General features: G+C 40.8%; 2 protein-coding genes and 1 long non-coding RNA gene across 5 annotated transcripts in view; 1 reads left to right on the top strand and 2 right to left on the bottom strand.

Annotated features, from left to right (window-relative positions):
• ipo9 (importin 9) overlaps positions 1-86,228 on the bottom strand; it is a 99,167-nt gene extending 12,939 nt beyond the window's left edge. The window contains exons 1-20 of one of the 2 annotated variants that reach the window (XM_069941296.1): positions 85,959-86,228; positions 83,235-83,296; positions 71,403-71,489; positions 66,205-66,406; positions 65,946-66,034; positions 49,324-49,410; positions 43,412-43,531; positions 40,770-40,867; positions 39,869-39,930; positions 39,081-39,232; positions 35,059-35,157; positions 33,466-33,572; positions 23,333-23,472; positions 19,314-19,473; positions 9,857-10,083; positions 8,110-8,258; positions 7,886-8,014; positions 7,292-7,567; positions 6,064-6,230; positions 2,930-3,063 (exon numbers count right to left, since the gene is read on the bottom strand). In XM_069941296.1, coding sequence (XP_069797397.1) covers positions 2,930-3,063; positions 6,064-6,230; positions 7,292-7,567; positions 7,886-8,014; positions 8,110-8,258; positions 9,857-10,083; positions 19,314-19,473; positions 23,333-23,472; positions 33,466-33,572; positions 35,059-35,157; positions 39,081-39,232; positions 39,869-39,930; positions 40,770-40,867; positions 43,412-43,531; positions 49,324-49,410; positions 65,946-66,034; positions 66,205-66,406; positions 71,403-71,489; positions 83,235-83,296; positions 85,959-86,193 — 2,782 coding nt within the window. In that variant the 5' untranslated portion in view covers positions 86,194-86,228. Of the gene's footprint in view, positions 1-2,929; positions 3,064-6,063; positions 6,231-7,291; positions 7,568-7,885; positions 8,015-8,109; positions 8,259-9,856; positions 10,084-19,313; positions 19,474-23,332; positions 23,473-33,465; positions 33,573-35,058; positions 35,158-39,080; positions 39,233-39,868; positions 39,931-40,769; positions 40,868-43,411; positions 43,532-49,323; positions 49,411-65,945; positions 66,035-66,204; positions 66,407-71,402; positions 71,490-83,234; positions 83,297-85,958 lie in introns of those variants that run through there. The other variant, XM_069941297.1, reaches the window with a different exon arrangement.
• A 46,273-nt stretch (positions 86,229-132,501) lies between these two features.
• On the bottom strand, positions 132,502-270,725 carry kdm5ba (lysine demethylase 5Ba). Of its 2 annotated transcripts, XM_069941294.1 has the most exons (27): positions 269,773-270,725; positions 264,626-264,703; positions 263,309-263,431; positions 261,033-261,203; positions 251,648-251,782; positions 242,328-242,424; positions 241,468-241,577; positions 238,980-239,138; positions 235,913-236,032; positions 235,469-235,627; positions 213,992-214,173; positions 209,060-209,222; positions 201,987-202,106; positions 201,542-201,736; positions 199,434-199,615; positions 192,160-192,284; positions 185,850-186,000; positions 184,417-184,531; positions 183,881-184,236; positions 183,011-183,149; positions 174,052-174,231; positions 166,293-166,400; positions 157,055-157,564; positions 146,291-146,405; positions 140,992-141,215; positions 136,977-137,303; positions 132,502-133,281 (listed from the first exon to the last, which is right to left on the bottom strand). In XM_069941294.1, exons 1-27 carry the CDS (start codon positions 269,917-269,919, stop codon positions 133,138-133,140), a joined length of 4,635 nt encoding a protein of 1,544 aa, XP_069797395.1. In that variant the 5' UTR covers positions 269,920-270,725; the 3' UTR covers positions 132,502-133,137. The 2 variants fall into 2 exon arrangements, with proteins under 2 accessions (XP_069797395.1, XP_069797396.1); XM_069941295.1 differs by lacking the exon at positions 261,033-261,203.
• LOC138764877 (uncharacterized) lies at positions 270,618-273,775 on the top strand. The gene is made up of 2 exons (XR_011358336.1): positions 270,618-271,165; positions 273,168-273,775. It is a non-coding gene; the product is annotated as an uncharacterized lncRNA (long non-coding RNA).
• The last annotated feature ends 14,583 nt before the right edge of the window (positions 273,776-288,358 follow it).

The raw sequence follows: 288,358 nt of genomic DNA, 5'->3' as shown, positions 1-288,358 counted from the left end.
TGTCATTTGCACTGCTCCAAAAGTTTAGATTGGAATTATTTTAAAATATGTTAGATGCATTATATTGACATTCTGAAATCCAATAGGTGGTTTTGCCCACAAACCACAACTGAAATACAACAGTATTTACAGATAAGGTCAGGATATCTTCATTTTATTTCAGGTAAATGTACATATCCTTTGTGTCCTTTACTCCCAGCCCCTCAGGCATTCCCATTTATCTTTTAAGTAGATCCATAATTCTTTCCTTTGGGTTTTATACTTAAATTTACATAACACTAGAACTATTGATATATGATCTTCTCAAAAACTCCATTGTTCAGTTAACTCCTTACCCAGATATTATGCCTTCTTGCTCTCAGTTTTAAAGGACAAAACAGCCTCTATTCTATCAATCATACACATTTCAAGATTCCTTTTATTGTCACATGAAAATGTAAAATATAACTACATAACATATACTTCAACTTTTGTCTGCTGCAAGGGAAATAAAAAGTTGCTATGAGCATTGACCGCCACCCCGAACATGAAGAGAAAGAGAGCCTCTTCAGATACACTGAGTGCCCATGGATTCACCTCCGCACTCCCACAACTTCTGCCGCTGCAGACTCCTGTTCAAACCATTGGCAGCTCGTGTTCCATGTCCAAACCGCTGAGGTTCTTTGGGAGCCCTTCTCACCCTCAGCACCCTCTTGAATCCCGGTTTTGATGCCTGGTCCCTATAAGCCAGTCTCCAGCAATCCACAGGCTCTGTGGGTCCTCTGACTGCAAGTCACCAACAGCCTGAAGTCCATGTGAGTCCTAAACCGTTGAGCCCCTTGATGGTCTGCTGCTGTGATCACCTTCCATGTAGGCTCAACTCCCGTGCTTCTCCTTCTCAAAAGGGGGGGTGATGTCCGCTGCTACCTGCAACATCACATGGTACACTACCCAGCATAGTTGCAGGATTAAAAAAAAAATCATCAGTTCCTTCAGCAGGCCGTTTAAAACATGTACAGAGCCATTGGTATCAGGATCAGGCAGTAGGACCCTGCAGAGCAGCACTATGTCTTCACTTCCCATCTCCCAGGTCCACACCAGCGACAGCACTGCCATTACAGTTCATACTGGAGATACTGAGAAAAATAGGCCTGTACATGATTCTAGAATTGATCTGCACTTTCTCACACTCTCCTACTTGCACCAAGTATATCTTTTCTTGATTTTCGTGATTACAGTCAAACACAATAGATTGGGTGTAGGATTTTAGCAGAAAGCTCGCATAAGAGGGCGCAAAAAATCAGTGAACCGGTGCGGACTCGAAAGGCCAACATGGCCTGTTTCCGCTCCATAAATGGCTATATGGTTAACAGTTGCTTTCCTAACTGCTTGCTATAGACAAATGCACCTTTGTCTTTTATAAACCAGTTCCCTCTGAATAAAAGCCAGCTTGTAATTTAAAACTGCTTTTCCTATTCATTATACAGGTATAAAATCTTTTCTCCAAAATTCTAAAAATCAAACATTTTTTCCATGGATGTCATCGGCACACCAAATTTCATGTTTGACGCCAAACATGACCCTATGCGACGCACACTCAACTCACGCTTGAATATCCTGTATCAGTCCATTTTGATAATTAGTGGAATCTTTATAGAATTCTTTATAGGTGCCAGCAGAAAAAAAAGAGTCCAGAGCCTCTGATTCGCCATATATGGACGCCCGATTTGTATTTGACAGCCTGACGCCCAGATGCACCCCCCCACCCCCTTCCAGTGTCGCTGCCACCCCACTCTCCACCCGGTCCAGCACAGTGTCTCAGTGCTCCTACGAGTCAGATGTGCCTCTGCTGCTCTCGGACAGTGAAAATGTCAAAAAGGTGCAGAGTCCCCTGTGGGTAACTGTAAGAAGCAGAAAAGAAAGTGTCTGTGAAGCTTGATCGTGGTATATCTGTGCGGCATCTTTCTGAAGATTATGTTGTTGAAGTTTTACAGTGACAGTGAGAACCAGAAAGTTCTAAAACAAAATAAGAAAATATTGCATAGGTCAAAAAATGCAGATCTTGACCATATGCTGATTGAGCGCAGCTGCCGCAACAACCCCTCCCGCCATCCAGAGACCCTTCTAGTTGGAGTGTCTTTATTTTGTGCAAATCTGAAATTAGTGCAATTACTTAACGTACTGCTGTAAATGTTATTCTATTATCCGAAAAATTCCGAAAAGTGTCTGGTCCCAAGGTTTAGGATAAAAGCTTCTGTACCCTACTTCATATGGGGTTTTGTTATCTTCTTTTCTGCTTAATCTTTTTAACTCTTCTGCTGTCTTGCAACTTCCTCAAATTTACCAGAAAATCTGGATGCTCTCGTTGAAATTATTATTATCAAACAATGGAATCATTAGATTGTAAAAAGGACTAAGGATGCTGCAATGCTTTTAAAAATAATCTCATTACTTTTTAATGAACTTAATGGCTAACATTTCGAATGTTATTATTTGTTCTACTGCCCTCAATGCCATTATCGCTATTCAGCAGAATCACCCAGTTGGTGAATCGCAAAACTGAAAACAAAATCCTGCCTCCACCCAACCCTCAGGCAGTGTGTTCCAGATTTCAATTAAAAAATCTTAAAATCCCCTCTCAATCCACCTCCCTCACTTTAAACCTGTTACTTTTGTTCAAAGGCAATTACAAGGATAAAGATCTCCCTAATTTATGCCATTCTAAATTTGAACATCTCAATCATTTCACCACTCCTGCACTCCAAAGACAAACCCAGCCTACCTGGTCTTCTCGTAGGTGATACACACCATCCCAGATCAGATCTCTGTACATCACTTCTGCACTTTTTCCAATGCTATCACCACATTAATAGATGTCTTAATAGAGAGATAAACTTTAAAGGTTGGTCAGTAGTCTTCAAAATCTTTAGCTTAATTTGGAAATTCTTACTTTTTGCTGTCTTGGAGCGAGTGCGTATGCCCTCGTCAGGATTGAACACCTCCTCGCCTTTCACCATGATATCCTGCAGTCGCTTGTCATCTGTGTTAATACCATGCTGCAGGAGCTTGCACATCGCTACAGTGCTACAGGATAAACACAATTTGGCTAATCGTCAGTTTGAAAACATTCAATCCCAGTGCCCCAAGTTAACTTGGACTACCCCAAGTTCAGGCTTCAACTGATAAGATGAACACTGTTCCAACTGCTTGCAGGTCGACATAAAGAACATTGGTATTTGAACGACCCCAAACTGGATAAGAACACTTCCAGATTAGATACAAGACATGACCATCACAGTATAAAGGTTCCTCTCAAGACCATAAAGCACAAGAGCAGAAATAGATATTCAGTCCACTGAGTGTGCACTGCCATTCAATCATGAGCTGATCCACTTGGCCACACTGCCCAGCCTTTCCATAACTTTTGATGCCCTGGTTTATCAAGAACCTACCAATCTCTGCCTTAAATACACCCAATGACTAGGCTTCCACAACTGTCTGTGGCAACAAATTCCAGGTATTCACCACCCTCTGGCTAAAACTGAACCATGAAATTCTCATTGGATCATTCACATTGCATTTTATTTTTATCCTATGCAATTTTTCTACCAATTTCCCATGATATTGGCAATGCTTTATTTTCTAGTCAAATACAAATTAATTCTGCTTTATTTTAGTCCTCACTTTTAACCCCATTCTCTACCTTTTAATATTTATACATCAGAATTCAATTTTTGTTCTAACTCTACTCATGTTATATTCTAAATGTAGTATTATGTGACAATAATGGAACCTTTACCCTTTACCTATACCCCTCTGCTTTTCCCTTTCCAATCTTCTCTGTATCGACATCAGCATTTCAACTAAACCAGAAGCTTGTCATTTATAACAAACAACAATAAAACGAGCCATTGAGGAATTCAGAGTGGGGTTAAGCAGCACCTGATCTTTTGTATTAATACCCTGCATCAGGACTGAGAGTATGAAGGGGAGATGACCAGTACGAAGACAGGTCTGACTATTCTCAGACACAACCACTGCCAGGGTGAGGCCAAACGTAAACTTAAACATAAATATAAGGAACGCCTCCTTATATTCCACACGGGTAGTCTACAAGTTAACAGCATGAATGTTGAATTCTCCAATTTCACATAACCCGCAGCCCTTTTCCTCTCTCTTCTGATCCACCCAGGCTCTCTTACGCACTCTTTTTTCTAGTCCCTCCTCCTCATCCAGTTTCTCTCACCTCCCCACAACAACCATCCACACACGCAACTCACTGGGTCACCTATCTCCTTCTACCATTCATTCCCACCCGGTACCACTCACTATCTTCCTTTCTAATCAACTACCATAATCAACATTCCTTATTATCTCCACTTATCTTCCAGCTCTGTCACTATTTCCCCCGTTTCTGTCCCACCTGGTTCAATTTGCCCATCAACCCCATCTCATCTGGATCCACTTATTGCTTGCTAGTTTCTGCCTAAACCTTTCTCCTCACCTCTTCATACTAGTCATTTCCCCCTGTACACTCTCAACCCCAATGCAAGGTTTCGAGTTGAAACGTCAGCCATCTCTGTGCCTCCAAGATGCTGCCCGATCTGCTTTGTTCCTCCATCAGTCCATTTTTGCTTCATATTCAAGCATCTACAATCCATTTATAATGAACACTTAAAAAAAATGTATTTTAATCTTTGTTCATTTGACAAGGCACACCTTCTCTATACTAAAATCACCCCTTAAAGGCTTCCCATGAGCCAATTGTTAATTTGTCAGCCAATTCACTAGGTCCTGCCCCCTTTCCATCCGACTAAAATTCATCCTTGTGAAATATTGTTAAATACAATTGCTGTGTCATCCTTCCTTACAACTGTAATCCAGGTGACATTGTGTGTGCAAATGCCTTCCGATCAAGACATACTCCTACTTTATTTACCAGGACAATCAGGCTAGAACCATAGAACACAACACAGAAACAGACCCTTTGGCTCATCTAGTCCATACCGAGCTATTATTCTGCCTAGTCCCATTAACCTGCACCTCATTATAGTTTTTCATACCCCTCCCCATCCATGTACGTAATCAAATTTTTCTGAAATCTCAAAATTGAGCCTGCATTCACCACTTCAGCTGACAGCTCACTCTACACTCTCACCACTGTGTCAAGAAGTTTCCTCCCAATGTTCCCTTTAAACATTTCACCGTTCACTCTTAAAGCATTTCCTCCAGTTCTCATCTCACTTAACATCAGTGGAAAATGCCTGCTTGCATTTACCCTTTCTATATTGGTCATAATTTTGGATACCCCTATCAAATTTCCCCTCATTTCCCACATTTCAGGGAATAAAGTCCTGACCGCTTTAACCTTACCTTGTAACTCAGTTCCTCAAGGCCCATCAACATCCTTGTAAATATTCTCTGCACTCTTTCAATCTTATTGCTATCTTTCTTGCAATTATGTGACCAAAATGGCATACAATATTCCAAATTTGGCCTCACCAATGTCTTGTACAACTTCACCATCACACCCCACATTCTATCCTCAATACTTTATGAAGGCCAACGTACCATCATAAATCAAATCTCTGGAGCACGTTCTTGGAATGTTCATGCAAAAATGAATTAATATCCTGTTACTACCCCAGCCTACGATAAGAAACAAAATTCTTCATCTTCACAATTCTGGAGTTCTGAAACTATTGCATTTAAACATTCACCATCCTTTCCCCTATATTGTTTAGAGAATAACAGTTGCTTTGTTTCTTTATACAGGTGAAATAGAAAATGGCCTTATGAATCCTCAATTGCATTATTCCTTTATAGGGCTTCACTTTTTTTTAATTATTATTGACACCAGGTTTTCATGCACTTTAATAGCAAAAACTATTAAATGTCCATTTCTTCCACTGTTTGAGCCCAATTTCCATTATTGCTACTACTGTATCTTACACTTCACATAAATGTACACCTCTGTACAATTCCTCAAACCACCAAGGCACTGCTGCCTCCCCTGCCCCTCAGTCCTTCCCCAAAAGTCAGCCATATTTGTCCAAGTCACCCATTAGCAAAACTGGTACACACCTGACTTTGCCCTCGTACTGTCCATAGAATAGAGGCTGTCGACTAGTCCACTCCGACATGACAAACTCCAATGCAGGTTTGCCAGTGGGTCCAGGCAAGCTGCAGAGAAACTCCAGCAGAGGCTCCAGCTGGTTGTGAACAAGGTGTGCAAACACCATAATCAGAGACTGAAGAGAGAGAAGAACAATGAGCATTTTCAAAGGACATAGAGGAAAATGAACAGAAGAATTAGTCATACAACCTCCACCATTAAATGTCATGCCTAGTCCACTATCAAATCTCTAAATTCCCACTCTATCACAGTACATCTCAATTTCCTTGTTGCCGAAGATTCCATTATTTTAACCTGCATACATTGGTTGAAACTTCCTCAAATCTCTGCAGTAGGATCAAAAATTCAAAACCATTTAAGTGAAGAGCTTTTATCACAAAGTGAAATGCCCAAACCCTGGTCCAAAGATTCGTGGTTCAATCTGCCTTGATACTTTTTCACTGCCAGTTGTAAATCAAATCTAGCATTCAAGGTAAGAATGGGTTATGGCAAAACCCAGGTACAATTGGGGCAGACTATCTTAAGAACAAGTCCGTCAACCATCAGGATAGGATACATCCAGCCAAAGGCTGAAGATTTGGTCAGAAGAATAATGTAAAATCCAAGGAACTGATTCTGGATTAAGAAGAGATTACTTAAAAAAAAACTACCTTATATAGTCCAAAGTTTACAAAAATTCTGTTTCTGCCAGTACAGCTCATGAATCTTCCAATTAGCATGTGTCAGCCACTCAAACTGGTTCCGCCATTTAAAAAGACCCAATTCTAAACTCAGATCTGCATTCCAGTTCACTTCCATCCCTATTCACCCTCTTGCATCTATTCCTGCATTATTTTAAAATTTAGACATACAGCACCGCCCTGAGGAAAAGGATTCCAGAGACACCAGATCCTCAGAGAAAGTGGCTTGTACCACGAGCCATTATTTTTATCTCAACAAAATTGCAGACACAACATACATCACCTTACTGTGTCCTTCACAAACCCTGTCTAAACCACTGCATTTTCTCAGACAGGCCTTCTTATACTTCATCTTGTAGAGCTTCCTGCCCTTCCAACTCTGCTTTTCAGTGCTATGCCCTTCAAACTCTGCCCATCACCCTCCTCCCGACCTCGCCTTAGAAATGTCCTTCACCCATTTTTTTTTAAAGTATATATGTCGAGTTCCTGCTCCCACCTGCATTACACTGAGTGTCTCTGCTTGTTGCATTTTGCTGAGAATTGCTCGGAGTATCTGGTCGAGGTTTTCTCCCAACTGTGAGCCAGCCTTCGAAATGAGAGTGGAAACTAGTCTCCCTACAAATGCTGCAGTATACTCTGAGGTGCGGGGGTCCAAAAGTTGGCTAACCACTTGCATGACATACCAGAGCCCGTTATGGCCCTGCTCGTCGTGCCACTGTGCTATTTGTTCCATTGCTACAGCCACATAGGCCCGCAGACACTCGCCACCATTCTGTAGAAGAAGAGCTCAGAATTAAGAGGGACAAATTACACTGATCTCATGCACCAGCTCGCATACACATCCATTAATTTTTCCTGCGATTATACAACAGCATACCAAATTTGCACCGTTTTTTTTCTGCAGAAATCCTCATCTCATTATGTCATTCGAGGTATGCAATCTCCAACATTTTTACAGCTCACCCCATTGCTTCAATTCAATCCCAAACCAAACTTTATGCATGAATTTCCCCATGGTTTTAATTCAATCACAATTTTCACCCACGACCCAACAAGCTGTGAATGCCATAATTAATTTCAAGTTGCCTACCTGCATGGTTGCATTGTCATCTGTGTGTAGTGTACACTGAGCCACCACAGGGAATGCCTGGCAGATTAGCACGTCTGACAGTGGCAGTTTGGTATTTCTCACTACAGTTGTCAGTATGTCAATAGCAGTCTGCAAGTGGTTAGAAATGCTGGTGTCAATATAAATAAATTCATGTGCTGGGAGCACACAATCAGCATAATGACAAATTTATGGAGATTACTCACTGCACAGAGTCCTGATGGTATTTTATCAGATGGAGCGTGCATGATGCTAACAAGAGTTGGAATTAACCTCATCTGCATGGGACCCTGACAGGCTTCGATCTGTGCCAGCTCCTTGAAAATATCTTGTGCCAGAGATGCCACCACTGGATCTGGAGATAAATTGAACAAGCACAATCAGAAAAATCACACTTTCCAAATGAATTCTGGTTAAATCTGCTGATGGCCTTACTGCTTTTTAAAGTTTGACATACAGCATGGTAACAGGCCATTTCAGCTCATGAGACTGTGCCATCCCCAGTACATTTTGAATGGTGGGAAGAAACCTATGCAGCTGGGGGAAACCCACACAGACATGCAGAGAATGTACTGTTACGAGCCCAAAGGACCCCAAAACCCAGCAGCAATAGATATTCACCACAACAAGTAGTTACTTAAACAAAAGTTGTTTTTAATGATCTTTAAACATGAAAACAGAATCAAACTTTAACTTCTATTAACTTAACTAACCCCAATTAACCCCCTTCTAATTCTAAGCACGCCTGTATGATGTGTGTATAAATTTAAGAAAAGTTCGTTAGTTCACAGTTCAATCTCACTTCTCATTCTTCCCAGTTCTCTGGTTGCAGGAAATTCTGATACTGTACACAGAATTTAACATGTATAAAGTTCACCAGGCTTTGGTGCTCGAAAGGTAAATGTTTACCGCTCAGGAAGGTTCTTTGGAGGTTTGCAGAGAGAGATTTGTTGTTCCAGGATTTCCACAACTGAGGTACCACCATTAGTCACCTCAATGTCTTGCTGATGAAACTTGCCCCATCAGGGTTCTCCAGATGATAACCTCTTTCTTTCAGGCTATCACAGAGTTCCTTACTGTTCATCTTATTCCAAGAGAAACATCAGACAGATAGACTCTCTCACTTGTAACCACCCCCCCCCCCCCACCTTCTCCAGCAAACAATAGGAGTAGTCTTTTGCTCCCATCTGTTGTCTTAGGTAAACAAAACTCCTCAGTAGTGACCTTACTGTGTACTTTGCAGAAAGGTCAGAAGCCTTGTAAAAATGTTCAACAGAGATGACCCTGTCTCCAGTCAATTCATTTGATCACATCATTTCAATTAGCAGCTACTTGTGAAATGTCCATGGCATTCTCCATAGTTTCTATAAGTCCACTGAATATGAATTCTTCAGTATTTCAAATAAGATCTGTTTTAAAATGTGTAACCTACTCTAATTTTACCAAATTATCTCCCAAATATTCCATTACAGTACAAACTCCTTACAGGTAGCGTGGGATTCGAACCTAGGTCCCGACCGCTGGCACTGTAAAGGCATTGGGCTAACCACTATGTGGAGAGCTACGACATTGGAGCAATGGAATAATATCACCAACACTGGCTGTGCAAATCACCTGCAAAATATTCACTCACACACTACAATTAAAGTTCATGCAAATCCCTGGAGCCAAAAACCAATTTCATCAAATGGCATTTGTTTATTTTGGAATTAATACCCTTAAGACACAAATCAACTGAGCGACTTGCAGAACATTAATCACCTTCTACTCAGTTCCAAGGAGTTAATCTTTCCTACCTCAACTTTGTTTAAAGGTGCATTTTAAAAGGCTTTTCGTTAATGTGAAACGTATTTGAGTTTTCTACGCTGAGGGTCTAAATCCCAATCCACACCTACTCACAAATAATGGACAGATTCAATCACACAAGAGTGCACCTGTCTCTGATCTACGTACCATTACTGTACTTGAGGAAGATTGCAATGGTAAGGGGACAGACTTTATTTTCCACACTGATAGTGAAGGCAGGGTCCACGGTACAAACAACACACAAAGTCTCCATGACCAGGGTCAGCACCTCAGAACTGAACTGTGTAGCAAGTTGAATCAAACCATCCAGAATGCTGGGTAGGAAGGGCTGTAACACACGTGTACAATCAGAGAGTTTCAACTGGTCACAATATCTGTGGGAAAGGGAAGAGAACATATTAGACACTCTACACTCATTTTCCTAACATTAGACTATGCTTATAACACATTTACATTACACTGGTGATCAATAAATGATGGATTCATGAGAAGTTAATTCCATCCATCACCCAGGACGAGAATGCTCAAATATAAAATGAAATAAAAAATAATGAAAATACATTAGGAAACATTAAGAATCTATGGTTTCTATTTGCATGTTAACTAAGCCCTCAGCAGTCAACATGTCTGATGAGCAGATCATGTTAAATTCAACGCATTAAAAATCATTTTTTTGAGGCAATAAATGAAATGAAGCAGAGGGGAATGTGTGTGGAAATTGGTGAACAGCAAGTTCTACAAAACATTATTAGGAAAAGTGAGAGGATAACTGGAAATAACCTATTGACTTCAATGGGAAGTGGTTGTGAAAAAGGAGACACCAAGTGCAAAGCAAATATCTCTTCTTTGGCTTGGCTTCGCGGACGAAGATTTATGGAGGGGGTAAAAAGTCCACGTCAGCTGCAGGCTCGTTTGTGGCTGACAAGTCCGATGCGGGACAGGCAGACACGATTGCAGCGGTTGCAGGGGAAAATTGGTTGGTTGGGGTTGGGTGTTGGGTTTTTCCTCCTTAGCCTTTTGTCGGTGAGGTGGGCTCTGCGGTCTTCTTCAAAGGAGGTTGCTGCCCGCCAAACTGTGAGGCGCCAAGATGCACGGTTTGAGGCGTTATCAGCCCACTGGCGGTGGTCAATGTGGCAGGCACCAAGAGATTTCTTTAGGCAGTCCTTGTACCTTTTCTTTGGTGCACCTCTGTCACGGTGGCCAGTGGAGAGCTCGCCATATAACACGATCTTGGGAAGGCGATGGTCCTCCATTCTGGAGACGTGACCCATCCAGCGCAGCTGGATCTTCAGCAGCGTGGACTCGATGCTGTCGACCTCTGCCATCTCGAGTACTTCGACGTTAGGGATGTAAGCGCTCCAATGGATGTTGAGGATGGAGCGGAGACAACGCTGGTGGAAGCGTTCTAGGAGCCGTAGGTGGTGCCGGTAGAGGACCCATGATTCGGAGCTGAACTCCTGTGGGTATGACAACGGCTCTGTATACGCTTATCTTTGTGAGGTTTTTCAGTTGGTTGTTTTTCCAGACTCTTTTGTGTAGTCTTCCAAAGGCGAATATACTCCAGGATGAAATCGCATGTTGTTGAAGTAGTCGTTCTGGTATCTCAAATTTTCACAGTTTATAAGGGTTTAGAAAGATATAATGCTGAATGAAATAAATTGTGACATCAAGTAACACTCAGCCCTGGAACAACATGCTTTTCATCGTTTAGAGCTCAGCTTTCATCAAATCATCCCCTCAGCACTGGGCAGCAAGCTCCATTACCTGGGCCTCTGCACCTCCATCTACGACTGGACCCTCAACTTCCCCTTTGAAAGACTAGTCAGTGCAAATTGATAACAATTCCTCCTCCTCACTAACAATCAACACAGGCACACCTCAAGGATGTGTGCTTAGCCCATTGCAGGAGGAGGAAAGATTAAAACAAGAGGACATGAGTTAAGAATTAAGGGGCAGAGGTTTAGAGGTAACATGAGGGGGAACTTCTTTACTCAGAGAGTGGTAGCCGTGTGGAATGAGCTTCCGGGAGAAATAGTGGCGGCGGAGTCAATTGTATTATTTAAGAAAAGGTTGGATAGGTATATGGATGAGAAGAAGATGGAGGGTTATGGGCATTGTGCAGGGAGGTGGGACTAGAAAGGGGTGTTTGGTTCGGTGCGGACTAGAAGGGCCTAATGGCCTGTTTCCGTGCTGTAATTGTTATGTTAATTGTCTCTCACCAATGACTGTGTGGCCAGGCACAATTCAAATGCCATCTATAAATTTGCCGATTGTCGTCAGCAGAATCTCAGATGGCTATGAGAAAACATACAGGAGGGACTAGATCAGCTTGTTGATGGTGTCACAACAACCTTGCAGTCAACGTTAGCAAAACTAAAGAAATGATTGTGGATTTCAGGAAGCGGAAATCAGGAGAAACAAACCAGTCCTCATCGAGGGATCAGCAGTGGAAAGGGTAAAGAACTTCAAATTCCTCGGTGTCAACATCTCTGAAGCCTTCATATCAATATAGTTAGCTGCTATATTTCATTATGAGTTTGAGATTTGGTAAGGGTCAACAAAGACTCTTGCAAATTTCTACAGGTGTACTAACTGGATGCATGGAAATGTCAATGCGCAGGATAGAAAGAGGCGAGAGTTATGAACTCGGCCAGCACCATCATGGACATTACACTTCACTTCATTCAGGACATCTACAAGAGACGGTGTGTTAAGAAAGCAGACTCCTATCACCAAGTATCCAGGCCATGCCCTCTTCACACTGCTACCATCAGGAAGGAGGTGCACCAGCCTGAGGACGATCATCCAGTAGAACAGAAGCAGCTTCTTCCCCTCCGCCAACAAATTTCTGAATGGACAATGAACTGGACACTACCTCCCTTTCACTCTTATTTTACACTATTTTTTTAATGTAATTTTTGTACCTGTAATGTTGCCACAAAACAACAAATTGTGACACGTGTTCATGACAATAAATTCTGATTCAATTCGAAGGTATCAAAAGATAAAGTGCCTAACAAAGTAGCTTCTGTACAGTCCATTTCAGTCAAAGTGAAAAAAACTTGTGGTTGAAAACTGTCCTTATATTGCAATGGAAGTTTTATATATGCAAATGTGGTGGCATGCCACTGGGCAGGCGAACTGGGCCTGCTTGTAATCCACAGGGCAGGGTAGCCGGCCAAAATGGCACTATCGGGGGGTTTCCCCTTCTTCTCAGCACCGGGATCAGAAGCCCGCGCTGGGGGACCACGTGACGCCTGAGTAATGTCAGCGCCCCCCAGTGCAGTTCTCAGCCAGGTCCGGGCTGGGAGTACGTCCAGCCCAGTAGCCAGCAATAAACCAGTTTTTATGCTCACTGAGCTCAACCTGCCGGGTTGTGTGTTCTTTCAGTAGCAGTGTAGCTGCCGCTACAATTGGTGACCCCGACTGATTCAAACGTCTTTGAACCCAACATTAGTGAACCTGGGATAAGTGCTATAGCCGTCAAGCTGCCTGACTTCTGGGTTCAGGAGCCAGAGACATGGATCGGCCACCCGGAGTGTCAGTTTCACCTCCGCCAGATTTCGTCCAACCCGATCAAATTCTACCATGTGGTCGCCACCTTGGACCAGGCCACCGCCAAACATGTGCTGCACCTTGTTCAGCACCCGCCCGCCAAAGACAAATATGGGACCATCATGCGAGTGCTCACCGGATCCCTTGGACTATCCAGGCATCAGCATGCCGCTCAGATGCTGCACCTCGACGCCTTGAGGGACAGGTCCCTGGTGGAGCTGATGGATGAGATGCTCGCGTTCATTGGTGATCACACCAACTGCCCACTCTGAGCGAATTTTCCTCGACCATCTGCTCGACGACATCCGGCAGTTACTGGCCTAAGAGAGCTTTACTGACCCAAGGAAGGTTGCTCAGAAGGCCAAAGTGCTGTGGCTCGAGCGATTCCCGGAGTGCTCAGAGGTCCAGCAGATCACGAGGCGTGGGCATGACCACACCAAGCCTGCCCCTAGCACTGCAGTAGAACACCTAACCCCTGCAGGGGCAACCAAGAGCATAACCAGGGGCACGTCATCTGCTCCGGGCCTCTCCTTCTACCACCAGCGCTGGGGAGTCAAGGTTCGGAAGTGTCGTCAGCTCTGCTCGTTCCAGGGAAACGACCAGGCCGGCTGCTGTTAATGGCTGGCCAAGGACACAGTCTCCTCTACCTGCAGGACTCAGTCAGTGGCCAGCGCTTCCTCGTCGAAACAGGCCCAGATCAGCGTCATCCCGGCCACGGCCATCGAGTCCAGGAACCGACCTCAAGGACCTCCCCTCCATGCGGCCAATCCAACAGAGATCCGGATGTATGGGAACAAGACAGTCCACTTCCAGATCGGCTGGCGAAAGTTCTCATGGAGGTTCACCGTCTCGTCCTTTCCAACCGCAATCCTGGGTGCCGACTTCCTCCTCGCCCACGGCCTCCTGGTGGACATTCGAGGTGGATCCTGGTAGACACTCGGTCTTTCCAGGCCGTTCGCCTCAACGCCTCCTGCAGAGAGCAGCCGCAGATGGCCACGATCTGCACGCCCAGAGATGAGTTCCAGCGAATCCTGGACAAGTTCCTTGCCTTCCTCAGGCCACAGTTCTCCGCTGCCTCACCGCGCCACAGGGTGTTCCACCACATCCCCACCCAGGGTCCACTGGTTCATGCCAAGGCACACCGGCTCCCGCCCGACGAGCTCCAGGTGGCAAAGGAAAAGTGTTCGCATCTGCTGGAGCTGGGGATCATTCGGCGCTCCGACAGTCCTTGGGCCTCACCGCTCCACCTGGTCCCGAAAGCCTCTGGCGGCTGGCGTCCCTGCGGAGACTATCGACGGCTCAACGAGGCGACAGTTCCTGACCGTTACCCCATCCCTCACATCCAGGATTTTATGGCCAACCTACATGGTGCAAGGGTTTTCTCTAAGGTTGACCTGTGCGCGAGTATCACCAAATCCTGGTGCACCCTGAGGACATACCCAAGACGGCCATCATCACCCCCTTCGGCTTTGTTTGAATTCCTTTGCATGCCATTCGGGCTCAAGAACGCCTCATGGACTCAGTGGGCAGGGACCTGGATTTCGTCTTCATTTACTTGGACGACATCCTCGTTGCCAGAAGGAATCGGGCGCAACACAAGGCCCACCTGTGCGCCCTCTTCTCCCAGGTGGCCGACTTCGGCCTCACCATCAACTCAGCCAAGTGCCAGTTCAGGAAAGAGTCCATGCAGTTCCTGGGCTATACCATCACGGCCAAAGGAGCCATGCCCGCTGATACAAAGGTCGCTGCTATCAAGGAGTTCCCCCGCCCGGACAACCTCAAGGGGCTGCAGGAGTTCGTGGGTATGGTCAACTTCTATAACTGATTCAACCCAGGAGCCGCACACATCATGCAGCTGCTATTCACCTTCATCACAGCCAAGCACAAAATGCTCGCCTAGACCCCAGAGGCCTGCAGTGCATTTAAGGCCACCAAGGACGCCCTCGCGAAGGCTACCATGCTCGCCCACCGACCTGCATATGGCGCTCTCCATCAGTGCCTCTGCCACAGCTGTCGGCGCCGTCCTGGAACAGCAGGTGAATGGACAATGGAAGCCGCTGGCATTCTTCAGCCTGCTTCTCCGCCCACCAGAGCGCCTTCGACTGCAAGTTACTGGGCATGTACCTGATGGTGTGAGATTTCCGCTATTTCTTCGAGGGGAGGAGAACTTTACCATCTTCACTGACCATAAATCCCTCATTCAGGTGCTCACGATGGCAAAGGATCCCTGGTCAGCCCGTCAGCAGCGTCACCTCTCCTTCGTGTTGGAGTTTACCACCAACATTCGGTATAAGGCACGAAAGACAACGTGGTCGCCGATCCACTCTCACGACCGGCCATCTGCGCGCTGACACCCGGCCTGAACTTAGACCAGCTTGCCCGGGACCAGAAGTCCGACGAGAAGCGAGCCTTTAGGACTGCCATTACGGGCCTGCGGTTCCGAGACCTCCTGACTCCTATTGTCGAAGGCACCGTCCTGTGTGATGTCCCCATGGGCACCCCGCGACCAGTGGTTCCCCAGCAGTGGTGCACCTGGTGCATCCTCAGGGTGCACCAGGTTTTCCATCACATCCACGACCTTTCACATCCGTCCCAGGTCCACAGTCCAGATGGTGGCAGAACGGTTATATGGCATGGGCTGCGGAAGCAGATCGCGGGCTGGGCCAGAACATGCACCCATTACCAGACGTCCAAGGTGCACAGGCACACCAGGGCGCCTGTAGAGGAGGTCGAGCACGTCTGGGAACGATTCAGCCACATTCACGTGGACATAGTCGGGCCCTTACCAGTTTCCCGGGGAAACCGTTACCCGTTCATGGTGGTTGACTGTACCACGTTGGCCCGAGGCAATCCTGATGCTGGACACCTCCACAGACTCCTGCTCCCGAGCACTGTTGCACGGTTGGGTCACCCAGTTCAGCGTTCCGAATCACCTCACCAGCGATTGGGGCACCCAGTTCACCTCTGCACTCTGGGCACAGTTAGTTAAGAGGTTGGGAATAAAGTTACATCGCACCACGGCCTATCACCCACAGGCCAATGGGTTGGTCGAGCATCTGCACTGCCACCTTAAGTCAGCACTTATGGCTCGACTCACCGGTCCCGACTGGGTGGACGAACTGCCTTGGGTGCTCCTGGGCATCTGATTCATGCCCAAGGAGGATCTGCAGGCGTCATCAGCCAAGCTGGTCTACAGCGCACCGCTGTGAGTTCATCAACGTGCCTCACAATCCCCAGCGGTCGCCGCATGAGCTACTTCCCCACCTCCAGGCCCACTTGGACTCCTTCGCACCCCCTCCGCCGCCTGGACACGGCACACGTCCATCTTACGTCCCCAGCGAGCTGCATTCCGCAGAGTAAGTTTTTATTCGGCAGGGCCCGCCCGCGGCACCTCTGCAGAGACCTTATGAGGTGCCATACAGGCTTGTCCAGCGTTCAAGGTCTACATTCACGTTGGACATCGGCGGCAGACGAGAGCTGTTTACTGTGGACAGGCTGAAGCCAGCTCACCTCGACCCCACCAAACCAGTGATTGTGGCCCAGCCCAAGAAGCAAGGCCACCCAGCTAGGCAGGCGAACTGGCCCCACTTGTAATCCACTCGGCAGGGCAGCCGGCCAAAAGCACCGTCGAGGGTTTCCCCTTCTTCTCAGCACCGGGCTCTGAAGCCCGCGCTGGGGGACAACGTGACACCCGAGTGATGTTGGCGCCCCCCCCCCCCCCCCCCAGCACAGTTCTCAGCCAGGTCCAGGCTGGGAGTACAAGTCCAGCCCGGCAGCCAGCAATAAACCAGTTTTTCTGCTCACTGAGCTCAACCCGTCTGGTTGTGTGTTCTTTCAGTCTCAGTAACTGCCGCTACACAAAGTTAATTCAAGCTATGGGTTTCAATTAAGATACAAAATAGAACATTGGCGTCGCGAGCTGAATTAAGAAATTATACTTTTCAATAAATTATACCATTAATGAGCAGCTTGACATCCTGAGTTCCCTTAGTATTTAAAAAACATAATCACAACTTTTGACAAACTCCAACATGGCATCCACAACCCTCTGAAATGGAGAGAATTACAATTCTCTGCTTGAAGAAATGTCTCATTTCACTGACAAATGATATTTGTCACGTTTGATTCAATCCTACTGCTTACCCTGGGACTAATGCCCCTGAAACCATTCTGATTTGCACATCTCTAATCCAATTGTAGGCAACCTTTTCTAACATGACACATCTTCACATCACAGGAATCACTTTGTGGAAATCCAGTTCACTGACTCGTTTGGACATGGAGATCAGAAAATTCTCTCAGTACTCCAAGTGAGCTCTGACCATAGCCCTGAACAAGGTCAGTGAGCTTGTCATTTTACCTTAGTCTAACTCTTTCCCAATAAAGACCTTCATGTCATCTGCCTTCCAAATTATGTGGTGCATTTATTTCTGCATTTTTCTTTTTAAAAATGTAGCTTAACACATCCAGTGATTATCTTCTCCTGCTTAAATTTGTTCGATACAATTCTCCCATTCTTAAAATCATAGCAATTTAATCATATTCATGTCTAAACACATCAAACCCACGGATTCCAATACTTTACTTGTTTTTATTTTGCCAGCTGTTCTGGTTAACGGGTCCGTGATACCCCATTTTCTAATCATCTTCTAATCTTAAACATCGTAACATTTGATCAAACAAAGAAGAGCAGGAGGAACTCGACAAGTCGAACAGCATCCATGGAGAGAAATGAACAGCCAATGTTTTCTCTTTGGGACTGAGGTGGGAAGGTGAGGGGGTAAATAGAAAACAAAGTGGAGAATGGATGATAAGCAATGGAAAGGAAGGGGGTCAAGAGTAATAGGATACATGACCAACGAAAATGGGAAAGGTGGAATGAGGAGATCAGTATGTGAGGAGAAGGGGGAAACAGGGATTACACTGTTACGAAATTCACGCTGTTGGGTTCAGGCTATCCAAGCGGAATATGATGCCGCTCTTCAAGTTTACATTTGAAGGTAAGCAAATTTAAATTCTTTGCAGTGACTATCTTGGATGATCTCACCTGGACCTAACACACAAATGGCATTGCGAAGAAAGCACGTCAAGAGTTTGCTGAGATTTGGTATGACATCGGAAACCCTGCCAAATTTCTACAGATGTGTGGTGGAAAGTATGCTGACCAGCTGCAATGAATGAGGTCAAAGGAAAACTGACCGGTCTGGTCTGGGGCCACCAATTCCCCTGCCAAAGGTAGTGGATACATTCCAGGGTATCACGTTAAATCCTCCCACCATTAAGAACATCTAAAGGGAACACTGCCGTCAGAGAGCAGAAGCAATCATCGAGGATGCACACCACCCACCGCACACTCTGTTTTTGCTAATTCCATCAGGAAAGGGGTATCGGGGCCACAAGGCTCACATCACCAGTTTCAAGAACAGCTACTACTCAACAACAAACTCAATCAGGGATTTATTTAAGGACTCTTACTTTTGCAGTATGTCTCTGCATTGCAGTTTGTTTTGTTTACATGCATACATTGAATTGGGTTTTTTTTGCACTACCAATAAGTGGTAAATTCTGCCTCACCCGCAGGAAAAAAAGAATCTCAGGCTTGTATGTGACTTCATGTATACACTGATAATAAATTTGAAAAAAAAAAATCTGCCTCATTCTGGCAATGAATGAGGTCAAAGGAAAACTGGTCTGTGTGGGAATGGTGAAAGGTATCAAAATTGCTGTAAATCAGGAGCTTAAGCCAGCCCGTGTGGGCTTATTTACGTGGAGGAAGTTGCAGCAAGATCACCAAATGAAGTAGATTATAGGTTGGAGAAGCAGAATAGAGAAGTCTGGAAAATGTGCTTATGGTTCTGGATGGGGGCGAGTGGGTTGAAGAAGGGACAAGTCTCACATTGGCCTTTCCCTCCCCCTCCCCCAAAAAACCATTTGGAACCATTGCAGAACTTGGGAAGTTTAACATCCATAAACCACCTTGGAATATTACAGTTATGTCAAAGGAGCAAAGTAAACATTGTTGATTTAAAACTCAATGTTTGCAGCTTACCCCCAAATGGCTCGAACAGCTGAGATTCGCACTGATGGTGGCTGGGTCTCATGCAAACCGCTCACAGTTGCTTGTAGAAACTGCTGGATCAGCTCAGGGCTCATAAGTGTAGTGAATCGGCTGGCAGCCCAGAGCGCACGACCAAGTAGGAATGGAGATACTGGAGAGGTAGAGAGTTGGGGGGGGGGGGGCGGGGGGAGTGGTGAAGAGAAGCACAGAGGGAGAGAGCGATAGAGAGCATGTTAGATAGAGGTTCTTCCTTTCTTTCACCCTGAATATTAAATGCACTCCACAAAATCAAAGTAGCAGTAGAATTCAAAGAATTAAGCTCCTGTACTCATTCCCATCAAAAAACTGAGGGAGGCAAGTGTTAAACAGATTCTCCTTCAAACACAGCCACAGTTTTGTTGACTTCTACAAGGAAATCAAATCTACACTCTCGTATCATGGACTCCCACAGCAAGGGCATCCTCATGTTAAATGAAGAGAAAAGCTTGCTGTGCTCTCCAACCGTGGACTCTCATTTTAGTTAGTCAGAGAGCCCATTTCCTCTCGTATTCCCAGTCTCCCCCACAGCCTCACAACACTACTATATAAAAATCGCCAAGGCACTTGTGGAGCTGGCAGAACATAGTAATATAATTTCTTCACTGTCCATTCAAATATTCAAGAAGTTAGATATGTGAAAAGTAAAGTGAATGATGAACTAGAAAAGATAATCACAGTTTAAATGTTAAAGAGAATGCATACAAATGTAAATTAGTAATACAATGCTACCCCTGGAGTGTTTTTAGCTGAACATTTTCTTTCTCACACTATACACTGTACTTTGCACTACCTATTGTATTTAAGAATAGGTTGACTTGCCTGGGTAGAACGCAAATTATTTTTCAAATGTATCCCAGTCCATGTGACAATAAATTCAATTCAACTACATAAAGATGGGTGGCAGATCAGAAGGTTGAACAGAATATTAAACAGCAAAAATTACTAAAGATTAACAGTGAAGATTAGAGTATGAGCTACAGCAAGCCTGGGAAGTACTCTAAGACCTGTCAATGGGCCAAATGGCCTCCCTTCTATGCTGAAACATAAAAAGGAGGTAACTTCTTGGCATCTTGCCTCTCATTCTCTATTGGAATCTGATTTGTATCTATTAACCACCTATTCTTTTGCCCCAGTGAATATGAGTGAAGCTTTCTTAATCACAATGGAAACTCCCCTTATTCAGGGTTTCAATCCTGTGAAACCCAATAAACTGGCTTTGAAGTCGCCGCAGCAGATGCTTCAAGTTCAGAGACCAAAGCTGCAAGCAGTATTCCACATGTGGCTTTGTTGAAGTTCTGCACAACCTCAGCTTGTTGCTCACGTTGACACACCAACATTCCTACAATGGTAATACAGACCAATATATCACTCACCTTCCTAAGTGTTTGCTGAAAGTTTACTCTCCATCTCTCCTTTACCAACACAAGCAGATTCCTCTTCGCACATATGCTTATAAATTTCTCACCATTCAAAAATATCCTACTTCCTGACAAAGCATACAACTTCAGACTCTCACCCTTTTCCCTATTTGCTTAACTCTGCAAGATAAATCAAAGGGTAAACATTCCTCCACATTGTCTATTAAATACCATCAGTATCATCTGGTTAGATGCAATGCAAAGCAAGAATCTCTCTGCATAGTTTATTAGACTTCCAAAAGCAGAATCAAAAAAAGGTTTCCTACTGAGAACAATTCCATCTAGTTTATTGTAAACTAACATACAGAACTATTAGAAAGAGAATAAAGCTTCTGCTAACCTTAATCACAACTAAGCAACAGAGCCACCAGATTAGCAGGTCAGACAGTATCCATAGGAAGTAAAGGGTGACCAATATTTTGGGCTTGGGGCCCAGACCTAAAACTTTGGTTATCCTTTACAGGTGCTTCTCAACTTACGATGGGATTGAGTTCCAGCAAATCCATCGTAAGTCGAAAAATCACAAGTCAATAAAGAATACCACACATATCATTTTTTCTAATTAAATTTTGAATACCTTTATTTCACGTTGAAAAAATATCAGCTGAAAGCTTGCTGGGCATGAAGAATGTTTGAAGCGCTGAACTAAAATTAATTGCTGGATGGTGAAGATGGTGGGGTAGCGTACTGCATATCACAAGCACAGGAACAGATCAGAGTTTGAAATTGAAAGTATAGATTCAAACCATCGTAACTTTGAAAAATTGTAAGGGGGACCATCGTAAGTAGGGGGAACATGTACTTCCTATGCTGCCTGACCTGCTTTTGTCCATTGCACTCAATACCAGCATCCGCAGACATTCTTGTTTAACTCCTCAGTACCTTAGGTTAAACACTCAGTTATTAATGGAACAGCAAGTGAGATCCAGTAAGGTCTCAATGCAGAAAGCATTTTCCTTTTCAATCCTGCATCAAATACATAAGTGCCACTTGTGTGAGTGGATTGTCAGGCCACACTCTACTAATTTTCAGATGAAACTCTCCATGGTGGATGCACGCATTAGGGAAAGAGGAATACTTCCATACTTTTCCATTCAACTCTTTTATGGACAATGCAACACGGGTTATAGAAATTATTTTAACTTGCCAAAATGCATCACTTTGCATTTGTCCGAGTTAAATTCCATCTGCACTTTCCCAGTTGATCTAGATCCTGTGGTAATCTCAGACTATCTTCTCTTTCTAAAATATTTTTATTAATATTTTACTGTTTAAACAGTACAATTATACAATGTGCTACAATTTTCTTTAACAAATATTCTGATAATAAGGAAATCCAGAGGACAATCATAACAATGAAGTAAAATTTAACAACAAAAAAAAACCCAAAAGAAAAAAAATTTCAAAATCCCTTCCTCTCAGCAAGGTTGAAAGTTGACATGTATGAACCAAGGCACACCAACATGAAGAGGGACAACACAGGGCCAAAATTCCAGAACAAGGCTAATTCTTGAGATGATGATAATATTCCATAAATGGGCCCCATGTCTTTTGGAAATTAATATTTGAATCCTTGATAGCAGATCTAATTTTTTCAAGAGTTAAACAAGCCACAATATCTCTTAGCCACTGTGCATGTGTAGGCCCTGCCTACATAAATCCTTTTGGTCACCTCAATCAAATTTGTGACATATTATTTCAGATGCACAAAGCCATGCTGACCATCTCTAGTCAGCTCCTGCCTTTCCAAAATGCAAAATAAATCCTGTCAAGTCCCTCAATCTCCTCCAGCAACTTTACCACCACTGACTTTAGGCTCACTAGCCTGAAGTTCCCTGCCTGCCCTCTTAAAGAAAGACCCATTAGCTATCCTCTAGTCTTCCAATATCTCACCTGTAGTTAATGAAAAGAAATCTCTCTCAGAGACCCACAAATTTCCTCCCACTCTCTCCACAATGTCCTAGGATACACGTAGTCAGATCCCAGGAATTTATTCAACTTTACATGCTTCAGGATCTTCCTTCACAATGTCAACAGGCTTCAGGATATCATGGTTCTCTTGCTCAATTCACTAGTTCCGACATCCTTCTGTCCTTTACTCTATCTATCAGGCACACTGCAGTTGGTAGGTAACAATATTTCCATATTATCAACTAAACACCTTTCTAAATGAACCAGCTCTGCAGGTACTTTATGCTCTCGCTATAAAACCTCTTACTTCAAGCAGATACCTCCCTTGCTTTTAAGATAGGTTTGAACTTTAGTCTCCTCAGACTTCACACTGGCATTTAACTTAATTTCTCCAGTGAGATCCGATTTCTAAAGAGCAGTGCAGGAATTTTCAGATCTTAAGTCCACTTTGGATAACAAGCAATCTATCGTAGACTTCTTGGCTTATCACGTAGGTCTGTTAACCACTTGATCTGAACCCAGCAGCAAAATTTTCTGCAGTTCAGGATGAGATCATATGGCCAAAGCAACTGGGCAATGCCTGCACTAAAGTGAATAATGAATTGTTTTCTGGATGATCAGGCAACTGAAGTCTGATCCTACCTGAAAGGTTGAGGTCAGCTAGAACGACACTGGTGAGGAATCCATGCATGTCAAACTGTATACGTCCATTCTTCACGCTATCAGCAATGGCACTCTTCACAGAACCCAGTGCCAACATGCAAGCCTCATGAATTTTCCACCTGCCACAAGAAAAATCACAAAGTCGCTAAGAGGTGTGGGGGGGGGGGAGGAAGCACATGCCAGCAGAATGCACTCGCTGGGACCAGTCCAAGGCCAGTGCCTTCCTTCTGGCCATCCAGTGTCAACATCAGGGACAAATATCCCCATGGGCTTCAACAACTCCTAGCTAACCTTTGAAGATTTAGCCTGGAAAGATGACAAAGACAGATGCAACAAAATGAGGATTAGCAGTTGCCTGCTTTCCTTTATCCAGTAAAAGATAAATAAACAAACGCAAAAATAAAATCTTACTTGACGTAAAAATTAATTAAGAGTAGCAAGTTGAGGATAGAGTGCAGTTTATTTCGTCTAATGGTGGGTGAGCATTTTATTTATAATTATGATGTGATCACTCTTGTTTGCTTAAAGTGTAATTGGGATTTACAGAAAGCAGACTGGTTAGGAATTGATTCCTTAGCTGCCTCATCAGTGAAAATTACTGGAAAATGAATCAACATCAGCATATTCTGGGAGGCCAACGATTCCAGCATTCAGACCCTAGTTTCTCTCAGTAGGTTACATTGGGTAAGCCAAGTTAACTGCATACCTGAAAGAAGAGTCCTGAAACAGGCACTCTATTCCGAACTTCATCAAGGGAAGGTATTATCAGACAAACAGAGAAAAAGATTCAACCATGTGCTTAGAACTTCTATGAAATGCAATGTCCCAACTGGCTCCAGGGAATCTCAGGCCCATGAATTCTCAAAGCAGGGAAGGATCATGAACACAGAGAAATCCTCTGGAAAGTGTTTATCACCTCATCAGCCATCTGCCAACTTGCCACATCAGCCACATATTTGGAAGAGTTGCGAGTGTACATCAGAAGCCAGAAGATTGGAATGGCACCCATCATCACTGGACTCAGCCTACAGTCAATTTGATATACTCCTTATGAAAATGTAGCATGCCCAGCAAAAGCATCCTGACTGCAATGTGAAAAGCTGGTGCTGCAGGACGTCTAACAAAGCAGGGGAAAAAAAACGACATGCTGGAAATCTGATTTTAAAAAAACAAAAATGTGATAAGTACACAGATCAGTCAGCATCAGTCTTTTCTCCCTTTATTTATTTTGTCCCCATTCCCATCCACCCACCCCCCCCCCCCCCCCTCCTACACACAATTTGGTTTCATCCTACATCCATTTGGATTCTTCTGCTCTCTCTCTCTCTCTCTCTCTCTCTCTCTCTCCCCCCCCCCACAACTTTTGTTCCATCTGGTCTTTCTCCAGCGGTTGATGGGAGTAAGTCACAGAGATCATGTGAACTGTACAATAAAGTATTATTTAACAGCAATCCAGGCAGTGTCCTACTATTCGATTATAGTTGGCAACACTTTGAAGTAACAAGTGGATTCTGAAGTGTTGAAATGCCTAACAAGAAAGCTAAAAGTAGAGATGGGGTGCAGCAGGCCCAGAGGTCAAATCAGCAGATTAAAGCCTCAGCCTCACCTGATCCTGCCACCTCGGACAGCTCACTGTGAGACCACGAAGAACAGATAACTGACTTCGAGCGGCTACAGCTAGCAGTGTTGAATGAACTTTGTAGACATCATAGAGACCATTAAAATGGAGCTAAGAATACGTATTGGAGAAGAACTGGCTGCCCTTAAGTCAGGTTACTGACTAAAAAAAAAGCAATTCGTGGCCAAAAAAGTAGCCACAGACACCAAACTAAGAGAAATTAAAGATACTGTAGGGGAGATAGAACGTTCAATGTCAGTGTGTACTGATGTCACCTGCTCAATGTAAAATAAAATTAAAACTCTCACCACCGATATGATAAAGCTGGAAAACAGATGAGGAATTGGAAGTGACGTCCCAGAGAAATAACATCAGGATAAGGGCAGTTCCTGAAGGAACTAACACCATGAGTAAAAACACAGTATCAACTTTATTAAAAGGTGTTCGGACTGGATAAAGAGCCACTTATGGACTGAACATGCCGCACCCTACGTCTAATACCAGGACTGTAACGCCTTAATTGAGTGTAAGCACCAAGGTGGTTTCTCCCCCGCCACTCCCCCCAACATACACAACCAAATCTGCACACATTCTTACATACTTAATACACTCATCCCTGTATGAAGACCAAGCCATGTGGGCAACACTAAATCCAAGTGGTTCAAACATCCTTGCCCCTAAATGGCAAAGACTTGGAGACTGAGCTTAAGTAGAAAAGAAACTTAACTGTCCCTCCCACAAATTTTGAATTAGATTTACAGCACACTGCAAGGCACTTCGGTCAGCTCTAGGTTGTTCAGCACAATAAATTCGTGTATACTCCGATACCAGTGCGGAGGAGGGTCCACGGGTCATAGTGGTCAGACTTCACTATGACAATGATGCGTGCATGTCCTATGTTGTGCTAGAGAACACCGCGAGGTAAAACCTCCATTTATGGTCATAAAATGACCATTTCAGTTTTCCCTGGTCTTACTGCGAAGGTGGCCCAACCCTAGGCAGCATTTAACGACATCAGACAGGAACTGCATCTCCTGCAGGAGTTCCGATACAGATCAATCTACCCAGCCTGACTACGGATCACTTACGATGACGAAGTGAAGGAATTCCTCTCAGCTGAAAAAGCAAGAGAAAACATCAAGACGCTTAAAAACAATTGATTAAAGCATGAGTGCAAATGGGGTGCTGCCACTTGCTGGGCATTCATATTTTAATCTGCAGTTAACAAACTTGTTCAGGTTGTTAAGGCGGAATTCCATGACCTATATAATATGGCGTTAAATTTATATGCGAATTTATTGGGCTGAACGATGTAGAGCTGACCGAAGTGTCTTGCCTGTAAATTGCAGGAGAGACTGCATGTTTCTTTTCCACTTAAACTCATTCTTCAAGACCTTGACATTTTGGGGCAAGGATGTTTGGACCACATTGATGTAAATAGTTGTCCCCACAGCTTAGTCTTAATATGGGGATGAGTGTGGTAAGTATGTGGGTGTGTGTGCAGATTTGCTTGTATATGTTAGGTGGGGGAATCATCTTGGTGCTTACACTCAATTAGGGAGGAACAGCCCACAAAATCTAAATGTATAATCCAATGAATCCAAGCACTCCTGGTGGGTGTGGGGGGAGGAAGAGGTGCCTGTTAGTTTTCTCTGTTGGAATATCAGAAGAATGTGAAGCCCTTTCAAAAGATCAAAAGTTTTCTCCCACCTGAACCGGGTAAATGGAGATTGAGAAGAAAATATGGGAAAAGGATATTGAGAGAATTCATTCTACCACCTCCTGTGCTCGCTTGGGATTCATTCAGTTCAAGGTGCTACACAGGGTTCACTTTTCAAAATCTAGACAAATGCAACAGCTTTAATAGCTCCCCTTGCCAACCAAGTCACGTGTTTTATCAGTGCCCCCAAATACAAGGGTTCTGGAGTGGAGTCAACAGCACAATATCCAAAATATTCAAAGTCAATTTGCAACCTTGCCCGTTGACTGCAATATTTTGAATTTATGACAACTTCCTAAACTCCCTGCAGAAAAACTCAATAGTATTTATGTCCCTATTAACCAGATGTCTTTTTTTCTTTGGCTTGGCTTCGCGGACGAAGATTTATGGAGGGCTAATGTCCACGTCAGCTGCAGGCTCGTTTGTGGCTGACAAGTCCGATGCGGGACAGGCAGACACAGTTGCAAGGGAAAATTGGTTGGTTGGGGTTGGGTGTTGGGTTTTTCCTCCTTTGTCTTTTGTCAGTGAGGTGGGCTCTGCAGTCTTCTTCAAAGGAGGTTGCTGCCCGCCGAACTGTGAGGCGCCAAGATGCACGGTTTGAGGCGATATCAGCCCACTGGCAGTGGTCAATGTGGCAGGCACCAAGAGATTTCTTTAGGCAGTCCTTTGGTGCACCTCTGTCTCGGTGGCCAGTGGAGAGCTCGCCATATAACACGATCTTGGGAAGGAGATGGTCCTCCATTCTGGAGACGTGACCTACCCAGCGCAGTTGGATCTTCAGCAGCGTGGATTCGATGCTGTCGGCCTCTGCCATCTCGAGTACTTCGATGTTGGTGATGAAGTCGCTCCAATGAATGTTGAGGATGGAGCGGAGACAACACTGGTGGAAGCGTTCTAGGAGCCGTAGGTGATGTTGGTAGAGGACCCATGATTCGGAGCCGAACAGGAGTGTGGCTATGACAACGGCTCTGTGTATGCTAATCTTTGTGAGGTTTTTCAGTTGGTTGTTTTTCCAGACTCTTTTGTGTAGTCTTCCAAAGGCGCTATTTGCCTTGGCGAGTCTGTTGTCTATCTCATTGTCGTTCCTTGCATCCAATGAAATGGTGCAGCTGAGATAGGTAAACTGGTTGACCGTTTTGAGTTTTGTGTGCCCGATGGAGATGTGGGGGGGCTGGTAGTCATGGTGGGAAGCTGGGTGATGGAGGACCTCAGTTTTCTTCAGGCTGACTTCCAGGCCAAACATTTTGGCAGTTTCCGCAAAACAGGACGTCAAGCGCTGAAGAGATGGCTCTGAATGGGCAACTAAAGCGGCACCGTCTAATCTTGTTGCAAAGGAAGTCTGAGAAGGATCCTTCTATTACACATGGACTAAGGATATCAGTTTCTTTATTAAATTGGAGAAAATCAAATACACATTAAGAGGGTCTACTGGAAAATTTTTCCACAAATGGAAACCCTTTCTGCATTTTTTCTCTGAATTACAAGTGCTTACGGAGTAAAAGATTAACGGTGAGACTGTTGTGCCAGTACAATCGGTAATATACTGATAATACGGTCAGCAAAAGTCCCAAGGTGGTCAGGGGGGTGGGGTGTCCGGGTGTGCATCTGAGAGTGTATGTGAACATTTGTGTATGTGTGTGTATATATATATATATATGTTGGCTTTTAAAAAAAAATAGAAGCACAATGTCCATCTGTATTATGTGCTTGAAGTGGTTTTTGGATGCTCAATAAATTATTTTGAAAAAAATCTGCAGATGCTGTGATTGTAGAAAAAACACACAGAAATGCTAAAGGAACTCATGGGTCTTGAGCGTCCATAAGAGGTAAAGATATTTTACTGATGTTTCAGGTCTGAGCCCTTCCTCAAGGTATGAGCAAAAGAAAACAAACAGGCTTGAGGAAGGGCTCAGACCCAAAACATCAGTAATATATCTTTATCTCCTTTGGACACAGCAAGACTGGCCTAGTTCCTCCAGTATCTCTGTGATTGGACAAATTTCCAAAATTTCTATAGTTTGCTTTGGTCGATGTCAAGTGCCATTTGAGCCATAAAATGATATGTCCAACAGATTATCTTTCCTTTACATTCAAAACCATTATCATCCTCAAATTCCACACCCACATCCTGGAGGACTGCCATAATCCTCAAGTCAAACAGGCAGCACAACATTTTTACGGTTCCAGAGATCTGGGTTCAAATTTGCCACTGTTAGAAATTTGTACATTCTTCTGTTTGTGTAGGTTTCCTCCGGGTGCTTGTTTCCTCTCTTCTTCCAAATACCTATAGGTAAGTCAATCAGTTGGTCATGAGTGCATTTAGGCAGCGGGGCTGTATTTCTAAATTAAAATTTTTTAAAAATTAAATTAAATGACCAACAATCTAAAACCAAAGAGGTCAGAGGATGGATGTGGTCCAGATCCAAAGATGCTCAGGCAAGTTAACAACATTCAGTACAAAACAGGCTGCTTGCAGAGTATCCCATCCTTCTCCTTAATATTTACAAATGGCAGAATGTGATCAACAATGCACCACATTGATGGGATTGCAACTGTTAAAAGTAATTTATCAACTACTCAGAAAATGGAGTGGAATTTCAAATGCATCCTTGCCAATGACATAAAGAAAGGTGACACCATTAGCGACATGACTGCATAAATTTGTCAAAAGCAATTGCCAAATGAATGACAAAAGTGTGGCAATTGAATTTAAATTCCATTTTAGACCTAAAAATACTTTCTAAATCCAGAAGTTAAGGCAAAAGACAAAATATTAAAATAAAATGGACATGCATAAAATAATCCAGAAGATTAATGAAATACAAGCTCATCATACATACTTTGCAACAATATAATTTTCATCCACGCAAAAGAACCTATCATTAAAAATAAAGCACCAACGAGAGAGTAGCATTTGAAGTGTTAGCTGAGACTTGTAACAACACAAAAGGAAAGCCAATTGTGTAATCCCATCAGTTCTATTTCCCCATAGCCCTATAACTTATTTCTCCCACACGTCTATTGGAATACCTGGCTGAGTATTAAAAATATGTGCTGGGACTTCCGGTTGGCTCCTACCTATGTTTACTTCTACCTATTTGGATCTTTATTTGAAAACCAAAGTGCTTCATGTTTGATGCTTTTCCTTTCCTTTATTCTCACGCTTTCTTTAAAATGGCCACAAGAAGTGGTAAATCTGGGAAGAAAGAATAAGTGTGAGCTAATCTAACTCTGGAGGCTATTTCTGATCTACTGGAACAGCACAGACAGTTGTCATCTGATGAATTTAAAGCTATTTTAAATCTGATTGGTGCTAAACCTGAAGAAGTCTGGTGTTTAACCTAGAAATATGATGAACGTTTATCATCTTTTGAACTTATTCTGAGCAATTTGACCAAGCGTGTCGACGAATTAGAAAAACGTGCTCCAAACTAAGTGACAGTAATTTGAAGCTAACAATGAAAATAGTTGACCTAGAAGGCAAATGACAAAATCTATGTTTTCTGGGCTTGGCTGAAGTTACTGAAAGTGGGCAACTTAAAAATTCTTTTTCGACTTTCTCTGCCAGAGATTGGTAAAGCACATTACTCGCTAATGCCCAAGCTGGCTCAAGGGCAGAGACAACATATGGTTATTATACGGTTACATTGACATTAATCTAAGGATTTTTTGATTCATGAAACTTGTCAAAGAGAGAAACCTGAATATCGTGGCTAGCAGATCAGGAGTGTAGAAGATTACTATCCCGAAGTTTTGAAGGAGCGTGATGAATACAGAGATGTAATGTCAGAGTTCCAGAAGCGTGGCTCCAAACCCTCCCTGATATATCCTCCACACCCCTGTATTACACTTTTCATTGGTCAAAAGGCTCACAATTACATAGATGGTGTCCCCACTACAATACGTTCAGTGTGAATCTTGACTCAGTGATTTAAACTGATTAACTATTATCACTTTTAAGGTGTCTTGCTTTGGAAAAATTTTATGGGGCAAAAAATCCACTTTGGTTGAAGTTATACAAGTATTTTTCTTTGTATTAAAGCATCGAGCTATAATATTTCTAAGAGAAGAATACTGAAAATTATATATTTATTTTCTCAGTAAAAATGATCTAGACTATTACTTTATTAAATATTTAGAACTGTATGATAAATTCCAAATATTTTCATAATACGGCCGAAGTTTCAGCAAAATTATGTAGTGTTTAGAAGTAATGTCTATATAATTTACATTAACAAGAATGGAGCTAGAGATAAGAACTCCAACAGGAAGATTTGCTTTGGTTAAGAATGATTGTTTTGTTGATATTTTCAGCAGCTGTCTGGCTTTTGGGTTTGAGGGAAGGTGGGAGGAAGGAAGGTTATTTTCTTAAGTTTGTTATGGCTTTATAAGTGTTCATTTTTAGCTGCAAGGCTAACACTTGAGTTTGGATATTAGTTGTTAATCAACTTACAGTTTTAATTTAAAAATATAGATAATTATAATAATTTCCTTTGGTGGAATGTAAAAGGTTTGATCCATCTGATTAAAGGATGACTGTTTTTTTCACATATTAATTAACAAAGCCATAATTATATTTACAAGAAGCACACATTCGTGGTCGTGATAATTCTAGTCTTATGACAAAGTGGAGGGGGCAACATTTTCATTCCTCATTTCAGGCCAAAGCCAGAGGGGTGTCAATTCTTATTAATCAAAATATTCCTTTTGTCCATCATAGTGTTGTATTTAATTCAAATGGCCACTATATTATTGTTTTGGGGAAGGTGATGAGTCAACATATAGGAGGGAGATTGAAAACTTGGTTGAATGGTGCACCAAAAACAAATTTGCACTCAATGTCACAAAAACTAAGGTTGTTGATTACGAATGTTAAATTCAGGAAGGAAAAGTGCCAATGGTATACAATCCAGTGATCATTGGTGGATCAGAGGTGGAGAGGGTGAACAAATTTAAGTTCTTGCGAATCACTATCTCAGAAGGTCTTTCCTGGACCAAACACACTACACACTAATGGCACCATGAAGAAAACATGTCCTTAGGCGTTTGCAGAGGTTTGGTATGACACCAGAAACACCAGCAAATTTCTACAGCTGTGTGATGGAAAATGTGCTAATAGCTGCATCATAGTTTGGTATAGGGACAATACCCCTGAGTGTAAAGCTCTCCACACAGCCCAGGACAACCCAGGCAAAACCCTCCCCACTATCGAGAACATCTACAGGGAACACTGCCATTGGGGAGCAGCAGCAATCATCAAGGATCAACACCACCCAGCACATGCTCTGTCTCACTGCTGCCATCAGGAAAAAGGTATAGGTGCCACAAGACTCGTACCAGCAGGTTCAGGAACAGCTGCTACCTCTCCACCATCAGACTCCCCAACAACAAACTCAATCAGGGACTCATTTAAAGACTCTTACTTGTGTGTTCTATTGATTTTTTAAATTCTCTCGGTATTGCACAGTTTGTTTACATTTGTTATCTGTTCACAGTTCTTTATTTGTTTACATGTGTAGTGACTTCGATCAATAAAATAGTCGCTTGAGGCTAAGTGAGGCGTTTCCCTGAAATGCGTTTCTTGAATGAATCGGTGACAAAGCCCAATTAATTTTCTTAAACAATCTTTATTAACAAACACAAAAAGGGCTAATGTCTTTGGTAATGTTCAATAGCAAAAAAACTGTAGAAGAAAGTAATGTTCTAGCGAAATACCAATTAATCATAACATGTACATGTAACGTTCTAAACATCCATTATAACATCCGTGTAACAGTCAATAGAAATTATCATTGCCCAACTACCCTCGGATAGCCCCAACTGATGTTGTGGGCTCACGAACCTCCTTTTCAACATGCGCAAAACCCCCGCACATGCTCATTGAAGAATGCGCTGGCCCTGGCTCCAACCACTCCCTGCCACCAGGGCTGAGCCACCTGCGCATACTCCTTTCTACTCTGTAAATGGTGCTGGCCCTGGCGCATGCGGCCAACGGGAAGAGGCCTATGGACTCCGGGTCATCGCCAATACTCTCAGCCAAACAATAGGTAAGAAGTGAGCATTTGACTCTTACAACAAGCATACGCTGTGTAGATTTTTTTGCACTACCAATAAATGGTAATTTTGCCTCACCCATAGAAAAAAGAATCTCAGGATTGTATGTGATATCATGTATGTACTCTGACAATAAATTTGAAATCAGCTCCTCTTTGATTCTTTTGAGACATACACTCGTAATTTTATACAGCCAATTAAACTACTAACAGTACTGGGGAAGAAATCAGAGCACCTGGAAGAAACCTCGAAGCCACAGGAAAAATTTGCAAACTCCAAACAGACAATACCCAAGGTTTGGAATGAACATCGCTCCCTAAAGCTGTCAAGGAGCACCACCCCCTGATGCATCATGACACCTTAGTCGTTTTCAGAACCCAATGACCTAAATGCTACATAATAAGCCCACAACAGGCTCTTTTAGTTGAGAAGTGAAGAACATCATTGCTTAAATAAAGAGCTAGTTCTTTCAAAGCTGAAGTTGGAAACCCTGCACAGCTCAGGATAGGATAGCAATTTTATATTTTTACAATTAGATTTTAAACAACCATCAGTATTAATAGATACTTCAAAATTTAGTTCATTGAGTCAGATCTCAGTTCAGCCTCAATTAAGCACCTTTTCAGATCCAAATGGTCTTCTGACTTAAGGAACCACATCAGACCTCCGATTATCAAGATCTCCTTTATCTCAAATCTGACTGTTACAGGTTACTCTTACCAGTGAACATTCCCATCACGCTTGGCCTGCTCGGCCTCCTGCAGGTGTTTTGTTGCTGCTGCTGCTAAGGCGATGGCACTTTCATTCTGAAAGTCACTTGCAACAGCCTGGAATGGGAAAAAAGAGATTGCTATTAACTACTCCAAAAGGCATAGGTTTCCACCAATGTACTCGGTGCCAATACAAGCTATACAAAGGATCCTCAATATCATTGAATAGACAGGGGATAACTATAGTGAAGGAGCAGGGATCAACTGAGAAGGAGCTGGAGGTCAGACCATATCTCCTCTGTTCCAGTAGGGCCTATGGTGACCAACCAAGAGTGCAAAGACTGAATCTGGCCCTCAGCAACATACTACCCATACATCTATACCAAACACAATGGGAGGTGGTGCATATGCAGCTGGTTATTAGTTCAATGAACCACATTTTTTTTCTGGGAAGGGCCAGAATGACAATCTACAACCCTTCTTATGCAAATTCAAAACACTCAAGACTTCTGAGAAGACTTTGATGCCGTTATTCCAACAACATTCTAGTGTTAGATTCTTTACGGCTTCCAACATCCTGCAGTTTCACAGAAATCCTGTAGGGTATCTGGACACGATATATCCATTCCAAGGAATGCTCCGTTCTTTTTGCTACATTTCCTTAGGTGGTCCTCAGTTCTTAGGGTTGTCATTCTGGCCTTCCTATACAACAGTTGTGAATCACTTTACCATGGAAGACATCTCCAATTCAACCCTTCCACTTACTTTTATTATGGATCATATCATCCATTCATTTACAAGTACTCCTTGTCTTGTGAGCTATGGCGCTTGCTTCCATCTGCACATACGACCGAATTTTTAAAAAATATAAGAAAAAATATATAATTTACGTAGTTTATATTGTATTTGACAAATTATAACAGGGATACATGGCATGCTAGAGCCAAAATGTGTGTACTTACTTTGTTAGTCAGCGCCCTGGGATCCATAGGCGAGGTGCGGCCAGGAATCAAGAAGGCCGTGTCCAGGAATCAAGATGGCCGCACCCAGCCTATGGACCAAGAGACATCGACTAACAAAGTAAGTACGCACATTCTTGCTTTTACATGCCCTGTATCTCTGTCACAGTTTGTCAAATACAACATTTGATTAAAATGTTTGCTTTAAGACTTCAGTACTCCATGTGAGCAGGCAAAATTCTAACTTGCGTCCACTTCAAGATACGATTGATCCTTCAGTCCCAGGTCACAGGTCGGGGAGTACCTGTAATTGGATCTTTATTTCCAGCCACTAAAGCCCATTTAGTGTTCATATGGAATTAGACGAACAACTTTAACGACTATGAAAACTGCAGCCTCAGAATTTTTGAGTGTCAGTAGAGGTAAAAAATGTTATTGAGGCATTGGTCAGGTTACCCTCACGGTACAATTCTTAGGTTAAATCGAAGGATTCTTACAATGGAGCCTAAGTATTTCTGCAAGTGGGTTAATTCTAAAATGAATTCCTTAGTATTGCAAATGATTAGACACCTTCTCATCTGCTAACTGTCCTCCCATGGTTCTCTGCTCTATAGACTACATCAGATCATATTCCCTGGCCTTACCAGCAGGAGATCTTGAGCAGAAATTCGCACGGAATATGAAAAGGTGTCATCATCCTCATCCTCCACAAATTGATGTGGGTTCCCTGTCCAGACCTTAATCTGCAGAAAAAGAAACCAATGGACTCAGGGATAAGTTCAATATACATAAAACACAGAATTCTTTGCAAAAGGACTAAAACCAAACAACACAGCAAGCCCAGTTAAAATGTTACTCCAGCTACTCATGGCCCATAATGTAATCCAGGTCATACTGATCACTACCAAGGTTAAAGGTGAGAGGAGAAAGATTTAAAAATGACCTGAGGAACAATTCTTGAGCTGGATGTATGGAATAAGCTGTCAGAGGAAATTGTATTGGGGAGGTACTATATTATAACGTTGAAAAGATATTTAAACAGATATGTGAATTAGGAAGTTTGGAGGACTATGAGCCAAACAGAGACAAAAGGGATTATGTCAGTTAGAAAACGCAGCTGTTACAGCTGAGTTTGACTGAAGGGGATTGTTTCTCCATTCTCTGATACCACACATGAAACATAGTGCCACTTCAACAGAGTGCAAAAGTCAGGAAGTTGAGCATGGGAGTTAGTTACAGTGAATGAAAAGGGCGCAGTTCTAGGTATTCAATAACATAGAAACATAGAAGATAGGAGCAGGAGCAGGTCATTCGGCCCTTCGAGCCTGCTCCGCCATTCAACGAGATCATGGCTGATCTTAAAGTTCAGTACCCCGTCCCCGTCTTCTATCCGTAATCCCTAATTCCCTTATACTGAAGAAATATATCTAATTCCCTCTTAAATATATTCAATGAACCTGCCTCTACTGCTCTCTGTGGCAATGAATTCCACAGATTCACCACCCTCTGGGTAAAGAAATTCCTCCTCATCTCGGTCCTAAATGGTTTGCCTATTATCCTCGAACCATGGCCCCGGGTTCTGGACTCCCCCACCATTGGAAACATCCCTTCCGCATCCATTCTGTCCAGTCCTGCCAGAATCTTATATGTCTCTATGAGATCCCCTCTCAATCTTCTAAACTCCAGCGAGCACAATCCCAATTTGCGCAATCTTTCCTCATAAGTTATTCCTGCCATTCCAGGTATCAGCCTGGTGAATCGCCTCTGCCCTCCCTCCATTGCAAGAACATCCTTCCTCAGATAAGGCGACCAAAACTGCACACAATACTCCAGGTGTAGTCTCACCAAGGCTCTGTACAGCTGCAGTAAGGTATCCTTATTCCTATACTCAAGCCCTCTTGATAGGAAGGCCAACATACCATTTGCCTTTTTAACCGCCTGCTGTACCTGCATGCTTGCCTTCAGAGACTGATGTACAAGTACCCCTAGGTCTCTCTGCACTTCCCCATCTCCCAATCTATTGCCATTCAAATAGTAACCTGCCCTCTGGTTTGTATTACCAAAGTGGATAACCTCACATTGATCCACATTGTAGTGCATTTGCCATGTATCTGCCCAGTCCCCCAATTTATCCAAATCACACTGGAGCTTCCTGACCCCCTCTTCAGTGCACACAACCCCTCCTAGCTTAGTGTCGTCTGCAAATTTGGAGATATTACATCCAATCCCCTCACAATTCTCCTTGGCTTCTAACAGAAAGTATTTGTTTGATCGAGTATTTAATGCAAACTACAATGCTACACTCAAAGGTTATAAAAGAAAATACAGTTCAGAAAATGCAACTTTAGGCCCTTTTCCACTGGCATTCTGTCCCAGGAATTAACTGGGAATTTACTGGGACAGTGTCCAATGGAAAACGAACGTTATCCGAATGCCAGTGTCAAATAACGTCATTTCATGCTGAGGATTAACCACCTCTGCCCCTACTCATATTCCCAGTGTTCGCTGATGCGAGCGTGCTGATAAAAATAGTGGAAAAGGGACAACAGAAAGTCACCCATTTCCAGTTGAAGGTAGAACACTTCGATCCATGGGGATGAGTTGCATTCAGTGGAAAAGCAATTAGTCTCCCAATTAAGGGTGTCCCAGTGGAAGCGGCACAAAGGGCTTCTTATCCCAGGACAATGCATAGCAAATTAAATGGGATGCCAGTGGAAAAGAGGCTTTTGATTGAAAAACTAGTCTTAAAAAGCTAGACATCATGTAACTAAAAGAAAAACTACTTAACTACAGAAACCAAATTTGGATTGGGATGGCAGGGCAGGAGGTATGCTAAGAAAAATAGATTATTTAAGTGGTATGAGGTCATTGAATGTGCTGCCCTGAGAAGTGAGCATTCTTTTACAAATTCTAATACAGATGTAGCAAACAATTTGAAAAGCAAATATAATATTGATCTTTACTGCAAAAGATATGAAATACAAAAAAGGTCCCGCTTTATCCCTACCAAGATTACACTGCAGAAACATCGTTTCCATTGAAGCAATGATGTGCATATTCTGAAATCAGAGAGTTTCACTGATCAATTAAGGGTTGACTTCAAAGATTGAGTAGAATGTGCAGCTTGCAGAAGAATGAGATTCCGAGGGTGGTTAATATGATAGATTCTGAAAGGATGGTTCAATTGATTTGGGAACCTAAAACTAAGCAGCAGTTTCTGGATACACTGCTGTATCATTTAAGACCGAGAGCTGGAGACTTTTCTTTCCCTATGCTTTGTGAATCTGCGGAAGTCTCTATCCTTAAAGGATGCAGATGCAAGTTATTTAGAATCTTAAACATTTGAGAGAGATGTTTGCATTGCAGGGATTTAAGGTTTATAGATTTCAGCAAGAAAACGGAACCAAAGCCAAAGATCAGATCAGGTCTCATTGTACAACAGAGAAGGCTCAACTGGCTACATAGCTGATGCAATAAAAGGAAAGATCATGTCACAGGAACTGTTCTATTACGATCTGTTCTGCAATGGGAAACAGACATGGAAAATAAAGCACTTTTCAAACCATTATGAATACACCCATCTATCTTCATATGCTCTATAGCTTTCATAAGTATTGCACCCTTTTGACTCGCTCAGTGCAGCACAAGTTGCAGTTTGGATGACACCGATTGTTTTCAATTGGTGGACTCTGCAAGGAAGGCAACGTTTGCCAAAGCGTTCTGGCCTCCAGTGAGGATACAAAAGGCATTAATCAAAATTATAGTAATAACCCTGATATCCAGAATTTAAGCAAAAGCCAGCCTTAAGCAACCAGAAAAATAAAAATCAAGGCAAATAAATTTAAAAAAAAATAAATTAGATAAAGAAAATATGCAAGATTAAAAGTGTAAAAGTTCTCTAAAGTAACAAAACTTTTGATGAAGATGGGAGCAAATATTCAGGCAGAGGAGTGCCTTGGTCATGCTTTGCTCGTAGCAGCTGTTTGAATAACATTGTGTGAAACAGCAATGGCGACGTCCCGGATGAAGAGCTGGTTGATGCCGCTCGCTTGTAGGGTGACTCTCTTAAAGTGTCTCCTTATCTCTGCTTAGTCAGAGTCAGAGACTTTGGAGGGGGGGGGGGGAATTATTTATAATGTTATTCTTTGTCTCACGGGTGGTTCTGTGGTGGGAGAGGAACCAGCAGATACAGCAAAGGTTAAATATTTTCAAATAATGTGACTGAAAATAAAGTAAAATGCTTTAAGGTTTATATCTTCATGAAGTGCAAGTATAATACAGTACTTTTGCCTTTTGAACAGTTTATTCTTTTAAACAGTTTATTCTTAATGCAATAAGAGTAAGTCTCAAGCAATCAGAAAATACACTTATCCAGCAATTACCAATCCCCATACTTGCCAGCTACCAGGGGTTTTACTATATCAAATATTCACTGTTCCATTCTATAATATATAAAATCACTTGTTGAATTGTATGGATATTGTAGGCATTAATGTCTGCTTTTTTAAGGTTTTTTTTAAAGCAGACATATTAATGCCCATAATATCCATACAAAGCAACAACTGTTTTTATATATTTATAGAATAGAACAGTGAATATTTGGTATCATCTCCAACCTTAGGGATCACTAGCTTTACAGAGCGAAGTACAGAAGGCCAAGTCTCACCTGCTCTTCGGTGATCTGCATGTACAGGATGATATAGTAAATCAGTTCAGGCAATGCTTTTTTCACGGTGTTCTTAAACTTCCTGTTCTCCAGTAGTGTATGCACAAACTCAAAAATATTGAACACCAAGTTTTCAAACCCCAGCACTTCACCTTAGGAGAGAATAAAAACAAGCAAGAATCAATGAACTCACTCCATCAACGGGGTCAGCACCCGAGACGCCAGGAAATCTGAGATTAGATTCTGTAACCGGAAGTGAATTGTCAATTCCACATGATAACAAATTCAGCCCCTAAACACCATACCCAATCCCACTGTTTCGTGGACTTACCCACAACCCCAAATCTCATTAATACCCACCCTTCCAACATCATTAATTCTTCTTTGCCATTGAAATTATTTCTTCCCAGTTACCTTCAGATCCTTTCATGAAGTCAAAAGTGCCATATGTTGTGATTTGGACTGAGACCATTTGATAAAATCAGTCTGAATCAAACTATACTCATGAGCAATAGCTCTAATGACATTTTCCTTCATTTCCTCCCTTCTTCCTTCATTTTCCATTAGGTCTCGGCCCAAATGTGTACTCAGCTTATCGCAGCCATTAAATCTAGGAGTTATCAGTCTTTGCACAATGAAGCTTCCATTGCTCTGGTATAAATCCCTTGCGTTTGATCTGGCATCTACAGTCACTCATTCCAACTTCAAGGTTAATTTGCTCAATTTAACAATTTGGGAATAAATTTCTAGCATTAAATTTAGGACAGAAAGCCAATGCTTGCACTTACCATCTGAATCCACCGGATCGTCCACCTCTTCCATGTAATTCACCTCTGTCCTTACATAAGTGACTTGATGTTAAGGGAAACAGCAAGAAAAATTAACTGCGTCAATACCATTTATCAACTATGGAAGCAACAGAGACCAACACTGCTTGTCATTTATTAACCTCATCCTTCTCCCAATGTTTTGCACTCCCAGAGTTATTTGGAGCTACCGTCACGATAGCAGAGTTCTGAAAGTATCTCCATTGGTCAAGATATCAGTTATTCAACGACTCCTTGGCACCTCACACTCAAACTACTTCCATCTTTAGAGATAAAAAAATCCTTAGAAAATACATTGAACCAGAGAGAGGGAAAATAATATTTTGCAACAAAAAGATCAAAACTAACCGATAATAAATGTTGTGTTTATTATAAGATTCAATCCTTTCAACAGCCTAGAAGCTGACCTGAGTGGCCACCAAAAGACACTGCTCTAAACACACGCAAGTCGGGTTCATATTCTGTTTGAGGCAACTGCTTCCAAAAATTGGCATCACACACTACTCTGGTGGTGCTCCAGGTAAGGCATCAATTATAGAGGTCAATTAGAAGCAAAACAAGCATCAGGCCTATGAAGGCAAATCAAGGCAGAAGGGCCAACCCATTTCAAAAATACTACAATACAAGAACAAAAAAGTGGCATAGTGAATATTTAAAAATCAGTTTTGATTCAAAAGATACTTACATACCCCAGTTCAAAGTCAGGAGCTCAAGAGCCCTTCATTAAGTTTAAACTAAAATTATGTATTTATAAAATAAAAAAATTCTGCTCCCACTACAAGCCAAAATTGCTGGAAATATCTGCATCTCTGGAGACAGAATCAGAGCAAATGCTTCATCAGTACTGAGTGAAGGATATGTGGCTACACTATCAGTTAGTGTATTCCAAACAATTGGTAGGATCTGTTGCATTGATGAAACCATGTGCTTTGGAAAATTTTTAACCAGAGCCGTCACTGCCTATAAGAGAGAGAATTGGGAGATGATAAGAGCATCAATAACTGTTCTACACATCAAATCAAACCAGGGATCAGGGCCTTAGCCAACTATAATAGAGTAAATGACACTAAGAGTCACTTTCGGCAAAACACATCAAGACCAGGAAACTGGACTGGCACCAGCACATACCAAATGACAGACTATCTGGAGTTGGATCCTTCGCTGCCTGTGAAGAAGAGGGTAGAGGTCATTACTATCGGACAGAATCAGGCCTCCTTGAATGTTTCTCTCTAATAGAATCAGCCCAGTGTTGGAGATATCACTGCTTATGTCAGAATCATGTCTAACCATCAGGGCAATTCTTTTTAAAACAGCAGGGATGATGGCCATCACTGTTAAAACAGAACCAAGTGCTACTCTATGCATTTCCCTTATTGTCTCACAGTGAAGATTGTGTTCACTGTGCCTCATGATGTACGCATTGATTTGGAAATCAGTTTTTTGGCCAATGGGTGGAAGCAGTTGAGGAAGATCCTGGTAATGATTTTTCTCTCCAACAGACAATAACCCTCAGTTGATACCAATATTAGACTTATCTCCTTTCATGGAAACGTTCGTGATTACAGCATCTCTGTTGTCCCTGGTGTATCCTCTTCTTCCCAGATGTCAACAACTAGATTATGGATCTGTGACTGAAATTAGTAGGGATAATATCACCTGTGCTCAAAGTCTTGTGTTTGAGTTGGAACTGGTTATCTGACTTCTCAGTCAGGAACTGTAACAAGTCTACATCTGGATAACACTCAGGTACGGGCTGATAAATGGTTACTCATACCAAAGAGTTCCAGGCAATGACAATATCGATAAGCTTAACTCTTACTTTAACATTCAATTGCTTTATCGATACCAACTCCACCACTGACCAGGTATTTAAGTGGCTCTAAGCACAGTTCAGAAGTATCCTTAGGTAGGTATCTCCTGACATCTTATTAAGACCTTTCCATCATCAACATGGGAGCAGTAAAAAGCATGATGGAATGCTCTCAATGTCTTGAGAAATGGCCTTCGACCAGAAATGTTGACTATTTCTCCCCATGGATGCTGCATGACTTGTTGAGTCCTTCCAGTTTCTCTTTGTTCACTAAAGATCTCAGTATCTGCAGTTTTTGTTTCTCTCAACTTGTCTGAACAAGTGCAGCCCCCATAACTCTCAAGACTGACAACGTCATCCAGAACAAAGGGACCCGAGGGTAGTACTTATATAGAACGAGCTCCAAGAAGAAGCTGTTGAGGTTGGTGCAATTATGACATTTAAAGGATATTTGGACAAGTGCATGCATAGAGAAGGTTTTGAGGGATATGGCCTAGATGCATGCACATGGCGCTACCTGCACAGATTGACGACTTGGTTAGCATGGATGAGTTAGGCTGAAGGGTCTGCTTCCATACTGAATGACTCTATGACACTGTAGCAAGGATTTCTATACTGAACTACTATAGATGTTGGTGTACGCGTTGTGGAATCGTAGTACACCTTGTCAAGTTGATATATACGCTGGGAAGTCAATGTACACGCTGTGGAGTCTAGAGCAAGACTGACAACTCCAGGCTTGCATGCTGGGCTTACATACATCACTGCTTCTGTCACATGGACAGGAAGTGACATTATCAGAGATGTCATCAGCCCAGATAAAAAAACCTATGTTGGATGCAGGTCAATTTCCCGCATTTTCCATAGCACGTCTGCCATTTTGGAGGCTCGTTCGCTTGCCAGTAAGTGGGTCACCTCAACACTAACATTTCTGTCTCAAAGGGTTCAATAATGAATGCTTACATAAATTGGTGCTGCACGCCTCACAATGTGAATTAAAGGTAAAGGTTCCACTATTGTCACATAATACTACATTTAGAATGTAACAAACATGAAATTCCTTAATTTGTCTACTGTAAGGAAGACACCACTTTGTCCAGCGCTCCTCACAGAAATGAGGTCCCAGTGAGGACCCCAGGTTTACAAGGCCAGTGCTCTAACCACTGAGCTACTGCACTGGATTGGAGTGAGAATTAATGAGGGATTTTATTTAAGTTAAAGGTAGTGAAATGCCACTTCTGCTGATATAGCTAATATTGGGAAGCACTGGCAAAAATTTCAAGGTGAAATTGGTGATGGCAATTGAAAATATTTAGGATTGGCAATGTTACTCAATCATTAACAAAATCAAACAGATATAAAAACAGAAAAATGTTAAAACAATACTCAGCAGATCAGGCAATGCTTGAAGAACGACGACCAATTACAGCCCTTTCTGGTTTTCTTTTCTGGAATCTCAGGGATAATTAATCAGTCATGCTCCTATTTTCTCAGGACCATTCTGATACTTAGGTGGCAGTTTTTCAAAGGGGCATTCACTTCAGGGTTTCTTGGCTTGATTCTTACTGTAATATCTAACCAGCAAGAGAATGTCATAAAACGGTGCTATCAGCAACATGAAAGAGGCTATTTGATTTCCAAGGCCGACTTCCAGCTCAAGTTGCAAGCGTTGCCTGCTACTCTCCACCACTCACCTTCAGCACCTCCATCTTCAGTCCACTATCAGAATTCGGGCCATCTGGCATTTGCAAAGCTTGCACAAATGCCTGGGTGAACTGCTGTACCACAGGAAAAATCAATGCTTTGGCTGCACCCTGTAGGTGTACAATGAAAGGTTTCAGATGCATCATTTCACATCATGCAGTGCACAACCTAAACAATAAGCAGACCACATAGTCTGTACACACACCAGATCAAAAGGTTACAAAAGGTTATTCAAGAGGTGTGTGCAAACGAAGCAAGAACCAAGAAAGTTGTATAAATGAATATGTTGTAGGAGAGTGAGCCTCAGATGCCAGGTCAATGGGTTTTCTACCACAGCACCTGGGACTGGTAAAAGGAAGGATTGCACTTAAATTACAATGCAGTGGCAGTGACCATTATATCAACTTGGCTGTCAAAGTTAGATGAAACATCCTGAAGGCAAAAATGTATCTTCTCTACCCTTCTGACTCCCGAGTAAAAATTAAATGAGAAGGGCAGGATTGGCTGCCTTATGCTACTGCCTAATGCTAGGGTTTACTTGTTTCAAAATGGATAGGGAGGGAAGTAAAAGGTGGGGTGGGGTGGGGGTTAGTGGCATTGCGATCAAATGTAATAACACAGCTGCAGAAAGGGAGGACGTCATGTCAGGATCATCTCCTGAGTCAGTGTGGGTGAAAGTCAGAAGGGAGCAATCACTCTATTAAGAGTATTCTTATAGGCCTTTAATAGCTTTGAGGCCACCAAGGAGCTGATAAGTGGATAGATTTGAGGGAAGGTGCAATAATAGGGTTGTCATGGGCAACTTCAATTTCCCTAATATTGACTGGCACCTTCTTAGTGCAAAATGTGTGTGTCCTGGAAGGATTTTTAATATAGTATATAGACAGGCTGAATGGTTGTCATGGGCAACTTCAATTTCCCTAATATTGACTGGCACCTTCTTAGTGCAAAATGTGTGTGTCCTGGAAGGATTTTTAATATAGTATATAGACAGGCTGAATGGTTGTCATGGGCAACTTCAATTTCCCTAATATTGACTGGCACCTTCTTAGTGCAAAATGTGTGTGTCCTGGAAGGATTTTTAATATAGTATATAGACAGGCTGAATGGTTGTCATGGGCAACTTCAATTTCCCTAATATTGACTGGCACCTTCTTAGTGCAAAATGTGTGTGTCCTGGAAGGATTTTTAATATAGTATATAGACAGGCTGAATGGTTGTCATGGGCAACTTCAATTTCCCTAATATTGACTGGCACCTTCTTAGTGCAAAATGTGTGTGTCCTGGAAGGATTTTTAATATAGTATATAGACAGGCTGAATGGTTGTCATGGGCAACTTCAATTTCCCTAATATTGACTGGCACCTTCTTAGTGCAAAATGTGTGTGTCCTGGAAGGATTTTTAATATAGTATATAGACAGGCTGAATGGTTGTCATGGGCAACTTCAATTTCCCTAATATTGACTGGCACCTTCTTAGTGCAAAATGTGGGAAGGATTTTTAATATAGTATATAGACAGGCTGAATGGAGGAGAGCCCATACTGAATCTAGTACCAGGCAACAAACATGGTCAAGTGACAAACATTTTTGAGTTAGTGACTCCCAACTCCCTGACCTTTACCATAGGTGCGATGAAGTGGAAAAGTATTTAATTGGTGAAGGGCTCGTTATGATGGGAATAGGCAAGGACTTTGTAGTACAAATCAGAGATAATGTTGGAGCCTCTGAAGAATATTTGGATAGATAGGTCCCTGGGGCCAGATTAATGTACCATGAGAAATGAGTGAAGAGATTGCTGGGGCATTGACAATAATCTTTGCATCCTCCCTGGCCACAGGAGTGGTACCAGAAGATTAGATGATGGCAAATGCAAATCCCTTGTACTAAAAAGGGAACAGGAAGAATCCTGGGAATTATAGACCAGCGAGTCTTATGTTAGTGATGGACAAACTATTGAAGAGGATTCTTAGATATAGGATTATGAGCATTTGAAGCAAAGATTCATTAGGGAGAGAAATTTTGGCTTTGAGAGTGGACATCACCAACCTAATTGAGTTTTTTGAAAAAGTGATAAAGAGATTGAAGTCAGGACAGTGGATTTTAGTAAGGGCTTTGCCAAGGTTCTCCATGGCAGGCTCATCTAGAAAGTCACGAGGAAAGGGTTCCAAAGAAACCTAACTGCGATAATACAGAAGCCAAAGAGTGGTAGTAGATGGAGAATATTCTTCCTGGAGGATGGCAGCTTATGGTGTACTGCAGGGATCTGTTCTGGAAATGACTTGAACAAAAGAGTGAAAGGGTGGGTCAGTAAGTATGCTGACAAAAAAGGTTCGAGGTACTGTGGACAGTTGTCATGGGTTAACAGCAGGATATAGGACAGGATGCAGAGTTTGGCAGAAAAGAGCTCAATCCAGTAAAGTGTGAAGATCAAACTTTGTTGAGTATATAGCTAACGCCAGGATTCTTAGCAGTGTGGAGGAACAGAGAGATCTTGGGGTCCAAGTCCACAGATCTCTCAAGGGTGCCACACAAGTTGATAGGGTAGTTAGGGTGGCAAATGATATACGGGGTTGAGTTCAACAGCCGTGAGGCGATGTTGCAGTTGATTAAAACTCTGGTTAGACCACACTTGGAGTGTTGTGTTCAGTTCTGGTTGCCTCATTATTGGAAGAATGTGAAAGCCAGAGAGGTTGCAGAGGAGATTCATCACTATGCTGCCGAGATTAAAGAACATGTCTCATGAAACAAGGTTGAGCAAGCTAGGGTTTTTCTCTTTGGAGTGACAAAGCACGAGAGGCAACATAATAGAAGAATACAGTCAAAGTATCTATCAGTGGGAAATTTAGGTGTAGAAATGGCAGAGGAAGTTTAACCTGGACAACTATGGTGTGATCTCATGGAACAAATGCAAGTATTCAGTAAATGGCAGAAACCCTTGGAATAATGATGTACAGAGGGATCTTGGGGCAGATGTGGCAACACAAATGGAAAGGATGATAAAGAGACATAGAGCGTGTTTGCCGTGATCAAATGGGAAGAATTTGGAGGTGCAGAAGGGAATTCCCAGGATTTTACCTGGTTTAGAGTGTAATAGTTACAAGAAGATGGAAAAGGTTGGGTTGTTTCCTCAGAAGTGTAGAAAAGAGAACATATAATTTACTGGAGGAACTCAGCAGATTGAGCAGCACAGGAGGAAGGGGAGCAAAAAAAGCAACATCCTAATGGTGCCCTGTTGAAGGACTCTGACCTTCAATGTTAACAATTCTTTATTTCTGTTTGAACCACTGAATTCCTCCAGCAGGTTGTATGTGTTATAGATTCCAATATCTGCAGTTCCTCGTGTATGCCTAATAGAAGATAGAGGTATATACCTGTAATGAGAGGCATATACAAGGTAGATAGTTTTTTTTCCCCCAGTGGAAATATCAAATATGAACAGCCATAGGTTAAATGAGAGGGGAAAATTTTAATGAAGGGTGAGCTAAGTTTTTTTTGGTCCACACAGAGTTGCTGAGAGGGGAGGTGGTAGGGGCAGATGCAGTAACAATGTTTAGGAGGCATTCAGAACAGAAAGGCAAAAGTGAGATTAAACCATAAGCAGATAGATGGGATTAATTAGATGGCATTATGGTGAGCACACACATGATGGACGAAAGGGCCTGTTACTGTGCTGTACTATTCGAGAGGTATCAAGAGGAAGGTTCATGCCAATGTGATCTCGCTAAACAGGCAAGAGGATGTTCAAGTAGAAATAAAGATATTTTAGACAGTGTGAGTATTTATTTTGCATCAGGCTCTGCAAAGAATTAAATTAAAAAGTTGGATGCACAGAAAGCAAAGTCATGGTATCAAATAAATAACAAATGGTCAGAGGAAATGTGTGAAAATTGAGAAACTTGCTGGACATTTCTCTCTCCCCATCAAATGCATTGAAGAAATTATAGATGCTTCATGCATAAGCATTCAAAACACCAATGATTTTGAAGTTATTCTTCAAACTGTCAAGACTTGGCGTCCATGCGTTTGGACAGGAGAAAAAAAACAGGTTCAAGTAGTCATCTCAAAAAAAAATGTTCATGTTCTTGAAACTTATAAAGTGTCAAAGTGGGAGATTCCAAGAACCTCTGCATGGGTCTCAATGGACCATATTTCTAAGATTGCGGCCTTGCTCAATTCAAATTAATTTTCCCCAATCAAAATTTGCAAAAGAAAAAGCAGAAAGACTGCAAGGAGTAAGCTCTGACTACGACACAAGCCACCTGGCCAAAGTCAAAACTTGGGGATTGTTCTGATTAATGCCAGGCAACACACCAATGGCATCATGAAGAAAGCCTCCATTTCCTCAGGAGTCTGCTAGTGAAGTTGTTCAAGTGAACCGGTACGGACTTGAAGGGCCGACATGGCCTGTTTCCGTGCTGTAAACGGTTAAATGGTTATATGGTTAAAAGATGATTACCGCTGAACCATTTGGTGGACAGAAACTATATCTTTTGATTTATGGGGAGTGGAGTGGGGTGTGTCCATATCACACAAAAATCATCTTAATATTAGAGCTGGACTACTCGGGAGCTAGAAATAACTTAGAATGATCCAGATTTCCTGTTTATCTCTACCTCAAAATCTGTTGAGTACAGGATTCTGCCAAAATTTCACAAAAAAAGAAAGTTGACAATCTTTTATTGGATTAGGATATTAAGCTTCAATGAACTGAGAAAGATAAACAATGCTTAAACATAATTTAGCCATAATCTAATTGAGCAATGGAATAGGATTGAGAGACTGTACACTTGTACTGTGTATAAATTACACCAAACATTGCTTTCACACACATGGTAATAACAATGAGTTGCATGAACTACTGCAAATAAAAGCATGTTTAAACATCAACAACTCATGAACTTACAATATTCAAGTACATACTACCCTACACATATGAATAAATTATCCAATAATTCACACATTTACAAAAATATGCATCACAAAACGTGTGAATACTGTTTCACATCAGCATGAAGTATTTTGGGAATATTAGCAACCCGTAATAATCTCCTGCCCTCAGCAGAGTAAAGCACATTTTCTTGACTGCAGTTCTATTTTAACTTCATACAAATTATCCAAATATTCACTTCCAAGGTCACTGCTGTTCCATCCTCCACAGTGAAGTGGAACAAAATACAAAGGAATCAAAATGTTTCATAATGAATCCATCTGATATCAAATACATCTTGTCGATTTACACTGCAAATGGAAGGCAAAGAGAGCTCCAAGCCGAGATGCCCAAGTGCTTAAATAATTCTGGACTATGAAGATTTTGGTTTCTAGATGTATTTTATGGATTTTATTTTCTTATTTTGTTTAATCATATACCTCTTTTAGATATAACCTATATTTGTGATTTCCTGTCATATTTTAAGTCGACTTCAAGCCGACAAAATCAAGAAGTGCAATATTTCACTGAAAATTCATTGTCTGTATTCATATTTGGCCATCTTCCCTGCTGATCTTGGTGCAGCCAGCAATGAACCTGGTAAAAAGTAGCACCAGGACATTGCGACCATGAAAAAGTGGTATCAGGGCAACTGGAATCCATCAGCACTGGCCGACTATTGTTGGACACTGACACAAGAGGTACCAGATGCCAAGTACATTTTTAGGTCTGTTGAACTAACACAATGCGATAAAATTAACTTTAATTTGGCATGTTACTCAGCAAATCAGAAATTATTTTTGTTTTCCACTTGAAGTTGTCCATCATAATCTCCAATTAATTTTTTCAGGAAGTAAACATTCTGGAAAAAGTTTGTTGAGCAGTGTAATCTATTAATGCCGATTGCTTGAAAAGAAATTGGCATAATGAGCCAAACAAATTTTATTCTCAGCATAAAGCCCTTTTCACTTACCTTCTCAACCTCCTCAATGGCACAAATTAGGTTAGCACATGTGGTGAAGATCTCAACTGCACGGGCTCTCGTCCTAATGCTGTACACCTTCAGAAAGAAACAGAAATCAACATTTGGGCATTTGAACTACTCCATCACTTAGACTGATTTCAGAAAGAGCAAAAGGAATGTTTAAATGTGACAGAGCACAAAATGCATGTCTGAGTGCAAATATACATCTTGAGTCTGAATAGCATAATGCTATTACAGCAACCCAGGTACAAGTCTGGCACTGCCTGTAAAGAGCTTATAAGTTTTCTCCATATCCTGCATGGATTTTTGCTGGATGTTCCCCAATTTCCTCCCATGCTGCAAAATCATATGGAGATCGAAGGTTAATTGGTATAATTAAGCAGCATGAACTCAGACCAGAATAGCCTGTTACCTTCCTAAAATGTGTGGAGTTTAGATGCCTCCCTCATGACCACATGGAACCCTCTGAACATTTCACTTTCCTTCCACATCAGTTAATTAACGATGGAAAATAGTCTCTGACAGAAGTGGACAGCAGGAGAACCTGATGAGGTGAAGGATGCAAGGGGAAAATGGAACCTCCGCGAAGGATCAGCGCAGAAGCAGAGAAGCAAGGGCCTATTTCTGAGCTGTAGGACTATATTTGCTATGGCTAACTTGCCCAAACCAATGACCTGTGAACAGAGCCTGAGAAGCTCCAAGATAGCCCCAACCTCAATCGAGCCATCCAGCAGAAAAGGGTAGGGGCTATCTTCATGCTGTTCTGGTCAATGCATACATTTAGGACTCTCCCCTCATTTCTTATCCCAGTTACAATTCAGGTCCCAATGCCAGGGTCTAGATATCATCAACCTCAACCCGAGATTCTGAATCCAAATCAAAATTCAGTTCCACTTCAGGCTCGAGATAAAGCTATTCTTTACTGGTGGGCAAGGGCCTGTCACTGTGCAACAAGAGTATAGTGGGCAATGCAAAGGTCTGTCACAATGGAATGCACATACAGTACAAGTGAGCAAAAGTTTCACACGAAAACAGATTGCAATTTTAATTAAGGGGTTAAATCAGATAACAAAGGACTGACTGATTCTATGAATTATCATGCCTGCCGCGGCCTTCCTTCCAAAGTTTACTCTCATTGAGTGATGAAGCAATGAAGAGCCTGAAGTATGAGGGTGAAAAGGAGTGTGTTGTGGCAGTATGCCATTAGGCAGGCGAACCGGCCCCGTTTGTCATGCACGTGACGGGGCAGCCGGCCAAAATGGCGCCGATGGGAGTTTCCTCCCGACCTCGTCACCGGGATCAGAAGCCTGCACTGGGGACCCACGTGACGCCCCAGTGACGTCGGGGACCCCAGCGCATTTCTCAGCCAGGGTGTATAAGACCAGCCATGCAGCCTGCAATAAATCAGTTTTTGCTCACTGAACTCAACCCGTCTGGTTGTGTGATCCTTCAGTTAGCAGTGTAGCCACCGCTATAATTGGTGACCCCGACAGGTTCAAACGTCTTTGAACCCAACATGAACGACCCTTCGATCAACGCTATAGCCGTCAAGCTTCCTGACTTCTGGGTTCAGGAGCCGGAAGACTTGGTTCAGTCACGCAGAGGCTCAGTTTCAACTCTGCCAGATTTAATCGGATTTGACCAAGTTTTACATGTGGTCACCGCCCTGGACCAGGCCACCGCCAAACGAGTGCTGCACTTCGTTCAGCACCCACCCACGGAAGATAAGTACGGGACCATCAAGCAGGTGTTCACTGACTCTCTCGGCCTCCCAAGACGCCAGCATGCTGCTCGGATGCTGTGCCTCGACGCCTTGGGGGACAGAACTCCAATCGAGTTGATGGACGAGATGCTCGCGCTCATGGGCGATCACACCAACTGCCCACTCTTCGAGTGCATATTCTTCAACCATCTTCCTGAAGACATCTGGCTGTTACTGTCCCAGGAGAGCTTCATCGACCCTAGGAAGGTCGCTCAAAAGACTCAGGTGCTATGACTTGAATGATTCCCGGAGGGCCCAGCAGTCCAGCAGGTTATGAGTCACGGGTATGACCACGCCAAGCCTTCCTCAAGCGCTGTGGTGGAACACCTGGCCCCTGCAGGGGCCTCAAAGAGCATAGCCAGAAGCAAGTCATCCACTTCAGGCCCCTGCTTCTTCCACCAGCACTGGGGAGTCAAGGCTCAGAAGTGTCGTCAGCCCTGCCTGTTCCACGGAAACAAGCAGGCCGGCCGCAGTTAATGGCTGCAGCAGCTGGCCAAGAACACAGCCTTCTCTACCTGTGGGATTCAGTCAGTAGCCGACGCTTCCTTGTCGACACCGGGACCCAGATCAGCGTCATCCTGGCCAGTCATCGAGTCCCGGAACTAGCCTCAAGAACCCCCACTCTGTGCAGCCAATTCGACAGAGATCCGAACGTATGGAGACAAGACTGTCCACTTCCACATCGGCCAGCGGAAGTTCTTGTGGAGGTTCACCATTTCGTCCCTTCCAACCGCCATCCTAGGTGTCAATTTCCTTCTCGCCCACGGACTCCTGGTCGACATTCGAAGTAGGTGACCGGTAGATGCCCGTACCTTCTAATCGTTTGCCTCAACGCCCCCCGCACAGAGCAGCCGCAGATGGCCATGATCAGCACACCCAAGGACGAGTTTCAGCGTATCCTGGACAAGTTTCCGACCCTCCTCAAGCCGTAGTTTCCGCCACTTCACCACGCCATGGGGTGTTTCATTACATCCCCACCCAAGACCCGCTGGTCCACGCCAAGGCACGTCAGCTCCCGCCGGATAAGCTCCAGATAGCGAAGGAAGAGTTCTTGCATCTGCAGCAGCTGGGGATCATTCAACGCTCCGACAGTCCTTGGGCCTCACCACTCCACCTGATCCCGAAAGCCTCCGGCGGCTGGTGCCCCTGTGGAGATTATCGATGGCTTAACAACGCAACAGTACCTGACTGTCACATCCAGGACTTTACGGCCAACCTGCATGGCGTAAGGGCATTCTCCAAGGTCGACATAGTGTGCGGGTTATCACCTAATCCTGGTGCACCCCGAGATCATACCCAAAACGGCCATCATCACCCCCTTCGCTTGTTCGAGTTCCTACACATGCGGTTTGGGCTCAAGAACACCACCCAGGTGGAGTCACGTAATGGAGTAATGGCCGGTGGGGTAAAACCAGCCCTCTCCAGAAAAAAAAAGTCAAGAAAAGACAAAGCTTAACAAATATAAAGTATAAGAAAAATTGGAGAGAAGAAAAAGAAGAAGTCCTTACCTGCATGAAGGAACAGGGAGCCGTGGTGTGAAGAGCGCCCGATCGCCCAGGTTGGTGCCTGCCCTGCGGAGTCGCAACCCCCTGACTAGTAGACTGCAAAAATGGCTCTCTGAGCCAAACAAAAGTGCGCAAAGGTAAAAGGAAACATTGACGGGAGGGTGGCTCAGCCAAGCAGCAGGCAAACACGGCGGAACGAGCTGAGGGACGCCTGACACCAGGGCTCTCAACTGGAAGATGAGGAATGCGGCAGGAGAGGGAGTGAGGAACCAGGCGAGGAAGAAAGTCGACGAGGTGAACGGCAAGAGGAGCAGCAGCAGTTGACCTGACAGATGAACAGCCCAGGAGGGGAGGATCAATAACAAGAGGCCCAACAAAGTGATACAAGCAACTCATCAGGAGAATCAGAAGAGACACAGATACAAAGAAGAAAACACAAACACAGGTACAGACACAGAAGAAGAGGAAGAAGACCACCAAGATCTTCACAGAGAAATAGAAGGTAAAACAGATGGACAGAATATAGATAAAGCCTTTCTTGAAGAACAAATGAGAGCATTAAAAGAATGGTTGTCATTAGAATTTAGTGCAATTAAAAGAAAAATGAAAAGAACAGAAGATAAAATGCAAAGTTTAGAACTGGTCATGACAGAAATGGGGAAAAGAGTAGAAAATGTGGAAGAATGAGAAACAGCTGTAGAAATGGAAGTGAATGACTTAAGAGGAAAATTGGAAGTGACAAAAAAATTAAAGAGAAACAAGAGTTGTTATATCAGAAAATTGACATGTTGGAAAATTATAGTAGGCGAAACAACATAAAAATAGTGGGCCTGATGGAGGGTGAAGAAGGCACAGACATAAAGGAATTTATAAAAGAATGGATCCCGAAGGTCCTGGGAACGACAGAAATGCAGGAAGAAATGGAAATAGAAAAGACACAGAGAGCATTAGCTCCAAAACCAGATACATCTAAAACCAAGATCCATCTTGATAAAATTTTTGAGATATACAACAAGAGAAAATATACTGGAGCGGGCAAGCAATAAAGTTAGAGAAGATAATGAACCATTGGAATACAAAGGTCAAAAAATATTTTTTTTACCCAGACATAAGTTTTGAACTCTTAAAGAAGAGGAAGGAATTTAATATAGAAAAATCGATTCTATGGAAAAAAGGTTATAAATTCACGTTAAGACATCCAGCCGTGCTAAAAATATTTATACCCAAGGAGCAAAACAGACTGTTCTCGGATCTGGAGGAAGCACAAGAATTTGCAGAGTGTTTGCAGGAGAGAAGGAGAGATGAAGAGATGTAATAAGAATGAAGAATGGTGAAAAAGTATATAAAAAGATGTAAAAACAATGTATATGTAAAGAACTAGAGAGGGGAAAGAAGGACATAAGGAAGGAAAAAAAGGGAGAGCTTTGATAAGATGTGTAAAAAAAGTGTTTTCTGGGAGGGGTTGGGGGGCGAAGAGAATAACCGTCACTGCGAATCAGTTGACGCTTGCAAGATCGCAATTCTAATGGAAAGGGGAGTTGTGGTTGCCCGACAAAGGATAAGGAGCAACTCGAAGGGGTGGGGGGGGGGGTGCATTTGAGGTTAAGGTAATATTGGGTATGTGAATTGTTGGAGTATTTTATGTTTTAAATGTGTTGTCATACATTGAGTTTAAAAAGGGAAAACTGAGAGATGAAAATGGGAAAAAGAGGGATGGAGGTGGAGGAAGCAGAAGAGGTGTAAACAAGATATTAGATGGCCACATTGACTATAAACATTAATGAAATACATAACCAAATTAAAAGGAAGAGGCTATTAAATTTACTGAAAAAAGAAAAAATAGATATAGCATTTGTGCAGGAAACACATCTAACTGAAGTGGAACATAACAAATTAAAGAGAGACTGGGTAGGACACATAGAGGCAGTATCATATAATTCAAAAGCTAGTGGTGTAGCCATATTAATTAATAAAAATGTACCAATCAAAATAGAGGAGGAAATAACAGATCCAGCAGGGAGGTATGTAATGATAAAGTTTCAGATATACTCAGAATCTTGGAATTGGCTCAATATATATGCACCTAATGAGGATCAAAAGTTTATGCAGGATGTTTTGAAGATTGCAGATACTCAAGGAAATATATTGATAGGAGGGGATTTTAACCTTAATTTGGATCCAATGTTGGATAAAACTGGACAAAAGACAAGCAAAAATAAAGTATCCAAATTTATGGTTAAATCAATGCAAGAAATGAAACTTATGGATATATGGAGGAGGCAACACCCAAGTGAGAAGGAATATTCATATTATTTGAGTAGGCATAAAACTTATTCAAGGATTGATATGTTTTTGTTTTCAGCCCATATTCAAGGGAGATTTAGGAAAGCTGAGTATAAAACTATCATTCACACCTGTTATTAGTAATAGAACTGGAAGACATCCCACCAAGAACATATAGATGGAGGTTAAACTCCATGCTACTTAAAAGGCAGGAATTTAGAGTGTTTATTGAACGCAAAATTAAAACATATTTTGAAATAAACACTGAAACAGTGAAAGACAAATTTATATTATGGGATGCAATGAAACCCTTCATTAGAGGGCAGATAATAAATTATGTAACTAAGATGAAAAAGGACTACAATCAGGAAATAAAGCAGATGGAAAGGGAGATAGTAAGTACAGAAAAGGAACTAGTAAAAAGGGATGATATAGCGAAAAAGAGAGAATTGGCAGACAAAAAAATTAAATACGAAACATTACAAACATACAAGGTGGAGAAGAACATAATGAAAATAAAGCAAAAGTATTACTAACTGGGAGAAAAAACACATAAAACATTAGCCTGGCAACTTAGAACAAGCTAAAAGAACTGTATTGGCATCAAGGAAAAAGGACAAAGAAATCACATATAACCCAATAGAGATTAATGAAAACTTTAAGGAATTTTATGAACAATTATACCAAACTGAGAACGAGGGGAAAGATGATAAAATAGAAAAGTTTTTAGCTAAAATTGAACTGCCAAAATTGCAAGAAGAGGAACAAAAGAAACTGATAAAACCATTTGAAATAGAGGAAGTACAGGATATATTAAAAAAGCTGCCGAACAATAAAACACCAGGAAAGGATGAATTTCCAAAAGAATTTTATAAAACATTTAAAGAGTTACTAATTCCTCCTCTCCTGGAAGTAATGAACCAGGTAGAAGAAACACAAAACTTGCCAGATTCATGTAAGACAACAATAATTACAGTAATACCAAAGACGGGGAAGGATCCATTAACACCAGGATCATATAGACCAATATCTCTACTTAACTCAGATTATAAGATAATAGTGAAATTATTAGTAAACAGATTGGCTGATTGTGTACCAAAAATAGTAAAACAAAATCAAACTAGATTTATTAAGAAAAGACAAACAGCGGATAATGTCTGTAAACTTATTAATCTAATTCATGCAGTTCAAGGAAATAAGAAACCAACAGTGGCTGTTGCTTTAGATGCAGTAAAAGCCTTTGACAGAGTAGAGTGGAACTATTTATTTAAAGTATTACAGAGGTTCAATCTACCAGAAAAATATATAAATTGGATTAAAGCATTGTATAATGGACCTTTGGCAAAGTTAACAGTAAATGGATGTGTATCAAGCCAATTTAAATTAAGTAGGTCAACAAGACAGGGATGTCCATTATCCCCTTCATTGTTCGCATTAGCAATAGAACCATTGGCAGAACTGATAAGAACAGAAAATAAAATAAAAGGGATAAAAATAAAGGAGAAGGAGAATAAAATTAGCTTATTTGCAGATGACATCATAGTATACCTAACAGAACCAGAAATATCAATAGAAGAATTTCATAAGAAATTGAAGGAATATGGAGAAATATCGGGGTACAAGATCAACACAAATAAAAATGAAGTGATGCCAATGAGTAACACGGATTATACAGAATTTTAAAAAGAATCACCATTTAACTGGCAAGCACAAGCAATCCGATACCTAGGTATCAGGTTAGATAATAACTTAATCCACTTCTACAAACTAAATTATCAGCCACTGATAAAGAAATTGCAGGAAGACTTAGAACATTGGAAAGAATTACCGCTAACATTGATAGGGAGGGTAAATTTCATTAAAATGAATGTGTTTCCAAGGATACAATACTTAATTCAATCGTTACCAATTCCCTTAACAGAGAAATTCTTTAATGAACTAAAGAGAATAATAAGGAAATTCTTGTGGAAAGGAGGGAAACCGAGTGTTATTGACACAAAACCCATAAATCCTTTTTACAATAGATAACCTTTCCTTTAGAGAATGGCAGAGAAAAGGAATCAAAAGAATAGAAAATTGTTTTTTGGGAAATAATTTATTAACATTTGAACAGTTGCAGTACAAATATGGAATAAATCATGGAACAATGTTTGCATATCACCAACTGAAAGCTTATTTAAAGGATAAATTGGGAAACAGATTGAGATTACTAGAAGGAAGCAGCTTTGAATATGTGATTACAGACACAATGATAATTAAAAGATTTACAAGTATGTACATTAAGCTGCAAGATAAAGAAAATGATGAAATAAACTATAAACCTAAACAAAAGTGGGAAAAGGATTTAAACATAAAGATAAAAAAATGAAGTATGGGAAAAGTTATGTTCTGGAACTATGAAGAATACAATAAACACAAGGTTACGCATGATACAGTATAATTGGTTACACAATATCACTCCTCAAAAATTAAAAGAATGGGATTCAACATTATCAGATAGATGTTTTCGCTGTGGAAGGGAAATCGGAACAACAATACATGCAATTTGGACATGTTCGAAAGTGAATACGTTTTGGGAAGATCTAAATCAGTCTCTTCAATCTGAGGCGCCTGCAAGCTCACACCAAGACACAAGAGAAACTTGTCCGTGAACTACTCTTTGCAGATGATGCCGCTTTAGTTGCCCATTCAGAGCCAGCTCTTCAGCGCTTGACGTCCTGCTTTGCGGAAACTGCCAAAATGTTTGGCCTGGAAGTCAGCCTGAAGAAAACTGAGGTCCTCCATCAGCCAGCTCCCCACCATGACTACCAGCCCCCCCACATCTCCATCGGGCACACAAAACTCAAAACGGTCAACCAGTTTACCTATCTCGGCTGCAACATTTCATCAGATGCAAGGATCGACAATGAGATAGACAACAGACTCGCCAAGGCAAATAGCGCCTTTGGAAGACTACACAAAAGAGTCTGGAAAAACAACCAACTGAAAAACCTCACAAAGATAAGCGTATACAGAGCCGTTGTCATACCCACACTCCTGTTCGGCTCCGAATCATGGGTCCTCTACCGGCACCACCTACGGCTCCTAGAACGCTTCCACCAGCGTTGTCTCCGCTCCATCCTCAACATCCATTGGAGCGCTCACACCCCTAACGTCGAGGTACTCGAGATGGCAGAGGTCGACAGCATCGAGTCCACGCTGCTGAAGATCCAGCTGCGCTGGATGGGTCACGTCTCCAGAATGGAGGACCATCGCCTTCCCAAGATCGTATTATATGGCGAGCTCTCCACTGGCCACCGTGACAGAGGTGCACCAAAGAAAAGGTACAAGGACTGCCTAAAGAAATCTCTTGGTGCCTGCCACATTGACCACCGCCAGTGGGCTGATAACGCCTCAAACCGTGCATCTTGGCGCCTCACAGTTTGGCGGGCAGCAGCCTCCTTTGAAGAAGACCGCAGAGCCCACCTCACTGACAAAAGGCAAAGGAGGAAAAACCCAACACCCAACCCCAACCAACCAATTTTCCCTTGCAACCGCTGCAATCGTGTCTGCCTGTCCCGCATCGGACTGGTCAGCCACAAACGAGCCTGCAGTTGACGTGGACTTTTTACCCCCTCCATAAATCTTCGTCCGCGAAGCCAAGCCAAAGAAATCAGATATTAAATAAAATCACAAAAAATAACTTACCAAAAAAATCCAAGGATATTTCTTTTTAGTAACATAAGAAGTAATGAATTAGGCCTCAAACTGGATAAAGCGCAAAGAAAATTCATTATGTTGGCTTTCGAAGTAGCAAAAAAGTATATAATGTTAACTTGGAAAATGGAAGAAAGCCTGAGAATACACCAATGGTACATGGAAATGAACAAAGGTATTCCATTGGAAAAAATAACCATATAACCGTTTACAGCAAGGAAACAGGCCATGTCGGCCCTTCAAGTCCGTACCGGTTCACTTGAACAACTCCACTAGCTCCTCCACAGACTCCTGAGGAAATAGAGGCTTTCTTCATGATGCCATTGGTGTGTTGCCTGGCATTAATCAGAACAATCCCCAAGTTTTGACTTTGGCCAGGTGGCTTGTGTCGTAGTCAGAGCTTACTCCTTGCAGTCTTTCTGCTTTTTCTTTTGCAAATTGATTGGGGAAAATTAATTTGAATTGAGCAAGGCCGCAATCTTAGAAATATGGTCCATTGAGACCCATGCAGAGGTTCTTGGAATCTCCCACTTTGACTCTTCATAAGTTTCAAGGACATGAACATTTTTTTTTGAGATGACTACTGGTTCTCAGGGTACTATTATCTTCTCCAGTCCCTTTTTAATGTGCAATAGTAACATGTAAAACAGATATGGTCTACACTTCCTTGGAAATACCAACAGTCACCTTCCAGTTTAAAAGAAGAAAGACAGTTAATCATTCAGCAAGTTTCAGGCATCGCCGTTTTGTGGTAAAAAAGTGTAGCTTCCGTAAGGTAACAAAAGTTGTATTTTAAATGTTTTTTTTTTACATTGGATATAGTAGAAATCCAGAGAAAGAAGAATGCTCATACATATATTTTATAAAATAAAGTCACATTATTTGAACAAATTTGGGAACCATACATGGAACATAACAGGGAGAGCTTGCCTCGGACCTCCACCACCTAAAATGATAAGATGACAAAACGATTTGATTCGGTGTGTAAAAGCAGATGACACATTTTCCTTGTTTATTTTTCATTGTGTGAAGACATTGTTTTATGGTTTTGTTGTATTGTATATGTTAAATATTTATTGGTCTTGGAGGGGGGTGGGAAGAGGGGAGGGAGGGTAGGGGGGAAAAAAGGGAGAAAATGCCACTGTGCATATTTAATGAGAAATATTTGTATATATTTTGGTTGATATGGTTCACAGTGTGAAAAATAAAAAAAATATTTAAAAAAAAGAATGCCGCCTAGACCTTGCAACGCCTTATGGACACAGTGGGCATGGATTTGAATTTCATATTCATTTACCTGGACGACATCCTTGTCGCCAGCAGAGACCGGGCACAACACAAGTCTCACCTGCGCACTCTCTTATCCCGAATGGCCGACTTTGGCCTAACGATCAATCCGGCCATGTGCAAGTTCGGGAAAGAGTCCATGCAGTTCCTGGGCTATATCATCACGGGCGAAGGAGCCACACCTGCTGCTACGAAGGTCGCTGCATTCAGGAAGTTCCCACGCCCGGACAACCTCAAGTGGCTACAGAAGTTCGCTGGTATGGTCAATTTCTATAACTGCTTCATTCTAGGCGCTGCGCACATCATGCAGCCGCTCTTCGTCCTCATTGCGACCAAAGAAAAGACACTCGCCTGGACTCCAGAGCCCAGTAGGACATTCAAAGCCACGAAAGATCCCCTCGCAAAGGCTACCCTGCTCATTCACCCACACACCAACCTGCATATGGTGCTCTCCGTTGATGCCTCTGCAACAGCCGTCGGCGCTGTCCTGGAGCAGCAGGTGGAAACCACTGGCATTCTTTAGCCAACTTCTTCACCCGCCAGGCCGCAAGTATAGTGCTTTCAATCGGGAGTTGCTGGGCATGTACCTGGCGGTGTGTAATTTCCGCTATTTCTTGGAGAGGGAGGCCTTTTACCATTTTTACTGACCACAAACCCCTCACTCAGGAGCTCGCTATGGCAAGAGATCCCCGGTCGACATGCCAACAGCGTCACCTCTCCTTCGTGTCAGAGTTCACCACTGACATTCGGCACAAGGCGGGGAAAGACAACGTGGTCGCCGACGCACTCTCACGACCAGCCATTTGCGTGCTGACACCTGGCCTCGACTTCAACCAGTTTACCTGGGACCAGAAGTCCGATGAGGAGACGCAGGACTTCGGGACTGCCATCACGGGCCTGTAGTTCCAGGACCTCCTGACTCCTCACGGTGAGGGCACCGTCCTGTGCGATGTCTCCATGGGCACCCCGCGACCAGTGATTCCCCAGCAGTGGCGCAGTCAAGTCTTTCACCATATCCATGACCTTTCCCACCCTTCCATCAGGTCCATATGGTGGCAGAACGTTTCATCTGGCATGGGCTTCGGAAGAAGAATGTGGACTGGGCCAGAACTTGCACCGATTGCCAGCTTTCCAAGGTACACAGTTACCCCAGAGCGGCCTTATAAGATTTCGAACTCATCCGGGAACGGTTCAGCCACATACATGTGGACATCGTCGAACACTTACCAGTTTCCCGAGGTAACCGTTACCTTTTCACAGTGGTAGTGCACCACTCGTTGCCCCAAGGCAATCCCGATGCCTCCATGGACTCCTGCTCCTGAGCGCTTTTAAATGGTTGGGTTGCACGGTTCGACCACCTCACCAGTGATCGGGGCGCCCAGTTCACCTCTGTGCTCTGGGTACAGCTTGCCAACAGGCTGGGGATCGAGCTACATCACACCACAGCCTATCACCCACAGGCCAATGGGCTAGTCAAGTGATTGCACCGCCACCTTAAGTTGGCACTTATGGCCCGCCTCACCGGTCCCAACTGGGTGGACGAGCTGCCTTGGGTCCTCCTGGGCATCCGCTCAACACCCAAAGAAAACCTACAGGCGTCATCAGCCGAGCTGGTATATGGTGCACCGCTAGCCCCACCCGGTGAGTTTGTCAACACACCTCACAACCCCCCCAGCAGTCTCCGCACGGTCTACTTCCCCACCTCTGGGCCCAGTTGGACTCCTTCACACCCCCACCGCCGCCCAGAGACGGCACACGAGCCTCTTACATCCCCAGCAAGCTGTACTCCACAGAGTACGTTTTCCACAGCACATCTACAAAGACCATACGAAGGGCCGTACAAAGTAGTCCAGTGTTCAGGATCCACTTTCACACTGGACATCGGTGGTAAGAGGGAACTATTTACGGTGGACAGGTTAAAGCCAGCCCACCTCGACCCCACCGAACCAGTAGCTGTGGCCCAATACAAGAAGCGAGGCCGCCGGCAAAAAAGGACATTGGCACCAGTTTAGGGGGGGAGGCTGTGAGGCGGTACCCATTTGGCAGGCGAACCGGCCCCGCTTATCACGCACGCGTCAGAGCAGCCGGCCAAAATGGCGCCGTCGGGGGTTTCCTCCCGACCTCGGCACCGGCCTGCTTGGGGACCCACGTGACGTCCCGGTGATGTCGGGGCCCCCCAGCGCAGTTCTCAACCAGGTCCAGGCTGGGAGTATAAGACCAGCCAGGCAGCCTGCAATACATCAGTTTTTGCTCACCGAACTCAACCCATTTGGTTGTGCGATCCTTAGTCTGCAGTGTAGCCGCCACTACAGTGTAAAATTTTGTTCTCAGATGATGTGAACAGCTAAAGAAAGATCACTATGCATTTTTCTAAATGGTTTGAATAAAATAATTTCATAGAGTAACCCATGAAAGTGGTTTGAATTCCAAATCTGATTGCCCCCATGAAACGGTTTCAATTCATATTCTTTGCTGTACTGCAGCCAGATTTTTATCCATTGTCATATTGGCTTTCTGACTCTCCAACCAGGCAGTTTAACAAAGGCCTTTTGAATCTGCAGCTGCACCGTCTCGACTGCAAAACCACAATTCAATTATGCTGCTCAGACAATGTCATTGAAACCATGACCACTCATATTTTGTTTCCCTGTAGTTTTCCATAGCACCTGGGTGCGAATATTCCATACTCTTTCTTCCCAACTCTTTTTCTCCCTTTTTAAATAGTTAAACTAGTTTTAACATTCCAAACTTTTCTCAGATCAATTCTTTTCCATCTTAAAGGTAGGACTGTCAAGCAAGAAAAGGATTGAACTGACTACTGCTACAATTGCACTGTTAAATAACTAGAATATCAATATTTCCACTTCAAAATAATACTCTTCTTTTTTAACTCAAGATATGTTTCCCCAGTTTCTATCTTGTCATAATGCAGTCTTTGTCCAGGCCAGTGGTTCTCAACCTTTTTTTTCTCCATTGACATACCACCTAAAGTAATCCCCTACTAACCACGGAGCACCTGTGCCATAGATGGTCTGTGGTTAGTAAAGGATTACTTAGTTTGTTTCAATTGGAAACATGAGGTGGGGGTGGGGTGGGGCGGAAACATTTTTTCTAATTCCTTTCCATTGTTTCTATTGAGAATGGATTTTCCTTAACTGGATTTGGCCAATGAAGCAGAATCTTTTATGGCAGTGGTGGCAGGGATTACGTATCAGTAGAAAGTAAGATTTATTCTTTTCAGGGCAACTTTTGAAATTAGCCTAACCTGATGAATCATACAACCACAATGTACCCTTTGTTAAAACCATTAAAGGAGCTATTGGGAAGGGAACCATATACAATAACATGCCAGCTGCCACAGCTGTGGGATTGCCAAGCGTCCCTGTGAGCTGCTGGGACGGCCCAGTTTCTCAACAGGAACAACTTGTGACAAGGTTGCTGTTTATGGCTATAATGCTTTTTTACTAAGTTCGAACACGTGGAGCGTTCCTTTTTAAAAGGTTGGGCCCCACTAGTATGAACATTACCAAGAAGTTGGAAGACGATGTGCTGCACTCAGGATCACAGTGTGAAGCTCCCTGCTGTTCACTGAAAAGTCTGCAGTCTCTTCTTTACCTGCTGTACACTAACTACAGGTTTATTGTACTTCCTCCTTGGTGGACATATCTTTTGGCATTAAGAGAACACGATTTCTTATATTCCTTACCGATTTAATTTAATTGATCCTCTTTGCTTTTGCAGTTGCCCATGACTTCTTACCCAACTATATTTTTTTTGTTCTCCTTTGATTTGTCCAAGTGGTTTCATTCTTGGATTGTTTGCTTCTATTATTTCTTGAAACAAAAAAATATTTCTCAAACTCTATTGACTATCAAATATTTCTGACTGTTGTTCCTATTAGCTGTCAATTTTCCCTCAATTAACCTATTCTCATCCTTTTAAAATTAATTCTTCTATGCATAAACATAAAAATGTACAGGAGAGTACAGACTTTTCATCCCCACTCTAACAACTGCATAGCATTTTCCATTTCTCTCAGCTCCACATCCCTATCTAATAGTATCTTCAAAGATCCTATCGTACCTGCCTCCACCACTGTTGCCAGCAGCACATTCTATGCACCCACCTCTGTGTGGAAAAACTTACATCCCCCTTGTACTTACTCCCAAGCACCTTCAAACTATGCCCTTTCATGTTAGACATTTCAGTCCTGGGAAAAAGCCTCAGGCCATCCACACGATCAAAGCCTGTCACCCTTCATCCTACATTACTCCAATCAGAAAAGATTGGAGGCATGCTCTCCAATTCAGGCAGCATCCTTGTAAATTTCCTCTGCCCCACATCTGAAGCACCACATCCTTCTTATAGTGAGGTGATCAGACTGAACACAATTTTCAAAGTGGTGTCTAACTAGTCTTGATTAGCTGCATCATTTCCTTACCACTCTTGAACTTGATCTCAAGGTAAATGAGATATGCTTTCATACCATGTGCTTTAACATTGTCAACATTTGCAGCAGCTTTGAATTTCCTGTGGATATGGACCCCAAGATCTCTCAGTTCTTCCACACTGCTCAGAGCCCTTCCATTAACATTGTATTCTAACTTCCAATTTGACCGACTGAAATGACTTTTCTGGGTTAAACTCCATCTGACACTTCTCAGCCCAGCTCGGCATCCTATCAATGTCCCTCTGTAACCTGTGGCAAACCTCCAAACTACCTACAACACCACTGACCATCATCTGCAAACTTACTAACCCACCCTTCCACTTCCGCATCCAAGTCATTTATAAAAATCACAAAGAGGAGGGGTGCCAGAACAGATCCCTGTGGAACATCTCTAGTCACTGACCTCCATGCAGAATTCAAACCGTCCTCTATATTTTGTGGGCAAACTCATTCTGTATCCACAAAGCTAGGCCTCCTTACCTTACACTACATCCATTGTTCTACCTTCATCAATGCGCTTATTTGCATCAAGTAACATCATGTAGTTACTTAATTACATCATGTAATAGTTCCCCTCATATCTTGACCCCCTCTGCGGTTAATAGCTGTTACATGGATGGTTCCCTAAACTAACTACTCGGATTCATTTTCCATAACTAGATTGTCACACTTGGTCTTTCCTTTGGCTTTGCAAACATGAAGGTATCGTAAAACCCAATTCCCTTTTACTTTTCCCTTCCTCATCAGTACATTTAGAAAGAGTCCTTTCATATTAGTTAATATTTTATCTCTATTTGTGTCCTAAATTTGCCTTTCTATTGGCATACCTTGTCCTAAATGTCATTAGAGTTTCAGATTAGTAAAATGTCTTCACATTTTTTCTGCCCCATTCTTTATATATTTATTACACTCTGCAATATTTGCTTGCAACTCTTGGTTTTTGTTGAGCGTTTTTCATATCTCAAGCAATCATAAAGTCCAGCAATTCTCCAGTTTTTTTGGTGGACGTAGTACATACTAATGCTTGAATGCTGTTCCCAAACTATTTCTGTTATTCATGTTCTTCACCCTGGTCCTATTGTTGTTTTTCCCCACAAATCTTTTCAGTGCTCCACATGAATCCTTAACATTCCTTCTCTCCAGCTCCCTACAATTACCCCACCCCTATGGAAACCCCCTGCCAAGTCTAACTTATTTAACATATCAATGGTCCAAATATCTTTTCCAAAGGATTCAAATGGAATTCCAGTTCAGATAGAACCATCCGAGAACATTTCCCCTATTTTCTGATATCAGTGGGGCCAAATGCAACATGATAACTGATTCATTCCTCCTCCAGGTTAACATTTGTGTTATGCAACAAATTTGGGGACGACTGTGGTGGACACGGTCTCAATAAATCTCCATCTATGTTCTCTCTTCAGCTTTCTTTCTCCCTACATGCTTTGTAATCCATGTTGCTACTGCCAAGATCTGTGCAGAAGTACCTGATTAAAGGCATTCATACATTCAAATTGCCACTGATTTCATGTAAACACGATTAAGAAACATCTTCCACAGAGGCCCAATATGAAGGATTTGGCAGATCCAGAAGTTCAAAAAAAGTGAATGACCCATGGTCACCTACCTCAGCCATTGTAAAAATCTTGTACATTTCAGGCAAAATCACAGGTGCCACCAGTGGCATCTGGGTGTCTGTAACCTCCCGAGTAAACTCTGCAAAAGGAAGTCATAAGCAGACATCAGAAATTGAATGTCAGGCCAGCCTAAACAAAATGAAATAGTGCAGCTTAAGTTCAGATCATTACTAGTTTGAAGAATTCCCAACTCTGACATTACACTGAAATTAATTTGGGAGTTGTGACAAGGCTGCCCATTATTTGTACCTGTGAGGACACGCATGGCTCCATGCACAGCATTCACATCGCCGCTGATCAACATCTCCATCAACAGTCTGAAGAGCTCTGGCCAGGCCTCCGGCCAGTCCCAGTGAGCTATTGCTGATATAGCATACGCTACACTGGATCGTACTTTACTGATCGTCTCTTGCAGGCCACTTGGTAAAAGCTCTCTGATGGCCATCTTAGCCTGCCACAGAAGGTAGAATAAATAGCTGGATAATTGAATCTGATTAGACAGTCATCTTCAGTTACTGTGCTAGAGGATGACTACAAGCCCACTGAGTCCATGAAGCCCTTTGAACAGCAACCCAGTCTTATCTGCTCAGCTCAATCCCCCTTGGCCTGTAAGTTTATTTTGTTTAAGGGCCAATCCAATTTCTTTTATAATCATGGATCATTCCCATTTTCATCATCCATGTAGAAAGTGAGCATTAGGTCACTACCACTTATTCTATATTTAAGTTCTTCCTCACGTGGCCCCATATCTTTTGTCCATAACCTCACCATTTTTTTTGCTTCCCACTGTACTATCAAGTTGTGGGATAGCTTATTTTTGTTCCCCTGATCTGAAGCTGGTTTAATTCTGTACACCATTAAATCGCCCCTCAACTTCCTTCACTCCACGCACACCAGCGAAGAATTACTGCTAAAACTCTGCATCCCTCCAACTATTTGGATTAATCTCTGCTCCCTCTCAAAAACTAGAAATCTATCCTGATGTGCGGTGACTAAAATTAAATGTGATAGCCCAGATGTAGTCTAAACAGAACTTTATTGAGGTTCTGTATAACACCTCTACTTCTGTACTCCAGGCACCAACTTACAAATCCCACCAGCTCTGCTAGTAAACTGTTACCTTAAAAAAAAAATGATGTACAGGAACCTTCCAGTTCCTGTACATTCTTTCCAATTAAGATGATGTTGCCTTTCTCATCCCTTCTATCAGAACTCCTCACCTCACACTGTCCCACTTGCCAATTATCTGCCCATTCGGCTGGTTTATCTCCCCAAATGCAACTGATATCACCTTTCCTGTTTGCCACAGTGTGACCGCAAGACCCTGCAGAAGATAGTCAAGTCGGCGTAAAAGATAACTGGGGGCTCTCTTCCTACCATGAAGGTCATTTACAAAACTTGATGCAGGCAAAAGACAATAAACATTGTGAAGCATTCCACACACTCCTCAAGTTAACTGTTCTCCCTTCTGCCATCTGGTAGGAGGTACTGCAGCACTCGGGCCCATACATCCAGATTGGGCAACCGCTTTTTCCCCCAAGCCAACAGATTCCTGAACTCCCAGAACATTTGAGAATGGGGTACTGTGGACTGTTATTGTATAAGTCTTACTATTTTAATGTTTAACTTCTATTCCAATTCATATTTATGTAAATATGCTCTGGGGTCCTGGAGAAACGCCATCTCGTCTTTACTATGCAAACATGGTATGGATGATAAAGGGGACAACTTGATATCATCAACCAAGTAAATTCTTTCTCTGTGTACTAAAATGAAACATTTTTTAACATGTAAAAATAAGCATTGATCCCAACAATGATAGGAAGAAAACAATACCAGTTGGCAAAATAATTTGCCGGGGCATAGCTTACATACATATGCACACATACAAGTGCACGCGCACACATGCAATTCCACATGCATATACACATTCATACATACAGCACACACAGGCATAAAACACACACACACAAACATATAGAAGTGACTGATGACATTTATTTCAAGAATAGAATACAAGAGCAGCAATATGATGTTGAGATTTTATAAGACACTAGTCAGAACTCACTTGGAGTATTGCAAGCAGATTTAGGCTCCTCATTTAAGAGAGACCCTAACCCTAATGTACGTGTTGACATTGGAGAGGGTTGGCCTTTATTCATTAGAATTTAGGAGAATGAGAGACCATCCCATATAACCGTTTACAGCACGGAAACAGGCCATGTCGGCCCTTCAAGTCCGTACTGGTTCACTTGACGTGGAACTAGATTTGGCTCCAGATCACCTTCCACAGTTTTCCTCTTCTATCCCCTTCAATTCCAGGAAATAAGCATCCAGGTCAAAGTTTCCATTGAAACATTTTGAACATTGAAAGGCATGAACAGAGTAGATGCAGAAAGGTTGTTTCCCATGGGTGGGAGAGTCTTGGACAAGAGGGCATAACTTTAGGATTGAAGGGCATCTTCTTAGTACAGAGAAGTGGAGGAATTTACCAGAGGTTGGTAAATCTGTGGATTTACCACCTGTTGCTACAGGTGGTTGTGGAGCCCAAGAAATTGGATGTCTTTAAAGCAGAGATTGATAAGTACTTGATTAGCCAGGGCATCAAAAGTTTTGGGGAGAACACACACACACACACACACACTAATTGTCTGATTTTTCCTTGAACTTCCTTACTTCACTGACAAATTTGTCATGACGGGATTCATCCCATGATACCTTTTGAACAAACATGCAACATTTGCAATTTTACCATCCTGAGCCATCATCTGACCGTCAATGTTTGAAACATCATGGCCAATCCCTTCTGAAATATCTTACCTCAGGATGCACCCCATCCAGGACAAGTGATTTATCCATTTCTACCAATGTTTTGCCCATCCTGATTCCTAATTATTCACACTCTAACAGCAGCTTCCTCAGTGAACTCTGATGTGAGGCACTCATTTTGATCTTCAGTCTCCACAAATATATTTATTTTCTGGACTATGATTGGTCCCACTTCAGTTCACATACCTGTTGAATACCTCGTGATTCCTTTTTACATTTACTGTCAGTATTTTTCTCATGCTCTCCTATCATTTTGTTACTTCTCTAAACCTTCTGTAATCAGCTCGGTTATCAAATTTATGAGCATCTGACATCAACCAGATACTTTCCTCCCCACTCCCTCTAACTCTCAGTTTTTAAAACTCTATCTTTATATTTCTGGTGGAGCTTTGGCTCCAATTCCCCTGTTGTTCAATACACTACATCCCAAGAAAGATTTTTGTTAATTTCGCTCATACATAGCAGCTTGATCAATATTGCCACCTCATCTTTCTCCTCTGTTAATAATTGAAAGAACTGTTTCCAACCCCACCCTTCTTTCAGTCAAGTTATTGTTGCCATGGTCATTGTCCTATGTTGTAAAGGTTATACATGGAAAACAGTGTAGGAGGTGGCCATTTGACCCTTCCATCCCATCTGTCATGATTGATCATCCAAATTCAGTATCCTGTTCCTGTTTCCTCTCCATATCTTTCAATCTCTTTTGCCATCAGTTCTTTAGCTCTTTTTCCACTGAGGTTAGGTGAGACAAGAAAAGGTCAGGAGTTAAGGGTGAAAGATTAAACATTTAAAGGGAACATTTGGGTGCAAGTGGTAAAAGTTGGAACAAGCTACCAGCTGAAGTGATGAATACACGCTTGATTTTGACATTTAAGAAACATTTGGACAATTACATGCATGGATATGGTCCAAGCACAGGTTAATAGGACAAGGCAGAAAAACAGTTAGGCACAGAATATATGGGCTAAAGGGTCAGTTTCTGTGCTACAGTGTTCTACAGTATGGTTATACATCAATTCCTTTTTGAAAAAATACTTAACAATTTGGCCTCATCTGCCCTGTAGTTGAAAACTCCACAGGATCATCAATTTCTGGGAGAAAAAAATTCTCCTTATTCCAGTCTTAAATGGCTCATCCTTAACATTAGCTGTTAACCTTTCTCCAAGACTTCCTACTATCTGGTGCAACCTCATCCACCATGTTGGTCTGGTTCCATCCAAGTTTGATGAGTTTCAAAGATGTCCCCTTATGACTTCTTTCAATAACCCAATGAATACATGCCCAAATCATCTCAATCTCTTGACATACACCAATCTGACCTCATAAAGAATCAATCTGGTGAACTCCACTCCCTCGACAGAAAGAACATGCCCTCAACGTATCAACCTTATCCACCACACACCAAAGTCTCATTGGACTGTATTTTATTTGTCCCTTTGAGATCAAACTCATTTATGCTATAGTTTTTTGACCTAAAAATATCTACCACCCCAATTTCATTATTTTTCTTACATATGAACATAAGAAACAGGAGAAGAGTCAGCCATCTGGCCTGTTGACCTTGTGCCACCATTCAATAAGATCATGGCTGATGTGGCCATGGACTCAGCTTCACCTACCTGCCTTTCCCCCATACCCCTTTATTCTCCTACTATGCAAAAATCTATCCAAGTCTTAAATATTTTTAACAAGGCAGCCTCTGATGTTTCTTTGGGGAGAGGATTCACTATTCTCTGGGAAAGCAGCTACTCCTTATCTCTGTGCTACTTCTACTCCCCTAAATCTTAAGGTCATGTCTCCTAGTTCTAGTCTCACATACCAGTGGAAACAATTTTTCTGCCTCTATCTTATTTATTTTTCTGCCTCTATCTTATTTATCTTTTATAATTTTACACTTTTAATTAATTCCACCCCCTCCCCTCCCCCATCATTCTTCCGAACTCCGGTGAGTATTTTACCAGACAACTCAATCTCTCCTCATTGGCTAACCCAGTCATTCTCCCTTTTTCTTTTCCAGCTATGGTTCCCTCCTTGGACTCTGCTCAAAGTTTATGGGCCCCTTCCCCATGAAGCAGTCAAGTTTTGGTATCTTCTATACTTCTCTCTGACTGACTATGCAATAAACATTTAAGAAATTTGTTCGGTGAGGCGAAAAGAAATCAAGGCTTTTATTTAAATGTGCTGCAACTCCAGGGGGCTGTAGGACCCTCATTGAGAGTAGCTGGGTTAACCCCCTCATCTGCAGAATCAACTTGAACCTCTGCACCATCTCCAAAGCCAGCATTTCGAGACTCCCTTCTCGAGTAAGACTAGAACTGCATGCAGTGCCTCAGGTGGTGGCTTCACCAGTACCCTGCATAGTTGCAGCAGAACCATCCTGATCTTAAATTTAATAGCTCTAGCGATAAAGGCCAACATTTAATTTTCCTTTTTGATTATCAGTTGCACCCACAAACCAATCTTTTATGATGCGTGCGCAAACACTCCCAAATCCCAGTCTTTCACTATTGAAATAATCATCAATCTACTTTCTTCCTCTCTAATGTTTCATCCTGATGTTTCCACCACCTATTAGACGCTCTCATTAACAGTTGATAATCATCTTGATGTACTCTTACCCTCTCAGTCGCTTCAGGTGGGTGGAATTTCTCGGATTGATTACACCAATGATTCTCCACGTACTGTTTGAGAATTACAGATGCCAGCTATGGATAAGAAGGGTCATGTTAAATGCTTGATCTACTACATTCCTTGATAAACAATGCATTAACCAAATGTTAATACCATCATTCTTATCTCAAAGTTCATCCAGAGGACCTCAAAAACTAGCAGCAATAGATATGCACAACACAAGGTTACTTAAACAAAAGTTGTTTTTAATTAATTATTTGAACAAGAAAACAGAATTGAACTTTAACTTATTACTTAACCTACCCAACTACTGAATCCCCCTCTCTAGTACTAAGCACAGGTGTGTGTAATGTATATTTAAGATTAGAAAAGTTATTTGGATCACAGTCCAATCTCACTGGTTGCAGGAAATTCACGTATTGTGCACAGAAGTTAACATTAACAAAGTTCACCAGGCTTTGGTGCTTAACAGGCAAATGGTTACCACTCAGGAGGGTTCTTGCTGGTTTTCAGAGAGATTCCTTTTCCAGGACATCCACAACTGATTCCTTCTCAATCAGTCTTGCTGATTAAACTGGCCCCTTCAGGGTTCTCCAGATGATTCTCTTTCTTTCAGGTCACCTTTCAGACTGCCAATCTCCTCCTTTGACCAGGCAGCCTTTCAAAGTTGGCCAGCTTGTCCTTCTGGAACTGAATTCTGTCTCCTCCCTCTCTGAGAACAAAACTCTTTTCCTCTGCCTGCAAAGATCACATACTCCCCAGGCAAGCTGCTGTCAATACTTTGCTGCCTCCTGCAAAAAGCATTCTGCAGAAGTCCTGCAAATATTCTGTGTTTTAAAATGTGTGTGTGCAAGCTGTCTTAACAATTCCTCCCAAACCACACTCTGTCACAATATAAAATCACATACAACCCGGAGAATCATTTCCCTGCAGGCCAGACAGAATTGTTACTCATTGGTATTGCAAAAGCAGTATTCAAAAAAGGATACGAATACAAAAGGGAGAAATCCAAACAAAGAAATAAATGTAAACAAACTGACTGCATAATCTAAAACAAAATTCAGTAATAAATAATGTGTAAAGTAAGAATCCTTAAATGAGTCTCTAATGGAGTTCATTGTTTAGGAGTCTGATGGTGGAGGGGTAGCAACTGTCCCTGAACCTGGTGGTGTGAGTCTTATGGCACCTAGACCTCTTTCTTGATGGCAGCAGCAAGAACAGAGCATATCCTGGGATGTGTGGATCCTTGATAATTGCTGCTGTTCTCTGATAGCAACATTCCATGTAGATTTTCTCAATGGTTAGGAAAGTTTTGCCTATGATGTACTTCTCTGTGCCCATTAACTTTTGCAGGGCTTTCTCTCAGTTACTGGTGTCCCCATACCAAGCTGTGATGCAGCCAGTCAGCACACTTTTCACTACACATCTGTAGAAGTTTGCCAAGGTTTTCGATGTCACATTAAACCTCCAAACTCCTGAGGAAGTACCATTACATTTAATCTTAAAATTAGCATTACTGCCCTTTTACATGAACAGAGAGCAAGAAATACTTTTACCTTTCAAAAGTTGAGAAGCAGAAGATTGCATCAGTCAAGGCCACAATAATAAAACCCAGACTTGACATCCTGGACATTAACCACACCTTCTCCCTTTTTTATTGCTATCTGATGGAAAATACATTGATCATGCCTCCAGTAAGGGAAAGCCAAATATAAACAAGTTTATTTTTAATGTACAAATTGTTTTGAATTTATTCTAAATTATTCCATGATCATGCCCCATTAAAAAGTATTCCACATCTTACTTTAAAATACTAAATTGATTTTTCATGCCAACACAAAAGCAGATAAGCAGATGTTGCAATATTTAGTATACAATCAACTGCTGGAACCACACAGGTTATGCACTGTCCATGGGTAGAGATGGTCAATCAATAACTCAGGTCAGGATCCTTTATCGTGACAAATGTGGGATGGAGAGATATCAACTATATCAAAGAGTGGACCTAGCTGGGAAGGAGCTGAGAGCTTGTAAGATATTGGATAGAAGTTGGGAGACATGGAGAGCATCTGACCACTGAGAGAGGAAGGTTAGAGAGGAAAAAAAAGTTAGAGATGGAACCCATGGAACTAGATAACATAGAAAAATCTATTTTTGTGTCATTGAACTTCAGGCTGTCCAGGAGGAATATGATGTGTTGTTCCTCAGGTTTATGTTTGGCTTCACCTTGGAAATGGATAAGGCCAAGGACAAACACCTGTGTGAGAATGGAGAAGGGTTTGAAATGGTTGGCTACGGGAAGTTCAAAGACAGACTGTGGTTCAATGAGATGGACATTTAACCACACTGCAACTTTAACATAGCAAAACATTGAAAGGTCCTTTACAGAACATTCAAACAAAGATGAAAAACGTAAGCTTTTCCAGTGGTTGAGGTGTGTGCAGAAGCTCACCTTGAAGACAGCTATGCCATCAAAACTGGAAATAGCTTGGCTTAGTTCAATCCTGATACTTGGAGAGGAACAGAATAAAGACAGAGCAGAGATCCTGGCTCGGGATCTGTTCAACCAGAATGGGATGTCCAAAAGTAACCTCACAGTGAAGGAGTACAATCATAATGTGATGATAGTGGGTACTGTCTACAATCTCAGAAACTGGTATTTCACCAAGTTGCAAATTAATTTGAGACTATGACTAGTAATCTCAGGATTACTGCCTGTGCTGCATGCTAGTGAGGGGAAGAATAGCAAGATCAGGTAGGTGAATGCTTGGCAGAGAATAGGGTGCAGGGAGCAAGGGTTCAGATTCTTGGATCATTGGTATCTCTTTTGGGAAAGCTATGACCTATACAAAAAGGATGGGTTACACCTGAACTCAAAGGGGGACCAATACCCTAGTGGGCAGATTTAACAGAACTATTCAGGAGGGTTTAAAACTAATTTGGCAGGTGGATGGGAACCAGAGTGTTACAAGTGAAGAAGATGGAAACAGCAGTAAATTAAAGATAGTGTGCAGCAAGGATGAACGCAGGCGATGAGACAAAATTGCAGCCAGAGCAATGACAGAAACACAGTACATTCAAATACTGGTTTGAAGGTATTATACTTAAATGCAAGCAGCATTAGAAACAAAGTGGATGATCATGTAACTACAGATTGGAGTGTATTATATTGTGGCCATTACTGAGTCATAGCTAAAGGATTGATGTCATTGGGAGGTGAACATCCAAAGATACATGGTGTGGCAGAGGGGGTAATGTGGATCTGCTGGTAAGCAACATTGGGAGGAAGTGACATAGGATCAATCAGAAGAGGAAGAATCCTTTTGGATTTGGTTAAAGGATGATAAAGGTAAAAAGGATTCTAATGGTGGTTATATACAAGCCTCAAAATAGCAGCCGGGATGTGGATTAGAAAGTACAACTGAAAATGGAAAAGGCATGTCAGGACAGAGTTATAATCATCACGGGGGGATTTTATCATGAAGGGAGAGGGAGAGATTGTAGCAGCTTGTTAATGAGCCAACCAGGGGATCTGCTATTTTGGATTGGGTGCTCTATAATGAACTAGAGATGATTAGAGAGCTTATTGTAAAGGAACCTTCAGGAGACAGTGATCACAAAATGATTGAGGTTCACTTGGAAATTTGAAAAGGAGAGGCTAAAGTCTGATGTGATGGTATTTCAGTGAAGTTGAGGAAATTATAGTTGTTTGAGAGGAACTGGCCAAAATTGATTGGAAAAGCACACAAATGGGGAAAATGGGGAACACAGCAGATAAGCAATGGCTGGACTTACTGTGAGAAATGAGGAAAGTGCAGGACAGAAACATACCAAAAGGAAAGACTTCTGTGAATGAGAAAAAAAGAAATTGTGACCAACAAGGGAAGCTAAAGCAAGGAAGCAAAATATTGATAGGGAGATAGAGGACTGGAAAGCTTTTAAAAACTTAAAGAAGATAGCTAAGAAGGCGATTAGAAAGGAAAAGAATTATGAAAAGAGTAAATATATCAATGAAGATACTAAAAGCATTTTTAAATATATAAAGTGTAAAAGAGAGACAAAAGTAGGCATTAGACTGATAGACACTGGAGAAATTGTAATGGGAGGAGATGGCAGAGAAACAGAATGAATATCTTGGATCAGTCCACTGTGGAAGACATTAGTAGGATATCGGACCGTCAAGGATCTCTGGAAACACAAGTGAGAGCAGTCAAGATCATGAAACCGAAGGTACTTGGAAAGCTAAATGGTCTAAAAGTAGATGTCTCCTGGACCAGATGGAATGCACACTCAGGGACTGAAGGAGGTAGGTGTAGAGATTGTGAAGGCCTTGGTAATGATCTTCCAGGAATCGATGGATTCTGGCATGGTTCCGGTGGACTAGAGGATTGCTAAAGTCATTCCGCTGTTTAAGGGAGGGAGGAGGCAGAAAGGAAATTATAGACCTATTAGCCTGACAGCAGTGGTAAGGATGATGTTATTGAATACCAAGAGGAGCATGATAAGGTAGGATCAAATCAGCATGGTTTCTGTACTCCCAGAACATATGTAGATAGAGTACCATTGACTCTTCAATGTGTTAACATCTTTCCTAACTTATCTATGTAAATATGCTCCGTGGTCCTGGAGAAATGCTATCTCATCCTACCATGCGAGCATGGTACAAACAATAAATAAAGTTGACAGAAAATCAACAACAATTTTTTGAAGAGATCATAAGTACGATAGACAGCGGAGATTCAATGGATGTTGCATGTTTGGACTTTCAAAAGACCTTCAAGAAGGTGCCACTCATGAGGTCACTTAAGAAGATGAGAGTCAATGGAATTATAGGAAAGATACTGGCATTGGTACAGCAATGGCTTATAGGTATGAAACAGAGTTGGAATAAAGGGATCCTATTCTGGTTGGCTACCTGTTATTAGTGGTGTTCTGCAAGGGTCAGTGTTGGGGCCACTTCTTTTTATGTTGTATATAAATGATTCGGATTATGGAATAGATGCTTTGTGACTAAATTTGCAGATGATACCAAAATAGGTGGTAGGGCGGGTGATGCTGAGGACACGGAAATACTACAGAGACTTGGATAGATTAAGAGAATGGGTAAAGAATGGCAGATGAAAGACCGTGTTGGAGAATGTACAGTCATACACTTTGGTACAAGAAATAGATGGGCAGAGTATTATTTAGATGGGGAGAAAATTCAAAATTCTGATGTGCAAAGGGGCTTGAGAGTCTTCATGCAGGAAACCCTAAAGGTTATCCTCCAGATTGAGTTGGTGGTGAAGGCGGCAAATGCAATGTTGGCATTCATTTCTAGAGGAATAGCATATAAGAGCAGGGATGTAATGTTGAGGCTCCATAAGGCACTGGTGAGTCCTCACTTGGAGTACTATGTACAGTTTGGTGTACCTTATTTGAGAAAGGATGTGGTGGCATTGGAGAGGATTCAAAGATTTACTAGAATGATACAAGGAATTATTCAGCTCTTGGACTGTACTCGTTGGTGTAGAGAAGGATAAGGAAGGACCTCAGGGACATTTCAAATGCTGAAAGGCATGGTAGGGGCATCTCGGACAAGAGGGCACAACTTCAGAATTAAAGGATGTCAATTTAAAACAGAGATATGGATAAATTTCTTTAGCCAGATGGTCATGAGTCTGTAGAAGCTGTTGCCACAGGCAGCTGCAGAAGCAAGGTTGTCAGGTGCATTTAAGGCAGAGATTGCCAGGCATTTGATTAGTTAGGTCATCAAAGGTTACTGGGAGAAGGCCAGGGAGTGGAGCTGAGACGGAGGATTGATTAGCTCATGATAGAATGGCAGAGCAAACTCAATGGGCCGATTGGCCTAATTCTGCTCCTATATCTTGTGAAGCACGAGATCCCCAGCAGAAACCATTGCAGTTGTTTCTCTAGCTGGAATGAACTAGTTAAAAATGGACCAGAGCAGCAACCTCTTTGAGCCAGGTGGTAGAAAGGTATTGGAGAATGACAATAAATTAATGACATTGACAAGTTAACAAAATGTGCAGGGATATTATTAAAAAATCAAATGTGATTGTCAAAGATATCTTTCAAACTTTGGTGAAGCAGAGCAGAAAGTGGGTTAAAGGTAGTTAAATATTATTCCAGAGAAGATGCCCAAAGTTGGAAGGCATTAGCATATTCAAGGATAAATTAAGATATTTAAAAATTGCAGAACTCCATAAAAAACAAAAAATGCTGGAGAAAACAGCAAGACAGGCAGCTTCCATTAAAGAGTCTAAGTTTTATATCACTGAAATAAGTCATTTGTCAAAAATTGTCCATGCCAACGAAGTTGCTTATCAGAACTGGCCCCATTTGCCTACATTAGGCCTGTATCCCTCCAATTGTTCCTAACCACGTAATTTTACAAATAGCTTTTGAACATTGCAACTGTACCCACCTCTGACATTTCATTCCACGTATCCACCATCCTCAATGTGAAAAAGGTGCCCCTCTAGTCCCTTTTGAAAAAATCTCCCAGCCACACCCCCCCCCCCTCCCCACCCCACTTATTTTAAACCTCTAATTTTAAATTTCTCTATTCTGGTATAAAGACTGACCATTCATCCTATCTATGTCCCTCATGATTTTAAATACCTCTATGAGATCACCTCTCAGCCTCCTTCACTGCAGAGAAAATAGTCCCTGTCTTATCAATTGCTTCATGTAACTCAAGCCCTCGTGTCCTGGCAGCATCTTTGTGAATGTTTTCTGCACCCTTTCCATCTTAATGGCATCCTTCCTGTAAAATGGCAACCAGAACTGCACTCCAAATGTGGTGTGACCAAAACCTTGTACATTAGTAAACACGACTTCTCAACTTATTGAGTACAAATATCCTGACCGATGAAGGCAAGAGTGCCAAATGCCTTCAAAATTTGCATCTTCCTGCATTGTCACTTTCAGGGAATTATGTAGACGTCTCCCTTGGTCTCTCTGCTCCACCACACTGTCCACTACATTTACTATGCCAGTCCTGACCTGGTTTGATTTATCAAAATTACACGTACCCAAGTTAAATTTCATCTGCTATTTCTTGGCACACTAACCCAGTTGATCTACATCCTATTGTAATCTTCCTTAATTTTGGCACCATCTGCAAATTCAATAACTCAGTAACTACACTGCCATCCAAACCATTTATCTTGATCACAAACAAGAGTGGACCCAGCACAGATCTCACAGCACATCACCGGTCATTGGCTTCCAATCAGACAAACACCCTGTTACCTGCCAATTTTGTATCCAATTGGTCTGCTTACCTGGATCCTAAGTAATCTAACCTTCCTGACCAGCCTATCATGCAGGACCTTGTCAAAGGGCTTGATAAAGTCCATGTGGATAACATCTATCATTCTCCCCTTGTCAATTCTTTTGGTGACCACTTCAAAATACTATCAATTTTGTGAGGTAAGATTTCCCCAGAGGTGAAGGGGCTTTCCACACACGATATCTAACTTGCTGAGTTTTTCCAGCATTTTGTTTATGTAGCATATTCAAAAAATTTGGCGAGGAAAATTAGAAAGCCTGAAAAATTAGACAATCTTGAGAAGGATGATGACAGCAGTGAACCAGTGATTATCTGTGAAAGCAAACCCTACAATTATCAGCAAATATGGAAAAATTAGTGATGGGCAGCTTTGTCAAGAAAACAAGTGATGGAAAGACAAGCCCTGGAAAGCACACGAAATTAAGAGGAGAAACTGGAGAAAGATGTGAGATTAGAATCAAGACCAAGACCTTAAGAGAAAGTTAGGGATAACTAGCCAGGTTCCAATTTAAGAGGAAGAAATATGGTAAACAAGAAATCTGTTGTGCAGTACACAAAAATGCTGGAGAAACTCAGCAGGTCATTCAGCATCCACAGAAAGCAAAAGGCAGTTGACTTTTCAGGCCTAAGATCTCCTTCAGGAGTGATGAAAATCACAGACACCTGAACAAGGCGATGGAAGGGAAGAGGAAAAAGCACAGGCTATTAGGAGATGGGTAGATACAAGTGGAAGAGGTAAAAAGAGCTGAGAGGTGATGGGGGAGGCAGTAGAGGGCTTAGAAAGATTGCTCTCTGTTAGGGGAAGGCTGGAGAGATGGAGGAAGAAACCAGGGGAGGAGATTAACAGAAATGGGAGGTTGATATTAATATCATCTGGTTGGAGACTGCCTTGAAGCAAAATATGGTGTTGCTCCTCCAATTTACGAGTGGCCACAACTTGGCAGTACACAAGGATATAGACAGATGTATCAGTTTGGGAATGGGGTATGGAAATGAAGTGGCTGGCTGCTGGGAGGTACCAATCTGCATTCAATGAAGAGATCCATTCACAGAAGTAGAGTGGAAACAATGCAAAAATGTTTCGAGATTGATGTAACTCTGGAACAGAATAGATGCGCGGACATGGGTCCTGAGACAGCACAGGAAAAAGGTACAACTAGAAGGTGTATAGAGTTACAGGGTGGGACAAAGACACAAAATGTCTTTTATTGTACAGTGAGCAATGGGCAGACTCCCCATCGCCCTTGATATCCATGCTCTATCCAAGCTTGAATGATGAAATGGCACAGCATTCACAGCAAAATAATATTAACCTTTCAAACTGAAGACACCACTGGGAAGACTAACATTTATTGTCTATTCATAATTCACGCAGTGAAAGCGATAAACCTATAAGATACTATAATATCTAGTGACAGAATGATGCACCATGATATACCCTGTAGGTGGTGGCATGATATACCCTGTAGGTGGTGGCATGATATACCCTGTAGGTGGTGGCATGATATACCCTGTAGGTGGTGGCATGATATACCCTGTAGGTGGTGGCATGATATACCCTGTAGGTGGTGGCATGATATACCCTGTAGGTGGTGGCATGATATACCCTGTAGGTGGTGGCATGATATACCCTGTAGGTGGTGGCATGATATACCCTGTAGGTGGTGGCATGATATACCCTGTAGGTGGTGGCATGATATACCCCGTAGGTGGTGGCATGATATACCCCGTAGGTGGTGGCATGATATACCCCGTAGGTGGTGGCATGATATACCCCGTAGGTGGTGGCATGATATACCCCGTAGGTGGTGGCATGATATACCCCGTAGGTGGTGGCATGATATACCCCGTAGGTGGTGGCATGATATACCCCGTAGGTGGTGGCATGATATACCCCGTAGGTGGTGGCATGATATACCCCGTAGGTGGTGGCATGATATACCCTGTAGGTGGTGGCATGATATACCCCGTAGGTGGTGGCATGATATACCCTGTAGGTGGTGGCACGATATACCCTGTAGGTGGTGACACTATATACCCTGTAGGTGGTGACACGATATACCCTGTAGGTGGTGGCATGATATACCCTGTAGGTGGTGGCATGATATACCCTGTAGGTGGTGGCATGATATACCCTGTAGGTGGTGACATGATATACCCTGTAGGTGGTGGCATTATATACCCTGTAGGTGGTGGCATGATATACCCTGTAGGTGGTGGCATGATATACCCTGTAGGTGGTGGCATGATATACCCTGTAGGTGGTGGCATGCCTGCATCTCTTGTCCTTCTTGGTAGTGACGATTGGGTAGTTCTGTTAGGAGTAGCTTCAATGAGTTACTGCAGTGCATTTTTTGTAGCCATTATTCACTATGATAGAGAATTGAAATGTTCTCATAAGTTATGAAAAACAGGATCAGCATGTCTTTAGTCAAGGCTAATTTGTAATGCAGAGTCCTTTTCCATACCATCCGCATATCCTTGATATTAGAAAGTGATTATTTTTTTTGAGAAAGAACTTAACAACTGAACCTCCACAGCTATCTGGGATACAAAATAGGAACATTTCTAATGATTCCTTCCAAGTAGAGAATGGCTGGTGCATACCATCAACAAAGTGTAATGCAGTTACTCGCCCAAGCTACTCTGATAGAATCCTGATTTGACATTCCTTAGACAGGCAAACATCTTTCCTGCATCCTGCCATGGTATGCAAAAGTTTTGCGCAAGTTTCAATTAGTTCTCTCATTCTTCTGTAAACTAGAGAATACAGACCTAATCTTTTCTTCTTCTTTTCTTTGGCTTGGCTTCGCGGACGAAGATTAATGGAGGGGTAATGTCCACGTCAGCTGCAGGCTCGTTTGTGGCTGACAAGTCCGATGCGGGACAGGCAGACACAGTTGCAGCGGTTGCAAGGGAAAATTGGTTGGCTGGGGTTGGGTGTTGGGTTTTTCCTCCTTTGTCTTTTGTCAGTGAGGTGGGCTCTGCGGTCTTCTTCCAAGGAGGTTGCTGCCCGCCGAACTGTGAGGCGCCAAGATGCACGGTTTAAGGCGATATCAGCCCACTGGCGGTGGTCAATGTGGCAGGCACCAAGAGATTTCTTTAGGCAGTCCTTGTACCTCTTCTTTGGTGGACCTCTGTCTCGGTGGCCAGTGGAGAGCTCGCCATACAACACAATCTTGGGAAGGCGATGGTCCTCCATTCTGGAGACGTGACCTACCCAGCACAGTTGGATCTTAAGCAGCATGGCACACAAAACTCAAAACGGTCAACCAGTTTACCAATCTCGGCTGCACCATTTCATCGGATGCAAGGATCGACAACAAGATAGACAACAGACTCGCCAAGGCAAATAGTGCTTTTGGAAGACTACACAAAAGAGTCTGGAAAAAGAACCAACTGAAAAACCTCACAAAGATTAGCGTATACAGAGCCGTTGTCATACCCACACTCCTGTTCAGCTCCGAATCATGGGTCCTCTACCGGCATCACCTACGGCTCCTAGAACGCTTCCACCAGCATTGTCTCCACTCCATCCTCAACATTCATTGGAGCGACTTCATCACCAACATCGAATTACTCGAGATGGCAGAGGCCGACAGCATCGAATCCAGATCTAATCTAATATCATATTAAATGGTTAACCCACCTTCCTTGAAATCAGTCCCGTGAACTCTCTGCTCTCATACTTTTAAAACTTGCAAGACGCCATATGCAGTCTCACCAAGGCCCTATACAACTGCAATAAGATTTCCATATTTTGTCTTGAAATCCTCTCAATATTAAAAATTAACATACTGCTTGCCTTCCTAATTACAATTTGCATCTGCAAATTAATAGATAAATACAAATCAAGTAGCCTGTTTTCTTTTCAAGATGACATGAAATTCTTGAATATTGTTGAGTCGCTCATATCCAGAAAAGTGAAAAGGATTCCATCATGCACCCAACTTGTGCCCCAACACGGCCACAGACCAATTCATCCAGTCGATAGTAGCTCCCCAGTATGCTATTGGCAGAGGCTTCAATGATGTTGAGGACCTGTAATTTTAGTTGACAAGTATTCATCATTTTCACATTTCTTAAAACACTCAATTCCAGTGAATCACTCAATAACTACATTTTTTCTTCAGGTGCTTGCTTTATAGGACAGATTTCACAGCAGCAAATTTTCAACATGAATTAATTAAATTTATAATGACTAAACAATGCCAACACCACTCTCAGAGTTCTACCATAAATTGTGACCACATGACTGCAGGTGATCCAGAAATGACGAATAATTTTCTCCACACAAAACATTTTTCAGGCAAACGACAAATTGTTGCAGCTTAATCTATATTTTAAGACTCTGCCCTCTGAGATGTGAATTTTTTGTTGTACAATTTATTTGCTGAGAGCCCAAAGAATGCCTTGCTTTACTTTTATTGTTTAAGTGTAAATGAACTAAAGTAAAATATTCATGTTCCCTTGTTCCATTATTTTGTTCCACACCAACATCTCCAATACATTCTTTACATACCTGCCGGATGGCCAGAACACCCTGGGGATCCACCGTCAGCTCAGCCAGATGTACACCAAATTCTGAAACAGAACACAACCAACCATTACTTCACATACAATGAACAGGACTGAGGCATACACAAGAGAAAAGCAAAATGAAAGTGAAAAACAGGAGCAAGGTGGGGAGATGGCAGGGGAATGGGAACCAGACGGGATGGGAGAATGGGGACCAGACGGGATGGGAGAATGGGGACCGGGGGGGGGGGGGAGAATGGGGACCGGGGGGTGGGAGAATGGGGGCCGGGGGGGTGGGAGAATGGGGGCCAAGAGGGGTGGGAGAATGGGGACCAGAGGGATGGAGGGTGTTTGGGGCAGGGATGGGGGGGTTTGGGGCAGGGATGGGGGGGGTTTGGGGCAGGGATGGTGGCTGGGGCAGGGATGGTGGGCTGGGGCAGGGATGGGGGGGCTGGGGCAGGGATGGAGGGCTGGGGCAGGGATGGTGGCTGGGGCAGGGATGGTGGCTGGGGCAGGGATGGGGGGGCTGGGGCAGGGATGGGGGGGCTGGGGCAGGGATGGAGGGCTGGGGCAGGGATGGGGGGGCTGGGGCAGGGATGGGGGGGCTGGGGCAGGGATGGGGGGGCTGGGGCAGGGATGGGGGGGCTGGGGCAGGGATGGAGGGCTGGGGCAGGGATGGGGGGGCTGGGGAGGGGGATTGGGGCAGGGATGGGGAGGGGGGTTGGGGCAGGGATGGGGAGGGGGTTGGGGCAGGGATGGGGAGGGGGGTTGGGGCAGGGATGGGGAGGGGGGTTGGGGCAGGGATGGGGAGGGGGGTTGGGGCAGGGATGGGGAGGGGGGTTGGGGCAGGGATGGGGAGGGGGGTTGGGGCAGGGATGGGGAGGGGGGTTGGGGCAGGGATGGGGAGGGGGGTTGGGGCAGGGATGGGGAGGGGGGTTGGGGCAGGGATGGGGAGGGGGGTTGGGGCAGGGATGGGGAGGGGGGTTGGAGCAGGGATGGGGAGGGGGGTTGGGGCAGGGATGGGGAGGGGGGTTGGGGCAGGGATGGGGAGGGGGGTTGGGGCAGGGATGGGGAGGGGGATTGGGGCAGGGATGGAGGGCTGGGGCAGGGATGGTGGCTGGGGCAGGGATGGGGGGGCTGGGGCAGGGATGGGGGGGCTGGGGCAGGGATGGAGGGCTGGGGCAGGGATGGGGGGGCTGGGGCAGGGATGGAGGGCTGGGGCAGGGATGGGGGGCTGGGGAGGGGGATTGGGGCAGGGATGGGGAGGGGGGTTGGGGCAGGGATGGGGAGGGGGGTTGGGGCAGGGATGGGGAGGGGGGTTGGGGCAGGGATGGGGAGGGGGGTTGGGGCAGGGATGGGGAGGGGGGTTGGGGCAGGGATGGGGAGGGGGGTTGGGGCAGGGATGGGGAGGGGGGTTGGGGCAGGGATGGGGAGGGGGGTTGGGGCAGGGATGGGGAGGGGGGTTTGGGCAGGGATGGGGAGGGGGGTTGGGGCAGGGATGGGGAGGGGGGTTGGGGCAGGGATGGGGAGGGGGGTTGGGGCAGGGATGGGGAGGGGGGTTGGGGCAGGGATGGGGAGGGGGATTGGGGCAGGGATGGGGAGGGGGGTTGGGGCAGGGAAGGAGGAAGAGGACCAGGGAAGGAGGAAGAGGACCAGGGAAGGAGGAAGGGAACCAGGGAAGGAGGAAGGGAACCAGGGAAGGAGGAAGGGAACCAGGGAAGGAGGAAGGGAACCAGGGAAGGAGGAAGGGAACCAGGGAAGGAGGAAGGGAACCAGGGAAGGAGGAAGGGAACCAGGGAAGGAGGAAGGGAACCAGGGAAGGAGGAAGGGAACCAGGGAAGGAGGAAGGGAACCAGGGAAGGAGGAAGGGAACCAGGGAAGGAGGAAGGGAACCAGGGAAGGAGGAAGGGAACCAGGGAAGGAGGAAGGGAACCATATGTCACCATGGGTGCCACAGAGAAGGGGTGGGGTGCAAGGACAGTAAGGATGAGACCTCCCTTGTGTTCCTTCTGTCTCTTAGGTCAGCTCCACACTTCCACGACCCCAGTTTTCTGACTGACCTGCTGAGTTTGTCCAGCAGTTTTGTGTACCATGCTCCTCTCAAACGTCACCTCTGCCCCTTACCTCCCACCCCCCCGGTCTCCATTCTCCCACCCCTCTGGTCCCCATTCTCCCATCCCTGTCTGGTTCCCATTCCCATGCCATCTCCCCACCTTGCTCCTGTTTCTCACCCCCTCCTTCAGCCCCCTTCAGCCAGCCCACCCCTCCTTCTCTCCCTCCACCCAGCCCACCCCTCCTTCTCTCCCTCCACCCAGCCCACCCCTCCTTCTCTCCCTCCACCCAGCCCACCCCTCCTTCTCTCCCTCCACCCAGCCCACCCCTCCTTCTCTCCCTCCACCCAGCCCACCCCTCCTTCTCTCCCTCCACCCAGCCCACCCCTCCTTCTCTCCCTCCACCCAGCCCACCCCTCCATCACCTCCCCATTCGCCCAGCCCTCCTTCACGCCCCCCTCCGCCCAGCCCACCCATCACCTACCCCTTCGCCCAGCCCACCCCTCCTTCACCTCCCCTTCAACCAGCCCACCCTTCCTTCACCTCCCCCTCCGCCCAGCCCACCCCTCCTTCACCACCCTTCGCTCAGCCCACCTCTCCTACGACCAGCCCAGCCCTCCTTCATCTCCCCCTTACCAGCCCACCCCTCCTTCCCCTCTCTCGTCCCAGACGCTCACCCTCCGTCACCTCCAGCACTTTGATCTGCTCCTCTCCCGCGGCCCGCACCTCCTGAACCGGGGAGAGGATGGAGCCCAAGGCCTCGAAGAGCGCCTCCTTCAGGCCCTGCTGCACGGGCCCGACAGGAGCCGCCGTCATGGGGTTGGCTATCGGGACAGCGCTTGCGTGACCCGGGCCGGCTACCACTCCGGCACCCGGTCTCGCTGCCGCCATCTTTCCGCTAACACTGAGCATCTAGGGCGCCAAACGCACCGGAAGTAGCGATAGCGCACGCTCCCGCGCTAATCGATTTCCGTGGGCAGGCTCAGGCATCGAAGCGTGAGTCCGCTGAGCGCGCATGCGCCTAGTAGCGCCTGGCTAAAGTCGGGGGCCACAGGTCAAGAGTAACAGGAGGGAGGGCGGTGGATCAGAGGGGACAAGCACGGAGGAGAGGAATGGGCCGGGTGGGGTGAGGATAATATGGAAGAGAGAGATGAACACGGAAAGAAAGGGATGGAGGAGTCGGATGAACCAGGAGAGAGAGGGATGGGCCAGGAGGGAGGGATGGAGGAGAGGGATGAACCAGAAGGGAAAGAGACGGAGGAGAGGGACGGACGGGAAGGTCGGGCCAGGAGGGACAAGGGAGAGTGATGGACCAGGAGGGACGGAGGAGAGCGATGGACCAGGAGGGACGGAGGAGAGCGATGGACCAGGAGGGACGGAGGAGAGCGATGGACCAGGAGGGACGGAGGAGAGCGATGGACCAGGAGGGACGGAGGAGAGCGATGGACCAGGAGGGACGGAGGAGAGCGATGGACCAGGAGGGACGGAGGAGAGCGATGGACCAGGAGGGACGGAGGAGAGCGATGGACCAGGAGGGACGGAGGAGAGCGATGGACCAGGAGGGACGGAGGAGAGCGATGGACCAGGAGGGACGGAGGAGAGCGATGGACCAGGAGGGACGGAGGAGAGCGATGGACCAGGAGGGACGGAGGAGAGCGATGGACCAGGAGGGACGGAGGAGAGCGATGGACCAGGAGGGACGGAGGAGAGCGATGGACCAGGAGGGACGGAGGAGAGCGATGGACCAGGAGGGACGGAGGAGAGCGATGGACCAGGAGGGACGGAGGAGAGCGATGGACCAGGAGGGACGGAGGAGAGCGATGGACCAGGAGGGACGGAGGAGAGCGATGGACCAGGAGGGACGGAGGAGAGCGATGGACCAGGAGGGACGGAGGAGAGCGATGGACCAGGAGGGACGGAGGAGAGCGATGGACCAGGAGGGACGGAGGAGAGCGATGGACCAGGAGGGACGGAGGAGAGCGATGGACCAGGAGGGACGGAGGAGAGCGATGGACCAGGAGGGACGGAGGAGAGCGATGGACCAGGAGGGACGGAGGAGAGCGATGGACCAGGAGGGACGGAGGAGAGCGATGGACCAGGAGGGACGGAGGAGAGCGATGGACCAGGAGGGACGGAGGAGAGCGATGGACCAGGAGGGACGGAGGAGAGCGATGGACCAGGAGGGACGGAGGAGAGCGATGGACCAGGAGGGATGGAGGAGAGTGATGGACCAGGAGGGACGGAGGAGAGCGATGGACCAGGAGGGATGGAGGAGAGTGATGAACCAGGAGGGATGAACCAGAAGGTGGTTGGGAAGCTGAAAGGTCTTCCAAACCAGATGGAATGCACTCTTGAGCAATGAAAGAAGTAGGTAGAGACTGTGGAGGCATGAGTAATCTTCCAAGAGTCAATAGATTTTGGCATCGTTCTGCACTCTGCTATTTAAAAAGGGAGGCAGCACAAAGGAAATTATAGACAAGTTAGGCTAATAGTAGTGGTTGGGAAGTTGTTGGAGTCGATTGTCAAGGCAGAGGTTGTGGAGTACCTAGAGATGCATGACAAGATAGGCAAAAGTCAGCATGGTTTCCTTAAGCGAAAATCTCACCTGACAGACATAATGCAACTTTTTGGGGAAATCACAAGCAGGCTCGACAAAGGACATGCAGTGAATGTTTTATATCTGGACTTTCCAATAGCCTTTGACAGGGTGCCATACATGAGACTTCTTAATAAGAAGAAAGCCCATGGAATTACAAGAAAGATGGTAGCATGGGTAGGGCATTGGCTGATCAGCAGTAAACAGAATGGGAACAAAGGGATCTTATTCTGGTTGGCTATCAATGGTGTTGCACAGGGGTCAGCTGTGGGACCACGTCTTGCATTGTATGTTAATGATTTGGAGCACAGAATAAATGGCTTTGTGGCTCAGTTTAAAGCTAGTGGAGACGCAGGTAGTGAGGAGGAAACGGCTGCAGAAAGACTTCGATTTGGGGAATGGGCAAAGAAGTGGCAAATTAAATACAATGTTGGAAAGTGTACGGTCGTGCGCTTTGGTAGAAGGAATAAGAGGGTAGACTATTACAGTAAGATTCATTATCAGACTTCAAGTTACCAGTAAAAAAAATCCGAAACTAAATAGGCGCAAAGGGACTTGGGAGTCCTTGTGCAGGATATTCTAAAGGTTTTCCTCCAGGTTGAGACAGTGATGAAGGCGGCAAATGCAGTGTTGGCATTCGTATCTAGAGGAACAGGATGTGATGTTGAGGCTTTAAAAAACACTAGTGAGACCTCACTTGGAGTACAGGGTATAGTTTTGGCTCTTTCTTTAAGAAAGGATGTGCTGGCATTGGAGCGTTTGCAGAGAAGATTCACAAGAACAATGAGTTTCCTCTGGCTGCTCCAGTCTCCTCCCAACATTCAAAACGTACAAGAGTTGTAGGCCAATTTGACAGCATGGATTCATGGGCCAAAAGGCCCTGTGACCGTGCTGTAGGTCTAAAAACATGATTCTTGGAATGAAGGAATTAGCACATGAGCATTTGACAGCTCTTGAACTGAACTCCTTGGAGTTCAGAAGAATGAGGGGGACTTTATAGAAGCATTTTGAATGTTGAAATGCCTGGACGGAGTAGATGTGGCAAAGTTTTTTCCCAAAGCAGAGGAGTCCAGGACAAGAGGGCACAACTTCAGATTTCAATGGTGCCCACTTAAAACATATGTGGAGAAATGTCTTTAGCCAGAGTGATGAACCTCTGGAATTTGCTACCACAGGTGGCTGTAAAGGCCAGGTTGTTGGTGGGGGGTGGGGGGGCAGATTGACAGGTATCTGAATAGTCAGGGTTTCGAAAGTTATGGGGAGACGGCAGGGGAGTGCGCACAAAGCAGAGATCACTGCTGCCCAGTAAACCTTGGGTTTTGCGACATATTTATCAATGGTCTATGACCCAAGATCGTGTTATATGGCAAGCTCTCCACTGGCCACCGAGACAGAGGTGCACCAAAGAAGAGGTACAAGGACTGCCTAAAGAAATCTCTTGGTGCCTGCCACATTGACCACCGCCAGTGGGCTGATATCGCCTCAAACCGTGCATCTTGGCGCCTCACAGTTCGGCGGGCAGCAACCTCCTTTGAAGAAGACCGCAGAGCCCACCTCACTGACAAAAAACAAAGGAGGAAAAACCCAACACCCAACCCCAACCAACCAATTTTCCCTTGCAACCGTTCCTGCCTGTCCCGCATCGGACTTGTCAGTCACCAACGAGCCTGCAGCAGACGTGGACATACCCCTCCATAAATCTTCGTCCGCGAAGCCAAGCCAAAGAATGACAGAAACATTCTCATTGAAGAGTGGTATCAAGCTGCATCAGAATCAGGATTTATTGTCATGAACAAGTCATGAAATTCAGGGTTTTGTGGCAGCATCAGTGAAAACATACATGTTATAACCATCTTACGACTACTCTAAAAATAACCATAATAGAGCACAAAAAAATAAGGCAGTTTCTTTCGTTCATTGATTATTTAGGAATCTGATGGCAGCGGGGAAGAAGCTGTCCTTGTGCCGCTGGGTGCTCATCTTTAGGCTCCTGTACCTTTTCCCCAATGGTAGCAGAGTGAAGAGGGGATATCCTGGGTGGTGGGGGTCTTTGAGGATAGAGGCCATTTTTTTTTGACACCGCCTCATGTAGATGTCCTCAATGGAGTGAAGTCTGGTGCCTGTGATGTTGCAGGCTGAGTTAACAACATCTGCATATTTATTCTTGTGGAGTTTATTCTTGTCCTGAGAGTGGGCATCTCCATACCAGGCAATGATGCAAACAGCCAGAATGCTCTCCACGCAAACCTGTAGAGGTTTACGAGAATCTTTGGTGATATACCGAATCTCCTCAGACACCTCACGAAGTATAGCCGCTGGCGAGCCTTCTTTGTGATTGCATCAACGTGGAGGCTCCAGGTCAGATCCTTAGAGATGTTGACACCCAGGAAGTTGCCCCAACAATTTTTTGCAGTTCTACCACAACCAGCCACAAATATTGGTAGATAATGAAACCTGTCCACCAATGACAATATCTCAAACTATCTTCAGTAGTAACAGAGGCCAACATGTGATTGTTAAAGACTGAAGCATTTGCATGTCTTCCATCAGAACCATCAAGCCAAAGATTGATCTTAACATCACACTACAGAAACCTGTTTCTCATTCCACACAATAAAAATAAATGGCGAACGAGTCCCACTAAATATCTGGAGTTGAGGAGTAACCATGTTCTGGCTAGCTTGTTCAGTTACAATCCTGATGTTTATCCAAAAATGTGTGTCCTGTCTTATAGAGGATCAATCAAAAGCAAACTACAGAGAGTAGAATCATGAAATAAATCAGGAGGAGCTGAAAATGTATTGCAGGTCCTGCAGCAAAGTTAACATTCCAGGGCAATTTTCACCTTATTTTCAAAACATTTCTTTATGCATACTCTGTCCTTCAGTACAAGACGTTGGCAATGAGATGGAGGGAGGGTATGTGGGGTGTCCACAGACCATTATCTACAGTCATTTAGTTCCATTATGTTTTTTTTTAAACTCCATCTAAACTCATTCTACTTCATCATCCAAGTTAACATTTCAGTTTGGAGATCCTTGGACCTGTACGTGAAAACTAAAAAAAATGATGCTGAAATATAAAATGCTTGTCAGCCAGCATCTGTGGAAACAGAGTTAACATTTCAGGTCAAAAAACCTTTCATTAGAAAAATTTAAAACATTTTTCTTTCCACTGATGCTACCTAATTTGCTGAGTGCTTTCAGCATTTCCTATATGTACTTGAACCTCTACCAAAAGTCCCCTGTACCTCAACAATCACCAGGATTCTATCATTCATTGTCTATGGCACACATGTCAAACTCTGGCCCACGGGCCAAAATAATTATATTTGGCCCGCAAGATCATTTCAAAAATGTATTAGAGGTGGCCCGCCCTGCAGCGAGAGCCGATGCTGTTTTTTGGTAATGTCACCCCCCACCATCCTCCCACTTCATTGCACATCCTTCCCCATTGTAACACGAGAAGTCTGTCGATGTCATCAGCCGCCAAGCCAGTTGGAAGGCTCCGCGCACAACCAGTCACTTCTCCCACCTGTCGAGCGGTGCAGCGGATTGGCGAGCGCCTGTGATTTCCTGTCGGCGCGATGGGCATGGCAGGCTGCGCACGGCCCCCGGGCAGCGCGAGCCGCGCGCGACTGGCACCGGACGGCCCTTCCACAGCACGAGCGCACTTCTCCCGGTCGCCACGGCCTTAGCGCTTGCACCCGCGCAGACCCCAGGGACGGCTGGTTCGACCCTGCACGTGAAGAGAGAGATGGTGGTGTCCGTAAAGGCTGATCGGCAGCGAGCTGGGCCTGAGTGTGTGGGTAAGCAGGGGTGGGCAGAGGGTGTAGGTGAGGAGTAATGGGCAGGGGAAGTTATGGTGGTGCGAGGGCCAGTTAGAGGGAGGGATGAGTGGAAGGAGGGGTGGATAGGGAAGAGGTAAAAGGGGAGGGGCAGGGCAAGTAGGGGAGGGGTGATTAGAGGGTGAGAGATGGGTAGAGGGAGGAACAGGTTGAGGGGAGAGGCAGTAGAGGGGCGTGTATAGGATGGGGTGGGTAGAGGCAGAGCGAGTGGAGTGAGGGGTGAGTAGAGGTTGGGTAAAGGACTGGTCAGGTCGAGGGATGGTGGGTCGAGGGTGAATAGAGGCCTAGAGCCTGAGGAGTGAGCAGGAAATGCTGAGTCCTGATGCAGGCCAAAATGGACACAGCCTGTGAATGCTGACTACATCTCCACAGGGACCAAATATGTTTCCCTCAGGTCAAGCAAAGGATGAACTTGAGCTACCTACTCCTGACCTGTAACATTATCCTCCTAAAGTTATATCCTAAAGTTTAACATTAGATATGTTAAAAGAAGAGAAAACATGCAGATGTTGTTGAAAATTTTCAATAAATATTTAGTTCGGCCCTCGACTTAGTCCAAGTTTTTAATTTTGGCCCTCCGTGAATTTGAGTTTGACATCCCTGGTCTATGGCCTACCCTTTTTTTGTGCACCCAAAATGCATCAACTCACATTTCAAGTCAAGTTTATTGTCATTTGATTGTACAGTAACAACCCAACTAAACAGTGTTCTCCAGTCCTCAGTGCAAAACATGCAGACACAATACACATACAGACAAATAACACATTTGCACATCTATAAAATAAATATGGATTTGTACAAATGAGAGTCTCAGATGGTTGTTTTGATCGTTCAGAATTTTTACTTACCATTGGAAGGAGCTGTTCCTCAGCCTGATGGTGTTGACAGGAGCAGCTGAACGATGCAGAGTGCAGGATGGAAGGGATCCTCAATGATTTTGTATGCTCTCTTCAGACAACGATCCCAGTAGATCATTTTGTTTGGGGGGGGGGGTTAGTGGAGGGAAGAATCCAGTGATCCCTTCCTCCACTCTTATGACCCTGTGGATTGACTTCTGACCCATTTCTCTGCAGCAACCGATAGAACACATATGGAAGGTTGACATAATGGTGGCCAGGAGCCTTCAGTCTTCAGTAAGTGCAGTCCCATCTTCCTGACAAGTGAGGAGATATTGAGTCTCCATGATAGGTCACTAGTTAAGTGAACTCCAAGGAACTTGGTGTTCTCCCTACTAGAGTTGTTGATATGTAGTGGAGGGTGGTGGTTCCTGGTCCTCCTGAAATCCATAATCATCTCTTTTGTCTTGTCCACATTGAAACTCAGGTTGTTACTCTTGCATCATTTCAAGAGATTTTCTACCACTTCTCTGTCGTGCTACTATGGCGTCATCTGCAAACTTGATGACACTGTTGGAGGTGGAACAGTTTCTTCTACAAGCAAATTTAAATGGGTCCAGCGTCTCTGGGAGGTGGGCTTTGATGGTTCCATCACCAGACATTCAAAGCATTTCATAATGGTGGAGGTCAGTGCCACAGGGCGGTACAGGATACCTCACCTTTTATCCGGGATCGTCAAGACTGGACACCTGCCATTGTTCAGAATCTTCCAGATTTCAGAATCATTTTTATTTCTGTCCCTTTAAGCCTGCTGGAGTCACAATGCCGACTCTTACCCGCCTCACCCGCCTGAGTCGCGCTGCGACTTTCCCCACCTCACCAGCCCGAGTCATGCTGCCATCTCTCCCTCTTGCCCATCCGAGTTGCGCTGCCATCTGTCCCCTGACCAAGTCGCGCTACTGTCTATCTGTTCACCCTGATTGAGTTGCGTTCAGCACCAGGGGAATGGCCCACCTAGATTCCCGTGCTGGAGCTGGTACAGAGGTTTCAGCTGTGTGAGGAATTATGGGTAGCAACAACAGCCATTGAGCTGCTGCCAAGCCATCTGAAAGTGCTGTGATGCTGGACGGGCATTAGTATAGGCAATTTGGAGGTGCTTATAAAGTAGCGGAATACAATGGGATACATGGGAATTGAGCAAGGGTCGCGTCAGGTCATGTTTGTCAACAAACTCCATCTTTGATGAGGAGATGTCATCTACTGAAAAGAAATGCTGGTTTTTGGAGGTTTGCAGTTTTCGGAATTCTGGATAATATGTTAGGCACCTATAGTCATTGTTGTCCTCTTGGGAACCTAGATGATGGTGGCTGTCTTGAACCCTCTTGGAACAATGGACTGCAGTGAGATGTTGAAGATGTCCATGAAGACTTCTGTCAATTATCTGTGTTGTCCTTCAGTACTCAACCAGGTATGTCTTCTTGTCCCACTGCCTTGTGTGGGTTCACCTTGGATAGAGTTCTTCTCTCCTCAGTTGTGGCTATGCAGGGGACCCGTTCATCAGGGGATACCGAGTTACCTATCTAACTCAGCATCCTGTAACCCATGGACCTATCAACACCACCTCCATTCTTCAGGTCATGAACCATACCTTCCGCATTCACATTCAAATCATTCAAGTATACAAATATCAGTAAGCGGCTCAGCACCAATCCCCGGTAAGAGGCTTTCAATCACAAAAACAACCTTCCATCATCATTCTGTCCCCCATTACCTTGTTAATTTCGAATTCATTTTGCCAGGTTGCCTGGGTTTTAATCTCTTGATCAGTGTCCCATATCGGGCCTTTCAAAGGCAACAATGTTTCTGTAGATTACATATACAGGCCTTATTCTACCACTTTGCCTCCTTTTCAATCAATTATTCTGACAATATCTCAACCCACTACAATTCACCTACCATCACAGTTTCTCCAGAGTAGATGCAATATCATTGGCTCTCCATTCAGCTCATAATCTAGACAACAGGAGCATGTACATTGGTCTACTCTTCATCACTGCAGCTCAGCTTTCAGTACCGATTAACAAGCTCTAAAATCCGTCTCTGCACTCTCCACCACCCCCCCCCCCCACCCCTTGACTTCCTCATTAGAAGACCACAGACAGCATGAATTGGAAACATCTCACTATCAACAAAAGTGCACCTCAAGGATGCATGCTTAGCTCACTGCTCTACACTGCACCCATGACTAGCCACAATTTGAATGCCATCTACAAGTTTGCCAGTGAAACCACAGTTATCTGCAGAATGACAGACAACAATGAAGAAGCATCCAGGAGGGAGATAGATCAGCTAGTTGAATGGTGTCACAACAACCTTGCACTCAATGTTAGAAAAATTAAGGAGCTGACTGTGGACTTCAGGAGGGGGAAATCAGGAGAACACAAACCAGTCCTCATCAAAGGGTCAGCAGGGGACAGAATCAGAAGTTATGGTCATAAATAAGTCATGAAATTCTGTTTGGCAGTAGCATCATAGTTCAAGCATTCACATTAGAACCATCTTAAAACATAAATAAAATAAAAATGGTAGTGCACGAGAAGTAAGGCAACATTGTTGGTTCATTAATTATTCAGGAATCTGATGGCAGCAGGTCGAAGCTGTCCCTGTGCCACTGAGAGCTCGTCTTTAGGCTCCTGTACCTTTTCCCTGATGGTAGCAGAACGAAGAGAGCATGGCCTGGTGGTGGGGGTCTTTGAGGATAGAGGGTCTTTTATTTATAAAGACACCGTCTCATGTAGATGTCCTCGATGGAGCAAAGTCTGGCACCTGTGTTGTCGCAGGCTGAGTAAACAACCCTCTAGAGTTTATTCTATCCTGAGAGTTAGCGCCTTCATACCAGGCAATGATGTAATCAGCCATAATGCTCTCCACGGTACACCCGTAGAAGATTTTGGTGACATACCCAACCTCCTCAGGCACCTCACAAAGAGCCAAGAGGATGAGGGTCAAGAATTTCACATTCCTTGGTATCAGCGTTTCTGAAGATCTGTCCTGGGGCCTCCATGTCAATGCAATCATGTTAAAGGCTCATCTGCAGCTATATTTTGTGGAGATTTGGTATGTCACGAAAGACTTGCAAATTTCTAGTGTACTGTGGAGAGCCTTCTGACTAATTGCAACATTGACTGGTAATGGAGGTGCCAAAGAACAGGACAGGAAAAAATTAAAGTTGTGAACTCAGCCACTGCCATCACGGACATCAGTCTTCATTCCATCGAGGAATCCACAAGAGGTGATGACTTAAGAAAGTAGCCTCTATCCTCAAGAACCCTCACCCTCTTCACACTGCTACCATCAGGAAGGAGGTACAGGAGCCTGAAGCCAAACACCCAGCAGCAAAAAAGCTTCCCTCAGTCATCAGATTTCTGAACAATGAACCACAGATATTACCTCTTTCTCTTTTTTTTGCACTTTTATTTATTTTTTAAATGTAATTTATGGTTGTTTTTCCAGACTCTTTTGTGTAGTCTTCCAAAGGCGCTATTTGCCTTGGCGAGTCTGTTGTCTATCTCATTGTCGATCCTTGCATCTGATGAAATGGTGCAGCCGAGATAGGTAAACTGGTTGACCGTTTTGAGTTTTGTGTGCCCGATGGAGATGTGGGGGGGCTGGTAGTCATGGTGGGGAGCTGGCTGATGGAGGACCTCAGTTTTCTTCAGGCTGACTTCCAGGCCAAACATTTTGGCAGTTTCCGCAAAGCAGGACGTCAAGCGCTGAAGAGCTGGCTCTGAGCCTGTTCGGCTCCGAATCATGGGTCCTCTACCGGCACCACCTACGGCTCCTAGAACGCTTCCACCAGCGTTGTCTCCGCTCCATCCTCAACATCCATTGGAGCGCTCACACCCCTAACGTCGAGGTACTCGAGATGGCAGAGGTCGACAGCATCGAGTCCACGCTGCTGAAGATCCAGCTGCGCTGGATGGGTCACGTCTCCAGAATGGAGGACCATCGCCTTCCCAAGATCGTATTATATGGCGAGCTCTCCACTGGCCATCGTGTCAGAGGTGCACCAAAGAAGAGGTACAAGGACTGCCTAAAGAAATCTCTTGGTGCCTGCCACATTGACCACCGCCAATGGGCTGATAACGCCTCAAACCGTGCATCTTGGCGCCTCACAGTTTGGCGGGCAGCAGCCTCCTTTGAAGAAGACCGCAGAGCCCACCTCACTGACAAAAGGCAAAGGAGGAAAAACCCAACACCCAACCCCAACCCACCAATTTTCCCTTGCAACCGCTGCAATCGTGTCTGCCTGTCCCGCATCGGACTTGTCAGCCACAAACGAGCCTGCAGCTGACGTGGACTTTTTACCCCCTCCATAAATCTTCGTCCGCGAAGCCAAGCCAAACAAAAAAAAAATGTAATTTATAGCAATAGCTACACCTGTAATGCCACAAAACAACACATTTTGGAAATGCTCATAACAATAAATCCTGATTCATAACAGAACCATGCTATCTTTGATTAATCAGCAGTAAAGAATGGTTTCTTTCCAAACAGCAATTAAGCTCTTGAAACTTTCCTTGTAACACTAATCAGGAACTGCTCTGACCCCATAAACATTGTCTCAATTAATGGAAAGTGACTTCTTTGGCACTATGATAAATGAACATTTTTTTTTAAATTCTCTTTTTAATTCAATTAAATATACCACTATAGATTTTGTTTTTGTAGGTGTTTTTTCAACACAATACTTGTTCAGCTGAAGCAAGTAACAATTTTGGTCCACATGTACATTGTGCAATGTATATATTCTCTTATTCTCCACATGCAGATTAATCCTTCAATTCTTTCCAGTAACTTCTCAAACACTGATGAAAAACTCACAGGGCTGTCATCACCTTTGTACCCCATTCCCTGACTGTCATTTAATCATTTTACATCTTGGCTGTGGCAAGATTTAAGAATCTGCCAATTCTCTAGCATTTTCCTCCCTGAGATACACACTTCACTTGACTTTGGGGTCAGCTGAAACCTGCTGAAATGGACAACATGTCCCCATTTGTAATGTAACTTACAACATATCACCATTTTTAAAGTAACTTGTTTGAGAATTTCAATGCCCTTGATTCTCCATCTACAATGTTCTTCTGAGTGAGAAGTATTCCACTCAGACCTCATTTATGTACCCCATTTCCATACAGTGAGACACTCAAAGATTGTCAACACTAAAAGCTTAATTGTTGGAAGAACTTGGTGGGTCAGTCAATGTTTTGGGTTGTGACCGTTTATCAAGATTATATATTTTCACCTTTTTAAAAATCTTAAAGGGGGGTTGAAAATGGGGAGAGGTCCAGAACTGATGGGGTATAGGTTTGAGAGACAGAGAGACAGGTGGAGGTCTCTCAGGTGACGAAGCAGGGAATATTCTATGACACTTCTACCACGTACCTTGTAAATAGGCATGGGAATATCAAGATGTTTGCTTCCTGCTGCAATAATTTCTGATCCATTCAGTACCCACAAAATTAACATACCTGGTTTAGTTGAACTTCTGACCAATGGTGACCACCATGTTGTTGATGGTGGTAACTCTGCATGGCAATGCTCGTAGGTGGTTAAGCTCTCTCATTATAAATAGGTCATAACCTGAAACTTTTACGATGTTGAGGTTACTTATCATTTATCATCATTAACAACTTCCATCATTTTTCTTACAATTGAGAATAGACTGATTGGGTAGTAATGAGCTGGATTGAATTTGTCCTGCCATTTTGTGAACAGTTCATAACTGGGAATTTTTCCCATATTGTTATCAACAGTGTAGATGCAGTGGAAGAGCTTAGCTAGTTTGGAGCACAGGCTTTCAGACAGTTATTGGCTGAGCCCATAAATTGGACTACATTGTCAAAACCTGTATCATTGCTCTCATGTGATATTCAGGTCTGCTGTAAATTAAGGGCACTTTAATTCTGGGAACAAGACCAACATATATTAAATGTAGGAAATGGATTAATTGCTTCATTTTAAGACATTGGAAACAAATTCATTTCTTAAATCATCTTAGTTTTAGGAACATGAAAATAAAACAAAATTATCAGTTACCGTTTAATTGAAAATATTGTCCATCTTTAAAAAGTTATAAATGTAATCAATGATTGCTCCTGTCTGATTTTTGATGGGAAAATTGTATAATTAACAATGTGCACTAAAAAAGTACTGAAGCATTTCCAATGCGGTCCTGACAGCGATTTATATTTGGATAACATGACTAACTGTTGAGTTCAACAGCAATTCCATCTCATTTAAAGTAAAACTCAATGAGCTACTGAAATTTAAAGGAATCATTTGCAAAATTTGTATATTTTACATCACTTGCAATCAGAAAAAGAAATGATTCAACCTTGAAGACTACCAAGTTCAGTGCACATTCAGTGGGCAAACATACCATCCAATGACAATACAATTGATCGTTTACAGCGCAGAACTGACATTTCATTTTATATGGTGATGTGATGCATTATGTGCATCCTATGAGATCTTCTGGCCACAAAAATATGTGTTTATGAGTTCTAGAATCAGTGGGAAATAAATGGTCCCTGCAAATCAGAATTTAGACTCAGGATTTGTGTTAATTATCGAATTAAAAAGACAAAAGGATGCAATTCCACCTGAATCTATTTTCTCTCAAAGAAATTAATCTTTTCCAGAATAATTTATCTTTGCCCTAACCATTATCTTATTAACAAACAAAAAAAAATTGATTACTGTTTTTTTCTAAATTTTAAGTTGGCAATTACTTATTATTGTTATGGAGAATCTATAATAAACTACAAATTGATACAATAAACCAATGGGGCTTTATATAGGCCTGTAAGATTTTCTCTTTTATGAGCTTTGAAGCAGCTTTCAATCCAATGGTGCAGGAAAAATGCATGTGCAAAATCAAGTTACAATGACGTTAAAAGAAAATCAAAGCCTGGACTAGAACACAATGAGGCTCTTCTGAAGTCTAAATTAACAAATTTTTATTCAAATTGGGAAAAGTGATTCAGTGGATGCAAGAAATTATTTTTTGTAATGCTCATTGGATCGCTAATAAGACCCCATCTGCACATATGCAGCCAATTCATCTGTTTGACTTGCAGTACAGGCGCAATTTTCAGCACCAACGTATGGAGGCTGAGAGCAAATCCCAGGGACGCTCTCCCTCAAGGAGGTGAGCAAAAAGCAATCCAGGGCAGCCGGTGGGAGGTTCCCGGGCCCTGACATGGAAAGAGCGCAGCAAAAAGGCCTTGAGCTCACAGACCTCCTACAGCGCAACTGAAGTGCCGAAGAACCAGCGAGCCTGCTGGGGAGCGGTCAACCCGCTGAGAAGCATCAATGCCAACGTATTTCCATTGGGGGTTGAGTCAGGGCAAGCCGATCTACCTCCATTGGGGGATGGGATCAGGTGACAGCAGCCTACCCTCATGGAGGGTGGGGCCCAAGTCTGGCTGCTCTGACCCAGCTTCGCTGAAGTTGGGGTCCGACATGTCTAGGCAGTAATACAGAAATGCCGCCGCAGGAGGTGAGCTCAATGAGGCATGTCTCCTCAGTTCTAGCAGCAGTGAAGAGGAGGTGCCTTCACTTAGTAAGACCAGGCCTGGCTGCTCTACCACCCGCTCGTCGGGCATAGTTAATCCACCTGCTCGACGGGCAAGGATGACCACCAGCTGCACAAAAAGCCTGAGAAAAGGCATCGCGAGGGTCTCTGATTCAGGGGGACCCACTTTAGTCCATCACTAAAGCTTGCCAGTGTGCAGAGCCCATGACCAATGAGGAGGTGTTGCTAAGACTGGACAAGTTGGAAGGCCTGATATCAGCAATCATGAGTAAACCACAAGCAACTTCTGAGCAGGGGGAGGAATCTCATTTCCAATATGAATGGGATGAGGTAAAGCCCAAGGGGCCAGATGTGGAAATAGAGTCCCCTAACCCCCAATACACTACTCCCATTCGTCGGGATGAGAGAAAAGTTCAATCAATCACAGCAAAATTTGCAGTACCAAGGGGCATTAGGCAACCCCTTGATGAAGAAATTGCGGGGACAATATGATATCTGGTATCTAATGTCTTCAAAGAGACGGTGCTAGAGGACTCGATTAAAAAATACCCCTGCCCAGCCAATTGCCCTCTGCTGGATTAACCAAAAGTAAACTCAGCAATATGGGACAATTTGAACATTCCCACAAGAGCCAAGGATATGAAGCTGCAAAGATTACAGGGCTCTCTGTTTAAAAGTATCACTGTTTGCCCAAACATTGTTGTCAGATATAACAGACACAAGAAGATGTGCTGAGGTTGTTCTCCCATGCCAATTACAATTTTAATGCCTCCAGAAGGAGCTGATAAAGCCTGATCTAAATGTTCAGTATGCTCATTTATGTAAACCCGCTAATCCTGTCACTAAATTTCTCTTCGGCGATGATCTGAGTAAACAGGTGAAGGACCTGAATGAGCAGCAGAAGGCAGCAGCTGGAGTGGTTAGAGGCCTGAGAGTACAGGCAAGAGCAACTGCAATGTTTCATCCCTATTGCAGGTATGCGGGGTGCTTTAAGAGAGGATATCCATCTCAGGCGGCACCACCATGCAGACATTTTTTATGGCAACACCCTCTGTGGCAACGGGCAGCAGAATTTTCCCACCCAAAGCTCTTCGCAGAGGTTGAGCCAGATTGCACAGCTACGTCGGCCAAGCGCTCTGAAAAAATGAGCACCACCTATCGAGAGCTGAGTGCATTTTCTAATCATGATGACTGGATTGTGGGCGGTCGATTAACAATTTCTTTAGCCAATGGTGTAATCTTATTACTGATGCTAATGTATGGCAGATAGTGTCTGGGTATAAAATTGAGTTTGACCACAGAAATTCCCTACGGTTAGGAGAAAGGGATTATACAATTTTATACGCAGACCCCAGATCATGGAAGCGACACAGAAAGAGATTATGGCTTTAGAACGCAAAAACTTAATAGAACGCTGCCGCTGGGAAGAGAATGAGTTTGTTTCAAACTATTCATGAGATCAAAGAGAAGCAGAGGAATGAGAGTGATCTTAGATTTATCTGACCTAATTGAGTACGTCTTATACCAACATTTTAAAATGGACGCAATTCACTCCATTATACACAAGGGTTATTTTATGGCATCCGTCAAAGATGCTTATTATTCAATATCTATACACCAGGTCTCTAGAAAGTACCTGATTTATGTGGAAGGGCGAATTGTGGCAATATAAGGCACTACTTAATGGACTTAGTTCTGCGCCCAGAACATTTACCAAATTGAAGAAACTGGGTTTCTTCCAGCTCAGAAAGGAGGGTCATATGGTGATGGGTTACTTGGATGACACCATCGTGATCAGCAGGTTCATGGGTAAAACAGAAAGTAGTGAACGCCACTAAGGCGCTGCTGCAGGAGCTGGGATTTATTATGCACCCAGAAAAATCAGTCCTCAGCCCAACCAGAGAAATTAAATTCCTTGGGGTTGTAGTGCTTTGATTGCAGAATCACGTTCCTTTATACATAGTAGCAAAAGCAATTGGGAAATTGGTGGCTGCTTTCCTAGCCGTTTAGTATGGTCCACTAAAATATAGATTCCTGGAAAGAGATAAAGTACAAGCCTTAAAGGCCGCCAGGGGTCATTTAAATAGACCTATGAACTTATTTCAAGAGGCCATAGCAGAACTTGCATGGTGGATGACAAATGTATCGGAGGCATATGCCACGATAGAGATTAGAAAGTTTGATATGAAAATCTGATCAGATGTAAGTGGTGAAGGATGGGGCACCACAGACTTAACTATCTCTGCCGGTGGCAGATGGACTATTCAAGTGCTAAGATTGGCATTGGCATCTGGCATTAACTTTCTTTCTAGAAATGTTGGCAGCTCAGTTGGCACTGAAGTCTTTCTGTGATGATGAGGTTAGACAACACTTCAGCAGTAGCATACCTGAATAAAATGGGAGGTTTGACGTCCCCATTATGTAAATGGATAACAATATAGACGTGGAGTTAGTGTATCGGAAAAAATATCTGGATTATAGCTGCGCACTTGCCAGGGCGTCTGAAGAATCAGGCAGAAAGTTCAATGATAGAACGGAATGGATGTTGGGGCAAAAGAGTTTTAATCTGATAGTACAGAATTTTGGGTTGCCAGAGATCAATCTGTTTGCATCTCATTTAAATGCCCGAGTACCAAGATATGTATCCTGGTTGCCAGACCCCCAGACAGAAGCCTTAGTTGCCTTTACGATTGATTGAGCAGAACTGAATTTCTATGCTTTCCCCCCCCACCCCACCCTCTCATTAGTTGCTAAATGCCTGCACAAAGTTCATAAGGATGGGGCCACTGGACTCCTGGTGGTGCCAAATTGGCCTTCCCAGTAATGGTTCCCAATGCTGAATTGGATGCTGCTACAACAGCCTTTATTATTGAGCAAGGAACTGCTAGTTCAACCAGTATCTCTCCTTCCCCATCCTCTCATTCAACTCGATCTCTTACGTTGCAGGATTGGCATGAAAAGTTTGGCATAAAAGGATTGCAGCCAAAAACAGTGGACATTATTTGTACTTCATAGAGAAAGTCAACTCAGAAGCATTTTAAAGAGTTTAAATGTTAATTACATTTCAGTTTCAGACGTTTTGCATTTCCTCACTGATATGTTTTACATTCAGGTAGCTAGTTATAGCCAAAAGTGCTTTGGCGGCTTTCCTGACTCTACAAGACACCGAACACTCTGTTGAAAATCATCCCCTGATTTCAAGATTCACGAGGTTAGTATTTCACTTATGTCCACCTATACCACGTTATCACGCTATCTGGGATGTTAAAGTTGTATTGGATTTGTTGCGACAAAAAGAACAAGAACACTTTGGACTTGGTGATTTATCACAGAAATTGCTCATGCTTGTGGCCTTGACTTCGGCTCAAAGAATACAGACTTTAACTTGCTTACACTTGGACTATATCATTTGGGAAAATGATTTTGTTGAATTTCATGTTCATGACTTGTTGAAATATAATAAATCTGGTAGTGTGGGAACAAAGTTTAAATTGTATGCTTATCAAGAGGATGAAAGATTATGTGTGGTGCCATATCCGAGACAATATATTGAATGTACTCATGATATCAGAGGGGAAGAGAGATTCTTGTTTGTATGTTACAGGCATCCTCTCAGACCATGGCTAAAGAGTACCACGAGGATGGCCGGAGTGGATACCACTTGGTTTGAAAGGCTCAGTCAACTAGAGCGGCAGCTACGTCTATTGCTAGTAGAGCGATGAACCTCTGAGGATGGAGGGGCAAAATTTCTCTGCAGCAATTTTGCAGGCTGCTGATTGAATTGTGGCTCTTTCTGGAGGTCCATCTTTCGGACTATGCGATAAAGAGACCAGAGCTTTGAAATCTCATATTAGTGAACCAACAAGCTTTACAAAAAATAGTGGAGCATTAAACGAGAACTTACCGGTTCAAAGTTTGATGATTATTATTTGAGTAATGGGAGTGGTGAGATACTATGCCCTTCTCGCCCTCCCAAAGTTACTTCAAAAGTTGTTAAGATAGTTCCTAGTGTTGTACATATGCTCACAATAAAATGCTCTTTTGACAGAATTATACAAGTGGTCGTGTTTTTCGAGATTCAAAGATTGGCTGCACATGGGCAGATGGGATTTCATATTATCTCACCACTCCCATTACTCAAATAATAATCATCAAACTTCAAACCGGTAAGTTCTTGTTCTTGCTCTATTATTAATGGGGGAAAAAACTATTTGTCAAAACTTGTTCAACAAACACTATTTTGATTTGAGATCACTTTCCTTTTTAAAAACTGTGCCTGCCCATCTTCCTCTCCCAAGGCTGGTCTTGAAAGAATGGCTCCAGGCCTGGCTGTGATTTGACATGGAAATACTATATCTGCAACTTCAATCTAGGCTTGATTTTTCCATAAGTACAACTGGTGGGGGAGGGGGGGGGGGAGGGCATGGCAAGATGATGAAGAGGACAGACGTGTGGTCCCACCCTCCCTCAGCTAGTTTTTTAAGCACCCATTTTTAAAGTTTTAAAAAAGTGATTAAAAGCTATATATTTTTTATTTTTGGGAACATTCGTGGGTTATAATGGCTACTAATGTGAAAAAAATGAAAACTCAACTGCAGAAGAAATTACCTTTTAAAAGTGCTGAAGAATTGAGGTCTACCTGTTCAACTGAAGCCATGGACCCGACGTTTGGAACCTCCAAGGCGCAGAGGACTCCTGCCCGGCTAAGTATGATGCCGCTGCCGACCTTGCGTCCGCAAGGTGGCGCCGGCTTGCCGATGAGTTCAGCTGATGTTGAACTGCGCGTCCTCGATGTCGGGCGCACGGGTGACCGGGCTGAGAGAAGAGCCCGTCAGGTGAACTGGGGATGCGCAGAATGGCACCAGAAGTCACATCTGCACAGTCCCTGACCTTAATGGGCATGCGTGGTGCTTCAAGGGTCTGGGATCTGTTGGACCATGTGTGAGCTGTGGGGGGGGGGGGTCCCCCGATCAGCAGCATCCTGACGCAGCCGCACCGGGAGGGGACCGACAACGCTGGAAGAAGAAGCAGACTTACCTTTACTGAGTAGCTCACGGGAACAATTGGAAGTGGAAACCAGAGTGGAAAGTGGAATCTGGTATGTCATCTGTGTGTATAGTCTTGGAAGGGATTGCTTATCAAATGTATGTTTAAACAAGTGATTTTTAGAAGTGACAACTAAAATGACTACCACGTCTGAAGATATGTCTGTAGTTAAGAGTGATGTTAATAAGTGTATTAAGAATGGAAAAAATGGAAGATTCCTTTGTGGATTGGGGAATTCAGAAGAAAGACTTGTTGAAAAAGATTGACTCATTGGAAAATCAAAGTGGGAGAAATAATGTGAAAATTGTCGGTCTCCCAGAAGATATCGAAAATTTAAAAATTTTAAGAACTGTATTCCCAAGGTGTTGGTCAAGGAGTATTTTTCAGAAGGTTTAGAATTGGAATGGGCACAGAGCGTTACGAAATAAACAGTTACCGGGACACCGCCACAAGAGGTTTTAATTCTTTGTTTGAAATACCAGGACAGAGAAATTATATTACAGTTGGCGGTGCAGAAGGCACGACAAAGTCAAACTCCAATAATGATCCAAAATAACAGTATTTTTCTATGCAGATTTGAGTCGACATTATTAGGCGACGTTGGGAATTTAACTCGGCTAAAGAAATATTGTGGTGGAAGGGTTATAAATTTGCTTTTCGTTACCCTGCTGTATTAAAAGTATTTTATGGTAATTTTCAATCTCAATTTTTTGAAAATGACCATGATGCATTAATTTTTGATAATTCGTTACCAGATTTGCGAGGATATGAAAGATCGTCACCGCTGTCACCTAAAAAGGCGGATGGAAATGGGAATGGGAAGAATGGAAAGAAAGAAGTTTTAACACAAAGTCTTATTGACATTGAAAATCCAGAACAATCATTGGGAATGGAGTCATTGGGTTGAATATATTTACAGTATTTGATTGTGTTGATGGGAATAATGTATTTCTGGCTGGGGGGGGGGGTGGTGTGAATAGCACTGAAATCTTTGATAGTCATCCACCACTAGTGGGATTTACCACACCCAGTTTTTTAGGGCCTTACTACCCTTGGGTAGTTTTTTATTGGGAGGGGGATAATTAATATTTTTTTAAATATATTTTCTTTAAATAACTAGGGGAGGGATAGTAACTTGTGTTATTATAAGGGGAGATATTTTGTAGTGAGAGATTATATTGTAGGATGTCTAATTTGAAATTTGGGACTTTTAATGTTCAGGGGTTAAATAATCCGATTAAGCGAAAGCAAGTTTTGGCTTTAAGAAAATGAAAATTGATATTTCCTTTTTACAATAAACTCATTTGACTGAAAAAGAACATTTGAAATTGAAGAGAGATTGGGTTGGGCATGTATTTTCTTCTTCATTTAATTCTAAGACAAGAGGTGTGGCAATTTAAACTCAAGAATTTGCCTTTTGAATTACAAAATATGGAAGGAAATGTTGGGCAGGTCCTAAGGGTGAATTGTAAAGTTTTTGCTGAATCTTGGACTTTGCTCAATGTTTACGCACCTAATGTGGATGATGAGCATTTTATTTCTGATGCTTTTTTGTTGTTAAATCAAGTTGATGACAATATCATAGTTGGGGGAGATCTTAATTGTGTTTTGGATCCTTTACTGGATAGATCTCCAAAAAGTATAAAGAAATCAAAGATGGTGATGCAAATTGGGGCTTTGATGAAGGACTTAAATTTGGTGGATATTTTGGAGAAGGCTTAATCCTACAGAGAAGGATTTCTTTTTTTATTCGTCCCGACAGGATTCATTTTCTAGAATAGATTATTTTTTAGTATCGGCACATTTACAAGAGTATTTACAGGCGGAATATAAAAGTAGGGTTATATCGGATCATTCTTTATTTTTCTCTTGTGTAAGTTCAGTAGTACGTTCATCTTATAGATGGAGATTTAATACAATGTTGAAAAAAACAGAATTTGTTACTTTTGTTAAGGAACAGATTACTTTGTTTTTGACTGAGAATGCTAATTCTGTAGATAGTCACTTTGTATTATGTGGTGCATTAAAAGCTTATTTAAGAGGGCAGATTATTAGTTATACTACTAAAGTTAAGAAACAGTATATGTCAGAGAGTTTGGAATTGGAGAAGCAAATTGCTGAATTGGAGAAGGAATTTCAGAAAGATGTAACAGAAGATAAAAAAAGTGGTTTTGGCTAATTTGAAATTACGTTATAATCATTGCAAATTTATCAATTTCAGCATTTAATTAATCAATCTAAGCAACATTATTATGAGTTGGGTGAGAGGGCACATAAAGTACTAGCATGGCAGTTAAAGACGGAACAGGTTTCACGGACTATTAATGCTGTTAAACCTCAGGAAATCAATGACCAGTTTTATTCATTTTACAAAAAATTGTATACTTTTGAGGGGAAACAGGATAATGGTTCTATTGAATCTTATTTATCTAAATTAACGTTACCAGAATTGGAAGAGGAGGATGTTATGGAATTGGAAGCTCCGTTTACAGAATTTGAGATTAAGGAACCTATGTTGGAGATGCCAAATGGGAAGTCACCAGAGGCGACGGATTTTCTGTGGAATTTTATAAAATTTTTTAATGAAGATTTATCTTGTGTTTGAGGAGGTATTATAACAAGTAACTGAAGAGGATGAGTTGCCGGAATCTTGTTCTAGCGCTTTAATTACTGTGATTCTGAAAAAAGATAAGAGACTTGTTGAAAGTATCTTCATATAGACCTATTTCTTTATTGAATGTAGATTATAAAATTATAGCTTAGCAAATCGACTTACCAAATATTTACCTAAATTAATACATATTGATCAAACAGGTTTTATTAAGAATAGAAATGCTTCAGATAATATTCTTCGATTAATTACTTGGTCAATGCATATTGACAGCAGCCCAACCATCCAATGGTGGTTGCGCTTGATGCTGAAAAAGCTTTTGATAGGGTTGAATTGGATTTTTTATTTAAAGTGTTGGAAAAGTGTAAATTTGGCCCTTTTTTTTATTGGTTGGGTTAAAGCTTTATATACGAACCCGATTGCCAGGGTGGTGACAAATGGTCACTGTTTAAATTGACACGTTTGACCTGACAAGGATGTCCATTGTCACCAGTCACGTTTGCATTGGCTTTTGAACCGTTAGCTCAAACATTAAGACAGAATGAACAGATAAGAGGGATGAGAGTTATGGGTGAAGAGTATAAGATTAATCTATTTGCAGATGACATTTTGATATATTTAACAAATCCAGAACAATCATTGCCGCATTTGCAGGAATGTTTATTACAATATGGAACATTATCTGGATACAAGGTTAACTGGGATAAGTGAAATTTTGCCAGATGGAGACTATTCAGAATATAAAAATATTATTAAATTGAAATGGTCTGATAAAATTAAATATTTAGAATTAATTGTTAATGTTGATTATCAATCTTTATATAAGTTAAATTATGTTCCTTTATTAAAAAAGATTAAAGCAGATTTAATTAAATGGAAAGATCTCCCATTAACTTTAATTCATCGATTTAATTGTATTAAGATGAACATTTTTCCTCGAATTCAGTATTTCAATCAATACAATGATCTCTTTCTAAGGGATTTTTCAGGATTTAAATAAAGCTATGAGAGAATTTTTATGGAAAGGTAAATTACCACGGGTAGAATTATATAAACTTACTTGGATGTATGCGTTAAGTGGGCTTCAATTACCCCATTTTCAAAATTATTATGAACCAGCCCAGTTGAAATTTATTAGTAGACTGATGGATTTAGACCAACCCCTGAGTTGGGCTAAAGTTGAGATGGCTTGTATTTCTGAAGTTGAGGTGCATCAATTTATATTTCGATGGAATGTAAATTTGTTGCGGGAATAAAAGGTGCCAATATTAAAACATCTATTAAAGCTATGAACTAAACAAAATAAGATTTTAGGATCAAAAAGTAAATTGTCAATTTTAACTCCATTATATAACAATCAGCATATTTCTTTTTCCATGTTTAATAATCATTTAAAGAGTTGGGAATCTAAGGGTATAAAGATGTTACAGCATTGTTTTGTAGAAAGTTTCTTTTAATCAATTGAAAGAGCATTTTGATATTGCTGAAAATTCGTTGTTTGTTTATTATCAACTTCAAGCTTTGGTGAAAGATATGTATGGTAAAGAGATGATTTTACCTGTATTGACAGAATTTGAGTCTTTGATTTCTTCTCTACCAAAAAAAGGTTATATTTCTGTTATGTATCAAGTATTACAAGTCAATATGGATAAACTGGAATGGGAGAAGTCTAAGCTTAAATGGGAAAATGATTTAGCCTTTGTTTTTCCTGAAGATTATTGCGCAGATATGTGTTATGTTAGTATTACTACATTGACGAATATGCGGTATGGAATAGTTAATTATAACTTTTTACATCAGTTGTATTTAACCCCAGAGAAATTGAAAAAATAAGGTTTTAGTAATTCAAACTCTTGTTTTAGATGTGATGTACTGGTATTTTTTTACATCCTGTTTGGTCTTGTGTTTATGTACAACCATTTTGGCAAGAAATTAGGTTAATTTTGGAAAAATTATATAACATTAAGTTACCATTAGATCCATCTATTTTATTAATGGGTTATATGATTCCTTTAAAGGGATTAGGATTAGATAAATTTCAAATTGCATTTGTACGCTTAGCATTGTCTGTAGCTCGAAAATGTGTAGCAAGTACACGGAGAGATAATATAGTGAATAATATAATGCAATGGCATAATGAATTGAAAGCTTGTATTGTTATGGAAAAAATTACATATAATCTACATGATAATTATTCTTTTTTTGTTAATAAGTGGTTACCATATTTGGAATATATGCATTTAGATTTATTTAGATTTATTATATATTCTTAGTTTTTGTTTATATGTTTTTGGTTCTCCTTAAGAGGGATGGCTGATGGGGTGGGAGGGGACTTTTTTTCTGTTTTTCTTTATTGCTTTTTTAATATATATACTTATATTAAATTGTCTTTATGGAATGTATGTTCTATTATTACTAATTATCTTTCAAACAAATAAAGTTTAAAAAAAAAGTACAACTGGTAAACCCTCAAAGCACCTGTTCTGCTTGTGATTACATAGGTTTCTTCTGGGTGCTCTGGTTTTCTCTGAAAGACCTATGAATTTTCTCCAGAATTTTGGTGAGAGGTAGAATCTGGGGAGGGGGAAGAATTGTAAATGAGGGGAGAATAAAAAAAAGTGGTGTTAATTAGGATCCATGCAGGTGGATGGTTGGTGCAGACTCTGGTCTAAAGCCTGTTTCTGTATAGTTTCCCATTATGACTCTAATAAATGTTTTACTACAAACTCCATACAAGGTGAAATGATAACACCTCTCCTTAGGCATTCCTGCAATCGTAAATGAGGACTGTAAAAATTGAAGTCAAGACACACAATCAACTTGGAGAATAGATTATTGAGAGGGGAGTCACGTGATGGAGTAGTGTATCGGTAGGGGAACTCCAGCCCTCTCCAGAAAAGTTAAAAAAAAAAATAGAGAAAAAGCAAAGGCACAAACTTAAAAACCAAAACAAAGTGAAAGTAAAAGTGTGGAGAAAATGGCAGCGAAGAAAGAAAAACCAAAAACAACGGGAAGAAAAGAAGAAGGAAAGATGTCGGAAGAAGAAGGTGAAGGCCTTACCTGTACGAAGAGGCCCGCCGCGGAGAGAGAAGCCCGCTCCCGCAGGTCAGTGGAAGTCCCGGGCTCGGGACTACAAAAATGGCTCGCAGAGCCGAGTAAAAGTGCGCAACCGCGCATGAAAAAAAACACACTGATGGGAGGGGGGAACTGCGGAGTCTATCTCCACAGCTGAGAGAGACACCTGCAGCACAGCAGCAGGTGCAGAACACAGACAATAACAACAACAAGAAAGAAGAGGGTAAAAAGAAAACAAGGAAACAACAGATGGTCAATCCAGAGAAAGAAGAAGAAGAACAGAAAGAAGTGGAAGAAGAAGAGAAAGGCAAGACAATGGATGTATCTTTTTTTAAAGAATATATGGAATCAGTGAAAGAATGGCAATTACAAGAATTTAATGAGATAAAAAAAAGAATTAAGAATGCAGAAGAAAAAATGAATAAAATGGAAATGGCCATATCAGAATTGGCAAAAAGAGTGGAAAATATGGAAAAACGAGAAATAATTGTAGAAATGGAAGTAGAAGACTTAAAAGAGAAATTAGAAGAATCTAATAAAAAAGTTAAAGAGACACAGGAGCTGTTAGCTCAGAAGATAGATATAATAGAAAACTATAATAGAAGAAATAATATAAAGATAGTGGGCCTTAAGGAAGATGAAGAAGGCAAGAATATGAGAGAATTTATAAAATATTGGATCCCCAGGGTCCTGGGAAGACCAGAATTACAGGAAGAAATGGAAATAGAGAGGGCACATAGAACTTTAGTCCCGAAACCACAAACGCAGCAAAAACCAAGATCCATTTTAGTAAAATTCTTAAGATATACAACAAGAGAAAATATATTGGAGAAAGAAATGAAGAAAGTAAGAGAGGATAAAAAGCCACTGGAATATAAAGGTCAAAAAAATTTTTTCTATCCAGACATAAGTTTTCAACTCCTGAAGAAGAGGAAGGAGTTCAATACAGCGAAAACGATCTTATGGAAAAAAGGATACAAGTTTATGTTAAGGTACCCAGCGGTACTTAAAATAATTATTCCAGGGCAACAAAACAGACTATTCTCGGATCCAGAGGAAGCAAGGAAATTTGCAGAACTACAAAACAAGCAGAGAGATGAAGACATGTAATAAGAGTAAAAATGACCACGATCTATATGTACGTGTGTAAAGGGGTATATGTGTGTATATGTATAATGTCCATACATGAATGTATCCGTATTTAGAGGAAAATATATAGAGTATAGACAAGAATTAATAAGGGAGGGAAATGGAATAGAGGGAATAAGGAGGGAATTAAAAGAGTGACCTTTGTTACATATGAAAATTGAAATCTTTTCTGGGGGGGCTGGGTGGGGAGGAGTTACGGTCACTGCAAAATCAGCTGACGTTTGCAGTGAATTCGCAAATCCAAATGGAGAGGGGAGATGTGGTTGTCCGACAAGGGATAAAGGACAACTCAGGAGGGGAAGGGGAGATTGGGGATAAAGAAGATAGAAATAGGAGAATAAGGAAAATGTTGGATGTTGTAGGAATGTTGTCTTATAAAGAGTTGAAAATAAGAAAACAGAAATGGAAAAGGAGGAAAGGTAATGATGGAAAAACAGAAAGAGAAGATAAACAAAATATAAAATGGCTACGCTGAACTATATGACTTTAAATATTAATGGAATACATAACCAAATTAAAAGGAAGAAACTACTAAATTTACTGAAAAAGGAAAAAATTGATAGAGCATTTGTCCAAGAAACACACTTAACTGAATTGGAGCACAAGAATTAAAGAGAGATTGGGTAGGACATGTAACAGCAGCATCGTATAATTCAAAAGCAAGAGGAGTGGCTATATTAATTAGTAAAAATGTGCCATTTAAAATAGAAGAGGAAATAATAGATCCAGCAGGGAGATATGTTATGATAAAATGTCAGATATATTCGGAGTTTTGGAATCTACTTAATATATATTCACCTAACGAAGAAGATCAAAAGTTTATGCAAGATATCTTTTTGAAGATAGCAGATACGCAAGGGAACATATTAATAGGAGGGGATTTCAACCTGAATTTGGATTAAAATATGGACAAAACTGGGAAAAAAATTAACAGAAAGAACAAAGTAACCAAATTTATAATTAAATCGATGGAAGAAATGCAACTTTTGGATATATGGAGGAAACAACACCCAAATGAAAAGGAATATTCATATTACTCGGCTAGACATAAAACATACTCAAGAATAGACCTATTTTTGTTATCAGCTAGTATGCAGGATAGAGTAAGAAAAACAGAATATAAAGCGAGAATGCTATCTGACCATTCACCCTTAATACTGACAGTAAAGCTAGAGGACATCCCTCCAAGAATGTATAGATGGAGATTAAACCCCATGCTACTTAAAAGACAGGATTTTAGAGAATTTATTGAAAAACAATTAAAAATGTATTTTGAAGTAAATACGGAATCAGTGGAAGATAAGTTTATACTATGGGACGCAATGAAAGCATTCATTAGAGGGCAAATAATAAGTTATGTAACCAAGATGAAGAAGGACTATAATCAGGAAACAGAGCAGTTGGAAAGGGAAATAGTAAATATAGAAAAAGAATTAGTAATGAAGGAAGATACAACCAAAAGAAGAGAATTGGCGGATAAAAAAATAAAATATGAAACATTACAAACATACAAGGTGGAGAAGAATATAATGAAGACAAAACAGAAATATTATGAACTAGGTGAAAAAACACACAAAATCTTAGCATGGCAGCTTAAGACAGAGCAAACTAAGAAAATGGTATTGGCAACAAGGAAAAAAGACAAACAAATTACATATAATCCAAAAGAAATTAAGGAAAACTTCAGAGAATTCTATGAACAATTATACCGAACTGAAAAAGAAAGGAAAATAGATGAATTTTTGACTAAAATTGAACTACCAAAACTACAAATAGAGGAACAAAATAAATTAACAGAACCATTTGAAATAGTAGAAATATGAGATAATAAAAAAATTACCAAATAATAAAACACCAGGAGAGGATGGATTCCCAATAGAATTCTACAAAACATTTAAAGATTTATTAATTCCTCCCCTCCTGGAAGTAATCAACCAGATTGATAAAACACAAAGCTTACCAGATTCATGTAAAACAGCAATAATTACAGTAATACTAAAGCAAGGGAAAGATCCACTCGCACCAGCGTCATATAGACCAATATCATTACTTAACACAGATTATAAGATAATAGCTAAACTATTAGCAAACAGATTAGCAGAGTATGTACCGAAAATGGTAAATCTAGACCAAACTGGATTTATTAAAAAAAGACGCACAACAGACAATATTTGTAAATTTATTAACTTAATTCATGCAGTAGAAGGGAGTAAAGCGCCAACAGTAGCAGTTGCTTTAGACGTAGAGAAGGCCTTTGACAGAGTAGAACGGAATTATTTATTCAAAGTATTGCAAAAATTCAGTTTACCAGAGAAGTATATTAATTGGATTAAAGCATTTTATAAGGGGCCATTGGCGAAAGTGACAGTAAATGGATATATATCAAAGCAATTTAACTTAAGCAGGTCAACACGGCAGGGATGCCCACTATCACCCTTATTGTTCGCGTTAGCTAGAGAACCACTAGCAGAATTGATAAGAACAGAAAATAATATAAAAGGGATAAAAATAAAAGACAAGGAACATAAAATTAGTTTATTTGCAGATGATGTTATAGTATACTTAACAGAACCAGAACTATCAATAAAAAAATTATATAAGAAATTGAAGGAATATGGAGAAGTGTCGGGTTACAAGATTAACGTAAATAAAAGTGAAGCAATGCCAATGAATAATGCGGATTTCTCAAAATTTAAGAAGGAATCACCATTCAGATGGCAAATGCAAGCAAAAGATACCTAGGTATACAAATAAATAAAAATCTCGGCCAACTATATAAACTCAATTATTATCCACTAATGAAAAAAATTACAGGACGATTTAGAGCATTGGTAAGATTTACCATTAACACTAATAGGAAGGATAAACTGTATTAAAATGAACATTTTCCCAAGGATATTGTACCTATTTCAGGCATTGCCAATACACTTGACAGAGAAATTCTTCAAGAAGTTAAAGAAAATAATAAGGAAATTTTTATGGAAAGGGGGTAAACCGAGGATAGCACTAGATAAATTAACAGAATGGTATAAACAAGGTGGCTTACAACTGCCAAACTTTAAAAATTATTATAGAGCCCCACAATTAAGATACCTATCAGATTTTTATCAAACAAGGGAAAAGCCAGATTGGACTAGATTAGAATTAGATAAAATAGGGGAAAAGATACCTGAACACATATAAATGGGATGAAAAATTGGTACAACATAGAAGTTCTCCAGTATTACATCATCTCCTCAATATTTGGAAGAAGATTCATGTAGAAAGAAATAAAACAAATTATCAATTACCAAAACTAATATTGACGCAAAACAAGTTACTCCCTTTTACAATAGATAACCTTTCCTTTAGAGAATGGGAAAAAAAAGGGATTAAAAGAATAGAAAATTGTTTTTCACGAAATAGATTCTTATCTTTTGAACAAATGAAAGATAAGTACAATATAACTGGAGATACAGCGCTGGCATATTACCAATTGAGATCCTACTTGAAGGATAAATTAGGAAGCAGTTTGAGTTTGCCAGAGGGAAGTTTCCTTAAATATGTGATTACAGATACAATGTTAATCAAAAGATTTATAACAAATATGTATATTAAACTGCAAGAAAAGGAGAATGAGGAAACAAATGGTAAAACTAAACAAAAATGGGAACAAGATTTAAATATAAAGATAAAAAAGGAAACATGGGAGAAGTTATGCTCTGGAACAATGAGAAATACAATAAATACGAGGTTATGTATGATACAATATAACTGGATACACAGGCTATACATTACACCTCAAAAGTTAAATAAATGGGACCCAACAGTATCTGATAGATGTTTTCTTTTTTTTTAAATTTTTTATTTTCACACCATAAATCACGTTAGCCATGATATACACTTTTTCTTTTTCACACATATACAGTGACTTTTTCTCCCCCCCCCCCCCCACCCCCACCTCTCATCCATTTTAGGTATACAATCTAGGTTGCATTAAGCCAGTCAGACAATGTTGTCATTCAACAAAAATACACCAGAAATTCTACTGAGTCCATTCTTTTCTTTTCTTCTCCTTCCATCAACTTAGGTAATGTTTGTTCCCGGTAGGTTTTCGCTATTGTATTTAATGTAAGGCTCCCATACTTGTTCGAATATTTCAATATTATTTCTTAAACTATATGTTATTTTTTCTAATGGAATACATTTATTCATTTCTATATACCATTGTTGTATTTTCAAATTATCTTCCAATTTCCAGGTTGACATAATACATTTTTTTGCTACGGCTAGGGCTATCTTAACAAATCTTTTTTGTGCATCTTCCAAGTCAATTCCAAATTCTTTATTTTTTATGTTACTTAGGAGAAAGATCTCTGGATTCTTTGGTATATTGTTTTCTGTTATTTTATTTAATATCTGAATGAGATCATCCCAAAATTTTTCTACTCTCTCACATGTCCAGATTGCATGAATTGTTGTTCCCCTTTCTTTTTTACATCGAAAACATCTATCAGATACTGTTGGGTCCCATTTATTTAACTTTTGCGGTGTAATGTATAGTCTGTGTAACCAATTATATTGTATCATACGCAGCCTCGTATTTATTGTATTTCTCATCGTTCCAGAACATAATTTCTCCCATGTTTCCTTTTTTATCTTTATATTTAAATCTTGTTCCCATTTTTGTTTAGTTTTACCATTTGTTTCCTCATTCTCCTTTTCTTGCAGTTTAATATACATATTTGTTATAAATCTTTTGATTAACATTGTATCTGTAATCACATATTCAAGGTTACTTCCCTCTGGTAAACTCAAATTGCTTCCTAATTTATCTTTCAAGTAGGATCTCAGTTGGTAATATGCCAGCGCTGTATCTCCAGTTATATTGTACTTATCTCTCATTTGTTCAAAGGATAAGAATCTACTTCCTGAAAAACAATTTTCTATTCTTTTAATCCCTTTTTTTCCCATTTTCTAAAGGAAAGGTTGTCTATTGTAAAAGGGAGTAGCTTATTTTGCGTCAATATTAGTTTTGGTAATTGATAATTTGTTTTATTTCTTTCTACATGAATCTTCTTCCATATATTGAGGAGATGGTGTAATACTGGAGAAGTTCTATGTTGTACCAATTTTTCATCCCATTTATATAATATGTGTTCAGGTATCTTTTCCCCTATTTTATCTAATTCTAATCTGGTCCAGTCTGGTTTTTCCCTTGTTTGATAAAAATCTGATAGGTACCTTAATTGTGCGGCTCTATAATAATTTTTGAAGTTTGACAATTGTAAGCCTCCTTGTTTATACCATTCTGTTAATTTATCTAGTGCTATCCTCGGTTTCCCCCCCTCTCCATAAAAATTTCCTTATTATTTTCTTTAACTCTTTGAAGAATTTTTCTGTCAGTTGCATTGGCAATGCCTGAAATAAGTATAGTATCCTTGGAAAATGTTCATTTTAATACAGTTTATCCTTCCTATCAGTGTTAGTGGTAGCTCTTTCCAATGCTCTAAATCGTCCTGTAATTTTTTCATTAGTGGATTGTAATTGAGTTTATATAATTGGCCTAGATTTTTGTTTATTTGTACACCTAGGTATCTTATTGCCTGCATTTGCCATCTGAATGGGGATTCCTTCTTAAATTTTGTGAAATCCGCGTTATTCATAGGCATTGCTTCACTTTTATTTACGTTTATCTTGTATCCCGACACTTCTCCATATTCCTTCAATTTCTTATATAGTTCTTTTATTGATAGTTCTGGTTCTGTTAAGTACACTATAACATCATCCGCAAATAAACTAATTTTATGTTCCTTGTCTTTTATTTTTATCCCTTTTATATTATTATCTATTCTTATCGATTCTGCTAGTGGTTCTATAGCTAGCGCAAACAATAATGGTGATAGTGGGCATCCCTGCCGCGTTGACCTGCTTAAGTTAAATTGCTTTGATACATGTCCATTTACTGTCACTTTCGCAAACGGTCCCTTATATAATGCTTTAATCCAATTAATATACTTCTCCGGTAAACTGAATTTTTTGCAATACTTTGAACAAATAATTCCATTCTACTCTGTCGAAGGCCTTCTCTGCGTCTAAAGCAACTGCTACTGCAGGTGCTTTATTTCCTTCTACTGCATGAATTAAGTTAATAAATTTACAAATATTGTCTGTTGTGCATCTTTTTTTGATAAATCCAGTTTGGTCTAAATTTACCATTTTCGGTACCTGTTCTGCTAATTTGTTTGCTAATAGTTTAGCTATTATCTTATAATCTGTGTTTAGCAAAGATATTGGTCTATATGACGCTGGTGAGAGTGGATCTTTCCCTTGTTTTAGTATCACTGTAATTATTGCTGTTTTACATGAATCTGGTAAGTTTTGTGTCTCATCAATCTGGTTGATTACATCCAGGAGGGGCGGTATTAATAGGTCTTTAAATGTTTTGTAGAATTCTATTGGGAGTCCATCCTCTCCTGGTGTCTTATTATTTGGTAATTTTTTTATTATCTCTTGTATTTCTACTGTTCCAAATGGTTCTGTTAATTTATTTTGTTCCTCTATTTGTAGTTTTGGTAGTTCAATTTTAGTCAAAAATTCATCTATTTTTTTCCCTTCTTTTTCAGTTCGGTATAATTGTTCATAGAATTCTCTGAAGTTTTCCTTAATTTCTTTTGGATTATATGTAATTTGTTTGTCTTTTTTCCTTGTTGCCAATACCATTTTCTTAGTTTGCTCTGTCTTAAGCTGCCATGCTAAGATTTTGTGTGTTTTTTCACCTAGTTCATAATATTTCTGTTTTATCTTCATTATATTCTTCTCCACCTTATATGTTTGTAATGTTTCATATTTTATTTTTTTATCCGCCAATTCTCTTCTTTTGGTTGTATCTTCCTTTATTGCTAATTTTTTTTCTATGTTTACTATTTCCCTTTCCAACTGCTCTGTTTCCTGATTATAGTCCTTCTTCATCTTGGTTACATAACTTATTATTTGCCCTCTAATGAATGCTTTCATTGCGTCCCATAGTATAAACTTATCTTCCACTGATTCCGTATTTACTTCAAAATACATTTTTAATTGTTTTTCAGTAAATTCTCTAAAATCCTGTCTTTTAAGTAGCATGGGGTTTAATCTTCATCTATACATTCTTGGAGGGATGTCCTCTAGCTTTACTGTCAGTATTAAGGGTGAATGGTCAGATAGCATTCTCGCTTTATATTCTGTTTTTCTTACTCTATCCTGCATACTAGCTGATAACAAAAATAGGTCTATTCTTGAGTATGTTTTATGTTAAGTCGAGTAGTATGAGTATTCCTTTTCTTTTGGGTTTTGTTTCCTCCATATGTCCACAAGTTTCATTTCTTGCATTGATTTAATTATAAATTTGGTTACTTTGTTCTTCCTGTTAATTTTTTTCCCCGTTTTATCCATATTTGGATCCAAATTCAGATTGAAATCCCCTCCTATTAGTATGTTCCCTTGCGTATTAGCTACCTTCAAAAAGATATCTTGCATAAACTTTTGATCTTCTTCGTTAGGTGAATATATATTAAGTAGATTCCAAAACTCCGAATATATCTGACATTTTATCATAACATATTATTTGCTCTTCTATTTTAAATGGCACATTTTTGCTAATTAATATAGCCACTCCTCTTGCTTTTGAATTATACGATGCTGCTGTTACATGTCCTACCCAATCTCTCTTTAATTTCTTGTGCTCCAATTCAGTTAAGTGTGTTTCTTGGACAAATGCTCTGATAGATGTTTTCGATGTAAAAAAGAAATGGGAACAACAATTCATGCAATCTGGACATGTGAGAAAGTAGAAAAATTTTGGGAAGATCTGAACCAAATATTAAATAAAATTACAGAAAACAATATACCAATGAATCCAGAGATCTTCCTCCTAAGTAACATAAAAAACAAAGAATTTGGAATTGATTTGGATGGTGCACAAAAAAGATTTGTTAAGATAGCTCTAGCCGTAGCAAAAAAATGTATTATGTCAACCTGGAAATTGGAAGATAATTTGAAAATACAACAATGGTATATAGAAATGAATAAATGTATTCCATTAGAAAAAATAACATATAGTTTAAGAAATAATATTGAAATATTTGAACAAATATGGGAGCCTTACATGAAACACAATGGAGAAAACCCTCCGGGGACATTCACTACCTAAATTAACGAAAGGAGAAGGAAATGGAAAGAATTGACTCAGTGGAATTTCTTGTTTATTTTTATTGAATGACAACATTGTTTGACTGGTTTAATGTATCCTAGATTTTGTACTTTAAATAGACGGGGGGGGGGGGTGGGGGGGAGGTAGGGACGGTGGGATGGGAGGAGTGGGGGTGGGGGAGAAAATGGCACTGTATATATTTGAAAAGGAAAAAGTCTGTATCATGGTTAATGTGGTTTATGGTGTGAAAAATAAAAAATTTAAAAAAAAAGAGAATAGATTATTGATCGGAAAACAAACTAAATCTGCTTGTTAGTTAAACAAAAACATGGCATTGACATTCAGATATTGTATGCCCAGACTACCAAGTCCAGGAAAAAGTCTGTCCTATTGATGATAAGAGATAATGGACTCCATTCTCCTCCTATTACCAAACTAGTAAAATACATAAATTATTTTGGATACAAGAAAAATCAATGGTATAATTATTATGATATGTTGAACTAAACATGTACAAACCAAAGTTAACCGCGAGTGATTATGCTCAGAGTGAATCAAATTGGGGAAACAATGTAAAAAATTAGAATCTAAAGATTTAGATAAGGCACTCAAGGCTGATCCAGATAGAAGCTGTCAGAAAACCACATTTTTATTTCAGATTTTTAAAATTTTCACACATGAAAAGGGCTATTAATATGGCTTAATGGAGAAGAGATGGAAAACATAGAAAGCAGCATCTCAAGCAGACTGAATTTTAACCCCACAGATATTGAAATTGGTCCATGAACGTGCTTTATGAAATTGATTCGATTAAGATTGTTTTGTGTGGGCAAAATTAGTAAATGTATTACATTGAATAGCCTGTCACGTTTCAACAGATTAGACAAAAAACAAAAATAGAACCAACTCACTACATCTCCCAAACCCTGTCCATCCAGTTTTTTTCCTCTATAGTTATCTCTGGTTCAAGGATGGCTTGCATCAACTGTTGTTCATTGCATGCTGAAGTGATTGATGGGGCCAATGTATGATGTATAAACTATGCCACAGGTGAGGCAAGAGGTGCCTGATGGGACCAGTGAGTGGACAAATAGTTGAGTGGTACAGTATAACTAAGCTTCTGTGCACTACCAACATCATGGCTCTCAATGCTATCCAAATTGCTTTTTTTTCTACTTTGTGTTTGTCAAATTCAATTAGAGACATTCAATTAGTTCCTTTTGTGCCATTGAGAAATCCTTGCATTTTTCCTGTTTATCTGATATTCCTTTCCATTGACAATACACATGAATGACCAGGTCTGCCCAAAAGAACCCACTAAGCATAATTAGGATCTCAATACTGCAACTGTTGACTTATTGGGGCTTGGGCCTACTTGGTTCGGCTGGGAGTCGGAGGAGGAGCTCGGAGAGAGTCGGGCTGTGAGTCGGAGGAGGAGGAGCTTGGTGAAAGTGATGGGAAGGTAAGCTATAAAAGTCGGGGGCTTACCGGGGCTTGGGCCTACTTGGTTCGGCTGGGAGTCGGAGGAGGAGCTCGGAGAGAGTCGGGCTGTGAGTTGGAGGAGGAGGAGCTTGGTGAAAGTGACGAGAAGGTGAGCGGCCCGGCAAGCGGAGGTGAAGTGAGCGGCCCGGCGAGCGAGCGATGCGGCGAAGGAGTGGGACTTCCAGGCTTTGGCTCAACAGGCTTAGGCGAAAGCAGGTGAGGAGAAAGGTAAGCAGCATTATTTTAACTCAAGTCATGCCTATGGGCTTAGTGCTTTGTACTGGGTGTCAGATGTGGGAACCATGGGTGAGTTCCACCCTCCCAGATAGCCACATCTGTGTCAGGTGCACCGAGATGCAGTTCCTTAAGGACCGAGTTGGGATCTGGAGCTGCAGCTTGAGGACCTGCGGCTGATAAGGGAGAGTGAGGAGTTAATAGATTCAACTTTCAGGGAGATAGTTACCTCGAGATCAGATGTGTCAGGTAAGTGGGTAACTGTCTGGGGAGGGAAGAAAAATGCTTGGAAAATGGAGAGCGCACCTGTGACTATCCCTCTCAGCAACAGGTATATTGTGTTGGATGCTGTTGAGGGAGATGACCTGACAGAAGCTGGCTGCAGTGATCAGGTCACTGGCACTGAGCCTGGTACGGTGGTACAAAAGGTAAGGAGGAATGCAGTGGTCATTGGGGACTCCATTGTCAGAGGTACAGACAAGAGATTCTGTGAGCCAGATAGGCCACATGGTGTGCTGCCTCCCTGGTGCAAGGGTACGGGATATCTCAAATCGGGTCCAGAGTATTCTGAAAGGAGAAGGCAAGCAGCCTGATGTCTTGGTACATGTGGGTACCAATGACATAGATAAAAAGAGGGAGAATGTACTAAAAAAGGATTACAGCGAGCTAGGACAGAAGCTAAGAAACAGGACTGCCAGGGTGGTGATCTCTGGATTGCTACCTGTGCCAAGTGCAACTGAGGACAAAAATGGAAGGTTAAGACAAATGAATGTGTGGCTGAGGGGCTGGTGTAAAAGACAGGGTTTTGGCTTCTTGGACCATTGGGATCTCTTTTGGGGAAGGCATGACCTTTACAAGAAAGATGGGTTACACCTAAACCCAAAAGGGGTCAATATATTGGCAGCTAGGTTTGGTACAGCCGTCGGATGCAGTTTAAACTAATTTGGCAGGGGGGATGGGAACCTGTATGATAGGGCAAAGGACAGGAAAGATAAAATAGGAAAAGTTAGATTAGGCAGCGAAAGTAAAAAATCAAAACAAAAGAGCAAGGAGGGTGAAAAAAGCAAATCTGAAGGCTTTATATCTTAATGCAAGAAGCATTCAGAACAAGGTAGATGAATTGGCTGTGGAAATTGAGACAAACAAATATGATTTGATTGGGATTACAGAAACATGGCTGCAAGGTGGGCAAGCCTGGTAACTTAACATCCGGGGGTATACAATATTTAGGAGGGATTGGCAAAAAAGAAAAGGGGGTGGGGTAGCATTGATGGTGAGAGAATGGACTGACACGATTGACAGGAAGGATATTAACTCGGAAGATGCTGAATCTATATGGGTAGAACTGAGGAATATCAAGGGGCAGAAAACATTAGTGGGGGTGGTATATAGGCCTCCAAATAGTAATGTAGAGGTGAGGGAAAGCATAAAAAGAGAAATTAGACAAGCGTGCAATAAGGGAACAGCTTTCGTCATGGGAGACTTTAATTTACATACAGATTGGACTAGCCAAATTAGTAAAAATACTGAGGAGGAGGAATTCCTTGAATGTTTACGGGACGGTTATCTAGACCAATATGTCGAGGAACTAACTCGGGAGCAGGCCATTTTAGACTGGGTATTATGCAATGAAAAGGGGCTAATCAGCAATCTTTGGTTAGGAGCGATCACAATATGATCGAATTTTCACTCGACATAGAGAGTGAAGAAATTAAAACCGAGACCAAGGTCCTGAATTTAAATAAAGGGAATTATGATGGTATGAGACGGGAGTTGAGTAAGATTGATTGGGTGGTGTTTATGGGGGGGGTTGATGGTGGATAGTCAATGGAAAGCATTCAAAGATCTAATGGAAGAATTCCAGAAATCGTTTGGCATAAAAATAAACCAAAAAAGGTGACTCAACTGTGGTTAACAAGGGAAATTAGAGACAGCATTAGGTCTAAAGAGAGAGCATATCAATTGGCCAAAAAAAGTACCAAATCCGAAGATTTGTTCAAGATGCAGCAAAGGAGGACAAAGGGATTAATCAAGAGGGCAAAAATAAATTACGAAAGTAAGCTTGCGGCAAACATAAAAACCAACTGCAAAAGCTTTTATAGATATGTCAAGAGGAAAAGATTGGTGAAATCCAGAGTAGGTGCCTTGCAGTCAGATTCAGGGGAATATATAATTTTTTTCTTTGGCTTGGCTTCGTGGAAGATTTATGGAGGGGTAATGTCCATGTCAGCTGCAGGCTCGTTGGTGACTGACAAGTCTGATGCGGGACAGGCAGGCACGGTTGCAGCGGTTGCAAGGGAAAATTGGTTGGTTGGGGTTGGGTGTTGGGTTTTTCTTCCTTTGTCTTTTGTCAGTGAGGTGGGCTCTGCGGTCTTCTTCAAAGGAGGTTGCTGCCTGCCAAACTGTGAGGCACCATGATGCACGGTTGGAGGTGGTATCAGCCCACTGGCGGTGGTCAATGTGGCAGCCACCAAGAGATTTCTTTAGGCAGTCCTTGTACCTCTTCTTTGGTGCACCTCTGTCTAGGTGGCCAGTGGAGAGCTCGCCATAAAACACGATCTTGGGAAGGAGATGGTCCTCCATTCTGGAGACGTCACCCACCCAGCGCAGTTGGATCTTCAGCAGCGTGGATTTGTTGCTTAAGGACTCTGCCAGCTCGAGTACTTCGATGTTGGTGATGAAGTCACTCCAATGAATGTTGAGGATGGAGCGGAGAAAGCGCTGATGGAAGCGTTCTAGGAGCCGTAGGTGATGCCGGTAAAGGACCCATGATTCGGAGCCAAACAGGAGCGTGGGTATGACGACGTCTCTGTACACGCTGATCTTTGTGTGTTTCTTCAGGTGGCTGTTTTTCCAGACTCTTTTGTGTAGTCTTCCAAAGGCGCTATTTGCCTTGGCGAGTCTGTTGTCTATCTCTTTGCCGATCCTTGCATCAGATGAAATAGTGCAGCCGAGGTAGGTAAACTGGTTGACCGTTTTGAGTTTTGTGTGCCCGATAGAGATGTGGGGGGGGGGGGGGGCTGGTAGTCATGGTGGGGAGCTGGCTGATGGAGGACCTCAGTTTTCTTCAGGCTGACTTCCAGGTCAAACATTTTGGCAGTTTCCACAAAACAGGACGTCATGCGCTGGAGAGCTGGCTCTGAATGGGCAACTAAAGCAGCATTTTCTGCAAGGAGTAGTTCACGGACAAGTTGCTCTTGTGTCTTAGTGTGAGCTTGCAGGTGGCTCAGATTGAAGAGACTGCCATTCGTGTGGTACCGGATCTAAACAGCATCTTCATTGTTGAGGTCTTTCATGGCTTGTTTCAGCATCATGCTGAAGAAGATAGTAAAGAGGGTTGGTGCGAGGGCTCACCCTTGCTTCACGCCGTTGTCAATGGAGAAGGGTTCGGAGAGCTCATTGCTATATCTGACCCGACCTTGTTGGTTTTCGTGCAGTTGGATAACCATGTTGAGGAACTTGGGGGGGGGGGGGGGCGCATCCGAGGCACTCTAGTATTTGCCCAAGTCCTTTCCTGCTCACGGTGTTGAAGGCTTTGGTGAGGTCAACAAAGGTGATGTAGAGTCCTCCGTTTTGTTCTCTGCACTTTTCTTGGAGCTGTCCGAGGGCAAAGACCATGTCAGCAGTTCCTCTGTTTGCGCGAAAGCCACACTGTGATTCTGGGAGGACATTTTCGGCAACACTAGGCATTAGTCTATTAAGGAGAATCCTAGCGAAGATTTTGCCTGCAATGGAGAGCAGCGTGATTCCCCTATAGTTTGAGCAGTCTGATTTCTCGCCTTTGTTTTTGTGCAGGGTGATGATGATGACATCACGAAGGTCCCGAGGCAGCTTTCCTTGGTCCCAGCAGAGCATGAAAAACTCATGCAGTTTGGTATGCAGAGTTTTGCCGCCAGCCTTCCAGATCTCTGGGGGGGGATTCCATCCATACCTGCTTCTTTGCCACTTTTCAGTTGTTCAATTGCCTTATATGTCTCTTCCCAGGTAAGAACCTCATCCAGCTCTAGACTCAAGGGCTGTTGAGGGAGCTGGAGTGAGGCGGATTCTTGGACTGAGCGGTTGGCACTGAAAAGAGATTGGAAGTGTTCTGACCATCGGTTGAGGATGGAGATGTTGTCGCTGAGGAGGACTTTGCCGTCTGAGCTGTGCAGCGGGCTTTGGACTTGGGGTGAGGGGCCGTACACAGCCTTTAGTGTCTTATAAAAACCCCTGAAGTCGCCAATGTCTGCGCTAAGCTGGGATCGTTTGGCGTGGCTAGTCCACCACTCCATTTTGGATCTCCCGGAGTTTGCGCTGAAAATGGCTGCATGCAAGACGGAAGGCTCGTTTTTTCTCTGGTCAGGAAGGCTTTGCAAGGTGAGCCTGGTGGGCAGATCGCTTCTTTGCCAGCAGCTACTGGATTTCTTGGTTGTTTTCGTTAAACCAGTCCTTGTTTTTCCTGGAGGAGAAGCCCAGTACCTCTTCAGTGGATTGCAGTATGGCCATTTTCAGCTGATCCCAGAGAGTTTCAGGAGACGTGTCCGTGAGGCAGTTTGCATCCTCAAGCTTTGCTTGGAGGTTTGCCTGGAAGTTTCCTCTCACTTTGTCTGACTGCAAGTTTCCAACATTGAACCTCTTTCTGGGGGCTCCATTGTTCTTGAACTTTGGCTTGAAGTGAAGGTTGAGCTTGCAGCGAACAAGCCAGTGGTCAGTGTGGCATTCTGCGCTGAGCATGACCCTGGTGTGGAGCACATCTCGTTTGTCTCTTCCTCGCACCAGAATGTAGTCCAGGATGTGCCAGTGTTTGGATCTGGGATGCATCCAGGTAGTCTTCAGGCTGTCTCTCTGCTGGAAAAAGGTGTAATGATAAGCCACTGTTCTGCGCAGAGCTCCAACAGGAGGCTCCCGTTGTCATAGCACTTGCCGACACCATGCTTGCCCAGGATTCCTGGCCAGGTTTCTGAGTCTTTGCCGACGCGAGTGTTGAAGTCGCCAAGGATGACAACCTTGTCGGCTGTAGGGGTGTGTTGGATGAGGTTGCACAGATCAGTGTAGAACTTGTCCTTTTCTGCTGGTTCCACCTGAAGAGTTGGAGCATAGACACTGATGAGAGTGATGCGTTGCTTGTTTTGAAGGGGGAGTCGCATGGACATGATCGAGTCAGAGTGGCCTGTCGGGAGGTTTTCGAGATTGGAGGCAATGATGTTCTTGACCATGAAGCCAACACCAGATAGGTGTCGTTCAGCCTGAGGTTTGCCAGACCAGTATAGTGTGTAGCCCACGCCGTGTTCTTGGAGGCTGCCTACATCTAGAAGGCGGACTTCGCTGAGAGTGGCTATGTCGATGTCGAGACTGAGGAGTTCATGTGCAATGAGGGCAGACCGACGTTCAGGTCGGTGGCTGTCATCCTTGTCTAGCATGGTTCTGATGTTCCAGCATGCTAGCTTGAGTTTGTGTGCATCTTTTGAGGGGGAGGACGTAGACATGTCCTCGGGCCTGCGCAAAGGAGCGTTTAGGTGGAGTGCAGTGTGCGCAATACTGGCCCCACCCTTTACACCCATAGTTCGTGTGCCGTGGCCAAGCAAGCTGAGACGTGGCAGCAAGGTCCTTGGGTCGTAGGTTTTATATCGGAGTGTCCTTCTCCTATGCAGATTGCTTATCCGGGCTGAAGAGGCCTGCCTCCACTTTTAGGTCGAACCATATCTGGAGATCTACGACAGCTGTCCACAGTTATGGAGTGTTGTGCCCTGGAATCGGCCTGCGTGCGTCCAGGGAATATATAATGGGGAATAAGGAAATGGCAGACCAATTAAATTCTTACTTTAGTTCTGTTTTCACAAGAGAGGATACAAATAACCTACCAAGGATGTTGGGAAACATAGAGACTAATGCAAGGGAGGAGCTGAAAGAAATCAGTATCTCGAAGGACATGGTCTTAGGGAAATTGAAGGCCGATAAATCCCAAGGGCCTGATAATCTACATCCTTGGGTACTTTAAGAAGTGGACATTCAGATAGCAGATGCTTTAAGAATTATTTTCCAGAACTCGATAGACTCAGGATCAGTACCCATGGATTGGAGGGTAGCTAATGTTACCCCACTATTTAAAAAGGGGGGTAGAGAAAAAGTGGGGAATTATAGGCCGGTGAGCCTTACATCAGTAGTGGGCAAAATGACGGAATCCATTATTAAGGACGTGACTAGCAGAGAAGGGATCGGACAGAGTCAACATGGATTTACAAAAGGTAAATCGTGCATGACAAATCTATTGGAATTCTTTGAGATGGTGACAGGTAAAATAGATGGGGGAGAGCAAGTGGATGTAGTGTATCTGGATTTCCAAAAGGCCTTCGATAAGGTCCCACATAAACAACTGGCATGCAAAATCAAGGCTCATGGGATTGAAGGCAAGGTATTGATGTGGGATAAACAGCTAGTTTTCTGAGTGGCAGGCGGTGACCAGTGGGGTGCCACAGGGATCTGTACTGTGACCCCAGCTGTTCACAATTTACATTGATGATCTAGATGAGGGGATTGGATGTAATATCTCCAAATTTGCAGACGGCACTAAGCTAGGAGGGGTTGTGTGCACTGAAGAAGGGGTCAGGTAGCTCCAGTGTGATTTGGATAAATTGGGGGACTGGGCAGATACATGGCAAATGCACTACAAAGTGGTTAAATGTGAGGTTATCCACTTTGGTAATACAAACCGGAGGGCAGATTACTATTTGAATGGCAATAGATTGGGAGATGGGGAAGTGCAGATAGACCTAGGGGTTCTTGTGCACCAGTCACTGAAGGCGAGCATGCAGGTACAGCAGGCAGTTAAAAAGGCAAATGGTATGTTGGCCTTCCTATCAAGAGGGTTTGAGTATAGGAATAAGGATACCTTACTGCAGCTGTACAGAGCCTTGGTGAGACCACACCTGGAGTATTGTATGCAGTTTTGGTCACCTTATCTGAGGAAGGATGTTCTTGCAATGGAGGGAGTGCAAAGGTGATTCACCAGGCTGATACCTGGAATGGCAGGAATAACTTATGAGGAAAGATTGCGCAATTTGGGATTGTACTCGCTGGAGTTTAGAAGATTGAGAGGGGATCTCATAGAGACATATAAGATTCTGGCAGGACTGGACAGAATGGATGCGGAAGGGATGTTTCCAATGGTGGGGGAGTCCAGAACCCGGGGCCATGGTTCGAGGATAATAAACAAACCATTTAGGACCGAGATGAAGAGGAATTTCTTTACCCAGAGGGTGGTGAATCTGCGGAATTCATTGCCACAGAGAGCAGTAGAGGCAGGCTCATTGAATCTATTTAAGAGGGAATTAGATATATTTCTTCGATATAAGGGAATTAGGGGTTATGGAGAGAAGGCGGGGACGGGGTACTGAACTTTAAGATCAGCCATGATCTCACTGAATGGCGGAGCAGGCTCGAAGGGCCGAATGACCTGCTCCTGCTCCTATCTTCTATGTTTCTATGGAAGAGGATGCTGATGAATATGCTACACCAAGTAACATGCAAACCAAAAAAAGAAATGTTCCCATCAAACAAAAATCCCAGAGTTTGTCAGCCTGTCCATGCCTTCCCCCTACTTTTCCCAATGGTCTGTTGGTTTATTATTGGTGGTTTGGAGTAAAAAAATATTTAAGATGGTCTCTGCATTTAAAAAAACAGTTGAGAACATTATCCTCATGTATTCCAGTCAAATGCTTATTCCTTTTTTTGATTATCTAGGGGGTTCCTGCAGATTAATCATTTGCAACAAAGCTAACTTTATTCTCCTCTTTCAGAGGACCAGAGAGCTATCCATCATTAACAATTTGTCTGCTGTACTTCATTTAGAGAAAATACTTGAGCCAAAGAGCTTAGTTGTGCATTCCATTTGCAAAATCATCTGCATCATGACACATTTTCATTTCAATCCCAATTTAATCTTGGTTTAAGAAAAAAAAGTCAATATTTTAAAATTACTTTGCTCTATTCAATCAATTTCTATGTCTCATTTCTATGTCAGCTTTCTTTTCCAATCAAGTCAACCCTTTAATTACAGAATATTATTTTGGTCTGAGGACTAGTAACCAACTTTACATTTATCTGGGCATTCTTTTCCAAGATCATTTTGTTTACCCTTTGGTTCATTTGCTACCTTTTCTTCACCATCAGTGGTAAAGATGGAGGCTTTTCTCTTTCCTGTGCAACTTTGGATCAATGGTAACAAATCCAATTTGAGGATAGTTGTTCTTCGATTCACACATTATGAAATTTGCGCCATGCAAAGAGCAGTTTGATCAGGAAATTCTATGAATTCATTGATCAGATGTGCTTAAGGACTAGAAAAACCAGGTACAGTAAAATTCCTGGCACCTTACGGGGATTGCGGATGCTGGATTGCCCGGGACACAATCCTACAATGCCTAACTAATGCACCTGTGTTAAGAATAAACAGTTTAAAAGACAAAAGAGTGCAAAATGTAAAGTAATTTGAAAAAAATCAGTATGTAGTCCTTAATTATGAAAAGTTCACTTTAATCAGGTAATTCCCAAAACTTTTACAAAATTTAAATTCGAACCCCAGTTGCTGGCACTGTAACAGCATTGCGCTAACCGCTATGCTAAATATGCCTCTTTCATAATTAACCCCCCTCCCCCCACAATTTACAGACAAGGTCTTACTAATATATTTCATAATATACTAATAAAAATAAAAACTCTTACCAGGCAGGAATGGAAAGACACTTTAGGAGAGTCGCCCCAGGAGGGAGCACCATCTTCATCCAGGGCACCGCCTTTTTATTCAAACACAATTTTATTCAAACTTGATTTAAACAGCTCCTGCAAGTGGGGCATGACTAGGGCATTGTGTTTTCTCCCATCTTCTCCAAGGGGTTTTGTGTTGCTTCAGAGAACATTTACCTTTACAAATTTAGACTCAAATTTAAATTTTTATTTATTCTTATTTTAAAATGTATACATTTATTTATTTCCTCAATTTTCTTTGTCAGTAACTTGAATTCCAGATACCGGGAATTTTTACTGTAATTACTTTGATGGATTCGAAGTTAGATGTATTTTCCAGATAGCTGTTTCACCCCAGCCTTTCCCCCAAGTTATTTCACTATCATAACCTGCAAAAGTTTAGCTGCATATCTAAAAACCTTCAAGGAGATGAAGTGGTGAATTGGAAGATGTGAGCTTGCTTTCAGTCTACCCTACCAAAAACAAATACACAGCAATCAAATGCCAAACAGTCTTCCAGTCAAAGTAAAAACTAGCTGACACCCATTGGCAGACATGAAGTGACAGATCAGTAGATGCAGAAACTTGACAAACATGAAACAATAGCAGGGTAGTTTTAAATGGGGAATTTTAACTTTCCTATAGATTAGAATAAATCAAATATTCCTGTTTAAAAAGGTTATGAAATGCTGGATTGTGTGAACTTCTGTCGATGGAACCAACAAGAAACCAGCCACTGTCAGACAGTCCAACACTTTAAAAAAATGCACTGATCATGAAGTAAAAGCCCATTCACAAAATTGCTGAAAAAAAAAAATTTTGACAATTGGTCTCTTGGTTTCAACAACTATCACAAGCAGGATTCTGAACATCAAATGTTTAAAAACATTTTATTTAAACTACTAAAAATTAAAATATAAATACTGCAACATTTGAAGCACAAAAGGCAACTAAATTACAATGAACTAAAACTCACCTTTGCTCCTTGCAATTCTTTCATTTCAATCAATGAAGGGAGATGCTTTTTCTGCACAGGACCAACTTGCCACAGGTTATTTGTGTTGTTGCCCCCATCTGAGATGGTGACATAAATGCCACAACTCTACTCTTTTGCCAGACTTCCAGTATAGTTCAAACTTGTTCTTGAAAAGTATCAGTCTGTCAGCAAATATTGGGCCTTCTACATTCATAAATATGGAAGCCCTGAAATTGCCTATTACTTTGGTGGGGAAATGGTTTGGTAACTTGCAGATATTTTGGACTATTATTTGGTGAGTGAATACTTGGTCAATGTGAGGTTAACTTTAGAATGAAAGAATGGAATCCAGGATTATCTCAATGGTGGAATTCTATTGTGTCTTCAGGGGCCTCAGCACACTTAATAAAATACACCAGATGGGTACCTATATAATCAGGCTAAGAAAGGTAGAATTCAGTTCTACAAAAGTCATAATAATGCTAAATAAATTGTTAATTTTAAATTGGAGTTGTTAGATTATTGTTAAGCAAAGGTACTAAGTAATAAAGGTGAAAGGAAGTTAGGTCACAAATCAGCCAACATCTTATTAAATCACAACAGGAACAAGGGCAATTTCACATCTGCCTTCTCCTATTACAGAACGGACTAGAGGCTGACCTGTTCCCATGTCTCTACCAATACCCTCCAAAAGCTCAGCCCAGACATAGCTCCACATTCCAATTTACAGTGAGGGTTTCACACTGAGATCTAAATATGGCAATGAAACAAAGCACTTTTCAATTGTTCTTAATATGGTACAAAAATGCCAAGGACTGTCTCTGGATCAGAATTTTTCAAGTGGTGCAAAACAAATTTCAGTCTGAAATACTAATTTGTAACCAAAGATTTATTTCACAAAGGAGACTTTAACATTAGATACAAGCTACCAAAAAAGCCAAAGTACAGCTTAGGCAGTAGGTTTACAGACCTCGGTCCATTATCTACCTCTAATATTCCCGAGCCACTAGGAACCTAAACACCTCCATTCTGTACAATAACCAACACTCTCAGATAACTTTATCTGGCCCTTCAACTCACAAAATTTGTTATTGCTGAGATAAATAAAACTAACCTACAAAACAAGTCAGAATCTCTCTTTAAGATAAAGATGTCTGTACTAAACAGAGGGCCCCCCATGAACAAAAGTCTTTTTTTGGTGACTGCAGGTCCTCAAGACCCAATGAGGTTGGGCATATATGCAGGGAAATCTCAAACTGAGGTAAAGGAATTAGGCATTATTTAAAAAGAGCAAATAGTTTCCATAATGGGTAGAAAACCCCAAGGTGGAGTCAGCATCATACATTTTCACAACCACAGACAAAAAATTCATCAAGAATGAGAAGATACAAAGGTGGAAAAAAAGTTTGAGAGTCCTTGTAGATGATCCCAATGAGTAGAGATATAGCACCATTTGTGGGTTGTTGAGCTATCAAATCCACTGCTTCTGGTAGAATCTTATTGGCCAAGGCTAACCTTGGCCAATCTGATTCCTGTCTTTTACAGTACAGTTGACACAGATATAGTCCTCCTTTTCTGCTGTTTCTGAGGACACGCCAACACAGATCTGGTGGAACCACTGGTTGCAACTGCCATCACATTGGACCCAGTCAACCTATACAAAGGGAGAAATTGGTTAACATTATCAAAGCCATATTTTTATTTTTACATCTGCATTCAATTATCAATAGATTAATTTAGTTTCAAGCCATCTTTTTATTGAAGTATTGCCAATGCTAATTTGTGAATTTATGTGTACTTGTGATCCAAATTCAAAAGGGTGAATTTTGATATCTTTTTGTGCAGTGATCACAGATAGGAAATAACTAGCTAATCTTTAATATGGCTGAAATCAGATGGCCAAGCCCTCATCCATTTTAGCCCCATTAGAGAGAGGCAGAAGTTAAATTTAACACAAGTGAGATCTTCATTTCAATATCAAACGAGATATGGAAAGGCCCTTGAACTACTTCCTTGCCACAATCACAACAATATCCATTTAACCTCACAAAAAAAGTTCAAATGCCTTTTGGGTATTATGAACAAACAGACTGAAGCAGAGTGACACAAGGAGCCATCAAGAGGCACATTTTTAAGAAAAAAGGCAGACAGATTTTAGGAGTGAATTCTTTGTGGCAGTAAATGTAACCTTCAATATCAAAACATAGAACAGTATAGCACAGATTCATCTCATGTGTGCTGAATATGATGCCTAAATCAAACAAAATCCACTGATTTCTCCTGGTAGATACCCATCCACCCCCTTCATATTCATGTGACTATCTGGAAGCCTCTTAAATACTACTGTTGTATCTGCTGCTACCAATACTCCTGGAAGCTCATTCCAGGCACCTACCACTGTAAAATATTTGCCCTGCACATCTCCCTTAAACTTTCTCTCTCTCACCTTAATAGCATGTCCTCTCATGTGTGATGCTTTTGCTATGAGGAAAAGATTCTGACTGTCCAAATAATCAATGTCTCTCATGATCTTATATAGCTCTATCAAGTCTCCCTCTGCATCCTACACTCCAGAGAAAACTCAACTTTGTTCATGACTCATACCCTCTAAAAAAGGCAACATCCTTGTAAACCTCTTCTGCACCCTTTCCAAAGCCTCTATATCCTTCCTGCAGTGGGGCAACCAGAATTGCACACAATACTCCAACAGTGGCCTAACCAAAGTTTTGTATAGCTGTAATGTGACCTCCCTACTTTTATACTCAACTCCCCAACCAAAGAAGCCTTATATTTGACCTCCCAAACTGCAGCATCTCACACTTTTCAAAATTAAACTCAATCTGCTATTTCTCTGGTCATATCCATAAATAAACTACATTCTGTTGTATTCCTTGATAACCCGTTACACTCTCCACAACTCCAACAATCTTTATATGATCTGCAAAATTACTAACCCACTCACAAACCTTTCATCCAATTCATTTATGTATATTACAAAGAATACTATTCCCAACAACTGTCCCTGCAGAACACCAGTGTTCACAGGTGGTCATAGTGTTCACCAGTGGTCACAAGCCTCCATCCTGAATAATGCTGTTCCACCACTAGCCTTCATATCCCTACTATCAATTCACCATGAATACCACGCACCTGCACCTTTTGAATCAGCCTACCATGAAAGACATTGTCAAACACCTAACTAAAGTCTATGTACATAGTATCCATTACCCTACCCTCATTGATTATCTTTGTCACTTCCTCAAATAACTCAAATTGTTAAGACCATGACATACCTTTCACAAGCTCACGTTGACTGTGCCTAATCCAATCATCACTTTTCAAACGTGCATAATTCCTATCCCCAATTACCCTTTCCAATAGTTTCCTGACCACCTCTACAATTTCTTGGATTATCCTTTTTTTTCTCTTCCCGAACAAAGACACAATATTATCCACTCTCCAGTCCTCTGGGATCTCTCCTGTCACTGGTAATGATGCAGAAATATTTGTTAAAGCCTAGAAATCTCTTCACTGGCCTTTTTCAAAAACCTTATCACCATCCACTCTCTTTTACTTGGTAAATAAGTACTCATTTAATACTCACGTAACTGTTCTGACTCCAAGCTTAAATTCCCTCTTTTGTCCTTTACTAGTCCTGCCTCTCCCTGGCTATCCTCTCATTTTTAGAAATAAAATGCCTTGGGATTTTATTTAATCCTGCTCACCAAGTACATCTCATGGACTCTTTTGGCCTTCCTAATTCCCTACTTGAACTCTTTCAGAGTCATATCAGAGATGCTATACAGGTGAGCACTGGAGATACCTTAAAGGGATCTTGCAGAGTTATAAACCCAGAGATTACAAAAATAGGGAAAGAAGAGAGCATGGACAGATTAAATAGCAAGTGAGAATGTTGAAACCAAGGTATCAGCAACAGGATGAATCTCAAACCTGCATCCAGAGTCCATGGGCATAAACCTCAAGGAATAAGTTAATTAAAGTGCATTGAATCAACAGGAAGGTGTTTACCATCCAATTTTGAGTCACTGGGGACTTTTTTTTAAGTAGCTGGTTTTTCACTTTTTATTACTATCACAGTGAAAAACACTTTTCTGCCCAAAGAAGCCTGTAGCACCAGAATCCAAAATATTATTGGTACCAATTTCATCAATTGCATGAAAAGTATTTTAGAGTCAAAGTATCTAATGAGTAGTGGAATTTGGTAGAGATGTCTTCAGCTACCTTCTTTCTCAAGGTCAGTTGCAAGACAGAACTGCTCTTTCATGTGTCCAGTAAATGCAAGGACACAAAGATCATCTGTGTCTGAAACGTCAATATTTTATTGAGAAAACTTCAATGAATCTAATACATCAGCCTCTAAAATTCAGAAATGAAACAGCAAGACTTAGAGCACCAAGTTAAACTCTTAAAATTTTTAAACTGAGGCATTCAGCACAGTAACAGACCTTTGGCCCATGAGTCCGTGCCCCCCAATTACGCCCAATTTGACCTACACCCTTGGTATGTTTTGAAGCCTGGGAGGAAACTGGAGCCCCTGGGGAAAACCCACACAGACACTGGGAGAACATACAAACTCCTCAGACAGCACAGGATTCGAACCCTGGACCCAATTGCTTGCACTGTAAAGGCAATGCGCTAACCACTGTGCTGCCCCTTGAATTATTGTTCCAAAGTTTAGATTGAATACAATAATGAAATACCCATTTTCCTACTCCATGATCTGTTACAAACTTCAGAATTTTCCTCCAATAATCACAATTACAAACACCAAACAATTTTCATTAGCCTCAGGGTCACGAACACGTCTCTTTTTTTTTAGTTAAATGGGACTCTGCAGTTTCTCTTTCTTCCTCTTGCTAGCAAATCAAAAATGGTTACTAAGAATAAATTTAATTATTAGAATGTTTTTTTTTAAAGGCTCCACTTGTATATTTGAAACACATTTCCAGAAGAAGTCTTAGTGAGTGAAAGAATGTGGGCAAACAAACAAGTTGAGAAATAATGCAATGTGTAGAGGGAAATAGACCAAAAATGTATTGTAAGCATAATGTTTGAATGAGTTTTGAGAGGTGTCAACATTGTATGATCTACAAATGAAAATTAAGTGTTTAGACTTGTCTGAAACATTAAGCATTTAATTTTCTTTTGTAAACAACAAAGTCATCATCCCTGTAAATTTCCTATCGATTGTAGTCTTAAATTAAAACTGTAAATTTTAATCTTGCTTCTGTTCTTCATTCGCCTTGGTAAACTGTCACCAATAAAACAATCAGCAGTTTTATGTACCTTCTATATTTTTAACAAAAGCTGAAGAAAATTAACACAAACCTCATCCCCCTCTGGCTGTTGACAGCTTTCTGCAGGGCAAATTGCATCCTCATCTTCAGAGTCCTCTGGCTCAGAATATGCCGATTCCATTATAACCAGTGGTTCTTGACTTGGGTGTAAAAATTCAAAACACTTCTCTGCCTCTACTGTTCCAAGATTCAGATCATTTAATCTTTCCTGTCTTAATTTGATACTTCTCGGCTTAGGGTTACTTAACCTTTTCAATTTTTCTCTTTTTTCACCTATTGAACCATCTTTTTCAATTCGTCTCTTTTTCCTTTCACAATTTTCTTCTCTTTTCACTGGCTTAAAACAGCAATCTTGATCCTGTAACAGAATATAGTTTGTTTATTTTTCTGAGTGTACGAGTACAACCTGACAAAACAGCTTTCACCTGTCCACAGTGTAAAAACAGTGCAAACACACATACAAACTATACATACATTCAGATATAAAACTTACATACATGCCTTGTATACATATATTAAAAATAAATATTATTAATAAATAGCAGAACCACGAGTTGGGGAAGGGGGTGGGTTTCAGGGTGAGTTTTAGCAGTTCATCTCTCATTCAGCAGCCTCAGCCTCACTGCCTATGGAAAGAAGCCATTCCTCAGCCAGTGGATCTGGCTCCAATACTTCTCTGTCAGGCATAGCTGGAAGATGCCGTGTGCAGGTGATATGGGTACTTACAGATTTTATGAGCCCCGTTTAAACAATGATCCTGGTAAATCACATCAATGTGGTGGGGGGGGGAGGAAATGGGTGGGGGTAAATGGGGAATAAAAAACCTCAATGATCCTCTGATACTTTTACAGTCCTGTGGATTGACCTCCAATCTGATGCCTTTCAGCAATAGAGCTCTTATAGAAAGTTTATAAAATGCCCACTTTAGCCTCCTAAGCAAGTGCAGTAGCTGTTGTGCCTTCCTAACAAGTGAGGAGATGTGTGCCCAGGTTAGGTCATTTTTTAAATAGAATCCAAGGAATTTGGTGCTCTCTACTACCAAGCTATTAATGTTAATGGAGGGTGGTCATCTCTGGTCCTCCTGAAGTCCTCATTTGTCGCTTTTGTCTTGTCCACATTTAGACTCAAGTTGTTATTCTCACACCATTTCACGAGATTTTCCATTGTATCTCTGTAGTGTGACCCATCATCTCTGCTGATGATGGATACTGTTGCTGGATCTGGCGCAGCAGTCATGAGTGAGCAGCGTAAACAGGAGTAGGCAGAGTACAGAGCCCAGTGCTCAGCATGATGGTGCTCAACGTTCTACCGCCAACCCAGACAGACTGCAGTCTTTCTGTTTGGAAGACCAGAATCCAGTTGAAGAGAGGGGTATTGAGTCACAACGAGGACAGCTTCTCTACCAGCCTCTGGGTTATGATTGTATTAAACACTAAACTGAAGTCTATGAACAGCAGCCTGGCATACAAGGTGGGTCAGGACAGTGGAGGAACAAGGCTTCCATCAATGGGCAAAATGAAACGGGTCCAGCGTCCCTGGGTGGTGCACTTTTATGCATTCCATCACTAGATGCTCAAAGCATTTCATAATGGTGGAGTTCAGTGCCACGGGGGGGGGGGGGCGGTCATCATTGAGGCCTGTACTGTTGCCCTCTTTGGCACTGGGATGATGGTAGCTACTTAAAAATCTGCAGGGTCAATGCACTGCTGCAATGATGTGTTAAAAGTTCTCCATAAAGATCTCCATCAGTTCAGACCCCACAGGATATGTTGTCTGGTCCTGCTGGATTGTGTGGGTTCACACTGGATAGGATTGTCCTCACCTCTGCCTCTTCTTCAGAGAGATAGCGTTCTTTGGCACATGCCTGTTCTTCTCTTTGAATCGCATGTAGAAGATGTTCAGTCTGTCCGGAAAGAATGCTTCATTGTCGTTCACTTGCATGTTTGTCTTGTGAACTGTTACTGTTGTTACTTTGACACATCACGTCACAGGTGTCGCACAGCTGGCCATGGATCCTCTGTGGGGTACCAATACTTTGCCTTCCAGATTGCACAGGAGAGTTCAGCCCTGGCTGATCTTAGTGCCAACTTGTCTGCTGTCCTGAAGGCTACATGTTGAGCTCTGAGAAGTGCACTGACCTCGGTTTCCAACCATAGTTTCTGGTTAGCCCTGGTGGTGTAACATTTGATCTCTGTGACATCCTCAATGCACTTACTAACGTAGCCTGTCATTGAGCTTGTGCTCTCAATGTTTATGTTCCTGCTTCCCTGAAACAATGCCAGTCCGTGATTTCAAAGCCATCCTCTAGTGCTGCTACGAACACACCCAGCCACATTCTGATCTCTCTGTGAACTGACATTCATTTTGCAAGCTGTGGGTATGCCATAGTTAGTAGGACAGATATGTGGTCCAAGTATCCAAGGATGGGGTGAGGAGGAGCCTTGTATGCACCAGAAACATTGATGTTCACTCAATCTAGGGTGTTTTTTTCCTCTGGTGGCAAAGTTGACATGCCATTGAAACAGTGGTAGAATGGTTTTCAGGTTGGTGTGGTTAAGTCACCAGCTACAATCATGCAACTATCGGGGTGGGACGCCTGGGCTTCGCAGATGGCACCATAAAGCTCTTTCATTGCTTCACCCTCATTCGCTGCAGGCAGCACGTAAACTGCAGTAATCAGCGAGGCATTCATTCCCTGAGATTTTTCATTTCACTATCAGGTACTCTATCTCACGAAGCACCAAGTCTTTTTAACAGAGACATTTGTGCACCAGTTCTCATTGACACAAGTGCACAGACCCACTCCTCAAGTCTTGTTAGAAGCAGCAGCATTTCGACCTGCCCTGAGCGAAATGAGTCTAGAATTGAGTCCTGGAGCCACGTTTCTGTAATCACCAGAGCACAGCGGCCTTGGAGTTCTTTCTGGTTCATAATGTAAATGGGTAATGGGTTCAGGTAATCCATTTTCTTCTCTAGCAATCTTACATTTGTGAGTAAGATAACAGAGAGCACAGGCCTGAGGGGTTGCCATGCCCACTTGCCACATTTTCGACTTTTCGCACATCGCTTCTGACAGCCTCCCAGTGATCTGCTCCAGTTTACTGCAGAATTGTTCTCTTAATTCAGCAAGTTAAAAACACTCAATTTCTTAACAGTCTGATCATAGAGGTTGAAATTGCATGTGATGCTTCTCACTTTGTTTAGTGTTTGACAATCATAAAACGTGTAGGGGAGGGGATTTTTAACCACTACACGGAGCCAAAGTGGCTGCTGCAACCTCAGGCACCGTCATTTTCTTTTGATAGTACAACTTACTATAACCAGTTGAAAAGAAGAACTGTATGCTTCTCAAACCCATGTCTCTTAATGAACATTCTGATAAATGTTCTCTCAACTAATTACATTTAGACTGTCTGGTCTTCAAAGATGCCATTTTATGGTGAATTTTAATTTACATCACAAATTTTATCTCCAGTTACAGCCAAATAAATACTGCACTCAGGATAATACTCTTCACTTATCGGGGTCTGGTATACAACTTTCCAAACTTCTCAATATAGATTAAGTTAGCCAAGTAAAATAAAATTTTACAATTCTCAAAGGAGAGTTTTCACTCAATAGGGGGGGGGGGTTCTTTGATCTGCAAAGTTAACTATATCTTTTTCCACAGATTCTGCTTGACTAGTTTAATATTTCCAACATTTTTGATTACTGGGAGCTGGAAATCTTTTGATTTTAAATTGATTTTATACCTTGATGGGACTTAAAGAAAGAGAATCAGTTGTCTTTAAAGGTTTTGTACCTCCAACTGAAAAAAGCACCTTTAAATAATCTATGCAGGGTGCCCATGCACCTATCATACAGCAATATGCTAACAAAATAAAAGGCTTAAAACTTCTGGCAAAATAAAACAGCCTCTCAGGACTATTATTTGATTATCTGTACAAAATCTGTTAACTATTTCCAATAAGACAGCTTGGATGAATGCTCTGGAAGTAAATACAACTTCCCTAATCCTTTTGCTGCATATGTTTGCAGTTTAATACCTCAACTGTAGAAGTATCACAAGCCTCCGTAAGGCACTGCATAACCTCCAATGGTTCATATTTCAATCGTTCAGATTGTTGCTGGTGATCTTCTACGACAGAGGACTGAGTTAACCACAAGATCTGATAAATGTGCTGCATCTCAGGTAGAGTGACCGGCATTAGCAAAGCCTCCATCATCATTTCATCAAGTTGGGATCTCACCTCATCAGAGAGGCAAAGCCCTGAAAGAGTTGAAGTTTGTGTTAGTAAATTTCAATGGATAGAGTCTACAAATATTTTAAGGATGGATGTTTCCCCAGTAACTCTGATCTATCAATTTATCCTGTCAAGGAAAACTTTGCCAAAAGATGTTTACTGTAATTATTGACTTGTGACATGTGCATTAATATCAAATAATAACAGTTAATGCAAAAAAGTACATTACCTTCAAAGTCAAATGGTGAGATTAATTCATCTGAACCAATAGATTTGCAAGTACAATAAAGTATAAAGGAGTGGCCTTGCAAAAGGGTTGCCCATCAAACCCCCTGAAACTATTCAGTACATTTTGGTCAAATATAAATTTGTCTGGACATAATGAGTTTATCTTTTCACGCAAAATCACAAGGTCTCACAATTGACAGATTATGAAAGGTGTGGAAAAGGAAAAATAACAAGTCAATTTTAATTCACTCACTACAGATGACATGAAGTTTTCTCTTAAACTTGGCTTGTTACTGTACTATTTAATAATTCTCCTCTACTGCCATAAACAGGAGTCTATTTCATATATTTATCCCACAATTAATTTAGGACTTTAAAACATCTTTTGTAAAATTATTTTAGTTTGAGCATGTGCCCTTTTCTCTGTTCATTTTCAGTATTTGGCTTTCCATTCTTTTTACTATCTTTCAAGGAACCAAGGTCATCTCCCAGGATAAAAATTCAAGGTTTCTGCCTGTTATCTTAACATTTTGTACAGTAGTCAGAAAGTTCTACAACATGGAAACTGGCCCTTCAGCCTACATGCTCATGCCAATCAAGCTAATCTCATTTGCCTCCATTCAGCTAATATTCCTCACAATTAACCATGATTATCAATGTATCCTTTAAACATTCCAATTGTTCCTGCCTCTATATACTTAGTGAAGGAGTTGGGTAAAATGTAATAACCTGGCCTCTGGTCCCTTTTAAATCATTCCTCCCTCACCCAACACCTCTAGTTTTAGATTCACCAAGCTTCTGAAAATGGCTATTTACCAAATTTGATAGCATACAAGACCCACTTTTCTTCCCAAAAAATGGCTTAAAAATATCCCCCAGGTCTTAGATGCAAAGTTGAAATTTGGGTGATAATGGTGAGTAATGCCAATAGAGATCATCACCATCTATCATTGGGGGCTGGTGTCGGGCTGTTGTGGGTGGGTGGGGGAGGGGGGTTGCGGAGCAGTGGGATCAGTGTGGGGGCTGGTGGCAGGCTGTCGGGAGACTCTCCCAGCAGCCTGCTGTCGATCCCCACACTGATCCCACTGCCCTGCTCACCCTGCTCCCCTCCCCCCGGGAGAGAGCGGGCAGAGAGGCCATCGCAGTACCAACAGCAGGCCGGCGGGAGAGAGTAGGTAGCGGGACCAGCGCGGAGACAGACTCTATCACAAGACACAAGGCAAAATTATAACTAATAACCAAATGTCAACTACTTTTTCCTCAAGTAAATAGAGTACACAGGGGTGTCCCCCATCTCCAGCATTATTCATACGTGATAGTACAGATTCTATCACCAATGTGTATATGTACATATGTACAGATGGTAGTTTAGGATGACTGTGATTGGCTGAGAGTGTAGCTACACCAACTGGCAAGTCTTAAAGGATTGCTCCTAGCCAGACCAGGTCATTCTGGACTGGTCGACCTACTTGTGATATGCTCCAGTCTTTTAGTTAATAAAAGCCTTGGTTTAGATCATTAAGTCTTTGGTTCTTTCGACGTGCACTACATCATACAAACTATTGAACCTCTGGCAGACATTAGAAGAGATCTGGATATTAAGGGCTTTAAAGTTGGACAGGAAGAACACAAAATTAGTTTATTTGCTGATTATGTGGTATTATATATGTCTGACCTAGTTGAATCATTGATAAGATTACAAATAATATTAGAAAGATATGGAAGAATATCAGGATATAATATAAATATGGACAAGAGTGAGATAAAATGCCATTGCAAAACTTTGATTATGAAAGATAGCAAAAAGGTAGATTTAAATGGAAGAAGGATGGAATGAAATACTTTGGAATAATTTAGAGAATTTATATAAGCTTAATTATACTCCTCTATTAGAAAAAAAAGAAAAAGATTTACAGAAATGAAAAGATCTGTTGATTACATTAATAGGAAGGATAAATTGTATAAAAAAAGGTAATGCCACCAAGACTACAGTATCTCTTTCAATCGTTGCCTATTGCACAAACTAAACATTTATTTAAATTATTAAGTAATTGTACAAGACAATTCCTATAGAATAACAAAATATCAAGAATTGCACTGGAAAAATTAACATGGGCCTATAAACTGGGAGGATTTAGACTCCCAGATTTTGAGAAGTATTATCCATCAGCACAAGCAAGATTTCTATCATTTTTCTTTGAAGAAAACAGTTCCCTTTCGTGGATTCAATAAAAGAGGAGACAATGAAGGACTTTATAAGTGGAATTTATGTCAATAACAAAAAAAAACTGGATAATCCTATAATACACATGATAAGAATATGAGAAGAAATAAATGAATGCATTGGGGGAAAAAAAAATCAGGTACCATCAATGAAGACTCCATTATGTAAAAATATGCAATTGCCTATAAATCTGGGTAACAAAATATTGAATTCATGGTATGACAAAGAACAAGTAATGTTGATGATTGCTATATGGAAGGATCTCTTGGGTCTTTCCAATCAAGAAACAAGTATGGAGTCTTCCTTTAGCTTTCTCCAGTGAAGATAATTCTTTAAGAGAAAGATGGAGACCAAACATGGCTCCACCTGAAATTAGTGAGATGGAGCAAACGATTTGCCTGGGGTACACACTTAAATTTATATCGAAAATGTATTTTGCTCTCCAAAATGAAAGTGCAAAATCAGGTTTACAGAAATCAAGAGATGGGAGTCGGATTTAGGAGTTGCAATAATGGAAAGATGCTGGTCTGATTGGTGTTTGGATAGCATGGCATAAATTATAAATGCAAGATACGAATTTTCTATACCAATTATACCTCACACCACAGAAATTACATATATCAAAAATATCAGAGATGTGTTTTAGATGTAGAATAGAAATAGGAATGCTACATGGTCATGTGTGAAGGTGTGACATTTTTGGAAGAATAGTACTGAAATTCTAACAAGAATAACAGGAGTGGCCTTCGCAGATGATCGGAGCTTTATCTTTTGGGCAATTTTATTGAAATATGTAACAAACTAACTAAATTGCAATTTCATTTGTTAAAATACCTTTAGCTGTGGCTTAGAAATGCATTGCAATTATTTGGAAATCCAAATTCCATCTACAGATAGCACGATGGAAGACAAAGATTAATAGTTGTGTATATATATATATATATATATACCTACGGGGGGGAAAAAAAAAAAATCACATAATCTAAACAAATATGTTATAAAATTATGGCAACCATATTTGGATTATATAAGAATCCAAATATAAAAAAGATGCTACTATTATAAAAATGTGATCTCCCCAATTAAGACTTTCTTTTTTTTAGCCCCACTATAAGCCCTAATGGTATACAGATTTATACTGTGAATGGGGTGGGGAAAGGGGTTGTTGTGTTTTGTTTAAAAATGTTTGATTGATATTGAAAATTTTGATATGTCTATTTATGGGAAAAAATATTCAAAGGTTCAGGATGAGGTAGCAAACTGGATTGGACATGTTCTTTGCAGGAGAAGCCAGAGGGTAGTAGTAGATGTTTGCCTCTGACAGGAGGTCTGTGACTCAAGATGTACGTCAAGAATCAGTGCTGGGGCCACTGTGGTTTGTCATCTATATCAACAGTCTAGATTATGTAGTAAATTGGAACAACAAATTTGCAGATGACACTAAGATTGGCAGAGTAGTGGTCAGTGAAGAAGGCTTCCAAAGCTTGCAGAGGGATCTCTATCAGCTGGAAAAATGGGCTGCAAAATGGCAGATGAAATTTAATCTGGACAAATGTGAGATGTTGCACTTCTTTATGACAAACCATGGTCAGACTTACATGGTAAATGGGAGGGGCATTGAGGCAGAGCATCAAAAACTGGAAATACAGATACACAATATCTGAAAGTGGAGTCATGGATAGTTAGGGTCGTAAAGATAGCTCAACACATTGGGTTTCATAAATCAAATTACTGACCACAAAGTTAGAATGTTGAAATTTTATAAGACATTAGCGAGGCCAAATTTGGAATATTGTGTGCAGTTTTGGTCACCATTCCACAGGAAAGACATGAATAAGATTGGAGAGAGCAGAAAATAATTACAATGTTGCCAAGAATTGAACAGTTGAGTTATAGGGAAAAGTTGAATAGGTTATGATTTTATTTCCCCAAGCATTGGAGAATGAGGGAAGATTTGACAGAAGTATACAAAATTTGATGAATATTAATAGGGCAAATGTAAGTAGGCTTTTTCTATTTGAGGTTGGATCAGACACTCAGAGGATGGCAGAAGTGATGGATGCGGGTTCAATTTCAACATTTAAGAGAAATTTAGAGATACCTGGATGGGAAGGGCATGGAGGTGTCTGTTTCGGATGCAGCTCGATGGGACCAGGTGGAATAACAATTCAGCACAAACTAGATGGGCTGAAGAGCACGTTTCTGTGCTGAAGTGTTCCATGATTGGTCTTTATACAAAACAATAGATATTCATCCAACAATCTCATTACACTGATTCTTCCCTTTGAAATATGACTAAAAAAAGATATCAACTTTTCAGCTTGTTTCTCCAGGTAAACATCTTCAAAAATTATTCATGAAATTGAAGAAATAATTAGGTATTATGTCTTCATCAGAAATAAACTATTGCCTTCCATTTTTGAGAAATACACATCTTCTACACATGATTACCACCAATTTTAAGCAATGCATTTTTGTAAACTTCTCATCTTCCTCACATCACAGTCCACATATAGTCTTTTGTGGGGGAAAAAAAAGAAAATAATCTTTAACAAACAGAATATTTTAAATGGCATCAATTAGTGAAGATACATGATTAAGAGCCCTAATACATCTCCACAGCCCGATGAAGGCAAAATAATTACAAACCTTGAGCTGGGATACACTTCTGCAATGGTCTGGAGTTTCCCATCTTTTCTTCTTTTTCCAATTGATTCCTATTGCAAACTGCAGTAAAAAATTTGACCTCTTTGGCAGAATTCACCTGAATAGATCAGAGAAATTAAATCTATGAATAAACCCTCAATCTACTTCAATTGTTAGGTGTTGGTGATGGGGTTGAAATTTGTATTATACAGAAAATACTTTTCACCAAAGAATTAGTAATCTTCCTTGAATTGTTGTTTTATTAGTTGAATATCTGCTACTTGCAAAGACGTTTGGTATACAAGAATTTCAAAAATCAGGCATAATTATTGTTCCATTATTCCCTGAATTTTTTTTTCATAATTTAGAGATGCAGCATAGCTGAAGACCCTTCTGGTTCATGAACTTGCACCACCTAAATACACTCATGGGACCAATCAACTTACCAACCCTGTCCATTTTTGGAATATGGGAGGAAAGCAGAGCACCCAGAAGAAACCTACATGGTCAATGGGGAAAGAAACCTTCTGCTTTAACCCAATTCAGCCTCTGTGATTCCAGGACCCCCCCCCCCCCCCCACCCCACCCCCCCAAAGTGATCAGCTCACTTTAAGGAAAGACAAGGACAGTTATCTGCAATGCCAACAATGTCCAAGACCAAATAAATAAAAAATAAATCTCAAATTTCAATTTCAGTTGGCTAGAGATCAATCTGAGGGTTTAATTCTGTGATAGCTGCTCTTGAAGAAATAGTTTGATCTCTTAAAATTCAAATAGAAGTAGTATGTAGTAGTACTTGTATCCTCAGAAATGGTGAAAACAAAATCTCACTTGGTGTTGCATGTCCAATTGTTGACATCCTTCTAACTTAATTATTTAGCCAAACTGTACACTATTAATAAAATCTTCAAGATGACTTTTTGGTTCCAGTTAAATGACAGCAACAAGAAACAGAAAAATATACCATGATCTTAAGTTTGCCTGGTGCCTTCATTCCAGTGTGGTTCTGGATACAGTTCCCAATATACTCACAAGAAAGATAATCACACCCACATTCAATTTAAGCAATTTGTGAATATCTGTCACATCATCATTTTACTCTTTAAAAATTAAAAAATTACAAATAAAATCAAAGGAATCAGATATCTACAACAATTTAAACATTAAAGCTAAGGCAACTAAATCCTTTTTTTTCCAGCAGATGATGTAAATGGACCCTTACACTAGGATCAGCCAAGGAACTGAGAGACTGAAGTACACTTGCACTACCCTTTTGAAGTATAGTGAATGGCTATCTACTCAGTGGAAGGCTGAACTTGTTTCTAAAACTGAAATGTCCACCTATGGACACATCTGCTGAAAGATCCATTGGATCCCAGAACATATGGCCCAGTAATCATGTACTAAGGAGGAAGAGAAGAAAAACAAATCCTCAAACGTGGAAGAAAATCCCACAGACTGGTGTGTGGTTAAATGGTGCAACAGTCAACAAGCAATATTAAAACCTTCACTGTATTAGTCTAATTTGTGCCAATTTATTCCTACTCTTTGATTTCTCTGCTTCATCTAATTTTGCATCCATGTTATTGTATTACTCCAATCTTGTAAACCTTTAAGGTACATGTCTTATTTAACACCTGATCAAATGGATATGAAAGTTCAGAGACTTCAAACTATCTTCCCTTTATCTTCCTGTTTCTGATATCCTTCAAAAAAGAATGTTAGATTCAAACACATCTTTACTGGTCATAGAAATTGTTGATAACATAACCCAGGGATGATTTTTTTCTGCTTAATCAAATTATGATTTTCTCACTCCTTTTAACACATCCCTCACAGTGGCTTCCAGCATTTTTCTGACCATAGGTGTCAAAGATGATTTAATTATGATACCCCCATTTGCCTCTTCCTTCATTTCTTAAAAGGTGGTGTCATATTCTCTATTTTAGAATCTAGAAAATGTTGGAAAGAGATCACAAATGCATCTACCACCTCTGCAGCCTGCTTCATCCACCACCACCTTTGCAGCCTGCTTCATCCACCACCACCGCAGCCTGCTTCATTGAAACTCTGCTCTGCAGCCTGCTTCATTGAAACTCTGGGATGCACGTTCAGCTGCAACAAAATTGTGATGTTGATTTCCTTGATTTGCCCAGTACTTTCTTTTTGGTACTGAAGTTCCTCATTGTGAGTATGCACCTTGTCCAAATGTCTTTCTTCATGTGTAAGGCTAAGTTTTCAAATGTTGGCAATTTACTGACCTAATAAGTGCTGCAGAGCCAAATCTAATCCACTTTTTAAAAAGTTTCTCACACTGTAAGCCATATCAACCAAAATATGTATAAACGTTTCTCATTAAATATACACAGTGCCATTTTTCCCACTTTCCCCCTCCACCCCCTCCAAAACCTATAAATATTCAACATATACAAAACAATAAAACCATAAAACAATTTCTTCCCACAAGGGAAAAACAAACAAGAAATGTGTCATCTCCTTTTACACACTAAATCAAATAGTTTTATCCTCTTTATCATTTTAGGAGATGGAGGTCCAAGGCAAGCCCTCTCTGTTATGTTCCATGTATGGTTCCCAAATTTGTTCAAACAATGTAACTTTATTTTTTAAATTATATGTTATTTTTTCCAGTGGAATACATTTATTCATTTCCGTGTACCATTGCTGTATTCGCAGATTCTCTTCCATTTTCCAAGTTGACATTATACATTTTTTTGCTACTGTTAAGGAATCGTTTTCACACTTTATCCAATTTGAGGCCTAATTCTTTACTTCTTATGTTACTTAAAAGAAAGATCTCTGGATTTTTTTATCTAATCCAATTTTTAATCCATTTTTATAAATACATTTACAAAAATAATCATTAAATAAAAAATTAGAACAAAAGTATTTGCACTTTCTGTAAACTTTATAAATCGAATGTGGGTAACATCTCAAAACATTTTTTTTTTTAATTTTTTTATTTTTCACACCATAAATCACATTAACCATGGTACACACTTTTTCCTTTTCACACATATACAGTGCCATTTTCCCCCCCCCTCCCTCCTCCCATCCCACCCTCCCTACCTCCCCACTCCCGTCCATTTAAGGTATACAATCTAGGATACATTAAACCAGTCAGACAATGTTGTCATTCAATAAAAATACACCAGAAATTCTATTGAGTCCATTCTTTTCATTTCCTTTTCCTTCCGTTAACTTAAGTAATGATTGTCCCCGGTAGGTTTTAGCTATTGTATTTAATGTAAGGCTCCCATATTTGTTCGAATATTTCAATATTGTTTCTTAAACTATGTTATTTTTTCTAATGGAATACATTTATTCATTTCTATATACCATTGTTGTATTTTCAAATTATCTTCCAATTTCCAGGTTGACATAATACATTTTTTTGCTACGGCTAGAGCTATCTTAACAAATCTTTTTTTGTGCATCTTCCAAATCAATTCCAAATTCTTTATTTTTTATGTTACTTAGGAGGAAGATCTCTGGATTCTTTGGTATATTGTTTTCTGTTATTTTATTTAATATCTGATTTAGATCTTCCCAAAATTTTTTTACTTTCTCACATGTCCAGATTGCATGAATTGTTGTTCCCATTTCTTTTTTACATCGAAAACATCTATCAGATACTGTTGGGTCCCATTTATTTAACTTTTGAGGTGTAATGTATAGCCTGTGTATCCAGTTATATTGTATCATACATAACCTCGTATTTATTGTATTTCTCATTGTTCCGGAGCATAACTTCTCCCATGTTTCCTTTTTTATCTTTATATTTAAATCTTGTTCCCATTTTTGTTTAGTTTTACCATTTGTTTCCTCATTCTCCTTTTCTTGCAGTTTAATATACATATTTGTTATAAATCTTTTGATTAACATTGTATCTGTAATCACATATTTAAGGAAACTTCCCTCTGGCAAACTCAAACTGCTTCCTAATTTATCCTTCAAGTAGGATCTCAATTGGTAATATGCCAGCGCTGTATCTCCAGTTATATTGTACTTATCTTTCATTTGTTCAAAGGATAAGAATCTATTTCCTGAAAAACAATTTTCTATTCTTTTAATCCCTTTTTTTCCCCATTCTCTAAAGGAAAGGTTATCTATTGTAAAAGGGAGTAACTTGTTTTGCGTCAATATTAGTTTTGGTAATTGATAATTTGTTTTATTTCTTTCTACATGAATCTTCTTCCAAATATTGAGAAGATGATGTAATACTGGAGAACTTCTATGTTGTACCAATTTTTCATCCCATTTATATGTGTTCAGGTATCTTTTCCCCTATTTTATCTAATTCTAATCTCGTCCAATCTGGCTTTTCCCTTGTTTGATAAAAATCTGATAGGTATCTTAATTGTGCTGCTCTATAATAATTTTTAAAGTTTGGCAGTTGTAAGCCTCCTTGTTTATACCATTCTGTTAATTTATCTAATGCTATCCTCGGTTTCCCCCCTCTCCATAAAAATTTCCTTATTATTTTCTTTAACTCCTTGAAGAATTTCTCTGTCAGTTGTATTAGCAATGCCTGAAATAAGTATAATATCCTTGGAAAAATGTTCATTTTAATACAGTTTATTCTTCCTATTAGTGTTAGTGGTAAATCTTTCCACTGCTCTAAATCGTCCTGTAATTTTTTCATTAGTGGATAATAATTGAGTTTATATAGTTGGCCGAGATTTTTGTTTATTTGTACACCTAGGTATCTTATTGCTTGCATTTGCCATCTAAATGGTGATTCCTTCTTAAATTTTGAGAAATCCGCATTATTCATAGGCATTGCTTCACTTTTAATTACGTTTATCTTGTAACCCGACACTTCTCCATATTCCTTCAATTTCTTATATAATTATTTTATTGATAGTTCTGGTTCTGTTAAGTACACTATAACATCATCCGCAAATAAACTGATTTTATATTCCTTGTCTTTTATTTTTATTCCTTTTATATTATTATCTGTTCTTATCAATTCTGCTAGTGGTTCTATAGCTAACGCAAACAATAAAGGTGATAGTGGGCATCCCTGTCGTGTTGACCTGCTTAAGTTAGATAGTTTTGATACATGTCCATTTACTGTCACTTTCGCTAACGGTCCCTTATATAATGCTTTAATCCAATTAATATACTTCTCCGGTAAACTGAATTTTTGCAATACTTTGAACAAATAATTCCATTCTACTCTGTCAAAGGCCTTCTCTGCGTCTAAAGCAACTGCTACTGTTGGTGCTTTATTCCCTTCTACTGCATGAATTAAGTTAATAAATTTACAAATATTGTCTGTTGTGCGTCTTTTTTTGATAAATCCAGTTTGGTCTAGATTTACCATTTTCAGTACATACTCTGCTAATCTGTTTGCTAATAATTTAGCTATTATCTTATAATCTGTGTTAAGTAAAGATATTGGTGTATATGATGCTGGTGTGAGTGGATCTTTCCCTTGCTTTAGTATTACTGTAATTATTGCTGTTTTACATGAATCTGGTAAGCTTTGCGTTTTATCAATCTGGTTGATTACTTCCAGGAGGGGCGGAATTAATAAGTCTTTAAATGTTTTATAGAATTCTATTGGGAATCCATCCTCTCCTGGTGTCTTATTATTTGGTAATTTTTTTATTATCTCTTGTATTTCTACTATTCCAAATGGCTCTGTTAATTTATTTTGTTCCTCTATTTGTAGTTTTGGTAGTTCAATTTTAGTTAGAAATTCATCTATTTTCCCTTCTTTCCCTTCGTTTTCAGTTCGGTATAATTGTTCATAGAATTCTCTAAAGTTTTCCTTAATTTCTTTTGGATTATATGTAATTTGTTTGTCTTTTTTCCTTGATGCCAATACCATTTTCTTAGCTTGTTCTGTCTTAAGCTGCCATGCTAGGATTTTGTGCGTTTTTTCACCTAGTTCATAATATTTCTGTTTTGTCTTCATTATATTTTTCTCCACCTTATATGTTTGTAGTGTTTCACATTTTATTTTTTTATCTGCCAATTCTCTTCTTTTAGTAATATCTTCCTTCATTACTAATTCTTTTTCTATATTTACTATTTCCCTTTCCAACTGCTCTGTTTCCTGATTATAGTCCTTCTTCATCTTGGTTACATAACTTATTATTTGCCCTCTAATGAATGCTTTCATTGCACCCCATAGTATAAACTTATCTTCCACTGATTCCGTATTTATTTCAAAATACATTTTAATTTGTTTTTCAATAAATTCTCTAAAATCCTGCCTTTTAAGTAACATGGGGTTTAATCTCCATCTATACATTCTTGGAGGGATGTCCTCTAACTTTACTGTCAATATTAAGGGTGAATGGTCCGATAGTATTCTAGCTTTATATTCTGTTTTTTTTTTACTCTATCTTGCATACGAGCTGATAACAAAAATAGGTCTATTCTTGAGTATGTTTTATGTCTAGCCGAGTAATATGAATATTCCTTTTCCTTTGGGTGTTGTTTCCTCCATATATCCAAAAGTTGCATTTCTTCCATCGATTTAATTATAAATTTGGTTACTTTGTTCTTTCTGTTAATTTTTCCCCCAGTTTTGTCCATATTTGAATCCAAATTCAGATTGAAATCCCCTCCTATTAATATGTTCCCTTGCGTATCTGCTATCTTCAAAAAGATATCTTGCATAAACTTTTGATCTTCTTCGTTAGGTGAATATACATTGAGTAGATTCCAAAACTCCGAATATATCTGACATTTTATCGTTACATATCTCCCTGCTGGATCTATTATTTCCTCTTCTATTTTAAATGGCACATTTTTACTAATTAATATAGCTACTCCTCTTGCTTTTGTATTATACGATGCTGCTATTACGAGTCCTACCCAATCTCTCTTTAATTTCTTGTGCTCCAATTCAGTTAAATGTGTTTCTTGCACAAATGCTATATCATTTTTTTCTTTTTTCAGTAAATTTAACAGTTTCTTCCTTTTAATTTGGTTATGTATTCCATTAATATTGAAAGTCATATAGTTCAACGTAGCCATTTTATACTTTGTTTATCTTCCCTTTCCGTTTCTCCATCATTACCTTTCCTTCTTATCCATTTCTGTTTTCTTGTTTTGAATCCTTTATAAGACAACATGCCTAAAACATCAAACATTTTCCTTATTCTCCTATTTAAAACTTCTTTAGCCCCAATCCCCCCTTCCCCTCCTGAGTTGTCCTTTATCCCTTGTCGGACAACCACATCTCCCCTCTCCATTTGGATTTGCGAATTCACTCGCAAGCGTCAGCTGATTTTGCAGTGACCGTAACACCCCCCCACCCAGCACCCCCCCAGAAAAGATTTCACTTTTCATATATGACAAAGGTCACTCTTTTAATTCCCTCCTTATTCCCTCTATTCCTTTTCCTTCCCTTATTAATTCTTGTCTATACTATCTATATTTTGCTCTAAATACAGATACATTCATGTATGCACATTATACATATACACACATATACCTCTTTACCCATATACATATAAATCGTGGTCATTTTTACTCTTATTACATGTCTTCATCTCTCTGTTTGTTTTGTAGTTGTTCTGCAAATTTCCTTGCTTCCTCTGGATCCGAGAATAGTTTTTTTTCCATAAGATCGTTTGATGTTTTGAACTCCTTCCTCCTCTTCAGGAGTTCAAAACTTATGTCTTTTTAGTTTGCAGTCTTTTGTACTCTCGTTACACGTCTTCATCTCTCAGTCTATTTTGTAATTGTTCTGCAAATTTTCGTGCTTCCTCTGGATCCGAGAATAGTCTGTTTTGTTGTCCTGGAATAAATATTTTCAATACCGCTGGGTGCTTTAGTATAAATTTATACCCTTTCTTCCATAAAATCGCCTTTGCTGTATTGAACTCCTTTCTCTTCTTCAGGAGTTCAAAACTTATATCTGGATAAATGAAGATTTTTTGCCCTTTGTACTCCAGTGGCTTATTGTCCTCTCTTACTTTTTCCATTGTTTTCTCCAGTACCTTTTCTCTTGTAGTATATCTTAGGAATTTTACTAAAACAGATCTTGGCTTTTGTTGTGATTGTGGTTTAAAGGCCAATGCTCTATGTGCCCTTTCTATTTCCATTTCTTGCTGTAGTTCTAGACATCCTAGGATCCTAGGGATCCAATCTTTTATAAACTCTCTCATATTCTTGCCTTCTTCATCTTCCTTAAGGCCCACTATCTTTATGTTATTTGTTCTGTTATAATTTTCCATTATATCTATTTTCTGAGCTAACAGTTCTTGTGTCTCTTTAACTTTATTAGATTCCTCTAATTTCTTTTTTTAAGTCCTCTACCTCCATTTCTACTGCTGCTTCTCGTTCTTGCACCTTGTCCATTCTTTTTCCCATTTCTGATAAGGTCATATCTATTTTATTCATTTTCTCTTCTGTGTTGTTTCTTCTTCTTAAATCATTAAATTCTTGCGCTTGCCATTCTTTAAATGACTCCATGTATTTTTTAATAAGAGAAAGTATATTCTTTATCTTGCCTTTCCCTTCTTCTTCTATTTCACTGTGCTCTTCCTCTTCTTCTTCCTCTGGGTTGGCCATCTGTTGTTTCTTTGTTGCCCTTTTCTTCTCTTCTTTCTTGTTTTCATTGTCTTCTATGTTCTCCTCTTGCTGCAGGTGCTCTGCAGCTGTCGTTGCCGGCTGTGGAGATCGACTCCCCAGCTGGTCCCCCCTCCCGTCGGTGTGTTTTTTTTCATGCGCGGTTGCGCACTTTTACTCGGCTCAGCGAGCCATTTTTGTAGTCCATATTCTACCGACCTGAGGGAGCGAGTTTCTCTCTCCACCGCGGGCCTCTTCGAACAGGTAAGACCTTTTCCTTCATCTTCCGTTGTCTTCTCTTCCTCTCTTCTTACCGTTGGTTTCGACTTTTCTTTTTTCGTCGCCAACTTCTTTCCACCTTTATATTCACTTTACTTTAATTTTTATTTTTGTGCCTTTGTGTTTTGCTTTGTTTTTTCTGACTTTTCTGGAGAGGGCTGGAGTTCACCGTCCGGCCACTACTCCATCACGTGACTCCTCCTCTCAAAACATTCTTGAGGAGTGACAAGCTGAGAATGGTGAGTATTAAAATTTTAACACAATATTTTTGTGGTGGGCAGATACAGTTTTGGCCCAGCAACAATGAATAAACCAGTCTTATGTGACTGAATGGCATTTTACGGATAGTACATAATGTGATGGTTTAGTGATTAATATTTAGCAGGTGAATTGGATGGTATTGAAATGAACTGCTCTGACTTATATGGTGTCAAGCTTCTTGTAAAGGTTGCCTGCACTCATCAACAAGAACAATGTGGTCTCTGTCATACATCAGGCATGATTTGATGCTGTGAAAAGGTTTGATCATTCATATCAAAAAACCTTAATTTGTGACCTACCTTTTTTTGCAGCTACAATATTCATGTGGCTGATTCACTTAAGTTTCTGATTCATAATGACCTCTATGATTTTAATGTTATGGGGTGAAACATGAAAGTCTGCAGACGCTGTGATTGTAGTAAAAACACAGAAATGCTGGAGGAGCTCAGCCGGCCTCGCATCGACCATAGGAGGTAAAAATGTATTACTGACACCCCCCCACCTTCCTCCAGCATTTCTGTGTTTTGTTGGTATGAGATTGATGTATGGCAGTGCCAGTGAATACCAAAAGAAAGTGGCTGAAAGTCTTGGTGAAGATGCATATTGCTGGTGTAATGCAAGTTAAATTTTTATACTTTATTGCTACAGAATCACACATATCAGTTGTTATTTCTACAAGTACCTCAATTAAGTTCAATAACAGCTCAACCTAAAGACCCAATTTAAGACTTTTACTCTGAATGGCTCAAATAATCACAGCTTAAACCTACTGATGACAAAAACAGTACAACGCTTTCATTGCACATCAGATACTAGAGAAGGTTTTGATAGAAAAAATCTCTTTGGATCTCTTCAAATTCCTGCTGATCTATGCAAGGTAGCATCCTGAGAGTTATATAGTAGTTAGCATTACTGCTTCATGACTCAAGTGTTCGGGGCCCAGCAATGGCCACAGGTTCTGTCTATGTGGGGTTCACACTTTCTCCCCGTCACCACATGGTTCCTTCCTATGGGTGCTCGTTTTTTTTCTATCCCAAAGTGGACCCAACACATGAATTGGCTCCTTCACCTTCATGTAGGTAAGTGGGCAAAGATTCAAAATGGAAATGCTGGAGAGAATATGTTACAAGGAAATAAAGAATGGGGAAATACAACTGATTGGATTGTTCGACTGGGAGCCAGCATGGACCCAATGTGTCAAATAAGCATCTTGTGCACTATAAGATTATTCTTTGCTCTTTTTTGAATCCTACTTTAGAGATGCTCCAAATGTATTGATCCTCTAATGTGGAAATAGATTTTTCTCCTACAAGCTCTGAAATCAAACTAAGCACAGAATACTTTTCTCTTGGGGCTTTAAATAATTGATTGCATCATCCTTGCAAGTATTCAAGATTTTTTAAAATTCAAGTTTTGTAATACCCAATCATCAAGTCATGAAAATACTATTTCTGATTTTTCACCATGATTTAAAATGAAGAGAACCAAAGGCTGAAATAATTATCATCATTAAACTCAAGAAATCTGCTGCTCTTGTATCTGGAAATGCTATGTTCTTCAAGAACTCAATTCAAGATGATATAAAAGGGCTACTGTAAATAAAAATGGAGCAAGGTAATTTCCTCGAAAAGAGATAGTTGAACTAAAAACTAACTGGATTTAGTCATCACCTACCTGCAAGTTGCATTCAGCTACTTTCTTCTCTAATTCAGTAGCAGCCATTTGTTTTGAAATACCTGGCCAAGGCTGGCTTGCTACTTGTGAGGTGATTAGGGCCAAACGTAGTTCATCTGTGCCAAGAAGCTGCTTTGCCCGATGTTGCCAATTCATAGCTCTTTCAAAAACATAATTTAGTGCTTCACCCTCTGGTAGTCTGACAGGAATCTTTTGTAGTGTTGAAAGGAGTGTGAGGATTTTCTCAAAGGATGGCTTTTCTGATCGCAGACAGAGTGGACAGAGCCAAGGCAGCTCCCCATGGCAACCACTGGCTGCTGAGACACAATTGCTGTGGAACCAGTCTTTGCAAAGCTCACACTGAAGCATGGAGCCAGATGGCCCTTTCTGACAAACACACATCTTGATTTCAATGCACTCTATATCAGAAAGATACTTCATGGAGTTTGTTGTTTGAAGAGAACGAAGCGATTCCAGTTCTTTTAGTCTAGCTTCATTGAAAGTTCCCACCTACAAATCAGAAAAATAAATAATCTTTGCACCATGTTAAATGGTAACAAGATGATACCTCATGCATAATATACATTAATAGCAAAGAACACTCCATGCATAATCAAAGTTGTACGCAGGCACCAAAGTTTAGAAAAGTATGGAGAGAAACCACAGCTACGTTAAAGGATCACCATGTTTTAAGATTTATTATTTTGAAGGGGTGATAAATTCAGTAAGTAATATAGTGTGTGATTGATGTTTTCAATAGGCATTAGATTATGATCCCTCCAATGGCCAATAATACGACATACAAATGAAAAAATACAAGAGGTAGACCAAATGCTGCATTAAAATGAGCAAAAATTTAAAAATTGCATGATGCATGTCCTTACACCACACATTAGAATTGCCAATAATCTCATTTAATACAGAAATTCCTGTTGGTTTTTTAGAAAAGATAGAAGCATTTGAAAGAAAGTTTACTCGACAATTACCTGGCATGAACAGATTAGTAAAGGCTGTTCAGACAAGGCTTGAAACAATTTGATTAACAACATGAGGACCTGAGGAGTTTTGACAAAGTGAATGTGGAGTAAATTTTACTCTAGTAGGAAAATCCAAAGTGAATAGTTAAGGTGTCTGAAGTAAAATAGAAAAATACTGAAAAAAAATCAGGACAGGGAGCAAATGGGAAAGAGGACTATTCATCAGATGTTTCTGTCCTCAAGCACTGCCAGACCTGCTAAGTTTTTTTCTCTCTTCCCCACCCCCCCTCCCCCACCCACCCACCCTGTTATTTACTATTTCAGATCTTCAGCATTTTCACTTTAAAAAAATTTTTAAAACAAGGTATCATCCATTTAAGGCAAATCTGAAACAAGATCTTTTCCCACCGTAAGGTTGCATCCTTGGATGAAAGGCAGCAAAAGCAGAATTTTTAACGTGCAGGTAGATGGATACTTGACTCAACACACAACTGTGTAATTACCTCCTGGATTTCCTCACCTCCAGACCACAATCAGTGAGGATTGGGAAGAACATCACCTCCACAATCTCCATCAGCATCAGAGCACCTCAGGGCTGCGTTCTTAGCCTCCAGCTCTATTCACTTTAAACCTGTGACAGTGTGGCTCTGTACGATGATAATATCATCTACAAATTTGCCAATGATATCACTATAGTGGGTTGTATAAAGGTAATGAGTCCGTATACAGGAAGAAGATTGAAAACTTGGCTGAATGATGAACCTTGCATTCAATGTCACCAAAATTAAGGAGCTGATTGTTGACTTCAGGAAGAGAAAGCCAAAAGTATACAATCCAGTGATCATTAGCGGTGGAGAGGGTGAGCAAATTCAAGTTCTTGGGAGTCACCATCTTGGAGAATCTTTCCTGGACCCAACACATCAATGGCATCATGAAGAAAGCACATCAGCACCTCTATTTCCTCAGGAGTTTGGGGAGGTTTGGTATGACACCAGAAACCCTGGCAAATTTTCACAGATGTGTGATGGAAAATGTGCCGACAAGCTGCATCATGGCCTGATATGGGGACACCAATATCACTGAGCGTAAAGTCCTGCAAAAGGTAATGGACACAGCCCAGCACATCACAGGCAAAACCCTCCCCACTATTGAGAATATCTACAGGGAACACTGTTGTTGGAGAGCAGCAGCAATCATCAAGGATCCACATCACCCATCACACGCTCTATTCTTGTTGCTAACATCTGGTAAGAGGTGGGGACTCATTTAAGGACTCTTATTTGCACACTTCATTGATTTTTTTTATTCTCTGTATTGCAGTTAGTTTGTTTACATCTGTTATCTGTTTACATGTATATTTTTTGTACTACAAGTGGTAATTCTGCCTCGCCTGCTGAAAAAGAATCTCAGGTTGATGTGATGTCATGTATATACTCTGACAATAAATCTGAAAATCATAACGAGGGCCTCCCCCTCGCTTCTGCCCGGACCGGGGCCTCCGCCTGCTTCACTCTGCCGAGGCCGGGGCCGCCGCCTCCCCCTCGCTTCTGCCCGGACCAGGGCCTCCGCCTGCCTCACTCTACCGAGGCCGGGGCCGCCGCCTCCCCCTCACTTTTGCCCGGATCGGGGCAGCTGCCGCCTACCTTCTGCTCGGACTGGGGCTGTGGCCGCCGCCGCCTTCCCTGTGCCCGGATCGGAGCCGCTGCCTACTTCTTTCTACCCGGACTGAGGCCTCCGCCTGCTTCACTCTGCCGAGGCTGGGGCCACCGCCTCCCCCTCGCTTCTGCCCGGATCGGGGCCTCTGCCTGCCCCTCACTTTTTACATTTTACACCCCAGTTACACAGCAATAAGAAAGTGTGTGACTCAGTCAACCCCGTCAGTATCCAACCGGATCCCTGACCTACCTCAGAGATAGTTAGAGAACCCAATTAAACTTACCTAGGCCATGTCCACAGGTGATTTGCGACCAGGTATGGTCCGACCTAGGAGGGGAGGCAGGCCCCTCCAGCCCGGGTAAGAAACCTGCATAGAAGGCCACTCCGATATAAAACCTACGACCCAAGGACCTCGCTGCCACATCCCAGCTTGCTTGGCCACGGCACACAAACCATGGGTGTAAAGGGTGGGGCCAGTACTGCGCACACTGCACTCCACCTAAAAGCTCCTTTGCACAGGCCCGAGGACATGTCCACGTCCTCCCCCTCCACGTCCTCCCCCTCCACGTCCTCCCCCTCCACGTCCTCCCCCCCACGTCCTCCCCCCCACGTCCTCCCCCTCCACGTCCTCCCCCTCCACGTCCTCCCCCTCCACGTCCTCCCCCTCCACGTCCTCCCCCTCCACGTCCTCCCCCTCCACGTCCTCCCCCTCCACGTCCTCCCCCTCCACGTCCTCCCCCTCCACGTCCTCCCCCTCCACGTCCTCCCCCTCCACGTCCTCCCCCTCCACGTCCTCCCCCTCCACGTCCTCCCCCTCCACGTCCTCCCCCTCCACGTCCTCCCCCTCCACGTCCTCCCCCTCCACGTCCTCCCCCTCCACGTCCTCCCCCTCCACGTCCTCCCCCTCCACGTCCTCCCCCTCCACGTCCTCCCCCTCCACGTCCTCCCCCTCCACGTCCTCCCCCTCAAAAGATGCTCACAAACTCAAGCTAGCATTCTGGAACATCAGAACCATGCAAGACAAGGCTGACAGCCACCGACCTGAACGTCGGTATGCCCTCATCGCACATGAACTCCTCAGACTTGACATCGACATAGCCGCTCTCAGTGAAGTCCGCCTTGCAGATGTAGGCAGCCTCCAAGAACGCGGCGCGGGCTACAAACTCTACTGGTCTGGCAAGCCTATGGATGAACGATGCCTATCTGTTGTAGGCTTCATGGTCAAGAACTCCATTGCCTCCAAACTCGAAAACCTCCCGACAGGTCACGCGGACCGGATCATGTCCATGCGACTCCCCCTTCAAAACAAGCGTCGCATCACCCTCATCAGTGTCTATGCTCCAACCCTCCAGGCGGAACCAGCAAAAAAGGACAAGTTCTACACTGATCTGCGCAACCTCATTCAACACACCCCTACAGCCGACAAGGTTGTCATCCTTGGCGACTTCAACGCTCACGTTGGCAAAGACTCAGAAACCTGGCCAGGAATCCTGGGCAAGCGTGGTGTCGGCAAGTGCAACGACAATGGGCACCTCCTGTTGGAGCTCTGCGCAGAACAGCGGCTTGTCATTAGAAAGACCCTTTTTCAGCAGAGGGACAGCCTGAAGACTACCTGGATGCATCCCCGATCCAAACACTGGCACCTCCTGGACTACGTCCTGGTGCGAGAAAGAGACAAACGAGATGTGCTCCACACCAGGGTCATGCCCAGCGCGGAATGCCACACTGACCACCGGCTTGTTTGCTGCAAGCTCAACCTTCACTTTAAGCCAAAGTCCAGGAACAGTAAAGCCCCCAGAAAGAGGTTCAATGTTCGAAACTTGCAGTCAGACGAATTGAGAGGAAACTTCCAGGCAAACCTCAAAGCAAAGCTCGAGGATGCAATCAGCCTCACGGACTCGTCCCCTGAAACCTTCTGGGATCAGCTGAAGACTGCCATACTGCAATCCACTGAAGAGGTACTGGGCTTCTCCTCCAGGAAAAACAAGGACTGGTTTGACGAAAACAACCAGGAAATCCAGGAGCTGCTGGCAAAGAAGCGAACTGCCCACCAGGCTCACCTTGCAAAGCCATCCTGGCCAGAGAAGAAACGAGCCTTCCATCGCGCATGCAGCCATCTTCAGCGCAAACTCCGGGAGATCCAAAATGAGTGGTGGACTAGCCTCGCCAAACGAACCCAGCTCAGCGCGGACATTGGCGACTTCAGGGGTTTTTACACGGCTCTAAAGGCTGTGTACGGCCCCTCACCCCAAGTCCAAAGCCCGCTGCACAGCTCAGACGGCAAAGTCCTCCTCAGCGACAACATCTCCATCCTCAACCGATGGTCAGAACACTTCCAATCTCTTTTCAGTGCCAACCGCTCAGTCCAAGAATCCGCCCTGCTCCAGCTCCCTCAACATCCCTTAAAGCTAGAGCTGGATGAGGTCCTCACCCGGGAAGAGACATATAAGGCAATTGAACAACTGAAAAGTGGCAAAGCAGCAGGTATGGATGGAATCCCCCCAGAGGTCTGGAAGGCTGGCGGCAAAACTCTGCATGTCAAACTGCACGAGTTTTTCAAGCTCTGCTGGGACCAAGGAAAGCTGCCTCAGGACCTTCGTGATGCCATCATCATCACCCTGTACAAAATCAAAGGCGAGAAATCAGACTGCTCAAACTACAGGGGAATCACGCTGCTCTCCATTGCAAGCAAAATCTTCGCTAGGATTTTCCTAAATAGAATAATACCTAGTGTCGCCGAAAATGTTCTCCCAGAATCACAGTGCAGCTTTCGTGCAAACAGAGGAACTACTGACTTGGCCTTTGCTCTCAGACAGCTCCAAGAAAAATGCAGAGAACAAAACAAAGAACTCCACATCACCTTTGTTGACCTCACCAAAGCCTTCGACACCCTGAGTAGGAAAGGGCTTTGGCAAATACTAGAGCGCCTCGGATGCCCCCCAAAGTTCCTCAGCATGGTTATCCAACTGCATGAAAACCAACAAGGTCGGGTCAGATACAGCAATGAGCTCTCTGAACCCTTCTCCATTAACAATGGCGTGAAGCAAGGCTGCGTTCTCGCACCAACCCTCTTTTCAATCTTCTTCAGCATAATGCTGAAGCAAGCCATGAAAGACCTCAACAATGAAGACGCTGTTTACATGCGGTAACACATGGATGGCAGTCTCTTCAATCTGAGGCGCCTGCAAGCTCACACCAAGACACAAGAGCAACTTGTCCGTGAACTACACTTTGCAGACGATGCCGCTTTAGTTGCCCATTCAGAGCCAGCTCTTCAGCGCTTGACGTTCTGTTTTGCGGAAACTGCCAAAATGTTTGGCCTGGAAGTCAGCTGAAGAAAACTGAGGTCCTCCATCAGCCAGCTCCCCACCATGACTACCAGCTCCCCACCATGACTACCAGCCCCCCCACATCTCCATCGGGAACACAAAACTCAAAACAGTCAACCAGTTTACCTATCTCGGCTGGACCATTTCATCGGATGCAAGGATCAACAACGAGATAGACAACAGACTCGCCAAGGCAAATAGCGCCTTTGAAAGACTACACAAAAAAGTCTGAAAAAACAACCAACTGAAAAACCTCACAAAGATTAGCGTATACAGAGCCATTGTCATACCCACACTTCTGTTCGGCTCCGAATCATGGGTCCTCTACCGGCATCACCTACGGCTCCTAGAACGCTTCCACCAGCGTTGTCTCCGCTCCATCCTCAACATTCATTGGAGCGCTTTCATCCCTAACGTCGAAGTACTTGAGATGGCAGAGGTCGACAGCATCGAGTCCACGCTGCTGAAGATCCAGCTGCGCTGGGTGGGTCACGTCTCCAGAATGGAGGACCATCACCTTCCCAAGATCGTGTTATATGGCGAGCTCTCCACTGGCCACCAAGACAGAGGTGCACCAAAGAGGCTGTTTTTTTTAAAAAAAAATGTTAGCTCTTATAGATATCCTAAATGGAGTGAAGTCTGCTTTGTTATTGCATCGACATGGCCACAGGACAGATCCTCGGAGATGTTGACACCCAGGAATTTGAAGTTCTTGACTCTCTCCACTACTGAGCCCTTGATGAGGATTGTGTCATATTCCCCTGACTTCCTCCTTCAGTCCACAATCATCTTCAGTCCACAATCATTTTGTCGGTATGACACCACTCAACAAGCTGATCTACCTTCCTCCTCTACGCTTCCTCATTGCCATTTGTGATTCTGCTGACAACTATGGTGTCATCAGCAAATTTGTGGATGGCACTGGAATTGTGCCTGACCACAGAGCTATGGGTGTATAGTGAGTAGAGCAGTGGGTTAAGCGCACATCCTTGAGGTGCACCTGTGTTGATAATCAGCAAGGAGGAAACATAGTTTCCAATTCGTACTGACTGTGGTCTTCCAATGAGGAAGTCAAGGATCCAGTTGCAGAGGCCCAGAGTTTGTAGCTTCTTGACCACCACCAATGGAACAATGGTATTGAAGGCTGAGTGGTAGTCAATGAAGAAGAGACATATGTATGAGTTGCTGTTTTCGAGGTGATCCAGAGAAGAGTGGAGACCCAGCAATATTGCACCTGGCGTGGACCAACTGTGACGATCCAGACCTTTGCTTATGTACGTGTTATTTCTGGCCATGACCAGCCTCAAAGCATTTCATAACAGTAGATGTTATTGCTATTAGAATGAAAAATGGGGACTAAATTCCCACAGGATCCAATGTTATTTTTATTGGGTGATATTAGAGGGGGTTAAACCTAAATTAAAATTGAATATTATCAAGTGAAGTTTGTTAAAATTGCTTTAGCAACAGCTAGAAAATGTAATGCTGTAACTTGAAAGTCTGATATGGACTTAGGAATAAAGAAATGGCATGTGGAAGTTCAGAATTGTTAACCACTTGAGAAAATTACATAATTTAAGAGAAAAATATCATATATTTTGGAAAATATGGAGCGCATATTTACAAACTGAATATTTAAATTAATCTCAAGGCATTCCCTTTCTCCTAAAAATCTCTGTATATTAGAAGACATATACAAAGGAGTGCTCCTGTTGAAGATCTCTTGTTCCATTCTTTTTTGCTTTGTAGAGGATTAGATGAGGGAGGGTGGGAGGTTTATAAGGGGGAGAGGGGTTCTTCCTCATTCATTCTTTTCTTTTTCTTATACCACTGTGGCAGCGCACATCCTCATGGCGAAATGGCCCCGCTTGTATCGCCACGTGGTAGGGCAGCCATGGGGAAATGGCGTCGTCAGACGTTTCTCTCTGATTCCACCATCCCCTCCAGCACGCACCCTGGGCAGCGATTATGATGTCACAACGCACCAGATGACTGAGCTCATGCTACCCTTAAAGGGGTGCGCTGAATTTGAATAAAAAGTCGTTAACGACCTTCAACGTGGTGGCTGTGTTTCTTCCACTGCTCACACCACCACACCACATGTATTTGAAATGACTTGTATTACTGGAAAATACCTGAATCTTTTGTGGTTTTAAATTAATAAATATATATATTTTTTAAAGTAGATGTTAGTGACACTGGGTGATAGTCGTTGAGGCTCTTCCTGGGATGATTGATGCCCTTTTGAAGCAGGTGGGAACCTCGGACTGCAGCAATGAGAGATTGAAAATGTCCATGAACACTCCAGCTAGTTGGTTGGCACAGATTTTCAGTATCCTGCCAGGTAAGGCGGCAGGTCCCGACGCCCTGCAATGGTTCACCCTCTTGAATGATAATCTGACATCATCCTTAGAGACAGATATCACAGGATCCTCGGTCTTTGCAGAGAATCTGGTAGGCACTGTAGGGTTCTCCTTCTCAAAGAAGGCATAGAAGGTGTTCAGCTCATTGGGTAATGAGCATCACAGCCATCTATGATGTTCACCTTCGCTTTGGAGGCTCTAATGGCCGCACTCCCTGCCATCGATGGAATGTATCGGTCTCTAGCTTCCTTCGGAATTGACACTTTTCTTCAGAGATGGCCTTCCACAGGTCATATCCGGTCTTCTTGCAGAGATCTAGACCCCTGGCCTTAAATGACCTTGATCTCACCCTCAGTGGGTTGCGAATCCTCGTTTCATCAAAGGCTTCTGGATGGCGAACATCTGGTATGTGCGCTTGGGTACACACACACACATTCAGAGCAGTTAGACCTTGCATATCAAGCTTGAGGAACCAAATGGTGCATTCGTACTCTTAATTCGTATGGTCATATGACTGTGATAGGATGAAGTCAAAATTACAGATATGGAGACATTCTGCAATTACTTAATTAGTCTTTCATTTTCTTAAGTGGAAAGAAAACCACATCATGAGCACCAAATGCAGTAATCATAATAAATTACAACTTCACCATAAAGTCTTGGAACTACAATGTTATAGCTATTACTGAATCTTGGATGAGAGAAGGTCGCCCATGGGAAACCATTTTGAGACCAGTGATCAGATCCAATTTTTCAGATTGGATCTTTGGAAAAGACCCACAGTGCAGGAAGGCAAATTACAACATATTAGGTAAGAACTGTGGGAGCAGCTGTTACTGGGTGTCCACATCCATAATCAAATTTAACACAAAAAAAAAAATCACCATCAACCATACTGACCCATATTACTTACACTTTCTTGTTTTGGACTTTTCCCTTTTCCATTTTGCAAATGTTCTTTTGATTTCTTGGCTCGCTTTTTCAGTCCAGTTCCACAAATGTCAGATCTGGGACAAAGCACCTGAACAATAAAAACTTCACATAGCAGTAACTCAATGACAAATGATTTAAAATGTAGCCCTCAGGAATAATAAAACGGAAATCAACAACTACTGTTTTGACTTGATAACTTTACCAAATTTCTCAAAGGTAATAGTCTTAAATGTGCTATAGATTTGCAGATTTGTATCTGATAGCTAGTCATGGTCAAACTCTCAATCAAGTAGGCAGCCCAAATACTCAAAGACATGACAGCTCTACAACCAAAGTTTTGTGCCTGGAAGACAATTTTTTAGGTTGAAGCAGTATCAGATTGATGTTCATCTTTAATGTTAAACTATATTTCTTTTATAAAAATGTATTTGTAAGGTAAATTATATAGAGTTAAAATGTTATGTCTGTATTCTTATCAAGTTAGCTGTGGTTGGTACAGGATCATACACAGGTCATTTATAGAGAACCATAGTTTTCTGAGAAGAGTGTTCATTCTCAGTCGACCTGTCTTCGACACAGAGCTATGGATTTCAAGTGGGTCTTAATTATTCAAGAACTGCTGAAGAAACCATCTGTTTTTAATCAAGACCACTTAAGCCTCTTGAACAGAGATGAGGTCAGAGGTTATTATGGATATGGAATGGTTTTGAAAAAGGAACAGAATTTTGGTAGAAATAAAACTGATGGTCATGTGGTTTTCAAGAATTGAGGGTGAAACCATCCATGATGCAACTTGCATGTGACTTGAGAAATATATTACCAAATTCAGACATTTAAGTTCAGTATTGGAACAGTTCAGCTTGGAGTTCAGACGTCAAAACCCTGTGATATACAGGGGTTGAAACTTTGTGAAAGACAGGGTTGAGTTACAATAACCAGAATTGATGCTGTCTGTTGAGTGTTACTCCTAAAATAAGTGGAACACAGAATCTGTGGCTTTTTAATTAATGAAGACCACTTTGCCAACTCGGTGGATAAGAGGATACAATTCTACTGTGTCTATTTTTGTGTTTGACCACTTTGTTTAACTCTTGTCTGGTTTGTGACACCATTGTGGAAGAAAATAACCACATTTGCTTAACTCTTGTTTGGGTTTGTGAATTCATTGTGGAAGAAAATAGCCACATTCACCGTCTTTGAAGAGGGCAGATTCTTCATGTGGAAAACATTTGTGAGAAAGAGGCCTGAAGATATACATGTTTAAAAGCACGTTATAATTATTTCTGAACCGAGAATTTAAGACCTTCAAGCAAGACCAAAATTATGCTGAACTTTTAAAGATGGACTTTCGGAGTGGGACTTTGAATTATACCAACACACACACACACACACACACACACACACAGAGGGGCTAAGTTAAGTAAGAAAATATTATGTTATTAATAGTTTAATTAAAAACTATTATTTTGAAATTGCCATTGTTTGGTGAATTTTCCATTGCTGTTCCTGTGTTAGTGCTAACAAAAACCCTTTAGTCTCAAACATAATTAAAAAGGTTGTTGGTGCATAACAGATGCAGCAAACATGTGAGCTTAATGACATACAATGCTACTTAACTTCATTTGCATAATATTTTACCACAGAAATTGAACAGTGCAATTAGTCTTAATTAGATGCTTAAGACCTGGTTATACATTAGAGGGCCCAGTCTTAACCAAGTCATTGAAAAATACCTTCTTCAAATTTCCTGTGTTTTAATTACTTCATTTTCTTGCTGATGTCTCCTGGCCTCAATGTCCCCAAATTAGTTCCCTGAGATTTCCCCCAACTCTCTCCTATTTCCCTCTTCCCACCGCCCCCTCCCCCTACACAAACAACCAACCATTTACCTTAATCTTCCCTGATATAAAAATCCAATTCCTAAATCAATTCAACCACCATCTCATTCCTCTGTATTGACAGGAAAAGGGTAATGGTGGAAGGACAATTTTCTGATTGGAAGTCTGTGCTGCAGGGATTGGCTCTGTGACCTTGGGAATAGCAAGGAAGGTTGCCAAAGTCTACAGCAGGAAATTTAGATCCATTTTGTGATTTTTAAAAAAAATATAAGTGACCTGGAAGTAGAGGGATGAGTCAGCACATTTGTGGATGATACAAAGGTTGGAAGGATTGTGAATAGTGTTGAAGGTTGTCGTAGGTTACAACAGGATACAGATGGGATGCAGAGTTGGGCAGAAAAGTGGAAGATGGAGTTCAATCTCTAAATGTGAAGTGACGCACTTTGGAAGGCAAAGTACATGGTTAATGGTAGGATACTTAGTGTGAAGGAACAGAAGAATTTTAAGGTCAAAATCCATACATCTCTCAGGGTTGCCTTGCTGGTTGATAGCATAGTGAAGAAGGCCTGTGGGTTCTGTGGCTTCATTAATAAGGGGATCAAGTTCAAAAGATGGGAGATCAACTTGCAACTCTACAAATCTGGTGAGACCACACTTGGAATATTGTGTTCAGTTCCAGTCTCCCCATTTTAGGAAGGGCGTGGAAACTATGGAGAGTGTGCAGAGGAGATTTATTAGGATGTTGCCTGGATTGGAAAATGTGTCAAGGTTAGCAGAGCTAGGTTTTTTCTCTTTGGGGAAAAAAGTACAAGAGGTGACTTTGAGGTCCACAAGATTTTTTCCAAGAGCAGGAGAAACAAGCACCAAAAGACATCAGTACAAAGTGAAGGGAGTAAAGTTTAGGGAGACATCGTGGCAATTTAAAAAAATATACACAAGAGAGTTGTGGGTGCCAACAATGCATTGCCAGTTCTGGTGGCATAGGCTGGAACAATAGGGGGATTTAAGAGACTTTTAGATAAGCATATGGATGAAAGAGAAATAGAGGATTATGAGCTAGAGAGTTCTTAGTTTTTCTTGGTAGGTACTGTATTTATAGGTTGGCACAACATCATAAGCTGAAGGGCCTGTCATTCTGCTGTAATGTTTAAGGTTTTAATTAGAAAGTTGAACAGAGCATTGAGAAATGGAATTTAATCCCAACAAAACAAGGTTAGGAATACAAATAAGGGTAGGACACTCAATGTCTATGGAGTAGACATAGGAATCCATGGACATTCAGTGACTAGGACTATTTTGCTTCTCTTTCTCTATCTGTAAGGGGCACTGAACAACTTCTGTTGATAAGAGAATCCTTGTCTGTCTTATGGTAGACTTAAGGAAATTTTGTGCAATATTACATTTTCTGTTTATTATATGACAATAAAAGAATCTTGGATTCAAGTTCACAGTTCCGTGAAAATGGCAACCTAAGTTGATAGAATGGTGAAGGCGGCATGATAGATGCGTGTTTTCATAAGTCAGGACATACTATAGAAGTTAAGATGTTATGTTGTAAATTGATAAAACACTGCACTTGAATTATTGTGTGCACTCTGACTGCCACACTATAGGAAGGATGTGATCGTGCTGAAGACTATAGAAGAGATTCACCGAGACGTCGTCTGGACTAGATCAATTACTGGGAGAAACTAGATAGACAAGTTTGTTTTTCCTGGAACAAAGGCGGCTGAGGGATGATCTCTAAGGTACACAAGATTGTGAGAGGAATACATAGACCATATAAGAACAGAAGTAGTCCATTCAGCCCATGGATTCTGCCCAGCCATTCCATCAATCATGAGTAGATCTATTCTCCTACTCTGCCCTACTCCCCTGCCTTGTCCCCATAACCTCTGAGAGCCTGATTATTCAGATACCTATCAATCTTTGCCACCCATGGAATTCCAGAGGCTCACCAGTCCCTAGCTAAAGAAATTCTTCTTCATCGGTTTTAAATAGGCACCCTTCAATTCTGTTGTACTCTCACCCTCAACTCAACATGGGAGTTTTCCATTTTCTAATAGTCCTCTACTGTCACCTCTTTTTTTTTTACTCTTTATACTCAAAAAAGTTTTAATATTCTTTTTGTTATTATTTGCTAGTTTCCTTCCTAATGACCTTAGTTTCCTTTTGTAAGCTTTTAAAAGCTTCCCACTAATTTTTGCTTCCTTCTATGCTTGTTCTTTTGCTTTTATACTTTGGCTTTGACTTCTCTTCAACAGTTGTGGTTTTCTATTCAAATTTTTTTTATCCTGCACTTTCCTTATTTATTGCAGAAACTCCAGCCATTGGTGCTCTGTTATCTTCCCTGTTAGTGTGTCTTTCCAATCAACTTTTGCCAGTTCCTCTCTTATACCTCAGTGGTCCTCTTCATTCCACTGGTATATGGACATATCTGATTTTAGTTTCCTCCTCTCAAATTGCAGGGTGAATTCTATCATATTATGATTACTGCTTCCCAAGGGTTCACTTACCCTTTAACTCTCTTATCAACTGGTTCTTTACACAATACCCAATCCAGAATTTCCATTTCCATGGTCTGTTCAGCCACATATTGTTCTAAGAAGCCATCCTGAAAGGATTTGATAAATTCCTTCTGCATATTGATTCTCCCATTACTATTGTAATGTCACTTTTTTTGCATGTCTTCTCTATCTCCCTCTACAGTTTGCATGCCTGCTTGGAGGCCTGCATACAACTCCCATCAAGGAGTTTTCACATTTGCAGTTTCTTAATTCTACCCACAGGGATTCTACATCTTCAATCCAATGTCTTCTTTCCAAAGATTTAATTCCATTTTTAACCTGCAGAACCACCCCAACCCCTTTGCTGATTTTCCTGTCCTTTCAATGCACCGTGTATCCATGACAGAGTTTCCTATCGTCTTCTTTAATCCATGGCTCAGTGATGGCCACAATGTCATACCTGCCAATTTCCAGCTGCGCTACTAGTCATTAATCTTATTTCTTACATTGTGGGCAGCATTTAAATACAAGAGCTTCAGTGTTGCATTCATCACCCTTTTCAAAATTTTCCCCCAAAGTACATCAAGTTAAATCCTTAATCTTACACTTAAAATTTTGCTCTACTGTCTGCCTATCTTTCCCTACAATGTTGCTACAGTGTATCTTCTGCCCTATTCCCTGTTCTCTCATTCTGGTTCCCATTCTCTTGCCAACCTTCCACAACTGCTCTAGCAACCTACCAGGCAGGATATTCATCCTGCTCCTGTTCAGATCCAACGTACTTTTCTATAGGTCATAACTTACCCAGAAGAGATCTCAATGATCCATAAATCTGATCTCCTACCCACTGCACCAACTCTTATTATCAAGGGTAGATAACAAGTATCCTTTCACCCCATGGTAGGTGCATCAAAAACTAAAAGATAGGTTTAAGAGGAAGAAACTATAAAAAGAATTTTAGGGGACAATTTTTAAAAAAAAACAATAGTTGATAGTAGAAACACACCACTAGAGGAGACGATGGCATCAGATACAATCATAATTTTAAGACATTTGGATATGCAGTTAAATAAGAAAAGCATACAAGGATATGGACCCAAGGTGGCCAAATGTGATTTGTATAGATGGAGTTGATGGGCTGGGACTGTGCAATTCTAAGATCACAAAAGAATAGACTTTTCTATATTATCCTTGGGCTAAGCCTTCACAAGAAGGAATTTCTGGGCCTCAGAGTGTGAATATTCTTTTGTGCAGCTGCTGCCATCAACCAACTAGTTTATAATAATTTGCTTCACATATGTCAACATAATGATAATATGCTGGTGTGTGCAGCTCTGGACCACTTTCACATTTCAAATATTGAAAACAAGGTTTTCTTACTTTAAACTAATTGTGAAGTTATGACACTCATTTAAGTTGTTACTAAAAAATTTTTTATTAATTCCAACAAACTTTTTTTTGTTTGACCTCTTGGAAATTTTTCTCCTTCAACCCACCAATGCTAAATCAGTGAAGGTTATGTGTATTATAGCCATAGTATAGTAAAATCCTCATTATCTTGCACCTATGAGGATCGCAGGTGCCAGATATGTGAATTTTCCAGTTGACTGAGGCTCACTCTTCCAATGCCTAATGAAGATACCTGCATCAAGAATCACCATTTAAAAGACAATGCAAAATGCAATTTGAAAAAATTGTAGTCTTTAATTACGTAAATCACTTTAATCAGTTAATTCCCATAATTTACAAAATTTAAATTTGAACCACAGTCACTGGCTCTGTAACATTGGGCTAGCAGCTGCATTAACTTTACTGCCATCATAATCAACTCCCTCTCCTTGTGCTGACAACTCGACTCACCTCAATGCAAGTGTCCCAGTCAAGCCCTCAGCGCAACCCGACTCACCTCCGCACAAATGTCCCGGTCAGGCCATCGGCATACTTTCCTTTAAATTCAAACCTTGCTCACTAGCGCTGCAACAGCCTTGCACTAGCTGCTACACTAACCGTGCTGGCATCATAATGAACTTCCACACCAATCCCACCCCCCCTCAATTTACAGAAAAAAAAACTTACCAACATACTTAATATATTAATTAATACTCTTACAGGCAGGGAGAGGAGCATCCCAGCAGCATCGGCCAGCTCTTTATCCTGGGCACCACAATTTTATTCAATCAAAACTTTATTGAAACTTTATTCAAACAGCTGCTGTGGGTGGGGCACAACCGGATCACTGTGCTGGCTGAATGTTTGCTCCCATCTTCACCAAGAGGTTGTGTGTTGCTTCGGAGAACCGTTACAATTTTGAACTTTTATTTATTTTAAAATGCATTTATCTATTTATTGATCTATCCATCCATTTATTTATTTATTTATTTCCTCGGGCTTTACCATCTGAGTTCCTGGTGATGAGCGCCAGATAATGGGGATTTTACTGTGCAACCTCTAAATTTCAAATTCAGAGAATTCCAAGTCTAGTAATATAATTTCGAGGCTCTAATTGCTCAGTAAACAACCCAGACTTGTTCATTCTTCACACAAGCAGAGCTAATGAATAAACAATTCCCAAACTAGTTTAGATCAGCTTAATATTTCATTTACAAATATAGATAGACATAATTAGTGAGAATGCAATAACAAGGAAACATGAACACTGCAAAAAACAACTGGAAGCCAATGACATCAGTTTATAAACAATGAGCCTTGGTTCAAGTACAAATTTGGAGAAGGATGAGATAATGGCAAGCACAATTTTATGAAAAATGGATTCAGACTGGGCACTGGTCAAATATGAACTTGGGAAATTGCAAGGACAAAGATCAACTTTAGACGGTTTTCAATTCTGGTAGGACACCAAAGGACCATTGCCATCTCACTAATCTTGTATGTACCCCAGGCTTCAGAGTCTTTATAGGAAGTACTGAATTCTCAAGTTAATACAAGATGTACTGCCCTTGAAGAACAGGGCCTCAAAGTCCTGATTAAAAAGACAGCAATGGGCAACTCATGGAAAATGCCTCAATGGCTGGAGTTGTACCTTGCAGCTGTCAAGAGATCAATGAGCCCCAAACAAGGATATCACTGCAGGAATCCCCATTGATAAGTGTGGCAGACCAAACCATGTTTTTCAGCATTTCCTAAAACCACAGCCTTTACCACCAAAGGAGGACAAGGGCATTTATTGCAGTCTTTTATTCTGGAACTCACTACCCAACACTGTAGTGAAAGATTGTAATGGGTCAAGACAGCAGTTCATCAACACTTACGAGTAATTAGTAATAAATTGACATTCAAATCCTGAAAATTGAAATAATATTGTTGTTTTAGCAATGTACAGACATTAAATCACTTAAATAATGTGAAAATGATCTTGTTTGATAGCACTCCTTACTTCATAAAGGGAGCAGTTGGAGTTCTTGGTCAGAAAAACTTTAGCTGCATTGTCTTTCCATCTTTCAGTATCTTCAAACAGGGACTCAAGTTGAGGAAGTGGATCCAGAAGAACTGGGATTGCATGGCCTCGTGTCACAAGCTCTACCAAGGTTTCAAATGGTGGAGTTTGCCCAGAGCTCTAAAAATAGTAAATGCAAAGAAAATAAACATTAAACATACGATTCAATATATGAGCAACTTGCAAAATTTATCAACTCTCAAAAGTAGAACAGGGTGCAAGAATTTGTATTTGTACTTCATTCCATAAAAAGCTATCACTGAACAATAAAAAACTGGGTCCTACATGCATTCTCACCTACATATCAAACAATTCAATTTTTAATGTCCATCAACAACATCCTTTGGCATTCAGCCAAAATACTACAACAGAGGAGCTATTGAGAACGCCAAGTACATTCATTTTTAATATTGAATTTCTATTAATTTTTTTGCAATTTATTTTTAAATTAAATTTAGTGTATATGAGTGGTCTTCATTAATATGTTATTGTTCTGAATTTTTAACCCCATCATCACTCAAAAGCCACTTTCAGGTGCATCCTCTGCCTTGAGGATGGCGGCAGGAGCAAATCCTAGCCGGAAGACTCAACTTTCAGGTGGCAGCCTTAAAAGGCTGCTACAGCCCACCTGAAAGGGCCTATTGATATGCAGAGGATCCTCGTAGCGCCTCCGCATCTGACAGAGGCAGGGCGACTGGTGAGGTAGCACCAGTCATAAATATGCGGCATAGCAATGGCAGTCTTCCCTACCCATAATCCCCCATGCAGATGGAACCACTATTTCCCAGACAGTTCCAGCTGCGTGGGAATTTATGGGTAGGGAAGACCGGATCACTATGCCACATTTTGAGCAGCAGAGAGCGGCCCCGGTGCAGGAGTGGCCAGCCGAGCTGTGACAGCCCACACTGGTTGCTCCCCGATGGCAGCCTCTGCCCTGACGTCCCCCACTGGCCCCCCACTGCCCCATAGCCTCCCTCCCCGCTACCTGATGGACGCGCTACCTGGAGAAGGGAGGTTGGCGGTACTGCAGGCAGTGGGGGTCTGTCAGGAAGCAGGGAGTTGGGTCACGGGATGATAGAGTCATCAGCCTGCCCCCAGACAGCCACTTACAGCGGCTGCACATTCAGGTACCTCAGCAGAGCCTGGCACTCTGCCATTATCCCTCCCGGAGGAGGGTTGGTGTTGGTGCCTCGGAGGCGCGTTTGGCACATTCAGGTGGGTACCTCATCAGCCACATAGGGATAAAATATGTGGCTTTACATTGGGGTATTCTGGCCACCTGAAAGAGCCTAAAGTAAAGAAATCTTACTGAAAATGTAGGGATAAACTTGATGATTGGGAGAATTGTCTATGGGGACAGCAGATGGTAGGTACTGAATGAAGATACAGTAGCTTGGGCTTATGCCTCTATCCTATAGTAGAAAGGGCACTTCAAATTTGGTACAGCAGAACACAATTTATATAGATGGAATGTTCCACAACTGGTGATATTGAATTGAAACCCAAATATCAATATTTTGTGGGGGTTAAAAAAAAAACCAAATGTTAGAGGTATTCAGCAGGCCAGGCAACATGTGTGTAGAGAGAACAGTTCTTAATTGGGGAATGGCTCCTGTAATTACAATGGGATGAAGCAGGAACTAGCAAGAGTAAATTGGAAACACATTCAAGGGAGAAAGCACAGAACTAGTATGGAGGAAGTTTAGGGACCACTTGGGCTGGTTCAGGATAGGCTTGTCCCACTGGGACAAGGAAAATATGGTACGAAAATGGAATCATGATCAATGAAACAGGTGAGGCAGCATAGATATAGGAAGCAGGAAACAAGTACACAGTAGCCAGGAAGGAACTTAAGAAAGGACTTATGAGAGCTCGAAGAGGGCACGAGAAGACCTTGGCAAGTAGTATCAAGGAGAATCCCAAAATGTTCTATGCGTATATGAAGAACAGAAAGATAACAAGAATGAATGTGGGGCGCTAAAGGATAAACAAGGCAACATGTGACTGGAGGCGGAGGAGGTCCTAAATTAATACTATTCACAAGAGAAAAGGACCTTGATCAGTACAAGGTTGGAATAGAACAGGCTTGTGTGCTGGATAGTGTTGAGATTAAGGAAATGGAAGTGTTGGATCTTCTTAAAAACATCAAGATTGGGGGCGTAGCCATGGAAAGGATCTGAGCAGTCTTGTTTTGTAAGAGCTCTCCATAAAAAGTATTAGAAAGGCAGTTTGAAAGCTCAAAAAAAATAATCAGAATTTCATCATCAAAAATGGATAAAACTAGTGCTAAAAGACCAAGGCAAGCAAAAACAAAAACTGAAGAAGAAACAGCTCAGCCAGGAACATTGAATGAAAGCCTGATAAGGAGTGGCACAAGAGGGACATCGCGAGTGGCTGAATCCAGCAGAGCTTGGGGGGAGGGGTGGGGGGGTCAGGCCAAGATATAGCCAACATCCTGAATAAGATAGAAACTTCATGCACTCGTTTTGCAAGCATTGAATCAGTGATAAGAAATATCAGAAATCGTGGAATATTTTACGGAACAAATGACAAGTGGAGGTTGAGCTGGACAAACAAAAGACAGACTAAAGGCCCTAGAAGGAAAAGCAAAAACATGGAACACAAAGAAAAGAAATGGACAAGATCGACCATATGGAAAGTATTAGCAGACATAATAATGTAAAAATTATTGGACTGACAGAGGAAATCGAGGGGAAAGACCCAGTGAGCTTTTTTGAAACATTGATCCCACAAATGCTGGATAAACACAAGTTAAATGCAAAGCTGCATACTGAAAAGGCTCACCGCATTCTCGGACCCACACCCCCAACAGAATAACTGGCAATCAACATGTCCTGTTAAGATTTTTGTTACCGGGAGCAGGATGCTTCTTGGGAGCAGCAAACAAATATTCAAAATTAATGGTGGACAACAAAAAAGTAATATTTTTCCAGGACTTTAGCCTGCTTTGGTCAAACAAAGAAAATAATTTGATGAAGTGAAGAGAAAATTGCAATCCAAAATCTTAAAATATTCAATGATTTACCCAGCAATGCTGAGCCTTGAAGTCTTCGAAGGTAATCAACAAATTTTCAAGAATAAAGAAGTGGAAGAGTTTTTAATGAAAGCTGTGAAGTCATTTGAGCTGCCAAAATAAGACAATCAAAAAGACCATTTTGGAACGGGACTAACTGAAGGATGCATCTTTTTTCTATTTTGTAGTATTGAGCCATCTTGTTTTTGCTGGTAAAAGAAAAATTATTATAGGTGATGCCATTGCTGGGAAATGGCAACATTTACTCCAATGTGTTAACAGACCATCTTGAATCAACAATCTCTTATTACCTTATCTTTGACATGATGGAAGTTGCTGTTTCTGCCTCCATTTGTTTGGCTGCTCATCAGTTTCCAGGCTGGAGATTTCTCTGCAGTAATAAGCTCAACATCAATCTCTGACTGCCAAGCTCCTTACAGAGAAATCTCTGGCTGGCAGTCCTCAACAATGGCTAGCATTTCTCATGCCAGCCAGAGTGGAGCCCTGAACCCACATTGAATCACTCTGCAACCTGATCGTTCACCTTGGCCTGTGTAACAACTGCTATCAAGTTAGCTGAAGGCAATTCATTATTGGACTTTTGCTAGCTTCTCAGCTCACTGAGCCAATGGGAAGCAGTTTACCAGATTCCCAGATCAGCAGTTGGTAGGGTAGGATTTCACAATTCGTTGCAGCTCATCAGCACTGTGAGTAATGCATCTCCCTGTATACAATGTTATAATAACTTGTTTTAGTGCTAAATACCTAAAATATCTGAAAAGTTTACTTTTATTCCCTATGAGGAAAAAGCAGCTGCATCAAAAAGCAGCAGATAATTAAATAATTACTTTTTTGCATTATTAAACAAGCAAATCTGCACCACTGCACAAGTCAGGAACAATTACTGCCTTCAAATAAAACCAATTAATGATGATTGGATCAGATGTTCAGACCGTATTTTGTCTCCACAAATTTATATACTTCCAACTTGTCGACACAGGTATTTTGAAATGAAGTGCCATATAATCTCATCCTGTAGTGTGTTGACTTGCACTGATAATTTTAAAATGATTGCCCTCGATTTCAAGTTCTCTCATGACCTCAACCATTTCTGCCTCTCATCTTCTCCAGTTCATCTGTTTTTGCTCTTTAATTAAGTACTCCAAAGACATTGATTCTATTTGGTGCCTGGTGACTCCCAAACCTCCGTCTTATTTCTTATTCAAGGATTTCCTTAAAACTCATCACTTTGACAAAAGTTCTTAACTTTTTTCCCTGTTACTTCTTTATATGTACTGATATCATATTTTACTTGATTATGATTATTATTAACTTCCATGGATTATTTTGGTTCTTTAAAGCACAAGAACTTTTCATGGAAAGTTTTCATAAGTTATTGAGAAGGTAGGTTCATTTAGACTTCAAAACTTGATGCAAGGGCTAGAGGTTATGTTCCTTTTCCACAGAATTCTTAATGGCATATCCAGTTGTAAAAAAAAATTAAAAGGTGCAGCGGCACTATGGCAGCACTACAACTCCCAGAAGGCATCAAACCGGCTATGTGACATCAATGCCTGATGACGTCAAGATGCGTTGGGCTTTTAAAAGGTTGCACGCATTCTGAACAGTAAATCTGTTTGATTTGCTGAAGTAACACTTTGTGTGGCTATTTCATTGTGTCCACTGCAATTCCAGTGGCCACAATTGGTGATCCCGACATGCCCAAAAACATATTTTTGGACAAACATGTACACTGCAGCCATCGCTGTGAAGCTGCCACCTTTCTGGACAGCTGAGCCTGAACTGTGGTTCGAGCAGGCTGAAGCACAATTTCACCTTCACAAAGTCGATTTGGACACCACTCATTATTACCATCTCATCAGTGCCCTGGACCAGGCCATTGCCAAGAAGGTCAGTGACTTCCTACAGGATCCGCCACGTTCCACCAAGCATAACGCTTTAAAAGCACTTTTATTGCAGATACATGGGGAAAGAGCAGTCAAACTACTACACCTTGACGGGCTAGGAGACTGCACCCCTTCAGAAATAATGGACAAAATGCTTTTCCTGGCATCTGGTGAAAGTTCCAATCTGCTATTCGGCTCTTTTTGAAACGAATGCCACATGGTATTAGGCTCTTGTTATCCAAGTGTTCATTCGAAGTCGCAAGAGCTGTAGTAGCAGAGGCATTCTATGACTGGCTAAAAAAGGACAGCAAGGAAAAACAAGTCTGCGCAACCAACCCCTCCACTCTTAACCCCATGTCACACTCTAGTGCTCTTATCAATGCACTCTCTCCAAACAAACAATACTCCAAAATGGGCAAGCAGCCTATGGACACCTTGTCTTGGTGTTATAATCATAAGCATTGGGGAGTAAATGCCCGCAAGTGCCTTCCACCCTGCTCATTTGCAGAAAACGCTCAGGCCAACTGCCAGTAAAGGCTGCTGTGGTTGGCGAAAAACCTGCAAGCCTATTGCATGTATGGGACCAAATGTCCCAGTGAAAATTTCTGGTGGACACTGGTTCAGAAGTTAGTGTATTTCCACCTACCAATTTTGACACACGCCATCCTAGCCGGGACCTGCAACTCTGAGCAGTTAACAGTTCCAACATTCTGACCTTCAGCATCAGAAAGATGTCAAGTTCATCATTATAGCAGCACTACCCCAACCTTTGCTTGGTGCAGATTTTCTTTGGGCTCATTCATTCCTTATCAATGGAACTACTTTTCAGACCATTCCTCTGGCAGATGCCTATTCCCTGCTCTGCACCTCCAAACATTAAGTAGACCAGTGGATGAATTCTCCAAGCTGTTGGAAGATTTCCCTGAAATTACTACTCTACAATTTTCTGCCTCCATTGCAAAACACGTACTAAGGGCCCACCAAGTCACGTGAAAGGACATTGCTTGCTGCCAGAGAAACTGCATTTAGCCAAGGATGAGTTTGCCAAGATGGAGGAACTAGGCATAATCATATATCCGACAGCCCCGGTCACCCTAATTACATATGGGCCCAAAACACAATGGACGTTGGCAACCATGTGGAGATTACAGGTGGCTAAACGACACCACCATTCCGATCGCTTACCAATATCATATTCAGGATTTCTCAGTTAATTTGCATAATGCAAAAATCTTCAAAATAAATTGGAGCATGACGATCACCAAGTACCAGTGAAGCCTGAAGACATTCCAAAAATAGCAATAATTGCCCTGTTTGGGTTGTTTGAATTTTTAAGAATGCCATTTGGATTAAAGAATGCTGCTCAATCATTTCAACTGGTGATGGACGCTTTAGGACATGGTATGAACAATGTTTTCATTTACCTCAACGGCATTTTAGTGGCCAGTGTAACCAAGGAGGAACATTTGGAACATCAATGTGCACTTTTTAAAAAAAATCAGTCTTCAAGAATTTGGACTGACAATCAATCCAGGTAAATGCATTTTTGTACAAGAAACGATTGATTTTTTTGGGGCATAGACTTACTCGAGGGTGTGACCCCACTACCATCCAAAATTGAGGCCATTACCAAATACTCAAAACCTGCTATGGTTAAAAGCCTACAGAAATTCTTAGGAATGGTGAATTTTTATTGTTAGTTTCTTCCAGGAGCAGCTCAGATCATGAATTTTTGATTTACTGTCCAGTAAAGCAAAAATTATCCATTGGACTTGAGAGGTAAACAACACTTTCCTGAAGACTAAAGAATTGCTGACTCATGCCACTACGTTCAGCTATCCATTTTAAATGCAGCCACCGCCCTTTCCACAGATGCTTCCAATATGACCACAGGACAAGCACTTCATCAATATATCAAATAGACATCCACGCCCAACAGTTCCATCATCATGGAAACGTGAAGTATTCGACTCTGTGCATGGTCACTCACATCCATTAATTAGACCATTTGTATCGTTTCCAACAGATTCATTTGGCACGGTCTTAAAAAAGATGTTACACAAATGGCAAGGCCGTGCACTGCCTGCTAGAAAGCAAAAGTTCAGCGACATACTAAGGTACCACTTCAGTCCTTCCCAGCAGTTGCTCATCGTTTTCTTCATGTCCACATGGACATTGTTGGTCTGCTTCCTGTTTCAAGAGAATACTGTTACCTTTTTACAGTAATAGACAGGCTGACTCAATGGACTGAGGCCGTGACTATGGCAGATGCTACTAGAGACACAGCTCGGGCATTCCTCAGTTCCTGAATGTCTCATTTTAGTTTACCGGCACATTACTTCAGAGAGGACCACAATTTACTTCCTTGATGTGGACGGCCTTGTCTCGCTTACTCGGTATAACAATTCATCATACAAATGTCTATCATCCCCAGGCTAATGGAATGGTGGCAATATTTCATTGATATCATCGGCCTTGATGGCTTGGTTAGACAACCCAAACTGGGCTGATGAGCTGCCTTGGGTATTACTGGACATTAGAACAACTCCAAAAGAGGACCTCCAAGCTTCCTCTGTACAGTGCACCATTGGTGATCCCTGGGGAGTTCGTCCCCTACCATTCCAACTCCAATGATGATCCTAAGGAACTGTTGACCAGGCTAAGGGATGCAGTAGGAAAATTGACCCCTCTACCACCATTTTTGCGTGGAGAACACTCTTCTTGCATGCCCAAGGACCTCAAAAACTGCGAATATATCTTTTTCTGTGGGGTAACAGTTGGTCCACCTTTCCAGACACCTTATGAAGGATCTTACAAGATACTCAAACTAGGTCAACCTATATTTTGGTCATTGGAGGAAGCCACAGTCTTTCACTATTGACAGACTTAAATCAGCTTATGTGGACAGGTCTTCCCACTACAACAGCTAGCAGTTCATCGCAGAGGTCTATCACCTAAAAGATAGACTTTCCTTTCTGCCAGTTCTGAGTTTGGGTGGAGGTGGGGGGGGGGGGGGAGAAAGAGACACCGTATAAAGGTACTATGGTGGCACAACTCCCAGAAGGCATCGAACCGACTATGTGATGTCAGTGCGTGACTATGTCAACGTGTGTTTGGCACACGATTCAGGCTTTTAAAATGGTGTGCATGTTCTGAACAGTAAATCAGTTATCAGTTTGATTCACTGAAGAAACGTCTTGTGTGGTTATTTCATTGTGTCCACTGTAATTCCAGTGGCCACAAAGGTATGTTTAACAAGCTTATGAACATGTTTCAGTGAAATGAGGTTCCTTTTCTGGTCATATAATAATGCATTAAAAATGTAACATACACAAGGAAAACAGTTGCTATGAAAATTGTCCCCAACTACCAGAGAAAGAAAAGCAAAAGAGAGTCCCTTCAGATTCGCCTCTAGCATTTCCACAGACTCCTGTTTGATCCATCAGCAACTCGAAATCCACATCCAAACCTCCAATACGTTCAAGCCTTCAGCATCCAAGGCTCTTTAGAAGCCCTACTTTCCCATTGCACCTTCGTGAATCCCAGCTCTGATAGCTGGTTTCCAGGAGGCATTCTCCAGCAACCCTTAGCCCATGCGGGTTCCCTGACTGCGTCACCCACAGCCTGGGTGGTCTCTCAGCTACTGAGCCTCTCGCTGGTGTGGTCACTGTCCTGTTGGGTAGTCTCTTCTGCTTCTCCTTCTCAACACGGGTTGTTCTCCCCATCTCTGGGGCCCTGTGCTGGTCTGCAGCTCCCCAGAGTCTGCAATCCCTCATAGGATTATTTATGATTTATAATTACAATATAAATGTATTTTTCATGCACAACTAACATTGTTTCCATGTCCCTGTTAATGGTCAGTTACTAATTGGAGTCATGGATCAACCTATACAGAAACAATATCTTTTGATAGGAGATGTAACACATCAATCTCTACTTTCACGTTGGTAGATACAACCTGAAAAATCTCCACTTCCTGAAGCCAGATTCCAGCTTTCTTTACAGCCTCCTTTAGTGCCAGGCCACTGGGGAAATAAGCAGGAATTACTTCTACTTCCTCCAAGGCAGCAGATAGAGTTGCCAAAGAATGTGGAGGCCTGAGGAAATCAGAAAAATTTGTTAAAGAATCCCAATAAGAATATTGTCTTTCTTTTTTTTTGGCCAAACAGCTTCTTTCTTGGTAGTGGTTTTAGATTTTACTTTTTTTTAATATAATGAAATAATATCAATACAATATAATCTGTTTGATTAAAATGTGGGGGACCTTGGATGAAATGATACAATTTAAGTGTAATGTATCTTTTTGAATTTTAAACATATTTCCATATGTACTCTGCATCTTTGGATGTGAAATTTCAAATGATAATAAAAATATTGAAAAAGAATCTATATTTCCATCAATTTTGGGCAGTTGCACTATTTTAATAATCATAGCTTTTCAAAAATCAAAACTGAAATGAAAACATTTTATTAGCGTCAATTCATCTGATGCTGTCTTAACAGAAAAAGGAAATAATGGATTGGGTCACTGTTCATTTCAGAAGCTTCTTGAGGAGGTAGGAAGAACAGCAATACTGAGATCATAGTTTCTTGAAGATTATCTACATATAGTGACACTATAGTGGAAGCGCAAAAATAACAAGAACTTTCATTCTTGGTCAATATGAAGGACATAGAATAATTTCCTTGCAGAACGAAAACAGAAATATTTCTTGGATCCATTCCATTGGTCACAAACATAAGGGTGTAAAAGATCTCTTGCGAATCTGATCAACTGGACAGATACAGATGTGTTTGTATTTTGTGTGATCCATGAAGTTGCTCTTACCTGGATTTTATCAAATTGTGAGCTTTCTCCTCCCAATGTTCAGAAACAGTAAGGAGTTCTTGCAGGCGAGCCATGGCTCTCTCTACAGCTGGATGAGGTGCTAATCCAACACCAGAGTCAATTAGCCGTCTCATGTCATCCAAAGCAAAAGATTCGGGTGCAGAATAAGCTAGCTGAACTTCATCTAGCCATCGTGCTTGCTCCAAATGATCGCGAAGATATTGTATCTGTGGTAATTCAATATCAAACCCAAAACTGATATCCAACAGTTGCTGGAGTTCAAAAGTATTGGGCATTTCATCAGCAAGAACTTTTGCAGAGCGCAGCTGAAAATCTTCCACAGAGTTTAAAAGCTTCTGCAGAGGGAAGTACATTTTTAAAAAAAAAACATCATTACTGTCGTGTGTCAAGAACCAAATATTACAGAATAATAGATATTTAATTCCCTTTGCAAAGCATTGTCTTAAAATCTAACAGGAAATAAGAATAGTTTAAAAAGCTCTATTTTTCTGCTAAATATCAGAGTTTACACATACCTTTAATAAGGGTGCTTGGTCAATGATGCAGGGAAGGATATAGAGCTGTTTAACAAATGCCTGAAGCTCTGCAGCGGTCAACCGATTTTGGGACTTTCCTCCACCTGAACGGTACCTGTACACAATAACCAAAGCTTGTACTCTCTCAACTCAATTCTTCAAACACCTTGTATTTCTTCTTTCTTCAAGGAACAATATACTGCAATTTTGCTGGAATTAAAATCCTATTTTGTTTTAATCTTTACACAAAAAAGTTTTACCTGGAGCAGCAAATTTTAAAAAACTGATCATTTGTCCACTGCTCAAGGATGGCTGATCCCTCCACAAATGCTTTCTTAACTACAACGATAGATTCACAACATAAAGGCATACTTAATTATTGAATTATTAGAACATTTCTGGGCACAACCATTAAAATTTACACATCGTTAAATGCATCTTTTTCAGCACGAACCTGTTGTGAAGCATTCAGCCCAATTAAACCCATATACATTTTATGTACAGCAATATGTTCCCTCAGCAACCTCTATAAATCCATTTTGAAAGTCTAGATGATTTCTGTTCCACCATCCTTATGAGCAGAGCGTTCAATCTCTTGTGTATACAAGAGCTAGCACCAGGAGAAACAGACTGACCTTTCAGCCTGCAGCACTATTCAATAATATTCATTGATCTAACCTTGGCTTCCAACTCCACTTGTCTGCCTGAACTCCTGTATTTCCCATAAATCTGTCTATAGTAGCCTTGAATATAGACAGCAACTCAGCTTGCACAGCTGTAAGGAAGTAGAGAATTTTAAAAAGAATCATGACCTTCAAAGAAGAAATGAATCCCTGCCTGTCTTAAATGGACAACCCTTTATTCTGAAACACAATGCCTTGTGCAAAAAAGCTTTTTCACATCTTTTCTGTATCTTTTAAGGTCTACCTCAATAGTTCAAAGGCCATGCTTTTAAAGAGAAATGTCATATCTAAACCAGTTATAATTTTATTCAACTATTTGTTTCAAGAGCAACAACTTTAGCTCCTCTTGTTAACTTTCCATTTGAAATTCCTCAATTCCTGGAAAAACTTTTGTGCCCATTACACAATGCCATAACAATTGTATACCACAACTAATTTTACACAGTATGGCAATGTAAGAAATTAAATTCACTTGCTTATTCATATCAAAGAGGAAAAAATGCTTTTTGAGTGAGATTTTTCAAAGATGTGATTATATTTCAATTAGAAAGCTTTGGTCACAAAGCAAACTTTTCCAATATTAGAGGAACTAGATCAGTTTTAAAAGGTAAATGTCAGTTGAAAGCATCTGAGCTGTAAATGAAATTCTCCTCCAATTTTGATAGCACACTCCACTTATGTAACTATCTTTTTTATATATATATATATATATATATATATATATACACACACACACACACACACACACACCTGGTTTGCCGTTTATCATTAAGTAGTTGCTGAGCAACAGAGGCACATTTTTCTGCTTCCACAATAGCTTCTCGCAACTGTTTCAACAAATCATTTTCTGGAAATGTTTCCTTCTCTGCTTCCTTTAACAAGGATTTGAAATCAGAAAGACCTGATGAAATGGAAATGATAAAGTCAATCAGAAAAAATGACAATCAATTGTTTTTAAAAAAAAAATTAAGACTCCAATATTTCTGAAATGGGAAACCATTTCCTTCCTTAAAGCATTACTCAGTATTTAGTTAATGCAACTTATAAAAGTAACATGCCACATAAAAGTAACATACAAGAAATATCAGGGCACTTCAAATTAGTAAAGATAAATATCTTGCAATAATTGATAGGCATAACCAAATATCTGAACATACTTGTCAAAAACAAAACCCTACACATTATGAGTTTGTACAAGGTAAAACTGTAAAATTTTGAAACTACAAAATAAACAAGAAATTATGCAATTACAGATACTCCCTGACTTACAAACGTAATTAGGACTGAAGAAAATGGTTGCAAGTGGGAATTTTTCCCATGCATGTGGAGTCTTAAAGAAAACTTTTTAAACCAAATCTTTTCATCGTAGATTTGACAATAACAACTTAAAGCTTCCAGAATTTGTCATCAATCTTGACGAATCTTTCCCTACTCTGGTCCATGCTTACCTTGTTACTCAGTGCCCAAGGGTCTGTAGGCTACGCACAAGTGGAAGGCTTCTGTTGGCGCATGTGCAGTGGGTTTGTATATTAGAGTTTGGGTGGCTCAGGGGCTGGTTTAGGAATCAACTATCTATGTGCACAATCTATTGCAGGGGGAGTCAGCAGAAGTCCAGATCCAAACAATTCAGACAGAAAATACAAAAACTTTATAGGCTGGCCACCCACAATTGACTCTTCCTAGTCCAGAATTCACAAGTTATTTCTTTTGCTTCTGTTTTCTAGATTAATAATCTTCTGGGTTAATATTTCATTAATTATTCATGATTTTAGAGAGCTTTTGCACATCATCCATTCTTCCTTCCAAAACAGTTGCGAATGCTTCATTATCTTGAATACTTGATCATGTTCTTCCAAGGATTTTTTTTAAAAAAAATTCAGTTTAAATTCATTTCTGAATTGTTGTAATTCATCAGAAGATTCTTTTCTATGTTGTCGAAGCAAATCCATAATAGATTCCAAAGACACAGAAGGGTCTCTCCTTGTAGCCATGTTTTTTTTTTAAAATAGTTTTTTTTTTATTTTTCACACTGTGAACTATATCAACCAAAATATATACAAACGTTTCTCATTAAATATACTCAAGTGGCATTTTCACCCTTTCCCCCCCCTACCCTATCCCCCCCCTCCAAAACCCAATAAATATTCAACATATACAATAATAAAACCATAAAACAATGTCTTCACACAATGAAAAATAAACAAGAAAAATGCATCATCTGTTTTAAACACACTGTATCAAATAGTTTTGTCTTCTTATCATTTTAGGGGGTGGAGGTCCGAGGCAAGCTTTCTCTGTTAATGTTCCATGTATGGCTCCCAAATTTGTTCAAATAATGTGACCTTATTTTTCAAATTATATGTTATTTTTTTCCCAATGGAATACATTTAATCACTTCCATGTACCATTGGTGTATTCTCAGACTCTTTTCCATTTTCCAAATTAACATTATACACTTTTTTGCTTCTGCTAGGGCTATCATAATGAATCTTTTTCGCGCTTTATCCAATTTGAGGCCTAATTCATTACTTCTTATGTTCCTTAAAAGATCTCTGGATTTTTTGGTATGTTATTTTTTGTGATTTTTTAATATCTGATTTAGATCTTCCCAAAACATATTCACTTTCATACATGCCCAAATTGTATGTATTGTTGCTCCCATTTCCTTCTTAAAGCGAAAACATCTATCTGATAATGTTGGATCCCATTCTTTTAATTTTTGAGGAGTGATTCTGTATCATGTGTAACCTTGTGTTTATTTTTAACTAATATGGCTACACCTCTAGCTTTTGAATTATATGATGCTGCCACGACGCATCCTACCCAGTCTCTCTTTATGTTCCACTTCAGTTAGATGCCTTTCCTGCACAAATGCCAAATCTATTTTTTCATTTCTCAGTAAATTTAATAGCCTCTTCCTTTTAATTTAGTTATGTATTCCATTAATGTTTATAGTCATCTGATATCTTGTTTACACCTCTTTTCCACTTCTTCACCACCTCCAACCCCCTTTTCCCATTTTCATGTTTTCCCTTTTTAAACTCAATGTATGACAACACATTTAAAACAAAATACTCCAACAATTCCCACACCCAATATTAACTTAACCCCAAAAGCCCCACCCCCCCTCTCCAAGTTGCCCCTTATCCCTTGCCAGGCAACCACAACTTCCCTTTCCATTTGGGTTGCGATCTTGCTTGCGTCAACTGATTTTGCAGTGACGGTTATTCTCTCCTCTCCCAACACCCCAAAGGAAACTTTTTTAAAAAATCACATAACAAATCTCTCCCATTTCCCCCCCCCCCGCCTTCCTTCCTTTCCCTCTTTAGTTCTTTACATATACATTGCTTTTACATCTTTATATATACTTTATCACCATTCTTCATTCTTATTACATCTCTCCTTCTGTCCTGCAAACGCTCTGCAAATTCTTGTGCTTCCTCCAGATCAGAGAACAATCTGTTTTGCTCCCCAGGTATAAATATTTTAAGCACGGCTGGATGTCTTAACATGAATTTATAACCTTTTTTCCCCCCCATAGAATCGATTTTGCTGTATTAAACTCCTTCCTCTTCTTCAAGAGTTCAAAATTTATGTCTGGGTAAAAAAAATATTTTTTGACCCTTGTATTCCAATGGTTTATTATCTTCTCTAACTTTATTCCTTGCCCGCTCCAATATATTTTCTCTTGTCGTATATCTCAAAAATTTTACTAAGATGGATCTTGGTTTTTGATGTGCCTGTGGTTTCGGAGCTAGTGTTCTGTGTGCCCTTTCTATTTCCATTTCTTCCTGCATTTCTGTCATTCCCAGGACCTTTGAGATCCATTCTTTTATAAATTCCTTCATGTCTGTGCTTCTTCACCCTCCTTCAAGCCCAGTATTTTTATGTGTTTCGCCTACTATAATTTTCCAACATAACAATTTTCTGAGATAACAAATATTGTGTTTAATTTTTTTTGTCACTTTCTTCCAATTTTCCTCTCAAGTCATTTACTTCCATTTCTACAGTAGTTTCTCGTTCTTCCACATTTTCTACTCTTTTCCCCATTTCTGTCATGATCTTCTTTTCATTTTTCTTTTAATTGTACTAAATTCTAATGACAACGATTCTTTTAATGCTCTCATTTGTTCTTCAAGGAAGGCTTTATGTATATTTTTTCCATCTGTTTTACCTTCTATTTCTCTGTGAAGATCTTGGTCTTCTTCCTCTTCTGTGTCTGTACCTGTGTTTGTCTTCTTCTCCTCTTCTTTGTATCTGTGTCTCTTCTGATTCTCCCGATGAGTTGCCTGTATCACTTTGTCAGGCCTCTTCTTGCTAGACCTCTTGTTGTTGATTCTCCCCTCCTGGGCTGCTCATCTGTCAGGCCTCCTCCTGCTGCTCCGCTTGCCGCTCACCCCGTCGACCTTCTTCCTTGCCTGGTTCCTCACTCCCTCTCCTGCCGCCTTCCTCATCTTCCAGCTGAGAGCCCTGGTGTCGGGTGTCCCTTAGCTGGTCGCGCCGTATTTGCCCACTCCTCGGCTGAGCCCCCCTCCCGTCAGTGTTTCCTTTTACCTTTGATTGTAGACTTTTGTTTGGCTCAGAGAGCCATTTTTGCAGTCTACTGGTTGGGGGGGGGTCGCGACTCTGTGGGGCCAGCACCAACCCCAGAGATTGGGCGCTCTTCACACCACGGCTCCCTCTTCCTTCGTGCAGGTAAGGCGTTCTTCTTTCTTTTCGGTGACTTTTCTTTCCCCCCCCCCCCCCATTGTTTTTACTTTTTCCTTCTTGGATGCCATCTTCTTTCTCTTCTCTGCAACTTTATCTTCTATTTCTTATACTTTATATTTGTTAAGCTTTGTCTTTTGACTTTTTTTTCTTTTTTCTGGAGAGGGCTGGTTTTATCCCACCAGCCACTACTCCATCACGTGACTCCCTCTCGTAGACATGTTAAAGACAGTTACAGTCCTTAATCCAAATAAATTCAGCAAGAAGTTTAAGAATAAAGTTTTAACAAGGTGGGAACCAGTAAGGTAAATTGGAGCAACTTCAAAACACTGCTACTCCATCAACCACTAGCAGGAAGTCAATTATTTTGTAATCTTATTCTAGATTTCAGATTTATTGTCAGCGTACGTACACATCACATATACCTCAGATTCTTTTTCCCTTGGGAATGTTAGAAATGTAAACAAACTGACTGTGCAATACAAAAAAAAATGAATGAAGTGCACAAGAATCCTTATATGGGTCCCTGATTAAGTTTGTCGTTGAGGAGTCTGATGGCTGAGGGGTAGCAGCTGTTCCTGAACCCATTGTTGTGAGTCTTGTAGTGCCTATATTGTTTTCCTGATGGTAGTAGCAAGGACTGATCATTTGCTAGGTGATGTGAATCCTTAATGATTGCTGCTGCTCTCTGATGGCAGCATTCCCTGTAGACATTCTTGATGGTGGGGAGGGCTTTGCCTGTGATGTCCTGGGCTATATCCACTACCTTTTATAGGGCTTTACACTCAGGGGTATTAGTGTCCCCATACCAGACTATGACACACTTTCCACTACACATCTGTAGAAATTTGCCAGGGTTTACGAGGTCATACCAAACCTCCACAATCTCTAGAAGAATTTGTTTTCTTCACAATACCATTAGTGTTGGGTCCAGGAAAGATCCTCCAAGAACTTAAATTTGCTCACCCTCAGATCCCCCAATCACTGGATCGTACACCTCTAGTTTTCCCTTCCTGAAGTCAACTATCAGCTCCTTGATTTTGATGATATTAAAAGATCATTAACTCTGATCAAGTCATGATAGGCATTACCCGACTTGCTGAACATTTCAGCAGTTGAGTTGTTTTTATTTCAGCTGTTTGGAAGCAATTTGCAACTAAGTATTATTTTACAAATTACTTCAACAAATGGATAGTTTTGGACAGGACTTCCTTCAGAATCATTTCCATTTCTGTCCTGGAATATTTTTCTACCAACATTCTGTAAATTACAACAGCTGAGTTATAGAACTCTAAACTTAATATCCTATCAATCGGAATTCCCTAAAAGTGGCGTCACAAGTAGACAGGGTAGTAAAGAAAGCTTTTTGGCATCTTGGCCATCATAAATCAAAGTATTGAGTATAGAAATTGGGATGGGAAAGATATAGAAGTGAGGCCAAATTTGGAGTATCGTGTGCAATTCTGGTCACCCAACTACAGGAAGGATATCAGTAAGATTGAAAGAGTGCAGTGAAGATTTACTAGGATGTAGCTGTCTTCAGGAATTGAGTTACAGTAAAAGATTGAACAGGTTAGGACTTTATTCCTTGGAATAAAGAATGGGGGGGGGTGGGGGGTGTTTGACAGAGGTTTACAAAGTTATGAGGGCTATAGACAGAGTAAATGCAAATCAGCTCTTTCCACTTCGATTAGGAGATAAAAACGAGAGGATATGGCTTTAGGATGAAAGGGGACAAGTTTAGGGGAACATTATGGGGAATTTCTTCAGAGTGGAACGAGCTGCCACCTGATGTGATAAAAGCAGGCTCACTCTTAAGAATAAATTGGATAGATATATGGATGGGAAAGGTCTGGAGGGTTATGGAATGGGTGCAGATCGATGGGACTAGCAGAATGATGTTTCAGCACAGACTAGAAGGGACAAATGGCCTGTTTTCTCTACTGTTGTGTTCTATGGTTCTAGTAGAGCATACCATCCCTTCAGAATTTCTGTACCATCCCTTCAGAATTTCTGTACCATCCCTTCAGAATTTCTGTACCATCCCTTCAGAATTTCTGTACCATCCCTTCAGAATTTCTGTACCATCCCTTCAGAATTTCTGTACCATCCCTTCAGAATTTCTGTACCATCCCTTCAGAATTTCTGTACCATCCCTTCAGAATTTCTGTACCATCCCTTCAGAATTTCTGTACCATCCCTTCAGAATTTCTGTACCATCCCTTCAGAATTTCTGTACCATCCCTTCAGAATTTCTGTACCATCCCTTCAGAATTTCTGTACCATCCCTTCAGAATTTCTGTACCATCCCTTCAGAATTTCTGTACCATCCCTTCAGAATTTCTGTACTTACTTTTCTTTTCATTATCCTTTGCTTCCAGAAAAGTCATCACTTTAGAAGACCATTCATCATATACAGCCACATGCAACTTTAATTCACTCAGAACAGAATAGAGATCATCTAAGGTGTAGCGATACCTGGTGATTTAGAAAGTGATTTAGAAAAACCATTATCTGAAAAAATGTAATAAGAAAACAACATAGCCAATCAATTATCATTCTTCAGAACTAGCTCATGCCTGCTTGCTTTTGTGATTTTTTTGTTAAAAATTTATTTGAACCATTTGAAGTTCAATTTTTTTTTAGAAACGATTGAAGTGGTAATGATAATATACAAATTCATAATTACAATTATTTAATGCAATTGCAAATCAACACATCAATTACAGTCAGAGGAAAAAGCAGATTTTAAAAATAGCACATCATATCTTCACGGTTTTCTCAGGGCTCAACCCCATTTTGTCTTTTACTAGCTGCCACATTGCATCCAGTTGTAATTTTGTTGCAACCAGCTGTAATTGGGAGAATTTGGTAAGATTTTGAGTAGGTTACATACATACACACATTTTAAAACAGATCTTATTTGAAATACTGAAGAATTCATATTCAGTAACATTGCAGGATCTTTGAAGACTTATGCACATTTCACAAGTAGGTGCTAATTGAAATGAATGACCATTGTGTGCTCACAAGGTCACAACAGCTTGACCAAGGAGAAGAACTCCTGTTGTTTGCTGAAGAAGGTGGGGGTTTTGCAAGTGAGAGAGTCACATGGGCTTCCTGGCAGTTGGCAGTTGGAGAGAGAGAGAGAGACAAGTTAACAAGCTCTCCCAGCTAGTGTGTGTGACACTGAAAAGCAGCTGAACAGGGCAAGCCAGGAAGCTGGATGAAACTGATGAAAAGCTCCAGAGCAGTGGATGGCTGGAAGTGCTATCTGTCTGATGTTTCTCTTGGAATAAGGGGAACAGAAAGGAACTCTTTGGTGGCCTGAAAGAAAGAGGTCATCATCTGGAGAACCCTGATGGGGCAAGTTTCATCAGCAAGACCTTGAGGTGACTAATGGTGGTACCTCAGGTGTGGAAATCCTGGAACAACAAATCTCTCTGAAAACCCTATAAGAACCTTCCTGAGCAGTAAACGTTTACCTTTCGAGCACCAAAGCCTGGTGAACTTTATACATGTTAAATTCTGTGCACAGTATAAAAATTGCCTGCATCCAGAGAACGTGGAAGAGAAGTGAGATTGAACTGTGAACCAAAGAGGTTTACTTAAATTTGCACACACATTACATACATGTGCGCTTAGAATTAGAAGGGGGTTAATTTGGGTTAGTTAAGTATAGAGAAGTTAAAGTTTGATTCTGTTTTCATGTTTAAAGTTGATTAAAAACAACTTTTGTTTTAAAAACTACTTGTCTTGGTGAATGTCTATTGCTGCTGGGTTTTGGGGTCCTTTGGGCTTGTAACACAGCACTCTCCACCTAATCTCTCCTTTCTGTATAATTCAATGGATGAAATTAAGCTTTCAAACAAGATTTATCATACCAGCCAATAGCTACCCTGAGGTATTTTAGGTTTTTTTTAAAAAAAATACTTGAGCCCCATGAACCTACTAACACATCATTTTTTTCCCCTGAATCTCTGAAATTTTTGACTCAAATTATAAATGAAATTAAACCTTGCTCTTAAGTTTTAGACCCAAACCAACACAATGGATGTCAGTATCCAAGTTCAAACACAACCTAACACTTCACACTTCCATTGCTATTTTACAAATATTACCAAAGACAAATATATTGCAGCTGAGCATTACAAGATCATAACTATTTTCCTTTACAAGAAACCCACTCCAGGATTAAATTTCAAAAAGCAAAAATTATTTAAACTATTTTACATCTACGCTGTCAAAGTATACATGCCATTGAATATTTAGCAAACTGAATTCAACAAGGTTTGGGAAGAAGTCTGCAGTCCTCTGAGGAAGTAGCAGCTTGAGAACTGTGCATGCCAATGTTGAAAGACTCCTCTGACTTAAAACAAATGTAATACAGATTGAAGTTCGTTTATTGTCATATGACCCAAGTACACGATAGAGATTGTTTTTATGGGTTTGGATGGAGGCGAGGTGGCAAAATTTAGAGACAAGCTGGAAGGGGTGGGGAAGAAAAGATGTGGTTGACAGTGGGATAACATTGAAGTAGGCAGAAATACCAGAGAATAAAGCAGATGCACAGTTTGAGATGCAAATTGATAACTAAGGGAACTTTATCTTTGCTCTGTCTGTTGGAAGTGGAGATCATGTGAAATGCACAAAATAGGAGACCTCCATTTCACCTCTCCCAACCACCTCTTCCACTTCCTTCCTACTTTAGTCTCAATAAAGGGCCCCAAGTCAAAACACTGACTGACCATATGATGCATGACCCACTGAATCCCTCCATCTTCTTTGATAAATTAAGATTTCAGCATTTGTAATTCTACTATTTAACAATGCATCCATAGCTGATGGTTCAATACATTATACGTTCATTTTGAACAGAAGGTCAGTTAGATGGTGCCACCCATCATAACACCCTCAATTACACCGATACCCACTGATGAGCAACTGGCCTGGATGGAGTCCATGGTCATGTCCCAAGAACACAAATGGCACGCTGGTGGGAGTTTTTAAAAACCAGACACGTTTAATCTCTTCCTACTACAATCTAAAGTCTACATCCATTTTAAAACTAGTATCATTCTGGTGCCAAGAACAAGATAACATGCCTTAATGACAACAACCCAGTAGCTCTGACATCCATCATCACATTCCAAGACTCAGTGCTCCACCCAAGGCAATTCGATCCTAGATTTCCTAACCTGCAGATTGCAATCAATGAGGATTGGCAACAACACCTTCCACAATAAATCGCAAGGCTGCATTCTTAGACATTTGCTATACTCTTTATACACATGACTTTGTGAAATACTGCTCTAACTCTGTACATACAGGTTTACAGATGATACCATCATTGTAATCCAGCTCTCAAACAATAATGAGACAGTTCAGGAAGAATTTAGCAGATGGTGACAGGACAACAACCTCTCAGTGTTAGAAAAACAAAGAACTGATCATTAACTTCAGGAAGTACAATGGGAACACACTGCATCAATGATGCTGAAGTGAAGATGGTAGAGACCTTCATTTTTAAAAAGACAAATATCATCACCAATTTGTATTGGTTCAACCATGTTGTTGCTACAGCCAAGAAAGCTCACCACAGTCTCCATCTCCTCTGAAGCACAAGGCAATTTAACATGTTCAATGTTCTGACTAATTTTTAAAGATGCACTATAGAAAGTATCCTGTCCAGATCCACCACAGATTGGTATGGGGACTGCTCTACCAGGGACTACAGGAAATTGCAGAGTTGTGAACACAACTCAGGTCATCAAGCATAAATCAACTGCCTTTCCAGTGACTCTACACTCTCCACTGCCCAGGAAGAGTAGCCAACATGCAAGAATCCATTCCAACCCACACTCTCCCCTTCCTCCTGCCATTAGCATGCAACACCGTTTTCCATTGTACCTCAGCATACGACAATAAATAAACAAAATTTGTATGGCTCAGAAATAATCCAGGGAGAGATTGCCTGTGCAACTGTTTCAACCTTCCTGCTCACATCACATAATAAATTTCTTCTTTATCTCATCTACATCAAGGAGATAATTGTTGACTTGAAGAAGGGGGGGAAAAAAAATCAGACGTGGAGAGGATGAGAAAATTTAAATTCCTGGGAGTCTCGGAGCACCTTTCCTGGACCCAACAAACATAGTGAAGAAAGCACGTCAACTCCTCTTCTTCCTCAGAAGTTTGGAGGTTCATTACGGCTTCAGAAACCTTGGCAAACATCTACAGATGTGTAGAGGAAAGTGCGCTAACCAGATGCTTCATGGCCTGGTACGGGGGCACCAATATCTCTTAACAGAAAGCCATGCAAAAAGTAGTGAACACAGCCCAGTACACCACAGACAAAACTCTCCCCATTCTGAAAATCTACATGGAACGCTACCATCAGAGAGCAGCAGCAATCAAGGATCTACACCACCCAGGACATGCTGTTCTCATTGCTGTCATCAGAAGAGGTATAGGTGCCACAAGACTCATACCACCAGGAATAGTTGCTACCCTTCTACCATTAGACTCCTAAACAAACTCAAACTCATTTAAGGACTCCTACTATGCACATTACTGAATATTAGATTTTTTTTTCCTTTACGTTTCCTTTGTTTATAGTTTTTGTCTTTTGTATATGCATATTTTCCTTCAGTACAGTTTTTTGCACTACTGACAAGCAAAAATTCTGCCTGGCCCACAGTGAAGAATCGAAGGGTCGTATGTGATGTCATGTATGTACTGACAATAAATTTGAACTTTAATCAATGGTTCAGGCATAGGCAACTGATTTTCACCTTCCAAATCAGTGTTCCTACTCAGCTCCCTAAGAGATTACCTCAACTGATCAAAGATTACTCTCATTCCACAGACATTTCCCTTTGTTCTATCTATACCTACCCCAATTAACCAACTTTTCCTCTTTCCTCGTTCTGATGTTTCTTCTGTTGCTGAGCAGCAGCAACAACCCATATGCAATACTGACCTCAATTCCCACGACGTGCCTCAATTTGAGTAGACATGGTCCTGTTTGTTCATTTAACGTAGAACCCCTGTTCTAATCCTCTGTATAATAGCACTCAATTTAGGGCTATCTTGGAATTTTTAACTGTATTTCTGATTCCTTAATCTAGATTATTAAGATCCACATTTCAGTATTATTCTTTTGTAACAAACATCACTGCTTGTGAGTTGCCAATCAAAGTAATTACTTTCACATCTTGATCCTTTTTGTAATTTGTAGCCAGTTTGCAATCTGTTCTGCTAATTGGTTTCTGCTTTCATTCTTTATTGGGTCATAATATTTGCATAACAGGATTATGAACAAACTTTGAAAATCACCAAAAGATACTTCAGCTTTATCCAGCCAATTCTTGGATATCGCTGTAACTTTAAACAAGCAGAGAAAAATATTTAGATTGGAAATAATTTAATTTCTTCTGATTACCCAATTAAAATATAAATGGAATTTTTTTTAAACTCTTGATGGTTAGGAAAAATCTATTAGAATCCATCAAAATTTACTGTACATGGTTCAATGATAACAGAATATTGAAAAATTGTAGAATGCCAGCGCTGCCACTAGATCAGCAATTTTACAAATTTCATGATCTACACACTCTGTATTTTGCAAGCATTATATACATTAACTTCTTTTAAATGTGCCACTTATAAATGTCCCTCAACTATACTTACAATATGCCTGAAATTTATCCATTTGCAATTCTGGTAACCCCGTCCTTAGCAATATGAAAGTATTCCATGCCACATTTAAGCTTTCTTTCCGGATTTGAGTCAGTCTCCTTCTTGGTCAAAAATTGACAAAACATTTCCAGAATCTTGTAAATAATTTATTTTAAACAAACAATTTTTTTTTAAAAATAGTGAATTTCTTTTCATGAAGGTCATTTATCATTTTACATCTTGCAAAACAGGATCGATATGGAATCTTTGACTCAGTTAAATCAGGCCTGAAGCCTTGAAAAGTTGATGAGAGGCAACAGCCAAAAAATAAAATCATTGGCAGTATAATGGAGAAACTGCAACTTGCATTCTGTTCTCCATTACCAGGATCTATCCAATTTGATTACCCAAAAGTTATGAAAATGCTGTAGGTATTTGTTCCAAGAAAGTTATTTAGCATGACAGACAAATATTAGCTTCAGTGCAGCTAATCGTTTAGATATCTAGGAGCACCCTGTGAAGATGTGATTGGGAATCAACTAGCTGGGAAAGTTACAAATTTTAAAGGCAGATATGAAAGCAAATACTCTGAAATACTGATGAACCCCATGAAGGTAGATTGAAATATGGAAGCCAAAATTATTGAGAGTAGAAAAAGAAAGGCCTAAGTATCCCAAAAACATTTGGTATTCTAATTACTAAAATAAACATGCAACTCTGAAAACTCTTCTCCAGCTCTCACTTTGTTAAAGTTTTTATGGTCTTAGCCCAAAGGACCCCAAACCCAGCAGCAATAGATATTCACCAAGACAAATGGTTACTTAAATAAAAGTTGCTTTTAATTATCTTTAAACATGAAAATAGAAACAAACCTTAACTTATATTATTAACTTACTTAACCTAATTTAACTCCCTTCCAATTCTAAGCGCACAGATGTGTAATGTGTGGTAAGTTTAGAAAAGTTCTTTGGTTCACAGACCAATCTTATTTCTCATTCTTTCCAAGTTCACTGGTTGCAGGCAATTCTTATACTGTTCACAGAATTTAATATGTATAAAGTTCGCCAGGCTTTGGTACTCGAAAGGTAAATGGTTACCGCTCAGAAAGGTTCTTGTAGGTTTTGTAGAGAGAGATGTGTTCCAGGACATCCACAACTGAGGTACTTCCCTCAGTCACTTCAGTGTCTTGCTGACGAAACTTTCTCCATCAGGGTTCTCCTGATGATAACCTCTTTCTTTCAGGTCTCCACCGAGTTCCTTTCGGTTCTCTTATTCCAAGTGAAACATTAGACTGCCAGTACTTTTAGCCATCTTCCACTCTTAAGCTTCTGTTTCAGTTCCAGCAAGCTTCTGCTGCATGTCACAGCTTTCTCTCTCTCTCACACATACTCTGACCCCCAGTCAGAGACTGCTTTCTCCCTCTGCTTACAAAAACCACCTGATCTTCTCCATCAAACAATAGGAGTTGGTCTTCTGGTTCATCTGTTGTTTTTAGGTAAACAAGAACCCATCAGTGACCTCTCTGAGCACTCTTGTGGAGCCATCATATCTCTGCTGTTGCTTTAAAGACAATAGTCCATTCATTCCACAATGTCAGTCCAATTAATAACTACTTGTGAAGTCTCCATAGGCATTCTTCAAAGTTTCTGTAAAGTTACTCTGGATATGAATTCTCTAGCATTTCAAATAAAATCTGTTTTATAGTGTTTGTATGCAACCTACTCTAACTTTTCCCAATTTATCTCCCAAAAATATTTCTAAATATTATCACATTAGTGAAATCCATCTGCATGGTCCAGTTTAATCAGACCAGCAACACATTTAGAGTTTAAATGTTTAAAGATACTCATGTTGTACTGTGACTTCCCAATCAATATCTTATGTTTTTCCCCTACTGTTTCCAAACAACAAGATTCAATCCAGAAAAAAAGTCCTTTGATTACTTACCTGAGATGACATCTATGTGGTGGACATGAGCAAAGTTCCTTAACATGGTATAGACAAACAAGTTGATTTGATTTACAATGGCACGAAACTGCAGACAAGAAACAAGTGGTCTTGCACTTTGCACACTGTCGCTCATCATCAGGCAATAACTCAAATTTCTCCTTCACAGAATCAATTACTCCCTAGAGTGAAAAAAAAGTCATGATTTTTAATTGAACCATTTCCAAAGATATCTTTTTAAAGTAGAAGGGATAGAGTCATTATGCTCAAGATCACAATGAAGCCATCAAATATTCTTCAAGGCACACATGTAACACATTGTATCAGAATGCTCCAAGCTCGGGCAGTTAGTTAATCCACAAAGCATAAAATGAATTTTTTTTTTAAATCTCAAACCTTCATGAACATGAGATGTTGTGAAGTTAATTTTCACGTGGGTCTGAATAGAAACATGTCGAAGAAAAGTGAAAAATATCATGCATTTTGATTTGTTAAGCATCCAGGTTCTGATGAGTTTTGTATTAATAAATAGCCCCAATCAAATTATCAGCAGCCAAAAGCTGCAGGTGACATTAAGTTCTTCCTTGTTCCCTTCAATGTCTCCTTTCAAAACAGCAGCTACGATTCCTTTGTTTCGGGATGAAACGATCATTTTGGAACATAAATCTGACAGCTGCACTAACCAACCCTCCCTCAAAAAAGTGTTATGCAAGAAACTCGCATCACTTCAGGGGATTGGAGGCATGATGGTGACATCATTAAGGTCAGCTATTTATAAATAAAGTTTAATGAATACAACAATGGATGCTTTAGCATTAAAGAAAATGTAATGAAGTTTGTAAATTTTATTGCTAATGGGTTAAATGGACCTGTAAAAACTATTAACATGCTAGCATTCAACAAATTCCTCATCCTATTGATTTCAGAAACTATTCAAATGACATCATTCACTACTACAACTTAACAGTGCACCTAACTGACACACTTAGCACCACTCCAAGCCTCATACCAAAGTCACTGTTTGCTTACCTCTCAAGCAACAGGGCAACGCAAACTAAAGCAACTCTGTTTACAGATTATTTTTGCTTCAATGGGTTCTACCCACAAAACTGCACAAACTGGCAAAATGTACTATCACAAATATCTTCTTGCCCGTGGATAAAATTTTAATGAAATCTTTATTCTCCTTCCAAAAATCAAGCCCATGCAGACCCAGCATTAAAACAGCCATTTCTTAAACTATGGCAACTTCCAACAAAGTTGAAAGTCTTCCAGTAATGCAGTAAAAGTTGAGTATCTATGGAAGATGTTGGGCAATTTTAAAAGGAACCTTATTCTGAATATATTTGTCCAGAGGTGCTTCAAAAGGATGAATAATTCTTTAACTTTTAAATTTGAACCCATGACAGTTTCATATCAAATAATATGAAAATAATAATTAATATTAAAAACTCTTCCCTAACATTAGAGTAACACAAAACATTTGAGAAATCAAAAGAGTGAATAAGATGGTCAAACAAAGAGAAACTTAACTTTTTTGTTTGAAAGGGAGGAAAGGGAAGCAGAGATTAGGTACAAAAGCAAGTTCTAGAGGTTAGCACCTCAAGCGAGCGAAGGCCATTAAAGCTGCGTCAATCAAGAAAATGGCGAGAAATACACAAAAGGATGGAATAAAAATAAACGTGGGAGAAGGATAGAGAAAAAAAACTGGATAAAACTGCATCATATTATGATGAAACCATGAATTGAATAGAAGGCAATGATTACAAATTTAATGTACTAGACTGGGGGAGGGGGGTCCTCCAAAGTGGTCAATATCGACTGGGGGGGGGGGGGGGGAGAAATCGATAGGATCATCGATGGGGTCGATAACGTGGGGGGGTGGTGGGGGGGTGGTGGGATCAAATGAAAATAGCGCCAATGGCAGTGTTGACCAACCACTCACAAGAGCAGGTTTTGGGGCCACCATGTTCCATTTGATTTTGATCTTTGAATTAATTTAGAGTTAATAGGAGGATGGGAAGAGGTATGTGTTCTATAGCATTTCCTCTTGATTGAGAACATTAACAATATGACCGTGACATGTATCTAAATTCTGTGGCACTTACAATTTTGCGAACTCCTTCCCTTAATTTCTTCTCCTCATCCATCATAATGACCATATCTTTGTAGACAGCAGATGCCAAAACTACATCCAGTTCCCTTGACTTAAATGCCATCTTACAAATCATCTCATCATGAGAGAAAACACAGTAACGGTTTAATAGACGATAATGTTCCACACACTGACGCCCCATTGGCAGCTGTAAGACAAACATTGTCAACAGGACATATTCCTCAAAAGGAATTGAAAATAAATTCTTAAATATTGATAAAAGTATAAAGTGGGTGTACATGAAGAGTCCAAAAGGATTTTAGCTCAGTTATAATGCTGGATTAAGAGATTTACAAACATTTATTTATTAATTGAAATTTTAAAATGTTTTCTTCGTTCTAAGATTCAGAATGACAGATTTTACATTTTCCTTAGATTCACAGAATAGGTACACCTACCCAATCCAGTGTGCAGAAGTTCACTGCTTCTGCAAAGTTGAATCCCTGATTAAAACCACTGTGATAGGCTCTAGGAAATGTGATGACAAACTCCCCTGCACACTGATTAGTTCTATAAACCTGAAATAGAGGAAAGATACTGCTTCAATACATCATAGTAAAAGATTAAAGCAAGTTTTTCTGTTGCATACAATCACTACATGAGTGACTTTTAAATTATTTTATATTTTCACTCTAAAAATGCATTCCTATCAGGCTTGAAGTTCCATTTCAAGATCAATGTCCATTCAAATTCAGAAATGCTTATGGTTCCATACAAAATTTCTAAAGCTGTTTCTTGCCACACATACAAAGTGTTTGGTAATGAGAACCATGAGCTACAACACTTGAGTTGTTCTTTGCAACATTTGGTATCTGTAGCACAATTTTATGGTAGTGCTATGTTGCTTGAATTATTAATCAGCATTTCAAGTCTTACTATCAGTTCTGGGAAGGAAATAGCCAATAGCTCAGTTACATTTTTAATACAGATTATGCCAATTAGAAATTTGTTCATGTTTCTTTACATTTTTTCTGGACATTTATTCATCATCATTGCAATACACTATACAGTAATAGCAAGTATACTCAAAAAAGAGGCAATCTTAAAAATATTTTGAACAGTTGTTATAAAAATAGTAAATAATTGTTTCATGACTAGAAACTGTATATTCACAGACATTTAGCAATTCATAATGTTGCTGTCCAGCATGTCAACCTAGTTTCAAACACATGGCAATATTTGTAATCATATTGCAAATTAGTGAAGGAAACTTTTGAGTGCCACCTGCTTTAAATATGTGGAGTATTACATTTTCCTCAAGTTACTTCAACATGGAAATCTTTTGGCTGGTGCGCATATATTTGATTTCATATAAACAACTGAACGTTTTCTCAATCCCTTTCCTTATATAAAATATTTTGGTAGCAATACAAGGAACATCACTTCTAATAGCAATGTTTTGCTTACCACTGCTCGCCCACATTGAATTGTAAAATACACTTTTTCAGGCCATAATCAAAATTCTAGTCTGTGTATCTTGAACTTTTGACAGATGGCATTTGTAATTGGCATGCAGATACGATTACCAGTTGCAATACTTACACTGTGAAACAGTGGTATTTGGTTGGTGAAGTTTATAGCAGCAGCTGGAGGGAAGTAGCTTGTATTGGCAGTGTGCACATGTCAGACAGCAGGATAACTATCATGTGTTGATTTATTGTCTGAGGCATTAGATAGTAAATCATATCACAGAGTGCCAACAGTATGCCCATGCTTTGTCAAGCTCTGGGAAGAAAAGGCCAACTTACAAAAGCAAACTAGTTTTATGTCAAAAAAAAAATCTAGAGACAGAAGACAGAATAAATGAGATTAAATATTGAAGCCTGTCAAGACAGTTAAAGGTTTAAAAAAATAGCAGAGGACAATTAAGGTTTTTAAAAAATGACAGGAGACAAAATACAGAGCAGTGTCAACAGCAGCAAGTTCAGAAGCACCACATATGGAAAGTGAAAACTGGTTGGAGGATAAAGATGAAGATCATATGCAATCACAAACAAATCCACAAAGATGCTGAAGTGCAATGAAACCACATATGCCAACACCAATGCCAAGTAAATGATATTCAAATCCGGTGTCATTCATTAAAATTTGTTTTCACAACTGTAACCACATTTTGAATGTTTGTATTCATAACAATTGCTGCATTTCATTGTTGATCAAAGGCAGTGTTAAGTAAAAACACTGTAAGTAAGTTGTTCATCATATTGGCAATGCTTTAGAATACCATGACAAAGCACTAGGTTGATAAAAGCAGCTGATATGCCCCTTTAGATTTCACACAGTAATTTGAATGATTATTTCAAATTTTACATGATTGTTACTAATTATTTCTGAATGAATATATAAATATTGCATCTTGTGATGACGATCATCCATGAACAATTTAACCTCCTCTACAGGATTTCCATGAAAAAGAAGGAATTTAGAACAGATTTTCAAACACTGATTGGAAGATTTCTATTAATTTAACTCAGCATTGAAAAAGAAAATTTATGAAGAAAGCTTATTCAAAACCATGTTAGTACAAGATACAATTGATCAAACCACAACTCTGCTTTTCCGATGTCTTTCTTGTGGGCATCCACTGTGACACAGAAAAAACAAAATCTCTGTGGAGATCAATCCGTAAGGTTACTGAAATGGACCAGAGCAGGCTGAAGCAGTGACAGGAACCCATGAACTGAAGACAAAATGCTAGAAAATACTCACTCTGGACAGTGACTTATCAAATCTGAGAAGTTAGAAATCATGTGTTTTTACATTGAAGAAAGAACAGGGGTGGAACCATGTTATACTCAAAGGCTGAAGGGTGGTGCAATTTCCTCATAGCTCGAGCCTGACATTCAGTCCTTACCTCTTGTGCTAAATGTGGAGTTTGCATGTTTTCTCTGTGACCATGTGGATTTCTCAGGTGCTTTGCTTTCATCCCATATCCCCAGATGAGCTGGTAGATTAACTGACTCCTGTAAATCACCCCTAGAGTAGGTAGGTGGTAGGAGGATCTAACTTGTGGAGTGGGACTGTTGATAGGCATATGAGAAAGAATAGAATATATAGTGAGAAAGGTGGGATAATCAGATTGATCTGAGCCAGCATAGACACCATGGGCCAAATAGCTTTGATAATGGGAGAAAATCAAGGGAGATCAAAAGAATGAATGGCCTGAATTGTCAAGATTAAGTTGTCCCTCTCCAAAGAGGCTATTTGCCTTGCTAAATGACTTTCTGCATTATTTTCATTTTCAATTTCCAGCATCTGCAGATTTTTTTAATTTTATTTTCAGCAGTGAAACATAAAAAGCAGCAAACAGAAGAATTTAAAAAAAAAATCAATCTCAGGTCTGTTACATTTAACCGAAATACTTTGGTTAAAGAAAGACTACAAAGTTTCCCAGTTTTCACACCATATGAATGTGAGAACTTCTATATTCAAATTAATGGGGCAATTTCACTGGCAAGCTGAGTAGACAACAAGTAATACAAATAAAATCATAAAATATTGCTTGGATTTGGTGCAGACAAGGCAATTAAGATTACTGGTGAATAGATCAAATAAGATCAATAGTACACAAGTTCTGAACAAAGAAATTGGCTGTCATGTGGAAAGAAATCCAAAGCTTTGACCCAAAGGCGAAATACACAGTTGTCATTAGTGGACAAAAGTCAGGTAAAATGCACTGTTCCAAAGCATACAGTATTGAAGAGGATTACAGAGAAAAGGAATGGCAAGGCTCCTCAGTGGGAACTTTAATTTGAGGTATTGGTCAGTAAGTACATGAATGACAAGTGTGCTTCAGGTGAGGATGTGGGCACCAGCATTTTAGATAAGTTAGAGGAAATGAATTCATGTTTCAGCAGCACGAGATATGTGACATTATGGAAAAGGACAAAATAAATTATAGAAATGTAGCAGATAAACCAATTTTAATACAAGATAGGACTAGACAAACAACTACCTGCAGGCAAATCTACATCAAACAAGTTGGGAGTAATTTAAAAGTGAAAGGAATGAGACTTCAGAGAAATGGTGTTCTCATTTGGGTGAAAGGCAAGGTGAACCAAATCAAAAGACTGAAAACTGGATTTTTAAAAAATGAAGCAAATGGTAGGTTTACAGATCAGAAAATGTGAAATATATAGAGTATAGTACTTAAAAGGGAAATTAGGAGGGCAAAGAGGTGGGTCAAAATATCAACTCTGGACAAGATTACAGAAAATTTTAAAACAATTTATAACCATATCAAAGGCTAGAGGGTAACCAGAGAAAATGTAGGGACCAAAAGACCAATCAGTGCATGTCCGTGGTTGTAAATAAACTCTTAAATGAATACTTATCACCGTGCTGCATCTCTAAATTAAAAAGAAATTAATTAAAAACTGGTCACATCCCAGGATTTTAAATTCCATGTTTCTAATAAGAGATAAAGGATGAAATTGCTGGGAATCTGCCAAATTCTTAAATCTTCACAGGCTGCAGGTGTCAACTGACTAGGGACAACAAACATGGTACCTCTAATCAGGAAAAGTTGCAGGGGTAAACCAATTTATGCCACCTTCAGTGGAAAAATTCTGGATTAATCCAGACTTGAAAAGGATATATTATTCAAATATAATCAGCATAGTTATATGTTCAGGGGATTCCTTCTCAAATTTGACTGAAAATTTATGGTAACCTGGAAGAAGTTTCCTTTTGGAAAAACCCACAAGGGGTCAAGTTTTTTGCAAGACACTGAAGTGGCTGATTGAAGGAGATCAGTTTGTGTGTCCAATGAATAACAAATATCTCTCTGAAACCAACAAAGACCTTCCTAAGCTGTAACAATTTAAGTTAAAGCACCAGACCCCAGTGAATATCATAAATATTAAATTCTGCACGCAGTCAGGAAAATGGCTTGATACCAGTGAACTTGGAGAAGTGTAAAATGAATGACTGAACAGTAAAGAACTTTCCTGAACACATGCACATTACATACACATGCACTTAGAATTAAAAGGAGATTAAGTTAATAGCAATAAGTTAAATATTGATCTTACTATTATGTTTGAAGAAAATTAAAAAAACATTTTTGTTTAAGTAACTATTGTCTTGGTGAATTTCTGTTGCTGCTGGATTTTTTTTGGATTCCCCTGGGCTCGTAACAATAACAAGCTCAAACCTCTCAAAAAAGAAAAAGACATTTTACTTTTTAAATGGATGATGAATAAAATGGTTGAACTCTCCAACTCAGGTTCAAGCAAACTGGTAAAGATTATAAAGATTTGTGGACAAAAACATTCTTTAATTGGTTAAATGTGAAACTGGCTCCATACATGCTTCTAAGTTAAACATTCACTAAATTTTAAATACATCTTTGATCCAATGGAGCTATGGCACAAAGATAATTTGGTAGCATTACACGACCACTGTGTGAACAGAAATTCACGGCTCACTGCCAAATACCCACTCATTCAAGTGTCCTGCACTGCTATGTGTTCCTTTTCTAGAGGGGTTAAGTCCCTGATCTACACATCAGATTTACCTGCTTCAGTCAATGCTCTCAGACACTGAACTGGAAGCAGAAAGTAACTACATTTCCTTTAGCTTCACAATAATATAGCTTGTTCAAAAAGTCTGCTTAAGGTTTTAAGGGTTGGCTATCTATTAATTGGAATACAAAACACAGCTTCAAACCATTTGTGATGACTTAAAAATCCAAGCTAGAATTCTCAGCACATGATGGTAATATGCAAATGAACAGATGGAAAGGATCAGATTTCCACTGATAATGTCTTAAACCAGCTGTGTTTAAGTATGCAAATTCATTACCAAAACTTTAACAACAAAGTTTTAATAGGAGGGTTGGGAAATTTACTTTTCTTTAGAGGAAATGACCAATTACTAGCTTTCTATGTCTACGGACCATTGTTCATATCATGTATCCATCTTTAATTGTTTTAAATTTTAAGACACAATCAAAATAGGAATATCACAAAGAATATACATCTTTTAAGATGCGCTAATAACAATCTCAGAAGACTAATTATAAATGATAAGAGTGCCAAATTTACTCACAAAGTTATTCAGTGAAATTAAACAAATACTTGACTTGGGCCTTTTAAAAGCTCTGGCTTAAGTTTAATATTTCACCAATTTTAAAGGGATACCTGCAAAATGACAATAGCCTACATATCTATGAATATTCTGTACATTGGTTAAAAAAAATACACGTTAAGTCTTCGCTCTGGGATCAAATTAGAGGTGTTTAGCCATGCATTAAGCCGTTTTGTGACTTAATTCAGGTCTCCAATTTAGTACAATGTGGTTTGGAATTGGCTCTAAATTAATTCTAGACTTGCAGTTTATAGTGCACAAAATTCAAGAAATGTTTGAATCCTTGAATCATTAAAAGTGACATTTGAATGAACAATGATGTTCCATTGAAAGTCCTTAAGCCAAGATCAAGACCAGTGTAGATTGTATAAAGATCAGGTCAGTTGTCATGTTTATGAATTGTGGTAAAAATTATTAGCCATTCAATCCAATTCTGAAATGATGCTAACATTAATAAAAATTGAATTAATTCAAATGCTAAACTGGCTGATATAAGCGTGCAAAATATTATGCATTTGGAAAAAACAAAGATCTAAACAAAGGGCAAACTAGAGTATGATTAGATATGGATGTCTTTGCTCAAATCCATATTTAAATTTATTGTCACTTGATACTTGGTGCACTTATGGCATATTTTTTAATCGTTTGACAATGGGAAAATAGTAAGATACTTAAATTTATATAAACCCTATTCATGACCTCAGGCATGTGCTGACACATTAAATTACATAATTCTGAAGATCAGTCACTATTGTAAATACATACCAATATTGAACCATGGATAATAATTCTTCATTTAAAAAGTGAGGCTGAATTTAAACTGAATATTTATTTTCAAAGTTCTAATATTAAAATCTATTAGAATCCACCTTTTAGCAGAAGTGGTAGTTTTTTTTGGGGGAAGATTCAAGAAAACAGAAGAGTGTAGAAAGGAAAGATCAAAATATTAAACCAGGGACAGCAAATCATTTAAGTAGCAACTGCGTTTGGCAATTCTAAGAAATGCTACAGAAATGTACAAATGTTATTAACTTTTAGGTATAGATTTTGTTTGGAAATTTACAATGAAAAATAGTCAAAAAGTATAATTAAATGGATACAAAAGTAAACTGTTACATTATGCACTGCAACAAAATATTAAAAGATCACATTACTTCTCTTAGCTCTTCAGTTATCAAATGCAACAACTATTTTTACTGAGTTCTTAATTCGAAAACCCTCCAATTCTTTCCCAAGCAAAACAAGCCTAGACTGATACCTTTTTCCCAACACTGTTTCAAATGGATAAGTCTGGTGAATCTCTGGCAATTTCTTGTCAAAATATAAAATCTATGTTTAAAAATCAGAATCTCAGGGCTGCATGGAGATCTGCAATACGTACTGGCACTCCGTGAGCCATCAGAGTATTAGGATTCATGATGGTGACCAGCTGATGCAGAAGGTCAGGCTGGGATTCAAACAGCTCAGGCGCCAGTCTCTTCATAACACTCTCCAGCTGTTCTGCCACGTATGCTGGTGCTCCATACCATGTCTTAGGCTCTCCCCTAATTAGTTTTAAAAGAAAATTAGAATCCATGAACTTGAGATTATAAAGCACTCTACTGTTTACGGAAAACTAATCAAAATATAAATAAACCATCAGGAGTGTGCTTTCTTAAAAAAAATGACGAGAATATTCTGAAAAATTGAGCAACTGTGTATTTACATCCGGTGCTGAAACTACTAGTATATCTGTTACCTGACAAGAAAACCCAATCTAGCTTCTGCTTGTATAAAAACAAAATATTTTGCCAAGACAGTATACCTACAGTCCAGAAAAAGCAACAAAGCAATGATTCAGAACCCTCCATAATTGCTAACAAAGGCAAAGCACCATTACTAAAATAAGAAAGGAATACAGGAGAATGTGTAGTAGATACTGGCTAAATTATTTTCAATAACAAAAAGTACCTTCTGCAGAACTGGAAAGTATGCTTTGATTCATCCATATGACCATCCCACCCATAATCACCTTCATTGTTCCCTCAATCCACATTTTTTTTTAATTCTAAAGGCTTCTCGCATCAACCCTGAACAGTTTTTGAGAGATGTTTAGACATTTTCATTTATAATTACATAAGCAGTACAACTCTAATAGGACTGAATTTATTTACCCATGCATTGTCAAAGCTATACCAATTTAAGCAAGCATTTAGACAGGTCTGTGTCTCTACTACACTCCATATTTTAAGGTATTCCAAGGCCAAACTTTTATGGATTACCTCAAAACCCAATTTAATCTGACAAGTTTCAAAAATATAGCTTTCTATTAAATCCAATTTTCCATTGTGATTTGAGTTTTTTTTTAAAAAAGAATTTACCAAAAAGTCCGAATAAATTTCAACAGCTCCAAATGCTACTCTTTAGAAACAGTTGAAATTACATCACATTTTACAGAAATGGTGATGTCAGATCCATTATATCTGGATCCCTACAATTAATTAGTATCTTCAGGCTGCTTGACAGTTTTCTCAGAACAAATGTGGTGAGCTGGAGCCATTATTTAGGGTCTTGCCAAGAACTTGTTACCTTGTCCAATGTCTTAGAGAAAGTAGAACAGTCAAAGCAACTCATTATTTTAAACCTAAACTGACAACATATTCTTTCTGTTGACAACCTATGTCACCAAGAAAGCTTGCATTTATTGCCTGAAGGTGGTGCAAACAGAACATGGTGGTAGATCATTTGGCCTCTTTCACCTGTTGTAATTTACTATGGTCATAGCACACTTTTGGCTTAGTACCATTTCCCTGAAATAACACCATTTCACTTGATTACATTAGGATTCTAAATTCCATCAATTGTTTCAGAGCTGATCAATTTAGCAACTGTTTTTCTGCAGCCTTCTTCGGTAGAGAATTCCCCAGATTCACAATGCTCTTGGTGAAAATAAAATCCTTTCCTCTGTCCTGAATTGTCAACCTCTTATTTTAAGGCAACTTCGCAATTATCAACATTCCAGCATAGGAAAACTAGCTCTGCAAGCTCTGTAACAATTTTTGCATATTACAGTCAAAAGATCACCGCTCATTCTTCTCAAATCAAAACAATTTATGCTCAATTGGAATAACTATTCTTTGTGTAACAAACCCACCATATCAAGAATAATTTTATGGGAACTTTTATCAAATCCCTTTTTTAACAACCATGGCATGGCAACCACCAGGATTCAAATGCTGCTGTCAACTCAATGAAGATATTCTCAGTATTTTCAGAAAAATAATAACCCATCAACATTAAAGGTTCAGCATTTCCAAGTCAGACGGTTTCCTGTACTACATTGTGAAAAGTGCATTATATGGAGAAAAATGTCAACAATACTTTTTCTCCCCCCAGAGTGCAAGGAGCATACATTCATCAGCTAGATTCCAACATTTTAGTCCACATTTATTCATCTAAATATTAAATTCTCCAGTTATCTGGTGTTACAGGATTTCATGGAGTCAATGTTGTAGATTTTCAGCAGAAGTCCTTCCCATGTATCTCTGCCATCACCCTAGTAAATCTATGCTACTAATGGGTAATTCACGTCCAGGGTTCATTGTCTCGGACACAGACTACAAGTTGATGATTGCTTGAAAATAATACAAGCCAGGTGGTTGCAGGAAAGCATTCCCAGATTTCTCTGATGTCCCAAGAGATTAGTGAAAATAATTTACAAGGAGTTAGGACTTAATCAAATCTAAGTTGGGATGGTATATCTGGTTTTATTTTCTGTTTTATATCAGTTTGATATTCATCAAGATATTTGATAGAGGAGAGGGCAGTTAAAAGTAATCACATTGCCTCATGCCTGGAGTCACATAGGCTACACCATGTAAGGGAATCCTTCCATCATGACTCTTTTTGTTTTCCTGTTGAAATGACTAATAGGTCTTTCATTGAACCAAACTTAATTTCTCCATTTGGCAGAAAGGGACTTAACTCCACTTAGTCTAGAGTTTAGAATTTTAATCACGTCCAATAACTTAACCATTATGCCAACGGATCTTTCATCATCTCCTCTCTGTGATTATGTTCATATCCATTGTCTCAATACTTTCATGAAAAGAGAAACAATTAGAAGTAATTCAACCCATATTTTTAGCAATCCTTTCTCCTGCTTTCCAAATATTTGCAGATCTACAATGATTCTCAGTTTCTATATTACCAATGGTTTTCCACATAATACTCTAATCTCTAACAGATTTGGGATTCTCCAAATACATAGTCACCTTGACCCCTGCTACTCTTAAACATTTTGTGCTTCTCCAATTCAGCTATTTGAACACCCAAATACTGGATTCCTTCCTTAAGTGTCAACCTGCATTCACAGCAAAGGTATTCAACACAATCTGCATGTTTTGATATTTACTCATTACTCCATCCCTTCTTAGCAGACCTTCCTTTGCTCCTTCCTTGTCTTTCCCTACATTATAAAACTTGTTTTAATTCTGATTAAAAAACATGGACTGAAAATATTAGATGCCACTCTTTACCCAAGGTGAAACTTTATGAGATATGTTCAATTTCAGATTTACAGAATTTTTTTTTGTTATTTGGTAGACATTTAGCTAGTTTATACCTTGGAACAAGGTCAAGGTTTCAAACAACAACAACAACAAAAATGTAGATTAAAAAAACCCTTCTACTCCAGCAAAACAATGTCAATAAATTCATTCAGAGTTCAGTAAGGTGCCTCTAAACTTCTAGGTAAGGGGCATCTAACAAAATTAATGAAGATTTGAAACTCAAATTTGTAACATATTCAACAAGTGGGCAACATATACAATTAAACATTCATTAGTGCATTGATAACAGTAAAACCACTCAATTCATTCTGACCGATCTGACGTTATTTTCATAGATTAAAAATACATACACGAGCCTTTCTATTTGAATACAATTATAATTTTGTTGAATGCAAAAATAAAAAATATTTAAACAAGCTCTTTGTTGCTTTTCCCAATACCAACAATAAAATCTAGGATTAAGGAACTGTTAAGAGGGTTCTGATTTATGAGAAAAATAATGATAAACAAATGTCAAATCAGGGTTTGAGGTTTTATCTAGCAAAATAAAGACCAGCTGATGGATACTATGCATTGTGACTTTCAGACAACTTTCACTGAGGTGCTGCACAATATGTAACTAAACAAAATTAAAGTACAAAGGTTTGGAGGACATACACTGGTGTAGACTGGGAATAAGCAACAAAATAAAAACAGAATAAATGAGCTAAGTGGGGATTGTGGCTGGTGGGAAAGCTAAAGGGGTCAGTGCCAGGGTCTCAGCTGTTCACAATTTATATCAATGATTTATGTTAGAAATCATCACGTGTGAGGTTTCTAAATTTGTTGATGATGCAAAACTGGGTGGCAGGTAAAAGTGAAAACTGTATGAATCAATGGCTGAAAGTTGATGTAGAGAAAGTTCACAGGAATATATTCACTGAAATGTGGAATGTAATATGAAAATATGCAAGCAGTTTTGGTAAAAGAAAAATCTAGAAAATCAGAGATTTTAGGAATGTTAGGAGATTGAAAGATATTTAGAAGGTCCTGTGTCATTTTGCACAGATCTTGGAAACCTAATTTGCAGATGCAGAAAAACAATTAGGAAGACCAACCCTGTAAGTGCACTACGGCACAAGACAATGCTTTGGTGAGAAAGCACCTGAAACAGTGTGCAATTTTTGTCTCCCCATCTTCCATAGGTGCCTCCAATTTTGATTCTTAGAATGATGAGCTTGTGAACAAGGATTAGGCAGATGGACTGTTTTCTCAATAATAGAAGGTGACCTTAAGGCGTAGCAGAGTAGATACAAGAATGAAGTTTTATTTTGCCTTTGCTGTAGAGCCAGGATCACAATTCCAGAATAACTGAGATGAGAAAATAACTATTTAGAGGATAGTGAACCTTTAGAATTCTTTACCCAAGATGGCTGTGGAGGCTCAATCAAACCAAAGATCATTAGATATCTGCACATTAAGGGAACCAAGGGATGCGGTTAATAGAGAAAAGTAGCATTAATGTTAAAGATCATCCATAAAATTTTTAAATGATGTCACAGCTTCTGGAGTTGAAAGGCCTGCTCTTGCTTCTGCTTCTTGTGCCTTTTGCCTAGAGCCTAGACTCTGAGGACATTCTCAGCCTTGCAAACGTAATCTCATCAATGACCCTGCAAGTATTTGAACAATTGATTGCTCTTCATATCCATATGATCAGTTAATTTTAAAAAACTTCAATTTTATAGCTGAAGCAAAGCCATCTTGTAAGTTAATAACTTTCTCACCAGTGCAGATAATTGATTGAATAACTCCAGTGATCCTCAATATGCCAGCAAAAAGAGGAGAAGCACATTCCAACATACAGCCAAGGTAACTTCATTCCACAAATATCTGCACTGACATGCGTCAGGACTGAAGGTTCCAGAACAGGCATATTGTTTAAATTCCATCCTGAATCCAAGTACTCCTTCAAGTAAAATGAAACAAAAAAAGGCATCAGATTTAAAAACAGCAGTAACATTTTAGTCAACCCAAAGTCAATTGCAATGCTAGAAAGCCAAGAATCCCTTTGCCTTTATTCTCAAATGTCATTAAAAATAATCACTGTTCATAAATTCTAAGTACCTTTGAGTAAACTGAAACTTTAAATAGATTTTTTTTTAAATCACCTTGTGTCAAACTATATCCAAAATCACCAAAAAGACGGTTTAAAAAAAAAACAGCTGAATAAATCAGAGCCTGATTGTCAAATTCCATTTCTGAATGTCAAGGGTGAGCTAGTCCATTGGAGACAAAATTGGTTTGGTGGAAATCAGTGAGGTCTTTTTAAGATAGGAGGCCTGTGACCAATGGTGGTGCAGTGATTGGTGCTGGATCCCTGGTTGTTTGTCATGTGTACTAATGATTTGAATGAGAATGCACGCTTGCATAGGACACAAAAATCAGTACATCAGATAGTGAAGCAGGCCATTTAAGGTGACAACCGGATTTTGATCAAGAGGAAAAAATGGGCAGAGGAATGGCAAATTGAATTTAACCCACCAGACAAGTGTGAAGATACACATTTTGGAAAGTTAAACCATGGCAGGACATGCGCAATAAATGGCAAGCCTCTGGGGAATGCTGTTTTAACAGAGAGACTTATGGGTACAAGTACAGTACATAGTTCCCTGAAAGTAATGGTTAGAGAATGCTGAAGAATGTGAATGGCACACTTACCTTCATCAGTCAGCAAACTCTTGTACTAAGAGTTGGGATGTTATGTTACAACACTGATGAGACTGCACTTGGATTATTCTGCACATTTGTAACTACCATCTGATAGGAAGGATGTAATTAAGCTTGAAAGGATACAGAAAAGGTGCACAAAATTTTGTCAAGACTGGGTGGCTTGAGTTGTGAGGAGACTGTGTCAGTTAAGACCATTTTCCCTGGAGCAAAGGAAGCTGAAGAGTAACCATCAATGTTTAAAAATTACGAGTGACATAAATAAAGTGTATGATCAGTCTTTTTCCTCAGGTCTAGGATTCTAAAATGAGAGCATAGATTTAATGCAAGAAAAACTTTTAAAGGCGATCCAAGGGGCAAGTTTTTTGACAATGAGGGTTGTAAGTATATAGAATCAGTTGGAAGAGAAGGTGGTATAGGTGGGTACAATTATAATATTTAAGATATTTGAATAGGCAAATTAGTAAAGACTGAGAGGAATATGGGCCCAATGCAGACAACTGGAACAAGCTCAGGTAGACAAATTGGTCAGCATGCACAAGTTGGGCAAAACCCTCTGTTTCCATACTGTATGCCACCATGATGGCATGCAAGTTATTATTCTTACAGAAGGATCCACTACAAACACAACCCTACAGACTTGGGTCCAATCCTTTTCATGGTCTTTCTCACCATAATACCGTGTCTCACTTCTAATAACCTACCCATTAAAGTACAGTTAAAATACAAGGCAAATGAAAGTTCTGCAATTTCCAGAACTAAGTATCCTTCAAACAAACTACAACACACAATTAAAACACCTGCCTGCTTCTGATCATACCATGAATGAGGGCTCAGCCCCGAAACAACAGTTATGTATCTTTACCTTCTTTGGATGCTGAGAGACTGCTGAGTTCCTCCAGCATTTCTGTTTTTAACTACAATCACTGCACTTGCAAACTTGAACGTTTCACTACACACAACTCCTGTATATTCTTCGATCAGAAGCACAAGTTCCACATTCTCCAAGAGAATAAACCTCATACAAATTTGTCCCCACTGCAATATATCACATTCCAACAATTAAAATTCTCCAAGACTCTGCACAAAACACTTTCCATCTCCACAGCCTTTGCTCAGTGATGGCATCACCTCTGCCCTCTCAATTCAGCCTTCTGAAGAAGTGTTTTAAGATCTAATTATCTCACCATGCCAAGCCTTGGGTGTACTCAGCAGAAGTGATCCCAATTCTGTGCTTGCACCAAAGAAGTTAGATTTTTTTCTTCCCCCCCCCACCCCCACCCCCACCCTGCATTCCAGGAAATTACTCCCACTTTCTCAGAACAGGAATGAGGGTGCCATTTCCATGCTGACATTTTACCTTCGAGACCCCTAGACATTTTCCAGGAAGGCTGCAGTCACTGCAAGCATTCCAGACCGACTTGGGTTGAAGTGTATCGTGTACTGTCATTTTCTTGGTATATTTGTAATTTTTTTTAGTGCTGCCTGCTCTCCCAAGACTCGCTGTCCCGGCAGTCCACTGCCTGGTCTCTCCCACAGCCTGCTGCCGACTGTCTGCACTTTCCCGCAGCTGGCTGTCCCACTGTCCTGGGGTTCACTGCCTGTTTTGTTGCTGTGGGCTGCCAAGCCTAACCCCACATCTAACCCGAATCAGAACCTCAAACATAACCCTAAATTTGACACTAGGTCTGCCAGATTGTGAGGGCAATTACAAAGCATTATTCCCATGCTCCTTTACACATTGTGCATCTATTTCTTAATACATTGTGCACATTTTCCCCTACAATCTTTCATATGGTGTACATATGTGGTTTATTGCCACACTCTCTATTAATTGCTATGTCTTAATAAAAGTAACATTTGATAGCAAACCCTCATGTCCAACTTGTCTCTCACGGACCTGACACTTTATCAACACACAATGACTGATGCGGAGACCGACATAGTTGCGGTCAACATTACTCACCATTATTATCCTAATTTCAACCTGAATACAAAACTAGGGGAATATTTATGAGCCATATTTTGAGAAAGATAAGTGAATCTAACATGTCATCAAATATGGTATATTCTAAGTGACATTAGACATTGACACTGTTGAGTTAGACATCCACCCGTTTTGTTCACAGAAGGCAGGTAAGCTGTTTAAAATAGTGGACAAAAATGGAGATTTGAAGTTTTGGTCATCCCTGTGTGAACGACCAATACCAGGGACTCTTCATAATGGTAAAATCCCATGAAGTCTGTAAAAATCGTAAATACTATCTCTACAAAGCCCTCCAAATTGTTGGAGCACAGATATCAACCATCAGATTATTCTTCCAAATTACACTTCCATATTATTCTAAGAATCAAGAATCTAATTTAAATCAGTCAATTCCATTGGGAAGGCCACATCATTCACATCTAACGCCAAATGCCTGGAATGTCTTCTGCTTCAAGCTCCAAAACATAAAAATAATCGCTAAAGAAGTTTCCAAAATCTACTTTTAAAAAAAATTTGAAACATCCTCAGTCTTTAAATTCCTCGCTAATGGTTGATCCAAATACAGAAGACATGATCAAGAAGGCGAACACTTTGCATCAAGGGAATCACACACACACAAAAAAAAAAATCACCCAATAATGCCCCAGCCCAGTCAAACACCTCCTGAACCATCAATGGGCAATGGGACATCTTCAAACACTGACTCAGGATCCACAGAACTAGAATGGAAGGAAGCCTTCCTCCATCCCAAGGGATTGCCTGGGACAACAATCAACAGACAAGGTCTTCCTTACTGCTCAGAGTTGCAAAATATTAATAGTGACTCGTATATGGATGTCCAATCTCTCAGAAAACCATTTAATAGCTTTATCTCATGTAAAGAAAAACACTCACTAATTCACCATATTACAGTCTGCCACCTTGTTTAATTACTTAGCCTTTTGTGCCATCTTCCCAGCTCTGCTTTGCACCAGCAGACACTGGTCTCTTCATCAAAACCAAACAAACATAACAGTTGGGGTCTCAACACTGATCAGTATATCCTGAAAAATGACCTACAAGTTACTACACTCTTTAACCTTTATTAAATTATATTTTTGTGCCAATTTAAAAAAACAGCTGTAACAACATTGGTTTTATTCATCAAACTTTGTTTTGTTCATCAAGCTTTAGAAGTATTATTTTGAATGACAGCAGTTTATCTTAAAAGAATCAGAAATTTATAGCATCAAAAAAAAAATTAATTAACAACTCACCTCTCACCCCCAAGCCATTCAAAAAAGATTCAATTTGGTTCATATCCACTTCTTGGCTTTTGGCCCAATGATTCACCAGAATACCTATTCAGCTACTTATTAAAAAATGACATGAATTTTTGTTTCTATCATCCCCTTCAGGCAGCAATATTAAGAACTGCTAATGCAGCCAAATTTCACCAATCCCGAGAATGAAGTTCATCATACCTTTGAACCTGAAGTACAATCATCTTGAATGCCGAGCTGAAGTCAATGAACAACAGAGTGGCATACAAGGCATCGTTCTCTCGGTGGGTGAGGATGTAGAGGAAGGTTTAAAGTTCAAATTTATTATCAGGGTACATAATGACATCACATACAACCTTAAGATTTTTTTTCTACAGCCTAGGCAAATTTTCTACTAATCACCAGTCCAAAAAAAACCTATACATCAGACACGTATACAAAAGAAAGAAATGTAAAGAAAGGAGTGCAAGAAACTGACTGCACAATACAGAAAATAAATATTCAACAATAAATAATGTTCAGAGTCAAATGATTAAATTTGTTGCTCAGTAGTCTGATGGTGGCAAGGTAGCAACAGTACCTGAACCTGGTGGCATGCTTCTTGTGGCACCATTATTTCTTTCCAGATGGCAGCAATGAGAACAGAGTATGTCCTGAGTGGCATGGATCTTTGTTGAAGGCTGCTGCTCTCTGTTAGCAGCATTCCATGTAGATTTTCTCGACAGTGGGGAGATTTTGCCTGTAATGTACTGGGCTTTGTCCACTACCTTTTGCAGAGCTTTCTGCTCAAAGATATTGGTGTCGCCATAACAGGCTATAACACTTTTCACTACACATGGTTAATTTTTTGGATATCAAACCAAACTCGAAAGTAGACATGCTGATGTGCTTTATTCACAATGACATTTGTGTGTTGGGTCAAGCAAAGCTCCCAAGAGATAGTGACTCCCAGGAATTTAAATTTGTTCCTGCTCTCCAACTCTGACCCTCCAATGATCACCGGATCGTAGACCTCTGATTTTCCATTCCTAAAGTCCACATCAGCTCAATGGTTTTAGTGACATTGAGTGGAAAGTTGATTTTAGAACACCACTGAACCAATTTTTCAATCTTCCTCCTGTACCCAGAGTACCCAGCCACTTCAAACAGGCCTCATTCATATTGGTGCACAAGAAATGTGTGGTAACCTGCCAAAATGTGTCAAATCACATCCGTTCAATTTGCCTACCATAGCAACAAGTCTATGGTGGATGCCATCTACACAAACCCCTCAAACACCTGGACACCAAAGATGCGTATATCAGGATGCTTTTTAAATCGGCTACAGTTGGTATTCAACACCATCATCCCCACAAAATTGATCAACAAACTCCAGGTCTTGGGCTTCAATCCCATTATGTTATGGGATCCTAGATTTTCTCACCTCCAGACCACAGTCAATGTGGATTGATAAGAATATCTCCTCCACAATCTCCATCTGAACTGGAGCATCACAGGGCTGCATTCTTCGTCCCCTGCTCAACTTGCTACGCACTCATGACTGAGCTTGGCATGATACCATTTACAAATTCATTGACGATACCACAGTGGTAGGTTGCATCAATAGGTACAATAAGAGGGAGATTGAAAATATGGTTGAATGGTGCACCAACAACAACCTCGCATTCAATGTCATCAAAACTAAGAAGCTGAATCCTGACTTAAGGAAGGGAAAACCCAGAGGTGTACAATCCAGTGATAATTGGGGGAAATCATAGGTGGAGAGGGTGAGCAAATTTAAATTCTTGGAAGTCACCAGCTCAGAGGCTCTTTCCTGGACCAAACACACTAATGGCATAGTGACAAAACTTTGTCACTGCCTCTACTTCCTCAGGAGTTTGCAAAGGGTTTGGCATGACATCGGAAACTCTGGCAAATTTTGACAGATATATGGTGGAAAGTGTGCATCACGGTTTGATATGGGAACAACAATACCCTGGAGCAGAAAGTCCTGCAAACACTAGTGAATACAGCCCAGAATATCACAGTCAAAACTCTCTCCACCATCAAGAACATCTATGGGAAATGCTGCTATCAGAGAGCAGCAGCAATCATCAAGGATCTACATTACCCAGCACATGCTCTGGTCTCACTGCTACCATCAGGGAAGTATAAGTACCACAAGACTCAGACCATCAGATTCAGGAACAGCTGCAACCCTTTCACCTTCAGATTCCTCGACTATGAACTCAGACTCATTTAAGAACTCTTACTTTTGCACTTTAAAAAAAAATACATCTGTATTGTTTACATTTCTTTATTTGTTTACATGTATACACTTCTTAAGTACAGTTTTTTGCACTTCCAATAAGTGGTAATTTTGTCTCGCCTGCAAGAAAAAGAATCTCAGGATTGTATGGGATGTCATGTATGTATTCTGATAGAAAATCTGAAATTTGTAAGATGACTCATCACCCCTTTTATACAACCCACTACAATGGTATCGTCAGTAAATATGTCACACTGAGCCACACAGTCATAGCAGCCCTGTGGCGCTCCAGTAAGATGGAGACTGCTGAGGAGATAATCCTCACTGATTGTGGATTGCAGGAAAGGAAATTCAGAATCCAATTACACAGTGGGGTATTGAGGTTCAGGACTTGGAGTCTGCTGATCAATTTTCCTGATGTATTGATCTTTGCTATGTGTTCTAGAGGTTTATGTCAAGCCAGCGAGATTGCATCCACTGTAGACCAATGGTAGGCAAATTGGAACAGATCATTTTGCTACTCAGAGAGGAGCTAATGTGCTTCGACACTAGCCTCTTCAGAGGCAACTTTTTCCTCAAAGAAAATGCTCTATCCAAGAGAACTTTGAAGCTAGAATATTGCGGGAGAGGAGGTATTTAAAGGAAGAAGGAGTTTTTATTTAAAAAAGATCAGGAAATTGAGGACATGAAGAACTGCCATAGAAGAGGAAATGAGAGCTCAGGTAGATCTTATTGAATGACAAGCCAACCAGGTAAAGAAGCTTTATCATGTTTGTATCTTCTTATTCAAAGCTTGCAGGCAATTACATTCATAAAACCCAATATCATATATGGCTTTGATGGCTGACACCTTTTATGGTTGCTTAAAAAAACAATTTAACTTCATCTGTAAGAATTCCTGAAGAAGCTGGTGACCCTACAACATCTGTTTCAGAGGACAACATGGGAATATTTTTAAAGAGAGTGAACCTCCACAAGGCATCAGGGTCTGCCAGTGTGCCTGGCAGAGAACTGGAAATCTGTGACAACGAACTGAAATTTCATCAGCATTTTCAATCTCTCACTGCTGCAGTTGGAGGTTCCCAACTGCCTCAAAAGGACATCAATCTACTTAATTTTTGTGGCGTGAGGTATAACTGATATCAAGAATTATACTGTACCATTCTATAATTTTACATTTATTGTATTAGTCATGCAGTCTCTACATAAATCTGCCCAATTCTTCTCATCTATTATCACATTCAAGTCTGACTCCCATCTTAATCTAGATTTATGAATCCCTGATTTAGGCATTCCCATTTGAAGTAAATGATAAATTGCCAAAATAGATTTCTTTGTATTTCCCTTTCTTATTAGAGTCTCTATATAGCTACACTTTGGTAATTATATTGTTGGACCCAGCTTATCACTTAAATATGCTGATTTGAAAATAGAAAAATGTATCATTAAGAACACCATATTTATTCTTGTTCAAAAGACATCAATTGCCCTTGCTCAGAAGTTTTCAATGTAACCCATTAACAAGACCAAATTTCATAAATTTGATTATCTAATGTACAAGGTACAAGTCTGTTATGTCAAAGGAGTTTTGAGATAAATTCCTCTTTATTCATATTTTTCTATTTGTATTATGCCAAATTTTAATCAAATGTTTCAAAAGAGGAATTTCTCTTTCAGCAGTCATTAATTTCACATACCATTTATATAAAGTCTTCTGCTTTTCTCTCTCCTATTTTATCAAATTCTATTTTTACACATGCAGATTAAATAAATTGAAATCAGATCAGTGTTTTAGATGTGGGAAAAAGGTGGGAACTTTTTTTTTTAAAACATTCAACATGGTCTTGTAATAAAGTAGAACAAATTACAGGTGTCCAATTACCACAAAATCCAGAATTATTTTTATTAAGCAATATTAAAAGGATAAGACCTATATTGAAATTAACTAAATACCAGATAGAATTTGTTAACATTGCATTAGCAGTAGCCAGAAAATTTATTGCAGTTGCTTGGAAATCTGCTTCACCCCAAGTTTGGAACGATGGAGTGCAGAAATGCACAGCTGTGTTCCCCTTGAGAAAATACGCATAATTGAAGGAAAAATCATATCCTTACAAATTTAGCACCTATATCTACAAAAAAAAATAAAAAACATTTTTTTAGATTTCTAAATGTTCTTCTTAGCCTTTAAGAGCTGCGTGGGACCCCATTAATGATGAAATAGATATGAATTTTAGACCAGATTGGATTTAACATTTTCAGCAGTCCATTCTTATTCTCATTTCTCTTCTTTCTCCTCTTAACACTTAACTCTATACTTTCTTTTATCTTTTCTTGGAATTGTATGGTTAGGGAAGGGGGTGTTAGGATATTATCATCATGTATTTGCTACTAAATACATGATTACATCTGTCTTTTAAAATATATTTGAATGTGTGCATGGTTAAATTTTTTTAAATATTCAGGAAAAAAAGGGCATCAATCATTCCAGTGTCCAAGAGCAGGCAGAGCTGCCTCAGTGCCTACCAATGAGTAGCACTCACATCCACTGTAATGAAACACAGAGGCTGTTCATGGCCAGAATTAACTCACCACCAAAACAAATATCTGGTCCACTGCAATTTGCCCTTGGCTACAATCGTTCCAAAGCAGATGTGATCCCACTGGCTCTCTGCTCAGCCCTGGATGACCCAAATAACAACAATACGCACATTCAGCTGCTTTTCATTGATTATAGCTCAGCTTTCAACACTATAATCCTCTAAGTACTGGTTAACAAAACCTGGGCCCCTACCTCTCTTTGCAACTGGATCCTTGACTTCGTCATCAGAAGATCACAGTCAGTGCAGATTCGTAACATCAACTCACTGGCAATTTACACAGACACACCTCAAGGATGAGGCTTTTCCCACTGCTCCATCATTGTGGCTAGGCACAATTCAAATGCCATCTACAAATTTGCCAATGACACCAAGGTTGTTGGCAGAACCACAGATGACTATGAGGAACCTTACTGGAGTGAGATAGATCATCTAGTTGAATGGTGTTACAACAACAACCTTGCACTCAATACAAGTTGAACTAAGGAACTGATTGTGGAATTCAAGAGGGGAAAGCCAGGAGAACACAAATTAGTCTTCATCAAGACATCAGCAGCAGAGGGCAAAAATCTTTGGATTCCTGATGACTGCACGGAATAAGCTGTGTTAATCGTTAGGCCTGCCAACACTCACCACCTATTTCTGGACCTAACTTTTTATTTTAAAAAAAACACTAAGGTGCTCAAAACAAAAGCTTGGATTATGCAAGGAGTAGAACTTAAACTAAATTTGATCTTCCTTCTAATTATGCAATTAAACAGCAATTTTTAAGAAACAGAAGTCTTTTTTGTAGCCATGGGGGAAAAAGCTAGCAAGTTACGAGCTGGACAATTGAAAGGAATTTCTGCTTTAAAAAAAAACCAAGATTCGCATGAGTGATGGAAATATGACAACAGATTTCAAGAAGAATTTGACTCAAGCCTTTATACTTTTGATTATGTTTCAATGTCGGAATTTTTGGATTTGCTGAATTTACCTGTACATTCTAAAGAGAAACGTGCAAGTTTAGAGAAACCCATTTCGCAGGAGAATAGCTGTGGCTATTTCCTCAGTACAGTCTGGTAAATCTCCAGGATCAGATGGATTTCCTGCAGAATTTTATCAATCCTTCCCCAGTTTGTACCCCACTTAAGTCTAGTATTGGCTGACTCATTTAAAAAGGTTACCACTATCATTTAACGAGGCTTGTATCTCTCATTCTTTAAAAAAGGAGACAGAATGTACTTCTTATAGACCTTTATCGCTACTCAACGCTGATATGAAGATGCTATCAATATTTTTAGCACATGATTAGAAATAAATGTTACCATTATAGACTCAGACCAAACTGGTTTTATTAAAAATCATTATTCTTATAATACTGTATACATTGATTATTGAACATTCCATATCTACCTTCCACTCCATCGATAGAATGTGTTCTTCCAAAGATTATGAAAAAGTGTTTGATCAAGTTAGATGAGGGTGGGGGGGGTGTGGCAAGATGGTGTAAGGAATAGACGTGCCTTCCAGTCCCCTCCTGACTCTTTGTTATTGTTTTGTCTATAAGTGCCCGTTAAAACTTTTAAAAAAGTTTATAAATAGTTAGAGGTTTTGAATTAGCTCCTAATGGTACAATTGTTAAAAAAAAGGCAACAGATCGTTAAGAAACTGTATTTCCCAAAGTTATCTGAGCCTACCTATTTACAAGAAGCCAGGACTCAGCGTGGAATGGATCCAGGAGAAGAAGAGCAAGACTCGGCAACGGAGCTCCGCTCTTTACCGGTAGGGCTCTTTAAAGATGGCGCCCATCAGCCTTTGGAACAAAGGGCTAGCCAGGCGCGTGTACTTCAATCAACGCCCGCTATGAGCGTTGTCACTGAACCTTTGATAGTTGGAACAGCTGGGACGCCGCCAGCTGAAGACCCGACTTTAAAGAGACGTCCACCGATCGATGTAGCGGTGGCGCTGCGAAATGCACCACCAGTTATGAAGGCTTCAATAGATTTTGATGTAACGAAGGCTCTTGATATTATATGGGTTAAGGACAACCCTGACTATCAGTCCTCTGATATTGCTGAGGAAGTTTTGGCAGGGGTTTCTACACGTAGTCATACTGCAAGAAAAGCAGTTAAACTAAGGGAAGGAATGGAAGATCCTTTGGTTATTCAGAAACAGCAGGATCCTATTGTACCTGAATCTATTCCAGTTGATATGCTTATTAAGAATCTTGAATTTAAGTTATCTTCTTCAATAAAAGAGATAGGTAAATCTTTAGTTCAAGTTAACACTAAGCTTAATACCTTGGTGGATATTAATACTTAACAGATGGCTGATTATGGAGCATTTAAGCTTGAAACGAATGAAAGACTTGATGTTTGTGACCAAGGTATAGTTGAGGTACAAGATCAAATACAAGACGTAAATAAAACAATTGAGACTTTACAAATCCAGAATAAAAATTTAGCGAAAAAGGTTGACTATTTGGAGAATCAGTCTAGACGGAACAACGTAAAAATTGTTGGTTTGCCAGAAGATATAGAAGGACCAGATCCAAGAAAATTTTTTACCAAATGGATTCCACAAGTGTTAGGACAAGATAAGTTCCCGGAAGGCTTAATATTGGAACGTGCTCATAGAGCTTTGAGAAGAAGGCCTTTTCCAGGACAGAATCCAAGACCTGTTCTGGTTCGTTGTTTAAACTATTATGATAGAGAGACAATTTTGCGTGTGGCTATTAGAAATGCGCAACAAAATAGATCTCCTTTGATGGTTCAGAATAATCGTGTTTTTTTTTATCCGGACTTAAGTCAAGAAGTTATGTCTCAACGACGTGAATTTAATCCTGCGAAAGAAGTGCTATGGAAAAAAGGATATAAAGCAACATTTAGATACCCTGCAGTATTGAAGATTTTTCAAGATGGATATCAACCAAAATTTTTTGATAACCCTAAAGAAGCTATGGACTTTGCTCAATCGTTACCAATTACACAATTTCAGGAACAACGTAGTCCCCCACGGTCTCCTAAGAGAGTGGAGATGCAAGATGGGAGTCGAATTTCAAGAAGAAATGGAAGCAATGGTGGTCGGAGTGACAAAGCTGATTTAAAAAAAATTTTTTTTTTTCTGAGATTTTAGATAATGATGATGGTTTAATGTGAAATGGGAGTTGGGAGAGGGAGCTGGGTGGGCATTATTTTCCAGAAGTCGTCAGCTACGTGTGAGTCATCTCACACCCAATATTTTGTGGGAGTTGCAGCATTGTGCGGTTAAGACAGGAGGAGGTAGTTGTAACCTCTTACCTGTTTTTTTTTTTACTAATTTTTGGATTAGGAATGAAGTTTTTTTAAATTATTTCTGTTTAAAGAAAAATTAATTTCTCTTTTTTTCTTGTAGTTTTAAGAGGGGATAAGGGGAGGGGTTTTTTCCTCTCTTGTTTTTTTTCTTTTTTTGTTTGCGTTGTTGTAAGAAATGTCTAAGTTAAAGTTCGCTTCTCTTAATGTTCAGGGTTTAAATAATCCTATTAAGCGTAAGAAAGTACTTGCGTACTTAAAAAAAATTAAAAGTTGATGTGGCTTTTTTTTTTACAGGAAACTCATTTAACAGATAAGGAACATTTGAAACTTAAACGTGAATGGGTTGGACACGTTTTTTATTCTTCATTTAATTCAAAGGCAAAAGGAGTGGCAATTTTGGTGCACAAGAATCTACCATTTCAGTTACAGAATGAAGAAAAAAATGGTGGAAGATTATTAAAATTGAATTGTACAATTTTTAATGAGGCTTGGACTTTGCTTGACGTTTATGCTCCAAATGTTGAGGATACAGCTTTTGTTGTGGATATGTCTTTATTACTTGGACAATCGAACTCTAATGTGATGATTGGGGGAGATTTAAATGTGGTGTTGGAGCCTTTATTGGACAAGTATCCAAGAGTAATTAAGAAATCTAAGATAGCAGTGCAAGTGACTAATATGATAACAGATTTGAATTTAGTTGATATTTGGCGGAGATTTAATCCTACAGAGAAAGATTTTTCTTTTTATTCCTCACGCCATAATTCTTTTTCAAGAATTGATTATTTTTTAATTTCAGCACATTTGCAGGATAAGGTTATATCCGTGGATTATAAGGCTAGGTTGGTTTCAGATCATTCATTACTATTATTAGAATACCAGAGTTCACAAAATGTTCAGAGAACTCCAAGATGGAGATTTAATACTATGCTATTACAAAAATCAGAGTTTATTAGTTATTTAAAAAAACAAATTGAGGTTTTTATTAGTAATAATATTAATTCTGTTTCTAGTCAGTTTGTTTTATGGGATGCAATGAAAGCTTTTTTTACGCGGTCAAATTATTAGTTATGCTTCTAAAGTAAAAAAAAGAGAGAATCAGAGAGATTGAAGATTTAGAGAAAAAAATAACTGTTATTGAAAAAGAAGTTCAAAAAAATGCTACCGAAATGCAAAAGAATCAGTTAACTAATTTAAAATTTAAATATAATGAATTACAAATATATCGGTTTGAATGTTTAATGAATCAAACTAAACATGGGGTGAGAAAGCTCATAAAGTTTTATCATGGCAGTTAAAAAAAGAACAATTATCTAGGATTATACCAGCAATTAGAAAGAAATCGGGTATTACTTTTAGACAAAATGAAATTAATGAGGAATTTTGTAATTTTTATAAAAAATTATATACTTCTGAATGTAAAGATGTAACTGAAGATGCAATAGATTCTCTTTTGAAAAATATTAAATTGCCACAACTGAATCAAGAAGATAGACAAGAGTTGGATAAATCTTTTACAGAAAATGAAATTGAAATGGCGATAAGAGATATGCCAAATGGAAAGGCACCTGGTGAAGATGGGTTTTCTATAGAATTTTATAAAACTTTTTATGTTGATATATCTTTTATTTATAAGGATGTAATACAGCAAATCTATAAAACTTTTCAACTACCTGAATCTTGTTCTAATGCAATAATTACAGTTATACCCAAAAAAATAAAGATTCTTTACAGGTTTCTTCTTATCAACCAATATCGTTGCTAAATGTAGATTATAAAATTGTAGCTAAAGTTATGGCTAATAGATTAGCTCAATATTTACCTAAAATAATACATAAAGACCAAACAGGATTTATAAAAAATAGATATGCGTCTGATAATATTTTGCGTTTAATTACTTTGATAAATAAATCTAAATTTCAAATGAATTATCCAATAGTGGTTTCATTAGATGCAGAAAAGGCTTTTGATAGAGTGGAATGGAAGTTTTTATTTAAAGTACTTGAGAAGTTTTGCTTTGGTTCCTCATTTATTGGATTGATAAAAGCTTTATATAATAGCCCGAAGGCTAGAGTTGCTACTAATGGGCAGATTTCAGAATCTTTTGATTTAACAAGGTCTACTAGACAAAGGTGTCCATGTCACCTGCTTTATTTGCTATAGTTATTGAACCTTTGGCACAATTAATACGTCAAAATGAAAATGTTAAGGGTATGAGAGTTTTGAATGAGGAATACAAGATTAATTTATTTGCTGATGATGTCTTATTATACTTGGTGGATCCTGATATTTCTTTACTAGCAATTCAAGAATCTTTAGAAAATTATGGTCAATTATTGGGTTATAAGGTAAATTGGGCCAAAAGTGAAATTTTGTCAATTTGTAAAGATGATTACTCAAGATATAAAAATATTACAAATTTGAAGTGGACTAAACAAATATTTAGTAATTAATGTTAATATAGAATATCAAGATTTATATTCAATTAATTATCTTCCCTTAATAAAAAAGATTAAATTAGATTTGATTAGGTGGAAGGATTTACCTTTAGGTTTATTAGGGAGGATTAATACTATAAAAATGAATATTTTTCCTCAGATACAATATTTATTTCAATCAATTCCTTATTTTTAAAAAAAGTTTTTTTTTAAGGATTTATATAAAGCAGTTAGAGAATTCTTATGGAAGGGAAAATTTCCAAGGGTAGCAATGAGAAAGTTGATGTGGGATTTTCAATTTGGAGGTTTAAGATTACCAAATTTTCAATATTATTATGAGGCAGCTCAATTTAAATTTCTTAGTGCTCTAATGAATATGGAGGATCCGCCTAGTTGGGCAAAGATAGAAATGGCAGTCATTTTAGAAAAATTTCCACATGAATTTTTGTTTTGATGGAATAAAAATTTATTACGAATTTATGATGTACCAATATTGAAACATTTAATGAATTTATGGACGAGTAAACTTAATAAATTGGGGCTTAAAAATAAGTGGTCTGGGCGATTGCCATTATATAATAATCAACTTGTTCCTTTTACAGTCTCCAATATCATTTTAAAACAATGGGAAAGGAAAGGAATAAAAAATTTATCAAATTGTTTTTTCGAAGGATGTTTTTGTTCTTTTGAGGAACTACAAAGGAAATTTGGTATTAGTGGAAACTCTGTATTAGTGTATTATCAGTTAAGATCATTTGTAAAACAGATATGTGGCCGGCATATGATTTGATTGCCTGAAACTAGTTTTGAGAAATATGTGCTTTCAATACCAAAAAAGAGGTATATATCTGATTTATATTGTATTTTACAAGAAAATGAAAGTAAGAAAGATTGGGATAAAGACAAGTTGAAATGGGAAAAAGATTTAGGTTCTACAATAGCTGAAGAAGCTTGGATGGAAATTTGTCAAAATAGTATTCAGAAATTGATTAATGCTAGATTAGCGATGATTAATTATAATTTTATACATCAATTATATTTAACACCAGAGAAATTTTTAAAGATTTGGTCTTAGTAAGTTAGATTGTTGTTTTCGCTGTGATCAGACGGCTAATACTTTTTTTTTTTACATACTGTTTGGTTTTGTGATCGATTGCAACAGTTTTGGAAAGGTATATAATCTATATTTAATAGTTTACATAATATCTATGTTGTATTAGATCCTGATATATTTTTATTAGGGAATATGCAATCATTAATTGACTTAGGATTAAATGATTATCAGATTTCTTTTATCTATTTAGCCTTAGCTGTGGCCAAGAAATGTATAGCGCTTACTTGGAAAGATAGAAATATATCAACTTTGGATAGGTGGTGTTTAGAGATGAAATCCTGTTTAATTATGGAAAAGATATCTTTCTCAATTCAAGATAAGATGTCATTTTATAAGCTGAAGTGGACTCCATTTGTTAAGTACATGCAATTAAGTTTGACTTAAATATGTTTTTAAGTGTGATATTTTAGATTTGATGATTTTTTTTTCATTATTATTTTTCTTGTTGGTGAGTGTTTTTTTTTAATATATATAATTTTATTAATTTTACTAACTCTTCACTCTTTATGGGGGGGAAGGGTGGGTATTTTTTTAAAATAGATTTATTTTTTTTAGTGGCCGTATATGTGTGGGGGGGGGGGTTAGACTGATTTAAATTAGGTCATTAATGTTGTGTTGTGATTATTGGGGGGGGGGGGGTTAGTTGGATTTAAGTTAGGTTACTAATGTTGTATTGTAATTTTATTATTTTATTTTTTTATCTTTTCTTTAAATGTAATTTTTCTCTTTATTCTTGTGATAAAATCTTTAAATAAAGTTTTAAAAAAAAGTTAGATGAGGGTTATCTTTTAGCTGCACTCGGTAAATTTAATTTTGATCCAGATTTTATTAAATGGATTAATGTATTCATGCCCTAAAGTGCCGGTTTGCTCTAAATTTACAGCAATCGGATAGGTTTAATACAGGGGAACACAACTGGGTTGCCTGTTAAATCCTTTGCTTTTTGATATAGTATTAGAACCATTAGCCGTTGCTCTCCGACAGTGTAGAGAATTTAATGACATAATTAGAGTAGGACTGAACATAAACTATCACTTTATGCAGATGATTTACTGCTTTACATTTCAAATCCTGAAATTTCTATACCAAGCATATTAATTTTGTTTGATAGATTCAGTCAGTTCTTGGGTTATAAAAATTTACTTATGAGTGAACTTGTCCACTCAAAATGGTCCTTTTGCAGGTTATTCCAATTTTCCATTTAAAATAGTGAAAGAACATTTCCAATATTTAGGAATTACAATTATGAAAAGTTATTAAACTTATTGAAAGAGAAATTCTGGATATTACTCAATAATGATAGTTTAATCTTAGGTTGGTCACCCTTATCTATTACAATGATGGGACTTAATAATTCGATTAAAATGAGTACTTTGATTTTTAAAAATCTTTTACAAACGTTACCAAATTTTATCCCCAATCTTTTTTCAGCTCGCTGGATTTGGCAATTTCTACTTGTATATGGCCGGGGTGGGGGGGGGGGGGGGGGGCCGAAACATGTATAAATAAAGCCCATCTTCAAAAGACCACAATAAATATAGGATTATCAATTCCAGATTTTAGATTGTACTATTGGGCGATTAACATACATAATTTACTTCCATTATTACATTTGGATAAGTCAGTCTTGGGTAGAAAAAGAATTTCAGCTGTCCAAAAAAATTTTCTATGATGATAATTTTAGGATTTTTTTAAACCCCATTTTCCTTTTCCAAATTATTCCATAATCCATTAATGAGAAATACGTTGAGAATCTGGGCACAATTTAGGAAATTCTTCAGAATTGTTTTTCACTGGCTGGTCCTATTATAGATAACCATCTTTGTTGGATGCAGGTTTCAAGGAATAGGTATTCAAAGTTTCAATATCTTTATGACATAATTGAACAATTATCACCTAAATTTAATCTTTCCAATAGACACTTTAGATATTTACAAATTAGACATTTTGTTCAGTCTAAGCTTTTGTATTTTCCGCAAATTTCCAATGCTGATTTTCTTGATCTGTTTTTTAAATTTAGTTTTATTTTCACATGGATTAGCATCGTGTATTTATAATAATTTATTGTATTTAAATTCAGTTCCCATGGCTGGAATCAAGAGCAATTGGCAATGAGATTTGAATTTAACATTTTCAGATGAAAATTGGTACTCTCATCTTGATTAATGAGCCCTCATTTTGTGTAAGACACTGATTATTACAATTTAAGGTGGTAGACAGAATTCATATATCCAAACTTAAATTATCTTGTTTTTATGCAGATATTGATCCATTATGTGAGAAATTTAAAATTTTTGAAGCTTCTTTGATCCATATATTTATGAGTGCCCAAATTTAGAGAGATTCTGGAAAGACATTTTCTAAACTTTATCAATGATTCTTAAGATTAATTTAGAGCCTTGCCCGTTAATTACTTTGGTTTTCTTGTGATTTATATAAACTTATATCAGCATCTCTGGAAAAAGTTTTAGCTTTTACCACGTTGATAGCCAATTTTATTGGAAAGGAAAGATATTCATCTCCTACTCATACACAGTGGTTATATGACAATGTTTAGAGAAAATTAGATATAGCATTAAAGATAAAGTTTGAATTTAAGAAATTATGGGGCCATTATTACCATTTTTATTTAATCATTGGAAGAATTAAAAATTATTATATGTTCTGCTGGTTAAAAATTATTATATGTTCTGGTAGATCATTGCCTTTTCTCTGGGAAGGGGAGTTGCCAGTGGTTCCACATTATTGTTTTTTTATTAATTTATAAGGTAACCTTGATTAGAGGGAGAGAATAGATTAGATTTAGTTTTTTTCTTTTATTTTATACAAGTTATTTCAACAAATGGGTTTAACACGGTTGCAAACATAATTTCAATTAAATGTTTTTTTTTAATAAAAGGTACAGGTATAAGCAATTATCTACTTTTTTTTCCCCCCCACTGTTTTGTGCATGCTTACTTGTATACAAATGAATTAATACGTAACTGTCAATTCTGCATTTATGTTAAACTCAATAAAAATTTTAAAAAGAAAGATAAACCTATCCTGGGACAACCAATGTCAATGCAATCATGAAGGATGTAAGCCAGTCCTATATTTCACTAGGAGCTTTAAGAGATTTGATAATGTCACCAAAGACCCAGTATACAGTATTCGTGGAGAGCATTCTGACTGGTTACAGCACTGCCTGGTATGGAGGTACCAATGCACAGGATAGGTGGGTTGTAAACCCAGACAGCACATCATGGGCATTAGTCTTCACTCTATTAAAGGTATTGTCCCAAGAAAACAGTGCTTTCATCAAGCACCCTCATCACTTAGATCATGCCCTTTTCTCATCACTACCATCAGGAAAACAGCTTCTTCCCCTTCATCATCAGATCTCTGAATGGACAATGAACCCATGGAGAGACTATCTCACTTTTTCTTTGCACTAGTTATTTTTTTTAGTCTTGTATTTAAGAAATTGTAATCTATGAGAATTTTTGCACTCTGTTCTGCACAATACTGCTGGTGCAAAACAACAAATTTTATATATGGCATGTTCACAACAACCCAATTCTGATTATGTTTGTTCTGTACCAGAGGAAAAATTTGAATCAATTTCCACTCCCCAGCTCTTTCCCACTGTCCTAAATGTTTCGTTCTTCAGATACCAGTCCAATTAGTTTACAAAGAATATTATTGAATCTGCTTTTCAATAATATGTCACATTTGCAGACATAAGAATTTGCTGCATAAAGGAAAAAAGGGAATTACCCCAAATCTGCCACCTGGTTATGACTCTTTTGTCATGGAGATTTTTTTTTTTTTTAAAAAAGAAAATATTTTATAATTTTTTAATCCCACTGCTTAAATGGTCATCATAAAAAGCAAAATGACTCCCTTGTCTTTCAACGTAATTAAGCTGTTGTCCCTGACATCTGCACACCTTTCCTCGTTTGTGGTTTCCAAAACTTAAACAATACTCAAATAGCTGCCCAATGAGTTTTCAAACCATTAAACTGATGCTGTTTTTTTTAAAAATGCTGAGGCATCTGCCTTGAACATAAAACTATCTTTGGTCTTCCCTACCATCTTCAAAGATCTACAAACTCTTAAGATTTTCAGTTTATCAAAGATTGTACCACTTTGCATATAAGAGTTTGAACAATTAGGAACCAATTATGTGTAATCCAACTATAGTAATTGAATATACTGATTCCTCTTTGGATCATGTTGGCTGGTATTTCAAATCATCTTGTAAACTAAAACCAGCAAAGAGTGACTGGCCCCCATTATATCCAACTCTCTCTATTAACTGTAAGACACCAGTTAAGACCTTTCCACTTACCTGCATGAGTGCAGTTCCAACTAGTTAAGAAATAAAGGACAATTCTACTTGTTCCGAGTGGCCTTTCTTCCATTCTAAAACATTATTTCTTCCATCACAAGAACGCCAGGGTTGGTAATTACTTGCTAAGGCTACTTCTTCAACAGCATTTCCCAACCACCCAATCTCCAACACTGAGGTTAAAGGAATCAGACATTCAACAAGATCATTTGCATATTTACTTCCTAAGCATCACATCACTTGATATGAAAATATTTCCTTCAATATCAGAGTCTAAATCCTGGAAAAAAATGGAGCATTTCAGGCCAGCAGTTCACCAACACCCCCAAGGGCAACTACGTACAGCAAAGTCTCACCTCTGACACCTTCGTTCCATCGATATTAAACAATGCTTACTAATAAATACAGGCATACCCTGTTTAACATGGTTTTGAATAGTTCATGTTTTGATATAACGCAGGCAGGCCCCATCCCAAGCCGAAGGCAGGCATCCAACGATTTCATGGTTCTGCATCTCCACAACCCAAGTCTCCCTTCAGATGGATTGTGCATTATGAGAATTGCAGGCTGAGTTTGCCTGAGACAGGCAGCAGGAGCTGGAATTAATTAGTGCAAACTACTGTACATTAGATAAATATTTTCTTAAATATACAATGTTCACTAATTGCCAATAAAAATGCCATTTTTCAGTTTTACATATCCCTTTCATTTTTTATGTAAATGCACATGTTTGTATGAACATTCTAGGTAAAAGAATAAATAATTATAGGATTGGAACATATTAAAATAAATCATACTGCTTTAAACAGTGGGCCTTTCCATAATGCTGCTCTTGTTTGGAATGTATTAACCGTGTTATACAAGGTATGCCTGTATACATGAAAATGTTACTACTGAGCAGAAAAATTTTGAATTTTAAAGAACATATTAGCACACTGATGAGTCTGCGCAATGAGGGAAAGATCAAATCACAACTGCCAACTACAATTTTAGCAACATCTCTCATAACACTTCAGTTAATTCAACGGCAAAAATACATTTATAAATTGCAGTTGTTTCTACATTCTGCCTGATGAATCTTAATTGAAATTCACCAATTTTTCAAAACATTTAAAATTAAAGAAAGCAGCAAATCTGGAAAATTCATTGAAAAAAATACTGGAGCAGTCTCAGCCATACTTGGGCTATTTACTTGGAATTGTGATTAGTCTTTTTTGCTACTTGTGCAATCTTGCCATTATCATAGGAGAATTTTGCATTTAAAGCAATAGCCATACCTGTTCATCAGGTCGCAATTTAATTTTGCCATTTTTGATGGGGAAACCACTTCCAAATTCTTTAGATGCAATGTCTGCTCCATATTCCACTGTAACATCTTCTTCAATGGTGCTAACCAGGCGCCAAAATTCCTTCTCCACTAGCTCTGTTGGAACCATCTGTGTTTTTGCCCATTTATAATTTGGGATGAGGGGTGGGGTTTGAGAGAACAGAAGAAAATGATTATCCAATACAGAATTGGTTTCTTTGCAATAAATTGTAAAATGTCCATTAGAGGACCACTGATATAGGTTGTTACAAGTTAGGTGAGCTTTATTCTACAACTTTGATATACACAATATATTGACAAGAATTACTAAATGATGTTTATTCTGATTATAACAAAAAGATCATACTTGGATATTAAATTCCTTATTTTTTTTCTAAATCTGAAGCGCACTCACATGAACTGGCATATTGAAGTAATCAGATTTAAAGGCATCTGCCATTTCTCCAAATGCACGGAGTGTGTAGTCTCTAGGAGCTTGCTCAAACCCAAAAGCTTCCTGAGGTTTGCTGCACTCCTAAAATAAAAACAAAGATCTTCATTGTGTGTGTTGAACGCTTGGTGGTTTTGCCACAATTAATTGCTGCCCTAAATTATAATATAAAGTTTGGGGATGTATTGATCCATTTCACAATTTTCATAATATGCTGAAAATAAAGCTTGTTGAATAAGGAGAGGATATATCAAGGTAATCAATCCACTTCATTAGGTGAGAAAGTCTGGCTCAAAGGACTTTTAAAATGTCCAACTAAACACAAGAGGAAGAAAATGTGTTGAGGATGCACAATAGCAAAATACTTCCACAAAGATCAGGTTTAACAGCAACATGATGATACATTTTTAATGTTTTATTTCCTTAGTTCCAGATGAAAACTACCCTCTGGCTGGAAAAAAATTCTCACGTCCTCAGCCTAACAAACCTTTTGAATCTTATTTGAAAAGGTGGTAAGTAGAAGAGTGATAAATCTCTGGATGTTACTTAAATTGATTTTCAGAAAGGATGAAGTAGTTTCCCCACAGATAGTCTTACACTGAAACTTACTGAATTGAAGACTATTTATTGATGTGGCTAGCAAGCTAGCCTAGCATCAAAAGTCATAGAAATCACAGTCAGTACTTATTTTGGCATACTGCAAACACTGCAATGACAAAGGTCCAAAATAGAGAAAGTATTATGCATGATTTTGTTAAACTTCATGTTTTATACAAAGAAAAATGGCATTGTAATCAATGTGGATAGAAGCATTAATTACAAGATTCAATAGATTAACCAATGGATAACACTTTTGAGCAAATAGATATGAATTTGTCCTCTTTCAAGCAGTGGAAGGTAAATAAAATCCCAATAATCTAAAAACTGTCAGTCCTTTGGGAACAATTATACTCCAGAAAATATTCAATGTTATATTTAGAGGACTAGAATACAGAAGATATACAGTACTAACTAGAGTTACACATGTCAACTTTATTTTGTTATCACCCTCAAAACTTTTCCTTTGGTTCATCCCACTTTCTTCAAGTCAAAGGGTACTTTCAACCTTCTGAATTCTAGACAGTATAGCCCCCAAACAACACAATCTCTTATCAGCTAACCTCTTCATCTCTGGAATCAACCTAATGAACTTCTGCTGCAGCACCTCCAAGCCCAGTACATCATGTTTCTGATTATCCAAAAGCCACTTTACCGAAATTGACAGTTATCTGCTAAAATTCTTGGCGGTGACATGATGTCACAAGTTGAAAAAAAAGTTGAATTTTTTTTAACCTGCCATGCTCAAATTGGGCTCTGACACTTATTTTAACGTCACCTGCTAACTTAGTTATGCTACAATTAATCTCCTCTTCCAAATCATTTATGTATATTGTAAACAGCTGGAGGCCTAGCACCAATCACTGGAGCATCCCTCTCATTAATGATTGCCAACTAGAGAAACACCCATTTATCCTAACTCTCTGGCTTGTATTGATTAACCAAACCTTTATCCATATTAATACATTATCTGCAGCAACTCTATTGATATCTACCTTTTGCAGCACTACAAAATCAAAGCATCAGTTGCAGAGCTGTGTGGAACTATAAAGGTAACAGTCAGAACATTCAACAACCATTTCTTTGCTTGAGCTTCCTGCTAATGGGATAAACTTGCTTTCCACTTGCCATTCTAACTTGGATGGTACACACCAATTTATTAACCAACATGTCATTTGGACCTCACTTAATCCATATAGGATACATCAAGTGCAAATACAGGTGTACATATTCATCAATGTAGATAAGACAAATCAGTTCTATTAATGGGCAGGTCAAGTTCTAGGATCACAGATTTAAGATAATAAAAGTTCAAGTTTATTGCCATATACCAAGATTCAGTGAGAAAGTTTGTTTTGAGTGTGATACAGCTAATTAACATGCATAGCATGGTAAGAAAACAGAACGAGTTGTTTCAACTCCATGTGGATTTTGTAGTGGTTGATGAGGCCAATGTGGGACCTGCAGATGTTACACAGGATGAAGAAATTAGTTCCATAACATGGCAAAGATTGAGGACAATGTAGACAAGTGGTTCTCAACCTTTTTCTTCCCCTCACATACCACTAAGTATTCCCTATGCCATAGGTGCTCTGTGATTAGTAAGGGATTGCTCAAGGTGGTATGCAGGTAGAAAGAAAAAGTTTGAAAACCACTGTGTTAATCGTACCTAATTGACATATTATATGCATTGTTTCATAATTCCAAAGGAAATGAGCCAATGACAATTTTATTTCAGTAACAATTGGTCTAGAGCAGTGATTCTCATCCTTCCCTTCCTACTCACATACCACCTTGAGCAATCCCTTACTAATCACAGAGCACCGATAGCATAGAGATTACTTAAAGTGGTATGAGAGTGGAAAGAAAAAGGTTGAGAACCAATGGCATAGACTAATGAGTTAAGTTTTTGTAGAGTTGAGAATCTCAGTGGAACCTAAATCTCTAGCCAAGAGCAACAGCAAGTGAATGTCTTCCAGAACCAAAATGAAAAATTAATTTTAACATATTACCTTGTATGTAAATTGGGCATGATTAAAGCACAAGAATTTATTTGTAATTTCCCTTTCCATTATTGATAGACATAAACCATATCATACCAAGTACTCATCTATTCTCAACATGCTGGAGCAGAACGTAGAAATATGCAGATGCTGGCATCTAGTGTAGCACACGAAAGTGCTGGAGAATCTTAGTAGGTCACACAGCATTCAGAATTTTGGGGTAGTGCAGTGAAGGGCATCTATTTCTTTGCTTTGAAATTAACCAGATACTTAAATCAATTAAAACCTGAACTATATGACATACCAACTTCATCCTACATTTATCAGTTTTAAATTTTAAGAATTAATAAGTTTATCCAAAGGCAAATACTGTGAAGGCAGACATATTGCTGCACAACTATGGTGCCTAGAGGAGGATTCCAGTTACCAACCTGAGCCAGGCATTTTGGACACCTCCAATCACCCTTGGGAACATCATGTAGGGGAGGAATCAGACAGAAAGTGTGGTAACTATCATCACAGCCATCACAGAGAAGAAGTCGATCCTCTTCATTACCTTGTCCACATATCAGACAAACATACAAGTCCACCTACAAAAAAAAGCATTTAATTCATGGCAAAGTTCCCAGAAGAAATCCAAAAAATCCCTCAAGAAGCCTTTATATCTCTACCCCCCACTTCTTGACCTTATCTAGATTTTACTGAAATGTAATGATAACATCTGCTCACTATCAAGTTCAATACATGATTTTGAATTAATTTATGACTTCTACAAGCCATGTTTATGACCATTTCAAGATACGACTGGTCGGTCAGAACAGAACCCAGACACATGTTGGGATAGCTTTATATTTAAGCTTGGTTTCTGGAAGGTTTTAAGGGGTATACAAAGTGTCACAGAATTAGGGATTTTTATGCACAAAAGTAGCTTATTACCTGCTCAAGTTTTTTTTAAAAAAAAAGCAAATTTACCTCTTATGAAAGGAACAGAAATGGCAGATAGCGCAGTCCTTTATATAGCCCAGAGCAGCACACCATCTTCTCAGTGCAAAAGGGGACGGGATGTGTAGAACAGTAGCTGCTGCTCTGTAATGGCCCCACCAGCATAAGCAAGAGGAGGGGCATAAGCCAGATAGCTTCACCAGCCGCTCTGTGACAGCACAGCAGGGCTGTCAGCACAACTGTTTGGAGCCACCTCCAGTGGCAATCCTTTTATGCAAGAGGTGGAGTGACTTCACTCCACCTCTAAGTGTACCCCCCCTAGGCAGATGGAAGCTGGAGTGAGTACAAGCAGTCAAGCTGCCTTCGATCCTTTTATGAAGGCAAGTGCAGGGATGTAAAGACAGAATCCGTCTTTACATTCGCTTTATTCCCCCCCCCTCGATAAAAGGGCCTACTGAGACAGAAAAACATATTTGCATTGAATGGCAGACAAGCTCAAAGGGCCAAATCACCTCTTGCTCCAATTTCTTTCTATAATTCTATAGACTGGTTTAGCCCAGGAACCAATTTGTTCCTTCATCCAAAATAATCCTATGATGTCGCCCCTTTATTTTTCTATGTTGCTGATTCCAACATGCTATTTCAACTAAAATTAATAGAAAAGTGCTGCAATGCTCAGCAAATTAAACTACATGCATGGGGAAAAAAAATTACATTTCAGATCTGGGACCCTTCAATTGATTCAGTTCCTTTCGGGCTGGTGTGGTTACACAATGGTACAACTCCAACTCCAGTAACATTGCTTTGGCACTGTTCATGCAGAGCCACCCCAACCCCTCTGCCCACCTGCCTTTTTGATAGGATGTGTATCCTCTGCTTTGCAGAACATACACAAGTTTGCATTGGTAACTCTAACCTTCCATTTCTGTGGTTTCAATTCTTCATCTTGCTCTCACTCCAAATACCTGCCTGTGACCTACTGTACTGTTCAAATATCCTCAATGCAAGCTTGAGAAAAAACATCTAGTCATCGATCATTACTTTGCAGCCTCCAGACCATCACATTCAACGCAACTTATTTTCTCTGTACCAGAACTGATCAGTTTTGATTTGGGTTATCCATCTACAACACTAACTCAGATTTGATCTCTTCACTGATGTTAGCCAATCTGCATTTTCTACAGTTCCCACCAACATTTCACAAATTTCTTCGCCAACCTCTCGAACTAATCTCATTAATCTATGAGCCAAATAGTTTCATTTACAGAATCTTTGCTTCATTTTACCAGAGATTTTCTGCTACCTTTACTTGTTTTATCCATCTTTCTGCAGTTTCAAACAAGTTTTCTCTTTTCTAGCTCTGTTATCCTACACCCAACTCTTATTGCTATCTTCATACTTCACATTCCTTCTAATGGTTTATTATACATGTTCGTGCATCATAGTAGCAGATTCAACCAATGGTTGATGCCAGTCGTCAAAGTAATCTTATCAATTCCACTCCCTCATTTATTTACTTTTAGGATGTTCGAACCTTAGCACTGAAGCATTATCTTAATCTTAACTTGATCGAGGTAACAACCCATTCTGAAGTCATGCCCATGGACACTGTCTGCTTAACTACCCCAATTACTATCATTTTCCTTCTCCTTTTCCTTGCTTCTATGTAGTTCTGCCTGCACTCCTCCAGAGAATCATACCCCAACAGTATCCAAAATGGAAATTCCTTCAGGGGCACAATGATCACCACAGCATTAATGTTTATATCAGTGTCATTTATTTTTCATTGGGGATGTTGGGCTGTATATCTGAATAGCCTTAAAATGTAGCAAACACATATCCTACCTGACCCTTGTGCTAAGCATACAAATATAGAATTTATTGTCAAGTTAATAATGAATGTCAAGAATGTTAGAATTATCCTTTTCTTCCCCACCCCAACCAACTACTAATTAAAACTTATCTAAGAATACCTACTATATTAGAGGCAATGGTACTTCTGTTGTTTCTCAGTGCTCTGGTTCGCTCTGGATCATTGGTACGATTTTCACTTCCCTCCTTCTTCACTCCAGTCATACTGTACTTCTCTAGATTTTAGAAAAATAACTAAGTTCTGAAAAGACACATCACAAAGACATACAATCTACACTGTCCATGAAAAATAGTAGAGGGTGAAAAGAAAAATCTGGAAACGTGACACAATCGAATTTTTTTTAAAGCTGAAGGCATAAAATATTGGTTTGGGCCTAAACTTAAGGGCTGCAATGGAACAAAGTATAGACAGCTCCCATGAAAAACTAACCCTATGTTTCTCACCACTAAAAGCAAAAGAGCACTTCCAGAATGCTATTAATTTTCCATTTGTAGAACATCAAAAATAGAGGTGAAGCTCACACAGCTTTGCTGTCATTAAGATCATGGCAGATCAACCCCAGAATCATTTCTGTGTCCATTAATTCCTTAATGTCCAGAAATACATCCATCTCTTATTTGAATGAGGTAAATCCAACTTGCTATGTTTTGTTACAAAAGGTTTAATCTGACTCCCACTGAATTTTCAAATACTTGGTCATTGAGCATGCTTGTACAATAGATGCCTTCTCTTCAGTACCTAGTTTGCTGCTTTCAATTACTTATTGGATTAAATTGCTAATTAAATATCAAATGATGGCTATCCTCAACTTATGCTAATCATTTTTTAAACTTTGTTTTTAAAAAATATTTCAGTTTCTGATGCAAAATGAATACAAAAATCCTAAACTGTTCTTAGAAATGAATTCCTCATAAGGACAGTGGTTGAAATGGGCTTAGAAGATAATAAACATTACACAGCATACCACTTTCACATTTCATTGATCCACTCCTTGTTTTTGGTCGCAGGTCATGAGCATGAACTTCAGTAACATCAATGGGCTCCGCCTTAACATCTCCCATCTGCAAATTAAAAATGAACATAATAATTTGGATCTCCTATTCCATTTCAATAATAATTTAATATTAGGATGGACAATGGAATTGCCATCATTTGGGATGATCAATTTGGAACTTGTGAAAATGTTTAAACTTGCTTTGATGTGTCATATGAGATTTTCAAGTTTCAGATATATAGATTAATAATCTGGAAATTGGTCAGGCTAATTGACGTTATTAATGGATACTGGGAAACCATTGATATTAATACCATTGCACTAAAACACATAGTAGCTGCACTTGAACAAGCAACACTGTACCTGGAATTGTATGTATAGTTTGGATTCACTATCAAGGAAGGATATGCTAATAAAAGAGAGTGGCAAAGGATCACCAAAATAGCTCAAATAAGGTTTTGTTTAATGAGATTCAAACAGTTCCTAAACTGGAGTTAAGCCTGGGTCACATCATTGAAACTCTCCCTTTGTGGCCGTTCAGCCCAGGCCACTTGCAGAGTTTCCACCACTGTTTCTCACCCCAAAACAGATGCAGCAAGAGTTCCTCCAGCAACTTTTTTTGGCTCACTAGTCTATTCCAGCTCCCCTTTCTTGTTCACTTGTTAGCTGCTAGACAGAGTAACAAAATAAGCACTGAAGATAGCTGGTTAGAAAACAAAGGAAAATCCTTTGTATTCCATATTTGGAGTAAAGAAGTTGCGGGGCTTTGAACACACCATTCTATAAGCATAGTCAATATTTTATTGCCATTCAGAAGATGCAAAAGCAGTTAAGTACGTGGTGATGGTACATCTGAGCTAGAAACAAGTGTCAATTAAAGTGGATCTCAACACAGACACAGACCACTTATGTATTGGACTGAATGGCCAAGGCCAATTTAAAATGTTTGCTAAAACAAAACCCATGAGTGCTATGATGGAATCAGAGAATAATTCTACTTTCAAAATAACATACATCATAATTGTCTAAATGGTCAAAGTTCCATGCACACCTTTGTAAATGCAGTGAATAGACAACATAATTGAGTGGATGTAGATCATGTATCAGTAGTGGATCCAATTCATGCCAATTGAAGGAACTTGGGTTTTAACTCTAATAAGGTTACAAAACACATTTCAAAAGAGACAATGAGGAAGACAGATGAAGAGAAATATCAAGAGGTGTTTTTTTTTGCATAGAAGCTTTAAGTATTTCCTAACAACTCACAGGATAGCCAATTAAAAACAGCAATTATGGCAGATTGCAAAATGATTGAAATAGGTTAACCAGAAATTCTGCAGATGCTGCGGAACTCGTAGAGTACACAAAAGTGGAGAATGAACTCAGTAGGTCATGCAACAGCTATACAAAGTATCAGGTATGAAGGGCTCAGGCCCAAAAAGTCACTGCCTATTGCTTTGCATGGATACTCCAGCACTTTTGTGTACTGATTGAAGAAATAGGTCTCAAGAAAAATCTTTAAAAAGATCAAATGAACAGGGAAACAGATTTTAAGAGCAAGTTTCTGTGCTTACAACCTAAACAAATGAACGCAATGGTGGAAGCTATAAACTTGGGAGGTGCCCAAGAGATCAGAATTAGAGGCACATAGATATATCAGAGAGTGATTGGGACAATGAACGTAGAAAGCCATTTATAGCTGATCATACATCTTCAGTTCCCTATTCTTGCTTTCTCTCTTTACCCCTTGATCAGTTTACTAATAAGGCAAATCCAAATTCTTTATGAATATATCCGATGGACTAACTTGAGAGTTACACAAGTTTATACAAATTCTATGTATAGAAATTTCTCTTCACCTCAATCCCAAGTTGTCCATTCTCCTTAGACAGTGACCTCTTGTTTTGGATTTCCAAAATAACAGGAACATTCTTCCTGCATCTAACCAATTTCGTCCTACCAGAATTTTAACACCTCCAAGCCCTTCTCATGTTTCCAAATTCAATCAGTATATCCCTGGTCTATCCAGTATATATATATATATATCACACACACACACACACACACACACACACACACACACACACACACACACACACACACACACACACACACACACACACACACACACACACACACACACACACACACACACACACACACACACACACACACACACCTTCATTGTACCTCCTCATTAGTAAGAATGTCTTTCTCAGTTTAGGGGACCAAAATTGCATAATACCCAATTACCCAAATAACTGCAGTAATACCTCCCCATTTCTATATTCAAAACCTCTAACAATAAAGACCAAAATACCATTTGATTTCTTCACCTGCTCTACTTTCATTCAAATCTTCAATGACTAATGCCCTAGTTTCATTGCGCATCCCCTTTTCCTTATTTATTTAACATTCAGATAATATGTCTTCCTGCATCTGCCACCAAAGTACATCAGCTTTCATTTAGAAAATAAGACTGATGAGCAGAATTAAGCCATTCAGCCCATCATGTCAACCCATTCACCTGACCGCCACATAACCTTTGATGGCCTTACAAATGAAGAACCTATCTGCCTTGCTTTAAATATACCCAATGACATAGCCTCCACTACAGTGTGGCAACAAATTCCACAGATTCACAACCCTCTGACTGAAGGAATTACTCATCTATTCTAAATGAACATGACTTTATTCTGAGACTGTGCCCTCTCCACACAACATATTCCATTTCTCCCAATTTGACCAATTCACCCTGCTGTCTTAATCTTCCTCACAACTCACTCTGCAACCCAGCTTTGCATCATCTGCAAATTTTATATAACTTTACCTAGATCATTACTACATATTGTAAACAGCTCTGTTCCAACACTGAACCTTGTTGTACCCTACTATCTGAAAAAAGATTAATTGACTCCATTGAGATTGCACAATTTGGGATTGTACTCGCTGGAGTTTAGAAGATTGAGAGGGGATCTCGTAGAGACATATAAAATTCTGGCAGGATTGGACAAAATGGATGCGGAAGGAATGTTTCCAATGGTGGGGGAGTCCAGAACCCGGGGCCATGGTTCGAGGATAATAGGCAAACCATTTAGAACCGAGATGAGGAGGAATTTCTTTACCCAGAGGGTGGTGAATCTGTGGAATTCATTGCCACAGAGAGCAGTAGAGGCAGGTTCATTGAAAATATTTAAGAGGGAATTAGATATATTTCTTCAGTATAAGGGAATTAGGGGTTATGGAGAGAAGGCGGGGACGGGGTACTGAACTTTAAGATCAGCCATGGTCTCATTGAATGACGGAGCAGGCTCCAAGGGCCGAATGACCTACTCCTGCTCCTATCTTTTGTTTCTATTTCCTGTAATTTTCTAACAAGATCAGTACCTTCTCTACCATATTCTCCAACTTTGCACCCAATCTCTTGTGTGGGACTGCATTCAATACTTTTGACAGCCTAAATACACCACATCAACTAGTTCACTACAGGCCACAAATATTCTACACTTCTGAAGTACAACTTCCCTTTTTTTATATCCATGCCAATTTGATCTTGCTTCTCCTCTTCAAATGCTCAATAGCATCTTTAGCAACTGACTCAAGCATTTCCTCATCAATGAATTCACTGGTGTACAATTCTCTGATATCTCTCCCCATCCTTTCTTAAAAAGTGGTGTCATTACATTAGCTATCCTCCAATCCAAAAGGAACTGAATCAGAATGTAAGGAATGCTTGAAAATCATCTCTAAAATATCCACCATCTCTAGGGTCGCCTCCTAGAGCATTCTGGGATGAAGTCTATCAAGCCCTGAGAATTTATTGACTTCCAATGGCATCACTTTACCCAACACAATTTTGTGACTGCTAGAAATTTCCATTAATCCCACTCATTGGTTGTCCCTCAGATTCCAAGTTCTCTCAGAACTTTTTGTGCATCTTCCTTAGTGATGGCTGAACCAAAGAATTTATTCAATTGGTTTGCCATTTCCTTGTTCCCCATTACGAATTCCACTGATTCTGACTGGAAAAGACCTACATTTGCTTTAAATAGTCACTTTCTCCTTTCATACCCAAGAAGCTTTGGCAATGATTTTTATGTTCTCTACAAGTTTCCTTTCAATGTCCTACTATTAACTACATCCTTTGTCATCTTCTGCTCAATTCAAAATTTCTCCATGACCTCAGATTTGCTATTTTTCCTCGTCAATTTATTTGGGACTTCTATGCTCTGATTGCCCTCTTAGCCATGGTTGAGCTGCCTTGCTGGTTTAAAACAATATGGTTTTAGGGATTCAGGTTTATGTTTTCGGTGTGGAATACAAAGAGACATTTTTAGATACAGTTGCATCTTGTGGAAAAAGTGCAAAGTTTTTGGACGAAGATTAGAGAGTTTTTGGATCGTTCGTCCAACATTCAGTTACTTTTCTTAATGGGATTTATGACGAATTTAAAAGTGGGTTTAAAATTAGGTAAGTTTCCAATTGCATTCATTCGCTTAGTTCTAGCTGTGGCTAGAAAATGTATTGCGGTAACATGGAAGAATGATGCAGAGATAAATATTCAAAGATGGCAATAATGAGTTGAAATCGTGAATTTATTTAGAAAAGATAACAATTTACATAATAATTATCTTTTTACTAAAATGTGGGAACCATATTTAAAATATATGGGTCTGAATATATTTTCTTTCTTTATAACAAAAAGGCACTCACCTTGGGTATGTTAACAATTGACATTTGTAAAAGGCTCTGTTAATATGAGGGGGTAGGGGTAGATGTTTTTTTTTGTAGTAGGGTGGTTGGGTGGGGTAGATTACTAATTTATTATGTATTTTACAAATAGTGAATTGTAATAGTTTTTTTTATATAATTTTGTAAAGTGTATGAATTAACGGTGTCACGAGCCACCCACGTGCAAAGTTTCACCATGCTGTTACCTATTCCCAGGGAGCTACATAATACAAGGTTAGCAACACACTCAGTCTAGGATTGTCTGCTCTGTAATTGGTCCCCTGACACATTGGTCAAGGAAGCCATCCCTGACACACTCCAGGAAATTCTCCTTCACTAAACTGCTACCAGTTTGGTTATCCCAATCTACATGCAATTTTTCAGATGTCTTCATCATTCCCACTAGTCCTGTGGTGGGGTGGGGGAAATCCAGCAAATAGACACTAGCCATTGAGGAAAAAAAGCAAGGTAACACTGGATCACAGTAGACATCTACAATCATTTTTAAACCATATTTTTCTGCTCCCTTGTCTTCAAAAATTTCTAATGATTGCAAGCTTAAATTCTCTGAAGCTGAGAAAGCTAACATTTCCAAACTTTTGCTGCATCCTTTCTAAAACTCCTAGTAGGTTCCATATAATTGGTTTCTTGGATCCAGCAATGTATGATCACCTGAGAAATATTAATGTCCCATGCATATACTGTATATTATTTTCAGTCCTTTCCCCTTTCACCAGTTCTCCTTTCCTCACTGTCACTATTATTAGAACATGCTTCCCTTCTAGCCTCCAAAATTGGAGAGGTTCAAAACTATTCACCAGAAATAGTGACTCTTGATTATTCTGCATATTGTTGTTGTACATCCCATGCCAACAACACATTGGTGGAGCTCTATTTATTTCGGGCAGATGTTTCAACTAGTGTTCCTCTCTTTTCCCCTTGCAACCGGTTCTCATACTTTAATCTACTCCTTTAACTCCATCTTCTCGCATTGCCACCTCTTCCATTATAGCTATTGTTGCTCAGCCTTGATCCATCCTTCCTCCATCTCATCTCTCAATCATTCCTTTATGAACCATCTTCAAAATACAATTTTAAAAGATCACATTATACAAGACAGAGAAACATCCAAGTTCTCTTCGAGTTTGGTCATGATTCAATATGGTAAAATCTGGCTCTACACAGATGAACTGAAAACTAAGGATTGTACTTGTACACACATACCACCACATACAAATTATATCAGGATAAAATACATTTTTTATTGGACATTTTATGGTTTCACTGGAACCAGAGAAAATACAAATTGCTTATGGAAGGGTAAATTTTCGAGAGTAGATTTGAATAAATTAACGGAAGTATGAGTTGGGGGACTACGTTTACCATATTTTCAAAATTATTATGAAGCAGCCAACTTAAATTTATTAGTTCATTGATGGATTTGGTACGGCCTCCTAGTTGGGCTAAAATTGAGATGGCAAGTATTTATGAATTTGAAATACATCAATTTTTGTTTAGGTGGAATATAAAATTGTTACAACAATGTAATGTGCCTATACTAAAACATTTAATGAAGTTATGGATAAAGAAAAATAAAATGAAAGGCTCTAGGGGTAAATTATTGGCTTTGACTCCGCTGTATAATAATCAACTTATTTCTTTTTCAATACATAATCAAAGTTTATTGCATTGGAGATTTAAAGGTGTGAAAAATTTTGGAGATTGTTTTAAAGAGGGCAAGTTTTTATCTTTTAATCAGATGAGGGAAGATTTTGGTATTGATAAGAATTCTTTATTATCAAATTCGATCTTTGGTAAAATGCATGTTTGGTAGAGGTATTAAATTACCTAAAATGACTAAATTTGAGACTTTTCTCATGAAGATACCTGAGAAGGGTTATATTTCATTTATGTATCAAATATTACAGGCTGGTATGGATAAAAAGGGTTGAGATAGATCTACAATTAAATGGGAAGCGGATATTGGTTTTATTTTTTCTGAAGAGGATTGGTTAGATATCTGTTATGATAGTGTAACTAGATTGATAAATGCAGGTTATGTAATGATTAATTACAATTTTTTACATCAATTATATTTGACACCTGAAAAATTAAAAAAATAAGGTTTTAATGAATCAGATTTGTGTTTTAGATGTGGTGATACAGTTGGAACTTTTTTTCATGCTGTTTGGTTACCACCTCACTGACAAAAGGCAAAGGAGGAAAAACCCAACACCCAACCCCAACCAACCAATTTTCCCCTGCAACCGCTGCAACCGTGTCTGCCTGTCCCGCATCGGACTTGTCAGCCACAAATGAGCCTGCAGCTGACGTGGACTTTTTACCCCCTCCATAAATCTTCGTCCGCGAAGCCAAGCCAAAGACATATACAATCTTTTTGGAAGAAAAATCAATCATATTTAAAATACCTGTCTAAGATTAAAATAGTTTTAGATCCAACAGTATTTTTATTGGGTAGTTTGCAACCTCTGAAAGGTTTGGGATTAGATAAATTCCAGCTTGCTTTTGTATATTTAGCTTTATCCGTAGCGAAAAAATGTATTGCTAGTATGTGGAATTGATTGATATTAATAGATGGCATAATGAGATGAAATATTGTTTAATAATGGAAAAAATTACATGTTTCACATGATAATTATAATTTTTTATTAATAAGTGGCTGTTATACTCAGAATATTTACATTTCAATTTATATTGATTAGATTTTAATATGTATATTTAACTTTTTTTTAAATATTTTTTTATGGCTCTCCTTAGGAGAGTTGGCTAAAGGGTGGCATTAAAAAATATTATATATATAAAAATTCATGTTCATGTTTAATTGCTGTGCATGTCATATATTATTTGTTTTTTGAACGAATAAATGAAGTTAAAAAAAAATACAAATTGCTTTGCAACTGATAACAGAATAAACCATCAAAATAGAGCTGGATTAATACTTGGTACAGAGTAATTAGAAACAAATGACAAGTATAATTAGGCTAACTTCTACTGTGAAGAAATGCTTCAAGATGGTGATCATATCCAGAATTAACACTTACCTAAATGAAGGTCTGGACCCACTGCAATTTACCTATTGTCACTATTAATCCATGGCTCTGCACTCAGCTCTGGATCACCTCGAAAACAGCAATTCATACATACAGCTGCTCTTCATAGACAACAGCTCAGCCTTCAATACTATTATTCCCTCAGTGATGGCCAAGAAGCTACAAACTCTAAGCCTCTGTATCCCCCCCCCCCCCCCCCACTGTGCAACTCGATCCTTGACTTTCTTATTGGAATTGGAAACGTCTCGTCCTCATTGATCAACGCAGGCACACCACAAGATGCGTGCTTAGCCCACTGCTCTCCTGTAGGGCCAGGCACAATTCCAATGTCATCTACAAGTTTGCCAATGACACCACAGTTGTTGGCAGAATCACAAACAACATTAAGGAAGCATAGAGGAGGGAGATACATCAGCTCGGTGAATGGTGTAACGACAACAACATCAGCAAAACCAAGGAGATTATTGTGGACTTCAGGAGGAAGTCAGGGGAATATGACCCAGTCCTCATTGAGGGTTTAGTTGCAGAGAGGATTAAGAACTTCAAATTCATGGGTGTCAACATCTCCCAGGATCTGGCCTGGAGCCTCCACGTTCATGCAACCCCAAAGGCAGCTCATCAGTGGCTATACTTTGTGAGGTGTCAGAGGAGATTTGATATGTCACTGAAGACTCTTGTAAACATCTAAAGGTGTACCGTGAAGAACATTTTGGCTGGTTGGAGGCACCAACCCTCAGGACAAGAATAAACTCCAGAGGGTTGTTAACTTGGCCTGCGACATCACAGTCACCAGTCTTCACTCCACCAAGGACATGTACAGGAGGTGGTGTCTTAAAAAAGCAGCCTCTATCCTCAAAGACCCCCACCACTCAGGCCATACCTCTTCACTCTGCTACCATTGGGAAAGAGGCATAGGAGCCTCAAGACAAGCACTAAATGGCACAAGGACAGTTTCTGCCCCGGTGCCATCAGATTCCTGAATAATCAATGAACAATCGACACTGCCTTACTTTTTGTGCACTATTATGCAAAATCCAAGATGAATTTCATGACTTGTTCATGACAATAAATTCTGATTTATAGGAAGCAAAGGGTAACTATCTTTTCAGGCCAGAGACCTTTGTCAAGACAAGAACAAAAAGGTGGGCCTGCTTTTTCCTAATACTTTGACAGGCTCAGGTCAGAAATGTCAGTTACCCTTCACTTCCTATATATACTGGGTGACCTGCTGAGTTTCTCCAGCACATTTTCATGCATTACACTACAGTCATAGTATCAGCAGACTTTCTTGTTCAATGCTATGGAAGATCAACTTTTTAAAAATTTGAATAGTATCACAAAAATGTACATCATGAATATTTGACTGGCACATCAGAAATCTTTTTTTAACAAAGTATCCACCCATTTAAGGATTTTTATTTAAAAATTGGTTCATTCTGTGCATCAAAAAAGATAAAAATGTACTGTCACTTGCAAATTTACACCCACCTCTGATCGCATACGTTTTGCACGTCGTGCTGGTAGCGTCATGTCCAAGGACTGCAATGACTGTCTCTGAACAATATCATGTGGCTTATACTCTTGGTCTTTCTCATCATTGATCAGACTTGGCTTCTGTACACACTGTAAATATAAGGTTTAGCAATATAATGTAGCATCTGATTTTTTTTAGTTCTTTTCATTTATTAATGAAATTTATTCCAGAGATGGATATCAATGGCATGGCAATTTCCAGCCTGGTAGCAGTTGGCTTTCCTTTTGAAAGCTGCAGATCAAGAAATGCAGCTGAAAAAAAAAGGTCAAAGAAATGATGTGTCCAAAGGATGTAATGATCTCTGTGACAACTATCTTTTTTGATATTATTTGCTGTTAGCATCAGTGCAAGCTTATGATTGGCTAACCTGTATGCAGGCCAAGCATACAATCATCATAAAATTATCAGACAAATAATTGGGAAGAAATGTTCATCTTGGATTTAGAGAGACAGACATGCAATATCTCGAATAGATTCCAGAACCCCTCTATGAGGCCATTGAGCTACGCAAGGACCAAATCGATTCTCATACATTAACGAGAATAGATTGGCTATTGAAATGTACTCATCTTTTTAGCTACCAAAACAGTCAAGATTCTTCAATGCTTCCTGATGTTCCTGATATGAAGAGGCATTCAAAAACTATTACAAATCATTAATTCAAAAGACCAAATACACTGAAAATTTACAGTACTACAAGTACCTTATTTCTAATTTTTCTTCCTTCCAACCATAAAAAATCTCTTCAAATAAATGGTCTGATCTTAAGCACTGGAAAATATGACCTCTACCACAGCAGATTTGGAACTCCCTGAACCTGCTAACAACTCCAATCACAAATTCTGACAGTTCTGGTTGCTCATAAAAATACATCAAGTGCTACATGGAAGAATAAAACATGGTTTTAAAACCTGGCATGGTTAACGTAATGCTGTTATAGAGCCAATGACCCAGGTTCTAATCCAGTGCTGTCTGTATGTTCTTCCCACATCTACAAGGGTTTCCTCTGGGCACTTCAGTTTCCTTCCACTCTTCAAAAACGTACAGGGGTTGTAGGTTAATTGTGGTATTTTGGCGGCACAGGCTCGTGGCCTGGAAGGGTCTGTTACCATGCTGCATGTCTAAATTTAAATTTGAACACAAATCTGCAATCTGTTTGAAAGTCTCCAGAACTCTCCAGGGTAAACAATTCAAAAGATTCGACATCTTGAGTGCCAAGATGACTCTTCATTTTAGTTCAAAATCATATAATTTTTTTTAAAAATTGGTTCCTGTTTCTAGACTCCATAGCCAGCAGGTCAAACGCTAAGAAATGTGCAAGCTTCAATGAGATTACCTCATACTTCAAACTCTATGGGACATTGGCCCAGTTGACTCAAATCTCACCTTGTACAACAAACTTGCTCATCAATTTTGGCTTCCTAAATTTTGCATATTCTTCTTTGTGTTTTTTTTTTAAAAACTAGACGAACCTCTCTTATCATCGAAGGTTCTCTTACCTTGCCATCCACTTACTACTAAAGGATAGTGTTGCGGCACCCCATTAGACAGGCAAACTTCCCCCACTTTTCACGCAACCAGCGGGGCAACCGGCCAAAATGGCGCCGTCAGGGGTTTCCTCCCGACCTCGGCACCGGGCTCAGAAGCCCATGCTTGGGGACCCACGTAACACCCCGGTGACGTCAAGGCACCCCAGCATGGTTCTCAGCCAGATCCGGGCTGGGAATACAAGACCAGCCAGGCAGCCTGCAATAAATCAGTTTTTGCTCACTGAACTCAACCCGTCTGATTGTGCAATCCTTCAGTTAGCAGAGTAGCCGCCGCTACAATAGATCAGTTACAAATATGGGCAGAGAACTAACAAATGGGGCTGAATCCATACAAATGTGAGATGTTGCACTTCAGGAAATCAAATTATTTATGGACAAACTTTATGCAGAAGGATCTGAGGGTTCAGGTCAATAGCTCCTTGAAAGTGGCAACACAAGCATGGTAATGGGGGCGTATGGTACGCTTAACTTCACTGGGCAGGGCACTGAATGTAAAAGTAAGGAAGTCATGTTGCACATTTGTTGAACTTTGGTTAGGATGTATTTGGAATATTTTGGGCATCCAATTAGGAGGATGTGGAAGCTTTAGAAAGGATGCAAAAGAAATTTATCAGCATGTTGCCTCGAGAGTGTAAGCTACAGGCAGAGATTGGATAAATTTGGGTTGTTTTCTCTGGAAAGTCAGAGGCTGACGGGCAACTTAGAAGTGTATAAAATTATGAGAGGCATTGATGAGGTGGATATAATTTTTTTTCCCTGAATAAAAATATCACACTAGAGATCATGCATTTAAGATGGGGACGGGGGGTGGGGGGGGATGAGTTTAAAGATATGCTTGACATGTTTCCCCCCCCCCCCCCGGAAAAGTGCCTGGAGCAGGCTGCCAGGAGTAATGATGGAACTAGATAAAACAGACATACTTAAGAGGCTTCTACATAGACATGTAAATGTACATGGAATAGAGGGATACATCTTGTGCAAACTACAAAGTTTTAGTGAAAATTGGGCATCAAGTTTGGCACAGAGACATGGGCCAAAACTGTATCAGTGCCTTATAAAGCCTCAATATCACATCCCTACTCCTGTATCTTATTCCTCTAGATATGAACTGCAACACTTCATTTGCCTTCTTCTGGGACCAGGTGTGGAGCAAAAGGAGTCCAGGAGAATTATGGTAATTTGGATCTGCAGTCCTTGCCAGGATCCAAACCCTGGCAGCTGAGTGAAATCCTTGAAGCAGGTGAGAGAAAAATGTCAGTGTTCAGCCATGCTGAGAAGATGATGATAATTGCCGATGTCCTTAAAGAGCTGATTGAAGCCCATATGCAAGGGAAGGATGTGATCCTTAAAGTTAAAACAAAGACAGCCTCAAAGTATAGATGGACTTCACAACCCAAGCTTGTGGACATCATTGCAGCTATGCCTCCTTAGTACAAAAAAGTGTTGGTGCCAAAACTGAAAGCAAAACCTAGTTGGACAGCCAGCAGGATTGCAGTGGTGGCAGTGATGTGTAAACCACACCGATGCCCTCGTATAACCTTCACAGGAAATATTTGTGGGTACTCCCCAGGCAGCCCAGTCTCTGACAATTCACAGTATTATACTGGATATGAGATAGGAATCCTAGAATTAAAAACAGCTTCTGGGCGGACTCATGAAACGAAAGCAGTGAAAAAACCTCCCTGACTGGAATGCGTTAAAGCAAAGGATGCTGGACCATTGTTAGGAAAAATGGCAAAAGTAACTCCCCCATTTATGGCGATCCCCTGCCTCCCCTCCTACTGGTACCAACCGTCAATAATGTTGAGGGACAAAGAAACCAATCCAATGTTCACAATAAAACTTGAAATACTAGAAAGAACAGTACTCACAAGGATACTAATAATAGTAATGGGACTAAAATTGCTATCATCAACTGCTGCAGTATAAAAGGAAAATCAGCTGTGTTTAATTCATTTATCAAAACCGAAAATCCAGACATCCTAATAAGGACTGATCCCTCAATCAAATCTTCTGAGATATTCCATCCTCACCTCAAAATATTTAGAAAAGACAAACTATCAAGGTGCTTTTAATATCAGCGTGAACAATTCTATTCAATGTTTTGAAAGAATCGACTTGGGCAGCAACTCAGAGCAAATTTGATGTCAAGTTACACTTTTACTGCCTACCTGATCCAAAGTCCAGGCCTCTTCTAGACCTTAACTCCAGCATCTCCAAAATAAATGCCTCGTCATGCTCTCAGTTTATCATCTTAGGCGAGTGATTTTAATGCCCCAGGTGTAGATTGGTCTGTTGGCAAACCAAAACAATCCAAAAGATTCGCTCCAAGAGCCCTGACTAATCTGATTCCGAATAATCACCTGTCCCAAGAAGTCACTTTCCCTACCAGACATGATGATACAAATGGCACTGAAAACACCTTAGACTTATTATTAACTACACATCCAGACTTGTCTAGTGCTGGAATTAGTTATCACTTTATCATCCAACCAAAACTGCACACTAAGACTAAAATCCCTTCTGCACCACCTCGTAAAAATCTCCCTTTTTGGAGAAGGGTGAACGGCGAGCAATTCAAAGTTTTAGCAAAACAACTTGGGAAAGATTGATTCAATTTGCAACCAGATAAAGAGCCTATTGAAGACAACTGGGTATAGCTAAGAGACTCACTAAATGATATTGTCACAAATCATGTCCCTCAAACTTATTAAAGGCCACATGCATCCTCCTTGGTTTTCTGCAAAATTAAAACATCTCGCAGTAAGAAAGAAATTTTACACCCATACGGAAGATCGAAGTGGGATAAATTCACCAGAGTGCGAAAGCAAGTTGACAGTACCATTAGGAGTGCCCATAAACAACATGTTTCTACAATCCTTGAATGAGAGCATCCTAAGGATTTTTGGAGATACATGAAACCAACATGAACAGACGAACACTAGTGTCCACATGCTTAAGATGAATAAATGTCTGATCCCTGAGGACCAGGAGAAAGTAGAAGCTCTTGCGGACCAATTCCAAAATGTCTTTATCCAGGAAGATATAGATCCTTCATCTTTTCCCTACCTACACCCAGCCCATATATAGATATGCCTTCTATCACAATTGAGGTTGAAGGTGTCAAAAAGTTACTGCTTAACATCAATGCAGCAAAAGCTGTTGGGCAAGACCAGATTTAGAATCAGGCTGAAGAACTAGCTCCTATTCTGCAGTTTATCTTCCAGCAGTTCCTCGACTCAGGTGACCTTCCCCTGGATTGGAGAAAGGCAAACATCACTCCTTTCTTCATGAAGGGATCAACCATCAAGCTGGCAAATTATCGTCCTGTTTCATCAACAAGCACCTGCTGCAAACTTCTAGAGCACATAATAGACAGCTACATGATGAGGCAGCTTAGCAATCACAATATTCTTGCTGATAATCAGCATGCATTTAGGAAGCATAGATCATGCGAGTCCTATCTTATCCTGACAAATGACCTGGCAAAAAATGTAAATAATGTAATCACTGATTTCTACAAAGCATTTGATGTCATTTCCCACCAAAGATTACTTAAGAAGCTGGACTACTAAAGTATTCGCTCCAACACTAAAAGGTGGATTTCCAGTTTCTTGAAGAAACGTCTTCAGCAGATGTGCATGAATGGAAAAAGCTCTGAATGGCATCCAGTGTTAAGTGATACGCACCAGGGCACAATGTTAGCCCCACTTTTGTTTTTTTTTTTTAAAACTCTACATCAACAACATTCATGGAAAAGTCTAGCACCACTAGACCGTTTGGATGACTGTTTCGTATACTGTCCAATTAAGTCAGGTGATGACGAGGATGCTCTCCAAAAATATCTTGCTTGCATAGTAGAATGGTCACAAAAATGGGGCATGCAGTTCAATCCTTCCAAATGTGAAATCACGCATGTCACCAGGAAGAGATTCTCAATTACTTTGAAACTACACATATTTTCATAACCTGTCCTGTCTCATTCCCTAATAGGAGATCTAGTATTACACTCTCTCAGGTTGGTACCTCAATATATTGATTTAGAAAACTTTCCTGAATACATTTGCAGTTGGATGCACCTCACAGATGAAGTAGTCAGGGATTCTGTTGACTTCCTTGACTATCCACATTCTGCAAGAGAAGCATATCCTGGCCTGGCTGTCATTCCACTATCTATGAAATAAGAGAAAAAAATATTAGAAAAACCTTTCCTTACCCGTACCTCTTTGCAAAATCCTTTTGTTCCTCAACATGGTTGTTCTTACCTTACCCTACAACCCCACCAAAGCCCTCACCACCAAGCTACTCGCATACTGGCTCCTCTGCTTGAGCAGTCTTTTTATTTGCTGCTTGGTCCATACCTCAGTCTCCAACCAATTGGAGTAAGAACACCTGTGTTCTATTTAAATTCACCTGAAACAAAACAAGCTTCCAACACTCAGCTGTCAACAAGGTTTTCACTCTGTTTCTATTTAAATTTACTTGAAACAATGCACAGCTCCCAACACTCACTAGTTCCTATTTGAACCTTCAAGGAGGGGCCAGTCAATATATGCAAGTTAAAAATCATCCAAGAAAATTGCCTTCCCAATCATGCATGCCCCAATTTCTACATTTACTGCCTATGCAATCGCAACATTATTTGGTGGCCTATATTCTACTCTCATCAATTAATTTTTCCTTTTACTAATCTTAACCTCTAAGTAGATCTATTCAATGTTTTGCACGTTGGAGCCAATAATTTAAATCATACCAATGCACTGATTTGTGCCACCAGCTCATGAATCTTGTTTCAAATGTCATGAGCACAAGTAAAACGGCCTTAGATGGATTGACTTTTCAAAATCTAATGCCAATGTTGTTTTGTCTTTTGCTTTTAACTTTTCTGCCTTGAACTTTTACTTCTCTTTTCTTACTTTCGCTAGTCTCGCTGCAGAGATTCCCATCCCCCATCACATTCTTGGTCTTCTTTTTCAGTATTCTAAAATGTTCTCAATCCCCTTGCTTGCTGCTATTTCTGTGTATGGTATGCTTGGCTTCATTGGGCAGGGCACAGAGTATAAAAATAATGAGGTCACGTTGCAGCCACTCAAAAACTTTGGTTTGGTTGCATATGGACTACTCTGTCCAATTCTGATCACCCCATTACAAGAAGGATGCGGAGGCTTTGAGACGGGTACAGAAGCTTACCAAGATGTTGCCTGGTTTAAAGAGTACAGGTTATGGGGGAGATATGGGTCAAACTTGGGCTGTTTTCTCTGGAGCGTCAGAGGAATTGATTGGGAGGACCACAGGGTAAAATTATGACATACTAGAGGAAATGTGAGGGGGTGGAAATTTAAGTTAGAAATGTGGAATGATCATTTTTTTTTAATTTGCATAGAATGGTAGGTGTCTGAAAAAGGCTGGCAGGAGCAGTGGAGGAAGCAGATACAATAGTAGCATTTAAAGGCCTTCTTGATAAACACACAAATGAGAAAGGTATGGATGAATATCTGCCAAATGCAAGCAAGAGATTTTAGATTAATTTGGATATCACGTGAGAGGCGCTGGGCAAAGTGGTGACTGTCTGCCTTAGTCGACAAAAGTCGAAAAATTTCAAGTTTGTTACATTCTAAATGTAGTATTATGTGACAATAACGGACCCATCACCTTTATGTTCGACAGATATATTTGTTCCTGTGCTGTACTATTCTATGGTCTAACCAATAAGACTCTTTGACTTAAAATTTGTATTAATTCTGGGCTACCCACCATCATACTTTCTAATGTAATTTCCCAGTTTTACAAATCCTTTTAGATTCAAGCATACATTTGTTACTTTAAAAAGTTCACTTTGTTCTCAGCACAATTCATAGCACCCACAAAAGTAACACATTTCAAGTACCTTTGGTAGTACATTTGTGTTTGAATTAACAGAAATGGCTTAGAATAGTGCATCAGATTGGTCTTGTGTTTTCCAATTATGATCAGGCAGAGACCAAGATATTAAAACTCACCGCAGACTTCTACATTGCTGTTAAGCAACTTTTCTGGTCTTTGAAATGTCAATAAAAGGACGAGACAGCAAGTATATGAGATCACTACTTGGAGGCTAGCTTTGCTATCTGCTAACGGCAGTGCCACTGGTGCAGACCCATGGAAAGCAAGGAGCAGAGATACAGTGCTCCCACGGGATCCAATTAACTGCCATTAGCTCCACACAAGCTTTGAACGACCTGTTAAAGGAGCTGACAGTAGTTTTATTTAAAATCCTGTGACCTCAGGGTCTGCACCCAAGATGGTGGCACCACTGATCCGCAGCAGCCTCGAGGGGTTGCAGACTCTAGGGAAACAGAGGTTTGGTTCAGGGCACCAGAAATGGGGGAGATCAACCCCCATCTGAGAAGAAGCAGAGGAGACAACCCATGGGACGGTGACTACAGCGGCAGACCAGTGAGGGGGCTCTGCAGCTGAAAGATCCACGCATGCAACAGGCCGCTGGCAACTTGAGGCGAGGAACCCACGGAGCCTATAGGCTGCTGGAGACTACTGATGGGTGACTCAAGCCAGGCTGCAGACTGCTGGAAACTGGCTCGAAACTAGCTTGAGGGGTACCAGGTATCAGAAACAGGATGAGAAGGGGTGCCGAAGGCACTGAAGGGTTCCTGACCGTGTCAGAGGCTCGGATCTGGAGCTCGGCTTGCCAATTGTTTGGACTGGATTCTGTGTGGCTGCAGAAGTACTGGAGGCAAATCTCTGAACACTCGGTGACTCCAAGGAGGAACTCTCTTTTGCTTCTCTGACTATAGGGGGCGCTTCAGGCAATTTCTGCCGATGGCGAATCTGTCTGCCACAGCAGGCAAAAGGAATTTTGTGTTATATGACACTGCTTTATTATAAATTGAATCTTGATGTTGAGCGCCATGTTTCTGATTGCTTTGAAAAATATTGGCAATTTATTAAAATACATTTGAATACCAGCATGGGGAGGGTTCATTCAAAATGGTGCATGGGATACCAATGAAGGCCAGTTTATGCTGGATAAAATTAGGCCTGTCATTTGCAGCAATATTCATTCAAGTAATGGGTTACTCTTAAAAGGGGCTGCACTGGTGCTGTAGTGAGAAATTGATGCTTCTAACTCCAGTAACCCAAATTCCAACCTATCCTCAAGGAACCTGCATGCTCTCCCTGTGATTCCATGGGTTTCCGGTTCCCTCTACATCCCAAAGATATACAGGTAAATTAATTATAAATGTATCCTTGTGGCAAAAAAAACAAAGAGGACTTTGTGGGAGTGTGATAAAGTTGCCTGAAAATTAGAAGGATGGGAGTGATGGGATTGCTCTGCTGGGTGCCAAGTTGAAGCTGATGGGCCAAATGACCACCTACTGACTACATTCAGTTGAAATACAAAGTATTTATTTGTCTGTTCCAATTAAGTTTGCATTCACTGACCTCCTCCGAAGCTGATGTTAGAGAATATGGCAACAATAAACATCAAATATTTAGAGAATGCAATTAAATACTCTTATTGATGCAAAAGATGTCACAAATTGATGAACCTCATTAAAGACCACTGATGAATTGATTTATTTTCTGTCACCAGGTTTACTGCACATGAACACCTGACGTCAGCTGGATAGTTGCAGTTCAATTTAGCAAGAACATAATCAAGGCCAGATAAACAGCCAACTTCAAATTAAACTAATTCTAGATTGAGTAAATATTACTCCTTTAAAGCACCTTAGCAAACATACTGCAGATCCAAATAAAACCAAACACCTATTGCATGCAATACACTCACCAATAAACTGGCTCCAGATTGAAAGAGATTATAAGGGTACAAAATACGCTCATAGTGAGATCGAAGTAGAGAACCCAATGCTTTTCCAGGTGGATATGCCATCCTGTGTGCTATTTTGGACCAGCGCCGCTCTTTACAAACGATTTCAAACCCACCTTCTTCTGCAACTAACTGTAAAGGAAGCAGAACACCACATAATTCATATTCTACAGCGTCTTCTATTTAGACATGCGGATGGAGGTTTAGAATTATTGTGCCAAAGCAAAAAAAGACAGGTCTTTGGCTTCTCTTATCTCCATCTTTTGTTTTAGACAGTTATATAATCTCTTCAAGAACATACAAGTTCAGATTTATCATCTGAATTTACACACACAACCAGATGAAAGTGATTCTCACACAAAAGCCCCCCCCCCTCCCCCCAACAAACAAGCCATTTCAAAGCCTGGCATTGATGCTGTACCTCCTTCCTGATGGTAGTAGGTGAAAGATAATTGAATAATTCTTGTGACCCTATTTAAGCAACACTCCTAGTTAATACTGTCAATAAGGGAAAGGGAGACCCCGGTGATTGTCATGACTAATGATTCTAAATTCTCTGTATTGACTTCCGGTCAGATACGTTGCAGCTATCACACCACTGAACGACAATCAGACCGGACCCTCAATTATGCTCCTGCAGAACATTGTCAACATGGCAGGGGTGGAGGGGGCATGATAGCCTGGTCTGGTCCTCAAGCTCCATAGTGCTGTTACACCTTCCTGACTAGTGAAGTGCTGTCCATCCAGGATAGGCTCATCCATAAAATGCACACCAAAGAACTTCATGCTCTCAACGATTATGCCATTGATGTGTAGCAGAGAATCCTTCTCTCTGTGAGCAGACTCATTGTTGTTGTCAATAATTTGTGATCATCTGCAAACCTGATGTTTGTTAGAAATTAATCTGGTAGTGCAGTCATGAGTCAGCAACGTCAACAGTAGCAGGCTGAGCACACAGCCCCAAGACACGTGATAGAACTTGGGATTTTTAGGCCAACCCAGACTGACTGATCTTTCAGTCAAGGATCCAAATGCAGTGTTAAGACCCTGGAATATGGAAATGCAAAGTTGTGCCCCCTGGAAAAGATAATTTCTAATCTTAGAAATAAATGACATGTTTATTAAAATATGGCAACCTTATTTGAATCATACTGGCTTAAGGATATAATTTACTTCCCTCAAAAAGTTTAAAAATATAGTTAGTTTAATATCATTGAATTCCTGAAGATCAAGATATGGACTAATTGATGAAGGCTCAAACACCCCGTTTTTTTGGAAAATTTTTTTGTTGTTAGCAGTTGGGAGGGGAGGAGGTTCAGATTTGGGGAATCATATGAGAATCTGTACTTTTAAAATACTATTTATATGATGTATGTAATACTGTTCTGTGTGTCTTAGAAAAATTATAATAAAATATTCAAAAAAATGGAGTGTTAAGAGCCAGCAAATATAATTTATCCACCATCCTCTGAAGTATGATGTTAAATACAGAGAAGTCAATGAACTGACGTACGAGACATCATTCTCAGGATGGAGTGGAGGGTCAAGACTGCAGCACAATCAATTTGGATAGTAGGCAAATTAATATTGGTCCATTATCATTGGATGGTGTGACAAAACTGCCTCAAACAATATTCCTAAAGTTATAACAAGCAGCTTTCAATTAAGTGTACAAATGCCATGCTCCAAGTCTTCATCTTGTGTTACAATGCATTTGTCATATATTTCCTTACCCATAATCCCCAGCAGTGAAGAAGATGGCCATTACTCTTCACACGCCTGTATTGAGTCCTCACTGTGAACCACAGCGACATTCGCGGTAGTACCCACTCTACCCCCATCCCCCCACTTCGCAGCAGTGGGACTTCAACCAGGGGTTTCTCTGACACACGTACGCAAGCAATATTGTCTCCTGAGTAACCAGGTCAGCCATTTCCCTTTTCAAACTGCTAGATCAGAAACACTGTTTTACTGGGTTCTCTAACCATCTCTGAGGTAGGTCAGGTACCCAGTTGGGTTCTGATCAAGTTGACCCTTTCAAATCACCATGTACCCAAGTCACCAATCATGCAAATTGCCCGGTTAACCTCATTTTACATGGAAGTTTGAAAGGACCTACTGTCGTCATGGACAGGGAGGACTGCACGAGCCTGTTTCTGTGCTAGGTTTCGACAATTTCATAATTTAAAACACTTCAGATTTCAATAATTTTAAAAAATCCATTATACAACTCTTACCTTGTTAAGTAAAAACAAATCCAAAATCTTCCTCTCCACATGTGGAATTTTTAATGTTGATCCTTGTAGCTCCCAGAATTTTGCTATCTGGTCCAGAAAATTGAGTTTTACTCTAGTCTGAGCCTGTAAACACAGAAGTGCAAGAGCCAATATACTATTGTTGCAGCTCAGAAACTAATTACCATAGGCCTATCCAGTGTAAAGTCAATTCTTTGCAAAGCAATCTAGTTAGACAGATTTCACACCCCACCAACCCCATTCTCAAATCAGCCTCTGGTCATTCCACAAACTCCAATTCTCTTTCTCTTTTAGAAACCCATAATCATTTCTCCCACACACCCTGGTAGTCCACAAATTCCAAAACATTATCTTCTCTCTTTCACATATCAAATCTGTGCCCTTGGCCTTTAAACAATTCTCTAATGAGAAAATACTTTCTCTTAACCATGAAGATTTTGTACAATTCCATCAAATTCATTCTGAGCATTATCTTATCCTTCAGCCTTGTCCATTTCTGTTAAAATTATGCCTTCACATCCTTCCAGAAAATAAGCCACATACACCAATTGAGGCCTAAGAACTGTTAAACAAACTCATTACTTTGTACTTTCTCTTTAAGTACAATATCCATTTTACTTGCTTATATGTCTTGTAATGATCAAATATTGAAACAAAAGCTACAGATGCTGGAATCTTGAGCAAGTAAAGAATTGCTATAACTCAGCAGATGAGACAGCATCCAAGAGTACAAATGATCAGTCAACACTTTGGGTGTGAACCCTTTATCAAGACATATACAAAGGGAGCAATAAGCTGGAGAGACTTCAGAGGTGACGAGTATAGGACAGAAGGTATAAGGTGAAGGGAGAAACCACGAGGAAGTAGGAACCATTATGTATTTTTTCCCCCAACTTTTCTTCCCTTATGCCACCCCCACCCCCCCCACCTTCCTAATGCAGGGATCCATCTTGAAATCCTACAGTTGTAATCCCATGATTCCCACCATTTTTGCTTCTTAGTGCCTGAATCTGTGGTTACTGTTATACTGCTCGAAAGAAGGTTCCTCTTGCTACAGAATCTACAAATAGAGATCAGAATCAAAATGTGTATTATGCAATGCAGGAATTAAAGCTTATTGCACTGGCATCTTTTTCCAACTTCAGAAGTAAAAACACAATTGCTATGAGCAACATTAAATGCATCACAAATGTACAGAATATTACACATACAAAAATCAACAGTGCTTTATCATGGAGCAAATGGAGTACAAGTCCATTCACTAAAAATCTGTAAATGCTGTACAAAATGAAAACATACCTCAAGTTCATTCAGTCTCTGAATTCGTGGCGTAAAATGGAGTTTATCAACATCACAAGCGAAAGGTGGCTGCCAGCCCTACAAGATACAACAAAATTAGAGACTGACCCATCCACACATCCCTCCCTCCAGGTCAGTCAAACCTGTCTCACTGAAGGTCAGTCGGTCCACTCTCCCCCATCCTCAACTACGGGTCAAATTGCCAACCCTGCCACACCCCATTCCAGTTACAACCGCCCACCATTTCCCCCTCCAACTCAACCCCCCTCCCGCCCTTCCTCGGCTCCACCTCTCACACACCGCCCCCTCCCTTCCTTCCCCGGCTCCACCTCTCACGAACCGCCCCCTCCCTTCCCTGCTCCACATCTCACACACCGCCCCCTCCCTTCCTTCCCCGGCTCCACCTCTCACGCACCGCCCCCTCCCTTCCTTCCCCGGCTCCACCTCTCACGCACCGCCCCCTCCCATCGTACCCCGGCTCCACCTCTCAGACCACCCCCACTCCCTTCCTTCCCCAGCTCCACCTCGCGGACACCCCCACCACCTTAACCTCGCAGACACCCCCCCCCACCTTCCCCGGCTCCAACTCTCGGACACCCACCCACCTTCTCCGGCTCCACCTCTCGGACACCCCCCCACCTTCCCCGGCTCCACCTCTCGGACACCACCCACCTTCCCCGGCTCCACCTCTCGGACACCACCCACCTTCCCCGGCTCCACCTCTCGGACACCCCCCACCTTCCCCGGCTCCACCTCTCGGACACCCCCTACCTTCCCCGGCTCCACCTCTCGGACACCCCCCACCTTCCCCGGCTCTATCTCTCGGACACCCCCCACCTTCCCCGGCTCCACCTCTCGGACCCCCCCCCCTTCTCCGGCTCCACCTCTCAGACACCCCCCTTCCCCGGCTCCACCTCTCGGACCCCCCCCTTCCCCGGCTCCACCTCTCGGACCCCCCCACTTCCCCGGCTCCACCTCTCGGGAGCCACCTCCCCCCACTTCCCCGGCTCCACCTCGGGAGCCCCCCTCCCCTTCCTCTGCTCCACCTCTCAGGATACCCCCTCCTCTTCCTCTGCTCCAACTCTCAGGACCACCCCTCTTCCACGGCTCCACCACTCAGGACCCCCCCCCCCTTCCCCGGCTGCACCTCTCGGGAGCCCCCCCCTTCACCGGCTCCACCTCTCAGACCCTCCCCCCACTTCCCCAGCTCTACCTCTCGGGACCCCACCACCTTCCCCAGCTCCACCTCTCGGCCACCCCCTCCCCTTCCTCTGCTCCACCTCTCAGGACCCCTGTCTTTACCGGCTCCACCTCTCAGGACCCCCCCTTCCCCGGCTCCACCTCTCGCACCCCACCTTCGCCGGCTCCACCTCTCGGACCCCACCTTCCCCGGCTCCACCTCTCGGACCCCCCCCCCTTCCCCGGCTCCACCTCTCGGACACCCCCCCACTTCACCGGCTCCACCTCTCGGACCCTCCCCCCTTTCCCCGGCTCCACCTCTCGGACCCTCCCCCCTTTCCCCGGCTCCACCTCTCGGACACTCCCCTTCCCCGGCTCCACCTCTCGGGAGTCCCCCCCACTTCCCCGGCTCCACCTCTCGGACCCCCCCCCCACTTCCCCGGCTCCACCTCTCGGACCCCCCCTTCCCCGGCTCCACCTCTCGGGAGCCCCCCCCTTCCCCGGCTCCACCACTCGGGAGCTTCCCCCCCCTTCCCCGGCTCCACCTCTCGGGAGCCCCCCCCCTTCCCCGGCTCCACCTCTCGGGAGCCCCCCCCTTCCCCGGCTCCACCTCTCGGGAGCCCCCCCCCTTCCCCGGCTCCACCTCTCGGGAGCCCCCCCCCTACCCCGGCTTCACCTCTCGGGAGCCCCCCCCCCTTCCCCGGCTCCACCTCTCGGGAGCCCCCCCCCCTTCCCCGGCTCCACCTCTCGGGAGCCCCCCACCTTCCCCGGCTGCACCTCTCGGGAGCCCCCCCCTTCACCGGCTCCACCTCTCAGACCCTCCCCCCCACTTCCCCAGCTCTACCTCTCGGGACCCCACCACCTTCACCTCTCGGCCACCCCCTCCCCTTCCTCTGCTCCACCTCTCAGGACCCCTGTCTTTCCCGGCTCCACCTCTCAGGACCCCCCCTTCCCCGGCTCCACCTCTCGGACCCCACCTTCCCCGGCTCCACCTCTCGGACCCCCCCCCCTTCCCCGGCTCCACCTCTCGGACACCCCCCCACTTCACCGGCTCCACCTCTCGGACCCTCCCCCCTTTCCCCGGCTCCACCTCTCGGACACTCCCCTTCCCCGGCTCCACCTCTCGGGAGTCCCCCCCACTTCCCCGGCTCCACCTCTCGGACCCCCCCCCACTTCCCCGGCTCCACCTCTCGGACCCCCCCTTCCCCGGCTCCACCTCTCGGGAGCCCCCCCCTTCCCCGGCTCCACCTCTCGGGAGCCCCCCCCTTCCCCGGCTCCACCACTCGGGAGCTTCCCCCCCCCTTCCCCGGCTCCACCTCTCGGGAGCCCCCCCCCTTCCCCGGCTCCACCTCTCGGGAGCCCCCCCCCCCCTTCCCCGGCTTCACCTCTCGGGAGCCCCCCCCCTTCCCCGGCTCCACCTCTCGGGAGCCCCCCCCCTTCCCCGGCTCCACCTCTCGGGAGCCCCCCCCTTCACCGGCTCCACCTCTCAGACCCTCCCCCCACACATTCCCCGGCTCCACCTCTCGGATCCCCCCCCACACATTCCCCGGCTCCACCTCTCGGATCCCCCCCAACACATTCCCCGGCTCCACCTCTCGGATCCCCCCCACACATTCCCCGGCTCCACCTCTCGGATCCCCCCCACACATTCCCCGGCTCCACCTCTCGGATCCCCCCCACACATTCCCCGGCTCCACCGCTCGGGAGCCCCCCCTTCTCCGGCTCCACCTCTCGGACACCCCCTTCCCCGGCTCCACCTCTCGGACACCCCCTTTTACCCGGCTCCACCTCTCGGACACCCCCTTTTCCCCGGCTCCACTTCTCGGACACCCCCCTTTCCCCGGCTCCACCTCTCGGACACCCCCCTTTCCCCGGCTCCACCTCTCGGACAACCCCCTTTCCCCGGCTCCACCTCTCGGACACCCCCCTTTCCCCGGCTCCACCTCTCGGACACCCCCCTTTCCCCGGCTCCACCTCTCGGACACCCCCCTTTCCCCGGCTCCACCTCTCGGACACCCCCCCACTTCACCGGCTCCACCTCTCGGACCCTCCCCCCTTTCCCTGGCTCCACCTCTCGGACCCTCCCCCCTTTCCCCGGCTCCACCTCTCGGACACTCCCCTTCCCCGGCTCCACCTCTCGGGAGCCCCCCCCCCTTCCCCGGCTCCACCTCTCGGGAGCCCCCCCCCCTTCCCCGGCTCCACCTCTCGGGAGCCCCCCCCCTTCCCCGGCTCCACCTCTCGGGAGCCCCCCCCCTTCACCGGCTCCACCTCTCAGACCCTCCCCCCACTTCCCCAGCTCTACCTCTCGGGACCCCACCACCTTCCCCAGCTCCACCTCTCGGCCACCCCCTCCCCTTCCTCTGCTCCACCTCTCAGGACCCCTGTCTTTCCCGGCTCCACCTCTCAGGACCCCCCCTTCGCCGGCTCCACCTCTCGGACCCCACCTTCCCCGGCTCCACCTCTCGGACCCCACCTTCCCCGGCTCCACCTCTCGGACCCCCCTTCCCCGGCTCCACCTCTCGGACCCCCCTTCCCCGGCTCCACCTCTCGGACCCCCCTTCCCCGGCTCCACCTCTCGGGAGCCCCCCCTTCACCGGCTCCACCTCTCGGGAGCCCCCCCTTCACCGGCTCCACCTCTCAGACCCTCCCCCCACACATTCCCCGGCTCCACCTCTCGGATCCCCCCCCACACATTCCCCGGCTCCACCTCTCGGATCCCCCCCCCACACATTCCCCGGCTCCACCTCTCGGATCCCCCCCACACATTCCCCGGCTCCACCTCTCGGATCCCCCCCACACATTCCCCGGCTCCACCTCGGACCCCCCTCCACCTTCCCCGGCTCCACCTCTCGGACACCCCCTTCCCCGGCTCCACCTCTCAGACACCCCCTTTTCCCCGGCTCCACCTCTCAGACCCCCCACTTCCCCGGCTCCACCTCTCAGACCCCCCACTTCCCCGGCTCCACCTCTCGGGAGCCCCCCCCTTCCCCGGCTCCTCCGCTCGGGAGCCCCCCCTTCTCTGGCTCCACCTCTCGGACACCCCCCCTTCCCCGGCTCCACCTCTCGGACACCCCCTTTTCCCCGGCTCCACCTCTCGGACACCCCCTTTTCCCCGGCTCCACCTCTCGGACACCCCCTTTTCCCCGGCTCCACCTCTAGGGCACCCCCTTTTCCCCGGCTCCACCTCTCGGACACCCCCTTTTCCCCGGCTCCACCTCTCGGACACCCCCCTTTCCCCGGCTCCACCTCTCGGACACCCCCCTTTCCCCGGCTCCACCTCTCGGACACCCCCCCACTTCACCGGCTCCACCTCTCGGACCCTCCCCCCTTTCCCCGGCTCCACCTCTCGGACCCTCCCCCCTTTCCACGGCTCCAACTCTCGGACACTCCCCTTCCCCGGCTCCACCTCTCGGGAGCCCCCCCCACTTCCCCGGCTCCACCTCTCGGACCCCCCCTTCCCCGGCTCCACCTCTCGGGAGCCCCCCCCCCCTTCCCCGGCTCCACCTCTCGGGAGCCCCCCCCCCTTCCCCGGCTCCACCTCTCGGGAGCCCCCCCCCTTCCCCGGCTCCACCTCTCGGGACACCCCCCTTCCCCGGCTGCCCCTCTCGGGACCCCCCCCTTCCCCGGCTGCCCCTCTCGGGACCCCCCCCTTCCCCGGCTGCCCCTCTCGGGACCCCCCCTTCCCCGGCTCCACCTCTCGGATCCCCCCCCCACACATTCCCCGGCTCCACCTCTCGGATCCCCCCCACACATTCCCCGGCTGCACCTCTCGGGACCCCCCCCTTTCCCGGCTGCACCTCTCGGGACCCCCCCCCCCTTCCCCTCCTTTCACACAAAGAAAGGTCCCGCAGGCGTCGCCATATTGAAAACCCCTCAAGCACTGGGGAAGTTTTAGTGCGGTGAGGAGGCGATCGCCGTGGCCTCCCGGCCTAGCGCTCTCCGCCCCTCGCCCTCCGGGGAAGTCTCACCTGCGGCGGGCGGACCTTGCAGATGCCAGTCCTCTCGGCGATGGGCCGGATCTTGTTGATGAATTTGAATGGATCGGCGAATTCCTCCGGGGTGGGCTCGAACACCGGACATTCGGGCGGCGGGATGAACTCCACGGCCTGGCTCATCGCACCGCTCGCTGTCGGCGGAGCCAGACCCTGCCGCGGGAGAATGGGGTATGGGTCGGACCTGGTCTCCTACGCCGCCTGGCTCTCGGCTGACGGTTGCTCGGGCTCGAGCCGCTCCTCCCGCCGGGTTCGGGGAGAGGGACGGTTGCGCCTCGAGCCGCGGCGACCTCGCGATCGGGCTCCGGACGGGTCGGACGGAAGCTTTCAAGCCGCTGCTCACCGGGCCGGAACCTACTTCGGCCGCCAACGTCTCGCGATCGGCCACCAGCCGGGGAGAAGATGGCCTCGAGCCGCTCTGAGGAAGGGGGTGGCGGGGGGGGGGGCGGCCTCGTAATCGGGCTCGAGCTCTTTCTTTCCGTTGCTCCGTCTCGCTCTCAAACGACGCAGCACCGCCGCCAGCTCCCTCCGCTCAACAACCAGTCCACGTCGGCAGGTACTGGTTCACACCGCCGGCCCGCAGGCAAACCGGCCAAGGGCCAAGCCCGCTCGACCCACGTCAATGCATCGAGCGAGAGAACAGCTGGAAGCGAGCCATTCTGGGGTTGCAAAGGCCGTTTGTTTATAGTCAGCGCGTTAATACAATCTTCCAGTCGGAGAGGCGCTGGCTGGCGCCCGGGACTCTTTGTTTAAAAGCCATTCTTCTCGGCGCTGATTGGTTACTTGACGCGCAGGTGGGGTTAACGGGGGGGGGGGGGGGGTTCAATGTTGGGACGTGGGCGCAGATGGGCGACCCTGCGTACAATGGTGGTACATGGACGACTTGTGCACGGGTGGCCCCGCTGAGACAGTTTCTCACCTTCCTGTTGAGGCAAAACGCGATCCCTTCCAAAGCGAGGCTGAAATTAAGCGTCTGATTCAAAATGGATGACGTAGCATACAAATGTTTAACCAGGGGTGACCAAAATATGCATATATATGTGTGTGTGTATATATATATATATATGTACACACAGACAGAACTCAAAATTCCCTCAATGGATGCTGCTTGACTTGCTGCTTCCCATTGTTTGCACAAGAATTCAGGATCTGCAGTTCTTGCACACTCCAGAATCATGACCAGTATTTGCTTCTGACGCACAAGTGCATAGTTTTTTTTCCCAGTTTAGCAGGATCAAACCAACATTCACTACCACACCCATGTCGATGCATTATGAAGGCAAACCACTGCAGCTACTGGAAATCAAATATCAGAAGTGCTCAGTAGGCCAAGCAGGATCTGTGGAGAGCAACCGATTTAATGTCCGAGGTCAGTGACCTTTTGTGAATTCTGATGAAAAGCTATTCCTCGTAAAGGCTAACCGCGTCTTTTTTTGCTGCCTGATCTGAAAAGTATTCCCAACATTTTCTTTTTTTGTTTCAGTCTGACAGATCTCATTACCATGTTTCAAGCCCTTTAAGCTGGCCTCAGTTGATGTTGAAACTGATTTGTACCTTACCACGTGGCAAATTAGGTCAACCACTTAGAAATAGGCCCCTAGGCCTCCTGAGTTTGTGTCAACCAATTCACACAACAAGTCAGCACACCTTCCACTGCATATCTGTTGAAATTTGTCAGGTTTTTCGATGTCATTACCAAATCTACAAACTTCTTAGGAACCTCTGACCACTTGGGTGTGTTAGCTCACCTTTGATTAAAAAATTTGCCACCTGATATGTCGTGACTTGCTTTGCGCAGGCTGGCCAAATCAGGTCCAAGTTACAACTTTGTTGTGGCCACGGCCACTCCAGAGTGGTTCTAATTAATGATTGGGAATACCTACGTGGGGAGGAGGGATATCAGGAATCATAAGGCCAAAACGTAAGAAGCTGATTAATATAGGGCTCACAATCCAGAATTGACTTAAAAGATTATATTGTTCCAAACATATACAACATTAGTTGCTCCTGAGATAATATGGTCAAGGTCCAAAAAGAATTATGTCACCTCTTGGTTCCTAATGCTGAAATCACATTAGGTACTTTGTGGCTGAAGGTGGGTCAGATTTCTAGTGTTGTGTGAAATAACCCAGAAATAGTGATTAATAAGTTTAACTCCTTAACCAAAGTTAATTTTCACTTGCATAACATTTAAAAAAACACTTGTGCAGATAAAAAACAAAGAAACTGATGAAAATATCTTACATTTTTTCTTCTTCAAGTATTATCTGTGCAGTAAAAGTTATTGTTACCTTGTATGAAATTTATTAAAGGCTTAAATTCAAGATTATAATTATCAAGATCCACCTCTTCTGTATATGAATTAAATTGTTCCTTCGGGATTTCCTTATGAAGAACTTCTTTTTCTACCATCCAAGTTTGTGTGTCAGAAATACGAGAACAAGAGAATTTCCTCAGAGCCCTTCCCCACTTCTACTTTCACTTTCTAATGATCCAGTTTCCCATATAAATAGTTTTTAGCATACCTCCAGAGAAATTACAATGGTTTGTGTTAGTTTCTCTGAAGAAATCTTCTACAAGAGAGTTACCTTTAATTGATTGAAACTCAGTACAGAATAATTTGTGATAAAATATCACAATATCCATTGACAGAGAACTTTGTTGTTGATGCCGAGCCCAATCATGCCTCTACCTTAAATTTACATATGTATTTTCAATTCGATACAATAATCACGAGAGTTTTGTTTTCCACCAATAGCCAAGTCCCTCAGTGTCCTGTGAGGCTCAGAAATGGAGAGGTTAATCCGAACAGTTACTTTATCAACAGAATAATTATACAAGTTCTGGGTAGATAAATTCCACAACCTATTTGCCATTTTCAAATATAGAATTTTCGATGGCATGATTTATTTTTCTTTCTTTTGTGTTCTTTTATTGTTTATTTATTTTTCTTCTTTTTTTTATTGCATAATGTTATAGGGGGTGGGGAGGGTGGGAGGAAGGGGGAAAATTAAAATGTCACTTATTTAATGATGAATATTTGTACATATTGTAATTGACATGGTTCATGGTGAAGTATTAGATAAAAAATTATTTTAAAAAAATTATATCTATTTGCCATCTAAAATTGCACTGGATAACAATTTTTTTCAAAAAGCTTGTTTCCTTTAAATAAATTGAGAATTGTGATAGGCAACTTCAAGCTAAACTCAAAGATAATTCCAGATTTGCTGTATCACGTAAGAAGTTGGAGAAACATTAAATTAATTTCTATTCAATTTAACATGATTATTTGCATAATGATGTTGACACGTTGTGTTATTTCAACTGGCCAAAAAAAAGTTTTAACGCTGATTTTTGTTTGTACTCAGCATCTGATGCCTCTCGTGTCAGTGTCCAACAATAGCATTGATGGATTTCACTTGCCTTGATGCCGCTTTCCCATGGTCTCAATGCCCTGATGAAGCCATTCATCATGTTTATCACTGATGGCACCAAGTTCAGCAGGGAAGAAATCTAAGTGCGAATCCAAAAAATGATTTTTCAATGAAATGTTGCACTTCATAGTTTTGTACATTTGAAGCAGACTTAAAATATGAGAGGAAATCATAAAAATAGGTTATATCTAAATAACAGATCGTGCTTGGAAAGTTTTAAGGTGCTTTTCATAATCAGGAGCCCAAAATCTATAAAATACACCCAAAAATGTTAAGGAAGCAAAATCTTCATTGTCCAGTGTTATTATTAGGCTTCAAAGGAAGTGTGCTAAGATTTCAGAGTACATACATGACATCACATACAACCCTGTGATTCTATTTTCTGCAGGCAAGGCAGATTAACCACTTATTAGTAGTGCCAAAAATACTGTACAGTGTATACATGAAAACAAATAAAGAACTGTAAACAGATAATGAATGTAAACAAACTGACTGCAATACAAAAAGAATTAAAAAATCAATAAAGTGCATGAGTCCATAAATGGGTCCCTGATTGAATTTCTTGTTGAGGAGTCTGATGGTGGTTCCTGAACCAGGTGGTGTGAGTCTGTGGCGCCTATACCTCTTTCCTGATGGCAGCAGTGAGAACAGAGCAGGTGCTGGGTAGTGTGGATCCTTGATGATTGCTTCTGCTCTCCAACAGTAGCGTTCCCAGTAATGGGGAGGGTTTTGCCTGTGATGTCCTGGGCTTTGTCCACTACCTTGAATGCCTTTGCATTCAAGGGTATTGGTTTCTGTGATGTCAGCACACTTTTCACCACACATCTGTAGAAATTAGCCAGGGTTTCTGATGTCATACCAAATCTCCACAAACTCCTGAGGAAGTCGAGGTGCTGACATGCTTTCTTCACGATGCCATTAGTGTGTTGGGTCCATGAAAGATCCCGCAATATAGTGATTCCCAAGAACTTAAATTGACAGAGAAATATAAATATTTAAATAAGCCCAATCATGTCTCCACCTCTGATCCCCCAATGATCACTGGAGTGTATACTTCTGGTTTTCCCTTCGTGAAGTCAACAATCAGCTCCTTAGTTTTGGTGACATTGAGTGCAAGGTTTTTGTCACTACACTATTCAGTCAAGTTTTCAATCTCCCTCCTGTATGCTGACTCATCACCTTTCTTTATACAACCTACTACTGTGGGTTCGTCAGAAATGTGTAGACGATTTTATTGTGGTACCGGCCACACAGTCATAGATGTAGAGTGAGAAGAGCAGGGCGCTAAGAATGAAGTCCTGTTGGAGATTGTGGTGGAGATGTTCTGACCAATCCCCACTGTGGTCTGGAGGTGAGGAAATCCATGATCCAATTACACTTGTAGATTATTGATGTAGTTTAGTTCAATAGAGGACCAAAGGAAATTGTGACATTGGTTGGATAATGGAATTAGCAAATTGGAATTTATTGTCAGTTACATAAGTTTTTTTTAATTTTAAAAATGTATCAATTTATTCTCAAAATTGGAATAAACTTGGTCTAGTGGAAGTGGAGAAGATTTGGAATGGGTTTACAGATCACAAAAATAATTCTTCAGATATAATGAAAATACCGATTAAATTCTGGATTTTACCAGTAGCAAAACATAGACAATTTCTGAATACATTGCATTCCATGCTGCAGGTTTAAATGATTGCATTTGATTAGATGGTTAACGCAGAAACACGACTGATATAATAGTGCATCTGGTTGCACTGATAGCTCATGGCTCCAGTTACACAGGTTCAATTATGGTTCCAGTGCTGCCTATGTACTCTTTGCATGTTTTCCCAGTGTCTGAGCAGGCTTTTTCTGGATGCTTTGGATTCCTCCCACATCCCAAAGTCATACAGGGTGGTAGGTTAATTTCTTCTAGTGAGTAAGTGAGTCCAGAATCTGGAAGTTGATGGGAATGTGAAGAGGATAAAATGGGATTACTATTAGTTGGGTTCATTATAAATGGGTGATCGATGATTGGTGAGGACATTTTCATCCTGTAACAGTCCATAACTTTCTTTGACTATATGATTGAAGAATGGCCAAGGTTCAGGGCTAAGTATTACAGTTTACCTAATATTTGGAAGAGATAGGCAAACTGGAAAAGAAAGTGTGGATTGATCACCCTCAAACAAAGGATGTAGTAAAGATCTTAAAATGAAAGTGTCTTAACTCAGAAAATTTCAATTTGGAAACTGAATGAAGCTGCTTCTTCTCATATCCATCTGCCTATGTCTCATATCTGTAGATGAAATGCAAAGCTCACATTAATCTTAAGAAGATCCTAAATTATGCATGAGCCACCCTCTTGATGTCTGCAGATCAAGAAGTGTTGGATGAAGTGGCCTTTGCTGCAGGAGAGGGAGGCAGTTTGGATGCTATGAAATGGTCTTTTTAAAATCTCTGCCCTCTTTTGAAATTGTCCTGTCACCTTTATTTCCGCTGTCAAATTTGCAAGTTACCCTCACATTATTTTTCACAGATCGTTGCAGCAGTCATGCTGCTTCCTGCTTTTCAAGTGGTTGACTGCAGCATGTAAGAGATATCTGGCATCCTCTGTTGTTTGCATTTTCCAATCTCCGTGCTGCACATAGCTCTATAGATGTATGGTGGTGATATACAAGCTGATGTTTGCTGACTTGAGGCAGCTCATTATGATTCTGCAGACACCATTCAGTACTGAATTAATTTTTCATGGCAGAGTTCTGAAATACCAGACATACTACTTGCATTGGAGAAACATCATCAAGTCACACTATAAAGAAAGAGTGGAAAATCTCATGATATGATGCGAGATCAACAACCTGAGTCTCAATGTAGGCAAGATTAAGGAAATGATTATGGACCAGGAGGACCAGGAATGACCACCCTTCACAACATCAACAACTCTGTAGTGGAGAAAGTGGAGAGCACCAAGTTCCTTGGTGCTTAACTTAACTAGTGACCTATCATGGATACACAAGATCTCCTCACTTACCAGGAAGGTGCAACAGCGTCTACCTGGCAAGGCTACCAGCCAACATAATGTCAACCTTCTACAGGAGCTCTGTTGAGAGTCTCCTAGCTGCTGTATCTCAGTGTTGTATGATTGCTGCATAGAAATGGATTGGAGGTCAATCTACAGGACCATAAGAGTGGCAGAGAGGACCAGTGGAGTCTCCCTCATCCCTATTGTTGTGATCTACCCAGATCTTTGTCTGAAGAGGGCATGCAAATTCATCTGCTCCTGTCAGGAAAGAGATACAGGAGTATCAGAGCCAACACCACTAGGCTGAGGAACAGCTTCTTCCCATGGGCAGTGAGAATGCTGAACGACCAAAGGAGCTGCCCTCTCAAACCATCTGAGACACTCATATTCACGAACCCATGTTTATTTATTTATTTTTATTTATGAATACAGTACTTGTCCTGCATATGTATTGTTTGTCAGTATGTGTGTTTTGTCTAGTTGTGTGTCTGATTTTGCACCGAGGGCTGGAGAATGCTATTTCGTCGGGTTGTACTTGTACAATCAAACCACAATAAACTTGACTCGAAGAGTTCAAGTTTGGATCATGGTAGGAGGTGCTCTTCATTTTGAATTTCCAGGCTTTTGTATATTTTGGGCATTATCTTTACTTTTCACCTTCTCTTTGTGGCTCTTGTTAGAATACTTTTTTATTCTTTTTTTTAAATTTTTTTATTTTTCACACCATAAATCACATTAGCCATGATATACACTTTTTTTTCACACATAGGTAAACTTGGTTGTGCAGTGAGTGAGTGAGTGAGTTGAGTTGCTGATTTGCTTATTACTAACACCATTTTCAGATGGGAGAGGCAGCCATGTGATTTGTCTAGATTTGGTTAACAGCACAGTAGGAAGCCTGACAACAACAGTTGCAGTGCTTGATTTGAGTGAAGTTGCTTTGAGTGGAGTTGAGTGAAATTAAGCTACTTTTTCCAGTTTGTTGCCAAATTGGAAACATAGTTTGGATAGATTGTGTGCTCATATAATTACGAGTTAGGACATTGCAAAACATTATGACTGCACTTTTATCCTTGCCATAGTGGAAACATAGTTTGGATAAATTGTGTGCTCATACAATTACGAGTTAGGACATTGCAAAACATAATGACTGCACTTTTATCCCAGTGCAATGTAAAACTGATGGTTTCCCTTATGTTTGAATCATATAGAACAATGATGGTCCCATGTCATGTCATGTTGGGATGTTTCACACTGTCACATGCTTGTCTTGCTGGAAACCAAATTGTTGGGAATGAGTTGTTCATCTAGAATTGGTGAGAACCATGATGCACCAATTAAGTAAGTAGAGATAGCAAAGCAAGAAAATTGACTGGAAGCTCAAAGCTTGAAATGCTTTTGCCTGGCTTCCAAAATGCAACAATTAATTCTTTTTCCCAGTTTCTAGGGTAACAATTGTTCCCCAGCCAGGTGTGGAACATTTTCTGTATCAATGTTGCAAATGAACACCATTTTATTTCAGTGAGCAAATAAGAAAGGTACAAGTGTACCTTTATACAAGTGTATAAATAGAAGTCAAGAACTCACAACTAAATGGCAATGTATATTAGAAATCAAACACATGGGTACACTCAATTCATAAAGGTATTGTCACACACAGCTGCTTCCCCCAATAAAGAAATAAATCTACACAAACTATCATTTGTTTAAACATTTTTTTACCAACAAATATTTACGAGCACGGTTTATACTAACCCTATTAATTATAAATTAAACTGATTGGCTGATCTCTGTTAACCTTTCCACTGCATGTGTCCTACCTCCTTAAGCTGTATGTCATCCACTCTGTTTGGTTCTCAGATGCCTTTGATCAATGCTGCATCGAAGAATGCAGTAAGATCTCACTCGTGTCCTCCAATGAATTTATAATAATGGCTAATCACTGGCTGACCAAATTGCTTGCATGGTGATGTTCAGGGATGCATTAATAAAGATAATCAAATTCTTCTGAGCATCAACTGGTTTCACTGTTTTAAAAATTTGCTAGCCCCATCTTACCAAAACAGTGAACATCACGCATTTTGTGTTCTCTCAAACACTATATCTCTTGATGCTTGTATTTGATTCACAACTTATTTTCCCACCTATCTTTATATCTGCAGATTCAAACAACTGGATGGGTCTACTATGTATTGTGACACCAAGTGATAGATGGCCTGCTGACCCTTGTGACAGTCCATTTGTAGCTGTGTCATTATGAAAATAATTATTTATTCCTACTATTTTCTGGCTGTGCACAATCCTTACTGAAAAATACTCATTGATGGAAACCATTTCATCAGAAAGCCCACAAGTGAGTAAAATTGACCTCAGAATTTCATGGTCTGTTTTGTGGAGGTATACAATTCAAATAGCAACTCTTCCACCCTCTTCAATTGGCCATCAATTGATAGGAGTAAACACTTCATGTCGAACTAAAAATTGCTCTGCCTCTACTCGAGAAGGGCTACAGGGAAAAGCCGAGGAAATACAGGCCAGTGAGCCTAACATCTGTGGTTGGTAAATCACTAAAGAGTATTCTGAGGTAGAAGATATATCTGCACTTGGATAGGCAAGGGCTGGTTAGGTTTTGTATGGTTTTGTAACTCACAAATCTGTTTCAGTTTTTTGAAGATGTAACCAAAATGGTTACTGAGCTGTAGACTTACATAAGGATTTTCGCCAGGTTCCAGGTTAGCTCTAGAAGGCTAGATCACATGGGATCCAAGGGTAGAAAATTGGCTTCATGAAAGAAAGCAGTGGTTGATGGTGGAAGGTTGTTATTCAGACTGAAGCCCATTGTAATTTGTCATCTATATCAGTTATTTAAATAGCAACGTACATGGCATGATTTGCAAGTTTTGTATTTGATTTTGTTCATCATGCTAAAGGAAAAATATTATCAAGCTGGAGAAGGTGCAGAAAAGATTTACGAGGATGTTGCCAAGGCTCGGTGGCCTGAACTATAGGGAAAGGTTGAGGAGACTAAGGCTTTATTCCTTGGACCATAGGGATGAACTCATAGAGGTGTACAAAATCATGAGAGGAATAGATCAAGTGAACGCACTTGAGTAGTCGACTCTGAGTAGTAGAATCAGCAAACAGAGTGCATAGATTTAAAGCAAGGGGAGAGAATTAACAGGTGCTTGATTGATAATTTTTGTACATAGGCAGATATATGAACAAAATGGAGGATGTTGAGGCAGATAATTTTGCAATGTTTAAGAAATGCTTGGATGAATACATAGGTTTAAAGGGATATGGGCCAGATGCAGGCAGATGGGACAAGTGTGGGTGGGACATTTCAGTCGGCTTAGGCAAGTTGAGCCGATGGGCCTGTTTCCATGTTCTATGACATCAGCGGCTACCCACTGGAAGAGCCAATTCAGTCACCTCCATTGCTGGTACCAGAGCCATAGCTGTGAAGAGCCTTCATTATCTATAAAATGTTGCTGCCTTGGACACACCTTGTACAATTTCACTAGATTTGCAATGTCCTGATCAATTCCAGGTCATCATACATAGCCTCCAGTCATCATATGCAGGCTATTGACTCCTTTGTGATGTCTGTGAATGTCCTTGCACACTTGTAAGATGTAAGACCTACCCTATAGCCCGTTGTCAGGCATTGTTTGAACATCAAGTATCAGGCACCTTTTCCATCTGGGGGGGAGGAGGACAAAATAGGAGAGAGAAAGGGAATGGGGAGGAGCACAGGCAAACAGGTAAGTTCGACATTCACATATATTGTCTGAGTACATACATGATCACATACAACCCTGAGATTTTTTTCCTGCATGCCAGGCAGAATTTATACCAAACATAGTGTACAAAACTGTATTCAAGAAAAGGAAGAAATGTAAACAAAGAAAGATGTGCAAACAAACAGTGTAATACAAAAAATAAATTATCAATAATAAATAATGTGAAAATGTAAGAGTCCTTAAATGAGTCTCTGATTGAGTTTGTTGCTTAGGAGTTTGATGGTGGAGGGGTAGCAACTGTTCCTAAACCTGATGGTGTGAGTCTTGTGGCACCTATACCTCTTTCCTGATGCCAGCAGTGAAAACAAAATGCATGCTGGGTGATGCGAATTCTTGATGATTGCTGCTTCTCTCCAACACTTGCATTCCATGTAGATTTTCTCGATGGTGGGGAGAGTTTTGCCTGTGATGTACTGGGATGTGTCCATTGCCTTTTTCAGGGCTTTCCACTCAAAGGTAATTGTGCACCCATACCAGGCCGTGGTGCAGCCGGTCAGTGCACTTTCCACTATATATCTGTAGAAGTTTGCAAGGTTATCAATTTCATATCAAACTTCCAGAAATTCCTGAGAAAATAGAGGCTGATGTGCTTTCTTCAGCATGAAATTTGTGTGTTGGGTCCAGGAAAGGTCCTCCACGATTGTGACTCCCACGGCCATAATCTGCTCACTCTCTCCACCTCGGATCCCACAATGATCATTAGATTATACACTTCTGGTTTCCCCTACTAAAGTCCACAATTAGCTCCTTGGTGACATTTAGTGCAAGGTTGTTGTTACTACACCATTCAGCTAAGTTTTCAATTATTCTCCTGTATGCTGATTCAGCGCTCCCTTTTATACAACCCACTACTATGGTATCGCCAGCATATTTGTACATGGTGTTATTATCGTTCTGAGCCAGTAAAGCGAGTTGAGCAGGCAAAGTATGCAATCTGTGGTCTTCTGGTATTGATAGAAATTGTGGAGGAAATGTTCTTTCCAATCAAGATTCAAAATTCCTTTATTGTAACAGTATAGAACATGAAATTGCCTTCTGCCTGCTGTAGGCATTCAAAGAGTCGACATTAGTGTTGTCTGGTGCCCCTTATAATAAGAGTGAAGGAGAACCAAAAGAGTGCCTTCCAAGGCAATGCGTCTGTAGATTCACCTCCAGCACTTCCACTGCCTTTGCATCTGCACAGACCCTTATTCGATTCATCGCCTACCCAAGCTATAAATTCACACCTCCAACATGATCATGGTCTTTAGCGTCTGAGGGCCTTCAGGAGCCCTGTAACAGCACTTTCACTACAGCTCACAAATAAAGAATACACTCACTCATTTCTGTCAGCACACCATGAAGTTGACTTACTATTTTTATTCACTCGTCACAACATTGCATTCTTCAACTCCCCAAACATGACCCAGCTAAACTCCTCTGTCTCATTGGCTCACTGCCAAAAGGGTGATCCTGACGCTCTCACTCTCCTCCTCATACATCTGAGATTCATCACCTGCACACTGACGCTTAATACACCTGTGCATGCAGGCTATTACTCCCGTATGCTGCCTCGTTTACATCATCAGTGGCAACTGGCACTGCTCCTGACGAAGGTAAGTAAGCGACTGTGACCGCCACTTTTGGCCTCAGCATGCTCTCGAATCCTATTTCCTATGTGTCAGTCTCCAGCAGCTCATGCAGGTCCCTAACTGCAAGTCGTTCGCAGTCTGTGTGGGTCCCTCAGATGCTGAGCCCCTCACCAGCATACTGTCATGGTCACCTTTCCTACCGATTCGTCTCCTATGCTGCTCCTTCTCAACTGGAGGGTGTGCCTGAACTTTGTGTTTCTGAGGCCTTCATTGGTCTACTGCTCCTCGGGGTCTGCAACCCCTTATGGCTGCTGCCAAGCACTGGCGCCACCATCTTGGGCACGAACTTCCCTAGTTGGAAGATTTAACTTACGAATACCATCGGCTCCTTTAACAGGTAATTTAAAGCCTGTATGGAGACACGGACATTAGAACCAGGCAGTTGAACCCTTCAGAGGAGTTCTGTGTCTTAGCTCTCCATTCCTAATTGACTATAGTCTGGAGGTCATGAAATCTAGGATTCAATTACTCAGTGAGATATTGAGGCCCAGAGCTTAAAGTTTGCTAATCAGTTTTGAGGGCATTATGGTTTTGAATGCTGAACTGTAGTTAATAAAGAGCATCCTGATGTATGCATCTTTGCTGTCCAGGTGTCCCAGGGCTCTGTGTAGAGCCAGTGAAATGGCATCTGCTGTACACTTGTTGCTACAGTAGGCAAAATTGGAAAGGATCCATGTCACTGCTCAGACAAGAGCTGATCTCCATCAACACTAGCCTCCTAAAACATTCTGTGGATGTGAATGCCACTGGTCCATAGTCATTTAGGCAGATTACCACACTCTTCTTGGGCATTGGTATGATTAAGGCCTTTTTAAACAGGTGGGTACCATGCCCTGTCAGAATGAGATGTTGAAGATATCCATGAATACATTGGCAAGTTGGTCAGCATAGGTTTTAAGTACTTGGCCAGGAACTCCAATTGGACCTGATACTTTCCTTGGATTCACTCTCCTGAAGGCAGCCCACACATCAGCCTCAGATACTGACACTGGAGGATCATCAGGGGACATGGATGCACAGTGGCTCTTCCTTGTTCTGGTGGTCAAATCGGGTGTAGAAGACATTGAGTTCATCTGGGAGTGAAGCTTTTCTGTCTCCTACTGCATTGGATTTAGTTTTGTAGTAGGTTATGCCATTTAGGCCCTACCACAGCTGTCAGATATCCTTTGTTGTTTCTATTCTCAACCAGAATCTCCATTTCTTCTGGGAAATGGCTTTTCATAAGTCATACTTGCTGCTTTTGTAGTGTTCTCGATCTCTGGACATAAATACCTGTAATGTGGATCTCAGTAGCAAGAGGTACCTGTTATCCTGTGTTCCTCCTCCTTCTCTGACTTTTTTATTCAGCATCTGCCTGTTTTTTGACATTCCTGATCAAGGTCTCAGGACCGAGACATCGATCACCCTTTACTTTCTGTGGTTTTTCCATGACTTGCTATGTTTCTCCAGCCCTTTTGTGTATTGCACTACAGCATTTGCAGATGTTCTTGTTTAACAACTACAATACTATACTTAATTGAATTAAATGGAGACAGTAAATAATAAAGATAGATAATAAATTTTCACAATTATCCTTGTGCAAAAAAAAAAGTGACTTGCTATAATGTACAGATTCCTTTTGTGCTGTCAGAATAGTCCATAATTAGTGTAATAAGGAGGGCCTGATAACTGTTGGAAAGAAACTGTTCTTCAACCCAGGCTTCTGAGCAAATGAGAAGAGGTTGTGACCAGGATGTGGGGGTCCTTTCATGTTGATGGCTCTTTTCTTGAGGCAACACCTCACATAAATGTGTTGAATAGATAGGAGGTCAAAGCCTGTGTTGAATCTGGTAGGTCCATAGCATTCCTGAGCATTCAAATCCTGAACCAGGATGGAATGCAACCAGCCAGTATACTTCCATATTTCCATATGGAAGTTTGATAGAGTACTTGATGACATACCAAATCTCATCAGACTCCTTGGAAAGTAGAGGCATTGGTGGGCTTTCTTCACAGTTGCCTTGAAGTGCTGGCTCCAGGAGAGGTCTTCTGAAATATGGACTCCCAGGAATTTAAAGGATCTAATGTTCTCCACTTCTGTTCCATCAATGTGGACAGTGGTGTAGTTGGATAGAGGTGGAAAGAGACTTGGAACAAAGGTGCAGGGAGACTTGGGAGTGCTTGTGTGTGACTCACAAAAGATTAGTTTTCAGGTGCTACAGGTAATCAAGAAGCCAAATGAAATGTTGCCTTTATTGCAAGAGACTCTGCTTCAACTGTGCTCCAGGTGTAATGCACACAGTTCTTTTAAAATTTAGACTTACAGCACAGTCACAACCCCTTCTAGCCCATGAGTCTATGCCATCCAAATACACCAATTAACCTACAATCCCTATATATTTTTGAAGGGTAGGTGAAAACTGGAGCACCTGGAGGATACCCACACAGATACACAGAGAACCAACAAACTCCTTACAGACAGTGCTGCATTTGAGCCTAGCCGCTGGTGCTGCAATAGAGTTGCACTACTGCTATGATAACCATACCATCCACAATCTCCTTACTTGAGAAAGGATATACTAGCTTTGGAGGCAGTCCAGACAAAGTTCAACAGCATGATTCCAGAGATGATGGAGTTTAGCCCATGAGAAGAGATTGAGTCTCCTGGAACTATACTTCCTGGAATTTAGAAGAATGAAAGAGGATCATATAGAAACATATAAAAGTAGGAAAGGGATAGAGAAGCTAGAGGGAGAAAAGTTATTTCCAGTGGCAGTTGAAAATAGAACTAGGGGACAGAACCTTATGAAATGGGGGAATAGATTGAGGTCAGAGATGAGGAGGAACTGCTTCTCCAAGAGAGTAGTAAATTTGTGGAATTCCCTGCCTAAGGAAGCAGCAGAGACTGCCTCATGAAATTAACTTAAAACACCATTAGTTGGGAGGAGTCACGTGATGGAGTAGTGGCCGGACGGTGAACTCCAGCCCTCTCCAGAAAAGTCGGGAAAAACAAAGGAAAACACAAAGGCACAGAAATAAAAGTTACAGAAAAGTGAGTATAAAGGTGGAAAGAAGATGGGGACAAAAAAAGAAAAATCAAAATCAACGGTAAGAAGAGAGGAAGAGAAGACAACGGAGGAAAAAGGTGAAGGCCTTACCTGTCCGAAGAGGCCCGCTGCGGAGAGAGAAACCTGCTCCCTCAGGTCGGTAAATAATGGACTACAAAAATGGCTCGCTGAGCCGAGTAAAAGTGCGCAACCGCGCATGAAAAAAAACACACCGACGGGAGGGGGGACCAGCTGGGGAGTCGATCTCCACAGCCGGCAACGACAGCTGCAGAACACCTGCAGCAAGAAGAGACCACAGAAGACAATAGAAACAAGAAAGAAGAGAAGGAAAGGGCAACAAAGAAACAACAGATGGCCAACCCAGAGGAAGAAGAAGAGGAAGAGGAAGAGTACAGTGAAATAGAAGAAGAAAAGAAAGGCAAGATAAAGGAGGTACTTTCTCTTATTAAGGGATACATGGAGTCATTTAAAGAATGGCAAACACAGGAATTTAAGGATTTAAGAAAAAGAATAAACAACACAGAAGAGAAAATGAATAAAATAGATATGACCTTAACAGAAATGGGAAAGAAAATGGACAAGATGGAAGAGCGGGCAGTAGCAGCAGAAATGGAGGTAGAAGACTTAAAAAAGAAATTGGAGGAATCTAATAAAAAAACTAAAGAGACACAAGAACTACTAGCTCAAAAAATAGATACAATGGAAAATTATAACAGAAGAAATAACATAAAGATAGTGGGCCTTAAGGAAGATGAAGAAGGCAAGAATATGAGGGAGTTTATAAAAGAGTGGATCCCTAAGACCCTAGGATAGAAAGGGCACATAGAGTATTGGCCTCTAAACCACAACCACAACAAAAACCAAGATCTATTGTAGTAAAATTCCTAAGATATACTACAAGAGAAAAGGTACTGGAGAAAAAGTAAGAGAGGGCAACAAACCACTGGAGTATAAAGGGCAAAAAATCTTCATTTATCCAGATATAAGTTTTGAACTCCTAAAGAAGAGAAAAGAGTTCAATACAGCAAAGGCGATTTTATGGAAGAAAGGGTATAAATTTATACTAAAGCATCCAGCGGTATTGAAAATATTTATTCCAGGACAACAAAACAGACTATTCTCGGATCCAGAAGAAGCACGAAAATTTGCAGAACAATTACAAAAATAGACTGAGGGATGAAGATGGGTAATGAGAGTAAAAATGATCACGATTGATATGTATGTGGGTAAAGACAAAAATAGACTGAGGGATGAAGACGGGTAATGAGAGTAAAAATGATCACGATTGATATGTATGCGGATAAAGAGGTATAAGAGTGAATAGAGACAATGTGCATACGTGAATGTATCTGTACTTAGAGGAAAATATAGATAGTATAGACAAGAATTAATAAGGGAAGGTAATGGAATAGAGAGAATAAGGAGGGAATTAAAAGAGTGACCTTTGTGACATATGAAAAGTGAAATCTTTTCTGGGGGGGGCTGGGTGGGGGAAAATAGCGGTCACTGCAAAATCAGTTGACGCTTGCGAGTGGATTCGCAAATCCAAATGGAGAGGGGAGATGTGGTTGTCCGACAAGGGATAAAGGACAACTCAGGAGGGGAAGGGGAGATTGGGGATAAAGAAGATAGAAATAGGAGAATAAGGAAAATGTTGGATGTTGTAGGAATGTTGTCTTATAAAGAGTTGAAAATAAGAAAACAGAAATGGAAAAGGAGGAAAGGTAATGATGGAAAAACGGAAAGAGAAGATAAACAAAATATAAAATGGCTACGCTGAACTATATGACTTTAAATATTAATGGAATACATAACCAAATTAAAAGGAAGAAACTACTAAATTTAAATGAATAAATGTATTCCATTAGAAAAAATAACATATAGGTTAAGAAATAATATTGAAATATTCGAACAAGTATGGGAGCCTTACATTAAATACAATAGCGAAAACCTACCGGGGACAAACATTACCTAAGTTGATGGAAGGAGAAGGAAAGAAAAGAATGGACTCAGTAGAATTTCTGGTGTATTTTTGTTGAATGACAACATTGTCTGACTGGCTTAATGCAACCTAGATTGTATACCTAAAATGGATGAGAGGGGGGGGTGGGGGGCTGGCTTGGGAGGAGGGGGGGGGGAGAAAAAGTCACTGTATATGTGTGAAAAAGAAATAGTGTATATCATGGCTAATGTGATTTATGGTGTGAAAAATAAAAAATTTTAAAAAACAAAAAAAAACACCATTAGTTGGATTTTTGCATAGTCGGAGAATTAAGGGTTATGGGGAAAGATGAGTGGAGCAAGTCCATGGCCAAATAAGCCACGATTTTATCAAATGATGGAACAGACTCAACAGGCCAGGTGGTTGACTTCCGTTCCTATTTCTTATGTGTTTCTGTCATTATTGAAGATGAGGATGTCATTGGAATGGTGTTTGTCCACCACCATTCATGACTAATTATGATAAGATTGCAGAAGCATGAATGTTGGTAGTGAGATCGCTTACCTCTGTCCATTGAAGCTGTGTTTGTTGATTAGCGCAGTTTCATTAGATATAGTTCTTGCTGCTCTCATCATGCCCTTCTGCACACCCTGTTGAACTTGAGCAACACGCTGAGCCATGAGCTTACAGATTGTGTTGGGGCAAATTATTTGCTGATGTGGATGTTCACTGTACCCCACCGAATTTCGGTTTTTACCCGCTCTCTCCTTTCTGAGACCAACTCGCGAAGCAAATTTGTAGCACCAACATGATGGAGGATGTCTTTGGAGTGAAGACAGCATTTCCTCTGCAAAGGACTGTGTGATGGTCACTTCTATCAATGCCATCCTAAAATACTGCATATCCATCAAAGGAACAAGGAATGGAAAATGAAGGACTCACAGAGGAAACATCAGAAAATAGTGTTATAGTCTCAGTTAAAACAAGCGGTCTTGCTTGTGGATAACAGCTAACTCTCAACAATGCCTGTATAAGACCAAGAATGGGAATGCAATAACATGGACTTATGCATTTCTTGACCCAGACAGTACAGCATCTTTTTGCATGGTGGAACTAATGAACAAACTTAATCTTCAGGGAAGAAAGTCGAAGATTATGTTGAAAACCACCATTGTTTCAGGCTTAGAGGTTGCTGGATTGTATGACAAGGATTTTTGTGATCTTCCAATTTTATTCACTCAGAAGACTATGCCTGTGAACAAAGGAAACATCTCACATCAAAACAATATCCATCAGTTGTCTTATCTGCGGAAGGTTTATATACCTGAAGTTAATTCTGAGGTAGAGATGCTGATTGGTTCAGATGTACCAAAGGCTTTTAAACCACTAGATGCAATACAAAGTGTGGGAGATGGACCCTATGCTGTTAAAACAATGCTTGGATGGACAATTAATGGACCTTCAGGAGGAAATAATAATATTACTCAGGAACAGTTAGAGGCAAGGGGCAACGGAATTTCAGTTGTGAAATTTGATGAGGTGTCGGAACAGCAAAAGACTGTAAATAAGAAATTCACTTCCGAAGAAAACAGATCAATGTGAAGAGAAAGGCATCTAAAATAATACTGAAGGAATTATTTTCATCATAATGGATGAAAATGAAGTATTAGATGTTGAAAATACTGCTGGTAATTGAAT

The sequence above is a fragment of the Narcine bancroftii genome, chromosome 5 (assembly GCF_036971445.1).
Source record: "Narcine bancroftii isolate sNarBan1 chromosome 5, sNarBan1.hap1, whole genome shotgun sequence".
In the NCBI taxonomy this organism is placed as follows: domain Eukaryota; kingdom Metazoa; phylum Chordata; class Chondrichthyes; order Torpediniformes; family Narcinidae; genus Narcine; species Narcine bancroftii.
Note: the sequence above shows the minus strand (reverse complement) of the source record. Positions and strands in the feature narration are given on the sequence as shown.

Coding starts and splice junctions, on each gene's coding strand:
- kdm5ba (XM_069941294.1), bottom strand. CDS start 269,919: ATGAGCCAGGCCGTGGAGTTCATCCCGCCGCCCGAATGTCCGGTGTTC. Junction 209,223..213,991: donor TCAATCAATTATCTGCACTG/GTGAGAAAGTTA, acceptor AAAACTAATTAG/GGGAGAGCCTAAGACATGGT. Junction 202,107..209,059: donor TGATGGCTCACGGAGTGCCA/GTACGTATTGCA, acceptor CCTCTATTTCAG/GTTTATAGAACTAATCAGTG.